This window comes from Panthera leo, chromosome D3 (assembly GCF_018350215.1).
Source record: "Panthera leo isolate Ple1 chromosome D3, P.leo_Ple1_pat1.1, whole genome shotgun sequence".
Taxonomy (NCBI): domain Eukaryota; kingdom Metazoa; phylum Chordata; class Mammalia; order Carnivora; family Felidae; genus Panthera; species Panthera leo.
In genome coordinates, this window is record NC_056690.1 from 73733111 (window position 1) to 74021468 (window position 288358).

Below are 288358 nucleotides of genomic sequence, written 5' to 3' on the forward strand. Positions count from 1 at the left end.
TTTATTATGCGCTGCATTGAAGAATTTTGAATTTTGAGATTAGACTATATTGTTTTATCTTATTCCCCCTTCCCTACCCCAGTCCTGACATTCCAATCACCTTGATATTGGTTGACCTTCTCAGAGCTCCCTGCTGAGCTGATAAATGGTCTTAAATGACTGTAGATCATGTGATTTGCTATTTCTCCACTGTTCACCTAAGGGTACCATTTTCCTTTCCCAGTATAGTCAAACTTTTTCTGTCTTTAGCCCCATTTTGATTCTCTAACCCATCCCAAATATGCCTTAATCTCTCATGCAAATGTACTTACAGTGCATATTAAGGTCCTGATTTCTGAATCAATTAAGGTTCTTTTTTAAGCCAGAGAAATTGAGTCTACTGAGTTCATACCACAATAAGTAAATAAGGAAGACTAATAAGTAGCTCACAAGGGAAACTGTAGAAAGAACAAAGAACTAAGTGTTCAAGTCTAGGGAAAGACAGGAACCAGGCACCTGGAGGAATCACAGTAGAAAGAGCTCAGTGGAACTTCTCTTTAGAGACAGGCCATCACAAGACTCTCTCCAATTATTATTCTTCATTGTGTGCTATACCTTTTTTCAAAATTCAAATAATCTGCAAGAGAAACTTCTTGGATCATGTGCACCCCTGAGGAATGGTGAGGGCAGAGGAATAAAAAGAGGGAAATCCATTGGGAGGACAAATTTCATAATTACAGCCTTTGTTATCATAACTTTGTGATGAACACCCTTGAACTTAATTCCTTGTCTACATATCAGGTATTTCCTTAGGTTGGATTTCTAGAAGTGAATTTATTGGGTCAAGAAGTTGGAAAGAAAAATGAAGGTATGACTTCAAACTCATGTCATTATAACAATTGTCCCCTGAAAGGCTCTACCAATTTACAATCTTCAAAATACACAAAACAATCACCTCACTGTCTTCTATCAACATTAGTTATTTCCCTTTCAAAAATATTTGAAAATTTGTTAGTTTAGAAGTGATATTTCTTTGTTACTTGATTTAGGGCTAGGATATAATAATCCAAAATATAATTTAAGATAATCAAAAATTTCTCCTTCAAACATTTTCAGACTTCTTTTTAATAATATGGGATTTATTTTCACATATTCAGAAAAGTACCTAGATTTCAAAATAAATTATATTATTACATTTAATTAGGTTTGAATGTTAATTAATTTGGAGGGAGATAAAAACCCTTAGCTTTTAGCATATTCAATTGTTTAATAGTCTCTCAAGTGACCGTACATATTTGGAGCTTGTTTTAGAAATCTTGAGGGAAAAGAACTCACGAATGAAATTTTGTCATTGACATTTTGATTCTAAGCCTAGAAAAATTCAAGAATATTATTTAACATCTAAAAGTCAATAAGTTGTGTGTGATTCTTAAATGTGACTGTTTTAGTGTTTATAATGCAATCAACAGTTAACCAAGTTAAAAAAAAAAAAAAAAAGAATGTTCCACAGTGATAGAGTGTAAATTTGAGAAGTCTTGACTGGTTGACAGTGAAACTATGTCAACGTTTAATGAGAAAGAAGGAAAATCATGAGACAACCAAAAAGAAGGCTTTTTAGAGAAGAAATCAGATACAAATGAAAAGTAAATGATCTCAAGTCTCGTGTGCACGGTGATAGTTTGTCAAAACCCAAGATTAGAACTGTAGTTAGAAGTCTCGGAAACATAGTTGGAATGGTGGCACAATCCTTCATCTGAGAGAAAGCCACATGCTCAGAAAACCTGCCTCCCAAGACTGGTTGCATAGCAACCGGTAGGGATGTGGTAGCTGGAAAAGTCTAAGTTGGGAAGGAAGCAGGTCAGTGACAGTGGAGGGTCAAGGGAATTGCACAGCCACAGAGAAGCAGCAGCATTTCTGAGGGCAATAACTCCATAGGAAGACCCCTGGAGGTTTAAAGGGGAACACAGTCACAGATTTGAAATCAAAAGAGACCTAGCTGCTGAAACTTTTATCTCTACATTTCCAGGGAAGTTTTATAGTTTAGATGAAGAACAGGTTATGGGATTATTTGGGTAAAAAGATTCTTATTACTCCTAGAATACAAGTATTTTTGAGATACTATAATAAGGCAACTGAAGACCAGAAAGCCCCAGTGAGGGATTTTGGTTCCAATCTTAAACATTTTATTCCATGTTTTAAAAGCTGCAAGAGAACAAATGATATGAAGGAAGAGAACCATTTGATACTGAAAATAATCCTTTACACACACACACACACACACACACACACACACACACACACACTCTTTCACACACATCCTGATTCACATTTTTGGCAATCTACTCAATAAATAATAGTGTCTGTTTTAGCCCATTCAGGCTGCTATAACAGATGCCACAAACTGGGTAGCTTTATTTTATTTATTTATTTATTTATTTATTTATTTATTTATTTATTTTTGAAGTTTATTGTCAAATTGGTTTCCATACAACACCCAGTGCTCATCCCAAAAGGTGCCCTCCTCAATACCCATCATCCACCCTCCTAGGTAGCTTTATATACAACAGAATTTTCTTAACAGCTCTGGAGGTTGGGAAGTCCAAGATCTAGTTAATTAACACATCCATCACTTCATATATTTATCTTTTGTTTCTTTTTCTTTTCTTTTCTTTTCTTTTCTTTTCTTTTCTTTTCTTTTCTTTCTTGAGAACATTTAAGTTCTATTCTCTTAGCAAATTTCAATGATAGAAAACAGTGCGCCTCTTGAATTTTGTTCCATGTGAAGGTACTACTAATTTAAAAATATATGAAAAAAACCTTAAAAAAGCCAATGAACATAAGATGCCCAAGATCAAGATGCTGGGAGATTTGGCGTCCGGTCAGGGCCACTTCCTGGTTCCTAGATTGCTGTCTTTTCCATTTACCTTCCCATGTAAGGAGAGAGGGAGCTCTCTGGGGCCTCTTTGACAGGAGCATGAACTCTATTCAGCAGGGCTCTGTCCTCGTGACCTAATCACTTCCCAAGGCCTCCCTCACCACATACCATCTTATTGGGGATTAGGTTTCAACATGTGAATTTGGGGGAGACGTAAATATTCAACCTGGAGCAGTTTCCCACTGTACTCAATTGCAGTGGAAGCCATATAAGGAATTAAAAGTAGTCTCTGCCCTCAAGACAGTTGTAACATAATTGGAGGAATAAGGCCCAAATAGGTGGGAAGTTTGAGTAAATGAGAAAAAGGAACAGTGAACAAACATTTATCAAGTGTTTCATGTACTATGTATGTTCTATGTATTTGGTGTCTGCTGTGCTCTATGTATGTTAATAACTTCATATATTTTTTCATTGGTCTTGATAATGATTCTTTAAGTTAATGTTTCTTAACTCTGTTTTGCATCATGGACTCCTTTGAAGATCTGATGACAGATCTGATGACCTCCTATAGAAAAAAATTAAAAAAAAAATTAAAAAAATTATATAACATATTTGCTTGTAATATTCAGGTGATTTTAAGACTTTCTGAATCTCATCCACAGACTTCAAGTAAGAAACTCTGCTATTAGACTTATGGAGTATTTCTCTTCATTTAGTTAAGAATGAAACCTACCCATAAAAGTTTATAGGTTTACTCTAACGTCATACAACAATAATGCATTTGGGGATCAAACATCTCATTCATTTCATATAAGAAAGACCTCCCATTAACCAAACTATAAAAGGAAATATGAAGTACCAAACTTACTTATAAAAATTATATTAAACCTTACAGAAATGTATTAGAAACTTTGCAGAAGGGCTCTAGGAATCTCTAGGATGTTATTGCTGTCTCTGTGACAGATTGCCTCTTTCACTAGAGCTTTCCCTATTAAATATTGATGAAGTATTTATGGAAATTTAATTAAAGGTTTCTTGAGGTCAGTGCCTGAATGTTTTTTTCCATTCTCAAGTAAAAAAAATCATTCCTACTAGCGCAAGCAGATAAATATTTTAATAAATTAAAGAGTTAAAAAAAATAAAGATAAAGGGATAGTTCACGGAACATGAGAAAAGGAAGAATGAAAACACCCGGAACAGGAGAGGTAGCAAGGGACCAAAAGTGCTGCTTTCTCCCTCTCCTTCTTCTTGGGATCCCCACCACTTGTCCCTGCTTCTCTGAGCACATGTGAGACAATGGGCAAACTTAGCTCCTATGTTACTTTGCTCTCACTTCCAGCAATTAGAAATACCTGGCAAAAATCTCCCTAATCTCTTTAATTCCCAACTTTACTCCAATATCCTGGAAGAGATCAGTTTTGGTCAGTTTTTAGCTCTCATGTAATCAGCTATTGTTGGGGGAAAGGCAGGGATCAACTAGTAAATGATGGTAGGCATTCATCTCATGGGTGCCCAGTATGTGGGGAGCATTGACACTGAACGGTGTCAATAAATGGCCACATAACAAACATTTTGGAGTTTGTGGGCCAGATGGTGTCTGTCACAAATACTGGTCAACCCCTAGTGTGGAACCAAAGCAGTCATACTCAACATATAAACAAATGAGAGCATCTGTGTGCCAATAAAACACTATGGACACTGATGTTGAATTTTATATAATTTCATGTATCAAAATATATTATTCTGCTTTTGCCTCTTTTTCCCCAACCATTTCAAAATGTAAAAAAAAAAAATTCTTAGCTTGCAAGATATATGAAAGCAGACTGCAGTCCAGATTTGACCAATGGGTCATAGTGTGTGAACTCTTGGTAGAAGAAGAGCTTACCTTTTCTGAAGGTTTTGGGGACTCTCTTCCATCCAGTAATTTGGAGACTCACTCTTTCTTCAGCTTGGTATGCCCCATCTAGGAATGTGACTTTTAAGGTTGCCATAAAAAGGGGGAAAGGACAATGCAAGGAGCCTACATACTCTTAATTGCCTCGACCACAGGAAACGTCACTTTTTACAACCCATTGGCCAGAACAAGTCACATAATCCTAACCTGATTGCATGGAAAGTTGGGGAATATAGGTCAGTAGATGTGGTCTACGGTTAAGTAGCAACAATCTATGCCACAGTATTAAACCAAATAGTGGCCAGTAGTTTATATTTGTGACTATCAATCGTAAATTAAAAATTTTTATTTCTATTTGTTTATTCTTCATTGTACAGCTGGAGGCACATAACCTCAGGAAACTTTCCCCCAAGTAATATAGACAAAGTATAGTAAATTTAATTAAGGTATAAGAATTCAAGTCATTCTCTTTCTTAAATTATTTGATAGTACTTCTGTGTTTGTATTACTGCTTTATAAAATGGCAAAGTGTATATTTTATGCTGATTGTATCATAGAAACCCCTCATATCTACAGCTAACTAAAATGAATAGAAAATATTTTCCATTCCTCAGGACTAGGTACCACTCAAAATGCCCATCGAAAAATAATGTCCACTTTTGCAATGCCAAAATGCCTACCTTTTCCTATTAGTTTACTTTGACCTCTACCTTTTTCATTAATTAAATACAAATTATTTCATCTGCCTGATAGCTAATCTTCTCCATTAGCTGACCTCATCTCATTTATCATTCTGGTACACAACCTTCGATTCACATGGCTTATCTCTTTACCATTCTTGATTTATTTCTGTATTGTTCTCCTGTGTAAAAACCTGCTTTCTACTATTGTCACTACTTTCTGCCATTCCTTATCTTACATTTCATTCACAACAGCTTTTACATTTCCCTACTTTTTGAAGCCTTATCAGATTACCCTGCCCCCATAGAATCTGTTCCTAATCTTGATTACTTCGCACCACTGAGGATCTGAATCATTCCATTATTCACTTAATAATATAGTGGCATACATTTGTATAGAATATCTTTAAATCTTATTTCCCCATTTAGATTGTAGTTTTTCAAATGACTGGGCTAGTCTGTTTCCTTTTCAACACAAAGTAGATTACATGAAATTCTCTTATTTTTGATATTAATCATTCAGACTGTAAGGGAAAATAGAAAAGACCATAACATATTTTATATTTAACATTTTTCAGAAATAAAAATATTATCAAATGTTATTTACACATATTGCTGAATTTGAGAAGAATTTCTTTTTATGAGTCAGTTACTAAAAAATGCAATCTAGAAGACAGATGGTCAATGCATTATGGGCATGTTCTAAAAGCATTTATAATCATTTAATTTAAAGCTTTCCTCACAAGAATGAGCCCAAGCCTGCACATGCCTCATTTTATGGGGAACACTTTATAGCACTGCACAAATATTAAAGATGTGGCAGCTACGCAGTTTTGAAAGTAAAGAGTTCTGAAAATGACTTGACACTTTTGTCCATGGAATCTTCACCTTCTTCGGAAACAAAGTTGTGATCAAAATTATTCATTTTCATATATAGAAAAGACAAAAGTAACAGTGAGGTGTATTCACAGCTTCTGTAAGAAAAGAAATAGCTTCAAAGGGGAAGTATAGATCTGAGTACAAGGAAGGTGAGTTAGTAGCTAAGCAACGTGCTGCAGGATCAGGGGCTATAAATTGTAATTACAACTTCTTCCGCTGGTAGTGCTTTTCCAGCTGGGAGCTCAAAGTATACCCGGGCTAGCAACGTGGCCTCAAACCGAGCCATTCACCCTCAGTTTAGTCATCTGAGAGATGAAGATGGGGTAATGACGTACTGACAATTATACAGATAGCTTCAACATAGAAGAGAAATGAAAGGAAATTCATTCAGGATGTGAGCAAGCCTGGTGACTCAATATTAAAATGAAAGAAACCAGAAGAAATATAGGAGATACCAAAAAAAATGCCTCTGATTTAAAACAAAAATCTCCCAAATTGCTTCATACTCTCGTTTCAATGACTTCTAACGATGTAATTTTAGAAGCGGTTAGTTTTTAAACATCTTGGTCCAATAGAAAGTGGTCTCAAGTTTCATAAAGTATTATCCAGAGAATTACTTTTGAAGGTTAAATTATTTCAGGTTTACTTGAAATTGAAGACCTGCAAAACATTTTATGCTAGAAAAATAAAAGACTGATTTTAAATATAAAAGTAAATACTTCTCATTGTAACACCTTTGTACTATAGCCAAATAAAAAGTACTAAGTTTAGAACCAATACCAACTATGAAACTAGCTTAAAACCATGGCATTGATTAGCTCCAAGCCTTAGTTTCTGTGCTTCTTTTCTTTTTTTTTTTTTTAATTTTTTTTTAATGTTTATTTATTTTTGAGACAGAGAGAGACAGAGCATGAACGGGGGAGGGTCAGAGAGAGAGGGAGACACAGAATCTGAAACAGGCTCCAGGCTCTGAGCCGTCAGCACAGAGCCCGACGCGGGGCTCGAACTCACGGACCGTGAGATCATGACCTGAGCTGAAGTCGGACGCTTAACCGACTGAGCCACCCAGGCGCCCCTGTGCTTATTTTCTTAATCATAAATTGAGCTGAACATCTTTGCATATATTAATTCCTTTCTAATATTAAATTACTGTAAGGATGGTGGGACTATCTCATTTATTCACTCAATAGTTATATATTAATTTATCGGGATTTTAATATCTGTCAAAATCACCTGCTGGACAGAGAGTGCCTTGGTCCTTTTCGTCACAATAAGAAGGAAATCTCAAACAACAGGAGACAAATAATATTCAAAATGTGTCACCCTCTTCTTATTTAAGAGTAATGGCCAAAGCACATTTGAGTATTATTATATGGCCTGTACCTGAAGGTAGGAAACTTCATGCATTTGGATTATCTTGGGCTCTAGAACTGACATAGATTTCTCATAAATGGTATTCAGAGGAAGACCAAGAATTTTCCCATTTGCCTAAAACTAAATCTCTACAAGTTAAGACTACCTTTACATCAATCCCAGGAGACCCTCTGATCCAGTGTTGTAACATCCCAGGTCTGTGACGTCCACTCAGGTGAAATTCCACTAGATCTATTACTTTATTTGGAGGTAAAGGGACAAGTCTCTCTTAGAGAAATCTGATAGATACATATTTTAAAGAAATACTTCTGTAGGATTCCTAGTCAACAGAAGATCTCGCTGGGGATTTGCATATGATATTCTCTTTCAGTGGAAATATGCAGATAGGTCAAAGCTACCTTACCTTGAATACATTCATTTCTCAAATATTGCCTCGGTGGAGAAGTCTTCCCTAATCATCATTTATAAAATAGCTAACATACCTGCACTATCACTTTTACTTATGCCCTTACTCTGCTTTATTTTTCATAGTGCTTATTATTCTCTCTCTCTCTCTCTCTCTCTCTCTCTCTCTCTCTCTCTCTCTCACACACACACACACACACACGCACACACACATTTGTTAACTTACTTTCTCTCCAGAATAGAAATAAACTTCATGAGAGTAGGGAATTTACTTATTTATTGCCTAGATTAATGTTTGGTAATAGAAGGTTCTTAGCATATGTTCATTAAATAAATGGATGCCTGAATGTGTGGAAGGATGGATGGACAGACAGTATTTAGTAGTCCTCAATGCATGACTAAACCAACATATTCCACAGAAGTTCTTATTCATGGAGAAGAGTGATTAGTAAAATCTCATAGAAGGCAGGGGACCTGATGTTAACGTTGAAAGAGGTAGACAATCAGGAAAAAGAGATAGGAGAATATTAAAAAAAAAAAAAAGAAAATTCTTTGATTATAGATATAAAGTGGGAATGTGTACTTGTGCATGTAATGTGTGAAGACCAGGCAAGTAGCCATCAAGGTTTGTATAAGGGAATAATGTAAATATTGGTTGGGAAGGTAGGTTCAGGCCAGTTGTTAAAAGACCTTTGATGTTCCATTGAGACATTTTGAGTTTTATCCCCTCAATCATGGGGAGGCACTGAAGGATAATGAGCAAAGGGAAACAACAGAAAAAATGGGTAAATTGAGAAGATGAGGTTGAAAATAAATGGAGTAGATTGAAGATATAAGTGACTAAACAGACGAAGAACAGTTGGGAGCTATTTCAGTGACAAATACACAAGTGGAGAGTTTCAGATTTAAGTGGTGAAAAGTGGATTTTTTTTCCAAAAAAAAGAAGATACATACAAGTGATAACATACATGAAAAATCAAGCAATCAATATCATTTCTTTCTAAGCCCCTAGGAGAATGATGGAGCCCATCTTCTTCACTAAGATGCTAAACATATTTTATATATGTTTAAATAACTTAGAGTAGCAAAAGGAATTATAAAAAAATTGACATTGAATAAAACAATTTTTTCTAGTTTATCTCAGTGAGTTTTTTTTCTTTTTTTAATGTTTATTCACTTTTGAGAGACAGAGAGAGACAGAGCGTGAGTGGGGGAGGGGCAGAGAGCGGGAGACACAGAATCCCAAGCAGGCTCCAGGCTCTGAGCTGTCAGCACAAAGCCTGATGTGGGGCTCAAACCCATGAACCGCGAGATCATGACCTAAGCCGAAACTGGAAGCTTAATCGACTGAGCCACCCAGGCTCCCCTCAGTGAGTTTTAAGTATTGTTTATAATAGTCTTTGTATTTTATTCGTTCAAAGTAAAAAACAGAATCAGATGATTATGTTCCCTATAGCTGAAGTCTTGGTACACTCTCACATGATCAGGACAGGTTCTCATATGTCTTGGTTGTGTTTAAAGAATGGCTAGGATAAGACTGTAAAATCTCTTTGGGCTCTGTAAATCTGTGAAACTCTAAACAAAAACATCACCATTTCAAGAGAAAATAAACCGAAGAACAAGAGAAAACCTTGCATTCTTTCATTAAATTCATCTTTAGTCAAATTCCCTTAGTTAATCCAAGAAAATGGGGAAGAGGAAATTTATAAGAAGAAATTTATAAAGAAGGAGTACTTAAGAAAGAGAATGAGTTTATGCTGCTAAACCCAATAACCATTTCCAATTTATCACTGAAGTCACATTGTATTTTTGACTCCTTTTTCGTATTCTATGTGGTGCAGAGTCTGTCTCCCTAGTTGTCAGGACAATGAATATCCATCTGAAAGTACCCTAAGGTATTTTTTTTTTTTTTTTAGTAAATTCCCCCATGCATTCTACATGTACCTATTTGCGGCAGTCAACAGTATTATGGGCAAGTGGCAATGCATTTTGCTTACAACTATTGAAGTGGAATTAAACTTTATGAGGCCAAATGGGACTGATACATTCCCTCCCAGCAAGATCATTGCAATGAAAATACTTTCACTGTGAAATTCTAGTGATAATTAGTGCTCTAATTTTTAGGTGTTATTAGTAAAAAAAAAAGGAATTTCCTAATATTTTAGATTTTTATTGCTTTCAAACATCAGCCCAGTAAGATAAAACATCACAAAACATCTTTGTCACCTGCAGTAGATAGATTCTTAATTAGAATACTGAAAAAATTAACCATAAAAGTTAAAAATGATATATTGTGTTACGCTGAAATAAAAAAAATATTCTTCAAAAGATATCTTTAAAAAGTTGTAAAGCAACCCAGAGAATGAGAGCAGATATTTGCAATATATATTTGCACAATTATAAATAAGAAATAAATAACCCACTAGAAAAATGGATAGATGAATAGACATTTCACAAAAGGGTATTTAGGTAGCAATTAATCTATGAAAATGTGCTCAACTTTATTATTAAAAATTTTTTTAATGTTTTATTTATTTTTGAGACAGAGAGAGACAGAGTGTGAGCAGGGGAGGGGCAGAGAGAGAAAGAGAGAGAGAGACACACACACACACATAGAATCCAAAGCAGGCTCCAGGCTTTGAGCTGTCAGCACAGAGCGCGACGCGGGGCTCGAACTCACAAACCGCGAGATCGTGACCTGAGCTGACATCGGATGCCAAATCGACCGAGCCACCCAGGCACCCCTCAACTTTAATATTTTTGATAAAGTGCAAGTTAACCGATAACTAGATGCTACTAAATAACCACCAGAATGATCAAGTGGTAAAAGATTGATACTACCGCGTATTGACGAGGATGTAAACTGAACTTGCAGAGAGCATAGATGGGAATGGAAATGGATAAAACCACTTTTGAAAACTGCTTGGCAACATCCTCTCAAGAATGGCATATGCAAAAGCCTGTAGCCAGCCATTCTATTTCTGGGTGTACACCTAGCAGAAGTGCGTACGTATGTTCATTCACCAAAAGACATGTCGAAGAATGCTTGGTGCGACACTGTGTTTCTCCTAAACTGAGTCATTACCCAAACATCCATGGTAGGTTGGATGAATACATTCTGGAACGTTACCTGAGTGGACAGTATTGAGAATGAAAAATGTGAAATCATAATGTTGAGCAAAGGAGCCACATACAAAAAATTTACCACGCACGCAATTCCTTTAATATAAAACAAAATAGGTAAAAGTGATACTTGCTGTCAGATGTTAAAATAATGATTACCTTCTGAGGGGAGACATATGTCTTATTTGGAGGGAAACACAAGAAAGCTTCTGAGGTGCAGGGAGCATTCTGTTTCATGATGTGACTGCTATCTCAGCTTGTGGAAATTCATCAAGCTATATATACTTAGGTGTACTTCTCTTTGCACCTGTGTGTGTGTGTGTGTGTGTGTGTGTGTGCATGTGCGTATGCGTGCAAACCACACACTATGTTCAGTAAAATTCTAGAAATACCTTAGACAAGTAGGATGTGACTAACAGATTCCAGTAAAAGTTTCACAAAATAGAGAAATAAAATAAGGCAGATCATTGCCTCTCTCCTCCCCCCTGCCCACCCATGTTATTCTCTCTCCAGAGGTAATGACATGAATGGTTAGGCATCCTTCCATCCCTAACCATGGCACTTACACACATATACACATACAAGTAATAGTTTGAAAATGTAGTGAAATTATATTTTATGTATTGTTCCTTAATCACATCAACTTGCTCTTTAATACTGTTTAGCAGTATATAATGCCACAAGTGAAGTATGACAGTGAGTGAATTTTCCTACCTCTTGTCATTTATATATGGAATCAATCTTTTTAACTTTTGACAATGTGATGGACGAAACCCATTTCACGTAGAATGTCCTGGATTTGTAATGAGGTTGAAAATGTTTGCATTTATCTTATTTGTATATCTCCTTTGGAAATTTGCTGCTCATATGACTTGGCCAATTTTCTATTAGGTGGCTTATTTTTACCTTCTTTAATTTAATATTCTCCATTAATAATCTATGTTAACCTTTATTCTGATATTTACTTTATATTAAGATTTTATACATTTAACAATTTTATGTATCACTTAATGACTTCTAGGTTTAATGTATTGCTTAGCAAAACTCTTTAGATTATAAAAATATCCCATTGTAGTTTTTTTTAATAAGAATTTTAGTTACTCAATCCATTTGAAATTTTTGTGTGTTTGAAATGATGAAAGTATCTGATTCTCCAAATGGATGGTCAACTGTGTCAATACTATTTGTGGAATAGTCTGTCATTTCCCTACTGATTTTAAACTTTACCTTTGTCATGAACTACATTTTCATATATACATTTCTCTGTTTCATGCTTAATTTTTCCACTGTGAAATGTGTAGATTTCTGTACCCATTCTACAATTTTCAAAGTTCCTCTAGTTTTATGGTGTGCTTTGATAGCTAACAGGGCAGAGAAAGCTAATTATTATTTTCCAAATCAGGTTGTTAATTCCCATAAAAATTCTTTTGGTGAAATTCATTAGCATTATATTTATAGATGACTTTAGTGAGACTTCTTCCCTACAATATGAAATTCTTTTAATACAGGTACTTAGGTACTCTCTCTGTCTTGATCAAGTCTTCTTTTATGTTCTTTAGTAAAGATCTATCATTTTCTTCATGTAGTTCTGTAATTTTTGTTCATTTCTAGTTGGGTTTATATGTAGGCATTTTATATGGTATTGTTATTATGAATAATCTTTTTTGTTTTTTTCAAATTATCTCCTTTAATTATCAAATAGTAGTAATACTAGAAAAAACATTTTGTAATTCACAATTTTACCACTTTACCAAAACAAGTATTTTTATTACATTGTATTCCCTTTCAGGGGTTTGTCCATATGGCTGAACATTTTTTTCCAATTTTATTGAGAAATTATTGACATACATCTAACTCTAAGGCATACAGCATGATGGCTTGTTTTACATATATTGTGAAATGATTACCATAATAGGTTCAACTAATATTCATCTTCTTCTAGAGGTACAATAAAAAGAAAAAAGAGAAGCATAAAGGAAAAAGAATCTCTCCCTGTGACAAGAGCTCTTAGCATTTGCTCTCTTAACCACCTTCCTGTGTATCATGCCACAGCATTGGCTACAGTCGTAATGTCATACATCACAGCCCTGGAACTCATTTTACCTTATAACTGGAAGTTTGTACCTTTTGGCCACCTTCCTCCGTTTTTATTTCATTGGTTGTAGAAGGTTTATAGGCTTACTTGTGTAGCTTCTGAATGCACAGAATGCCCACATTCCTCCCTTTGCTGTTCCATGTGACCTTGACTTCAGGGTCTTCTGCACTTACCACTTACCTGGTGGTAGACATTGTTCAAGCCATCTTCCACCTGAGCTCCACTTCTCCCATACAGCCCTCTTACACCAGCCTGCAGTTCTCTTCCACGTCCACCCGAATCCATGTTGCATTTACTTCTGATCCCTTTTGTTTTATACTTAGCCTGATACTAAGTTGCATGGTTTTATGTATGTATGTATGTATGTATGTATGTATGTATTTATTTATTTATTTAATTTTTCTTAATGTTTATTTTTGAGAGAGAGAGAGACAGAGCATGAGTAGGAGAGGTGCATAGAGAGAAGGAGACACAGAACCCAAAGCAGGCTCCAGGCTCTGAGCTCTTGGCACAGAGCCCAATGTGGGGCTCGAACCCAGGAACCGTGAGATCATGACCTGAGCCAAAGCTGGATACCCAAGCAACTGAGTCTCCCAGGCAGCCCTTAAATATATAAATGAGGAGTAAACAGCTGTAATAAATCTTTTGTTATTATTGTTGCAAGACTACTCTAAACTTTTCTTAGAATAACAGTGAACGGGACCTGAAAAAGAGGGGTCTAACTGAGGAACCATACTGCCTCCTGGTGCACTTAGCAGGGATATTGTATCCCTAGGTCACCCCTCTTTAGTAACTCCCTTAGTTTGCTACTTGAAAACCATGTTTTTCAAGGCTGTTTTGGTGTCACCAAACATGTACATGTGCCTCTCAGTGGCCAGAGAAGTGTTGCTGGATGAAAGATGTTTTTTGATAGTGTAGTCCGATTCTTTAGGAGACGTGGCTGAAGATTTGTCAGAGAAGATGCTTCCACTACTTCAGCAATTGTTAAATCACTCTTGGCAGGATCTGTGCTAAGTTAACCTGCAGCTACGATATGATAATTCCAATTCTAACTCTCCCATCAAGTTAGCTGGCATTCAAATTCAAATTTCCACTTTGGAGGAAAAATTTTACGCTATTTTACAAACAGGAAGATAGATGAATCTATATGATAAAACAGGGACGATGCACAATGAAATTGGGTGATAGTCATATAATTTTAAATAGATATGTTTTAATTTTCTTTGACTGTGGAATTTTGAATATCTTGAATTAAATAGATAATTGATCTTATTCTTTCTGTGTGGGGTCTTTTCTGACTTTATTTTAGGGAGTCAGACAGTGATTACCTTATTTGTGTGAGTTATTTGGTCATTTCTACCTAAACCACAATGAAATGAGTAAATTGCCTATCTCCTGGTGGCTTTTTGGGGGGCTGACAAAGTCAATCAAATACTTATCTCAAAAGTAGAGACTCAAATTGCCTATCTCCTGGTGGCTTTTTGGGGGGCTGACAAAGTCAATCAAATACTTATCTCAAAAGTAGAGACTCAGGCTCATGAATTTAAGGCAGGTCCTTCAAAGTAAATGATAGGAATTGGGCAAAGTCTGTGAAATAATTATTTAAGATTGATGGGCACAATCTTGGAAGATCTTGAAAATAATGTTGATAAGGAAACTATTGTTTGATACGCAAGCTCTATGTCCAGATGAGCAAACTACTTTTCTGGATAAATGGGTTTGCAATAATTTTCTAAAGCAAACACTTACTTTTCTTTTCTTTTTTAAAATTGGTTTACATTCTTCTCTCTCTGGGCAAGAATTCCCTGGAAAACACAGTCAAGTTGTGTTGACACAGGTGTCCAGGTTCTCAGTACCAATAGGTTGTTTAGATGCAGATGATGTTAATGCTCATGAATTAGTTTAGTTGGCAATAAGCTGAAAAAATAAGGTAAATTTAGATTATGGAAATCTTGGAGGACAAACAGAAATTTGGCTGTTGTGTGACTATTAAATTTAGTATAAGGATATCAGCTTGTAGTCATGACTTTGCCACTGTGAAGCTATGTGATGATTTTAGACCTACCTTCAGTTTTCTCTTGGGTTTACCTGTCTCCAAAGCACTCAGCCTCTTATTCTGCTTTGACAATTGCAGCAGCAATCAACTCCATTTGGGTTTGTTTCTGCCCCCTGAGGCTTACTGGCACCTCACCCAGAGTCTCTGACTTCTACCGACACTTCAGGCAACATGCAGGCCATGGGATTTGACTTCCCTGAAGATTCCAAAGTGGCCAAGTAGCACAACCTACAAGTGTGGGGGAGTTAACTTCCTTCCCATCAGGTAAACTTGGAAGGGTGATAGAGGAACAAGAAGGGTCTGGCAGGTAAATTCTCTTCTTTCTCTGACAGACTATTTTGAGGCGTGGTACAGATTTCTGGAGCTGTCTTGCTAGACTGGCATCTGCAGAGTAACCAGCTTTGTCTCTTTGACCTTGGGAATCAGCATAACAATACATCCTTGTACATTTGCTTTCCACCCTTCTCTACCTTACTCCCCCTTTCCCTGACTCTTAGCAACCTGGGTTTTCCTCCCAAGAAAGCATTACTATTTAAGTCTTGCTTTGGGCTCTGTTTTCAAGGAAACCCAGGCTAATACAGTGACCTTAAACTATTGTATCTCCAGGGTCTTCGATTTTAATAACTGTAAAAATGAAGGGATTGTGCTAAATTATTTCTATGATCCTTTTTGAAGTTCTGGTATGCCATTATTATTCTAATATAATCACTAATATTTTTGAGCACGGAAGTATGGTGGAAAGCTGACCTTGGTAGCACAGTTGGGATTTTTGGAAGTATAAGGAAAATAAGCTAAAGCAAACTAGAGAGAACAGATATTTGTAAAAAGCGCTGTCCTCGTCTGATACCTGCCAAAGAGAGGATGACTCAATCATGTTCTCATAAACGTTGCTGAAGTTGCACTATTGTAAACACAAATGTAAAAAAAAAAAGATTAAGCAAAAACTCATGCAAAACATATGACTGTTGCTGATGGAATCATTGAAAAAAAGAGAGCTTCATACACCCATCAATTTGTGCCCCTGACCAGGACATTCTCTTTCACTGTGGAAGACCAAAATGCCTAGCCAATTCTAAACAGAGAATGCATATTTTTTATGCAGTGCAAGTTCAGTTTGGGATAAGCAGGGAAATGTCCAGAGAGGTCTTATAGCATAGACACTTCCAGTGGCAGTCACACCACACAATGTGGGCTTTTCCATGGCGGGTCCAGTTTGTCTGTCTGAGGTGCTGCTCTCACTCTCTGTGCATATGACAGAATCCAGATGCTCAGAAGTGGAAAGGGGCTTTGATATCACCTAGTTGAGCTAGGAAAAAGAAGGAAAAAGAAGCCCAGAGAAGTGAAATAATTTTCCCAAGTTTATACAACTTGGAACTGAAGGGACCTAGACACAATTGACTTGCAGGGGCTCCTGGGTGGCTCAGTCGATTGAGCGTCTGACTTTGGCTCAGGTCATGATCTCACGGTTTGTGAGTTCAAGCCCCACATCAGACTCTCCACTGTCAGCACAGAGCCTACTTCAGACCCTCTACCTCTCTCTGTCTACCCTCCACCCCCCAACTTGCACTCTCTCAAAAATGAATAAAACATTTAAAGAACTGACTTGCAGTACAAATCTTTTTTTTCCTCCGTATGTTACAAAAGAATCTAGATAAAGCTAATGTGCAGCAAAAAACGCACAAATGCACTAATACATTGGATAATTTTTTTTTTAACCTCCTGCAATGACAAATGCTTCTTTGTCATCTGATGGACCTACATTCCATGGAAAATATTAATTATGAATAGTATGCTTTTCTTGTCTCTCTCTCATCTGGAATTTTATGAGTAAACAAATCTTTAACAGCAAAGAGAGAAGACAAAACAAAACCCACCACCTAATCTGTGTCTAATGTAATGAACCAGAATAGACGAAGTCCTCACTGCTTCTCTCTCTGGGAAATGTCCTCAAGCTTAAGTACTTCTGGTCCTGTTGCTCATGTTGGTAAGTACCACATCGTGCACCACACAGTCAGTGAAACTGATCAGCAGTAACTGCCCGCGTGAGATCTAGTTAGGAAAAAAAATAGATTCATCCCTGGTTGGCTTGATGTATTAGTACTCTATTGATGCATTATGAGGTGTATGTATTGTGTCTAACAAGTCCTGCTTTTTAGGTGAATAAGTAGAAGTAGCATTGATGTAATAGATTGTGCAATACTCTGAGAAGGCCTGGATCCATAATTCTCTGAATTTTATTCCAGTGCTGGGTGAGTCATACAGTATTGGACTACTTCACGTCTATCCTCTATTAGGTTAGTGATCGGTCCATTCATTCATTCATTCATTCAATGGTAACTTCTCTATCTTGTGGAGGACCCAGTACAATGAGGATTCAAAGAAAAAAGAGACACAAAGCACGCAGCAATTTAGTGCTGCAAAAAACCAATAACTAAAACACTTTCCGAGGTCATTGTGTATAAAGTAAATATTATATGGCAGGTACAGATGAAAACATGGCTACTATGGAGAATTCCTAGGAGGAGCATATATTTTTTGGCTAATAATGAAGCAAAAGCTGTGTAAGAGAAATGACATTAAACCTAGGCTTTGGAGAATGGGTATAATTTGACGGGTTGGGCAGAGGGCATTAAGGTAAATGACAAGCAGACATATATATGTCAAACCAAAGATATATGAGGGTTTAAAAGTCCATGATTGGAGAATTGGGAATTGTTCAATTGTTTTAAAGCTCACAGTTTGATACACAAACTAAGAAAAATTAAGGTCTAAAAGGCAAGTTGGGGCCAATTGGAAGAGTATCAATTATCAACGAAAGGAATTTTAACTTTATTCTTTAAGCAATGTAAATTCATTGCAGATTTTTGAGCAGGAAATTAATGTAATTAAAACTTTAAAAAGGAAACTTAATCTGGCAGGAGTATATATATTTTTAAACATAGAGGAAGTTGTAACTCTAAGGAGTAGACTAGTAGACTAGCAAAGAGACTACTTCAGCATTCCAGCATAGAAGCAAAATATACCAAAATGAAGGTGCTCACTGATGGCAGGATGTTACAGAGCCAGGGTGAGAAAAAGAGGTCGAATGTAAATGCTGAGAGAAAATAGAGCCTAATGAAGGTCAAGGAAGATAGACTGAAAACTAACATTGTGATCAAGAGATCATTAATAGCCATCAAGAGTAAATGATCAAAATTAGGTTGTGAGAATTCATATACAATGGGGATAAATATCGTTTCCAGAAATTTCCTTTGTGAGTGGCAGTGAGGTCTCATGTACAATCCTATGAAAGAAAAGTTGGCCTTATCTTCAAAAGCCTTATATAGGACATACACTTTTATCAATGATTTAATTTCTAGGATGCCTGTAAAGATTTTTAAGTCAAGGTAATCAGTATAGGAAAAAAATTAAAACTAGTCAAAATGTGTACTAATGAGAAATTAGTTAATTTATGATACATCCATAAAATGGAATACTATATGGCCATTAAAAGTGTGTCTTTTACAAAGAGTTGGCACCTTTTCTGCCAAGGGCCAAATAGTTTTATGGTACAGTCTCTGTCACAACTACTCAACTCTGCTGTTGTAGCCACAGACAATATGTAAAGTAATGAACATGACTGTGTTCCAATAAAATTTTATTTATAAAAACAGGTAGCAGGCTGGATTTGGTGTGTAGGTCATAGTTTGTGTACCCTACTATTTGAGTCTTATGTGATTAATTAGAGACAATATGACATTAACAAAGGTAGGAGAAATGACAGGCTTTAAAATTATATCTACATTTCCGGTTTTGTGAAATATAATGTGTTTGTGTATGTGTATGTGCACCAATCTTTATTTTTTTATTTAAAAAAATTTTTTTAAATGTTTATTTATTTTTGAGAGAGAAAGAGAGAGCACGAGCAGGGAAGGGACAGAGAGAGAGGGAGACACAGAATCCCAAGCAGGCTCCAGGCTCTGAGCTGTCAGCACAGAGCCCAACACAGGGCTCAAACTCATGAACTATGAGATCATGACCTGAGCCGAAGTCGGAGGCTTAACAGACTGAGCCACCCACGTGCTCCTGTGCACCAAACTTTAAACAGTGAATAATCTTGGGTCCTGGCATCATAGTGAGTTTTACTATCTACTTAGTGCTTATCTGTTATTTTCACAGTTTCTACAATAATTATATGTTCCTTCTTTTTGTAACTAAGGGAAAATGGTATTTTTAGATGAAATTTTATAGTGAGAGAAGTGAGGTGAAATAAGAAATTGACATGGTCTACCAAATCATGTTTCCAAACTAAAAATGTAACAGGTCTTCATGAGGGATTGGAAACTTCCACTGATTCATAAATTCTGAATTAATTGCGCATAACCTAAAAGGCCTTGTAAATTATGCCTGTTTGGAAATCTGCAGTAATAAAATGACTAATCAGCACTTGCTAAGACAAGGAATGTCAGGATTGAAAAGATAATCTTCTTCTGAGAAGATGTTGGCTGTGATAGGACTGGTACTGGTTCTACATCGATGCCCATGAGCCAATGCTTCTCCCCCGCTACCAAACGCATCATGCTCCAGTGGCTGTCCTGTTTCTCATTTGTTCCGTGTTATTTTTCCAACTTGCTGCCCCGATATCTCTGCACAGGCTGTTTCCTCTATGTGGAGTAGGATTTTTCTCTCTTTTATTTCTCTTTTAAGAAGATATCTATTATTGCTCCACATCACTCATCATCAGGGAAATACAAATCAAAACCACAATGAGGTACAACCACACCTGTCAGAATGGCTAAAATTAACAACTCAGGAAACAACAGATCTTGGCGACGATGCAGAGAAAAGGGAACACTTTTGCACTACTGATGGGAATGCAAACTGGTGCAGCCACTCTGGAAAAGAGTATGGAGATACCTCAAAAAATTAAAAATAGGACTACCCTATGACCCAGCAGTTGCACTACTAGATATTTATCCAAGGGGTACAGAGGCGCTATTTTGAAGGGGCACATGCACCCTAATGTTTATAGCACTGCTGTCAACAATAGCCAAATTATGGAAAGAACCCAAATGTCCACTGACAGATGAATGTATAAAGAAGATGTGGTGTGTATGTATGTATGTATGTATGTGTGTGTGTATATATATCTTCACACACACACACACACACACACACACACACACACACACACACCACAATATACAATGGACTATTACTCAGCAGTCAAAAAGAATGAAATCTTGCCATTTGCAAAACATGGATGGAATGAGAGGTAATTATGCTAAGCGAAATTAATCAGGACAATAAACATACGATTTCACTCATATGTGGAATTTAAGAAATAAAACAGTTGAACAGAGGGGAAGGGAAGGAAAAATAAGATAAAACAGAGAGGGGGGCAAACCATAAGAGACTCTTAAATACAGAGAACAAACTGAGGGTTGCTGAAGGGGAGGTGGGTGAGGGGATGGGCTAAAATGGGTGATGGGCATTAAGGAGGGCACTTGTTGGGATGAGCACATAAGTGATGAATCACTAAATTCTATTCCTGAAATCATTATTACCCTATATGTTAACTAACTTGGGTTTAAATAAAATTTAAAAATTAAAAAAAAGATATCTATTATTTGTTACATACAAAGGATTAAAGAGGATATATGTTAAGGCAAAGAACAGAATAATATAACAAATGCCCATAAACTCAAGAATTAGGTCATTACCAATAGAATGCATGCCATGCTTCACCAGCCTACCTTAGAAATGGTCACTAGCCTTATTATGAATTCCTTGTTACTTAAAATATATAGTTTTATCACATTTGCATATATGAGTAAACAATATAGTTAATTCTGCTATTTTTTATTTGTATAAAAACTTTGTGTATCATGTTTAGTTTTCTGGGATTTACTTTTTTATTATGTTCTAAAATGTGGTGTGTATAAAGATTATACTTTTTTTTCCTGCTGTATTGTATTTGTTGTTTAAATAGAGAACAGCTGGTTTATCTAGTCCCCTTTTCATGACTATTTAAATGTTTCAAGTTTTTATTACTCAAACAGTGCTGCTGTGAGCATTCTTGTGTATGTCTCTTGGGTATCATCCCATGAATAGGACTACATGATTGTAGGGTGCTTGTTTTAATTTCTTTCATAATGCTAGGATTAATCAGATGGTTAGTTTCTTTCGAATCAGTTTCGGTAAATTAAATTTTTCTAGGAATCCGTCTACTTCCAAGTTTCCAAATCAAATCTATTGGTGTAAAGTTGTCCATAGTGTTCTCTTGTTATGTTTCACCTCTGCTTTATCTGCTATTGTATCTTTCTTGCTTTTATAATTTTATTGAGGCATAAGTGTCATATGATTGACTGCACATATTTAAAGTGTCTAATTTGGTGAGAGGGCAGCCATGGCAATGTACTTCTCAGATCTTCCAGGGCTAGGAGAGTAATTGACTAACAGTCCTGACTATTGTGCTCTGAAATCCATCCCTGCATTTTGCCCCCAGGCCACGCTTCCCATGGGCCACTCCTGTCCAATGACCAAATATGGCAGGGACCTAAGAGAAGCTCATCCCTTCGAGATGTAGGACTCTACTCATGGATGCCAGAGGACTGTGTTGGCCTTGCTAAATTTCTTAAAATTACACTTTAGTCCAAGGCCTTCCTGTTTTCCATCTTGATCTCCTTACCCTCATGTCTCCTACACTTGATCAGTCCTGCCCCAGGGTCTGCTGGCTCTCCCAGCCTCCTCTGTCTCCATTTTCCCATTTTGCTCACTGGTTTTCTCCCCAGTAGACCTTCTGCAGTCTGATCCTGTCATGGTATCTGCTTCTTGAGGACTCGGCCTAACAGAGTGATTTGGACCTATGTAAACACCGTGAAACTATCACTGCAGGCAGATTATGAGCGCACATACCCATCAGCCATCATCCCCAAAATTCTCTTCTTGCCCCTTGGTAACCCATCCTGTCTCCTCCCCTGCCTCCACACAGCCACTGATCTGATTTCTGAAATCATAAACTAATGTGCATCCTCCAGTAGTTTATATAAATGAAATCATAATATGTACCCTTTCTTGTCGGCTTTTTACAAGATTCAGCATAATGATTCTGAGATTCATATATGTTGTTGCATGTAACAACAGTAAACTCCTTATTATTACGGAGTAGTATCTTGCTGTACAGATATACCACAATTTATTTCACCATTGATCTCTTGACAGACATTTGAGTTGTTTCTATTTTCCATTGGTACAACTAAAGCTCTATGAAAATTCATATGAGACTTTGTACTGTTGTTATCTTTTTTGGACAAATACCTAGGAGTGAAATGGCTGGATTATATGATAGGTGTATGTTTAACTATTTCAAAAACCAAAACACTGGTTTTTTTACATTGTTTCTTTTCTCTCTCTCTCTCTCTTTTTTTTTTTTTTTTTTTTTTGAGAGAGGGGTGGGGGATAGGGACAGAGCAAGAGAGAGAATCTTAGGCAGGCTCTATGGCCAGCCTGACACAGGGCTTGATCCTAGGACCATGAGATCATGACTTGAGTTGAAATCAAGAGTCTGACGCTTAACCAACTGAGCCACCCAGGTGTCCCATTTTTTTGAGGTGTTTCTCAATGAATTTTGTGCCTTCTCTCTTTTGTCTTTAACCACTCTAGCCAAATATTTATGTTTCATTAACTTTCTGAAAAGTATCCTTTTGACTTTGTTGATTCTTACTGTTTTATATATCTCTCTAGTAGATTTGTTTTCTATTTAATTGATTTATTCTATAGTTTTTATTATCTCTTAATTTTCTGTCTTTTCATTTGCTCATATAAGAACTTGAGACTATAGATTTAAGTATGTTTTCATAGCCTCCCATAGGGAGTATTTTAATGATTATATGTTTCTAATTATTTTTAAATTTCTGCATTCATTTTGTCTTTGGCCAATGAATTATTTAATTCATTGTGTTTATTAATTTTTAGGAGAGAGAGAGAGAGACAGAGTGTGAGGAGGGAAGGAGCAGAGAGAGAGGGAGACACAGAATCCAAAGCAGGCTCCAGGCTCTGAGCTATCAGCATACAGCCTGACGTGGGGCTTGAACTCATGAACTATGAGATCATGACCTGAGCTAAAGTCAGACGCTTAGCCAACTGAGCCACTCAGGCGCCCCTGAAAGTGTCGTTTTATTTGTCAACTGTATAGGAATGATTTATTTATCATTCTGTTACTGACATCAGCAATTGCACTCTGGTCAAAGAACATGGTCTGTGTGATACTGATCGGTTAGAAGTTTTTGCAATTTGCTTTATGACCTAGTGCATGATCAATTTTGATAAATATTCTATATTTGTATAAGAAGAAGGCACATCCCCTGTTTTCCTTTGTATCCACTAGATCAAGATTGTTTTTCGTGTTGTTTGCGTCATGTTGATATATACATATATATATATATATGGTGATGTGTCTCTCAGCAGCCCTAAGCTTCCCCCGTCCACCTGTATTGTGGCGCAGATGACATGTCTGTGTATATCTGAGGCCCGGCCATGGACACGGTGCATCGCTCCCCAGGAGGCTCTCTAACATCCATACAAATCAGTGGCTACAAGGACATCTGTGGTGAAGGGGCACTGCCTCCCCTTTACACCAGCCAGAGTCCCTCCTTTGCTGTGTCTAGTCCATGCAGCTAGCATACTTACCAGCATCTCGAGAGGGTACTCTGTGGTCAGTCAACTTTCTCTTTTTAAAACAGGATCTCCTTTCAGAAAACATGCTGAACTGAGAAGTGGAAAGAAATGAAACATACAAGTGAATCACAGTTTGCGGACTGAACAAAGCAATCCTTCTTTCATTGAGACAAAATTACTCTGGCTTAACTTGACTCTCTGGATCCTTGAATCTTAAAAGGCATCAGTGCCCCTCATTGATGTTCTCAGACTACCTGCATCTATTGGACTCCACTTCTCCTATGAGAAAATCCCACCTTGAATGCTCCATGAGGGCAGTCTTATCTTGATCTTCAATCTTTCTCTCTCTCTCCCTTGATCTTCAATCTTTCTCTCTCTCTCCCCTCGTGGCATCTGAATCCCTGAGCCTCAGCCTTGGCAGCATATCTTCTTACCAGCCATGGTGCCTTTCCCCTGGCTTCCAGAACTCACCAACGTGGTCTAATGACACAGATCACTAAGTACGAGCAGTCCCTTGCTCCTCCAGAAAGCATCTTTAGGTGGATGCTGGACCCTGCTGCCGACTCCCTGCCAATGTGAGGCTTTGATCCCAAGCCTGAGAACCTACCTGCCTGCCTTTCTGTTCTTCACCAGTGTTAGCACCCGTATTTGCTCTGTTAACAAATCTTACTAGAGTTAACTTTCCAGATTCTGGCACATTTTTAACCAATCTGCATAAAACCAACCAAACTATAACTATATACTTGGAGAGGCGGCGGGGAGAAATCTGTTGATTTCTCAGACCCAAACCCCTGGCTCCACACCATACCCATGTCAAAGCACAGACACCCTTAGCAAGTATAGCACATCCAGACTTAATATTGTTCATTCTCTTATGGCAAATAGTGTATGTACACATAATTGTTTGATTATACACGTATATTAATTTCTTTTCTCTACCTTTACGTTGTAAGTTTCTTAAAGGTTAATGTATACTTAACACAGTCCTTAAATAAAATAGCTGCTCAGAGAGATATGCTAGTTGAATTTAATCAGTTAAGAGATTGACTTCTGTATTTGTGTTCTGTAATGTAATTTCTCAGTTTACTGTCTAGTTTATTGTTTCTACAAATATGTGCTGAGTAATCTCCCTGGCTACTTTTTCAAAGTAAATAGAACAGATTCCTTCATAGATGTTATGTTGCAAGGGGAGAGTTAGAGAAAAACTAAATTAAAAAGCATGAATTTGTTGGGGAAAGGTGCCACAAAGAAAAGGGGCAAATGAATAGAGGTGGAGGGTAGTATTTATATGGAATGGCACAGCCACACTTTGCCTCTCAGAGAATAATCTTCTGAAAGCCTTTATTTTTTTTTTAATTTTTGCGTGTATTTTAGTTTAAGTGTTTGAATAGAATATGCTATTGAACATGGAGCTTTCGGGCCTTAGACACTTTTTACAAATGCTAAGAAAATATATCAAACTTTAAAAAGTCCCCTGCTTCTTTATTTTTGTTTCCTTTACATTTTAAATGTGTTCAGAGGACGGGCACATGGGTGGCTCCGTTAGGTGAGCATCCAACTTCAGCTCAGGTGATGATCTCACAGTTCATGAGTTCGAGCCCCACGGCAGGCTCTGTGCTGACAGCTCAGAGCCTGGAGCCTGCTTGGGATTCTGTGTCGTCCTCTTTCTCTGTCCCTCCCCCACTCATGCGCACTTGCTTGCTGTCTCTCTCTCTCTCTCTCTCTCTCTCTCTCTCTCAGAAATAAATAAACATTAAAAAAAATTTTTTTTTTAATGTGCCAGAAGAACAGAATAAAGAGATGTGGCCAATATAGTATACGTGCACATAGGTGTCTTTTAAAAAGCCCTCTCTGGCTTTAAGATTTTCTTTTTTAAAAAAAATTTTTTTTTAACGTTTATTTATTTTTGGGACAGAGAGAGACAGAGCATGAATGGGGAGGGGCAGAGAGAGAGAGGGAGACACAGAATCGGAAGCAGGCTCCAGGCTCTGAGCCATCAGCCCAGAGCCCGACGCGGGGCTCGAACTCGCGGACCGCGAGATCATAACCTGAGCCGAAGTCAGCCGCTTAGCCAACTGAGCCACCCAGGCGCCCCAGGCTTTAAGATTTTCAAGAGCACTGTTTATTTAACAGACAACATGATCTGTAATCCTTTCTGGTTTCAACAGCAGTGTCTGGAAATATTGGCAGACCCCATTTGCTACTAATGACTTTTCCCAAACCCCACCTCCGCTGCCCTGATGCTTAACAAGCTGATGCCCCCGAAAGCCCTTGGTGAGACCCTCTAGCCAAATCGCAGGAAGCAGGGAAGCTCTTCAGGGTTACCTTGTGTGTAATAACCTGGAGCAGGCACTAGGACCGCCCCGACGCCGATCGGCAGCAGCGCTTCACAGCCTGTCAGAGGGACTGAGCCGCCTTCGCTGTTACACAAGAGAGCCGACAGCAGCAGTAGCTCAACATCCTTCCCCCTTCTGGCCCCTTGGAAGGTATTTACTTGCTGTTTATCATTCAGATTTTGTACACCGTCCGTGTGCCGTTAGTGTTCACTTAATCGGATGCTCTGGAAGGCTGTCCAGCACTCACTGGGTTACTATATTATTTTATGTTAATTTCCACAGCTGACGGAAGCAACAGTGCCATAAAGAAATGGGCTAGATATTTCCAGAGGCTGAAATCTGGAGACATTTGAAGGTGTAAGTACATTGGTCACAGATCTCTAACGTGCTGGCTGTGCTAGTTGTATCTCTTGACCTTCTTCTTCTTCACGGAAAGAGCTAATGTAAAATGCCATTTGCATATTTCATTCATGAAGGAAAAGCACCAAGACAGTGACAGAAACCACTAATGATGGCCCTGTAGCTCCAGTTTGGAGTGGCTGTGGTTCCCTCTCCCAGCCTGTGGGTTTGCAAGAGGAGAAGCTGGATTTGCAACAGAGTTTTGATGGGGAAGAGATTTTGCTGGGGGGGGGGGGGGGGGGGAGGCTGCAGACTGCTTGCTGGCTTTCTGCTTTCTGTTTTCAAAGCTCAAAGGTTGTCCTTTCTGATCATTGCCGTGGTGCAGTGTAGGAGTCTTTTCATGCTTTCTTTATTTCTGCATTCCGAATACTCCTCCTAGATGTGGGCTACCAGAAAGCTGTTACACCATTCTGCACCTCTCAGTGCAAAGCCATTGAGGAGAAATTGAGTTTGCTTTCTTTTGACCACACTCCACTCGATACTACAATTAGCGGGTTACATGCAGAAACGTTTAAAAACTTAATCATCTAAAGTTCCCTTTCCTGTTCAGCAATAAATCTGGTTATGTGTGATAAGGGAGTAGTTTGCTACTGGAAAACCCAAATGAAGGTAACCCCACAGAGAAAATTGGACATTCTCTGTAAGTATTACAAATCAACCGCAAATGCTTTCGCTGGGCCTTGATGCCAATTTCATGCATTAAAAGCTCTTTACAGGGGCGCCTGGGTGGCTCAGTCGGTTAAACGCCCGACTTCCGCTCAGGTCACGATCTCGCGGTCCGTGAGTTCGAGCCCCGCGTCAGGCTCTGGGCTGATGGCTCGGAGCCTGGAGCCTGTTTCCGATTCTGTGTCTCCCTCTCTCTCTGCCCCTCCCCCGTTCATGCTCTGTCTCTGTCTCAAAAATAAATAAAACGTTAAAAAAGAAAATTAAAAAAAAAAAAAAAAAGCTCTTTACAAACTTTAAAGCCTTGTCAAATTGTTAGGTTAGATTATTTCCTTAGAAGTCAGATCAGATATAGGTGTCTTATACCAATACGAAATACATAAACGTATTTATAAATGAATACAATGTTGAGTCATATTAATGGTTAATTGATGGGAAATTTTAAGATAAACAATGGCATTAAACTTATTTCAGGAAAGAAAATATTAAACTGAGACTCAAAGCAAGGCATCAACATTGAAAATGTGACTTTAATGTAAAGTATTTTTTAAAGTATTTAAATATACTTTTAATAGTTCAAAAATTATTTTTTTAAAGTACTTATCTTTGATATATTGAAATACCATAAATGAGATTTAGAATTGTTTAGGTATTAAGCTTTTGTAAGTATACCTATATTTCTCCTAAAACTATTCAGTATAAAAAAAGCAGAGGATATGAGGGATGGAGGGATTAAGTCTTATTTTACTGTTCTATACTTTTTTATATTTGAACATTCTGATTGAATGTTTACTATATAAATACTACCTATATTTTTAATGTAACAGAAATTATAAATTGTTGTAATAATTAATATGTAATATCCTTAAATGCCAATGAATATAATCATGTAAAAATAACATGCTAATATTGCTCTATAATATTTCTTTTTTTATTTTTTTATAAATTTTTTTAATGTTTATTTATTTTTGAGAGAGAGAGAATGAGAGGCAGAGGGGGCAGAGAGAGAAGGAGACACAGAATCCGAAGCAGGCTCTAGGCTCTGAGCTGTCAGCACAGAGCCCGACATGGGGCTCGAACTCACAGAGTGCAAGATCATGACCTGAGCCGAAGTCAGAGGCTTAACTGACTGAGCTACCCAGGCGCCCCTGCTCTATAATATTTCTTAAACAGGGAATATCTTTTTTGAAAGCAATGCCTCGCTTATGGAGAAAGTTGGGGAAATAAGAATGGGGGCAGTAATAGATTTCCAAAATTTTGTGAAGCAAAAGAAATGTTTTGCATTTATTTTTAGTTCGTATAACAATATACTACATAACTCCATGAACTTTATGTTAATAAATTTTCTCCCTTTCTCTTTTAAAAAAGTGTTTCTATATTCTCAGTCTGGGAAGATGACTCAATTCTTTCCAATTAAAACAACTTTGAGAATTCTTGCCCAGCATGTGATTTGTAGCCTTAAACTTTAGTTTTATGTCATATTCATCAGACACGCCTTACCATAAATAATCTAATTATATATGGGGTCTAAAGATTGATTGAATTCAATGATGAGAGGGGGGAAAAAAGCCCCGAGAATATAGATCTTATTCAGAATTTGATACTCTTTTCAGAACACGAACTTTGTTGCTGAATTTGAGTCCTGAAATTAAGTGTACCAGCTAGACCTAACTGAGTCTAAGACCTAACCTAACTTGGCACAATGTTCGGCCAAAGTCCAGAATTGCTGGCAAACATGTGGGACTTAAGCCGCAGAATCCAGTGCAAAGCTAAAACTAATTTGTTAAAGTGTGAAAGTAGTGATTATCTGGTGATTTTTATCCCTGAGGATAATCTGTTCAGGCCTTGAAAAGTCTGACTACCCAGGAGATCCAGGTGAATATCAACATTATCTACATTTACTGGATAATGTTAAGGTAGACATTTCTAAAAGATTAATTTTAACATACAAGTTTTTATTTAAAAGAGGTTCAGCAAATAGCAAATCTGGTTACACTGATTTCACCCTCAGTAGTGCTTTTTTTCTCCTAAAGGACATAAAATAATCCAAAATAAGGATTCTCATGTGAATAGGGTACTTAGTAAGACATTTAAGAAAGAGATGAAAAAAAGATAGCTTTTAGATTATTAAACCACCCAGAAGGAGCTAACGTAATGGGAGAAGGGGAGCATCGGCAAAACTTGTGTCATTTCAGTTTACTTTTCTTTTGGTTTTCTGCTTTGAGTAAGAAAAGAAGGTCTCCTAGTAGAAGCCACAGAAAATGCAAAAAATGGTCAACACTGTGGGAAGCACTGAGTGTTTGTTGAAGGGATAAAGAAGCAGCAGAAAGAAATGACAGATAGTCCTTGCTATGCCCTGAAAGGTGATTACAGTGCTAACAGGAATGTTTACAAACCTGTTGGCCACAGTGAATAGGAATTATGTGGAACTTGGGAATTTCCTTGAAATCTAATTATGATCTTTTTCTTACTAAATGAAAGGGCTAAAGTAAATGGAAGGAGAGTATGTTCGAAGCATGCTGTGTCCACATCATATGTGCCTGTATGAACCAGGAGGGACAACACATGTTTCGTTGGAGTTTGGCAAAAGGGAAAAGTTACTATCCATATCGTTTTGGGAATAAGCTTTTCTCAAAAGCAGAGGTTTTGTTTCCAAAACTGGTTTTACTTATAAAGAAATAAGTTTGTAGGTACAGCAGAAAGCTTTTAAATAGATGAGATTCAGCCTTTGGGTGTAAAAGACCAATTGGCAAAATGAAATGTGAGCCATGGATTACTGATAAGCAGTTTTATCCAAAACATTGTTTCAATTATCCCTCCTGGTTCACCCACCTATAGCTGATGTGAACAAAGGACACTCATACTTTCTTGCTTCCTTCCACATGCGTCTTTTATTTAATAGGGAGGAAGTTAAAACCTTCTTCTTAAGGAAACTGTTGATAAATATTAATCATGGGGTGCCTGGGTGGCTCAGTTTGGTTAAGCATCTGACTCTTGGTTTCAGCTCTGGTCACGATCTCAGGGTTCGTGAGTTCAAGCCCTGTGTCAGGCTTTGCGCTGTCAGTGTGGAGCCTGCTTAGGATTCTCCCTCCCCCTCCCCTGCTATCTTTCTCTCTCTCTCTGTGTCAAAATAAATAAACTTAAAAACATATATTAATCATGATTCTACAGAATCATGTTTAAGTTGCAAATGAGCTTTGCCATTCATACTCTGGAATTAATATAAGATTTTATGGAACAGCATTTAATTTCTTTGGATTATCTTTATTTAATAGATATCTGTCAATTCCTCACTGTATGCCAGGTATGAAAGTGAGACCAGTAAATAAGATATGTCCCACCATTCATGGACTTCATCATTTTGTAGAGGGAAGTAGGTAACAAACATTATAAACCAAATACATTTTATTAAAATTCTCTTTAAATTGTTCTAACTTATTACAAATTAAACCAGAATATATCTAATAGGTACTAACTTGAAAATTGGAAGAGAGTAGTGATATGGGATGACTTGGTGGCTTTTTCAGATGTGGTTGTTTAGAAGACTCCCCTAAAAAGTGACAGATCATCAGGGGTCTGAGTGAGAGAGGCAGCCAACTAACGAGCAACAGTGTGCTGTTGCAGAAAGAGTGCAGACTTCATTAGGCAATTTAAATCCATTCTAGGTCATTCTTAAGTCTTTGAATCTTGAGCATTTTATCCCATTGATAAAACTTTACGGAGTTTTGAGAAAAATGAGGTAACATATGTTGAGCGTCCATGACAATATCTGGGACAAATTTAATTTCCATTATGACTTACAAGTGTTGTTGCAACTTTATGAACTCACTTCTTTGAATACATAGTCAAATAAACAAGTCTTAGACCATTTGTCACCCCTGTGTCTCTCCTGAAAGTCTTGTGGTGATTCTGTATCACACAGTTGTGGAAGGAAAGAGAGCTACTCCCATAGGCAGCAGAGAGAGAGAGCATTGTTCCCGAATCCTCTAAAGGCCGAATTTCAATTAGGAGCTTTTATAGGTGCAGTTGTGGTACATTTTTGATCGTCTCCTCAGAAACCACCAACACAGTGGTTGATTAATGGACGTGCTGTTCCTTCCGGGGAATGCTGGAGAGAGAGGACCAGCTCCAGGGAGGTTGACACACAGCCCCTGACAGGACTGTACTTCCTGGCCTTGGCCTTCAAACACAGCTTCTGGAGAAGTTCAGTGAGGTGAACATGGCACTTTACAGTGCACACCACAGGGTGCTTGCTCAAGTTTAAGAAGTGAGCTCATTGATAAAGAAGGTAGTTTAGTAATACTTGGAGTGACTGACTCATGTCTAAACACCTTGGAGCTTTATCATTTCATCAGTGCACAGCTATAAAATATACACTTGCACTCAAACAGCCACATGTATTCCAAATGTGTGTGTGTGTGTGTGTGTGTGTATGTATATATTCCTACACATACATACTGGAACATATATATTTAGTGGAAAATTGTGGTGATTTTTCAGTATTTCCCCTCCATAGATATTGACAATACAACTAGGGGTAGTAGCAAAATTGGTCAACAATATGTTCACCTAGTCCTTTCAAAGGAAAACCTTAATCCTGAGTGTTATCGGCTGGATGTAGCTGAAGCGACTTTATCATCAGACAGAATCCAAAATAGAAAACTAAACTAAACTAAACGCATATGCAAGAGGCTTGGATTGAAAAGAAGGGGAAGAAAGTCCCTGACATGTCAAGATTTGGTTTGGTTACATTCCTGATCTCACAGAAGGAGATAGAATCCTCTGGATTGGCCGCCACAGACAAATCTGCAAACTCAAGACTAAAATCTCTCCTTGTGCAGGACCAGTAAAAAAAGCAAAGGCCGTTTGCTGAGGGTGAAGAAACAAGTTGAGAGGGTCAGGACAGGAGGTAGAATTCAAGTTCATGAGATCTTGCACTGCTAATATTTAAATTTATCTGTAGCTCTGTCATGCTCCAATTGTGTGTCCTCGAAAATACAACTTTAATTGTTTAGGTCTTAGTTTCTTTATTGCAAATCTATTGAATTTTAGTAATAAATCAATACCACTAAATGAGGGAAGAAAGTAATACATAAATATCTAAAACGCAGATACTACATAAATATCTAACAGGCAGATAATTACTAAATTACATTTTAGAGCAGAAAGCATAATTAAAATTTAAAATGGGGTGCCTGGGTGACTCAGTCGGTTAAACATCTGACTCTTGGTTTTGGCTCAGGTCATGATCTCATGGTTCATGGGTTCAAGCCCCGCATTGGGCTCTGTGCTGACAGTATGGAGCCTGCTTGGGATTTTCAATCTCTCTCTGCCCATCCCCTGCTCTCTTTCTCAAAATAAATAAATAAACTTAAACAAACAAAAAATAAAAGGGTTGTTAACTAATGATTAAATGTACAATTCACCAGTAAGGTATATCTATCCTGAACCTATAAGCACCTAATGACAGAACCTAGAATAATATAAACAAAATATATAAAGCTAGGAGGAATTGATGGATCCACAATCATAGTAAGATTGTGACAAAATTCTCTCACATGCTGGGCAAAAGTTAATATGAATAGAAAATATCAGCAATACAATGTATAATTTCAATCTAAGAGACATATATGAAAACTGCAACCAATAAAGTTATTCTTTTTAACATACATAAACATTCTTTTTATGCATAAAAATTTACTATCACAAAATACAAAGCAAGTCTCAACAAATGACAAAGATCAATGTCATACAGTTAATGTCATTTCATCACAATTTAAAAAATGTTTTTGTTTTTGCACCAGAAACTTATACAGTTTAATTTAGCCATATATAATACAACAAATAATATAATTCAGACTTGAAAATGTAGAAAATAATGTCCAGATTTAAAAATAGCTATTAGGGGCGCCTGGGTGGCTCAGTCGGTTAAGCGTCCGACTTCGGCTCAGGTCGTGATCTCACGGTCCGTGAGTTCGAGCCCCACGTTGGGCTCTGTGCTGACAGCTTGGAGCCTGGAGCCTGCTTTGGATTCTGTGTCTTCCTCTCTCTCTGACCCTCCCCCGTTCATGCTCTGTCTCTCTCTGTCTCAAAAATAAATAAACATTAAAAAAATAGCTATTAAATCTCATTTGACCTCATTAAAAAATTTCACTTTTATTCACGCATCTCATTGAGATTATTTCTAATTAGGCACATTTAAAAATTTTTACCTTAGGGTACTGTGTAAGGGTTTAGATAAAATAACCAGATTTCTCTGGGCATCTGGGTGGCTTAAGCAGGTTAATCATCTGACTCTTGATTTCAGCTCAGGTCCTGATCTCATGGTTTGTGAGATCGAGCCCTGCATTGGGCTCTGTGCTTTAGTACAGAGCTCGCATGGGGTTCTTTCTCTGCCAATCTCTCTCTCTCTCTCTCTCTCTCTCTCTCTCACACACACACACACACACACACAAAATAAATAACAAATAAATATTTAAAAAAGACAGATTTCTGAACACTCTTAACATTTTCCTGTTCAACCACATCTGCATGATGACCAAATAAATGATTGGTTTAAAATAAATCCATAATGCTGATTCTAAGGCCAAATTTCTCCTGGGCCTACTCTGATAACTATCATGTCCTATAGGTAAATCCTCATTTTCAAGGTTAGAATTAGCTCATAATTGGACTTTAGATGGTCTATATTGCAATAGCCTGTATTTTTTTAGTAGATAAAATATTCCAACCAAGACCATTAGTGATGAAATCCTAAAATGATTCAGCTGTCCCATGAATATTGCAGGTGTTATATTTTTACCTATGTTGTTTTAATTATTATCATGCCTTTCCCTTCTTTTACAAACAATGTTTTTAAAAGCCTTAAAATATAGCACTTTTTATGACCCTTAGATGACCATTCCGATGCCCTTTTGGAAAAGTTTCAGTTATTCACAATTTTCTACTTGTCTAAATTCAAATTAAATCAAAATTTCACTTGAGATTTATAGCAACTTCACACTCAGTATGAAAAGGGTGTGGAGACTTACTATCTGAACATTGCATATGCTCTCTGAAAAAGAATGACCCTATTTTATGCCTTGACAAGAAAAAACTCTAGGAAAGATATAAATCTTGTGTCATTCTATGTGTATGTCAAAAGTTATCTATCTTAAGAACAAATAGCTCAATTAAAGAGCAATTGCTCCTGGCAAAGGGATCACTTGAATGGTGCTTTTTCATTTTGAATGGATCCCTTTCATTGTTACTGGAATAAAAAGCCTTAGTGTATTCCAGGTCTCTTCGAGTTCTTTTCAGAATGTTAAAATTTCTTTCTCTCAATAATATTCTGTCTCTATTGATGTATGAAAACTGTCAGTTTTAGAATATTTACAATGAAGTTTGGAAGGGACTTTCGAATTCCTTGTTCAGCCACCTCCCTTGTAGAGATGATGATCCTGAAGTTCCCAGTGTTCAGGTCATGTTGTGCCAGAGGTGGAAGGAACATCTTGTCTTATGATTTTCACCCTGGCTTTTTATATCAGCATATAGTTGTTAAAGTGTAATTTCAAAATGCAAAATCATTAACTCCCAGGCAAATATGAAATGAACGTGTGTAAAAAATTTTCTTTAATTCATTAATTAGTGAAAGATATCAGTAAGCAGGAATGAACAGTTTGAAAAGCACTTTAAGAAACTACATATGCATATGTAGGAAATTTTCAAAAGAAGGGTTAGGATATGATTGTGGAATTAATTTTAAAAAGGGTTTATCTTTGGGGTTATCTGTTCTATCAGGCAAAAATTGTTTGCATTTCTGCAGGATGAAAGCCTGCAAGTTAACAAGTAACTTCACTAAATCTGGGACTTTTAATCAATAGTAGACAATGAGATGAACTAAATATCTTCTCTTAGACATCCTTGGATGGTCTTTGTCCCCATGTGTTACTGAAAGTACTTTCTGCCCTGTTTCTGCCTTATTTTTGCAGTCTAGATCAGGGCTTGACCAACTAAGCCTGTGTCTCAAATCCAGCCCATCACCTGTTCTGTAAGTGAAGTCTTACGGGAGCACAGGTTTGACCTGATTGTTTCCACAGGTGCATAAATTAATCAGGTAAACTCTCTGGAGTTTGCAAATCTAGGATCTTACAGTATTGATTAGCTGCTACAACCACAAAATTTACGTCTGTCTGAAATTTTCATAGTCTCGAGTTGAACGTTTAAATTCTTTTAGTACCTCTCCTATCCTAAGTCTGGGAAACCAAGCCCCAAACACCTTCTCCACTAGATTTCACTTGCTTTACCTATGAATTTAGGTGAAATTTTTCCTTCCCTTCTAGAGATTCCTATCGTCATTTTGGAAGTAACCTTTGTACTACCTGAAAGGCAGGGACTTAGGTACTAGACCAATTTCCTAAAAGGGTTTTGTGGGCATCCACTCCATATATGTTCCTTACTGATGAAATGCCGTACTTTATGAAACCAGAATTTTTCTCAGAAATGACGCTCCAAGCATAGACTTGGTTGCAACACAGATTTGTGCAGTTACATCCTGGTAAAAAATGTGGACACTGGTATTGATCCTATGCAAATAACCTATTGCCATGGAAAGTAAAGAGATGCAGTGAAATATTTGCTTTTGAATTCCTAGTGGGTAGGTGAGACTCAGATATCATGACATTAATTTAATAATCTAAGGTTAGGACTAGAGATCGTTTAAGAAGAAAGAGAAAGGGGTTCCTTATACATTTATTAAAAAATAGTTAAAATAATGCCAGCCATATTCCAGACAAATAACAATTAAATATTCCTCATGAACTCATTCCGTCCTGATGATAAATACTTGTTGCCCTGGACATAGGGGCCAGCATTCTGCTTTCATGTAATGTGTCTACCCCTGGACTACAGAGAGTTCAGCAAATCCCTGTCTCATTCCGCTGGTCCAGCCTGAAAGTTGTCCAAGCCTTGTTAGTTTAGAAGCTATCCCCAGGAGTCCGCTCTTTGGAGAGAACTTGGTGTGTCCGTTTGATAAGGCTCTGGGGCTGTACTTTGTTAAAAACACCAATTCTGGCCTACAGTTTACAGCAGAGCTCTCAGGCAGCATCAACAGAGAGCTGTTTGATGATAAAACTGGCTGTGGTTAATTTAGAACAATACCCAACGATGTCACAATTGAGGGGAGTGAAGTTTTCTAATAGGTTCTCATAATGGTTTAACCAATGTTTTCCCTGAGGGTAAGAACATATTATGGAAGGCATTGAAGAATCTCCAGGGCCTTCCCCAAAAGCCTCTAATTTCTGAAATATTTATATTAATTATCTTTTACTATGTAAATTAGCCTAAGGAAGTCTGAGCCTCTCTCCTGATTTTATAATTCTTCCCATGTAGCTCCTACAATAGTATTGAACTAATGAGTAACTATGGAGCCACCAAACCTAATTGTTTCTTGCATCTTTTCTCTCTCTGTCTCTCTTTTTTTTTTAATAAAGTAAAATAGCAAATCTTTGTGATTTCTCAGGCGCTGTCTGAGAAATCTCAAAAATAATTTTATGGGGAGCCTGGGTGGCTCAGTCAGTTAAGGGTCCAGCTTCAGCTTAGGTCATGATCTTAAGGCTCGTGAGTTCAAGCTCCGTATCAGGCTCTGTGCTGACAGCTCAGACCCTGGAGCCTGCTTTGGATTCTGTGTCTCCCTCTCTCTCTGCCCCTCCCCTGCTTGTGCTCTGTCTCTTTGTCTCTCTCTCAAAAATAAACATTAAAATTTTTTTTGAAAAATAATTTTATGAGTTAATTTTGAGGGCTATTGGGGGTCGCCTCCAAAAATGCTAAAGTCTGATTTTCAAATCATGACTCTCTGGTGAATATACAGTGCACATATGTAAACAATTTTCCATAACTTATTAATGAAGAAGGGAACTAGATGTTATGACTGCTACAGAGAAAATATGAGAAATATGTATATATAGGCAATTTAACAAAGATGTGTTTGGATAAGATCACAGATTTTAAAACTTCCTAATATCCAGCAGACCATTAATATTTAGAGATATTTGTCCCACTGGGCAAAATTATTTTTGCATATTTAATGGAAAAATTCTACAAATTAACAAGTAATTTTACTCAAGCTGGGATTTTAATTAATAACAAAAAATGAGGCAGACTAAGTAGTATATTTATCTGGACCTGTGCTGTCTGGTAAGGTAGCCACTACTTATTTAAATGTGGTTATTTAAACTTAAATTAATTAAAATTAAATACAACAAAACTTTAGTCTCTCAGTCACACTGCCCACTTTATACATGCTCAGTGGCTACACTTGCCCAGTGGCTACCATATTGGGCAACGCTTCCATCTTCGCAGAAAATTCTTCTGAACAGCGTTGTACCTACCTACACAATCCTCAGGTGGCCATTGACCCCGTACGATATTAAAGGTGTGTTGCCCACATTTTTGCCTCACTTCCAAGTGGCAGAGAATTATTCTGATAGTTTTAATTGTGATAGAATTTATAACCATCTAAGAGTTAAAATTAGTGAATGCCTACTATTTGAGTAGGCTTTACATGTATCATGATCATGCCCAAATGGAAAACTATATGAGTAAAGCAAATGATGCATGGTATATTTTGGTATTATTATTTTTAAAAAGGCTTTAGAGCAAGTGCAGTTTTTTAAAAGTATAACTACCAAAATATATTATGTATCATGTAGTTTACTCAAGTTGATTCAATCAACTCCCTTAAAAAACCATAGAAGTTGGGATATAGTGAGTGGTTTTGGTCAAACAGTAGGCTCAAAACAGAAAAGATGTGAGTCAGGGCAACCAGGGTATCTAAGGAAATTTCTATAGCTTTTTGCTTCACATAGAATTTCATTGTTCTGAGCTCAATTATGATAAACTGGAATTGAACATATTAATGTAAAAGTAACTTCCATGTTAAACAGAACCTATGTTTTATAATAACACTCAATAGTGCAGTGAGGAAATAGGACATGTATCAAATAGGATGCTATTTAAAAATTACGAGAATTAATTTTATAGTAGAGAACTACTTTATCTAGGATTTCTCATTAACAAAATGAAAGGATTATTTCCCTGGATTTACTTATTGCTTGTAAATTTCACCATTTATTAAACAAATAGCTCTGAGGTGCCTAGAATACAAACAAGTTAGAAGCAGTGTCTGCCCATATGGAGGGTGCAGACTGGAAAGGAAGGCAGAAAATAAACATATAACTAATTCATTACAAATTTTATGAAAAAGTGCTTATGACAGGAATCCTTTCCTAGTCTGTTGGGATCTAAGCTGGGTGTGTTTAGGGCAGGATAGAGTCAAGAATGGCATCTCCAAGAAACTGGCATTTAAATAAGGATCTAGAAGGTATGTAGAGATTTCCTAGGTAAGGGAGGGTCATGGAGGGAGTGGGGTGGGAAACTTCGGAAAGGAAACATCATCCGTCATCCAGGAAGGAGGTCTTGACAAAGGAGGCACCACGAATGTTTGAGGTTTTGACTACATAATGCTTATACTTGAAAGAATTGTGTTTTAATGTTATCATTTCCTTTTTTTTGGCAAAAAGAAAGGGAGCATATTGGCACAGGGTACTTTCTTTTATCAAACAAATTATATAAGTGGACATAATCCTAGTGCCTAAGTTCTCATTCAGAATTGCCAAACACGTTTCTCTCTGTGGAAGAAAGTTGCCCATATAGTTACCCTGACTTTCCACCAAGGTCTGAAATGGAAGAGGTCAGTTTCTAATATAATTTCCTAGTTCACCTTTTAATTTTCTGGTTCACCATTACCTCTCTGGGCTGTTAATGCAAACAAAGTTTCTTTCTTGTAAACAAGAGAAAAGACTTGGATGGGTTGGCTGACTTCAGGCATAGTTGCAGGTACCTAAGTAATCAGAAAGAGAGGGTTACTCTCCTTGGCTGGGAAAATCACCACAGTTTTAATGCCCAAATGACCCAACCTTTATCTATAGTATCAACTGCAGATCTTCTACATTCTGACATTAATGACATTAAATCTGACTGTAAAAATTTAGATTAGCTAATGAATAGAAGGATCAAAATTTTATTTTTGAATGTTATCTGGTACTTTATCTTGGCATCATCTTTCACCCTTTCCACACCTCTCATGATGTATTTATCCTACCATTATAAATTTGTTTTGCTATATTTGACTTTCTTTCTAGAATCTGAACCTATAATAACGTCTTGTCTGCAACACTTAACATAAACTTGGCAAAGGGAAATGTTCCTTATGTGTTCATTGAGAGACTAAGCAAGTGAATACATGAATGATCCTAGATTTATGAATGTATCAAGAGAAAGAAAAGGACCTTAAATTACCTGGCTGAATCTCTTAAATAATTCTTTTTCGTTTTTATATGGGAGTAACTTGATAATATCTAAGTTATTTGGCTAAATAATATTGATGAGGCAAGAAATTTTCAAAGATGAGGACATCAATATTATCAACAATATGTTGAACTTTTATTGAATGTTTCCTCTAAACAAATCAACCATTAAAAAAAGAACAGATATAATTGTTGCCTTCTAGGAATTTGAGATAAATTTAAAAAACAAGAATGTATGCTTAAAAATGCAATGACTAATACAGGAAATGTGTGCTAGGTACCAAATGGGTACAATAAAAAATAACAAATACCAGAATTGGGAAAGTAAACCACAAGGGTATTCTAAAACCCTGGTCATATAATAAACCACAAATGAAGGAAGATTTCCATGTAATGCCAGATCCCTTTCATCGTTATTAGATGACTAAACATTGACTTCTAATTTTGTCCTTCTGTGTATATTTCTCAGATTTTTTTTTTTTTAGCTGACTGCCTTTGAGGACATTACTTATACTTTTCACATAAGAACAACTGGAAAGAAAAGAGTGAAATTAATATTGTTTTCTTTTTCTTTTATTTTGTTTTTAAAATTTTTTAATTTTTTTTAATTTTTTTTAATTTTGTTTTTTATTTTTTAAAATGTACATCCAAATTAGTTAGCATACAGTGCAATACTGATTTCAGGAGTAGATTCCTTAGTGCCCCTTACTCATTTAGCTCATCCCCCTGCTCACAACCCCTCCAGTAACCCTCAGTTTGTTCTCCATATTTATGAGTCTCTTCTGTTTTGTCCCCCTTCCTGTTTTTATATTATTTTTGTTTCCCTTCCCTTATGTTCACCTGTTTTGTCTCTTAAAGTCCTCATATGAGTAAAGTCATATGATTTTTGTCTTTCTCTGACTAATTTCACTTAGCACAATACCCTCCAGTTCCATCCACATAGTGGCAAATGGCAAGATTTCATTCTTTTTGATTGCCGAGGAATACTCCATTGTATATATATATATATATATATACCACATCTTCTTTATTCACTCATCCATTGATGGACATTTGGGCTCTTTCCATACTTTGGCTATTGTTGATAGTGCTGCTGTAAACATTGGGGTGCATGTGCCCCTTCGAAACAGCACACCTGTATCCCCTGGATAATGCCTAGCAGTGCAATTGCTAGGTCGTAGGGTAGTTCTATTTTTAGTTTTTTGAGGAACCTCCATACTGTTTTCCAGAGTGGCTGCACCAGCTTCCATTCCCACCAACAATGCAAGAGATCCTCTTTCTCCGCATCCTCGCCAACATCTGTTGTTGCCTGAGTTGTTAATGTTAGCCATTCTGACAGGGGTAAGGTGGTATCTCATTGTGGTTTTGATTTGTATTTCCCTGATGATGAGTGATGTTGAGCATTTTTTTTCATGTGTCAGCTGGCCATCTGGTTGTCTTCTTTGGAGAAGTGTCTATTCATGTCTTTTGCCTGTTTCTTCACCGGATTATTTGTTTTCTTGGTGTTGAGTTTGGTAAGTTCTTTATAGATTTTTGGATACTAACCCTTTATCTGATATGTCATTTACAAATATCTTCTCCCATTCTGTTGGTTGCCTTTTAGTTTTGCTGATTGTTTCCTTCGCTGTGCAGAAGCTTTTTATTTTGATGAGGTCCCAGTAGTTCATTTTTGCTTTTGTTTCCCTTGCCTCTGGAGACGTGTTGAGTAAGAAGTTGCTGTGGCCAAGATCAAAGAGGTTTTTGCCAGCTTTCTCCTTGAGGATTTTGATGGCTTCCTGTCTTACATTGAGGTCTTTCATCCATTTTGAGTTTATTTTTGTGTATGGTGTAAGAAAGTGGTCCAGGTTCATTCTTCTGCATGTCGCTGTCCAGTTTTCCCAGCACCACTTGCTGAAGAGACGGTCTTTATTCCATTGGATATTCTTTCCTGCTTTGTCAAAGATTAGTTGGCCATACGTTTGTGGGTCCATTTTTGGGTTTGTATTCCATTCCATTGATCTAAGTGTCTGTTCTTGTGCCAGTACCATACTGTCTTGATGATTACAGCTTTGTAGTATAGCTTGAAGTCTGGGATTGTGATACTTCCTGCTTTGGTTTTCTTTTTCAAGATTGCTTTGGCTGTTCGGGGTCTTTTCTGTTTCCATACAAATTTTAGGATTGAAATTAATATTGTTGATCACTTACCATATCCCAGATATTAAAAGCAGATTTTACATAATGTATATATACCTTTTTATTTTTTTTATTTTTTATTGTTTTATTTTAGAGAGAGAGAAAACTGGGGAAAGAGGCAGAGAGAGACAGAGAATCTTAAGGAAGCTCCATGCTCAGTGCAGAGCCTGAAGTGGGACTCGATCCCACGACCCTGGGATTATGACCTGAGCTGAAATCAAGAGTCAGACACTCAACCAACTGAGCCACCCAGGCGCCACATAATGTATATATACCTTAAATACTTTTTTTTTTTAATTTTTTTTGATGTTTATTTATTTTTTAGACAGAGAGAGACAGAGCATGAATGGGGGAGGGGCAGAGAGAGAGGGAGACACAGAATCGGAAGCAGGCTCCAGGCTCTGAGCCATCAGCCCAGAGCCTGACGCGGGGCTCGAACTCACGGACCGTGAGATCATGACCTGAGCTGAAGTCGGACGCTCAACCGACTGAGCCACCCAGCACCCCCCTTAAATACTTTTTAAGAACATGAACATATTCACGAGATTTTTAAAAATTTATATCTGCTGTTAGAGGGACAAATCTTGATCTGAATCAGAATATTTTTTCATTAAACAACCTTGTTGTGCCATACTCTGCACACAACAAACTGTGTACTCCTATATAATCATGGGTACAATCAAGATAGAGAATATTATCACCTCCAAAAAGTCCCTTGATGTCCCTTTGCAATAAACCCTAGCTTTAGGCTGCCTCCAATATGCTGTCACTGTAAATTTATTTGCCTTCTCTGGCATCACATGTAAATGGAATCATACAGTACGTACTATTTTGTGTATGGCTTCTTTCACTCAGTGTAATGTTTCTGATATTCACCCATGACCTTGCATGTATCGGTAGTTCAAGATTTTATTTTAAAAATTTGAGTAGTATTCTATTTTATGGATACACTACAACTTGTTTATCCATTCTCCTACTGATAGGTAGTTTTCCATTTCTTTGGTTACTAAGAATAAAGTTGCTTTGAACCTTGATTTTTCAGGTCTTTGTGTAGAGGTATGTTTTTATTTCTCTTGGTGAATACCTAAGAGTGGAATCGTTGAGCTATGCAAGTGTACATTTAGCTTTGTAAGAAGGTGCCAAATAGTTTTCCAAAGTATTTTCTGCTTAATACTCTCCCCAGAAGAAATACAGGAGAGTTCTAATCTCTCCAGATTCTCACCTGCACCCGATATTGTTAGTGTTTTTAAGTTTGTTTCTTCCAGTGGGTGTGTAGTGGGATCTCATTATGATTTTAATTTTCATTTCTCCCAATAGACTAACGGTTTGAGCATCTTTATGTGGGCTTATTACACATGCGTGTATCTTTTGAGAGGTTCAAATCTTTTGCCCACTTTTGTATTGAGTTACTTCTCATAGAATTGTGAAAGTTCTCTATATATTCTGGATACAAATCCTTGGTAAGATACTTGTATTACAAATATGTTCTCTCATTTGACAACTTGTCTTTTTTCTTAAAGCCTTTATTTTTTTAGAACAGTTTAAAATTGAGAAGAAGGTACAGAGATTTCCCATATAGCCCATGCCCTGACACATGCACAGCCTCCCCCAGGAGTGTCATCCGTCTCCAAATTAGTACATTTGTTACAATTGATGCACCTACACTGACACATCATAATCACCCAAAGTCCCTAATTTACCTTAGGGTTTGCTCTCGGCGTGTACATTCTGTGGGCTTGGACAAATGTATAATGACATGTACCCACCACTATGGTTTCATACACAGTATTTGCCCTAAAATTCTCTGTGCTTTATCTATTCATCCCTCCCTCCTCACTCCAACCCCTGATATTTTTACTTTCTGCATAGTATCATCTTTTCCAGAATGTCATACAGTTGGAATAAAATAGTCTGTAGACTTTTCAGATTGGCTTCTTTCACTGAGTAAAATGCATTTAAGTTTCCTCCATGTCTTTCCATCGCTTGATAGCTCTTTTTTAAAAAAAATATTTTATTTATTTTTGGGAGACCACAAGTGGGGGAGGGGTAGAGAGAGGGAGACAGAGGATCTGAAGCAGGCTCTGCACTGACAGGTTGATGGCAGTGAGCCTGATATGGGGCTTGAACTCACGAACTGTGAGATCATGACCTGAGCTGAAGTTGGATGCTCAACCGAATGAGCCACCCAGGTGCCCCGATAGCTCTTTTTTTTTTTTAAGTGAATAGTGTTGCATTTTCTGGATGTGGCCACAGTTTATTTATCTATTCATCTACTTGAAGGACATCTTGATTGCTTCCAGGTTTTAGCCATTATGAAGAAAGCTCCTATAAACATCCTTGTGCAGTTTTTGTGTGAACATAAAGTTTCAGTTCACAGGCATAAATACCAAGGACTAAGATCGCTCAATTGTATAGAGAATGTGTTTAGTTTCTTTTTCATTTTTATAAGTTACTGAGAGCAATAGGTTTTGCTTTTGATATAGTCCCATTTACCTTTTGTTAGTTTGTAACCTTGAGAGTTCCCAGGTAAAATCTGAAGCCGGCTCCTGCACACAGAGGGCAATGAGACCGCAGGCGGGCCACTCCAGGTTTCTACAAGCGAGGGAATTTATACATGAAGCTTGTCTTAAAACAAGTAGATGTCCGCACCCACCTGCCAGAATACTAGAAGTTTCCATCGAGGTCTTAACTGTGTTCAGTCATGTCTAGAGAGTTTTCAACAACATGTTGCTCTCGCAAGGTGGCCTCCTTGAAATTGGCTTCTAGTGTGAGAATGGCAGATAGAACATACGTTCCCAGGACAGGGGAGGCGGTGAGGAGCCTCCAATTGCCTGGGTTCAGCTCTTGGGTCAACCAGTGGTCACATCCTCTTGATGACCATCTCCAACTTCTCTAACACTTTTTTTTTTTTGTCTTTTATGGTTTCTGCATGGCCTGGTGACAAGTTCATGTGACTGAAGGAAGCATTCATCCCATGGCTCATATTATTAAAGTTCCATTACTTGATTGATTCTACAGAAGGCACTATTACTGAGGATCTTTATAAGAGTGATTTTATCTTATGCTTTTTATTAACTAGTCCCCTGAATAATGAAATGATTCATAGACATTGATGTCTAAATAGAAAGAATTATAGAGCCTCAGGGTTGGGCAGGAAATGATAAGACATTCTTTCCATCCATTGGATAAACATTCTAACAGATCATTTTTCTAACGCACATTTCCAGAACCTATTCTCATTATAGGCAGCAATGTAGCATAACTCATCTGGATGTTAAACAGGAAAGGAAAAAGAAACTTGTTTAATTTTTTATCTATAAGATGCCTGCCTGAATTTTCTCAGCTTAGCAGTCAAACATCTCCGGTCAATGTATTGCTTACTTTTTTTTGTTTGTTCGTTTTTAAAAAATGTTTATTTTGAGAGAGAGAGAGAGAGAGAGAGAGAGAGAGAGAGAAAATGGGTGGTGGCAGAGAGAGAGGGAGACACAGAATCTGAATCAGGGTCCAGGCTCTGATCTGTCAGCACTGAGCCCGACGTGGGGCTCGAACTCATGAACTGCAAGATCATGGCCTGAGCCAAAGTCGGAACCTTAACTGACTGAGCCACCCAGGTGCCCTGAATCACTTACTTTCCATGCCTTGGGAGTGGCTAAAAAGATGCTATGGACAGAGTGAGAGCTTTCTAATCAGGCAGAACTAGGCACATACGCTGATTTAGCAATGTGGGCAAGTCACTTAAATGTCCCTGGCCACATCTTACCTCATCTGTAAAGTGTAAAGGTTAGGACATATACACCAGAACATATGCCTTTCACTAAATGGTAATTTAAAAAAAATGATTAGTGATAGAGATGATGAAATGCAGAGAGAGAAATTTTATTTCTGGTGCAGTTTTATTAATAGAAGAAAGAGAACTGAGAAATTCAGCAAGAAAAAAAGTGATAAGATTAAAACTTGGACTTTATTTTCCATAAATCCTACCTAGGGTTTTGGTCACGATAATTATCTAATTGTGGTCTACTTTCTTAAGAAGCATGTCCTTGGAAGTAATGGATATTGAATAATATCCTTGGCATACAAAACCAAAGAACCAAGTGCTGTTATAATTATTTTCAAAGATAAAACAAATATTAAGGGAGGCTCTATCTCCCTATGGCACCTTGTTTTGAATAAGTAATAAATTTTCATGGTTCAAAACTCAAAAAATAAAGCTACACCAAGAAGACTCACCTACCTTACCCTCCTCACCTGTCAAATTCCCCATACTTCTGCTCCCTAAAGCTAACTGATTCTATTACCTTCTCAGTATTTCTCTGTGCCAATTCAGACAAATATAAATGTAAAGTCTTTTTTCCCTTTTTGTTACACAAAAGTTTATATACTACATGCACTGCTGTCCATCTGGCGCATATATATATATATATATATATATATATATATATATATATATATATATATATATATATATATATATACATACATACACATATATACACATACATACACACACACACACACACACACACACACATATATGGCTGGCATTCTGCATAGCAGCTTAGCATGGAGCCTTATGAATTAGCATATCACCTCTACAGAGTGGCCATGCTAACCTTCTATGCAGAATGCCAGCCTTAGTGAATACGCTGAAGCAAGCCCTTTTGCTAAATTAAAAAGTGACCCACCTCTCAGCCTTGATGGCTTGGTTCTCCTCTTGCCTACAGGCAGAAGGTGGCAGTTGGTAAGGACTCAAGGCCTCTATAAATTTTGAAGACATATTCTAGCGTTTTTAACCACTCATGAAAATCAGCTCCGGGTATTCTGACATTTTTCCTTCTGGCAAAATCAGTCTTGAGGGACTGATTTAAGCCTGAAGGTTTGTGATACAAATAAAGGTATGTTGCAACATCAAAGTTCATGCAGCTTTTCATTGAAGAGTGAATGTTTTCACATGTAAAGCTTAAAAGGACAAAGGGATCTAAAGCAGTCTTATTTTCTGAGTAGGGCAAATGACCCAGGAAGAAACCTTTGTAAGGCAATTGCTTATAAAGGTGACTTAATTGTCACCCTGGAGGAAACTATAAACTTGGAACACTACCTCCCAAGAAAGAACAGGAGAGGCCCTTCTCTGAGTCATAATGGTGGGTGGAGCACAGTGTTGGAGTCTGTCATGAAAGCAGTTTATCTTGTAGCTAAAATTTCTGGATGTAGTTTCATCTTTCTGAGTTTATAAGCATCCCAGCTTGTTTTCTTTAAAACTAAAAGAACATGTATAGAGTTATCTGAATTTATAAGAATGGAAGGCAGGAAGACATTAGGGTCAATCAAATATACAAATATTAAAAAGTATAAAGTCACTTAAATTGTTCATAATTTATTTGCTAAGAATTCACTTGCTATTTCTGCAAAAGAGGCACCTTCATTTCTGTGTTTTGCTACTGCTAATAATCAAGTGTATTTGCATTTTCTGAGTACAAAGCAAGTAATTAGGAGAACAGGTGTCCTGAAGACAGCTGAGTGGTAGGTGGAAGCCAATCTGGCTTGCCCATTTTCTGTGTTTCTAGACTGAGAGAGAGAACACAGCTAGTCCTGGAGTCAAGCCAAAGGAGGAGACTGACGACTTGAATATCAAGGCCAAAGGCTCCAGTTGTATAACATTCTGGTTTCCTCTGCAGATGGTGGCCATATCCCAGGACATCAATGGTAGGTCTCATCTCAAAAATGTGCAAGACCACCCTATAAATTTTGCATCCATGCCAAATCAAATTGTGGGAACAAGATTTCACAGGATGTTCAAACCCTGCACTACTTTTGGAAGCCTGTGAGAACGGGCTATCCTCGAAAGAGCATCTCCCAATATGGGAAGGGATTCTCAGCAATCTAGACAGAAGCAGAGAAACAGAATAATTTTCCTTCCAGGCCCTATATAACATAATTTTAAGTATGCAAAGACATCAAACTTATTTTCGATGCCAGTTATGGCACATCTGACCCTTAGTTCTACATTATTACCACATGGCATATCACTCAAGCATTGTGCTATTTAGCTTTCATATGCTATAGTTTTCAACATTTTATATCCTCTTAACATAACTGAATTGTAAGCTTTTTGGTTTTTTTAGAAGAGGTATCCCATTATTTATTCAGTAGATATTTATTGAGTGCCTACTATGGACCAGATGCTCTATTAGGGACTGGTGATAGAATCCCTGTTATCCTGGAGTTCTGGATAGAACACCAAAAATATACAAATGCATCTATGGTATGTTGAATGGGGATAATTAAGGAAGACCAAGGGCTGAGACAGCCTGGGCTGATTTAGATCGAGTGGTGACAGAAGGAAACTCTGACCACATGGACCTCAGGCAGAGACTTGAGTTCAATGGTTCAATGAGCCACACAGCTAACAAATGCAGAAAAGAGCATATAAAGCAGAAGAATTGTAACTGGTAGATGGTAGGTGCCCTGGCCCTTGCATGGGACTGTGTTTGCCATGTTCAAGAAGAGCAAGGAGGTAACTATAGCTAGAAAAAAGAGAGAGGGGGATAATAGGAGGTGAGATCAGATACACAAGAGAGCCATAGTGGACAGCATGAATAATCTTATGGAACTCTGGTCTTTATGCCCAGGAAGATGGGAAGTCATTAGGGGAGGTGGTGAGGGCAAAGGATTAAGACGAGAAGCAGGGACACCAATTCCAAGGCTGTCAAAATAGTCCAGATAAGAGATTCCAGACAAGAGATTATAGTGGTTAAAATCAGTAGCTGGAGGAGTGACTTCAACCTAATTGATATGGTAAACATCTCTTGAGAGAATTTGTGCCAAGAAGTGTGCCTGAGTCTATGCTTTTAACCATTGTACTGCCTCTCTTAAAACAGTGAATGTGTGTTATGTTAATGAAATAGATTGATTTCATTCAGTTGAAGGGTTTTGAGCCATGGATACATGTACATCTTTTTGCAGCTCATATTGGACCCAGACAGGAAGATCAGTAGATATGGATCTTTAATATTCCTTTTCCTACCTCATTTCAGGGAAAAGTTTTTAGTTATTTTTATTTCAAAATGTGGTAAAGAAATCATCTAAGAGAAGATTTAAAAAACCCACTTTTTCCTTTACGATTTGAGCTCTACTGATAATATTAGAGTCATGAGGCGTAGATCCTAGGTGACTCTGTATCTCATCACCAGCAATCTAGACTTATTACTTATCTCCTTTTACTGGAAGATGTATAGAATGGCAGGGCCCATGTCCTCTGATGAAACATAATACTTCAAAAGGAGTCATTAGAGCCATTCATTCAGTCGGTTTGCAAATATTTATTGAGACACAGCAGTGAGTTGACCACCATGCTGGTGAAGACAGCTACAAAGATGGATACTGCCGTCGGCTTGGTGCCATGGCACATACGCTACCACTGTACAGAAGGATGGTGGTGCACGGTCCACAGGATGCGTATGTGCAGAACGCTACGGGAGCATAGCGAGGGGAGGTATCTCACTGTATGTGGGAAACGCGTGTCAGAAGATGTTGATGTATGAAATGAAGCTATAAGGAGATTGTTAGGTGGATGAGGAAGTCCGTTGACTAATTTTTGTCTTGGAGAAGAGTGAAATTAGTAGGGCCCATTCTAAAAAAAAAATATAGTCCCCAACTAGGGGAAAACTTAAAGAAATATTACACCCTGGTTATTAGGTGGCAAGAATAACGTTTATTTAGGTCCCAAGTATTAAGAATTTTTAAATTTTTTAAAATATTTATTTGTTAGAAAGAGAGAGAGCACAAGTGGGGGAGACGGACAGAGAGAGAGAGAGAGAGAGGGAAACAGGGAGAGAGAATCCTAAGCAGGCTCCACACTCAACACAGAGCCTGACCAGGGCTCAATTTCAGGACCGTGGGATCTTTACCTGAGCTGAAATCAAGAGTCGACACTTAACCAACTGAGCCACCCAGGCGCACCGTATGTAGTTAATACCCTAACATTCTTAGTTTGGGGAGGCATTCTAACTTGCAATGAAGACAGAGGGGACTGGAGAAATCAGACTTGAGTGTAAACTTTTGTTCTCTCACCGACCTGCTAGCCTTGCTTATATTAATTAGCCTTTCTTTTGACATCTGAACAACTGAGAATAACAATACCATCATCACAGGGTTATAGTGAAAGAGAAGTTAGTATATGTAAAACACTTAGCAAAATGGGTAACATATGTTGTTTACTGCATAACAGTTACTATTATACTCAATCCCCAATTTGTTTTTTGTACGTCTCTATGTCCATGATGGTTTTGTTCCAGGTAACTTATTCTCAATGTTATAAAATAAACCAACCCTTATCTAAGAATCCGGGCTTGGAGGACAGGAGGAAAATGGCTTCCTAATAGCAAAGGGAAACAGTACAGAGATTCAGTGTTTACCTAGGAGTAAAATAAAATCAGTTTCTCCTTGAGCTGCCCACTTCTCAGGTCCCCATGGAGATGAGAAATGTGTGTCTGCTTCATATTCCCATGTTACATTCTATCAGACCAGTCGAGACAGAATTTTCATGTTTGGCTATGGTGTTCCCAACCTACTTCCTATTTCATAGCACCCACCTCTCCACAATCACAAATCCTTTAAGCCTCAAGCTACGCCTGAGTTGACTCTATTTTTACTTGTAAGAGGGAGACTGCACCCTGTGGATTTGTTTTTCTAATACCAATGACCAAGGTTTGCTAGCCCAATGTCTCTCGGTCTTCTTATTACCTTATAAACAAATACAAATTAATATAATACAGGTAGTTAATATTCATGACTTCCTCCTTCCAGGTAATATAGTTAAAAGCAGCAAAAAGCTTTTCTAAAAATGTTTATTTATTTATTTGGAGAGAGAGAGAGAGGGGAAGAGGGAGAGAGAGGGGGTGGAGAGAGAATCCTAAGTGCTGAAGGCACAGAGCCCAATGTGGGGCTCGATCCCACAAACTCTAAGATCATGACCTTAGCCAAAATCAGGAGTCAGATGCTTAACCGACTGAGCCACCCAGGTGCTCCCAGCAAAAGACTTTTAATACATAGATTTCAGTTTTAGTCTTAAATATAGAGTAAAAATAAAATAAAATAAAATCCTTATCAAAATGGATAAGACCAATGCCATGTTGCCATGAATGTGAACTATGTATTGAGAATGATAGCTTGTGGTGCTTTATAGATGACCACAATGGATGACGCAGTCTAAAGAATGTAGGAGGATTTTTAAACAAAACTGAATGACAGTTCTTGGTGTTTCAGAGTGTGTGTGTAGTGTGTATGCATATACACCCATGTATGAGTTCATTTAAGTTCTTTTTGCTTCCCACACCCTGCCTACCAAATAATTGTGACATTCCAAAATAATGCATGGATTTCATAGCCAATGCTAGTTATTAGTTGTGAAATTAAAATTTCCAGCTTGACTATTTTATATTCTCTTTATTGAGACTTTGTCAGTGGTTGACCTTATCCTCTTTAAAGTCATAATGTATTACATCCACAAAATCGTCTCTGTTCTCATAAGGATTAACATATTTTCTGTGAGGCTGGCTCTGAGGGTAAGTCTTTTGCGTGCTCTCTGGAAACGTCAGAGGAACCGTGTGGGAATCCAATGGATTCTGGGGAATCTGGATTCTCCCAGAACTTCCTGGCAGTTCTCACGTCTGTGTCTCAACACACGTTGAGATTCACTATGTGGAATGTCACAAGTAGTTTCATGTTAGTAAAATGCAAAAGTTCCGAAATGCATTACCTAATGTAAGCAGATTGAAGGCTCTTGCTAAAATAATGTGGTTCTTTTCAGTGGGAGGGAAAGGGGCTGTAGGTACAGACATTTGGTAAATGATTTGGAACAGATATTTCTAGACTCCAGCATGCCTCTGAATCTTCTGGGAAGATGAGTCAAATTCAGACTCCTGGGCCCTCCTTCCGAATTATCTAATGTCACAGGTCCGGGTTGAGGCACAAATTAGCATCTTTAACAAGCAGTCCAGGTGAATCTGACATTGGTGGGTAGAGATGACATTTTCACAAACAGCAGCTAGACTTCACCAAAGGCAGTCAATTTCAAACAGATCTCATGACTTTCTTCCAGCCTGCGTGCCTTGTCCTAGCTCACAGTCTAAGACTTGCTGGTATGTTCTCAGTCACCAGGGTTTCCTGCTCACAGACCCTAACTTCCTATGACAGGTGCTGACAGCTGCCAATTCCTAATATGAGTCACCCTCCTCCTCCAATCCACTAACAGAGATTGTAAAGGGCTTCTGTAAAGATAGTTCGCTTCCACCTACAAATAATAGCACAAAAAACTGGAAAACATTTTTTTTCATTTTTAAAAAAAAAATTGTTAATAGGTAAAAAGTCACTAAATGGGTGAGATTAGAGAGTCCAAAAAAGCTAAAATTATGAGTGACTTATCTGGATGTGGAGAGAGATGACAGGGAAGGAAGAAAAGAACAAGAGTTTCTAAGTATTTATAGCATTCAACAGCAATGCTACAAACAATAATAGAAGTTTTTTTTTCTGCTAGCTATAACAATGTTAGCTAGTATTTTCTTACCAACTAATACTTATTATTAATTATTCTCTTTGCTTTGGGCTTTAAAAAAAGTCGTTTGGGGCACTTGTATGGCTTAGTCAGTTAAGTGTCCAACTTCAGCTCAGGTCATAATCTCATGGTTTGTGGGTTTGCGCCCCACATCTAGCTCTCCACTGTCAGCACAGAGCCTGCTTTGTTTTCTCTGTCTCTCTCTTTCTCTGCCTCTCCCATACTCTCTCTTTCTCTTAATAAATAAACATTTAAAAGTATAAAAAAAACCTATTCTAAAATACCTACTGACAAGCCTTTTAAAAATACCTATTCTTCAATCCCTAATCAGTGAAGATAAATGACTCATGCTGCATTTATATACAATGGAAGTTCCATTTTTTTTCCTTAGCCCTTCTTTCAAGTATGTCTCTGTCCATTCATACATGTCCAGGGAACTATTTCCTTTAATTTTCTATCAATGAAATTGACGATCCCTTTCAGAATCTTATGATGATTTAACTCTGGAATACTATAAGACAAATATTCTATTTATAATCAGATAGGCGAAGATACTATTACTCAAAGCTTCAGGAAGATTTGTTTCATTTGTTTTAGTAGAGAAGTGAAGGATATTATCACACATTTTGCTTAGATTTTTAATGCTAAAAGTTTTCAAATTGTTTTGAATCATTACATGATTCCAAAAGAAGGATTGGACCTTCTTTTCCTTCCTCCTTTCTTTCAGTCATCACTGATTAAGCACCTATTCACATTCAGGCCATATGGTTAACACCAAAGAAATAAAGATGAATACAGAACTGTCCTTGACAACTCTCCTGGAGGTAATAGTCTGGTTGAAAAGGGAGAGGAAGAACAGAATAAATACTATACAAGACGATACAGACTGTGGAAGAGGTATATACTGAGTAACATGGAGGTATTCATAATTCACAATGTTTCTTTGAGTGCTAGACTCTGTCTAGCTGCTGCTGATAGAGTACAGTCACTGAATTCAAGGAACTTACATTGTACAGAAGGAGCAGGAGGAGGATTAATTTCAGTGACAGAAAATTGCACAGAATATTATGAAAGCAAAGAAGAACCTGGGAGGCAATGCGGACAAGTGCACTTTCCTGGAAGAGCATGTAACATATGTGAGTCTTAGGTGATAGGCAGGAGTTAGCTAAACAAAAGGTAGAGGGCTAAAGGCACAGGTTACAAAGCAAGTTGGAGGGATTTATCATCTCTGGAGAGTTGAGTCCTAGACAGAGGTCAACAGAAGCTGAATGGAGGGAGACACAGGTGCCAGTCCACAGAAGGATCCAAGGCCAGTTGAAGACACAGGACTTTATCCTGTCCTGGGGATACACTGTAAGTTAAGAGGTCAATGGAATGGCCAGGTTTCCGTGTTTATACTCTGGCTGTTTCATGGTGATGCATCTGAGAAAGACAATACTAGAAGCTTCAGGCATTGTAGTAGTACTTTTCACAAGAGATAAGAACCCTTACCTGGGGCTGAGGTGGGAGCCTTGAAGAGAATGGCAGGAGAAATACAGAGGAGATGAGATCAGTAAGACTTAGTGACCAATAGATGTAGGAAGTAGTGATACTAGGAAAATCAAGAATGACGCCCAGAGTTCTAGCTTAGTTAACTGGATCAATGGTTATGACGCTAAATGAGAATTTAGGGGGCAGAAATAGGCATGAAGAGGAAGATGATCAAATTGGTTTTGGACACCTTGATTTTGAGGTGCCTGGATTACTCTTGGAGGAGCCACCACAGGTAATTAGGTATTTGAGAGGGATCTAGGCAGGGAATATAGATTTGGGGCTCACCAGACTCTAAGGGCAGTTGAAAAATGCTGAGTTCAGTTTTGGGCACAATGAATTTAAGGACCCACTGGATTGTGGCAATGTAAGTCTAAAACTTCAGAAGTGAGATTGAGTGAGACACATGTTTTGAAACCAGCAACTTATGTGTGGATTGTATTTCTCTCTGATTACACAAAATATGATTAATGATGTGGTTAAATCTACCCAAGTGCTAAAGGGAAGATGTAAAAGATGAAAGCAAATTAACAAAGCACAGAATAAAGAAGATCCATAAAAACTGAGCATCACATCCATCAGGTTTGTGAGAAGGCAACTGGGGAAGTGGCACAGTAATTAGAGAAAATGCTGAGCTGGGAAAATCATTCCTAAAGTGGACATTTCTCTGGTTGTCACTTTCCTGGGGCTTCCAAGTAAGAGCTCAGACTAGTTGGGGGTTTTTAGTCCTCAGTGGTCCCATATGGCTCACATTCTAAAGCTTAAATTGTGAGGTTAGGATGAGAACATGGTTCTAGTCAAAGAAGTTATTATTGCTTACAACCATTCATTCAACGCCTCATAACTTGCCATTGTATATTTTTCTGTGCTCAATTCATGTGTAAATGGAAGGGGAACCTAGTGAGTGATGGGCCCGCTTCTGACAATTCTTTAAACTTAAACCATGAACCTCTCTTCATTCAGGCTTCATAGCACCTCTGGGCCGTGGCTACCCACTGGAATCATCTGGGGAACTTTAATGACGCCAGATGCGTTGACCCACTCCCTCAGACATGACGATTTAATTGTGGTGGGTGGGACCCAAGGATTCATATATTTTCAAAGTCCCCCAGGTGATTCTAATATGCAGACAACATCGAGAATCACTGCCCTCAAGTAGGGAAACACCTGCTTTGCCAAATCAGAGTAGTGGGGAAGAAACCAAATAAGAGACATCATGGATCTGCGTGTATAATCACATCGTAAGAGGGTGTTGAGGAACGAACTAGCAAAGTCCTAAGAAAGCAGAATTAAATCGTTGTTTGTTTTGTTTATTTGTTGTTTTTAACCTTAAAAGATCCCTGTGCTAGGGTAGGAAATGACTCAGGCATAGAGATCTAGACATTTCCATGCTCCTTCTAGCAGCCAGATGTCTGCGAAAGCCCTCTTGCAGACTGGAACAGAGATGCCTGCTGTACCAGATATTGTACTCAGCTCCACCCACATGGATGGAAAAGCTATGCTAGATGTATATTTATAATCACTTATCTTGTGATTTTTGTACTCTTTTCCTGGTTTTTCCAAGCTATCCACTTGCCTTCCTACTTTGTGTATGTATCTCCAGGCAGCACATTCCAAGACTCATCGTAACCTTGGCTGCTTAATAACTACTTGGCTTTGGGTATTTTAATTCCTCTGGCAACTGTTTCTTCGTCTGTGCCCAAGTTGGTTGTGAAAGTTGAATGAGGTAATACATCTGAAGTGCTTAGCATGGTGCTAGACAGATTGTAAGCTCCTGAAAAACTGGGTAAAGCCACACTGCAGTTATTTGTAATACATTTTATTGTTTATTTATTTATCATAGCCTCCCCTAGGTTTTCCCCTAAACCAAAAAGCATTTCTATAGGCTTTCACAGGTGTCTCCATCCTGCTAAGCACTTTGGCATTTACGTTCTTCAGAGCTAAGGAGAGCCCAGATAAAACAGGCCAAGGGTATGGACTGCAATCCCTCACTGAGCCATAGTTTTATTGTGCAAATGCCTGGTCTGACCCCACCTCCCCAACTTTATTAACATTTCGTTTGAGTCCTGGTAGGGAAAGCCAAGAATAGCAAATGTCCCTAGTCCAACATAGCCATCAGAGTTCCATACACCAGATGAGTCTGTAAAAAAGTAATCTAGATGTCCATGGGTAATGGTTGAAGAGGACACTGAATATTACATGGAAAGCAAATAACAGTGTCACTATAATCTGTTCTTTGTCCAGAGCCCTGCATGAAATAAAAAACAATGAACTCATGGAGACCTCAGTCCATGAATACAGACTTTGCTTTGGTTGGCCATTTCAAGGCGCATTTGGTAGTATTATCTATCTGCGGTTTGTCTCTATAGGAAAGTGAAAACATCTGTCATTGAGTAGTAAGAATGACAACTGAGTAGTGTTAACAATCCACTGAAAAAAGTGTGAGATGATAATTGATCTCTCGGCTAAATAATTCTATTTAACATGACGTCTATTGTACAGGATTCAACAAGAAAGATCAAGAAGTTACGAACCTCTAGTAATATATATATATTATATAATATATGTATATATTATATAATATATGTAATATATATATATATTTAAATAGCAGAAGTATAACATGAAAGCACCATTTTGTATTTTCTTGCAGTCACTGATACTATTTCTGCTTTTTCTTTATGTCTACTGTCTGTTTTTCTGTCAGCTGAAAGTGTTTCCTTTCTATTCCACATTGCACTTGATTAGGTCTCTTACATTATTTTAAGTGACTCTACATCATATGTTCTTTCAGAACACTGAATGCTGGTTCAGTTTTTCCGGACCCTAAAGTGTTGCTTTTTTTTTTTTTTTTTAAGCATGGAAATCAGCCACTCTGTTATTCAGATTTACTTGTTCAGTGTGGCAAGTAAGGAGATGTGGTGGGTCTTCACTCCAGAACTGGTGCTCTGCTCCATTGTGGGCTGAATGTATTTACAAGTCTGGACAAAGGCTAGCTTCAGGCCAAACTGTGATGTAAATTTGTCCAGTTGATCTCAGCACTTTGCTAGATGCTCGCGTTAGCTTGAATGAATGAGTAATGAAGGTGAAAGAGAAATAAATTACTAAGGTCAGTTTGAGAAACTTCATTTTGCTTAAGAGAGGATCAATTTCTTGTCCTCATCACCTTAATTTTCATAAATTTCTTTATTTCTAACTAATGATTCATATTTTGTATAAGTAAAAAATTACTAGGGTAATCCTCATTGAGACAGTTCAGCCCGGTCTACCTACCAGATATGGCCTGCCCATGGTAAGGGTTTCCAATATGGTGGTTTCTGCAGTAGTCGCTAGGGGTCAGGATAGAGCCAAGAATCAGATGGGCAGAGGGCCATTAGTCTCCATGTGGCCAGCTTTTGGGGGAGCCAATACCCAGCAGTCCCAGTTTCAGAGCAGGGACAGGCAAAATCTCAGGACACATCTACAAATATCAACACACAAAGCAAGAACAGAATAGGAAAGCAGGCCAGTCACAAGTATTAAACAGGACATCAGAGTTGGAATAAAACAGAGATCCTGGAAACCCATGGATACCCAAACTAGTGTCAGGGAAGTTCGGAACCAAAATTTGGAGACAAAATTAGAACTTTGTGGGGATAGGAAAGGGGCTATTGCTCTAGCAACATCTGAGTGAGTTCTAACCACTACAACTTGTCTGTTGGTTATTAATTAAAGGCTTATTTCCTTATAACATTGGTGGTTAGTCATACCTTTTGACCATAAGATTTTTCATCTTAATTTGAAATACAGTGATGGATAGTATAATAATAAAAAAGGTAGTATGAAATTCAATCCGCTTTTTCCTGAGAAAGTTGTGAATTATATAATTTTATCAATTCCAGTATCTTTTGTTGTGCATACAAAAAATCCTGATGGGGCACCTGGGTGGCACAGTCAGTTAGGCGTCTGACTCTTGATCTTGGCTCAGGTCATGATCTCCAGGTTGGTGAGGTCAAGCTCCACATGGGACTCTTCACTGATGGTGTGGAGCCTGCTTGGGATTCTGTCTCTCCTCTCTGCCCCTCCCCAAATTATGCTCTCTCTCTCTCTCTCAAAAATAAACATAAAAAATAATTTTAAAAAATCCTTATATATGTCCACTAAAAGCTGAATATGAACAAACTGTGTAAATTGTAGCAGGGACAATGTAACTATTACTGAGGAAGAGTGTTTTGATGGCATAGAGACTGAAAAGGGTTATGTATTTATTTTTCTTTGCAAATATATAAGAACAAGTTAGTTCTAGTTGAAATAATCCTTGTAATAAAAGAAAGTAATAGGTTTTGTGGGTCCTGAAGCTTGTAATTCTGAGGGAGAGCCTCTTTGATTTGATTATAAATTAATTAATGATGAATACAAAATTCAATATGGAAGCAAATAATTATCTGAAAAAAAATCACAAGAAATTACATATTCTTCTAAAATCTGAAAAATACAAGAAACAGAAAACCTGGAAATATTTTTATTAATAAATTGTTTCACATACTTCTAAAATACCTTGTTTTTCTATGAGCTTTTTTTGGGCTTCATGTTCTTTACATGATAAAGATTTGTAAGATCTTTTTTTATGAAAAGAATAGAAATATAATTCATCTGTTTTAGCACAATTGGTCAGAATCTATATGTGTGCACACACTGGCATGTATATACACATGCATTTAACTTATTGATTATTCAGAAAAGGTTTTTTTCAACTTCATACCTTTTTGTTAGTGTGATAGAAATTTATAGAATTGTAGACAAATTTGCAAACCTCTATCAGATTTCTCTTACTTATGAACTAGAGTTTTTAAGATATTTTAGGTTTTCTTGTGCAGTATCTAATCTTAAGTGCTGCTTAAATTGACAATACTCACAGGGCACCTGGGTGGCTCAGTAGGTTAAGTGTCTGACTTCAGCTCAGGTCATGATCTCACGGTCTGTGAGTTCAAGCCTTGCATCAGGCTCTGTGCTGACAGCTCAGAGCCTGGAGTCTGCTTCAGATTCTGTGTTTCCATCTCTCTGCTTCTCCCCTGCTTGCGCTCTGTTTCTCTCTCTCTCTCAAAAATAAATAAAATTAAAAAAAATAGATTGATGATACTCATTTAGCAGTTGTAATGATATACACTGCATTTTATGTTATACTTATTGTAATCCATATTTTGTATGAAATCTAAAAATGAAATTTAAATCTTTTTCCAATATTCATGGATTTATACTTCTTCATTAATTAAACTATCAAACTATGAAGAGGGTTGATTCATTATTTTTCTCTAAAAGGTATTTCCTCTTAATAAATTATTGCTTTTGGCAGATAAGTTTTTTCATTTGACGTTTTGTTACAATCCTCTTCTTGATTGATTTCATCATGATCATTATCACTTTTGTTTAATTTTCAGTTAATTTTTTATCTGAATATTATCTCAGATCTTTAACAAATGCTGTGAAGGAGATAAAAGAAGCTGCTTTTCATGTATATGAAATCAGGACTATGCAAATACTCAGACCATGTAAATTGTGGTTAAAATGGCCAATTTTCAACTCAACATTCCCTTATCATGGGCCCAAAATACTCATGGCCACCTATATATGTCTGATATAAGAGGAAATGTGACAGAGGAAAAGTCATCATGGAAATTGACAGTGTTTTTAACCAATGGCAGCTAAAATATCATATTTTTATATATTTAGCAAAAAAATGATGTTTTGATTACCCCAGGCAAGTAAGGGGGCCTGAAATTTATGCTCCATTGGCTTTGTGGCAAGTCTTCTTTTAGATGACGCTTAATATACACGTATACAGTTTGTCTGTGTATGAAATTATGAAGTATGACCCAATTATTTAATAATCTGGATGACACTAGGTAATACACACAAAAAATCCTAATTTCCAGTTGAGAAAGACATGGTCTTCTAAAATTTTTTTTGCAAGCAATTATATTTGCATTGGTGCTTATAAATATATTGATATAAGAACTAGGGAAGAAACAGTAAGATACTTGAAGAACAATGAAATAAAAGCTATTTATACCTCACATGCATATACACAGAGTGACACAGAATGGGTTTAAAATATCAATAATGTGACTTGCTTTGGAATATTATGAAGAAATACTAGCCAACCATAATTTGATGTCTCTTAACCCCAGATTTGGCATTTTTCTAAAACTTGCCATGCATGCTTACCATATTATACCTAGGAAGGCCCACTCTAATTTGGAATATGAAGCAAAAAGAGTGAATGATTATCCCTTGGGCTCTATCCCTGGAAAATAGCTATACAGATTATACCTTAAACAGAACAGAATCTCAATAAACATTGGCTGATTTTTATTGAATTAATACTTATTTTAGGGACTACTATCTATTTTTAAGTGCAGCCAGTGTGTCATTGTTTAGCAATCTGACTCTTAGACACTCAATTTGCCCAAATCTTGTGTCCATAAACTTGACCCCTATCACTAAACTCTCAAGTTCTGGTCTTACTCTTTTTCCACACTTCTTTTTTTTTTTTTTCATTTTGTTTTTTAATGTTTATTTTTGACAGAGAGAGAGAGACAGAGCACGAGTGGGGGAGGGGCAGAAAGAGAGAGGGAAACACAGAATCTGAAGCAGGCTCCAGGCTCTGAGCTGTCAGCACAGAGCCTGACGTGGGGCTCGAACTCACAGACTGTGAGATCATGACCTGAGCCGAAGTCGGAGGCTCAACCGACAGAGCCACTCAGGCACCCCTCTTTTCCCACACTTCTAACTGAATTGCTTCCAAGTTATGTGAAATCAGTAAAGGTTATTGATATCATCTAAAGCGAAGAATAAAGCATAAAGCACATCTGAACTGAGGAATGATTCTTTTTTATAATATTCAGTACGTTAAAAGCTGTTGGACATTTAAATCAAATTATTGTACCTGCCAGAAAGAAATTTAAATTTTGTGTTAACTCAAATTGTTCCCCAAGTAAATGCAAAAGCTCACTTGTTTGAATGGTTTGATCCAAAACAAAATTTAGTGCATTAAAAGCTCTGGTTATTTTAGTTAATCAAACATGTATGATCCTTTAAAAATATTTTTATACTTTTGATTCATTTCTTTCCCTAATCCATCAAGTTGGTTTTCTTGAATGTTCTCACTCAAGTGTCAGTTTGATTATATACCAAATTCTCTTATTCCCTTCCCTACCCCTCCAAAGAAATAACAATGTCAATTCCTTCAGAAAAGACAGCATGCTTTAGGAAAACCAATACAAATAGAGAATTGCACTTTTCTGTAACTAATCTTGTCATTCCTTTGGAACAGAGAGAAATCCTTCTGTGAAACAAGTTGTGACTCAGTGAGTGTGGAATCTTTCCTTTCTCTGGGGAATGAGAAGGAGTTGGGTTAGAACAAAAGAACCATTTTGCAAGAATAGTTGTTAGGTATCAGATTAGTGGATATCTTATAACCTAAGTTCTTTTCTTGTGTTTTCTAGACAATTCTTTGGCCTCTATTAGGCCACGTATTCTTAAGTCCAATTTCTAGTTGGAAGCATGACAATTAAGATTGTTATCAATTCCCTGGCCTTTGATTCAGAAACTTCCTTCACCGTAATTTATAATTTATATGGATAATTTCTCACGAGTTCCATTCAATTTACCAAATACTTAAGAAGATCATTATGTGTATGGTATTGTGTTAATAACTGTGGATGATATGAAAATAGAACAGATAAATGTTTTACTTTCAAGGAACTGACAACTCAATGAAGGAAATTAAATAAACACCCTAATAAATACAATACAAAATTCAACAAGAGAAATAACTAAAATGTGTTATAAACAAATATTAAGAGTCAAAGAGGGAAAATATATGTCAAGTTTGGGAAGACTCAGGAAAGACTTCATGAATGAAGGATCATCTGAGCTGGGTCTCAAAGGTTGGGAGTTCGGTAGACCAAAGAACCTCTCTTGAGCTTGCAAATGACCAAAAACAAATTAAAAATAAAAATAGAGGAAGACAGTATAGCCAAGGGACCCTGTTGGATTCTAATACTAATTTTTGCTATAAGTTCACTCTATGCCACTCAGGACAAACAAATTATTCTCATTTACCTTGTCCCTAAAACAAAGATATTGGACTGATGATTCTAATGTGCTCTGTAGGGTGCTGAGGTACGGACAAATATCAAAGCAGCAAACAGGAGTTAGTGAGCGGTCACTAATTAGCTTTGTGACACTTCATCTGCTCAGGCCTTGATGCCTCATTTTGAAATGAGTCTGAGGGGGTCAGAAGACTTCAAAATTCTCTGTATAGCTCTGGAAGTGTATAATTTAATACAAAACCAGCACCAGTTTCTATTATCATATTTTGACCAGAGGAAAGTAAACATTCCATCAATGAGTAACACGGATATTGGCACACTGTAGTTGGTCAATAAGTTCTTTATCAGACAAATTACTTATCATTAAGATTCTTCCCTAAGGTTTTATCTTTGGCTTTCATTTGAAACATATTCCTCTGTTTCCTCCTTTTGCTTAACTCTCTGGGTTTATTTGCCTATGTTATTCAAAATCACTACCTCTCTCAGTCTTGGAGAAGTGGCCTTGTGTAGGAGATGACGCTTACAGTTCAACCTTGCCCTAGTTCCTGGTTTTCTCTCAAACATTTGTGATTATTGAATCAGCCTGATTTATTCTTGATAGATCACAGTCGTTGAAGGGTATGCCAAGACCTGCCAATATTCCAAAAGGAGGCATCTCAGTCAGCACCTAGTTTTAGGCTGATTGGAAGCCTGATCCTCCAACAGCAGCTTTTAAAGTCTGCAAATATGTACAGTCCTGTGGGACTATAATGGTAAATTCTGCTGACCCTGCTGAACTGTAAACCACCTGCTTTGGAGATGCCCTCTAGTGACAGATATGTGGAGATTTAACAACATGCCAATGGGTCAACAAAAAAATCAAAGGAGAAATAAAAACACCTTGAGACAAACGAAAATGGAAATACAACATATAAAAATGTATAGGATACAGGAGAAACAGTTCTAATAGGGAAGATGCAGTCCTACACCAAGAAATAAGAAAAATCTCACATAAACGGTTTCACTTTAACCTAAAGGAACTAGAAAAAGAATAACAAATTAAGTTCATATTTAGTAGAAGAAAGGAAAAAAAAGATCAGAATAGAAATAAATGAAATAGAGACTAAATAGACAATAAAAAAGACCAATGAGGGCTGCCCGGGTAGCTCAGTCGTTTAAGCGCCGGACTTCAGCTCAGGTCATGGTCTTGTGGTCTGTGAGTTTGAGCCCCGCATCAGGCTCTGTGCTGACAGCTCAGAGCCTGAGCATGCTCCAGTTCCCTCTCTCTGCCCCTCCCCTGCTCACACTCTGTCTCTCTCACTCTCAAAAATGAATAAATGTTTAAAAAAAAAGACTAATGCAACTAAGGACTAGTTCTTTGTGTGTTTTTGTTTTTGTTTTCCTTTTCAAATTTAAAAAAAAAATTTTTTTTTTAACGTTTATTTATTTTTGAGACAGAGAGAGACAGAGCATGAACGGGGGAGGGTCAGAGAGAGGGAGACACAGAATCCGAAACAGGCTCCAGGCCCCGAGCAGTCAGCACAGAGCCCGACGCGGGGCTCAAACTCACGGACCGCGAGATCGTGACCCGAGCCGAAGTCGGCCGCTCAACCGACTGAGCCACCCAGGCGCCCCTCAAATTTTTATTTAAATTCTAGTTAGCATGCAGTGCAATATTGGTTTTAGGAGTAGAATTCAGTGATTCGTCATTTATATTCAACACCCAGTAAGAGCTTGTTCTTTGAAAAGATGGACAAAATTGACAAATCTTCAGCTAGACTTACCAAGAAATAAAAAGAGGGCTCAAGTAAGTAAAACTGTAGTTAAAAGAGAAGTTACAACTAATATCACAGAAATAGAAAGGATCATAAGAGACTACTATGAACAATTATACACCAATAAATGGGACAACCTAGAAGAAATGGATAAATTCCTAGAAATATACAATCTTCCAGGACTGAATTATAAACAAATAGAAAATCTGATTAGACTGATTGCTAATAAGGATATGAAAACACTAATCAAAAACTTCCCAACAAACAAAAGTCCTGGACCAGATGCTTTCACTGATCAATTCTGCCAATCATTCAAAAGTTACACTTTTTTTTTTTTTTTTAGAAAGACAGTGCAAGTGGTGGAGGGGCAGAGAGAGAGGGAGACACAGAATCTGAAGCAGGCTCCAGGCTCTGAGCTATCAGCATACAGCCTGACACATGGCTCGAACTCACCAACTGTGAGGTTGTGACCTGAGCTGAAGTCGGATGCTTAACCAACTGAGTCACCCAGGTGCCCCAAGAAAGATTACACTTCTAAAGTCATTTCACAAAGCCGGTATTACCCTGATACCAAGCCAGACAAGAACACCACAAAAGAAAATTATAGGCCAATATCCCTGATTAAGATAAATGTAAAAATCCTCATCGATATTTTAGCTAGCTGAATTCGATGATACAGTACAGGGATCATACAATATGATCAAGTGGGATTTATTCCAGAGATAAAAGGATGGTTCAACATTTGCAAATTCATCAACATGATGTAGTATATTAACAAAACAAAGGATGAATTTCATATAATCATCTTTATAGATGTGGGAAAAGGATTTGACAAAATTTAACATCCATTCATGATAAAAACTCTCAACAGAGGGGTATAGAGGGGATGTAACTCAACATAATAAAGGCCAGATATGACAAGCCCACAGCTAACATCACACTCAACATCATACTCATCAAAGCTGAAAGCTCTTCCTTTAAGATCAGGAACACAACCAGAATGACCACTCTTGCCACTTTTATTCAGCAAAGTATTGTAAGTCCTAGTCAGAGGAGTTAGGCAAGAAAAAGAAATAAAAATCATCCAAGTTGGAAAAGAAGAATTAAAACTGTCACTATTTGCAGACATGATTTTATATGGAGAGAAAGCCCCGAAGGTGCTGTGCAAAAATTGTTAGAACTAATAAACAAATTTACTAAGTTGCAGTGTATAAAATCAGTATACAAAATCTATTGTGCTTCTATACACTAACAATGAACTATCAGAAAGAGAAATTAAGAGAACTATCCCATTTAGAGTTGCATAAAGATAATACCTAGGAATAAAATAAACCAAGGAGATGAAAGACCTGTACACTGAAAAGTATAAAGACATTGATGAAAGAAATTGAAGACACAAAAATGGGAAGATATGCCATGGTCATGAATTGGAAGAATTCATAATGTTAAAATGTCCCTCTTACTCAAAGCAATTTACAGATTCGGTGCAATCTCTATAAAAATTCCAGTGGCATTTTCCCCAGAAATAGATCAGATAATTCTAAAACTTGAAGTCACAAAAGACCTCAAATAGCTAAAGCAACCTTGAGAAAGAATAACAAACGTAAAGGCATTATGCTCCCTGATCGCAAACCATATTACAAAGCTAAATAATCAAAACAGTATGGTATTGGCATAAAAACTGATATGTAGATCAATAGGGGTGCCTGTGTGGCTCAGTCGCTTGAGCATTCAACTTCATCTCAGGTCATGATCTCACAGCTCGTGAGTTCAAGCCCCGCGTCAGGCTCTGTGCTGACAGCTTGGAGCCTAGAGCCTGCTTCGGATTCTGTGTCTCCCTCTATCTCTGCCCCTCCCTCGCTCATGCTCTGTCTCTCTCTGTCTCTCAAAAATGAATAAACATTAAAAATTAAAAAAAACCCAGATATATAGATCAATAGAACAGAACAGAGAGCCCTGAAATAAAGCCGTGCATATATGGCCAATTAATTTATGACAAAGTAGGCAAGATTATGCAATGGGGAAAAGGCAGTTTCTTCAATAAATTATGTTGAGAAAACTGGAGAGTCACATGCAAAAGAATGAAACTAGACTATTATTTTACACCATACACAAAAATTAAGTCAGAATGGATTAAAAACTTGAATGTAAAAACTGAGACATAAAAAGTTTAGAGGAAAACATAGAAAATAATTTATTTGACATGATATTGGTGATTAATTTTTGGGTCTGACTCCAAAAGCAAAGACAACAAAAACAAAGATAAACAAGTAGGACTATATCAAACTAAAAAGCTTCTACACAGCAAAGAAAACCATCGATGAAATGAAAAGGCAATGTACTGAACGGGAGAAAATATTTGCAAATCATATATTCAATAAGGGGTTAATATCAAAAATATATAAATAACTCATACAATTCAATAGCAAAAAACAAAAAAAAGGCAGTCTGATTTAAAAATGGGTAGGGGATCTGAATAGATATTTTTCCAGAAAGGACATACAAATGGTCAGTGAGTACATGAAAGGATGTTCAATGTCACTGTCATCAGGGAGTGCAAATGAAAAACCACAATGAAGCATCACCTCATACCCGTTAGAATGGCTATTATCAAAAAGATAACAAGTAATAAGTATTGGCAAGGTTATCAAGAAAAGGAACCCCTGTGTACTCTTGGTGGAAATGTAAATTGGTGTAGCCACTATAGAAAACAATATGGAGGTTTCTCACAAAATTAAAAATAGAACTACCATATAATCCAGAAATTCCACTTCTGGGTATTTATCTGAAGAAAAATGAAAACACGAATTCAAAAATATATATACACCCCTATGTTCATTGCACCATTATTTACAATAGCCAAAATATGGGAATAACTCAAATGCCCATTATATATATTATATAATATATATATATATATATATATATATATATATATATATATATATAAAATGGAATTCTACTCAGCCATAAAAAATAACAAAATCTTGCCATTTGCAACAACATGGATCAACCTTGAGGGTATTATGCTAAGTGAAATAAATTATACAGAGAAGACAAATACCATGATTTCACTTACATGTGGAATCTAAAAAAACAAGATAAATGAACAAACAGAGCAAAACTCACAGATACCAAGAACAGAATGGTGGTTGCAGAGGGGATGTTGTTAGGGGAGCTAGAAAAATGGCTGAATGGGGTCAAGAGGTACAAATTCAAGTTATAAAATTAGTAAGTCATGTGGTTGTAATGTACTGCATGGTGACAACAGTTAATAATATTGTAGTGCATATTTGAAAGTTGCCAAGAGAGTATCTTAAACGTTCTCGTTACAAGGAAAAAAAATGTTATATGTAAGGAAATGGATTGTAACTAGACTTACGGTGATTGCTTCACAACATATGCAAATATTGAATCATTATGTTATACACCTGAAATTAATATATTGTCATAATCAATTATACTTCAATTAAAAGAAAAATACTTATAATAAAGATGTTTCCAATTAGCTACTTGCAAGCTGCTTTCAGACCAGTGGTTTTTTTAAGTGAAAGGAAGTGATATCCATACTGTAATGCCTGTAGTGAAGTATTAAGAGGATGCCATGTTTGGAGGGACATTGAATGTCTTTAACTGGAGCCCCCTGAGTTCTCTTTTGAAAAGAGGACAAAGTCTGAAAGTTAGATAAGAGGTCTTTGAATGCCAATCTTAAAAAATGGAAGAATATTCCTTAGATAATAAATAACAGAGACCATTGTTGAATCAATAGGAAAGGTCCATAGAGAGGCAATTGTTAAATAAGGGACTTGCTTGGTCTTTATTTTGTACTGAATACTGAGAAATTTGCTTGAGGATCTGATACCACAATGGGGATAATTTATAGTATTTCATTTCCTTCATTCTTCCTGCATGTCCTGTCTCCCTGAGGTTATAGCTTGGGAAGTAAATCAAGATTTCAGCTGAAACTGTTACCAAAGCACTTAGAAGTTCATATTGATTCTCATTATTATTTTTCCAACTAAGCCCAACTCCTAAGGCTCTTTTAGTTACAAGCCTGCTTTCTTAGATGGGTGGGATCAGTTTTCTTCCCTAAAGAGAAATATTTCCATGCAAATAGATGCAGTGAATCAGAATATAGAGTTGTTTTGGTTCTAGGGTTTGCATAAGAAATGTAATACATTTATCTATCCCTGCCATGTGACTGTATTTCCTGTCCTTAGAACAATTTAAGGTTAATCTTTGTCAGTTCAAACCCATGTTGTTTGAACTGTGTGCAGTCCACTTGTACATGGATCCTTTTTCAATAAATACAGTACGGTAGATGCATCCTTCCTTATGATCTCTTCCTTATGATTCTTTTAATAATATTTTCTTTCCTCTAGCTTGCTTTATTGTAAGAATACAGTATATAATACATATAACATGGAAAATAGTGTTAGTCAACTGTTTATGTAATCAATAAGGACTTCTGGTCAACAGTAGGCTATTAATAATTTTGGGGGGAGTCAAAAATTATACCTGGATTTTCAACTGGATAGGGATCAGCACCCCAATCCCTGTGTTGCTTAAGAGTCAACTGTGTTTATCTTTAAAATTTTGCTTTATTTGAATTGCAACAAAGTATATTGTCATAAACATACTTAATAAGAAACATGAAATAAGAAACACTGAATACTAAATCTGGAAAACTTCCTCTGCCTACATACAATTGTTTGTAAACCATAATTTGGGTTTATCCACTATTTACAGCAGACTCAAACAAGCAATAACTACTGGGCTGCCACATAACTCTTTCAATCCAAGCATCAATGTTTCTCTTATTTACAAATCAGTGAAGAAGAAAAACCCAGTAAATCATAATTCTATGTGTCAATAAATCCCATTGGCTGTATTAAAAATATATCTTCTTACCACCTCCATTCACCAACTCAAGCCACATGATCCTACAAATGGATTATTGACACCTGAATGGCCTCCCACCTGCTGTTGGTACTTCTTGCTTGCTTCCCACGATAGGTTAAATATTGTCTCCACCAATTTATGTCCACCTAGAACCTCAGAAGGTGACCTTTAAGGTCTTCACAGAATTAATTAAGTTAAGGATTGAGATGAGATTCTACTGGATTAGGGTGAATCCTAAATCCAATCCAAAGGAGAAGACAGAAACGCAGAGAAGGAAATGTGAAGATAAATGTAGACATTGGCACCATGTGTCTACAAGCTAAGGAGTGCCAAGGATTGCCACTGATCACCAGAAGCTAGAAGAGAACCATGGGATGGTGACATCTTGATTTTGGACTTCTGATAAATCTCTGTTGTTTTAAGCCACCCAGTTTGTGATAATTGGTTATGGCTGCCCTGGGAAACTAATATACTCCCTTACAGTCTATCATTATTCCCTTCTACTGTTGCTCACTCTGCTTTAGCCTCATTGGTCTCTTTGCTCATCCTTTAACAACCAAAGGGCAGTTCTGTTTTGAGCCTTTACACTTGCTGTTCTGTTTCTTGGGAATAGTCTTCCCTCAGATATGTGCATGGCTTATCCAGTGATTTCCTTAAATACTTGAGTCAAAGATTACTTTATTGTTGAGGTCTTCCTTGATTGTCTTATTTAAAATTGCTCATTTCCCAAGGATCTACTATGAGACCTAAAACCGTAAAGATCCTAGAAGAGATCACAGGCAATAATTTCTCTAACATCGGCCATAGCAATTTTTTTTAAAGATATGTTTCCTGAGGCAAGGGAAACAAAAGCAAAAATTTTTGAGACTACATCAAAATAAAAAGCTTCTGAACAGCAAAGGAAGCAGTCAACAAAATTAAAAGACAACCTACTGAATGGGGAAAGATATTTGCAAATGACATATCCATCCAATAAAGGATTAGTATCCAAAATATATAAAGAACTTGTACAACTCAGTACCAAAAAAAACCACATAATCCAATTAAAAATGGGCAGAAGATATGAATAGACATTTCTCCAAAGAAAACATACAGATAGCCAACAGACACATGCAAAGATACTTAACATCATTCATCGAAAAGGAAGTATCAGTTGTAACCACAATGAGATATCACTCATACCTGTCAGAATGGCTAAAATAAAAAAAAAACAACAAACAACAAGTGTTGTCAAGCATGTGGAGAAAAAGGAACACTCATGCACTGTTAGTGCAACCACTCTGCAAACTAGTGCAGCCACTCTGGGAAACAGTATGCAGGTTTCTCAAAAAATTAAAAAGAATTACCATATGATCCAGTAATTCCACTACTGGAAAGAATAAGAAAACACTAATTTGAAAAGATATAACCACCCCTATGTTTATTATAGTATTATTTGCAAAATTATGGAAGCAGCCCACATATCCATTGACAGATGAATGGATAAAGAAGAGGTGGCGTGTGTGTGTGTGTGTGTGTGTGTATGTGTGTGTGTGTGTGTAATGGAATATTAACTGTGAAAGGAATGAAATCTTGCCATTTGCAACAACATGGATACAGCTAAAAGTATATTGCTAAATGAAATAAATCAGAAAGACAAGTACCTTATGATTTCACTCATATATGGGATTTAAGAAACAAAGCAAACAAGCAGAGGAAAAAAAAGAGAGACAAACCAAAAAACAGACTCTTACCTTCGAGAACAAATAGATGGTTACCAGAGAGGAGATGGGTGAAATAGGTAAATGGGATTAAGGGTACACTTATGATGAGCACTGAGTAGTGTACAGAATTGTTGAATCACTATATTGTACACCTGAAACTAATATGACTCTTCATGTTAACTGGAATTAAAATTAAAAAAATAAAGACCCAGAGGAGAAAGAAAATCTTAACAAAAATTAAAATTATGCATCTCCCTCTTTCCCCTGTCCACTGCTTATCCTTCCTCCTTCCTTTATTATTCTTCCTAGCACTTATCACTCTTTGGCAAATATTTCACTCCTTTATTTGCATATTTTATGGCTCCTTCTTCTAGTCTGTAGGCGGTGTGGGTGGGGATTTTTACTGTTTCTCTCACACCCATGTCCCCAACACCTATAATAGTGTGTCACAGCATGTCCAGGCGTAGAAGAATAAATGCTTAAACTAAAGGTTATCTTACTTCACATTTATTTTTCTGATTGATTAATTAATTAATTAATCAAATATTTATTAAGTCTCAATGCTCAATGCTTTGATGAATATTATGATCCATCAAACTTGGCCCTTGCCATCATGGAACTTAAAACTTAAAAGGGTAAATAATATATACAAAAAAGAATAAATGAGAGTAAGGGAAAAGCTCTGAAGTGAAAGTACCATGGTTCAAATATTTATCTGCCATTATTTGGGGCATTTAAATTGTTTTCATAATTCATATTTTTATGGATGATGTTTTTTTGAAAAGTCACAGTACAGACCTGTGAGCGTCAGTTTTTTTCTAAACACAAAGAGCTAAAGAGCTCAGAAAGGCAGAGATCACTTTAGGCAAAGGTGTTCAGGGAAGGTGTCCTGGGGAAGGTAGTATTTGAACAAAACTATGAAGGTATGCCTGATTTTGGTTGATGGAGATTATCGTAATGCACTAGAATGCACTCCCAAGAGCATATAATACTGTAATACATGGTGTAATGATACACTGATCATTGTGTGATGGTCACAAATGATCACAAATGTGCAGTGTGTCTGGCTTTTGTGGGAGAGAATGTTGGGAGGCAAGTGATAAGCTGGAATACCCTGCGTATCATAATATTTTTATTTGATTCCTCTAATTGTGTTTGGCAGAGGGAGAAATAGGAATAGGAGGAGTCTGTCATTCGAATATATTTGAAACATTTTATGATTCAGTCTTTTGCCCTTAAATCCCTATGCATCATTTGTTTCTTCTCCCTCGGCCCCATCCGTTTTAAGTACTAAAGCCCCACACTCAATCCAGGACTCCAGGAAGAGTCTGGTCCTAGTAAAAACTGAAAACATGGACGAATAAGAGGTATTAGTTGAGCATGTTTTCCATTCTTGGTTTGCCCAAAGGGAAGAATTATTGAGAAGGGAACATTTTCTGAGTTCTCACTCCCTGGTTGTGGCACTTGTCACCTCTAATTAAACCATCCTCTTTGCCAGTACTGACATCTGAAACATGGTACTTTCTTGTTTGTACCTTCTTCTTTGGTAACTATGCCCTGTCTTTGCATGTAGTAGGTATCATGAAACAGTAGGTAACTTGGTTTCTACTTAATTTGGCTTGTTTATTGGTTCCTCTCACTTCTTCACCTTTCCTAGATGTATATTCTTGAACCTATGCTTGTCATCTTTCCATTCCCTCATTGAGGTCACAGAGCCATGCATATTCAAGGCACCCAGTTAAAGTTTATCCAATAGAACTCAGTTCTCACAGAGTAAATGCTATTTTGCTATTCCGATGCCCATATCTATGTGAGCAAATTTTAAATCTTTATCTCTGTCTGGACAGTTTCTTTCAATTCTATATCCTGAAATGTAATAGTGTAAAAGAACATGGAACATAAAATCAGGAAATAGGGATTAACGTCTTGGCTATACTCCCTGCTGAGAGTATGTTTTTAGAACAAAATCTGATGTTTCTGCTACTCATTTTTCTCACCTGCAAAATAGGGGTGGTAAGAATCATATCCACACCTCACTGGAAAATGAGCTAAGTTGGATGAGTGTGTTGCAAGCAGTTCTGTTCTCCTATGTCACTGTCATAGTGATGGGACATCTCCTGCTGGACTTTTGCCATAATGCCTCAGCACTTAATTCTTCTACAAGGTCTATTCCTCTTTGGAATTTTCCTTTGTCTCTTAATGACACTGTCAATCTCTTAGGTTTAAAGTTGGTTGCTATTTTCTACTGTCTCTGTTCTTTGTTTATTTAGTTGCTCTTCAGGCTTATTGATTCTTCCTTCCAAGTGCATTTCAAATTTGTCCATTCTAGGGTAGAAGTTTGTCCTAAAACTCCTACCTTTGTCCTCTAACCGACATAGACTGTCTGTGGTATCTCACTACCCCCACTTACCCCAAACGTCACCAATCAGATTTATTTTCAAAAGCAGCTGCTTATGTCATCTTACTTGCCAAAGACAGATCCTTCAGTTGTTCTCGGTTGTACTTCTTTCCTTCGTGCACATTCGTCTGTTCTTTTAACGAACCAACATCTTTTAAATGCCTATTTCATGCCCAGGCTATGCTCAAGATGCTAAGCATGAATAAGCAAAGGCATGCAACTGCAGGAAGAGTCTTGAATTCTCATGAGAATAAAGATTTTTCAATTCTGCTGGTATTCTGCCACTCCAGTCTCAATTTCCTTTCTGCTTCAGCACAGTTCCCACCTTCGGCCCACTCCAGGCAACGTAGATGCTTCTTCATGACTAACATTTTACATTCCATTTGAATTTAAGGTATTGCTCATGCTGCTTCCCCGTCCAGAAAGTCCTTCATTTGTTAAGCAAACATGTATTGATCACTTTAGTGGAAAGCACTCTCCTTTCTGTGTATGTGTGTGTGTACATATATACATATGTATATATCAGGGTCTAATTTAAAATGTACTTTGACCCAGTTGTGTTCCAAGTCTAAAATCCTAACACCTTCATCTGTGCTTTATGGAGATACTGGATGCTGAACTATTCACCGCCTTATGATTTTGCTGATTTGTATGTCTGTCGTATGTATATACAATGAGATTATAGACTCAAGAGATCTAGAGTCATTGTTAGCTTCCTATACCTTCTCCCTGCCTCTCCCTTTACCTACTTCTGCCGTATAATGGGCTACCTGCAGGAACATTTGTTGATACTTTCCAATAAAATGAAACGTCGAAAGATGAAATATTACTCTACACCCCATTGCTCACTGTGATAAGGCAACTTACTAATGTTTGTTCTGTGGAAGATTAGTTCTGACAGAAACTGGTGTTAGGTACACACATAGGAAGAGCTTCCATATTCAAATATGTTTGATAAATAATGGGTTAAGTAAAGTTAAACTCATTTATTTACAGCAGGACTTCTCAGATCCTTTAACGTACTAGTAATAGACATTGAGTTCTTCTAGTGGGAACTGTACTCTTTGAAATTAATTTCCGATAAAACTCAAATGTTTTTGTTGTGGCTCATTTTTAGAATTAGTGTTCAACAATCTTACCTCTGGAATTGCCAATTTTAGGCCTCAGTACATCTAAGAATGACCAGAGTTCAGCTCCAGATTTGTAATAGCCGCACGAAGTAACACGTGGCTTTATTCCATTGCACCATTTTATAATCTACATGATGTAATTTCCAGGGAGTATCAAAAGCAGCAAATAATAAAAAGAAATATAAAGCAAAGCAAGCATGGAACATTATAAATGTGGTCATTACTGATGAATAAAAGGGGAGCGATGACTTTATACATTTAGCTTAGAGAGGTTGTTTAATGGGTTGAGTAGAAGCAGATAGGCATATGCAAAGAGCACTAGATTAGGATTTAGGACCCTAGGGTTTCATTCCTGACTTTGCCCTCAACTGCCTTATGATTTCAGTAGGTAATTTAATGTGTTCAGGTCTCATTTCACCCCCATTTATAAAATGAATTGATTCAATTAAATAAGTGCTAAAATACCTCCCAGACCTAAATGTCTATGTTGGTGTAATGCATGCTCTTTATATTTCATTTGTGTCTTACCTGTGCATACAAATCCATGAAATATGCCAAAAGGCATCACAAAGTGCATGAAATACTAGAAATCTATGTAAGATAATGTGCAGGTGACTGGCTTATGTTTCACACCCTCGCTGGTAGTTTGCGTGCTGGTTTCCCAGAGATAAAGTTCTCAGTTTGTTAGTTTTGAAATGTCATTCCAGTTATGCATTCTGAAGTAAAGAAGCAATGACCGCCTAGGGAATTTTCAATGTAAATCACGGAGCTAAATCATCTCTAATGCATCATGATGTGACTTTTCTAATGGCTTCTTCAGAAGGTTGTTAGTAGTTCATTTTTGGCTCTTCCTTTAATTGTGCCAAATGACAAGAAAAGAAGCATTTGGCCACAGCTGACACACGTCCAATTCAGTTAATTTGTGAATGAATACAAAGTTGGATGCTAGACTCAGAGAAAGTGGGAAAACTTTAGCCTATGACAAGTATTTCCCCACTGGAAACCAGAGATTTTTTCTTTTATCCTGTACTTTTAACATATTGCTTAAAGGAAATGAAACACTAAACTACTTTCTTCATTTCCTCTCTGAAATGTTTGCTCTAATACTCCCCAGGCAGGTTTTCACATGGGTAAATAGCCTGGAAGAGTAAATAACTCCACACATAACCAAGGTTTACTCAGTGGCTCACACTGATGTGCAGTACGTAGTATTGATTTTTCAGGAGTTGCCCAGCTGTTCCAACAGCTAAATGGTTAGAATTCATAGTATGGTGCCCTGGAAAGATAACAACCACAAGGACATTTAATTGCAATAGTCATTTAGCTCCTTGTATTTCTGAAAGAATTTCTGAAAGTAGATGGTGACTGACTAATGGTCTTTCTTGAAAACAACATACATCTAAAAATATTTGTATCAAGGAGTCCACAAACACAATTAGGCAATCACTTTGCTTCTATATTTTAGACACTGACCCAGAATACTACAAAGTCCATGAATATTGTTTATCTTCCTGTTTTTGTTTTATTTAATATACATTTATTTCATTTCGTGTAGTGAGTCCTCAAAACAGCTGAAGTCAGACCTTGGTTCTTTTGCAAATGTGTTTCCCACAGATCACCTAAGAGCACACAAAATAACCACAAGTACCACCCTCTGCATGTAGAATGTTGCTATTATTGTATGATTGAACTTTACTTATTGTGTGGACACAGCAAGTTCGGGCTTATCTCCAATAGAGTAATCAGATTATAAGGGAATGTTTTGCTAGAATCATTTCAGATACTGCCTATGTTGAGGGAACTGGTGGGAAGATGAAATGATGATCAGGAATATAATGTTAACTAAGAGATAATCCTTTCTTCTGAGAATCACCAGGCTGATAGAGATGTAAGACAGGTAAATAGTAATCATCATACTATTGAGTAGTAGCCTGCAGAGTGAAGACAAGGAAGGTATAGAGGGAGTGGATGGACATCCTGGAGGAGGTGAAACGAGCTCATATTGTACGATAAGTAGAAATTCAATGGGGAATTAAAGAAGAAATCCTTTTAAAAGAAAATCCAAAGAAAAGATAGGGTTAGAGAATGGAGCATATATGGGAATGGAAAAATGTTCCCTATGGAGAGAGCATGAAGGTGTTTGTGAAAATGTAGAGATATGATGCTGGAATAATAGGCAATGGTGAAATAGTGAAGAGCCTTGAATGGCAAACAATTTTCAAATGTTTTTTAAAAAAATTGCCTTGGGGTGCCTGGGTGACTCAGTCGGTTGAGCGTCCAACTCTTGGTTTCTGCTCAGGTCATGTTCTTGCAGCTTTGTGGTTTCAAGCCCCACCTGGGGCTCTGTGCTGGCAGCACAGAGCCTGCTTGGGTTTCTCTTTGTACCCCTCCCCCACCTGTGCTGTCTCTGTCTCTCTCAAAATAAATAAATAAACTTAAAAAAAAACTGCCTGAACCAATAAAGAGCCATTGAGAACTTTAAATTCTCTTTCCTGCATTCAAAATACACATAATTTTTATCTATGCTGCAAGTGAACACATACAGTCTTTCTGTATTTGATTTTTCCTTTCCTCTTACATTCTCATCACCAAACTGTGCACTTGGGACAATCAGCGTCGACAATCTAATCTAAACTTTTTGGTTTTTCTCATGGTTCATGCAATCATATACAAATTTATAAAAACACGCAGACGTACATAGATGGGGCTGCCACTGTTTTATAAAAATTTGCTCATATTGTATACATTTTTCTGCATCTTGCTTTTCTTAATGCTTCTTTAAAATTCTTTCAAGTAAGTTTACATTTTTATGTCTTCATAAAATGTCAAGGCACCACATTCCCAAGTTATTTAATAGTTTGCCTCTTCATCTATTTGTATGTTTTTCTTTGTTTCTAGGATAGATACTCCCATACATATGCATATATATCCTTACAAACTGGTGTTTCTTTTTCTAGAGTAAAGACCTAGTTTTAATAAACTGCCAGATTACATTCCCCGAAGACTGTAACAACACACATGTCTGCCGGCAGCATATGAGAGTATTTTGCTCCACAACTCTTCCAGCACTGGGCAATAGAGTTCTTTTTTGCTTTGACAATCCATTATGTACCCAGCTGTATCACATTACTACATAAGAGCACTAACTCTTATATTCATCTACCTTTTAGGTTTGCCTTTTTTTTTTTTTAATTTTTTTTTTAACATTTTTATTTATTTTTGAGACAGAGACAGAGCATGAACGGGGGAGGGGCAGAGAGAGAGGGAGACACAGAATCGAAAGCAGGCTCCAGGCTCTGAGCCATCAGCCCAGAGCCCGACGCGGGGCTCGAACTCACGGACTGCGAGATCGTGACCTGAGCCGAAGTCGGACGCCCAACCGACTGAGCCACCCAGGCGCCCCTAGGTTTGCCTTTTTGAAAGTAACTTCTTTCTATTCTCTCTCCTTTTTTTTCTATTAATTTTTGAGAGTTCTTTGTCTCTCCTCTGCAATAATAATATTTATTCAAAATCTATTGTTTGTCTAGTGACTGTTAGTACGTTTTGCCATACAAAGGATTTAACTTTTATGTAGTATCTTTTAATTTATAGTGTTGGATTTCTAGCTGTGGTTAAGAGGGTCTTTGTTTCTCCTATGTTACATATGCACTCACTGGGACATTCTTGGACGATTTTGTGGTTTTATATATTACAGTTAAGTCTTTAATCCATGTGGTATTTATTTTTGTATACAATGTATGTTAGTGGTCAAATTTCATTTCTTTCTAGTTAATCGCCCATTGGGCCAACACTATGTATTAAATAAATTACTGTTTCCTCACTGCCTTGAACTAAAATACCTTTATCATATCCTAAGTTATTCTATATTCTGGGATCTATTTTTGGATTTTCTGTTTCCTTAATCTATTTTTCTATTCCTATACCAATACCACGTGTTTTCATAGTAGCCACATGGTACTTTCTACTATTTGATTTGGTAAGGCTTATCCTTCCCTTGACACTCTTTTCCAAAGTTTTCTTTAGCATTTATTATTCCATATAAATATTGGCATCATTTGATCCAATTCAAATAATCTTATTGGGGTTCTAATGAGAATTGCATTATAATTTATATGTTAATTTTGGGGCAGACAATATAGTTTTCCTCATTTAAGTTCTGTCCCTTTTCTGTTAAATGGAAGGATCTTCAGCAATGGCTGGACATGATCATATGGATATATATTTTTTAATGTTTATTTTTGAGAGAGAGAGAGAGAGAGAGAGAGAGAGAACAAGTGGGGGAGGGGCAGAGAGAGAGGATGAGAGAGAATCCTCTCTCTTGTGCTACCTTGTGCTACCAGCACAGAGCCCAGTGTGGGGCTCAAACTCACAAACTGTGAGATCGTGACCTAAGCCAAAGTCCAAAGTCAGATGCTTAACCGACTGAGCCACCCAGGTGCCCTTCAGATGGATATTTTAAAGGCTTAGTGCAGAATGAAGGACAGTTCAGACTGCAGTTAGACTGGAGAAGGGGACCATTGTGTAGTAGTTGCCACCATCCAGAAAATGCTGAGTCCAGGCTAAGGCAGTGACAGTCTGGTTGGTCAATTGGGTACTGAAAAAAGTTTTCTGCAGGTAAAATTCAACATTATTTTTCAATGGAACTGATTCAGAAATTTAAGGAGACATAGGAGTATTCAATGACTAAGAATCTTGACTGGATTGAGACTAGATTCATGTGTGTACCACTCATAAAGAGAAGTCAGAGTAAGGGAAACATTTCTAACAGTAGAGAGGCGATGAGCTCAATCTTGGACACATTTCATTTTGAAGTGCCTAATAATAGATATGAATTTAGAGCTGAGGTGAGAGATCTGGGTTACAAATAGAAGAGGAGTATGATAGGGGTGAAGCTGATAGTTGAGGAGTGTGTGTGTGTGTGTGCGCGCATGTGTGTGCGTGTGTGTGTGTTTAGGGGTGATATTGCCCAATAAGACCATGCAAAATAAGATAAAAGTTCATTAAAGGAACTCTTCCACTCTCAATTTGAAACATCATATTTGACTTCATGCTTGGCATAGTTACAAAGGATATTTCTTTTTGTACAGGAGCCAGACTGAGGAGAAATCTTCACTCAGTTTTCCCAAAATAGTTAGAAGGAAGCATGAAAACCCAAGCAGTCTTGGACACTGTGATCTGAAGGCTGCTGGCAAGAATAAATATTTGCTTTATTTATGGTGTTGGGGAGGTCTAGTCATGAATTTAGGCAATTAAGAGAAAAATATATCATCTATATTACTTGGTGAAATAAAGGCCCACATTTGCACTTAACACACATGCAAACCCACACCCTGGTTTATTTAAAAGCTCCTCTTTAATTTCTTCATGTTGCTTTTGCTTTTGATAAGCTGCCATGTTTGTTTCTAATGATGAGTTTCTTTAAGGAATGTGTCTCTTCACCTCCAATGATAATATTATCAGTATAGTCACATAGAAGTCCTGGATGGGGACTGCTTTGTTAAATGACATTTGGCAGCTGGCTGATGAGGTTTAGCCAATTGCCATGCCAGATATTTAGTAGCATAATGTATCATGGGTTGGATGCCAATGGTTCTTGGCCTATTTCCTCTCTGTGCTTACGTGCTCTGGACCCAGGGGGTGACTAACAAAGTGGCACGCTTTATTCATCTGTGAATAACAGCATGTGCAAATGAAGCCTGGGAATAAGGGCTCTCCTTCCTCTGCTGGAGAAAAGAGAATGTTTTGGTGTCTCATCCTTAATTCTGCACTGGCCTCTAGGCTTATCCGTATTGATTGCTCCCACATTTCCATGCAGCAATTTGAATCAAAATGTGAGATCTTTCATTTTAAAAGTTGTGTGCCTCCAAATTTCAAATAGACACCCAGTGTGAGAATAAGAGATATTTTGCATTGAACTAATTACACTAAAGGACAGTTAAAATCCTTACTCTACACCCAGTCCCTTTCCTAGTTATTGCAAAGCAATACTTAAGATATATTTTATAATGAATTTGTTGCATATTTAACGAGCAATTCTTCTTACTCATTAACCTATTTAACACACTGTCATTAGAGATATACTATATACGATCACCAGGCTAGATGCTATCCCACTATATGTGCTTTATTACATTTGCTTCTCACTGCTTTCGTTTGTTTGCTCATTTCTTCGTACAACTTTCCCTTTGCTGTCTGGCAGAATAATACTGGTTTTCTTCATAATTTGATTCCATGCTCTTTTCATGCATTTTGTACTTGATTACTTTTTTATGTGCAACTGCAAATCCAATGTATTTTCAGAATTTAAAAAAAAATCTGTGGCCCAATTGTCATGCCTGTATCTCCTTCTTTATCTTCACGAATCCCATTTGGTTCACTTGCCAAAGATCATGTCATATTTTGTCCTGAATTTAATTGGATTGAGTAGACATTGGCTTTGAAACTTCATTCTCTAAACCACAAAAGAAAATGAATGTTTTTATGAGTCAAGCAAGCAGAGGGATCAATACTTCCCTGTCCCGAAGGCCATGATTCAGTGTAGCAATGCCCATCCTCAAATGTTCCTGGGTGGACTTTCTAAATTGAAGCTCAGCTCCCATGGCAGGCTGAGCTAGAGAAGTAGCTAAAGAGGCAGGGGAGGTGGAGACCCAAAGGGGGAGATGACTTGGGCCTGATTTTCCCCAAAGGAAACATACCATGGAGGCTCTGAAGAGGAAAGAGAAGGGGGTATGGCCATGATGGTGAGCCCAGGTTCCATTCCATACAAGTGTGGTCTGTATAATGGCCTCTGTTCTATCACTGTGGCTGTTGTTTATGTATTCCTTTCCATCATGCTGCTCAAGACAAATTAACCTTATCTTCCAAGCACTTAACTCTGCCAGGCTCTAACTTAGGTGAATAAAGAAGAATCAATTAGGAAGATTTTCTTACATAAGAATGCACATTCTAGCAGGGGATACAGACACATGATGCAAGATAGATGCTTCTTCCTAAGGCCAGAAAGTGCCAATTAATTGGACTTCTGAATAGTAGAAAATATATCTTCTATTTTTTCTAACATATCATTGCCTTCCAATGCTAACCAGAAATGTCTTTAAGAAACTGTGTGTGAGTAGCTAAAATATACACATGGTATCTCCACCTATCTGTGCTTTCAACCAAAACTTTACTTTCCCCCCTAAAAAGTGAATGCTACAAGAAAAAACAATCATATATTACAGTTCAGAAATAATTATAACCTCGGAAGGCTGATTTTCATGCTGGGAAAAACTTCACTGACAAGGTTGCCATATTAATAGATAACTTATACTGAACATCTATTTTATGTGACTGGCTCAGAGCTAAGCACTTTGTATGTATTGTCTCATTAACTCTTCCAAGGGTTAACAAGAAGGGACTTCTATTATTCCATTTTACAGACGAGAAAACAGACCTGGAGAGAGAAAGTAAGTGGCAAAGCCTATGTGGATTTTGAGGAATGAAACCAAAATTGAACAAGGAAAGTTGACAGCATTCCAAATGCTAATAGAACTTAATTTCTATAATGGTCTTACCCTGCCCCCCATCGTAACATAAGCTACTGATTATTGGCTACTTGCTATATTCCAGAGTCTTTTGTAACTACATTGCATTTAATTCTTGTTACAGCCTAGAGAGATTGAGACTATTCAGTTCTAATTTACAGCAGAGAAATGCTGTTCAATAATTGCTCACGACTCTAAAATGGCATCTTTTGTTGTCATTCTCTATCTCACTAGCCTGCTTTAATATTTTCTGATCTGACAGTGTTATATTCATTTGTATGTTGTCAGTCTCCCCTCCCTCCATCAGTGGCTCTTTGTGTTTTGTATACTGCATCCCCAGAGCCTAGCGCTGTGCTTAGAGACACTAGGCCCATACCAAATATCTGCCCAGTGGTTGAAGAAGTAAATACAAAAGGCACCTATGTGCCTTTCAGGCTGTGAGTTGTTGCTCTTGCATCCTGGGAGGAACTTGGCCTTTGTCCTTCCCGTTGCTTCTTCCAAAGACCTGACCTTGGAGCAGGTGGTTCAGCTTTTCACCCAGCCTCAACCTGGGAATGTGTCTGTCATTCCCCTTTTATATAGCTCTGGCCTAGAGGAGGCAATGATCACAGTGTCAACAAAAGGCAGCTCTGAAATCATGTAAAGCCCAGAAATGACGTCTGGCAAATTTTCAAACTCCCATTAGCTAAATGATGGAAAATAGCAGCTGCACTTTAGACCTTTTCCTTGAGTCTGGAATTAATGCCAAATTAACAATATTCCATCCATAACTCTTCCAGAGAACAGGCTGAATTTCTTGGCCTAATGTTTGTCATCCTGGCATCACATTGCCAAGGAAAGAGTATCTAGGGATTTATCTCCAACAAGCTGCTGCCCCAGGCAATGATATGGTCCTTCCAGCATCCAGAAACTCTCCCCATCTCTTTCAACTGCCAAGTTTTGTATCCTGGCCTTTGGGATGCCACTAATATATGTCGGCCACATGGAGTCTGACCCCAGAATAACTGTTCTGGTGAATTGAATCTGACACGGTGTCCCCTGAAGTCTAGCCCTCGTCTATTTCTTTATCTTCATCTCCTGCCACCCCCTGATGTAGCTGCTTTGTGTTAGCCATGCTGCCTCCACTCCGCCTTTGATCATGCTGTCTCTTTCCTGAAGGCCCATACTGCCCCCTTCTTTGTGACCCAGCCAGTTCCCAGTGTTCCCAACCTCCTCCCCCACCCTCATATGAACCCCCATATGAGCAGTGTCATCCCGCATCATCACATACTTGGCAGAATGCCAAATACTGAGGAGCATGGTGATATTGTAAGGTAACTGTAGGAAAATGCTATGACCTTCCAGCATTTCCACAGGTGGCTTCTTGTGGAAACAATACTGGAGTTAATATACTGTGATCATAGCGCTTAAGGAAGTTACTCCAAGATTTAGGTGCCCTTTCATCAGAAAATAGGCTGTATGTGGCACAAAGACAGAACAGGTAGTATTTGCAAATCTCTTGGTATAAATCCTGTTTATTTGCAAACTGAAATTACCTGACTGGAGCATTTAAAAAAAAAAAAAAAAGAAAATGGCCCTACAGTGTTTCCAATGAGGAAAGAAAGTTGCTCATAATCTCAGCTTTGAGGAAAGAAGGTTAGGACCCGTCTCCATCTTGGAATGGTTTCCTTCTCAGACAAGCCATTCCTGGCTACAGGCAGAGCCCCTCACCCACTACTCTCCACACACCTTGTATTTCACCCCAAAGAGCAAGTGAACTGGCCATTCTCAGTGGCCTGGAGCATTCGTAAAATCAGATCCCTCCCCTTCAGAGAGCAGGGGCAGCCTGGGTCCTATGTGAGAATTACTGGGCCCTGCAATTTTTAGACAATAGGAGTTGATAAAGCTCAAATGGCTGCTTTCCATCCTTAGTTTCCTGAAACCTCCATCTCCTGTGGTTGAGTGAATCACAGGAAAGACAGCTCAGAAGAGAGGTGTCATTGTTCCTTTTGGGAGATTGTAAGACCAGCAATGAGCAAAACAGATGACTTCCTTACACTCCTGGAGGAAACATTCCAGTGAATGTTGCCATGATGCTCTGTGCAGATTTCTATGTAGACGTCTTCAATATAGGTCTGCAATTGTTGATTTATATGCCTGTCTGGGACTGCGAAAGCTCTGGAGTCTTACTCATTTGTGTCCACAGTGCCTAGAATAACTCCAGCTCCCAATTAGTCACACAAGTCTATTTTTTTTTAAGTTTATTTATTTATTTGGGGAGAGAGAGCACAAGAAGGGGAGAAGCAGAGAGGGAGAGAGGGAGAGAGAGAATTCCATGCAGGATCCAAGCTGTCAGCATAGAGAGAGCTCAATGTGGGGCTTCATCTCACGAATCGTGAGATCATGACCTGAGCTGAAATCGAGTCAGACGCTCAACTGACTGAGCCACCCAGGCGGTCCACATACAAGGCATATTTGATGAATGAATGAAACTAATTACCCTAACATAGATTTACATATACAAATGGGGTATTTAGAAGCATTCTTTATTCAGTTTGGAGGGAGAAATGTTTTGGGGGGTCTTTTTTCATACATTTTGGAAGAAGTGAGAGCATTGCTTCCATTCACAGTATTTTTCATACGGTGAAGGAGTCGTTACAGCAATGAGGAATTTGAGCTTTGGTCCGTAGATGTAAAGGAGTCAAGAATGATAGACGGTGAATCAGGAGAAAGAAGAGAAATGGTGTTCAAAATACTTGCCGACCAGCTGGGGATGGGGCTGGGGGCTGGCAGCGAATGAGGAAGTGTTATAGAAATACATTGCTGTGAAAACTGATTTTTACAAAGTGAGAAATGAGGGCAGTATTTCAGCAACCCAGCATGCCTGCACAGTCTGATTGTGCTTTAGCTACACTTAAAAGTCAGTGGAAAGTCTTCCAATAAAAACTGGAAGGATATAGGAGAAATTTCGTAAGCAGCATGGAGATAGCTTACCTATTGTTTAAGGAATCAGAGAAAAGATATACTGATGTGGTTTGTGTACAAGAAGTATATTATTTGTGTTCTTAGCTCTAGTTCTTTAGGGTGACTACATTCAACATGAAGTATTACCTTTAGTTTGTTTGCTATTTGTCTTAATTTTCCCTTTTGCCTCCTTAAAGATTGATTTAAATTGCAAACTGTATTTCCTTATTTCCTTCATGATATAATAAAAAGAACAAGATTCCTCATAAATGTAATTAAGAATTGACTATTTGGTCTGAATGTACTTCTTTGGCTGTAATAGAGCGATATTTGTTCCCCTTCCTCCCCCGCCCCCTTCTCTATTGCTCCCAGCCTAGCTCTCACTTCTATTATTGAGTCTGGCAAAAATATATAAAATAACAAGACTGTGTCAGACAAGGAAAACTTTTAAAAAGAGTCAGCTTACCACAAAAGTCAGTGTACAGGCGAGGTCCCTCTCCCGCCAGTTTGCTATGGCAATTTACAACTTTTCAGCATCATAAACTTGTGTGTAGTTTTTCTCTCAAAAACTTTCTGATCAATGTTGAAAGGTGTGGCAATTTCCCTCTGGCCAATAAGTCGTATGCTCTGTCTCTAAATACCTCACAAATGCTATCATTGCCATTGCTTTTTTTCTAGGTGTTTCTAGAGTTTGCACGTGGGCATCCTGCCACCACCTAGAACCAAACACCCTGAAAGCCCTATTCATCACCTTTCTCCAGAATGGTTGTTTAGCCTGAACCCCAGCTGCCCCTGCTCAAAATCCTCACTGTTTCCCCATTTCCTGATGCATCAGAATTGAATGCTCATTAGTTTCTCTTATTTTTTAAAAGTCTTTCAACAACTTTCTTCAACATCCTTTTTAGAAAAATTGTAGACATTAAAACATCTTCACTATAATGAACATAGATCTTTCAGCCCTTATACACACTAACTCAAAAAAAAAGAAAGAAAAAATCCATTTGTGCATTGACATTTTTTCTTCACTCATTTACCATACTGGTAGAGCAAATACAAATTTAGTCTAAATGTACAGACTCACAAGCAATGGCGTGTACAGCCTTTCTTCATCCTCCCTGCTAAGAGATATAAGATGCTTTTTGCAACAGCAATTTAGTGTGTTTTAAATGCTCTAAGAAACTTCTCTTCCTACCCTTGCCCTTTCCTTCTTCTCTTATATAAAACAACACTAAGGCATAATGTCATGGCTATTCTGACATATATTTATCATTGATGGTCACATAAATTCCAATTTAATTTTCAAAATTATTATTAAATCTCCAATGATTCTTTAAATTTGATTGTAAAATATAGACTGTTAATACATGCCCTACTTTCTGAATAGTAGTGATGTTGACTCTTACGCAACTTCAGAAAACCATAGAACCAAATCAGTAAATAGCTAGGGAAGCATAATTTTTAAAACTGGAAACATGCCATGCGGTACTTAATGTGGTTCCATTGTTGAGGTAAGTAGAAAGTATCAGAATCCTGTATGAAAACCAGAACTAAATGTGCAGCTGACACAATGATAGGGTCATTGTGGATTTCTTAGGATAACATTGACAAGATTCTTAGGATAACATTTTAAGTTGCTTCTGGGAGCACACCAAACTGATGATTATCATTATCACAATTCCTTCAGAGTTTCAAGAATGTGTTTTATCATCTCCCCTACTGTGATTTTGCAACTCTGATATCCATTTTTAAAAAGTATTTTGAATGGGGTGGCTGAATTAGTAAATATTTTGCTTTCAGCTTTAAAATGTTAATTGTGGAGCTGGTGGAGATATATACACAGATATTTACATATGTATATATGCATATATACACACAGTGATTATTGTACTTTTAGATCTTTAGTTCTTACACCAGGTTCTTAGATTAAAATTTTTTATTACATATGGTTGTAACTGACTCTAGCTCATGGTGAGGGAAAGGTAATGTATTTTGACGATACAAGGGTGTCTAATGGAAATCAAGGAAGCTGGACTACAAAAACCTCCTGGAAGCAAGTATGCCTGCTCTCTCCATCTCTCATTGCCTTGCTTCCCTCTGGACCTGGGTTTTCTTCTTCCTTTTCTCTTGAAACCAAATTTTCCCACTTCAAGTCTCCATGATGGAAAATGGATGCCAAAACACCTTCCAAGCCTACGCCTCTACTCCTCAAGAGAACAGCCAGACTCTGTTTAAACTCTCTGAATTATACATACTCTTGGGGAGAAGCCCATTGGTCCATCTTGATCTTGTGCCTAGCCCTGAACCAGGCTTTTGTGACCAAAGGCAGAGTCACGTTATCTAAATATGCTTACCCATGAAAATATGAGAAAGAAAGAAGGCAGGGGGCCAGTTCCCAGAAACCAGAGTACTGGATCAGTTATCCACAATGGGTATAACCTATGCCAATTGGACTGACATTTTCCAAAAACACATTCTCTTTCTACATTTGTGTGTGTGTGTGGCTCATCTGCCTCTTCCTTCTCTTTTTTTTTTCTCTTCCTTCTCTTCTTCTTCTACTTTCTCTTCTCCCTTTGTATTTCCCACTTATCTTCCTCCACTTTTTCATCATTTTGTCTTCTGCAAAATAGTTCTTCCTTCCTCAGACGACATGATCTTTTCTCTCTACTTTACAAATAAAGACAAAATTTCTTTCTTTGAGTCTTTTCAGAATTACTCCAACCAATTCAAAGTTCTTGCAAAAAAAAATAGTATCAACAACAACATGCCTTTGACAACATTTCCTCCCTCCCCAAACCTGTTCTTACTTGTCTTTCTTTGTATAAATCTCAGCTTAGTAATAACAGAAGTCTACTGAGAGCAGCCAGGACCCAACCTTCATTTCAGCCTGAATCCCTGGTGATGCTCTAACACATCACTTGGTTTTGTATACAAGTCAGCAATATGATATATCTATCTGAAGAATGTCCCAGATGAAACACCATTGAAATACCAGGTTATATTAGGGGTGCCTAGGTGACTCAGTTGGTCGAGCATCCAACTCTTGATTTTAGCTCATGTCGTGATGTCACCGTTCATAGGATTGAGCACCATGTCAAGTTCTGAGGTGAAAATGAGGAGCCAGCTTGGAATGCCTTCTCTCTCTGTCCCATCCCGGCTCACATGTTCTCTCTCAAAATAAATAAATAAAAACAAAAAAAGAAAAAGAAAAAGAAATACTAGCTGATATTAGATAATGTCTTTCAAAACTTGGTTAAAAAAACACCTAGAAACACATATCGCATCTTTAACATATGCCATGAAAGTGTGTGAGAATAGTCTTTAAGTTATTCTACAGACCAATGCCATTTGAAATATTAACGTAATAAAAGTTTGAAAGATTTAAAACTGAATATTTCAATTAATTTTTTTAACATTCTTGAAATATATTTATCTAGAAGCGAAGTACAGAAAAACCTTAGATTGTGAGCCCCTTGTTCTGCAAGCGTTCCACAAGGCAAGCAAGCATTTCTAATAATTTTAACTTGATAAACACACGATGCCTTGCAACACGAGTAGTATGTGATGCCAAATGTCACATGATTACAACTGAGCCAATGGTTCTTGAAATTCGCTTTGATATACAAATGCTTTGGATTACAAGTATGTTTCTGAACGAATTATGCTTGCAAACCAAGGTTTTACTATATTTGAAGTTTGACAACTACAAGTGGAGGAAGTGTGTTCATAAGTAAATTAAATGAAGTTATTAAACTATGCCAAAGTGGTCTTATGATTTATTGCAAGCTGTTTGTATGCTGAATAATAGTATTTAAGCACATCTCTCTGTATGAACACAGATTAGTACAATTCTGTTGTGCTCATATACATTGATTAATTAGAAATTGACTTGTTTATTTACTTTGCTTAATTTATCATATCCATGGCAATTAATATTTTAAGATACAATGAATATGTTCAATAGTGAAGCCCAAGAACTTGGTTCCAAAATTGAAGATGGAGTAGGAGGTATGTAAAATAAATTCTTAATAGAAAAAGAGAAGAAAAGAGGTAAAAGTTCTCTAGTCCTGTGTTAGGACACCCCAGAAAAAAATCTTCCCATTAACTTTACAATCTGAAAGTGAAAACAAGAGTTGCCTTCTTTAGATAACATCAAAATATTGCTTTAATAGTCTTGCATTTCTCACAAAAGCAAGAGTTCTGAAAGATTTGGGAACAGAGTGAGCTGCAAAGAGGATGGATTCACCATCTGAAATTGTCATTAGGGCTTACTCAGTCTCTCTCCATATCTGCTCAGTTCTCCTAGGTTGGCTCTATTGATGAGCAGTTTTCTGGCCTGGGGGGCGGGGAGCAAAGTGGTTGCTAGCTGTTCCAGGTTTATCACTTACTAACACAAAATTATTCTAGAGCTGTCTCTCATTTCCTATAATCCTTTGGCACTGGATCATGTGCCCATTCTTGATTCTGGGTAAGGTTCTCTTTCCACAAGAGGTGTGTGATCTAAGAGTGGGCAAAGGGTGATTCTCCAAATATAACTGCAGGGTTGTTATTTTCAGAAGGGGAGGGAACTCTGAGTAAACAAAAGCAACAGACATTCACCTTACTACCATATGGGTACTTCTAAGTAACTCCTTGGTGAGAAGAAACAGTGAGGATCACATTGCTTCCTGTTCAGAGAAAAAGCATTATCTTTTGCTTAGCAGACAGAAATTTTGACTTGCACACACACACACACACACACACACACACACGTACACACACATACATGCACACAAATGGAGACAGAGGTAGGATAAAAAGAAGGTAAAATCTAAGAAATAGCAGTAGCAGATTAAACTTAACGAGATACAATAAAAGGCAGAAAAGTCTATAAAGATCAGTATAAGATTCCAGAAGAAAATATCAATTGGCTAAAAAATTGCTAACAACTTGTCACTCCCTAATGAGTTGATGAAAATCAGGTTCATAACTAAGTAATGGCTTTACCCCTATATCTACATGCCTGAGTTAAGTCTTCTTAACTTGTGCCATATAACCTATCCATATTGATTCTTTAAAAATCTATTTAATTGGTCTAAAGTTCTAGTTGAAAGATTCCATTCAAGCAATGTTGAACTAAAAAGATATTAATCTAAATGGTCCCCAAATTTCACCCAGAAGTCACTACGCTAGAATTCATAAGAGACCAACTTTGAGTGTCTAGAACCAGCTGTGCACATCTGTATATTTGGTATATCTGTTCCTGGGTTAAGTGGAAGAAATGCAGATTGAGAGAGACTTTTAAACTCTCCAAATAGTTCTCCTTATATGCATCATTGCTGATTCTTCATAGTGTTAAAATGTGGTGGTTGAGCTGATTTTTTAAGAGCATTGAGATTATAACCATGGCCCTTCAGAATCTGATAATTTTACCTCAGGCTATCTTTCTTATCCTTAAAACAAAATTACAAAGGGAAAAACCCCAGAAAACACAACACATTTTTTTCTTCTGGCCTCCTACCCTGACTCTTAGATGTTTCTTACTATTCTGGCAGCTGTCCACAGTCTCTTCTCTTTCCAGCTCTGATCTTTAGCATCCTCACGATTCAAAAAAAAAAAAAAATCCTATCCCAATTAGTTTTTTTTTTCCCCCTCTTGGAATTAACAGCAAATGGAGACTAAATAAAAGGAATAAACTTCACAAGGAAATTCGCATTCAAGAGTTCAGTCACTCAATGGTATCTCCCGATGGTGTCATCTGGAAAGGAGCTATTTTTCAGTAGTGACCTCTGTTTTATCCCCTATGTATCAGGGAATAAAACATAGAGTTGATCAGCTTCTTGCCCCTTTGCTTGAGTTTACATCCCAAAGAACTTAGTAACACAGGAAAGGTCCCTGAAAGAGTGTGTCCTAGTTTTTCAGAGTACCTACAAGAGGTCACTGAAACTGCAAAGTATGAGATCTACAACTTTGGTTTAATTCATGTTTCTAAGTAATTGTGACTTTTTTCCTAACATTTTTTATTTTAGATACTGGCCATGATTATCGTGCCAATAGGGAAATTTTAGTCAGTTGACCAAAAAAAAATGTTGATTTTAATTCCAACTTTGAGGTTAAAGAAATATAGACCATCTGGACTAGAACTATAAGAAAATTTTCAACTCCTATTTGTGGTGATATCTGTAGCATCTTTAAAATAATATTATGGGGGAGGCCTGGGTGGCTTAGTTGGTTAAGCGTCTGACTGTATTTCAGCTCAGGTCATGATCTCATGGTTAGTGAGTTTGAGCCCCATATCCGTGTCTGTGCCAACAGCATGGAGCCTGCTTGGGATTCTCTGTGTCCTTCTAACTTCTCTCTCAAAAATAAATAAACATTTAAAAAATAAATAAAATACTATTATGAACTAGAAGAACACATCAACTTTGAAACATTTTATGTTTATATTCATACCAATTACTTTATTTCATGTTAATGTATCAATATCATTAATTTGGGCATATTTTGGTATGCTTTCAGTGAAACCCATCAATATTTTTCTATATGGAAAAATATAGCACATATACATATTCTATATTGAAAAATATAGCAATTAGTTTTTAAATTATAGGTAAGTAAAATACAGAATGCCATTTAGATATTATTGCCTCAATAATTTATAAATGATGGATATTTGAAAAGTCACAATCATTTCATTGTGCTATGTATAAATATTCATCTGATTATATTATTGCACAGATACAGTTTTCAGATATCCTATCTTGAAACTCTTTTTCTGTTTTCTACCAAGGAATGATGTTTTAGATTTGAACTTAGTAGGATGCTATAGTAAAGTTTTACATTTGAACTTAAAAACAAAACAAAACACTACAAGTGGTTTTTCATATCTTTTGCACGATTTTTAGATCAAATAGTTTCTGTATTGTAATTAACATATCAGAAGGACTGGCCATGTTTAAATTCAAATTACCTTCTGCTTGCTTCCTATTTCATTAGCAGAATTGAAATTAAATACAACGATACAATCTGTTACTAGGATTTTTTCATGTTGACATTCCAATCCCGCCCCAGTCTATTTTACGTTTACTAAGATTTGGTTTTACATTCAAGCAGTGGACCATTTTGATTAAATTTGAGATCTATTGCTGTAAATTGTTCTTCGACTAAATTGTCTAGTTGTTTTAATTGACCCATCAATTCATTAAAAGTGATGGATTTCATAGCTCTTTTTAGACATAGCTTACCACGAGATCAACTTCTTATTGAAGGAAAAGTAATGAAGTAGAGAAATGAACCATTGACATCTGGTCATTTCATGTTTGTCAGGAAAGGAAAGATAGTATTTAAATATATCTTCACTTTGTTAAAGAAATACACACACTATTTGTTGGTATTATAAAGGCTTATCTCCATAAATGAACTACATTAAACTAAGTATGAAGTATGGCTTATTTAAAAGAAAAAATCAAAAGACAGGTATGTATATAAACCAGAGTGAAACTTGGCTATGGTGTTTAAAGGCAGTCTCTAAGAAACATTTGAAACTGTTTTCAAAAAAGATAAGCATATCTGTGACAAATTATTCCTTCCCAATTACTCTGAATGACCTTCATTGGTCACTGCCATTACTATGTCTGCATTTATTTTGGATGTTGACTATATAAAGACTATCAGTGATTTAATCACACAGGATGCTAGAAGACAAACACATTAAGATTGTCTTTCATGTTAACATATAGAGGGGGAAAATGAACAGCTAGATTATCACAGAACCGGGTAATTAGCATATATTCTTACAGGTGTATTTTTCAACAAAGAGAAAAATTCAACTTTTCTTGGAGATGTTTTTGTGTAATGTGCCCGCAGTCTTAAAACACTACCTAGAGATGGCTGTAACATTTATTATTGCATAATAGCTATTTGTAGTATTTTTTAATTATGTTTTAAGGAGGTATATAAAGAAATTCAGAAGATGGCACACTGGAATAGAACAGGTAAAGCAGGTAAAGAACAGTTACAGATTCATCCTATATAATGCATCACAGGAATGTACTCCACCTGAGATTTTGCTCTAATTTTCACAGTGCACCACTACACGTGTTTGTTGCGTTTTTGGCTATTCACTGCGAGACTATAGGCAATTATTTCAAAATGAGGCCCTTGGCTCCTAATGGCAGCATGGCAGTCTGAGACTGTCACCAGCTTCCCAAATTTCCCATTCTTCTATCAGAGGGGAAGTTGAGCTTTAGAGTGATTTTTAATTTTCCACTTCAGGCTAATGTTGCAGAATTTGTGATGCTGGCCATGCTGTCACTTGCTCATTACAGGCCTGAGTCAGTAAAATTGAAGTACAGCTTCAAGATCGCTTGTTCTGAGACTAATGCTTCCAAATCTGGTCCTAAATTCAAAATTGTTAATTAAATTGTTGCTTTATTACTGTTCATATCATCATCATCATCATCATCATCATCATCATCATCATCACCATCCAAATGGCCATACTTCTAAAGGAAAAAATATGGAGATTGATTGATCTATTGATAGGTGAAATGTAGTAAGTTTGAGGTCTAATCTTTTTTTCCAGTTATTTTAAATAATCAGCGATTAGAACTTGGTGAGAATAAGTTATCTTCATATACTCTTTCAGGTTACACCAACAGTTTAGACAAACTGTACTCATGAAGGAAGTCCTTAGTAGATCTGAGTCCTTCCAGTAGATCTGAAATACAGAATAACCGTGTGGTGGTTGTAATAACAGCTGCATCACAAGGAAGTTGGCTCTGAGTAGACACAGAGACAGATAATGTTCTAAAACATTAGAGTTTAAGAGGAAACGTTACAGTCTTTGCTCCATGTCAGAAATAAGGAGGTAGAGTTTTATCTATCCTGTTCATTTCTGATGTGTCTAACATTGAACTCTATTGACATCAAGAAAATACATTCCCAACCCTATCCACGTATGTGCACATGAATTGTGTATACAGAAAGGCAATCACGCATTTGAGTGTGTACGTGTGCAGGCCTTCAAGAATTCATAATGAGTTATAGGGATCCACAGCTTTTCAAAAAATGCAAAAACTTTCACTCATTTCTTCTTTATTCAGAATAGTTGAGTCTAAATTATAGCCTTTCTCATTTATGGTGACAGATTAAATAACAACTCTCTGTCCCTATTTCCCAATGACCTAAGTTTCCAATGATATAATAAGGAGCACATATTAAAATATGCTCGGGTGGCTCTCCACTCTGGCTGCCCAACAGACTCATTAAAAGGAGTGATGTGTGGTTTCTTTATAAACCGAGAACAGTTAACATTTTTTAGGTTTGTAGATTTTTAAAAAATAATTGCCATCTGCATAAGGATATTTCTGAATGTATTTATTTCCTTTCTTTCTCAAATGATACTTTTACCATCATCTTGTCTTGTGATTCTCAATTCTGGCTATGCAAAAGAAGTACCAGGAGTTTTATTATTTTAGTTCTTGTTTAAATATCTAGTCCTAGCCTGAAAGATTCTGATTTAATTGATTGCAATGAGGCTGAGTATTTTGTTCAAAACTCTGTAGGTGGCTCTAATGTGAAAATCACTGGCCTATTCTGTAACCTAATTGACTTATCTTCCCATTTCTCTCTTCTGTCTCTTCTCTTTCCCTTTAATGCTTCATACTGAGAGCTCATTTCTCCTCCCTATTGTTCAGCAATTCATCTCCTGGGAAGCCTGACTACCCACCACAGAGCAGGTGAACCTAGGGACACCTCTCCTCAAAGGCCGAGAGGCGTTGAGAGAAAAACCTAAGAAATCCAGGATTAAAGCATATTCCTGGATCTGCTCGTAGAATCATGGAGGGTTAGGGCTTGAAGGGACCTTAACTATCATGTTGCAGAGCTGTTCATTTTTCCGATAATGAAACAGAAGCATGAAGATGCTGGGATCAAAGAACTAGTGACAGCAGAGCCTAGATGAGAACTGAGGTCATGGGGCACGTAGGCTCACTCTGTCTCCACTCCATCCTGATGCCATCCCTGTTGTAGGAGAATAATGAGTCCCTCCAGATAAGTGTCACGGAAGAAGAAAGTCACGTTCTAAGTCAACCTACACTTGTGAAGTTCCTCTATGTGTTAGGCCTTCAAAGCAAATTGGAAAAAACATGGCCAAGAGTGGCAACATTTCAAAGCACTACTTGCTTTGAAAAGGATAGACCTGGTAAGTTTTGAAACTTCTAAGTGGCTAACCTTCAGTTATATGTTAGATCATATTCTATGATCCAAACTTATTGTCAAAGAGTTACTAGTTGTTTGAATCCTAATTAATATTATTTATGACCATTGTCTTCACTCATGGTATCAGATAGTAATGTAATGTATCTCCAAGTCTTGTAAATTAAAAAAAAAGTTAAATTCACCAAGAGGAGTGGAGATGAAAGCAAAGATCAAATTGTACAGTTTTTCAAAGTTTCATGCCATCACTCCAGGATCACTCACATAGAAAAGATCAAACATAGGCCCTATGTGAGAACCACAGCCTGAGTTTAGGACCTCTAATCTAGACTGTTTAAAACATGTTGAAGATATGGGTTCAGGCAGCAAATGGTCACTTTACTCCATCCCTACTGAAATGATCCCCCCTTTTACTGAGTGTAGAGAATGGCTGCAGAGAATGGAGAGTCAGCTTGAATCTGGGACCTGTGGGCACAAGGAGATGGAAAGTTAGTAGACTATCCTTCAGAATACATATGCCAAGAGCCGTCCATAATTGGGTGTCCTGGCCCCTCTGTCTTCCCAGTAAGACACTGATCGCTGGATTTCCTCAACAGTGAAGCCTCCATTTCTGTCAGCTGCATGACCATAATGAGTAAAGCCAGGGGTCAGTTATTGAAGGTGAAGGTAAGCCAAGCCCTAGCACTGTTCACAGCAGCCTATCATTGCCTTTTCCAGCCATATCATTGGAAGAGTGTGCTTTCCCTTCGGCAATACTTACTGGTAAGTGGTAGGGAAGATATTCCCAGAGAGGTAGAACACTAAGGTTTTACTCCTGGGCTAAGTTTCTTCCTTTGTTTCTCTGCTTTGGCAGACTGAAGTTAGCTGGTGCTATGGGCATTGTCATTGTTCCCTTAGGCTTTCTGCTGGCCTTTACCCAGAGTCTCAGTGCCTGCTCTTGCATCTGGTATGTGGTAATTCAAGACTTGACTTGAAGGAAACCTCTTCATGTATGTTCCAGGTGTGTCCTTTCTTTTCTTGAAACTGGTCAGCGTGGATCAAAGTTTCTCTTGGGCCAAATCCATTATTTTAATATTCTCTTGACATTTTTCAAGTTTCTTATTGAGCTATTTTACCCTTTTCTGTTTATTCTAAGCTGCTATAGGTATTTTGTTACTTTTAAATTCTTTAGTTATTTCAATGGAATATGGGGCAAAAGAAGTTTAAATATATAGGCTCAATTTGCCAGGAGAAATTCCCTGACTGGAATGGGGGACAGTGGGATGCCTCCTCTGAAGATTATAAAATCTGGTTGGACTAGTACGATGCTGCAAAACTTTCATGAAGATCCTAAACCTAGCAAGAGGAATAGTCCAAGGGCTGCACATCATTCAGTGTCATTCCCGTCTAAATTCTATGTTGATTGAGAATTTGCAGATTTGGAAAGGAGTTGTTGGTGGTGAGCAATCATGTGAGAAGTGGTAGCTTTACTAATTCCTCACTGGCTTACATAAACATTTTGATTTAGGGGAGCACTCACTTATTCACTTTTTCATTTATTTATTAAGTTAATATTTATTGAGTGTGTATGTTATGCTTGACACTGTAGCTGAAATACATGGATAAAAAATACAGTGTTCCTTATTTTATGAACTTATATCTACAAGGGGAAAGAAACACAGAGCAAGCAAGAAAATAATTAAGTAACAACTTTACATAGTGATGATGCTTATGATGAAAATAAAGAAAGCAGTAGAGAAGTACAGAAACTGGGGAAGGAGGCTACTTCAGATAAGGCAATTGGAGGTCCTCACAATGGATGGCTTTTGAGCAGAGGTCTAATGATGGGAAGTAGCAAGCTATGCAAAGTTCAGGATGAAGCATATCCAAGGTGGAAGGACCATGGAGCTTGGCCATCAGAGAAAAAACAAAGAGCCAGTATGGATGCAAGAGTGGGATGTAAAAAGTCACACAAGTCCTTGTGAACACTGAAAGGAGTGTGGATTTTATTCCCTTACTGGGATAAGTAGACATTAGAGGTTTTTAAGCAGAGGAACCTGGCTTACATTATTTTGAAAAGACGTCCCTGGTAGCTCTGCGTAGGATGACAAGAATGCAAGCAGTGAGACCAGTTAGGAAATAACGTTAAGTGGTTCAAAGAAGAGGTGATGCATTGGGAGGAGAAGAGAAATAGAAGTGAATGTTGGAATTAGACTGGGAGCTGAGCAAGACAGAAGAATCAAGGGTGTCTCCTGGGTTTTGGAGTTCAACTATGTGGCTGATAGAGCTATTCACTAAGATGGTGATCAGGAAGGTTTGGGATTCATTTAGGGATGGGGGAAATCAGTAGTTCTGAAAGGTTCTGAAAGATTGGGATTTCTGGTGTTGGGATAGATGCGGTGGAGCTTGGTTGGTGAGGATGGGCGGGGAGTGGTTCTGGCAGCCTCACTTAAACCCAAGAGTGCCTTCCTTCAAATCTCAGCTAGTGGATGGTGAAGCCTTACCAAGTGCACAAGGCACTCTGCAGGCCTCTCACACATTTTGTTCTGAGTGATGTCACGGGCGGAGAAGGGGGAGTCTCATCAAGTCTCTGAGAGGTACCAAGACAAAAAGCTCAGGTAAACCTGGAGGTCACCATGGCCTTCAGTCCTGAAAAGGCTGTGAGAAAACATCATAGAAACATTTGTAACTCTAGGTCCTTTTTTCTTCTGGTTCATTTTTTCCATCAATGAGTATGTAATGTTCAAAACTTTATACTTGTCTCCTCCTGTACTTGTAGCAATTTATGTCTTTTTATTTAAAATTTTCAGGGTACTATGTTCGTTCTGTCTCCAAAGCACAAATACAATTGTCACAACCATAAATGGTAATGATTTGCTCCGTTTACATGGAGAATCCATGAGCTGGTTTGTCTTTATCCCGAGGTTGTTGAAGTCTTCCCCTTTTGAAAAAATGGCAATCCAGTAGTGTTGACTTGAGGATCCCAGCATAGGCAATTTGTAACTTTAGAGACAGTGTGTTATCATGCCCTGAAAATGAAGGTCAGACAATTCTTAGAAAATATTAATAGAGTTGAAAGTAATCTCAAACCTAACTCAATAATCACCGAGCAGGTATCCTTAAGTTGTTTGAAACTTAAGCTCCTAAATCAAAGGTCAGGTTTCAAGAGCCTGGATTTCATGTTGAGTAGTAAGTAGTAATGCTTCAGAAAACTGTTTACTTTTTTCTTTACTGGAAAATATAATAAGGTCCCCAGACCTTATATTACTCATAAGTTGGGACAGACCCATTTCCTAGGAAACCACGCGCTCATTTTCCCCAAATTGTTCTGTTATGAACCTCTGATTTCACTGCTTGATTGTGACTCATTGTAATGAAAGTGAATGTTGTATTGATTTCACTTGATTCGCTTCCAGGTTGTGGGGTTTCCTTGAGAAATATGAGACACTTGACTGCTGATTCCTCTTGTTTCTGACGCCTACATTCTGTGCTCTGTGGAGAGTCAGTTTTTGAAATAGGTTGACAGCCGTCACAGATAAGCAAGGTACTTAGCCTTAGGTCAATGACTAGAAACTGTGCTGGTATCTGAATCATCTGCTTAACTCAGAACCCACCTCTTAGGGAGATGATGAAGCTAGGTATAACATGGAGGCTATTGTGTGTTACCCTGTGGGGGGGCTTATAAGACTTTGATTCTCTTTTTATCTCCTTGCTTTGATATTCACTTTGATATCAAGTGTACACAAGTATAAGTATCCAAAGGATAAATGAAAAACACTTCCCAACACTCCTAGATACCATTTCTTTCCCGTGCATATTTCCAAAAGCTTAAATGTTTGCCTAACTTAAAAGCTATTATTATAGGAATTATCACAGTGAAAATTATCATAATAATGTTTCTTTAGTTTAAGCTCTTTCTTTTTTGTTAGGTTTAAATAATTCAGATGTGAAAAAAGCATACTTTCTTTTCATCAGTCACTTGAAATGTTTCTCACTTCCAGTGTGGCCTAAGCATGGAGACAATGTGTTAGAGACAAGGTTGCATTTATCCGCACAGACCTGAGGAAATATAAACACATCTCTGAGACTTCTATCAAAGAGGGGAAAGTTATGAGGGACCAAAGCAGTGGCTGATGGGGTATACTGTTATCACTATCTGACAGTCTCTGCTTATTCAATGTATTTTGAAAAATAGTCAAAGTCGGTTTACCTTAACTGTTTCTAAAACTGCTTACTTAATAAAATAGTATAAAGCACCACTGGTTGTTTCTGTTTCTAGAAAACAATTTTTCTGCTGAAATAAAAGGCATTAAAATATTTAAGAATCTGTGGTTCCTTAATGGTGGCTTAATGATAAGACTGCTGATACTAATGCAAAGTACCTGCAGATTGAAAATTCTTAAAATAAGAAATGTGTGGCTCTCACAAAGCCATGTCAACGTACTTCATTTTGAATACCCTTGGCTCTTAGCCACTATGAAGCAACTGTGAATATCCCTGGAATCTGAGGGAACCATTGACAACTAATACCGATCTGTGACTTTTTCTCAGGTTAGCTAGATCAGGCTCTTGAATCTCATGTGTCTCAAAGGAAATTCCGAGTTCCATTTTGCAGTCATTACCTCAAGAAATGGTATTCATTTAACAACTTTTTTTGCTTTCATCTACTCCTCAGTTAGGAACTTGGCATTCTCCTTCCAGTCGCTAACTCTAGGGAAAACAAGAAGTCGCCAGGATGGCTCTTGCAATCAATGAACCCACGAACAGTGGTGAAACCAATCTCTGTGAGTTCCCTGAGGCCATGCCAATTATACATACTCTCTATTACAACAACAACAAAACCCAAGCATCTTTATTTTGCAGCTCATCAAGGAGTTGGTTGAATATCTCACTCTACCTGCACACCAGTAATCAAGTTTACGAGGGCATACAAGTCCCCTACTCTTCTCCCAGTACCTCTTTGTAGGAATTCCCAAGTTACCTCTGTGAGTATCTATATATAACCCTTCTCATGCTAGGACCTTATCTTGCTTTCAAGGACCTTACAATCTGGAAGGTGAGGAAACACGAATAAACCTGAAACAATTCAGGTATTATATGCCCAATAAATTCAATGAGATCAATCCAACATAAGGTATGTTGTTAGATATATTTTTCAGAGAAAACTATTTGAGAAGGCAGGACTTGATCTGAAGTTATAGGAATATGTGAAGGATTTGAATTAGTCAAACAAAGTGACAGGTTTGGTATTTCAGGAGGGGAAAGCAATTTGAACAAAGGCATTGAAGTGGAAAGGAATTTTCTCTAACAGACTTTGAGGAAATTGATTTGATTGGTATGAAGAACTTACATTCGAAATTACTAAATATGAAATGTTAGATTATGGAAGTGAGGCAGAAATGTATATTTAGTGCTATAGGAATTAATAAACCCAATTTTGAGAAAGGGCAGGACATGTTAGAAAACCCTCACTTACTTCTACATTAAGCTATAACTGAAAGAAACTATACTGGAAAGTTTAGACACTGTATGATTCCATTTATTTGCCATTCTTGAAAAGACAAAACTAGAAAAAATAACCCTAGAAAAACAGAAAACAGATCAGTAGTTTCTGGGAGTTTGGGCTCAGGGCAGGGGAGGGGGGAAGTGGAGGAATTTTTTGAGATGATGGAACTGTTCTCTAATTTACATTTTTAAAAATGTTTATTCATTCTTGAGAGAGCATGAGTGGGGGAGGGGCAGAGAGAGAGGGGGACACAGAATCTGAAGCAGGCTCCAGGTTCTGAGCTGTCAGCACAGAACCCCACACGGGGCTTGAACCCATGAGCCATGAAATCATGACCTGAGCCGAAGTCAGATGCTCAACCGACTGAACCACCCAGGTGCCCCAGGAACTGTTCTCTAATTTGATCATGATACTGATTAATGACTTTATGCATCTACCAAACTTGCAGAATTAGACACTAAAAATGGGAATTTTGCTGTCTCCACATTATTCTCTTAAAATATAGAAAAAATCTTAAGGGCAAAGATGGGTTAAAAATGGGAACGAATGTTGACAAGAACAAATCAAAGGAAGGATTGTTAAAATGTAATGCCTCAGGATATTAATCAAAAACTTTGAAGTTTCAAACTTATCCAAGGAGATAACATATGGAATCACATGTCTGAGGACTATATAAATGTAATTTTATAGCATCTTTCAGAAGTGTAATGGCCTAGTTAGATTAGCGTTCAGGATATTCTGTTAGCTACTGTTAAGCTGGGATGGTTAGTTGGATAGGAAACATGACTCATTAACAGCATGTTTAAACTGTTAACAATCAGCAAAAATAACTTTTGAAAAATTAAAGAATCATATCAGTACCAACGTGCTCAATATCAGAAATATTCTAAATCTCTTAAAAGCAAACATGAGTAGGTTTGAGCCAGTCAGATTGATGAGAAGATACTGAGCCCATTCTGAAATGTTGGACCCTTTTATGGGGTTTGGTTAAGTTAACTGACGTTTAGTTTTAATTTAGCTTTTCTTTTCCTGCTTTGAGATATCACCCATCACGGGCAGTCCCAGTATTTAGAAAAAAAGGCTCTGAATGTTTTTATGGCTACTGAATTTGAGGCTAGGCATTTCCTGAGGGCTAAACTTTTCTTGTAGGAGTTGGCAAGAGGCAGGGCTGTTGGCCAAGTTTTGTAGAAGTCCTCACCTTTTGCCTATGAACATAACCCCCTCAGGAACCTGAAGCTTTATAGGGGTGACCGCAACAACCTGACTTACCCCCTCGAGGCCCTTGACCTTTGACAAGACCAGCTAACTGCTTAACTCAATCAATACACGCATCGTTTGACAGCAGCTACGGAAACAAGCTGTCTCATTGATGGTGAATGTGTGTCAGTAGTGGTATCTTTGCTGGGTTTAAGTACCGCCTGTAATGCTTGTTAGTATGTTTTAATAGTTTTGCTCCTAAACATTCAGTGGGGAACTGACCAAGTGCATGTACACCTGTACTCACAGGTGAGTTCTGAAAATCGGATAGCTCCGTGCTGGCAAAAACCACCCATATCTTACCCAAGGGGAAAGATGTTCAGAAGATAAATGAGACCTTAAAATTTGCTTTATTACTTTCTTATCTCGGGGGTGTATCAACTGTCTCTGAATACACAAATACATGGTACTTGATCTTGGTCTTTGAGATCTTTTTCTTGACCCCAGTCTGTTTGTATCTTTTGCACTAGTTAAGCAGTGCCAAGCAGTGATTAAAAAAAAAAATTAGCCAAAAGTCGGAGGAGTTTCCATTATAATTAAGATAGTATCTTATGATAACGAACAAAATTGGTTACATATTATGCCATTTTATATTTAAATTTAATATTTAAATTACAAAAATTTTGTTCACTGTTTACTACATAAGGTACTGTTCATCTTCTGTACACATTTGGATGAGCTCAGTAACGCTATGGCAACAAGAAATCTTATCTAAGTAGCTTATTTCCTGGTCACCTGTAGTCTAGGTGACCCTGCAGGGCAGCTGTCGTCTGTGTGGGGGCCTAGGGTTCTAGACTCCTAAAGTCTCAGACGTCTCCATTTTGACCCATGGTTCCAAGAGCACTGAGGTGAGCATGTACCAGCTCAGAAATGTTTCACTCTGGAAGTGACACACATCACTTATGTTTATATTTCATTTGCCAAAACCAGTCATCTAACCAAAGCAACTTCAGAGGACGAGAAAGTGCAAACTTTCATTGACACAGAAGTAGAGACCTGGATATTTGGGAACACAGCGGATGCCTGGGTGGCTCTGTCAGCTAAGCATCTGACTCTTGATTTTGGCTCAGGTCATGACCTCATGGTTTGTGAGTTTGAACCCCACATCGGGCTCTGTGCTGACAGTGAGGAGCCTGCTCGGGATTCTCTCTCTCCCTCTCTCTCTGCCCTGCCCCTGCTCTCTTTCTCTCAAAACACAAACAAACAAGCAAACAAAACAAATCTCCACCATTCATCCACAAATAATCCCATATGTCAACCTATTCAAATACAGCCAATATACTAGTAAATTATGTTTTTAAAATATATTAATTCATGATTAATAATACAGGTCTTTACTGCCCAAACTGAATTGAAGATCAAGTGCCCACAGTGTACCCCACATTGAGTGGTTAGATTTGGAGGGGGAGGAGTTAAATAAGACAACAGGTGCATGTCTTTAAAGGATTGATAAATACATCCAGTGTGATTTTTATGTTCCTTTTTTAGATGGCTTTATTGAATTTTAATTGACATACAATAAGCCGCATGTAATTAAAGTGCACAGTATGCTATGTTTTGACATGTGAACATACTGATGAAACCATCCCCGCAGTTAAGACAGTGACCACATCTATCATCTCGAAGGCTTCCTCCTGCCCAGGTATAATCCCTTCCACATACCCTGTTCACTTTTGGTAAAGTGAAGCTTTTAGGTTCCATTGTAAAACCTCAGGTCTCTCACTTAGCAGGCTCCCAATAAATTTGGTTAAACAATACTTAATTCTAGGGAATACTGTGCTTTCTTACATATATATTTACCAGAAATATCTATCAAAGGTTTTTTCATGTATGCAACTCTATAAAGTGGTTGCTGTTATTAGCCTTTAAAAAAAAAATTTTTAATGTTTATTTTTGAGACAGAGGGAGACAGAGCGCGAGTGGGGGGTGGGGCAGAGAGAGAGGGAGACACAGAATCCGAAGCAGGCTCCAGGCTCTGAGCTTTCAACACAGAGCCCGATGTGGGGCTCGAACTCCCAGACAGTGAGATCATGACCTGAGCCAAAGTCAGATGCTTAACTGACTGAGCCACCCAGGCACCCCATAGCCTTTTTATATAAAAGAGGAAATGAGGGATTGGAGAGGTTATGGAATTGGTTCTGAAATTTAAACATAGGACCTCATAAAGTTTGTTAGCGCTCACTCAATACCTCTTCAATGAATGGTTTAAAAATCAGAAAAACCTTGTGAGCCCTTGACGTTAGTTGTTAATCCCTTAAGACCAGGAATCATGGCTTTCCTTAAATTTTGCTGTTAAGTAATCTTTGTATCCCCAGGGTCTAATCCATTGTTTTTATATAGTCAGTGCTCAATAAGTATGAGCTGAAATTAATGCATTTCCTATGAAAAAAAATGAATCATCAGAAGAATCTAAATTGTTTTATTACTTTTCCATGAGCCTTTCTGTGCTTCATTACCCACTGAGTCACTTAGAAATAGTTATTTCCTAAAGTTTGGTGGGAGAGGAGGTACTCTACATGGAGAGTTTATTCAATCCTTATATTTCAGCTTCATAGCCACCCCCTACTCTTTTGTAGTACTTCGTGTCTCCAGAGAATGGGTCACTCTTCTCCGTGTCCCCATGCATGGTCTTTTCTTTTTTATTTTTTTTTTAAGTTTATTTATTTATTTTGAGAGAAAGAGAGAGCATGAGTGCATGCACAAGTGGGGGAAGGGCAGAGAGAGAGGGAGAGAGAGAGAATCCCAGGCAGGCTGTGCACAACTCAGCACAGAACCCAATGAAGGGCTTGAACTCACAATGAGATCGTGACCTGAGCCAAAGTCATAGGCTTAATTAACTCAGGCACCCACCCAGGCACCCCTCCACCCCCCACCCATTTCAGGGTCTTAGTGGGTGTTTCCTCCACCCTGCTAAGGCACATTTCCATCTGTTTGTCAATGTCAGAATAACTGCTGTACCTTGTCTTGCTGTTGTCTTTACGAATTAATGCCATTCTAATTCCTTCATTGCTGTGTTTTGAGTTTTGGGATGAAGAGGAAGTAAACATGTACTCAACAGGACTTTGGGATCTAGGATAACATTTTGATCAATGGTTGGCAAACAGAAACAAATTGAAGATAGGAGTTGTGGAGCTCACTGTTTTGTCATACTCAATTACATTTCCTCATCTACAGAATGAGTGAATTAAACTAGTTGAAAACTTGCAGATGTTCTGGCAATAATACTTCTAGGAGATGTTCAATAGGAGTTTTATGAGTAAAGAAATTTTATTGCCAAATTACTTTGGAAAGGACAGGCTAAATTAGACTGAAGAAGTTGCATTACTACAGAGACTTCAGTATGTTAGCACTCACTTTGTGAACTTTTTTTTTTTTTAAGTAGGCTCCATACCCAACATGGGGCTTAAACTCATGACTCTGAGATCAAGAGTTGCATGGTTCACCAGGTAAACCATCCAGGGGCCTCACTCATTGTGAATTTTAAGAGGTGGTATCAGAAGCAGCATGTCCCAAAGTAGTCTGACCATGGAACCTTTCTTATGCACATATAGTTAATATCTCTAGATGTAGTGTTCCTTGGAAGAGAGTTTGGGAAATTCTGACCTAGATGATTGCTTTTAAAATTTGAGTTTCTGTGATTCTGAATTAAGTGACAAAGACATTTTAGGAATTACTTTTGTTATTAACTTTCTTATTTCTAGTGGTTTAAAAATAAAACGGAGAAGAGTTTAACCTTTGGTATAAGGGAAAGGTGCATATACATCTATACACATATGTATACATATATACATACACACAATAAACTCATATGAAATAATGGCAAATACAACTAAAAATATGACATATTTATTTGCCATCTTCTTGTTGCAAATGATAATTCTAAGTCTCAGCATGGGGAATAGAATGAATAAAGAAGTCTAGGTCCTCTGTCATTCTCTGCAATTATGCCTTTAATTGGCATAATTCGGAGAAGAAACCAGATGTCATGGCATAGGAATATGCTAATACCTCGTTCTCATGTTGCTGTCAGTGGTGGCTCCTTCCTCTAAGCCTCTGTGGCCCTTGTCTGTCTCTGTGATGAGAATGGCCTTGGAAGGCTTTTCTTTACTCCTTTCTATATCCCATCTGCTTGTTATTAAAAGATCTTAGATCCCTACGTGCAAGTTTGGGCAGTGTATTTTCTGATTGTTACAAATCCGGTTTTGCCACTCATGAGTTGAGGCAAGGCTAGGGTGCTCCGCAATAGACAAGGCATTTCTGTGACTTATTTATCTCGTTTAATAGTAGGAGAGAGAGTTGCCAATATGTTTACCTTGAATTGTGACATAAGGTTATAGTAACTACCGTGAGAGAGTCAAAGTTTCTCACTGTAATTTTCGTTGAGAAAAAATGCACACATGTATAGCATTATGCCTCAAGGAGTTTCCTTAATTTGCTACTGGCAATTTTATTGCAAAGCACATTTACTTTGAGAGTCTGGTATATAGTGCTTTGAGTCATTTTCACAAATATTTTTTCCAACTTTTAACATTTCAATTATGAAAAATCGGATTTGCTGAAGTATACAGCACAGAATGGATAAGAGACTCCTATCCGTTTCATTGAAAAGTTCCTTGCTAAGGATGTCAAGGGAGTGAACAGATTCCTTTATTTATTGACACATTCAGCAAACATTCATTCTTTGGACACCTATAGTGATATCAGACGTGTGAAATTTTCATATGCAAAAGAAATTATTTTAAAACGCTGTGTATTCAACATGTAAGATCCAACACACCTCCATTACAAATGTCTTTTGGCAGATCTTGAAGTAAAACCTAAGCCTTTTGATTTAGAATTCTTGCTCATCTTACTCTATCCAGAACATGGGGAAAGCCCCACTTGTATAATTTTATACATAGAGACTTCCAAAATGATCCCTGTGCTCAGAAATGCCAAAGTCTCTAAGAGCACCCTATTCTACTCCAGAAAAATCTTTTACCATATAAATCCACTGGGCAGACAGGACAAGAAGCAGAAGCACTTTGTCTAAAACTGAATCAAATGGGGATCCTTGCAGGCAATTCAGTATGTAAATGACTTAGAGCCACCTGCCAAGTATACTGAGTATATTAGAATCTGTACCCCTTTGATCAGTTGCATTAAGCAAAATGGAGGTCACCATCTGATTAAGTGTATACATGTTCATTGTCATTATTGAAGATCCATTTACCCTCTATATAGGTCAATGTAGAGAATCAGGTGGAAATGCGATACGAATTATCTTCTTTATTTACGTCACTCAAATCCATAACAGCAAATGACACTAATATCTGCAATTTGTTCCAAGAACAACTATCTCTTTGGATATATTCTCTAGGTTTGTGTTGCGCAGTTTCAGCATCAGGAATTCAGAAATTAACCTTTCATCACATTGACCTTTAATCTAGAGGTTAAGGAAAAATTGGCAAAATAAACACAGGACGGATTTGAGATTCCTGTTGAGCCTACTGTGAAGTAGAATGTGATTAAGCCATTAACCTGTACTCTAATCTTTGACATGCACTGACTTTTTGTTTTTCAGTCATTAGTGACACCTCAGAGTCAATGCTCTATTCCAGAAAGGTTCCTATTCCCCAGTGCCAATTATCATGGAAAATAACTACCTGATCCTTTGGGAAAATGTAGGAAAAAAACATTTCTGAACGTATTCGTAATGTTGCAGTGTCCTTCCCAGCGAGCAAGGGTGGTTCTTTGAATTAAGATAGGGCTTACTCTAGGTTTGAATCTCATCAAACTGAGAAAACAATTATAAGCCCTCTCAATCAAATTACTACATTTTATCCTGGGCATTCATATTCATCGATTTATCCTGTTCTAAAATTGTGCTGCTTCTTCTGTGGTGCCATCACCCTTAGAGTCCATTCCTATACATATTCTCAATTTTTTGCTTCTATAAATTAGCAAATTCCCCATTTCTTTTACTTGTAAGATTGCTTTTCTTAGGTTTGATATTTTGTTGCCCACTGTAGGGCAAGCTGGTTTAGGACTAGAGTTACCAGCCTAACCACATTCAGTCATGTGATTAGAATGTTACCATTAGAACCACTCTAGGCTATTGCACATAGACCCTATATCCTGTCATGAGTATCTGACCCCTTTGACTTTTTTGGACTCTCACCAAGACATGCATTGGTTTGAATGCCTTCTATCAAGAAGTTGACTAAATATTTACCACCATTTATAAGTGGAGAAATGCAAGAAAATGAGTTCTTATTAATTTTGTATCTTCATTCTGATTGTGTATTTATTTATTTATTTATTGGTTCCTTTATTTTTTTTTAATGTTTATTTATTTATTTTTGAGAAAGAAAGGGAGAGTAGGTGAGGGACAGAGAGACAAGGAGAGAGAGAATCTCAAGCACGCTCTGCACTGCCAGCACACTGCCGGATGCAGGGCTCGAACCCACAAATCGTGAGATCTGACCTGAGGGGAAATCAAGAGTTGTAGACGCTTAACCGACTGAGCCACCCAGGTGCCGCCTATCGGTTCCTTTAAAACATCTTCTCTCTCAAGACATACCAAATACATGACTGTAAAAATAATTGTGTATAGTTTATTTAAGATAGGCTAAATATTTCTAACAAAGCCTATATTTTATATGACGTATGCACAGAGTTTCTTCCATTCTCTCAATCTGCAGTAGTAATGAAATCCTTAGCTCAAGGGGCGCCTGGGTGGCTCAGTTAGTTAAGCGTCTGACTTCAACTCGGGTCATGATCTCGCGGTCCGTGAGTTCGAGCCCCACGTTGGGCTCTGTGCTGGCAGCTCAGAGCCTGAAGCCTGCTTCGGGTTCTGTGTCTCCCTCTCTTTCTCTCTACTTCTCCTCCACTCATGCCCTGTCTCTCTCTCTGTGTCAAAAATAAATAAACATTAAAAAAATTTTAAAAAGAAATTCGTAGCTCAAAATTCCACAGAACGGGAACAACTTAATGTTTATGGTAGTGATGCATATTTCAGGAGGTATTGTATAGCTGTAGTACTTAGCATTTTCAAGTCATTTTGGAAATAGAACATTTAAATACATATTATGAATATAATAAAAATTTGTTATGGTCTTAGAAACTTTACCATATTGATAAAAATAGATCATGTTTCATTTAATTATAATGTAAGATTATTTCTTAAGATAGTCTTGAAAACATACTTTTGAAAAGTAATCACTTAGCACGGGATTCTTTGCAAAGACCAAATCTTCATTTACTAATTGTTGTTTTTGGGAATTATCTTTTAATATATATGATCAAGCATAAGGGAACATCATTTCCCAAGTTATGCCTTGGAAAACATATGTTTATCTTACATTGGTGTCATTATAGGTCTCTTTTAATGGAACATTTAGGAAAGTACTTTGCTCAAAAAAGCATTTTAGGAGGAAAAACGTATTTGCCTGAAATTACATCAATCAGTGTTAGTCTAGAAGCTTGGGAAAATTACCTGAACATTGGTTAAAAAAATTTAAGAAATAATTAATTGCTCCTGAGTGTATGGGATCACAATTTGAAGTGTTTGCAGGTAAAAAGTAGCAGAAGTTGTGAACAAGAACACTGTTTTTTGGTAACATGTTCTGGGAAAATGAAGAAATAAGCACATCTTTGTTTATACTTACATAGTAGGCACATATAGCATTTTATTTTGTGGCTCATTATAAAGCTAGCATTAAGCAAATATATGTATATACTTTACATGTGCTTGTATAAGACTATACTTACATTTGCACGATTGCACGTGTTGATATATGACTATATTTATGCGCATGGATATGTGTTGTTATATTCTTTCCTATCTGTTTAGTTTTACTAAAATTGATTTATTTGTCCTTAATTTGATAAACGAATTAAACACTTTTGTATTCGTAATTATGTTCATAATTATACTTACAACATTTTTTTGTTGTTTATAAAGGGGTTCAGTACTATTTATATATAGAAACATGGCTTACTCAGCCTACTGTGGCTTCTGTGCAAGTCAGGGCTTGAATAAAGGCTAGATGAAAACATTACACATGAAACCATTTGGTCTTTTCCCATAAAATATTCCTTTAGCATAGAAAGAAAGAATTAGATGGAGTTACAGTAATTTCCACATAAGGTCCCAGTGTATGTTCATTTCACATTCTAAGAAATTGATGCAAAATGAAGTTAGAAGTCAGAGGTTAAGAACACACCATAAAGAGGGGCACCTGGGTGGCTCAGTCAGTTGGGCGTCCGACTTCGGCTCAGGTCATGATCTCACAGCTCGTGGGTTTAAGCCCCACATCGGGCTCTGTGCTGGTGGCTCAGAGCCTGGAGCCTGCCTCTGATTCTGTGTCTCCTTCTCTCTCTGCCCCTCCCCTGCTCACGCTGTCTCTCTGTGTCTCTCAAAAGTAAATAAATGTAAAAAATAAAAATAAAAAAAGAAAACACCATAAAGAGCAGATGCTCTATGTATAATTATGTGAACAAGTCCACTTTGATGCCTAAAATGGGTCTTGACGTGTTACATGTTAGAGTATTTTGTGAGTAGAAAGTCACTTAAGCATATATATTTCTCGAACTTACATGTTTAAAAGTAGTTGGAAAAACTGGCATGACCTGGGTGTCCAGTCTTGTGACTTTTAGTCATGCTGCGGAATTTCCTCAAACTGGGGAGGGGTTGATTTTTATTTGTGATTAGACAGACTTAAACGAACTAAACGTCAGCGGAGGTTGAAGGCAGACCCGTGCATGACCACTTGGCAAAGCCTTCCCTGTCATCCCGGGAGAAGGGTGAGTTAGGAAACCTCTGATCTCATCAGTGTGAGGTTCCAGTTGATAGACAACATGGCAATTTGTAAGAGTGTTTGGAAGGATGGGGAGGCAGTCTGTTGCCCAAAAAGTTAAATCAGTGGTTCGTGTCACCAAGGATAGGAGAGATGAAACCACACATGTTTGGTGTTTACAGCTTTAAAATCATTTTCTCATAGAGCACCTTATCTTTTTCTTTTGTGGTCTCCACTTTATCCCCCCTGCCTGGCACAGTACCAGGCATACCTTATGGAATAAATGTTTGCTGAATGAATAAATGAGTGAGCAGACCTCTCACCTCCATTACCAGGCTGCACCCCAAATTCACTCTCTCCACTACTACTGGGTGATTACGCAAAAATATATACAAACACTTCAATAAATTGTAATGTTTTCTCTATTAAAATATTGTTTCCCTCTCTATATTTTAAGACTACTTTAATACTAATTTTATTTTTATTGAGGTAATACATCTCATAGTTTCTAAAAAGTGGTGTTAAAATCCTTATAAACCAGCACAGATCTCCTCCTAAGTCCTGGTCTCAATTCCCATAGTAAAAATTTGACTCTTATTAATTTTCATTGTACTTATATATTTCTAAATGGTTTGCTTATTCTATTTCTTTCCTTAGCAATTTTGCACATTGTTTATTGACCATTATCATAGTTGAGGATTTAATTGCCTTACACATGTACATAGACCGCCTTTCCTCATCTCCACTCTGTACACATATTTTGGGAGAAAAGACATTATTTACCTGAATTTACATCAATCAATGTTAGTTTGGATGCTTGGAAAATTACCTGATAATTGGTTAAAAGGTAGGCAAAGAAATTCAAGAAAGATTTAACGTTTCTTTTCTAAAGTTTCTATATTTATTTTGAGAGAGAGAGAACAAGTGGGGAAGGGGTGGTGTGGGGGGGGGGGGGGAGGGAATCCCAAGCAGGCTCCACACTCAATGCAGAGCCCAATATGGGGCACAAATGAACCATGAAATCATGACATGAGCTGAAGTCAGATGTTTAACCAACTGAGCCACCCAGGCACCCCAAAATTTAATTGTTAATTATTATTCACATCGTGGTTCATGGTTACTCTCTTGTCACTGTTCCCATGATTCTGATCATATCTACGTTGGAACAAAGTGGTATATTATCATTATGTATCTTTCCTCTCAGAGCCGTTTCTCCCCCTGGAGTTAGTTATATTCTTTTTCCAATCTGTTTTGTAAACTTTGCATCTATTTTAAGTTATTCACAAATGATCTTTCAAATAGTAACAGTCAGAATAGTCTAACTGCTGTTGCAAATAAATCCAAAAATCTCAGTGGCTTTATATGGTGTAAGTGTATTTCTCGTCCCTGTCACGTCCAATGTGTGTGGTAGCTGGCTGGGGCTTCTGTGCCATCATGGATGGCACAGTATGGAATATTCAGAGCCATACTTTCCTTTCATCTCAGGGCTCTGTCTTCTAAGGCTGCAGAGTTCTTTACTGAGCGTTGTGTCTGGATACTAATAAGGAAAAAGGGAAAGCATGGAGGGTCTCATAGGCCAATCCTGGGAATGGCCTAGAAGTAGCATACATCACGGCTGCCCGCATACCGTTGGCTAGAACTCAATTACATGCCTCTCTACCTGAAAAGGGCTAGGAAGTGAAATCTAGTTGGGTGCTCAGCAAAAAGAGGACAAGGAATCAGATGAGCACTTCCAGTCTCCACTGCACACACATTTATCAACAATGTTTCAAATACTCTTTCTGGGTACAAAGAACTCCTCTTTTCTGGAACTCTCTGGGATTCCCATTAGTCAGAAAAATTTCCCCTTTCTCCAATTGTTCTATTTCCCTAGGCTTTTTGTTCTGTTTTCCTGAAGATTTTTCAACATAATCTTATAACCTGTCTGTCAAATTCAAAAACTTTTTGAGTGTATTTTCAATTTTGAGAGTTTTTTCCTGTCTTGCATGTAAATTTCTTTTTAATTCATCTTCTATAGGAGCAGAGTGAAAATTCGTGTTCATCTGATAAGCCACAAATTACTCTAGTTTACTTTCTCCAGAAAACAAACTTCTCATCTCCTGGAGGCTGGGTTGAACAGATGGAGGAACTTATGGTTGGTTGATTGCACCGCAGTGGGGAAGGAAGCTTTGGGTCCAAGCATTCGGTATACAGACGTCTAAGCAAACCCCTGTGTTCACCCTACCACCTGGCCTCCTTCTATGGTGGTATTTCTGCCTCTTAGGCCTGAGTCACCCAGGCTAACGCACAGAAAATTGTCTTGTTTCTTATCCATAATCTCTCCTCCAGGCAAGCAGTGTGTAAACTCTTCTCCTCTAACAAGTCGGTTACGAGTCTGCATCTGATTTAGGTTCTTTCAACCATCTACTGCAGTTTATTTTGTCTTTTGAGGTCTTCTCTCCCTTGTATTTGTCTTTATGACTCCATAACATTTAAAAATCCATTTATTCTCATGTTAGAGGAGTTTGGGGAAGACAGGATGAAACACATGTGATCAATTTGCCATTAAAAAATTTTTATTTTTTATTTTTTAGAGAACAGGAGAGAGAGCACGAGCGGTAGAGGGAGTGAGATAATCCCAAGCAGGCTCCACAATGTGGAGCTCAATGTGGGGCTCGATCTTACAACTGTAGATCAGGACCTGGATGGAAATCAAGAGTCAGACCCTTAACTGACTAAGCCATCCAGATGCCCTCTGTTTGTAATTTAAAAAAAAAAAATTTTTAGTTTATTTATTTATTTTGAGAGACAGACTGCATGCGAGCAAGCAGGGGGAGGGGCAGAGAGAGAGGGGATCCCAAGCGGGCTCTGCCCTGTCAGCACAGAGCCCGATGCAGGGCTTGAATTCATGAACTGTGACATCATGACCTGAATGGAAATCCAGAGTTGGATGCTTAACCGAATGAGCAACCCAGGCGCCCCTGCCGTTTCTAACTAGAAATGTACATGTACATTATGTATCTGTTTGCCTTGGGGCTGTATTTATTGATTGATAAACCTATTGACAATTTATGTCTATTTAATTTGTGGTACATAAACTTAAGGTACAGGAAGGCAATTATTTTTAAAAATGTTTATTTATTTTTGAGACAGAGGGAGAGATGAAGGGGCAGAGAGAGAGGGAGACCCAGAATCTGAAGCAGGCTCCAGGCTCTGAGCTGACAGCACAGAGCCGGATATGGGGCTCGAGTTCATTAACTGCAAGATCATGACCTGAGCTGAAGTGAGATGCTTAACCGACTGAGCCACCCACCCACCCCGGCAGTTATGTTTGATTATGACACATAATGCTGTCACTTTGTTTTCACTGGTTTTGCACGGTCTTTTATCCTGCTCTACCTCTAGTCAAAGTGGCCTTCATGAGATGGCCCGGAATCATTTCTTTTGTTTTCCCACCACCGTCTCCTCCTTGGAACCTGTCTTCCCACAGGGAAGGAAAAGTTCCACCACTCTCAAGTGGCTGAGTAGAATCACTATGTAACACTAATGCCTCTGAGCCTCAGAGCCCAAAGACAGGACTTACGCGGCAAGCTACTCCAGGAGGGCTGTCCCTGCAAAAGTGGACCCATCAGGCAGCTGGCACACTTATCTGGGGAAGGGTGACAAGAAAAGCAGATGATAAATGTCTATCAGACTTTCTCACAGCAGGAACTTTTTCTAGAAATACTAGGGAGGCAGCACTGTGTGGTGACCACCGTGAACCCTGCCTTTGGGATCAGCAAACCTGAGTTCTTTTTTCTTCTTATTTTTTTTAATGTTTATTTATTTTTTGAGAGCGGGGGAGGTACAGAGAGAGAGGAGGACAGAGGATCCGAAGGAGGCTCTATGCTGTCCGCAGACAGCCTGATGTGGGGCTTGAACTCACGAACCGGGAGATCATGACCTGAACCAAAGTTGGACACTTATCCGACTGAGCCACCCAGGCGCCCCAGCAAACCTGAGTTCTACCTTTATGGATCTTGATGATTCTGGGCACATTGTTGGGACTTTCTCAGCCCTCATTTTCTTCCTTTTTAACATGGGAAAAATAAAAATAATACCTGTTGTGTTGTGAAAGCAATGTTGTGAAAGCAACAAAGCAGTGTTGTGCAAGTCAAATGAGATAATCTCTGGGCAAGAGTTTTATAAACTCCATATGGGAAATAATAACTATTAGGATTAATGTAAGTGAATACATAAACTGGGTGAAGAATTCATATTTTTCACTGATTAGTACAGAGAATTATTTATTTATTTAGAATCACTTTAAATTAATATGCTGCATACAATGGAATAAATTCAGAGTGAAGTTCTTTCTTTTATCTCTCTCCAGGCCCAGGGACACATACTTGTTATATACTCAGATATTGCTGATGGATGGAGAAAGATTTACCATAAATATTCCCAGCATACATAATTTTGAAAATGTACAACCCAAACCTCCTATACTTCCTCCTAGTAGATCAGAATAATTTTTATTAATCAGGCCTTTGGGAGAATGGAGTAAATGAGTGCTACAAAATAGCACGTATGGACAACATGTATATAAAATTTATCTTGCCGGACACTATTGTATGAGCTTTGCTGATATGATCTCATTTACTGACAATAACACTAGTCAGGCATTTTATTATCTCCATTTTCAGGAAAAGAACATTGAGGCACAGGAAATAGGACTTCCACGTTTTCCTAATAGAATAGATAGAATCTTGTGCGACCCTCTAATTTCTCCCATTGTCCTCTCTCTTTTTTTTTTCAGTTTATTTATTTTGAGAGTGAGACAGAGACCATATACACATGTGTGCACAGGAAGGGAAAAGAGAGGATCCCAAGCAGCCTCTGAGCTATCAGTGAGCTCAATATGGGGGCTCAATCTTACCAACCAAACTGTGAGGCCATGACCTGAGCCCAGATCAAGAGTCTGACTCTGGGGCGCCTGGGTGGCTCAGTCGGTTAAGTGTCTGACTCTTGATTTCGGCTCAGGTTCTCTGAGTTCGTGCCCTGCATCGGGTTCCGGGCTGACAGTGTGGAGCCTGCTTGGGATTCTCTCTCTCTCCTCCTCTCTCCCTCTCTCTGTCCCTCCCCTGCTTGTGCTCTCTCAAAATAAATAAATATTAAAAAAATAAAAAGAGTCTGGACTTGCATTTTGTTTTGGTTTGGGCTCTTCCTTCACCTCTACCCACAGTACTTCTCAGCAAGATGCTCCCAGCTGGTAATGGCTGTGCCTCCCACACCGTCCCTTAAAGCACCCTGCCAGAACTGGGTCAAACAATTAAAATTTAAATAGCATCTCATTGTTTACGAACAATGGTTCGGAACTTTGAAATTTTCTTCACAGAGGACTAATTGAGGTGCTATTATATGTATACAACCTTGGTTTCTTCACAGAGGATTAACTGAGCTGCTATGATATGTATACAACCTTGGTTTCTCCCTCTTACCGCCAGTGGGTTACCTAGGGATGTCAGAGTCTGTCTCAAATGTGACCTCAGGAGAGCCAGCCGGGAACTTTGTTGTGGACAGAAGGAGCTGGAAGTCTCTAGAGCAGGGTCTGCCACAGAGTAGGTACTTAACCCATATTGGTTCAGTGAATGGGTATGCTCTTGATTTCCTTTGACCTCATAGACATGACCTCTATAATTTACTACCCTCCTGATCTCTGAAGTGACGTTAGGAGGGTGGTGCGCACTGATTAATGCCTTCACACGAACGGGTTCTAGCTTTTAAAACACTGATTTCATTAAGTCCCCTTTTATTTCCCGGGGCCCTTCTCTGTTCTCCACCCGCAATTCCGTGCTCTCCCCGCAGCTCATGAGACTTCCCCCGGGAGGAGAAAATGCGATGCGTTGGAAGCAGTTCTCACAGTGCCCTGGGCGCTTTGAATGAGAGATATCAGAGAAAACACGGGAACGCAGAGGAATAAAAATGAGCTCGCTGCGAGGGCCTCCAGCCTGGCAGTGTGGGGAACGTATCCAGAAGCCCAGAGCCTTTGAGTCACCGGCGAGATCTGCCCTAGGTGAGCTCCCGGCACATCCGCGTTAGGACCGGGAGACACGCCTTCTTCTCGCCCAGACCTTGCAGATCCCCGCGGCTCGGCCGACCCAGGGGTGGTGCTACCAGTCCTGCCACCGGCAGTCCCGACGGGCAGGGGCCGGGGACCCATCCCGAGCCACAGGCTGGAAAGCGGGGAGCCGTCCCCATGAGTGGCGCCCGGTAGAGCGGATCCCGAGCGGCCGCTGGCGTGGACAAGCCCCGGGGCTCACGGGCTTGGGGAAGGGAAAGGAGATTTCTGAAACCCGACACCCGGCCCTCTTCGCGAGGAAACTTCGCCGGCTGGTGAGTTGGGCGAGCCGGGCTGTTCTTGCAGGAATGCGATCCCACCCAGTCCGGGTGTTCTCGGCGGCGGCGGGCCGGGGAAAAGGAAGTGAGACGTGGACGGGAGGCGGCAGGCCCCGAGAGGGGCGAGCCGAGCCTGCAGGGTATGCGCCCTGCGCGCGCCGGGGCCGGGCGCCAGCGCGCGGGTCTGCAGCCGCCGCGGGGACCCGGGGTCTCGGGGACACTCGAGGGGGCTGACCCTGGCTGTTCCCGTATCCGACAGCTGGCTAGGAGTGAACAAACAGCACCCCCTCCCCAAAAAACCCCGGGCACAGCAATGCCATTTTCTTTCCATTTGTAGCTCGAAACCAGCCAGCATAATCATAATCGTAATCGTAATCATAACCATAATATGCTTAGAGTTTCATTGAAGGGGAAGTCATTTAGTGAGGCAAGCCAGGTAAGTGATAGGACATTTCCTTGCACTTCCTCAGGTGTAGGTGGCCGCAGAGACATCAAAAGCAATTTCTGTCTTCCAGGTTTTGGCTCACTTATTTCCAAATCTGATCCAAGCGTGGCAGCTACTAGGGCGTGTGTGCTTGTTCAAGTGGTCACAGGACCTTGACTTCCAAGAGTTTCCCACCCAACACAACATTATTTGATCATTCGAAAGCTGTTGAAGCAGGTGACTAGCGAAAGCTGGAGGCTGCATTCCTAGAGAAAAGCTGTGTTTGGTTAAAGTCACCACACCTGGAACATGTTTACTGGCTTTTTATTTCAAGAGCTAAAATTAAGAGTATAAGGTTCCAGGTGATTTAAATGATACATTATTAAATTAAGCCCAAATTAATAAATGTCCTTCCAAGGTCATTAGCAACAAAATTATTATCTAAGGTAACAGTAGCTATGAATTTTTATTTAGTTCTATTTTGTTAAATGTGTGCCGTTCTTAGTATTTAGTTACAGTCGTGCATATTCAGTGATATAAATAAATAGATATATGCATGGTTGTATAGTGCTGAATTTGAGAAGTTAACAGAAAAGATGGACTTCAGCATTATAGCCTGGTGAATTCTCAAGTTATTATAAAGTCTACATTGTAGTATGAAGTGAGAGTCATGCTTGGCTTGTGCCGTTCCGCCTAAATAGTTATTTTTCATAGTTTCTCAGCACGATCCTCTACCTGGATGGGATCAGCCCTTCTTTACGGCAAAAGGAGATTCTTACGGATGACCAAAAAAGAGTGATCTTGACAGGTAGTTTAATATTAATAAGACTTTTCTGCTTAAGAACTGACTATGGCCTGCCATAAAATGTTACCATCAGTACTTTCGAAAGGAAGACAAAACATTTCAGATGAAACTGGATGAGCCTGTTCTGATGGTTGCCAAGAAGGGATAAAGGGAATCTGTCAAATGTAAGCAAATGACAACTCGCACAGACCATTTCTGGAATAGGCATATTTGACCTGATAGGGAAGGTAACCCTTGTAAATTGGTCTCAGCTCCTTGGCGCACGGGCTTTATTCTAACATGATCTACTCGTTTCTGAATTGCTTTTCATTTATTTAACTTTTTTTTTTTTTCTGGAAAAGTGGAATTTATGCCAAACTCCAGGTGGTTTAGAACAGAAATCTGCTCTTTTCCCACCCTCCTGACTCTGGGAAGTTTCATGTTAGGTTTTTGGTCTTTCAAATTAGTAGTACAGCATGAAACGTACCAACTTTTCACATAAAGCTCAGCTCACAATCAATCCAGTTTCTTGAGTTGATTCATCAGGGTCGGTTAACCAATTATGCAGCTGTTAAGCAAGTAATTGTAATATCGAGATGAAGGAAAACAATTACAGTAGACAGGACAAACCAGGTGTTTCCCATGAAGAGAATGTCACTTTGTAGAGTTCGTGGCTAAAGGAGAATGCTTTAAAAAAAAAAAAAAAAATTAATGTTTATTTATTTTTGAGAGAGAGAGACAGAACGCGAGCAGGGGAGGGGCAGAGGGAGAGGGAGACACAGAATCTAAAGCAGGCTCCAGGCTCTGAACTGTGGGCACAGAGCCGGATGAGGGGCTCAAACCCAAAAACCATGAGATCATGACCTGAGCTGATGTCCGATGCTTACCTGACTGAGCCACTCAGGCGCCCCTAAAGGAGAATGATTTTTTACTCATTATTAGGTGTAGCTAGAGATGAAGTTCATTATATGGTATTAGGAAGTAGCAACATTACTAAGCATAATAAAAGCCTATTGTAAAACTCATAAATGGAGTTGAGAGTATTACTTAATTTGTTTCACACAATCATTATTCATGTTCTCCAAATATTAACCTTCTCTCATAGAAGGAAGGAAACTTGTCTAGGTTACCAATAATGAGATTAAAGCTCTGTTTAACACATAATCAAGCAAATCTTTAATTAGTTGTCTTTTCTAACTAAAAAAAACTGCTCAGTGTTTTAAGAAAAGGGATGGAAGTTTCTTATTCATTTATTCAACAGATATTTCTTGATGTCTAACACTAGTCTGAGCTCTGTGTGGATGGGGTTGGACAAAGCAGACAAAAGCATCTTTGGCCCCACAGAGCTTGCCTTTCACTGGGCAAATAGAGAGTAAACACGATACACACCTGTAATATAAGATATAGTATATTATATCGAATACTATGTTGACTCTATTAGAGATAAGTGCTATTAGAGGTAGTGCTAGGAGATAATCTATTAGAGATAAGTGCTAGGAGAAAATACATAAAGCAGAGGAGGCATGCAGAAAGTGTCAGTGGCATGGCCCAGTGAGTGTCGAAACTTTAGATCAGATGCCCAGGGACAGCCTTCCTGAGAAGATGATCTTTGAATATTGGCCTGAAGGCAGTCAGCAGGTGAGCCATGTGGTTGTGAGCAGGAAGAGTTTTCCAGACAGAAAGGATAACTAGCAGGGGTTTGTGTGGCATCTTCCAGGAACCAAAGAAGCCTGCACACCTGGAGGAGGGGGAGGGGGTAGCAAGAGATAGGGGAGCGGCGATCACGGGGCCAGGTCACAGAGGGCTTTGAGAGTCCTAAGAGACATGTTGGGTTTTGATTTGTATTCTGGATGAGGTGAGAAGACACCATGATTTAGACATCGTCTATTGAAAATTCATTCAACAGATACTTAGCATACTCTGAGCCTTAGTATTCTTCTAAGTCAGTGGATAATAGAGGTTAATATCATGGAAATTACATTCTTGCTTAGAGAGACAGACAGGTAAGTCAACATACAAATTATCAATTATACAACTTTCAGTACTGTTTAAAAAAATTTAGTATCAAATAATGAGAATGACCTGGAGGGGTGGGAGAATGCTGTACGATTCAAAGGAAGCACCTCACAGGAGGCCATCTTTCTAAAAGATCGCCCTGGCCTCCTTGAAGAGAAGACACTGTAGGGCCAGCAGAGGAGAAGAGAGACTAGCCAGGAGGCTATTCCAGCAGATGACAGTGGCATAGATAAGAGTTGGAACAGTGGTCCCGGAGAGAAATAGATTCAGGAACTGTTTGAACGCAGAGCTAACAGGCCTTGCTGACAAATTGGATAAGGGATGGGATGAAGAAAAGGAAGAACCAAAATGATCACCAGGCACTGGAGAGATGGTGAGGCTGTTTCCTAAGGTGGATAACACTAAGTGAAATAACAAAACCCGAAGGGAAATGCAGAATTCCTTTTTAGCCTTTTGAGGTATGTTTGAGGTACCCATGTGGCAATGTCAGATTGGGCTTTTGGACATAGAATTTGGAGCACTTGGAGGAAGTCACAGCTGAACATAGACATTTGGCAACAAAGAATCTTTGGATGCTGGTTAGAGCCCTGGTCTTGAGCATATCACCTAAGGGCTGTGCTCTGGCTCATTCTCACACTGAGGGATCTTGAAGGAGCCAGTAAAAAACTCCCTCCTCCCCCAGAAAAGAGTATCATCATGGAACCCAAACCAGGAAGTGTTTCCAACAAAAGGGAATGGTCACTTGTGTCAGATGTTGCTAAAATGCAGAGTGCGATGAGGAGCAGGGAGTGATAATTGCCTGTGGCAATTTGGAATCACTGGTAACTTTGACAAAAGACAGAGTTCTTAAAAATAAGACATTCGTATAAACTAACTTTAACAAATGCTGGAAAGAGCATTTCACTTAATCCCTAAAGAGAGACCACTGGGGAAACTTATGAGTCTCTAGCCAAATCAATTTTGAAAACTGGCTCATAGAACAGATGAACAAAGGAACATATAATTAGAAATGCTCACAAAGGTGTTGCATGAGCTGTAAACATAGTAAGAAGAAGAAAAACAGAGTGGGCTGAAGCCTGGGAAAATGCTGAGGAGAGCCGAAGATTCTAGCGTAATTTAGAGCAAAGCAGTGAATAAGGAAGTTAGTGGATGTGAGTGAAAGTAGAATTACTCAGTTTCTATTGTGCTTCCCTCTTCTTTCTACATAAAAGAAAATAGTGTTCCAAAATGGGAAGGAATTGACAACACCGAAAGAGAGTTAAAGTCAAAGGGTGTCGAGAAGGTATTGTGATCACAAGTAACTTCTTTAAATGGGAAAGAATAATGCTGGGATTGGTCAAGAAAACTTGTTTGAAGAAATTGTGTTTCAGTTGAAACTGAAGGATGTCTGGGTGACAGTCAGATGGACAGTTAAGAGAGAACAATCCAGATAGAGCAAAAGCACCTGCTGAGTTCTTGACCTGGGTAAGAGTTTGGTGCATTCAGTAAGCTGATAGAGGGTTTAAGTGGAAGGCAGGGGGTGGAGAGGGGCACAAGGTGAGGCTGGAGAGACCACTTGGGAAGTCATTGCAGAGACTGGATAAAACCAAAGAAGACCAGAGAACGTGCCACTTTAAGAATTATTTGTTGCAGAGGTGGCCTATACTGGGAAGTTGAGCCAAATGACATTTATTACCCCTTGTATCTTATCCTTTATTTAATCCCTTTTTTTAGTTTATTTATTATTTTGAGAGAGAGGGAGCCCTACGCAGTGCTCAAACCCATGAACCGTGATATCATGACCTGAGATGAAGCTAAGAGTCGGACGCTTAACCAACTGAACCACCCAGGCGCCCCATATCTAATACCTTTTTCTGGGGGATGAGAGCATCCCTAGATAAAAGTGAGGGTGAGATGAAAAATGGAGGATAAGGACCTGTGTGTTGTCCTCTGATGGGGAAAACTATACCGACCCCTGGACTTGGTCTCCTCTCAAGACTTGGAGAGGGCCTGGTGTGCATCTGTTTCCTGTGCAAACTGGGAGGAATTCTTTGAATTCTGTGTTGTGTTTTTTTCCTGTAAAACAACTATATGATAATAACTGAGTTGGTGCAAAGATGAATTTCCTTGAATCATAATGTTCTCCTTTCTAATTCGCAGCAGTGTTTCTAACCAAGTGTGGTCTTCATGGTTCTGACTCCTTATGGTTTTTCACTCTTTCAAAGTACACTTTGACATTTAAAATAAACGCATGCATGAGGCCCAGGAAACCAGAAGCTAGTTTCCTATCAGTTCTTGGAAAGTGTTGAATTAGGATGATTTTAGTGACTAAAACCTTGAAGTCTGCTGTAATCAGTCTAAAGTTGTATCAACATTTAAGAATGTTGATTCTTAAAATCAGTATAGTAAATATCCACACACAAGGGTAGTCTTGGCAGCTTAAGGATGGAGAACTAATACAAAAGAGAAAAGAAACAATTTGAATTCATAAATGTTGACTATATCCTTAAAGCAAGAAGCCATGTTTGCATCATAATATTTTATAACCAGCAGAAGCATTTTTTATCTGTCTTATTTTTCAGGAACTATGTTTTTTAAAAGTGTAGAAATTGGAATAGAAGGATTAAAGAAATAGTTGAGAACTCCTTTCTAGTTAGTCTTTTTTATTTTTTATTTTATTTTATTATTACTATTATTATTTTAGAGTAAACGTGTTATTGTGCATGATAACTTGATCCAGAAGATGGAAATGAGAACACGAAGACTTATTGACGTTCTGCACCTGGATAGCATAAACTTTGGAGAAAATGCCATTAGTTAAGTCAAAGTTGACAGTGGTATTTGTTTCAATAAAAGATCTCACCATGTTAAAACTGATAATAACAATTTAATCTCTGGCATAATTTTTATATATCTGAATTTTTTTTATTGAAAGAAGTCACAAAGTAGCTATTATGTGTCAGCAGCATATTTGGTATTTTGGTTGTAAAAGATGAATAAGATCATTCCTATTCTTGAAGGACTTAGAATCTGGTATGTTAGAGAGATTCATGAACGGCAAGTTTAATGTAGCCAGGTAAGGTTTAAGCTAGTGGTTTCAATGCAATATTGTGATAATAAATAGGAAGGTAAATTTAAGAGGGTTAAAACTGTAGAGAGATCAGTTAGAAGTGGGAAATAAAGAAAGACTGAAGTTAGCTCAGTAATTGTAAGGTTGGAGAAGAGACGTCAGGTTAGAGAAGTAATTAACAAGAGTAGCACTGACCAGACATTGAGAGAGAAGAGAAATTTTTATAAAGTCTCAGTTGCTGGTTTTGAGGTAAGAGATGAATGAATAGTGGTCCCCCAAACTGAAATTAAGTATAAAAAAGATGAAGCAGGTTGGGGGAGAAAGACATACTACGCTTGGGGTAGCTGTGGTCGTTCAGTTTGATATGTTCAAGGAAATGGCTTCCAGAATCTGAACCTCCTGGGAGAGGTCAGGCTGCTGACAGCGGCTGGAAAATGTTGCTCATCCACAGGACCAGGTGCCATCCCTCGGAGAGAAGTAGTAGCTATAACATAGGACTCATGATTTTCTTCTGTTTCCATCAGCACTCATCAGCTTTGACTAATAAAGGTATGTGTGTTCTGAAAAGACTTAAGGGAAATGTAAGATTACATCTAATTATATATATTTATCATCATTTTAATCATTGTTAAACCGGAAGAATATATTAAATTTGCCTTTAGCTATTAGTTTATGAAGATGGCATCATTATCCCTTTTTGTCAGGCAATCGTTTCAAGTAACACTTCCTTTTTCTGTAATTCCGTTCTGTATCCTCTCCCGGCCCCACCTTGTGAAAAATGACTCCTATCTCGTTAGGAATGTGTTCTAGTAGAGAGAATGGAAGACTTAACAGATCTCTAAAGGGATTGAGTCTATTGATTTTGGCTCATTAATATCATGCTGTAATAACTGATAGCCAGCCAATAGCAATTTTAAAACAAATTATTTCCCATTTCTTCATTTTTTAAGGTAGCTTTCTTTTAGCTCGGCTGTGACTGAACTTATGACACATTTAATCTCAAGATCTACCTACCAAAACATAAAATACATCCTGATGTTCTAAAGGAATAATTCTCTAGTTATGATTACTCTTGCAGTTTGCAACAGTATGCAAAATATTGTCAAAGGTAAATATATGGCAAATGATTGACCAAGTTTTAGGGAGAGTTATTCTTTCTCTCCTACCTCCCCTTTCCCATCCATCTCCAACCCCATGATAATAGGGTTTCCAGTTCACTGTTTGAAAAAGTCTGGGAATATTTTTATTACATTTAAAAACATTCTTTGTACTACCGTATGACTGCCTCTCTCCATTTCAAGTATTTCTGAGTATTAAGTAATCAGTATGACAGCATTCTTCATGCTCACTTGTCCAGTTGAGGTGTTATCTCCATACCTTCTGGATTTCAGGTATGTAAAGCGTTCTTTGTTACGGATAAATCATTTCCAACACCAAGTTCTGGAAAAATGTGTTTTCGTAAAAGCTGTAACTCACAATGGACCTTTGCAGATCACTATCAATTATGACTCTGATACCGTCGTCGAGGGTGAAAATTTGCGTTGATAATGAGTCCTTGATTAAAGACTGACAACAACCACCATCATTTTCAGTTTGAAATATTACCACCTAAGGAATGCCTTCATTGAATGCACCAGTTTTCAAATCTGGGTCACTGTGTAAGAATATCAAAAGCTTGATCATTTTCATTTTAATGGGCACAGTTTTGCAAATTCTACTTTTTCCTTACTACTGCTTTCTGTTTGGGATAATTGTTTTACATATGTCGTGTGAAGATTTCAGGCATTTAGACAGTATAGATGCCAAGATATGAAAAAGACAAAAGAAGATTAAAGTAAACAAACATGTCTCCCATCCTAGCCATAATCTTTATGAGTCTGGTTCCTTTTAACACAATTGCCAAAATTAGCCCAAGGAATGAATGATTTAGAGACAAAATTGAACTCGATGTGGGTGACAGTGAGTTCTCCAAACCACAGGGTGCCATGGAAAAGGGTATTATAAAGGCAGAAGTGAAATTTTTTATCTATTAAGGGTTTTTTCTCCTGGCCTGATGTACTCTCTCGTGCTCCCAGATGCTAAGAACATATATCAAATCCAGCACTCATGAAGAAAAGTCTACAGAGTAGACTGGCTCTTGAATAATACCTTTTTTCAATTTTAATTTTATTTTTATTCAAATATATTTAATATACAGTGTTCTGTTAGTTTCAGGTGTATCATATAATGACCCCACAGTTCTATACATTACTCAGAGCTCATCAAGGTAAGTATACTCTTTATCCCCTTTATCTATTTCACCCATTCCCCCCCAACCGCCTCCCCTCCGGCAACTGTCAGTTTAGTCGGTCTCTGTATTTAAGAATCTGTTTTCTTTGTCTCTTCTTTTTCTTTGTTCATTAGGTTTTTTTTTTTTTCTTAAATTCCACATCTGAGTGAAATTATATGGTATTTGTCTTTCTCTGACTGACTTCTTTCTTTTACTTAGTATTGTACCCTCCAGGCCCATCCATGTTGTCTCAAATGGCAAGATTTCATCCTTTTTAATGACTGGTTAATATTTTGTTATATATACACAGTTCATCTTCTTTAGCCATTCATCTATGATGAACATGGGGTTGCTTCCATATCTTTTTTTTTTTTTTAAGCGGCAAATATCACTTTATTCCTGTTACTTTAAAATTACCGTTTAACTGGATCTGAAATGAATTGGGGCTAGAATTAAAAAGAAGAGTAAATATTTTTATCATAATCATTCCAGTGTTGAGTTGCCAGAAGTACATTTACACTATAGCAAGGTGTCTCAGGTAAATCCATAACATTCTTAAGAATAGTTGCTTTTGTCCTGAAGCTTTATTAAGAAAGAAATGAGGGGCGCCTGGGTGGCTCAGTTGGTTGAGCGGCCGACTTCAGCTCAGGTCATGATCTTGCGGTCTGTGAGTTCGAGCCCCACTTTGGGCTCTGTGCTGACAGCTCAGAGCCTGGAGCCTGTTTCAGATTCTGTGTCTCCCTCTCTCTGACCCTCCCCTGTTCATGCTCTGTCTCTCCCTGTCTCAAAAATAAATAAAAACGTTAAAAAAAAATTAAAAAAAAATTAAAAAAAAAAAGAAAGAAATGAAAGATTCTTTTTTGCAGACATTTTAGAGAAATGATATATTCTCAGCTTCTCCTATATAATTGGAAATAAGGAAGCTTTTTATAAAGCCACGTTTTCCCTATGGCCCCTAAACTCCTATCTGGACAAAAAATTTTATTACATAGTCTATTTTGTCAGAGAGGTAAAAATGTCTGCTTGAGTCTTTTTTTCTTTGACACTCATTGAAAGTGGAGCAAAGAACTTTCTTTTTAGTACAAGTCAAGGGAAAATTATTCCTTGTCAGAACTTTATCTCAGAGTCCATTTTTCTCTGTTTTGATAGTTTGTTGCTTCCAAGATGGGAAATTAATGGCTTGTTGACCAGTCTTTCTGATGAATGAATTTTTGTTAATGTAGGTATGACTGAAAACAGCTAATGAATTACCCTGCCCAGTGAGCATATTTACTTTATGTAGCAAAAATCCAAAGGCAAACCTAATGTTAGAAGTTGCAGGCTTAAGAATAGTATTGTAGGGGAATGATTTGGGGCAAAAAAAACTTTATAAATAAAAACTAATGTAGCCCAAGTGGATGGTGATGCTATGGCCTAGAAATCCTGGAGCAGCTACCATTTTTTTAAATGTTTATTTATTTTTAAGAGAGAGGCAGAGAGAGAGGGAGACACAGAATCTAAAGCAGCCTCCAGGCTCCGAGCTGTCAGCACAGAGCCTGATGTGGGGCTCGAACTCACGAACCGTAAGATCATGACCTGAGCTGAAGTTGGACACTTAACCAACTGAGCCACCCAAGTGCCCCTAAAATCTTCCATTATTAAGGGCAGACCCTGGGTTAGATAAGTGTTCAGATAGGCAGTTCTGAAAATATAGTCAACGTCCTTTTGTAGAAATGGTCATTGGTGTCCTTCTACAGAGTCTCCTAAGTCAATCCTCAGGAAGGGAACTCTTTTAATAGAGTTTGAGGCCTGCTCACCATTGCTGTCCATAACACTTGAGTGTGTAGTCTTTAAAAATTTGTTTGTTTGTTTATTTATTTTTGAGAGAAAGAGAGAGCACAAGTGGGGGAGGACAGAGAGAAGGAGAGACAGAATCCCAATCAGGCTCTGCACCATCATCGCAGAGCCTGATGCAGGGCTTGAACTCACTAACTGTGAGATCACGATCTGAGCTGAGAATATGACCTGAGCCAAGATGCTTAGGAGTCGGATGCTGAACTCACTGCACACTCCGATTATGTATTCTTGACAGTAAGTTCTTGGTTTCCTGTCTCATGGGTAAACATTACAAATATATGTAAGGAGACTCAGGTGGTAAGCTGGCAGACAGTGTGGTTAGTCTGCAGACTAAAGTAATTGTAATTGATTAACCAGCCTAAGCATTTTTCCATCAGGAATGATAGCATTTTTATGAGCCAAACTTAGCCAGCTGCTAGTGTAAGAGATAGGCTTGTGAATGGCTGTACAATCTCTAAACAGGTCCAGGCCCACAACTGCAAACTAAATGGCCAACGTTTTAGGTACGTAATACCAAAGATCTCTCGGTTGATTGCATCTTGGTAATTTTAGAGTGACCGTTAAAACCATTATTGCCCTCTGAGTTGTTATCCACAGAACTAGATGCCAGTATACTATTCAGTCCAATTTCTAACCTGTCAGTCTAGAAAAACAGACTTATTACATAAAATAAAATGGTTCAGAATTGAAGATTTAAACAATTCACAGGAACCACAAAGATAACAGTTTGACTTTCCTTAGAGATAAAACTACACCTATTGATTATAGGAAGCAAAGCAGCATCCCTTATTTGCCACATTAACACATTTGGAAGTGTGGTCAAGCAACAAGATAGGTCAGATGCCTGGTAGCAAAAGGCAGCTATATAAGAAATAGCCCTAAAGTAAACTATAATTAGTTCATCGTGGGAAAATTTGGACTTGGTGTTCTATCCGTACTTGGCTTATCTCCAAATAATAATTTCAAGTCAGTGAAATTTAGAAAACTGACACGGAAGTTGTTGACCCACTTGTCGTAGAAAGGATTATGCCGGCAGTCTTCCATTTATTCTGCCATAAGAAAAACCTAGGTCAGATAACTACAGGAATTTAGAAGGATTTTATGGGATTTTTTTTTTTTTTTTTTGGCAGAACTACTAGAACACTTAATCAAGTGCACTGAATTCGTTTCCAGTCTCTTCTTAATGACATGAGTTTTTGAACTATTTTTCAGAAAAATAGGTCTATAAAACTTTATGTTTGAATGGAAATTTAGATAGCTACTTTCAACTAATTTTTAGGTATAATGTGATTTATGAGGACAGTCCAAATCCATCTAAGTTTAGATGATAATACCAATAAAGACAAAGAAAATAACCATTGGGAGCATAGAAATAGGATAGGTAGAAATTCTTTTTCCTATGGTATGGGTCCAAGCCGAAATCCAACCACTGATCACAATATAGTTTAAGATATTTATCGCTGTTAGGTTTTATCTTTTGCTTTTAAGAGAAAAATGCCTATTTAAAATATATTCTTAGTCTGGGGGTTTGCTGCAACAATTTTACCTTCGATTTGCTAGTTTCAGGCAAAAATATTTGTTGTTAATATCTTCGATTCATGCTTTTGTATTATATTTTAATGAACAGACACTGTAAACCTCTATAAAGTCGATCACTGCCCCTCAGATTTACTTACACCATTTGTCCCTGGGGATTATGTCAGCAAGTAGCTTAATCTGCCCGGAATTTGTGCTACAGGTTTTTCTGATGATTGAGGTTCAGAAAGGCACTAAAATAAATTAGCACCATGTACAGTGTTTAAATATTTTATATTTTAATATTCCTAGTTAGTATTTAATATATTTATTTAATATATTTAAATATTTTGTATTTCATATTTATTAAAGCTTTGTGGTAATAGTATACCTATAATTTCAGTTTTTTAAGGAAATTTGTTTTAGTAGTGCTAAATTACCTTAATTAAATTTTTTTTTAAGTTTACTTATTTATTTTTGAGACACGGAGAGAGTGAGCAGAGGAGAGGAAGAGAGAAAGGGAAAGAGAGAGAATATCAAGACACGGGACTTGAACTCAAGGAACCATGAGATCATGACCTGAGTCAAATATTAAAAGTAGGACGCTTAACTGACTGAGCCACCCACATGCCTCTAAGCTACCTTATATTAAAAATGTGCTTCTGATAAGAGAACTTGCACGTGAAGTAGTTTTAAAAATAGCATCAGGGATGTACTCATACTCACTCTCTTGTGTCCTCTCCTGGTTCCCCAGGGACTAGGTATAATGCTGAACACATTGAACAGCTAGCATGACACCTGCTGACCAGGAAGAATAATAGGAACACTGAAGCCACAGTGGTGTGCCTGCTGCATATCAGCAGAGCCAGGGGACCAATGTTAAACTACCTTGCAAAAAAGCAGAAAAAAATGGCTTATTTGGAAATCAGACGCATCCTAAGCTTCAGCTCAGTGTACTTGATTCCAACATGTTAAAATACCGTACGGTAACGACATGTCTATTATTTCCATTTCTATTATTTCTGTTCTTCTGAAATGTAAATGTTGTAAATGATGAAGTCTTCCTTGAAATGTTTCTTCAAAGTCTATAAACATTGACCAAACTGGAGCTATCCACGTTTCTTCCTTTTCAGATAATCAAGATTAAAATAGTTTTTAAAACTGTGACTATTAGAGCAACCATCCCTCATATGCTGGAATCTGTATGTAAATTGCCCATCCAAATAGGTTTAGGGCCACAGTCCAAATGAAGGACAGGAAGTGCAAGTCCCACAGAACTAGAAGGAAAGCTGGGCGATGGCTGCAGTGTCATAATAATCAGGGTTGGGTCTGAAATAACAAGGGTGTGACTGCAAGAACCAAGCCAAGTTCATGAAGAAAACCCAGGTACAAATATAGGTTTAATATATATCAATATTTTGCACAAGAAATAACCTTACAGAAAAAGACACTGACTTAGTCATAAACCATGACAGATGGCTGCAGTTGAAATATCTACAGGGCTGGCTGGTGCGAATATTCCCAGTAATTTTTTCAATGAATGAAAGATCCAAGAGGGTTTATTACTGTTGGTGATAAGCCAAGTAGAGATGGAAAACCAGACTGAATTTTCACTTCGTGAGCTAATTAGTTTTAATTTAGAGATACTTCTAACATAGTTGATCCCTGGAGGACCTACTGTGTGCAGCATCCTCATTGGACAGACTGATATGCTTTATTGCTAGTCCTACAAAATTCACAAGGAACTTTCCCAACCTGCCTTTCTACCAGTTTTTACCTAGTGTGTGTGTATGTGTGTGTGTGTCTTTATACTGGTGTCATTGGGGAAGATGGGAGTGGCTGTTCTAATATCAACTAGAAAGTGGAGTCTCCCCCTGAGAACCAGGTATTCCAACTTTAACTAACAATTTGGCCCAAATCAGCACATTATGTATTAGGCCTCTTTTCCCTCAGACATATTCGCATTACAATACTTGGTCATATGGCCTGACACATTTTTCTAAGTTTGGGGTAGGAATATATTGGGGAAGAAAAGAAGTCCCCATGACTTCCCCTAGTTAAGCAATTATGGGTATAATAAAAGGGTCACTGCGATAGGAAAAAAGTACAGTTGTGAAATAGGTTAATGCTATGTTCATTTCAGGCTCACCATGCTTCTCCTATCCTTGTCTCAGGGACCTGAGTCCCTCGTGGGGCTCCCTGGCTGCTCCCCTGGGATCTGCTCCTCCTGCCTTTGCTCTAACCTTTCTCTCATTCCCACAAGATAATCAAAGTGTACCTGTCCCTGGTCCCCATTCTCTCAGGCCCCTCCTTTCTACTCCATAATCTGATATTCTAATGGTGTCTAATGCGCTAATTGGCCAAAATATAATAGTGTTAATTTGGGGAAGTCATATAACCAATCCTCACAATTTGCCAGTTGTCTATTTGTGCATTTTCCCGCTGGCTGAAATTTATTTTTAACTCCAAGACGTCAATACTCCCGGTGTTTTTTGTAGTCGTTCACAAGCATGCATAGACATGGGGAAAATTTTGAGTCTCCTGATGTGCTTGTTCCCAGCTGAGGTCAAACGAGTGGACACTCTACTTTCTTGTTTCAGTTTCCTACCTTTCAGTTTCTCATACTGTAAACAAGTGTCCTTTTCACAGTTTATTTAGTGCCATATTTTCCCCATTTTTGTGCTTTTAGGTAGTAGTTTTTCTGTTTACAATGTGCCCCGAGCATATTACTGAAGTGATTAGTGCTCTTAAGTGCAGGGAGGCTGTAATGTGCCTTATGAAGAAAATATATGCATCAGATAAGCTTCACCCAGGCATGAGTTATAGTGCTATTGGTCCTGAGTTCAATGTTTATGAATCAACAGTAATATTAAGTAAGGTGTCCTTAACAGAAATACACATAAAATGAGGTTTAAATTGATCAGGTGATGAAATATTGGGACCAGAGGCTCACAGGAAGTTTATCCTGTGTTTCCCCTGGGAAAAATGGCTCAGTGTTCACTAAATCAGTATTTACGGTGACTTTATAGAATAAAACTACCATGAAGTACGAGAATCAGCTGGGTTTACTTCCTCCCACAGAAGGAGTGCAATAGTTTAGTGCACTAAATGAACAGTTTAGTGCAGTAAAGTTTAGTGCAGTAGCTAAAGGAATAGAAAAGACAAGAACAGAGTTCTGTAGTTGACAAGTAGAGAGAGGTAAGGTAGTTTAAGCAGGGCACCTTTGATCATTTAAACATTAAGGAAAAAAAACTGAATTCTGATCTTCGAGGTAACAGAAACAAACGCAAACAATGAGTACCATAGCTTTTCTTATTGGATTAAAGAAAGTGTATCAGTTTATTGGGAGAGACACGTGTCTTTTTCTATCATTGTTCTAATAGTAACTTTACTGCACAAAGCCCATTATGGATAATGTTTTTAATTGTAGTTTTGTAAATAATGTAGAAATAGATTTTATATGATTGCTTTTATATTGGCAATAAGAAAGTCTGAGACACTAATCCTATCTCGTTCTCTGAAGGATTTCCCTGGGGATCTAAAGTTCTGTGTGTTACTGGGATGTGGTACTATCACACATGTTTTGCTGACATTTACATTTTTTAAGAAGTTCAGATAAAATTCTTGTAATGGCAGAATTACCCGGTTTCCTAGTAAATTGGAGGAAGAGGTATGTTTGAGCAGGATGTTGTTTTTGTGCTTCTAAAATCACTGTAGAAAGAGAACAATATGTATTTATTTACCTGTGGATTAGAGAGTCAACTTGGAAATGTTGAAGGCTATGGCCTCCAACCCATCCTAGACTACTCCAGCTAAGAACACGATGTTAATTAGAAATATCACGTTGATTACGAGGTTAGATATACCTGAAACTGGCCTTGTAAGCCTGTCTTTTTTAAATATCGGTGCTCACTTTTACTTACTAATTCATCTTACCACTGGTGCTAAGACTTTTCTGATAAAATTTGGAGAGAGTTATAAGGTATAGGCTCAAATAGTGAGTAAAGAAATGTTAAAATAAAACTTATTTATAAATAAACATACATGTATTTCCCCAGACTCTAGGTAAGGACACATTTAGGTAAGAATAGGCTGTTGACTTACAGGGGGGAGAAACAAGAGGTTTGGAAAACTGAAGGAAAACATTTTTTTAACCATCATAGTTTATAAATGATGTAAACAATTCAATTTCCCTATTTTTAAAATGAAGAAGAGTAAACAAAAAAAACCCATTTATTCAATTACATATAACAAATATAATCAAATGGAGAAACAATTTGATTTATTGGAAATAACACGAGTTTTATGCGGGTTAAGTACTGGCAGTCCCTTACCAGAATGTAATGCATTCTGGAAAAGATGTACTGAATCAAATATGTATAAATGTAAAAAATAAATAAATTTCATGGTATGGTATGTGGTGGTAAGGGTTGAGGAGGTGGAAAGCTGTCTGTTTCCAGGGAACTGAAAGTAATATGAAATCTTCAATTACTCATAGCTATTTAGATAAAATCGTTGATGGTGTAGATCTAGCATTTTATACACATTCTTTCATTTTGTTCTTTCAAAGAAAGTGCTCCCATTTATGGGGAATAAAGAGGAAAATAGAATATTAGATGATGGCACAAATACTGCTCTACCGAGATGGCAACCAACATTGACAAATGGAGCTATTGCCTGGCCAACAACATCTCTGGATACGGCTTTGAATGATCATTCCTGAGTTGATTTTTTCTGAATTAAGAATCATAATACTGGGTGCTCAGAAGAGTTGATGTAATATGGAAAGTGCAAAGTTTGAACATGGGGAAGTCAAGTGTTGCCTTAACCTCAGGGCGATGCTCTGGTTGCTCTTGGGCTGGAGGGGACAGTTACCTGCCTTACACCACGCCCATCCCAACCTCTGACAGAAATCCTGGCAAGTCTGTGGCTCTCATCTTAAGAAGGATAGCTTTTGGTCAACTGTTTATAAAATTACTAATTTTAAAGACTCTTGAAGTATTAATTTGCCTTTGATCATCAATTCTAACAGATAAACCCTTTTCTCCCCCACTTCCTACACATTGCCATCTAAACAAGGCAGATCATGGGAACGTGTAAGATGTGTTCAGAATAGATTTGGGGGAAATTTCGTAAAAAACAATTCACAATAGAAAACTAGTCCTCTAGCATATTCCTGTCTCTGATAAGCTATGATAAAAGTACGAGTTTGATAAGTTAAGTGGCGTTCTGCTTCTCCATAATAAATATTTGCTCATGCTTTTTTAAAAAAAATTTTAATGTTTTTATTTATTTTTGAGAAAGAGATAGAGTACAAGTGGGGGAGGGGCAGAGAGAGAGAGAGAGACACAGAATCCGAATCAGGCTCCAGGCTCTGAGCCGTCAGCACAGAGCCTGATGCAGGGCTTGACCTCGTGAACCGTGAGGTCGTGGCCTGAGCTGAAGTCGGACGCTCAACCAACTGAGCCACCCAGGCGCCCCATACTCATGCTTTCTGAGCACTAAATTAGCTAACGGTAGCCTCAAGTTAGAAATTTAATTTAACTGACTAAATCCTTTGTAATTTAGCGAAGTAGCCTCTCCACACGTAAACTGTCAGTCATGTTTTATATTAATACCCCAACTCTGAAGGACGATTAGCAAACTCTTAGGCTATCCGATTTTGTGCCCTGCCCCAAAGCAACGGAATTGAGTTCAGTCATATTTCACACACTTTGTTTAAAAAGCAGACTTCCAGTTGTACTCTAAATATGATTGCATTTGCATAAATCTCATTTATAAACGACTGCCAGGACCACAAGCATTGCCTGAAGTGAGGTGTAACCGTATATTTACTTAAAAAAGGAAATAGTTCCCAGGGTGTTGTGTTTCATAGCTTGGTGCCTCACGCTGATATATGAAGTGTGCATTCATTGCCCTTCCTTTTTGCATTGATTTTCATGTCCAACTGCAAATTTCCTGACTTTGGGAATCAACATGCTGGAAGACAGTACAGTAATTGTCTTGTGTTTAAAAGCAACAAGCTGTGGATTCTGACCGACCTGGATTCAAACCCCAGGGCTGCCAATCATTTGTTGTGTGATTTGGGCAAATTAATTAACCTTTCTGAGTTTCAGCCTTTTCCTTTGCAAAACCCCCGAGGGTTATTCTGAGGATTAAATTAGCTAAAGTATGTAAAGTGCTTAGCGTAACAGCAACTCAACAGGAGGCTGCTAATATTAATTCCAATTATAATCTGGCAACTCAACAAGTGATTGTTACTATGAATTCTATTTATGCCTACACTGAAAAACCAGAGTCGAATAGAATAAAGTGTTTTGACAGATTCCTATCACTTTTGTTTTCTAAGTGTATCATATGTATTGGTTATGTCTCCCTATATTGATTCTTTGCTCCCCTTAGAAATTATTTTTAATTTTTATAATTCTATTTGTTTTAAAAATATGTAACACTTTCATATGGTTCAGAATTTAAAAGGCACAAAAAGTGTACAGTGAAAAGTATCCTTCCCTTCCTTGCCTCCTATCTAGTTCCCCCTCCCAGAAGCAAAACTTCAAAATCCATTTTATACATGTCTAATTAAACACTTGGATACATATTTTCTTCTTTCTCCTTTTTTTTTTGCACCAAATTTATCATACTGTTCAGTTGCCGGATGAGACACATGACATCCAGTTAAATGTACAGTATTTGTGATGCACTTACACTACTAAAACATTATTTTTTAATTCCAAATTCCAATTTAACTGAGTGTCCTGAATAGTATTTGCTAACTCTGGCACACTCTTTACTCATCATGCTGTTTAGCAGCTTATTTGTCTTTTTATTTTTTATTTTGTCTCACATTAGAACCCTCTGAGATGGTTTTAGAAGTCTCTGCCTCCAAATCACACACTCCAGAATAGTTCATCAACATCATTCAGGATTGTACTCAGGCAACAGCACCTTTTTTCCCCCCAGTGATTGTCTTCGACTGAGGGATAATTTACCCCACAGTGAAAAATGCACCCATTTCAAGTATACAGTTCAATGAGTTTTGATAAATACATACTACATACACGTGTCTTTACCTGGTATATTTTGGTGATCATTCACAAAGCAGTTCTTAAATGGTAAACTCTTTAGAACATTACATTTTATGCTGTATTTTCACTTTTTCATAGGGCCCAAGGCATTCCAGAGTCCTTTACCGCAGTCACAAAATGAGAAATATTATTAATGTTTGCAATTGCCACAGTAATTACAAAGAAATGCAAAGATTCCAAAGAAATTGTTGCTGATAGTGCTTTATACCGAGATCATTTTCACCTACTCAGTGTCTCCCCATTGGCTAACCAGGTGCTTTACACATACTGTATGACCCCATTTCCACAGGAGGGATGTGAGAGCCAGGTTAAATAATTATTCAAACTACACAGCTGGTAATTAGAGGAAAGGAATTTGAGCCATGTCTGACCCCAAAGTCTTGTTAGGGTCACATCTCAATCTGACCTAACTTTGAGATTCCACTTTTCTTAACACTATTCAGAAATGCCAATCTTTAATTTGGAAAACAATTCAGAACAGCTGTTTCTGTTTCTCAGTGGACAACTATCTCCGCTAAAATGCCTTCTAGAGAGAACCAGCTGAGAGAAACTGAACAGGTAAAATTCCTTGGGGTTCAAGTTTCTTTCATCACTATAAATCCTTTACAAGGTAGTTCTGGATTTTGTGCTTGTTGGTTCATCTGCCTTGAGTCACCTGAGCATGAAGGGCTTATGAAAAAGACTTGAACAGACATAATTATGTGACTTAGGGGGAAAGGAAGCAGTGTTTCTTGCTAAGAAATCTTATTCTGCTTGAAGTGTGTGTATATCATACCCATGTCTTCATGTGTAAATGAAAGGACTGAATTGAAACGAGGGGTGGATGTCTACTCCCGCATATCCCAAATACTTTCTTTCTCCCCCTTTGTAGATGTGTTTTATGGAATGCATGATGTAGAGACAGACCACAAAACCATTCTAGTTACTGTCACAGAGGACACAATGTGAGTATCTGTTTCAAGATCTTTTCGTGATAATGATATCTTTTGAGGGACAGATCCAGGGAGGAGAGATGAAACCAAATTCTGTTCCCAGCTTAGCTACTCGTGTGTGTCTCTGTGTTTACAGCACTTAGAAAAGTCTCTTGCATATAGTTGACGTTCAGCAAATGTTTGCTGCGCTGTCCTGACATTCTCTTTTAAAACTGAACATGGGGGCACCTGGGTGGCACGGTCGGTTAAGTGTCAGACTCTTGATTTCAGTTCAGGTCATGATCTGACAGTTTGTGAGTTTGAGCCCCGCATCCAGCTCTGTGCTGATGGAGGCTGCTTGGGATTCTGTCTCTCCTTCTCACTGCCCCTCCCCTGCTTGTGTGCTCTCTCTCTCTCAACAAATAAACTTAAAAAATTTAAACCTGAGTGTATGCTGGTGTGCCTGAGTGGCTCTGTCCTTTAAGTGTCAGACACTTGTTGATTTCTGCTCATGATCCCAGGGTTGTGGAATCGAGCCCCACATCAGGCTCCATGCTGAGCATGCATCCTGCTTGGGATTCTCTTTCTCTCTCTTCCCCTCTCCTCCACTAGCACTCTCTGTCTCTCAAAATAAATAAACAAACATCAAAAAAACAAAACAAAACACCTGAGCATATACTGTGTTCTGGGTAGTTGGGCAGTGCAGGGAAATCAGTGCAGCTGGACCCAAGCACAATTATCATGGACTCCAAGACTACAGAGCTGCACTGAGGTATTAAGTTCTCTGAATTTTGATCATTTCAACTCATCCAGAAGCATCTTTAGAAGACCGATCAGCCTTGAAATCTTGACATTTAACAAAAAGTAGATGAGAGAGAATTCCTTAAGGTTCAGTGAAGTTCAGAGGGCACTTGCTGCCTGACAGTCTGGGGCAAGTGCGGATGCTTAAAAAAACAGAAGAGAAAGAAGGAGGAGGAGGAGGAGGAGGAGGAGGAGGAGGAGGAGATGGAGGAGAGGAACAAGAAGAAGAAGAGGAAGAGGAGGAGGAGGAGGAAAAAGGTGAAGGAGAAGAAGGAGAAGAAGGAGAAGGAGGAGGAGGAGGAGGAGGAGGGGGAGAAGAAGAAGAAGAAGAAGAAGAAGAAGAAGAAGAAGAAGAAGAACAAGAACAAGAACAAGAACAAGAGGAAGAAATCCATGAAACCATAATTTGAGTGATTCCAGTAGTTTGGAATTGGGTTTTGGCCCAGCATCCAAAGAATAATGCTGTGATAGCAACAAAGAAATTATAAGTAAAGTTTTCTACAAAGACTATAAAAGAAGGGAAGAAAATCGAAACCAAGTCAACTTTTTAATGTCTTATTAATTCTCTTAGTATTTTGGTAACTTTATGAATTGATCTGAAATATCTTGATTTTGTCTTTTTTAGAAGCATAATGATCATGTGTTCTTTGCTACATAGTGGGTTCCCTTCCTGTGCATTACTGGTAATGCGCCTGCTCTAGGTGGACAGACTAGCCTTTACTTACTTGTTTTTAAAAAAAAATTTTTTTTAATGTTTATTTTTTTTGAGAGAGACAGAGACAGAATGCGAGTGGGTTGGGGAAGAGAGAGGAAGACACAGAATCCCAAGCAGGCTCCAGGCTCTGAGCTGTCAGCACAGAGCCTGATGTGGGGCTTGAACTCACGAGCTGTGAAATCATGACCTGAGCCAAAGTCGGACGCTCAACCGACTGAGCCACACAGGTGCTCCTACTTACTTGTTTTTTTTTTTAAGTTTATTTATTTATTTTGAGGGAGACAGAGACAGCATGAGTGGGGCGAGGGGTAGAGAGAGGGAGAGAGAGAGAATCCCAAGCAGGCTCCACGCCGTCAGCACAGACCCTAATGCAGGGCTCAAACTCACTGACCATGAGAATGTGAGCTGAGCCGAAACCAAGAGTCTGATGCTTAACTGACCGAGCCACTCAGGTGCCCCTGAAGGACTAGCTTTATAACCTCAGAATGACATACAACTCTTGTTGGAGTTTCTACAATTCCCCTTTGTCCAGCCCAGGTCTTTTATTATCTCATTCTAATGTTTTCACCTCCCTTTATCTTTCTTCAGACCACTCATTTGAATTTTTTGGTAGCCTTTTGCCTGTTGCTTCTTTTACATCTAGAATCTAGTAATACAAGTGTGTCATTATAAATTCTGGCTGAATAATTTGGAATTTCCCCTTACTCCTCACCATTTTATTGCATCTTGTTTCAATACGTAGCTTCAGACTTAATGTATTAGCAAAAGTACAGATTATCATTGATTCAATTAAATGCCACTGGTAAAGGGCAGAGTGGTTTTCTTAAGTTAATTATTTATAATAGCTTTTAGAATCCGAAGAGCTCAACCGTTACAATACAGATATTTAGAATGGTTTGGCATGTTTAGGGCCAGATGGAAATAAAATTCTGAGCAGAGAGAGGAGCATGGCTTTATACCCCAGCCCTGCCCACTTGCCATCAGCCCATTGACCTTATTTTGCTAAATTTCTTCTCTGTTTTCCCATTCAGGAATTTCATTAATACAAATATGCCTTATTCTGCCTTTACCTCCTTTTCATTAGTCATTCAACACAATATGCTCTGTCTCTTTTTACCAGGTCCTCTACTAATCAAAACTTGCCTTTGCAGGGGGCGGGGAGAATCATGCCTTGGAAGACTTAGTTTAGGTGACTGTGGGAGGTAGTGAGTTTAGTGAGTCGACCTAATGAATACTAATGAGTGAACTAGTTAATATATTACCTCCTTGGTGATTTCTTGCTCTAATACAGTTGTTAACATCCTTCCACTAGATCCTCTGGAGTATCTGTTTCCTAAGGATTTCATGAGGGCTGGATTTCATGGCTGGGCAGATGTGGGGTTCGGGAAGGCCTTTCAGTACACCTCAAAAACACTGTCTACAGATGCTACTGTTACAGAACAACTGTCACAAAATATATATGGGAAAACATAAGAGGTTTTCTGGAAGTTTGCCTTTGTACCACAGAAGCGAAGGTTAACCATAACCTTTAAAAAAACATGTAGAGGCAGAAAAATAAAGCCGGTGAATTGAGTAAAAGACTTTGTAATCCTCCTTAAAAATCTTTATAATATAGGTTCTGAGAATTCAACACAGCTGAAATTTGTTCACAGGCGGACCTGCCTCCAGATTCCAGTTTCTTACTGAGCAATTAGTTTATATCCTCTAAGAATCAAGTCCACGGTAAAAACAGTAGCAAACGGTTACTCAGTAGCAAACTTCCTCCTTCAGGTGACATGTAGTGTAAGGTATTTGCGTTCTATAGTGATGTTTTCTTCAGGCTTCTTGAAATAGTAGCCATTTTTTTACATTTAAAATATGATTTTTTTCTCTTGAAGTACAGATTTTTTATTGTGTATCATGAACGTGTGAGATCTTAAATAATGTGTTGCATCATTAAGAACTTTACAGATCAGGGGCCCCTGAGTGGTGGCTCAGTGGCTTAACCCCTGACTTTTGATTTGAGCTCAGGTAATGATCTCATGGTCTGTAGGATTGAGCCCTGTGAGTCTGGCTCAGTGCTGGGTGTGGGGCCTGCTTAAGATTTTCTCTCTTCTTCTGCCCCTCTCCCTGTGTGCATGATCTCTTTTTCGCTCTCTCTCTGTCTCTCTCTCAAAACAAGCAAACAAAAAATCTTTACATATGAGATTGTAGAAATGAGGATCTGAGCCCAAATTTTCTTGCATGAGATTCTGTGATATTGTGATTTGTAAGAAATATATATATCTGATCATTCAGATGACCAAAATATATTTCTCAGATATATTTGGGCTTCCTCTGCAGTTCCTGGCTCACAGCTCCCAAACCCCTTGGACTTTCCTGAGGGATAAGAACAATGGAGCATCTTTTGGCATAATATTTGGTCTCTACTTCTCAGTTCCTGTCCTAGTTTCAGAGCCATCAAGGTGACATGGGGGTCTTGGTATTCATAACAAACTCCCTTCCATTACAACTGGGTATATGTTAATGAAGTGACTTTTGGAAAGTGTCAAGGGATGAGGGTTTATTGCCAGGGGATCAAACCATGGATAGAAGGTTGGAACTTTCAGTCTCACCTACTGATTTCAGGGTAGGGGAGAAGAGCTGGAGGCTGAATCAATCACCACTGGCCAATGAGTTAATATGCCTAAGTAATGAGGCCTTCATAAAAACCCAAAAAGGAGAGGGTTCAGAGGGTTTCCAGGTTGGGGAGCCAGAACATTTCCACATGCCACCATGTCAGGCCCCAACTCCATGAGGACAGAAGCTTCTTTGCTTGCTGCCATGCCCTATGTATCTCTCTTCATCCTACTATTGATGTGTAACCTTCAATAATCTTTGTAATAAATCAGTAATCTAGTGAGTAAACAAGTTTCCCGAGTTGTTTGAGCAAATTAATAAAACTTAAGGAAGGCATTGTGGGTTATAGCCACTTGGCTGGAACTACAGGTAACAATGAGAGCTTGCAATTGGCATCTGTACTGGGGAGGGGTGGTCATTGGAACCTCCAGTTTGTAGCTGGGCAGTTAGAAGCACAGGTAACCTTGGCTTTCAGTTGGTGTCGGAAGTAGAGGACTATCTAGTGGGGCTGAGCTCTTTACCTGTGGAATCTAGGTATAATGTCAGAATCGAGTTGAATTCTCAGATACCCTACTGGTGTCAGAGAATTGCTTGTCGGTATGGGGAAACCTACACACACACACACACACACACACACACACACACACGTTGGGCTTGGTCCAGGATCCCAAAAAACGTTCCCTCTTCAGTAATCTTACCCTAAAGCACTTAAATAAAGCCCTTTCTATCATCTCTTCAAAATCTTATGTATTTTAACTGGACATTGTCTGAAACCAAGGAAGCAGAGGTAGGTATTAAGGCCTTTGGTATCTTAAAAACCACTATTAGTAGAGTTGGAAACTATATACTCACCCACAGGGTTCTTTAATTTTATAGCTTTGTACTTATGAGTTTTAGATTTGTTTCTTCTTTGATTCAACATGTAAGGTAACTGATGGTAAAGACCCTGTTTCTTATACAGAGTGTTCAGGGTTTTTATTGCACAACCCAAAGTTCTCCAAGACCAGCTGTCTTTATTACAGAACCACACAAATTAGCTCTAACAGGGCATTTATTCGTGTCTCCAGCATACATTTGTTGAACACCTATTTTTAGCCAGGCTCCGAAGTGAACAAAGCATGCACAGATTCTCCCCACGCAGAGCTTGCAATCTAGATGGGAAAGTGAGTGATAATAAACAAGAAGACAGATACCAGCTGGGAAGAAGGGCTAGAAAAAAAAATTAAAATAGAGTGATGCCACAGAAAGTGAATGGGAGCCTGCTTTAGTTTTGGGGGCCCTACAAGATCCCTCTGAAGAGGCAGCATTTAAACTGAGAACCGAATGATAGTAAGAAATCGGTTTGTGAGACAGGGGTGGGGAAGGGTATAGGCAGAGGAAACAGCCAGTGCAAAGACCCTAAGACAGGATGAAATGTGGCTCCTTGAAAGAAGAGAGAATAGAGAACAGTCATCCAGGTCATACAGCATTGTAAGGCAGGAAAAAGAACTCTGGGTTTTATTTTCAGTTTGATGAATACCATTGGAAAATGTGAAGCAGGAAAATGATGTTGTCTGACTATAATTTGAGGGAAAATTTGCTTGTTATATGGAGAAGGATGGGGGAGAGGCAAAGCTGGAGGCGTGAAGACAATTTAGGAGACTCTTATTAGCTGTAGTGACCATGCAGTTGGTTCAAATGGAGACCTTTTCAAGAGTGAAGGGGGCCACTGTTAACAGAATAGGAGTGGCAACTGGGCCTATGGTGAGAACAAGGGGTGGCTTGATCCGTTATAGTTGTCTTGGTAACATAGCGGAGACTTTATGCCGTTTCATTTAATTTCTGCAATAAACTCTGTGTGCCCAGCACATGATAGGTGCCCAATAAATGTTTGTTGGGCGAGTGAATGCATGAACCTGGGGGAGATGAGTATCCTTGCTTTATAAATGGAGCTGTGCTTCAAATATATGGTGAAGCCAATTTTTTACTATAAAACCCATATTCTTTTCTCAAATTTTCACCTCATGCCTCAGTGTTGCTTTTTAAGTGTATCTAAATCATCTCATATATATTTCCATTTTCTTCCTTTATTTCCTTCTTTCTTCTGGGTTTAGTGTTCTACATACAGAGGTTCTGTAAATGTGTTTGCTGTCCCAGTTTTTATCAAAGGCAGGAATCAGAGAGGCCATTGACATGTCAGGTCCCCAGGCAATTTTTTGATCTTTTCTTTGAAGCTTTGAAGCGCCCTGGGTCACATTTAATGCCTGGGCTCTTGAAGCCCTCACCTGGGGAATCTGTCAGGGTTGATTTAACAAGACTGATGACAGACTGTGCCTTAATATTCCACTGGCTCCTTGTGCAAAGATCTCCCTCCTCTGTCCTCTTCTGTCCTTCCAGGAAATCAGTACCACCTTACTTCCAGGTGAGAAGACCTAGGAATCCTTTCCAAAGTATTCAGCATGCTCTTTACAGACAGAGGAGATTTTCATGTTGGATAAATTGCACCAAACTCTCAACAAAAAAGATGACTTCACTCTCCTGCTTTGAATTATGGGTATTGAAAAATGCAAATATGTGATTTTATGTAATCTGTATTGTAAATTGTACATATTTCTGGCTTACTCCATAAACATTCAAAGCAGACGTATCTTCTGACGAGATCAGGTTAAATGTAAGACTGACTTTTAGGGAGTGGTATGCACAGCCCTCATGATCTTTTCACGCTTGATGAGCTTGTGTGCCTCTGTGTGTGTGTGCGCGTGCGTGTGTGCACAAGCGTGTGCATGTGTGCATGCATACATTTGTGCTCATTATGACCCTGCTGATCCTTTATAATTAATAACGGATGCAACCCAGTCAATGTTGTTATGCTGGAGAAAAATGTTCCAGCCCGCATTCTTATACTCATTCCTCGTATTTTATCCTACTCATTTGTTTTGCTTAAGACAATGTAAACCTATCTGCTATGAGATATAGTATATTTTTGCTAATCTTTGTGATTCTTCAATAAGTAAACCTTACCTATAGTTGGATTTATGAAACTAGTTTCTGTTTTAGACCCTAGGAAAAGTCTACTCTTTCACATGATGTTGAAGGATTTTAAGGTGAATAATATTATAGTCCCACCCTTGGCTTAATTAGGGGAAAGACAATGGACTTAATGCTAGTCTGTGTTTGTCATTGTGTAAATACAAGTGAGAAGATTAGCTGCTGAGTCACATTATCAGAGAAGAGCAGAGCCAGCTTTATGCTGAAATATAAACCCCCTAATAGTCATATATAGTGGTATATTCACCTTAATGAAGTCAACAGAAATATAGAGATAGAACAAATCTGAAACTTCTCTATTTTGTTATTAAGTGTAACTGGAAGCTTTCTGAAATTTAATATGCAAAGCACTTAGCTTTCATAATTTTTCCTCTTATTGTAATAATAATAATACCTACCCATATAGGCTCAGAGTTCAGCAGGAAAACTTTCACTTTAGCCGTAATAATATAGCTGGCTAAAAGAAACCCTTTGCTTCTTACTGGAACCTCAGGAAACAAGACAGTAAAGAAAGATATTTGGATTTTCCTTTTTAAAATTTGGTAGAAATGTTAGAGGAAGAGCATTCTTTGATGTTATGGAAGTAGATTGATTTCCCCAAATTTCTTTGAGACACACACAGACCTTCCATAAACTGGAAAGTGTCAGATATAGCAAATGTATTCTTGGTGACAGATAGCTCACTGTGATTATCTTTCCCACTAAAATGTTAACATTTTCCTTTCCGTATTTTGACTTAATGTAGTGAATTATGATATTTGTCCTTTCGTTAAAAAATACCAGAAAGTAAAATGTCAATCTGTAATGGAAAACGTGATCATGTTTTTCCTTGGGCGGGGGCGGGTGGGGGGGGGGGCACCCAGGGTGGTGATTTTGCAGAGATCACATAACCCAATCTGTGTTCCTGCAGCTTGCTGCATGGTTTCCTCTCATCTTAGAACAAATCTGGGAAACTTAGACAAAGCTAATTTCATAAGAACTGTCTTGTAACAATTCTTAGTTTATAAAAAAAAACTCCAACTCATGGCATTTCTTTGCTGAGGTCATGATTCTTTCTCAGTGAGAACAGTCACTATGGATATGAAGAGGCAAGAGAGGATATTCCCACATGAAAGTCCCTTTCTCGGTTAAAAAAAAATGGGCAAACGCAGAATGCAGAATTCTGAGTAGCAATCTTTTTATAAGTATAATTTTGGTAAACCACTCACACTGTTGAATATTTCATGACTTTTTTCAGCCCCAAATTGTTATTATCCAAAAAATGTTCACCAGTCCTAAAGTTAAAGAGGATTATCGAATGGAGAACTACTCTGTCCTGCTGGGCTCTGAACAAGGCACTAAGTTGCCTGTTACTCTGCTCTGATGAGGCCTGAATATTCACCTAAATAGCAGGGACGGGGGGGGGGGGGGGGGGGGGGGGGGGGGGGCATAGCTGTAAACATCTTTGTGCTAATGATGACTTTTCTTTTCTCACTGGGAGCAGCTGGGGGTGAAAGTTGTCAAAGACAAAATTATAAATGTTTTATATCGGAAAATGCTAGGTGGGTTTAAAACAGTGGTCAATTGATTAGGCTACTGCCAAGAAGTAAACAATAGGCTTATTAAAGCCGTAATTAGTCATTGTTGACATATTGTATTTTTAATCAGAGCTCCAGCAGGGGATAAAGTAGCTGAAATAATCTCGTGCTTTGTCAAGTAGAAGTAAAACCAGCTCTTTAAAATGTAGCTGTGCCTTTTTCCTGAAATTTCTACACCACCTTTGTTCTGAGAAATTGGGGGACTTCATTTTAAGTTACAAAGTAACCTACATGAATTGATGAATTACACTGTGGTCGTGTTATACTGTGTCATTGGTCAGAGTGCTTTTTTTCTTTTTGTAGTTCTCTAGTTCTTGGCAAGAGTAGAAGGGGAATTTGTGATGACTGACTGCGTTAAGCCAGGTATTTTTACATACTTAACCAACTGCAGGTACAGACCCTAACAATCCAGGGTTAAGTAATTTGCGCACGGCCACATGGTGGCTAAATGGCTGAAACTGAACTTCTAAACACAGGGCTGTGGACTCCAACAGCTGTGTCCTACATCCCATCACGGTCAACACTTGATCTGCAGATCCAACTTGATCAGCCAAGGCCCACAGAATGCTTCTTCTGCTTCCACCTAAGGCACGTTTGCTGTATCCAGTGGCATGGGGTATACCTGCTGCCTCCAGGACGTGAGCACCCTGCTCATCCCAGTCTTTGTCTCTTCCCTTCCCACATCAGAGTCCAGCCCACATCTCCTCTCCTCCACGAAGCCCTCCTGGTTATTTCTGTCCCTACTCCTGCATCTCTTTATGAATTTTTCTTTTTTTTCCTGCAAATTTTTATTTAAATTCCAGTCAGTTAACATAGAGTATAATATTAGCTTTGGGTGTGGAATTTAGTGGTGCATCACTTACAGCACCCAGTGCTCATCACAACAAATGCCCTCCTTAATCTCCATCACTTATTTCACCCATCCCCCCACCTACCTCCCCTCTAGTAACCCTCATTTGTTCTCTGTACTTAAGAGTCTGTTTCTTGATTTGCCGCTTTTTCACCCCCTCTGTTTATTTGCTTTGTTTCTTAAATTCCAGATATGAGTGAAATCGTATGGTATTTGTCTTTCTCTGACTTATTTTGCTTAGCATAATACTCTCGAGCTCCATCCGTGTCTTTGCAAATGGTTAAGATTTCATTCTTTCTGATGGCACACACACACACACACACACCACATCTTCTTTATCCATTCTTTAGTCGATGGACATTTGGGCTCTTTCCATAACTGGGCTATCAGAGATAGTGCTGCTATAGAAATTGAGGTGCATGTATCCCTTCGAATTGGTATGTTTGTATCCACTGGGTAAATACCTAGTTATGCAATTTCTGGGTCATAGGGTGGTTCTATTTTTAACTTTTTGAGGAAACTGCATACTCTTTTCCAGAATGGCTGCACCAGTTTTCATTCCCAACAACAGTGTAAGAGGGTTCCTCTTTCTCTGTATCCTTGCCAATACCTGTTGTTTCCTGTGTTAATTTTAGCCATTCTGACAGGTGTCAGGTGACATCTCATTGTAGTTTTCAGTTGCATTTCCCTGATGATGAGTGATGATGAGCATCTTTTCATGTGTCTGCTGGACATCTGTATGTCTTTGGAAAAATGTCTATTCATGCCTTCGCCCATTTTTAACTGGATTATTTATTTCTGGGGCTATCTGAGCTTTTCACTCTCCCCTGAATACCTTTTAAATTTAGAGCCATAGATTTTCTGTTGTAGAGCTCATTTCAAATAACTTACCAGATATAAAGACTTAACAGTTATTTGTTTTCTTTCCAACCACATAAGGGTTAAGAACCACATGTAATAGCATTCTGTATTTTCTACTTTATACACATTGAAGCTTTATACACATGGAAGTTTTATACACATTGCAGAAATAAAATTCTAATCTAGAAATTTCAATTAACATAACCAGGTACGTAATACAGAAAGAATGTTTGACATAAATAAGCACTTTCTTTGGACTAATTCCATTCTTTGTAGATATAATCTGTTTCAGCATTTATTAAGCTCATAAAATGCTTCCTGTTAAATATAATTTAAAACAACAACCAGCCAACATTCTTTTCCTAAAGAAGCCTTGGATTTTTTAATCTTTTTTTTTACTTTTGGAACTACATGGTTCTGAGTTACCTAGCATTAGGTTTAAGTGAGAAAATTGTGTTAATATGAAACTCATTCTTTTTTTATAGATATGTGAGCCCATAGATGCTATCTAACTTGGCTTCCTCACATTTCAGAGATGCAGAATTTGTGGGCAGATATTTTGATTAGTATGCCCTTTCTCAGATAATGAAGCAAAGGAGTACAAGTTTGGCAAGACTTCATCAAATCAGCAGCCAGCTGGAAAATGATCACAATTTTGCAAGATTATTAGGCCAGTGTCTGAAAACTTAGGAAAACATCTTATTAAATGCTCATCTCTTTAGCTTAAACCCATATCTTTTTTCCATGTGGAGACATTAAGAGTTGAAGCTTCAATTTACATATATACACTCAACGTTTTCCATATGTCACATAACTTTACAAAGGAAAAAGATAGATTGACTGCTGTCATAGAGGATGGTGTGCCCTTTTTGTAATAAGGGAAAGCAACTGTCCCTTGGCTGCAGCTGGTGGGTCCACTGAGGCAGGCACCTATGGTGGGAAAGGAACCATCTTCCCAACCAGCCACTGTCTCAGGAGATGATATGTCTTCATGAATGGGGTCCACTCTGCTCTCCTGTTTGCTATAGTGTGAAACTAGGGGTTACACGCGCTGTTCAAATTAGGAATCATTCACTGGCAGTGAGGAGTCTCAGTGCTAACAGATGGTGTGGTGGTTCTCAAACTTGACTGTACATTGGAATCATCTGGAGAGCATTAAAAAAATACTAATGCTTTTGTCTCACCATCAGAAGTCAGATTTATGTGAAATAGGGTGTGGTCATCATGGAGTTTTAAAGGCAGCCAAGTTTGAGAACCATTAAGTTGGGAAAACCCATTTTTGGGTCTCACTGAATGGCTTCAGGGAAGATGTCAACCTCTGTTTGTACACTTCCTAATGTGCTGTATTGCCTCAAAGGTTTTTCTCAGTCCTGGAAGAGATATAGGTCAAAGATTCTTTCCATGAAATGTCTTTGCTGAATTTCAAGAAATTTACATTTTTTCCCCCTAGTTAAAGTCCTGGGTGAAAGGATCCACAAAAGCATTGTTTTTTAAAGTAGGACTCTCTAATAAAAAGTAAGCCCTATGGCTCCCTTATGAAGACAAACATAAAACCTTTTCAGGTCAAATACTAAATCTTCCAAAACATTTGTAAAGCTTAAGTTACTTAATTCAAACATTTATGCATTGTCTTCAGTGCATGTAGTATATGTGTTTTGAGTGAGTAAATAATGTTTTGAGGACTACTCCTAATTGTCAGGGAAGCAGTCTATACAGTATGTGAGGGAACAAAATGATATGTAGCTAGAAAAGTATGGTGAGGGCATGTAATGGTGTGTATCAGCAGAAGAAGGAATCCGCTAGCTATGTGCCAAGCTTTACAGATGGCAATCAATAAGAGGAAATTGCTCTCAACTGTAACAAGATCAAATTAGATAAACGGACTCTTTTCTTGACCAATGGGTTTTTCTACTCTAGACTGAGTTGCTGAAGGAGGTTAAGAGTCTCAGACTTCTGGAATAGTTTCCTGTAGGTGTACCTCAAGGTGAAAAAAGAGGGAGAAAAACAGTTTCCAAATCTGACTGCTCTTCTGTCATACCGAAATGGATTATGTAAATTCTGAGTTCTAGGACCTGCCTACAGAGATTCTGATTGAGCCTTTCTGGAAAGTCCTTAAGAGTTTGTACTTGTAAACACCCCAGGGAATATTGATGCTCAGCCAGCATTGGGACCCACTGGGTTTTCTGCACACCCAACTTGTGTTGCGGTGCTGTTTCACAGGCTCCTGACAACCAGTCTGCCCTGCTGTGTCCCAGGGATTCTCGATTACTCATTCCTGATTTGTGAGCACATTTGCTCAGTAGATTGGCTAGCAGGACCCTGTCAAATAAGGAAGATTTTTATAAATAAGAAATTAATGTAAATGTGGGAATTAGGCTCATAGAGTGCATATCAGGCCCTTTCCATTCAGAAGGGTGTTATTATCCAAATACACATGATTCTTACTAGTAAGTGACTTTATTGTAAACAAGGATTAAGTAACACCCAGCTAGTGGAGCTCGGCTAAAAAAATTATTTTAAAAATAAATTAAAGAAGTTTTATGTAAATAAATAGATTTTAAAATTAATTAAATTAATCTTTTTAAATTTTTTTTTTTTAGAGAGAGAGCACGCAAGTAGGGTATAGGGGCAGAGGGGGAGAGAGAGAGAGAGAGAGAGAGAGAGAGAGAGAGAGCAGGCTCCACGCTCAGTGCAGAGCCCAGTGCAGGGCTTGATCCCAAGATCCTGGGATCACGACTTGAGCCAAAATCAAGAGTCAGATGCTCAACCAATAGAACCACCCAGGCGCCCCAATTTAAAATAAGATTTGTAAATTAAAATATGACATTCTTACTTCGTTGGGCTTTCAAAACAACTCCACTGAGTATAATTCATATACCATAAAATCTACCCTTTTAACATATACAATTCAGTGGTTTCTAGCACATTCACAGATATGCTACCACTATTATCTAAATCCAGAACATTTTCATTATCCCTTTCCCATCAGCAGTCACTCTCCATCCTTCCTCTCTATCCCCTGGCAAACACTAACTGAAATTCTGTCTCCATGAGTTTGCCTATTCTGGACATTACATATGTATTGAATTGCGGATTATGTGACCTTTTACATCTGGCTTCTTCTATCTAGCATATTGTCAAGGTTCATCCATGTCATAGCATGTGTTCATACTTCATCCTTTCTGTGACTGAGTGATATTCCACTGTGTGGCCATGCCACATTTTGTTTATGCAGTCACCCATTAATGGACATTTGGGTTGTTTCCAGTTCGGGACTATTATGAGCATTTGTGTACAAGTTTTTGTGTGGATATCTGCTTGCATTTCTTTTGGGTATAGACCTAAGAATATTGGTAATTTATAAGCTGGCTGATCAATAAATGGGGGTATACTACTATTCCCTCAAATTGTATATATGTTTGAAATTTCTTGTAATAAGAAGTAAAGAAAATAAAAGAAAAAAAAAACCCACACAGTTTCAAACGTTCCCACAAAATGAAGCTAACAGGCAAAAAATGTGACTTTTGAGAAAAAAAAAACCATTTAGACAAATAAAATATTCATTGCCTCAGAAGTGGGTTTAATATATGAGAATAATAAAGAATGTGAGAATAATATATCAATAGAGACAAATCAAGTTAAAGCTGACTTATGTTAGAATTTTTATCCCTTATTTTCAGGGTAAGTAAGCTGAACTTCAGAGTTCAATAGCTTCTTGGTTTATCTCTATTTCACTGAATCCCTTAATCATAAAAATGGATACTTTTATCTTTTAAAATAGATGCGATTGCTCCAAAAAACACATTGTCAGCTTAAGTAAAGGCAGTTTGATCAAGTTGATATTGATTTATATTTATAATTGGGTTTGAATTTTCCATATAGGCTCACATCCATTAATTATAAATAGTCATTAAGAAGAATCAAAATGAAAATTAAAACCTTCCTAAAAGAACAAAATGCTAAAGAATACACTAAAGAAAACTTTCTGTTTGTTTGTTTGTTTTAAATTACCCCTACCTTTCTTTCCTCCAGAAAATGTGTTCTGTTTTACTGATGCACAGATGCTATACATAGGTCCTTGAGTAGCGTCTATAATTTAACCTGTAGGACAAGAGTGTGGTTATGGAAAGCAGAATTTCAAGGTCAGTCAATGAGAACCACCCATGGGCTATCACTCACACAATGAAATTTTTGCTATGAGAATTCCAGATCTCAAGATGTTCCTTCTGGAGCCCAATATAAGCCAGTCAAATAAAGATGAATGAGGAAATATTAAACATCTGTCCATTTTATGTTTGACAGCATTATTTTATTTAAAGCACCTACAAAGTGATATCACTGATACTTTGTCTACTATTTTAAGCTTTCCAAAGTGTCTTTAGACTATTAAGTTGGTTTTCATTAGTAAGTTCAAATCACAGGGTCATAGGTTGTCATGGCATTTTTAAGATTGTTACATGGAGAAGTACAGAGAACAGTACCCATGCAGAGAACATTAAAGTTTGCATGGGTAAGTCTGTCTGTGTGATAGTCATCCATACATCTCTGTAGCATTTGGTAAACTCCCCTCTAGAGAAAAGAGAGTATATCCTCAGGGCCACATAGACTATCATGCAAAATAAGAGGTGCCAATGGGAGTGTGTCAGATGGGTGAATGGATGCATTCACAGAGAAGCCTAGTTCTGAGCTGTGACGTCTTCAACTGACAAGTTTAGACGTTCTCTGCCAATACAAATCTCACTTCCAAAAATTACAGTCCCTGTGTATTTTCTGTTTTCCTGGGTTCTTTGAAACTGCTTCTTTGAAGATACAAATATTCTATTTTGATAAAGTTTTTATATTCTTGTGCAAGTTAAAATAGAAAAATGAGCTCAGGAAGTGAGCCCCGGAAGGTACCATAGTTATTATTTAATCTAAATATTCACCTCACAGTTGAGGAAGCAGGGAGAATATGTCCTGAACTTGGAGGGACACCACGTCCACCAACTGCTCAAAGATTAATTACATTAATTATGGCATTTTCATGGCTCTGATACTCAACACATATGTATTGAGCTCCTAATACATGCCGACCATGGTACTGGACCCTGTGGCTCCAGCACTGGACAAAGAATATTAAGTTCCTGAGCAAATGGAATTTATGTTGAACAAGAATGATGCATATTGGGGGATGAAGGGGAAGAAAGAGAGAAAGAAACTAGGGGCAGCCTCATTTGAGATAGTCTAACTCTGAAAATCATGTTCCTGTCAACAAGCAGAGAAAATTCCCTTCCCCCATAGGATGAAAATATTTCTACTTTCTACCTATATAACTCACTTTTCATTTCAAATTATAACAAAAACAGTCTTGGGTTTCCTTTTTAGAAACTGTCATCCCACAAATCATCTAACTTCTGTGCATGTGACTTCTCATCTGTAAACTGAGGACTAGACCACAGGATTACTTAGGTAGGTTTCCCTCTTCCTTTGAGACTCTTCATTAAGCAGAGCCTCACAAATGTTTTGAATTCTTTTTTCTACTCTTTCCAGCCCCTTACCATCCCACGAAGGGCTCTGAGGATGATGCCTCAGTTCCTATATCTGAAAAGACCTCCTGGTTCTTGTGGTATAGCTTGGGATGCAGTGATAATGGTAGAGAGTCCACATGTTTCCTGAAGCACAGCAATCTTCTGGCTTTTTCTTTCCTTTTAGATCCATAGAACCAAAAACTGACAAGACCATCAATCATTGTGCAGGAATAAATACTGCTAAACTTGTCAGCTTTTTGATCCTTCCCAGATCATTTTTTTTTTAGCTCAGTTCTTGGAAAAGGAAACCTTGCCAAGACTTTAATTTTTCTTTGTGGTGTCATATTTGCCATGCCAAGGATAGAATATTGAGGTCATATGATTTTAAGACTCAGAAAATCACATGGTAATAAAAGAGGAACCAAACTATATATGAGTAGTGATATAAAAATGAGAAATAAAATTCATTTTCAAAAGAACCTTAAGAGGCAAACTATCTCATGCCGAGTTTACTTTGTCAGTTTCTTTAACTGGTCTGCTGGAGACACTAAATAAAGGTTTTCCGTAGTGCCAAGCTTTGCACTCATTTTGGGTGGAATTTTTGTTAAATGCCACAAAATATGCACAACCCTTCACTTATAGAAAACAGCCAGTGTAGGCCACAGTGAAATTGATCCATGGTTAGCCAGTTCACTCTGGACTAGAACCTGGCTGAGAGGCAACTCCAGTATTGCCCCAAGTGAGTTTATGTACCAACAGCAGAGACAAATTGACTGCATATCAGGAATATGTGGTAGGTCATGTAGCTGGCTACTGATGATAGCCCCATTCTACAGGTGGAAAGGCATCTCCCATGCAGTGCTCCTGTATCTTCTTCCTTATATCTAGGTCCTCCCGTTGTTATAAGATTAAATACAAGTTCATCTTCCTCTACAAAATCTTTGCAGACCACTGCAATCCATGAAGATTACCATGTTGTGTGAACTAAAAGCACAACTATTTGACTCATTTATCAATTAAGCATGTTCCCCATCTTGTAAAATTATGTTGTAGTTTCTTGCTTCTTTAAGTTTTTTTTTACATTTTTTTTTTAATGTTTATTTATTTTTGAGACAGAGAGAGACAGAGCATGAACGGGGGAGGGTCAGAGAGAGGGGGAGACACAGAATCCGAAGCAGGCTCCAGGCTCTGAGCTGTCAGCACAGAGCCCGACGCGGGGCTTGAACTCACGAACTATGAGATCATGACCTGAGCTGAAGTCGGACACTTAACCGACTGAGCCACCCAGGTGCCCCTCTTGCTTCTTTAAGTTTAAGTATACACGTGCCTTATCAGAAACTAGATGATAAATTACATTGAAGAAGTTTTCATCTTTGGGCCTGATACTGTGTATTGAATATATTTAGATAGATTTGCTCAAGACGAAGCTTGTCCTAACAGTGTCACAGAAAATATTACACAAAAACATAGCTAACTTTAAGCAAAATTTTAAAGTATGCTGCTAAATCTTCTTGACTCTATTATTTTCATTTCTCCAGGAGCTGCAGTATCCCCCAACTTTATCTTGCATTTAGGCAGCCAGTAGCTTTAACTTGTTCCCCCTGATCAAGACTTGTGCTCAGGGAAGAATTTAACATTGGTCACTTATATCTCAGTTAGAATAAATTTAACCTTTCCCAAGAGAATTAACCGTTTCACCCAGTAATACTGGTGAAATGATAGACTTTTTCATCCTTCAGAGGAGTTTCACATGAGCAAGTTTGGGAGAGAAAGAGAGAAGAAGGCAAAGAGATGGTGGCGTTGATATTCCCAAATAGGGGGAAATTATACTACTCTGGCAGCAATCTCCTCTAGCAACCCATTTGGCTCAGACTAGGAACAGCAACATCTTCAACTGTAAGTCCTGGTAAGATATTCAGGACCATCAAAACTCAGAATTAACCCCTGCTTTATAGACCGTCACTGAGAACATTTTCCCATGAATTTCATGTCAATACTTCAGATACCCGTATCCTTTTATTAAGGAAGGCTGGCTGTTGATGGAAGCTAAGCATTTCTTCCAGAGCCATGATTATACTTTGTATAGATACTAAACAAAAGCAACAACAAAAAAGAGAGAACATTTACCATCAGCCAACATTCACCGTGAGAGTCCTATTCAGTGAAGAAAGCATATTATAGAGGAGGAGAGCTTTAGCATAGAAGTAGGTACTGGCAGCTCTCAAAACACTTTAACTCAAAAACAATTTGTTAATTAAAGAAACATCCATCAATAATAAATTTAGCAGGATTTTGCAGCAGTAAGGTTCAAATTTTAGAAAATTCTAATGTAAAAAATGTGCCGATCTTCCAAATGATGTAATGATACTGATTTGCTAAGTACCTAATTATCATCTTTATCATTATTTATCCAAAGACATGAAACCTTTTAGTTTTGATGACTAACTAAAGTGACACCATCAAAAAATAAAGTTTTGTTTGAATTGATGAACATGTGCACTATTTTCTTACAGGTAGGAAATGATTAGAATTATCTAGCAATTTTCAGATATGTCTATGGGGTAACCTGTTGTTGGAAGTTAATTTTAATCACCCCATAACTGAAGAGTATGATGTTTTCTGGATCTGTAAAGGTGGGAAAATATTCTTCTGTCTCATATAATAGGAGAGATACTTTTCTAGGAATATCTTTATAGGCCTTCCTTTACATGGGCTATAATAAACCCCTTTCTGCAACTCATGAATCAGAGTTTTACCAAATGCCAAATCGTTTTGCTGACCTCAGGAGTGGAAAAGTCAGTAAGTATGTGGTAGGTGGTAGTGTAATTCAAAGGTATTACCAGCACGGGTGTTCTTGGCATTTACTCATGGCATCACCCATAGCCATTGTAACAGAAGAAATTAAGACTGAGGCAAAGGAGGTTAGGGCAATAGAAAAAAATGGCAAATGACATTCCTTCAGGTAGGTGAGATACTAGCAGAATTACCACAGCTATTCTTCTTCCTAGATTTTCTCCTTTTTCAAAGTCTGGAAAACATTCAGCAGATTTGCCAAATACAACAGATTTGCCATTGGAGAACAGAGGCTTTGGTATTTCAAAACAGAAGATTGTTAGATGCTGCTTTTGAAATGATTTCAAATCAATGTTTTTAAAGGTTGTCATCTCAGTTGTTAAATTTTTTAAATTAAAAAGGAATATTTTGCATGCACATAATAGAAAGCTCATTATGCATGATTAGATGCAAAATGTTCCCCTAGGCTTTTCTCTTCCACTACCCATATATAATTTCAATCTCTTCCTAGCCTACCTGCATCATTTTGGGCAGGCTTTTCTGTTTCCTGTGACCTTCTTCTCTTCCTAGCACCATACTCCTGGTCCCAAAGGGCACTGGCTTTAAAACAAGGGCTGTGGCTCTTTAAGTTGTACTATCACTGGGGCAGTGGCTACTGTGGGTGTCATATAATCATATAGCCTTTTGTTCCATATTAGCTGACATGACGTAAAAAGCTTTGCACTGAGTGAGATAGTAGTAGGTGTGCTTTTCCTCCTGAAGCTGCTCTGTGCAAGCTCATTCAGAATTGGCAGAATGGAAGTAATCAACTATTTTAAGCTTGCAATGTAAATTTATGTTGTGTTTTGAAGGAAGGCAAAGGGGAACGAATTTTTCCCGTAACCTACTGTTTTTCCTCTTCTATGCAGGCCTGCCGAGTCCATCACTATGACCGATGGGGACTATGACTATCTGATCAAACTCCTGGCCCTTGGAGATTCGGGGGTGGGGAAGACGACATTTCTTTATCGATACACAGACAATAAATTCAATCCCAAGTTTATCACCACTGTAGGGATAGACTTCCGGGAAAAACGTGTGGTGAGTCTTGACCCATACTCTTATGTTAACCTTGTTGTTGATCCTTCTCAGATTAAATAGAATTAAGGAGCTATGGTTACTGCATTGCAAGGAGTCTGTCTTTTTTTGCAGGAAATTCATAACCTGTCACTTTAATTCAATTTAGAATATTTTTAATTTTGTCAACCATAAATCACATTTTTGCTAAGAAAAATGTTGAGTGACACTATCACTTGTCTCCAAAAGTATATAGGACAAATAAATATTTTATGGGTCTATATGAATTCTATGAATTCTCTAGGAATCTTTCAAAACCCGAACTATCCAGGTTGCCAAAGCATTCACTCTTGATCTGAGTTAAGTTTCTCAATAAGAACCAGTGGTGTTCATTTATCCACTCTTAAGAGAGAAGTTAATAAAAGGATGATTGGCAAATAGCTGGAATATGAGCTTTGTAAGTTCTTGCTGCATTTGTATTTATGTGTAGACTCAGCTATCAATCACTAGCTTATTATGAACAGAATGTGAGACCAGTCCATGCTATTTTACAAGATAAGGGAGTTTAAGTGAGAATTACAACTGCTTTCTGCTCCTATGCTAGACACTAATGACAGGAATAAAGATATTGTGACATGTGAGACATGTAGCATAGACACATAAGCTTAGCCAGATTTACTGCCACCCAAGGTATTTGTGATTGCCAACATGGCTGCGGCTTCCAATTGATGTCACAAGTCTACTCTTTTCTTTGAGATCTGGGGTGGGGGGTAGGAAATAGTGGTTGAGAAGTTAAATTCATGGTTCCTTATAAATCTTGTGCCTGATCTGAAAGTCAATACATTTTAGTGTAGTCTTGGCTTCTAACCTTGCTTCTAACCCCTCCCTTCCTGTGGCTTCCCTGCTCCCAAATGCCTCCACTGATCTAGATAGAAGTCCTTACAAAGTTTTCCCTTTAAACATTTTTACTAACACATACTTAGGAGAGCTGATTAGGTGTTGAAGTTGTTATGATTTGCTGAAATAAGAAGTCAAAAGGCCATAATTTTGAAAATTTAAACATTAATAAAAAGGGCCTTTGGAAAAATGGCTACTAAAGGAAGACTTGAAATATCTTGTGTAAACGTACTAAGAAATTCTGTGCCTATTTTGTGGGTAGGTCATTTTGAAAGGCCACATCACAGTAAAAGATATTCAGGTATTTGTACAGCATTTCACTGTTTTAGAAGTGCATTCACATCTGCTATTTCGGTTTGCAGGAACTCTGTAAAGTAGGAAGAGATTGTGGGTCTCAATTTGCTGTAAGACAATAAGATTCAAAGAAGTGAAATGAAGAGTTGATGCTTGAACCTAGAACTTGGGTCCTCAATCTAATGTTTGCTGCCTCCATGAGGAAGTGACAGAAGGTGTCTAATTTAAGTTTGCAGTATGCCTAAATTGTGTTGAAAATCATACTTGTACTTGACATTTAAAAGTGAGAGTCTATGTGATACTTCTGGAAAAAAACAGAGCAAATATTTATTCTGCACTCTGAACTTTGATTATAGTAATTGAGAAAAAACATACTGCGTGAACCCAGAGAATTTGAATGTTGACAAAATCCAAAGTAATATCAACTGATGAAAATTGTATCTTTTAGGTTTATAATGCACAGGGACCCAATGGATCATCAGGGAAAGCATTTAAGGTGCATCTTCAGCTGTGGGACACTGCAGGACAAGAACGGTAATAGTAAATTACTTTGTTTCTAGCTACAAACAGCTTAGAAAACTTACTTTAAAGTGAATGCCATATGTGATCTTGAAAGTCAGATGATCTACAACTCTTCTCCTGGTTTCAAATTAGACATTTATATCACGAAATGAGAATAAATTGTTTATAGTTAATTGGCCATAGGTAGCATTGTGTATTTGGTATGATTTCAAAAATCAGATCTTCAAAAATCTCTGAAGATCCTTGTGTTGTCTTTGTACTTTCTAATAGGAAAAAAAAATCTTCTTTAGCATTTAATTAAATTAAGGTGGGCAACTGACATTATTATAAGTGCAACCTAAAGAGGGAATTAAGGAAAGGGGGGTAAGACCTTTCTCATTTCTTTCCATTCTTCTGCACAGCTCCTCTGTCCTGTACCACTTGACTGGCTTAGTTTTCTAAAGTTTGGGTCACACCATTGCTCTCTAGCTAGAATATTTTCCTCCCTTCCCACCTTCCCTGATCCCCTCTTTTCACCAGGCCTGTCTCATGTACCACCTCCTTTGTGGGAGCCTTTCTAAACACTCACTTGAAACAAATCCCCTCTTGTTATGAACTCCTATGACACTGATCCTTTTGTCCATTAAGTTAATTAATTATACACCACCTTGTAGTAAGGTAAATCTTTTATTGATTCACCTGTGGCCTTCTTACCCCAACAAAATTGTCCGCATTACTGGGGCAGAGACCATGCTTGGTTTTCTAGCATCTTCTCTGGTACAATGTCCAAGACAAGAGAAGCTCAGTAGACAGGAGTGTTGTTTAGTTAGAGCTGGAGGTACTGTTCCGTTATTTGATGAAAATATCTTTCTTTGGGACCCAAGGTTTCCACGTGGTAAAGACCACAAGCTAATGAAGCTTTTCAATATCAGATTAAATAAAAAATGGCTGTGGATTGTCAGAGAAGATATTTAGAAGGCACATACCTCCAAATCCGGCATCACATGTCTTAGAATGTTTATGCTTGTAAACACTTTCGTGTTTGAAATGCGTCCAAAGTGTTCTCGCTTTCCGTGGGTGTAAACGCCGGGAGAGGTGCTGGGCCCTCTCTGTTAGCTCTTTTGACTGTGAATTCCATTTACACACATTCTTCAACACTGCTAGTTCTTCTGAAGTCATTCCTCACAAGAATCTCTGTTCATATGTCAGTTTTGTTGTCACAAAGATGTATGTTTTATAGACCAATTTAATTCACTTTTGAAGAAGTAATATGAGAAAATGTGGTTCCCATATGTCCTCACACATGATATGTCAGCCTAGCATGATGGTAGGCTTCTCTCCTCTGCCCCCTTAAGACAGCTGCTCTATGAGGGAAGGGAGGAATACCAGGGATAGTCTTAGTAGCACTGGGGTTTTTCATCCCTTGAATGTTGCATTCTGTATATATATAAGGTGTAGCTACACAACAAGATAAACAGTGTCTCACACCTCAACCCTGTGCCTAAAAACATCTGGCAGTATAATACGTATAAGATAATGCTTATTGATAAAAGTGGTATCCTGGGCACAAGGGAAAATATCATACCCCTTATGTAAACCTCAAGGATACAGGACACAGCCTTAGTTCCCAGTGAGGGAGAGAGTAATAATGTGACTCTGGGATCGGTTTCTTTTGTTTGTTTTTTTATGTGGGTCTAGCTTTCCCCACCCTACTGACTCACTGGACAAAATGAGATTGGTGAGTAAAACTGGAAGTCAATTACCTTTCCCCTGGAGTAACCCTGGGAAGAATGGGTGGGGGGGGGGATAACAAGGGTGCTGGGCAGAATGGTCCAGGATATGAGCCTGTGGCAGAATAACAGTGTCCTGTCCATGTTGCTGTGGATGCAGAAATGTTTGTCCCAATTAAATCTGTACAGCAAACATGTTTTAAAATTAACTTTGTCATGTGCTATGGGCAATTAAAAGGGGATATGGCACAGTCTTGTCCTTAAATGAGACACACATACACAACTCTTTCTCTCTCTCTTTCTCTCTCTCAAAGAGAACAGAAAGCAGTTGTCTTAGCCACACTATTGTGGCTGAGTAGGAGACAATTTTATGAATACAGCTAGTCACCAAAGAGAAAGAAAACTTTTATAAAAGCTCTATAATCTCTGAGCTTCCAGCAACTGGTAGGAGCAATTCCACAAGAAAAAAAATTGAGTGAAATTTTTGGTATTTCAGAGTTATCATGATTAATGCCTTACTAAAGAAATCAAATTTGGGAATAAAGTCATTAAAATACCTATTCTCCTTGCTTTGGTATTAAAAGGAGTGTTGTCTATTGAAGTCATTGAAATCATTAATAATTTTATATCCTTTACTAGTCTCTTTACTTATTTACTTTTCTCTTAATTTGACAAACAAACATTTCATGAGCAAATACTATGTTCAAGACCGTGAAAATGTAATGGATAACAAGTTAGAAATACAACTTCTTTCCTGTTGGCGCTTACAAGTCTAGGGTAGCATTTGAATAGATAAGGAACAATTGCAATATAGCCTTAGGGCAGTGTCAGGAAAACAAAGGGTGATAAGCAGGTGCACGAGGAGAAACCCATTAGCCAGATGTGGGTGTTAGGAAGGCTGCTTGGAAAAGGGATACGTCTTCTGATATATAGATATAGATATAGATATAGATATAGATATAGATATAGATATAGATTAGATATATAGATATATAGATATACAGATATAGATATATAGATATATATACATACACACATATACATATACATACACACACACACACACACATACACACACTCATACATAATGTATGAGTGAGGGAGTCTTAATAGGTTAAAGAGGCGGGAGATCGAGGAAGCATTAAGGCAAGGTTACCCACAGGAAGAACAACGTGTGTGGGAGCCCAGGGGGGAGAGTGAACTTTCTAAGGACTAAAAGAAGATTGGTATGCCTGTGGGTAGTCAGGAGATGAAGCAGGGTAGATGAGCGAGGATCAGTTCATGCAGAGCCTGACAGCTTATGAAAGAGTTCAGTCATTATCTTAAGAGCATTGCATCATTGTTTAGATGTTTTCAGCAGAGGATTTATATAACCAGGGGGAAGGAATCAGTGAAGGGGAGGGTCCCAAACAAAACTGGAGGCAGGAAGCCTGTTAAGAAGGCTGTTGAAGTTATTCACGGGAAAGATAATAGGTTCAAAACTAGGGCAGTTGGACAGAAATGAGAAGGTCGGGAGATGCTTAGTGATTGTATACAGTGGGTGAAGGAGAAAGAACAGCTGTGGCATCACCGAGGATCATGATGCATTGACAGAAGAAGAAATCAGGAGGAGGGGCCAGTTTGGGTTTAGACATGGGAAGTTAGATTTGCCTCAGTTTCCTCCAACTGGAAACATACAACAGGTAATTGAGCATGCAGCATGAAGGGCAGGACAAACCTAGACCTATTCATTTAGGGTCCAACACAGGTGGTAACTGAGCCAGGGAAATGGATGAGATTACTCAGTGAGTGTATGTAGAGCGGGAAGGGGTTGAGAGTGGAACTCCAGGGAAACCAAAGAATCTACAAATAGGCTAACATAGGAGTACAAAAATTAGGAGGACATTTAGGATAGGAAGTGGTATTCTGTATTTCAAAGTTATGTGCCCTTCTAAAACCCTATTTCCAAATTCAATTCTGTATCAATATAGCCCAAACTTTCTCTGCTCCGTCTGTGTGGTCTCTGGTTTTGCCCATTTTCAACATTGAAGCGTATCTCAGCACACCTTCAATTTCACTGAAGGCTTTGGGGTAGAGGAGGTAGGAGCCGAGGAAAAAAGTCTTCATACTGTACGTGACAGAGTATATTCTTCAAAATCCTCTACTAGAGATGAGCGTTCTTGCTTTCTGTCTCCACCTACTATGTCCCTCTGACCTTGCCTTTCTTCCCCTAATCATCTTTCTCTTTCTCCTTTCTTCAGTGGTTTTTCCCTCTTCTTCCTGAGACATGGATGTGAGACTCAAAATCAACTCTACCCCCAGAATGCTTCTAAAAGAGTTTTCTCACCAACATTGTTTTTTTCCCTGCAAAAGAACCCCATCTCCGGCTGCTAACAAGTTGTGGTTTTCTGCATGTAATCATGGGCATTCATTTTTAGGTTACCGAGTGCCAAACTTTCTTCTAGGCGCAGACAAGGGAGATTGAAAAGTTTAAGTTAAAGTCCCCATTTGAGAGTGGCTTCTATTTTACCTGTGGACCATAAGATATCCATGAGCCAACAAGGGGCCCAACAAGTCCAAGGGGCTGTGTAAGTCAGTGTGTGATTGAATGTTACAAACTCAGTGTATATAAGTGTTCTAGACCATAAAGCCAGGATGTGGTCCTAAAAAAATGTCTACAACCAGATGTCTTCCCCTGACCCTTTAGCATTCTTTCTACGCACTTTCTCCTTCTGTAGGAGAATCCATAAGGGATGCCATGGAGATTTCACATTTCAAAGGAAAATAGTGTTGTGTGTATTGTCATCGCAATATGTTTGTGGGCTAACTTCCAGAACTATCCACTGTGTTTTCTTGGCAGATTCCGGAGCCTCACAACTGCATTTTTCAGAGATGCCATGGGTTTCTTATTAATGTTTGACCTCACCAGTCAACAGAGCTTCTTGAATGTCAGAAACTGGATGAGTAAGTGGGATCAACTAGCTTGCATTGGCCACTTTGGGCCCCAGCTTCTTTGCTTCACGACACGAAACCAGATTGGGTTCCACAGATTAACTTTGAGAATTCATGAGTTTAGCATTTCCTGTCTCACCTTCAAAGTGATGGCCTTAATGTGGCTCACCTAAGGTGACTTGGAATTGTATCTTAGAAGAAGCATATGTAGCTCTATCACCACCTATATTCAAGGTCATTATAATTACAATTGAAAGGCTATTAATTCCACTTATCCAATGAGTCTTAAAAGACTTCTTACAACTATGTAAGCTACCACATCTAATCTGGAAAGGAGACAGGGAAAAGCAGCCGTGTTTTCTGAGAGGGTTCACTGACACCTAAAAATGTGTGCCCTTGTGCATGGGTTAACTAATGGATTAATTAACCAATGGATGAATTTGGTGAGAAACTGCTCCAGAGCAGACCAGCCATGTGAAGATAAGATACAGTGTGTCAATCATCTCACATGGGAATTTTACATTTGTGGAAAAAATGTTCAAATGTAAGGAAGCTTTGAATAGAAAAATAGAAAGTTAGGTATAACATTACGTTAAAAGTAGCCTAATCAGTTATTAAAGACAGATTGATATTTGTCAGCCCAGGAAAATAGCATTTGATTTCCTTTTTTAAAAATTGATATAGCACTAAAGAGAATATTTCATTTGCATTTTTATTACAAACATGAATTTTGATCCTAATGTATATATAATATATATAATATATATTATATATATATATATAAGTTGTCCTATGGGACTACTGATAGTCTTATCATTTCTAGATTTGTCGGGGCCGTCTATGGCCAGAGTGATATTTTTTAAAAAATTGGATCATGTTATTTCCCTGCTCAAAGTTTTTCTGGGACCTCCCAAATCACTTAGAATAAAATCCAAACTCCTTCACTCACCTGCAAGGCCATGGATATCAGGCCTTGGATTCCTGTGTAATTTACTTTCATTCTCCCCCAGCTCATTGGCCTCCAGCCAAAAGTCTCTCTTGCTGACAGGGACAAAAGGCACATTCCTACCTGTAGCTTTTGAACTTTCTGATTTTTTTTCTGCCTTGATTTCTCATCTCCTGTTTATGGAGTGTGCTAGCTCTCTCATCACCTTCAAGGTTTTGTTCAAACCTAATTTATCTCTTGGAGGAAGCCTTCCCTGACGACCGTCTACACTAGTACTCCTCCTTACGTTGTATCTCCCCAATGTACATTTTATTTTCTTTTGTCACTTCCACCACCTGACATTATATTATATATTTCTTTACTTGTCATTTTGACTCTCTTCCACTAGAATGGGAGCTCTATAAAAGTGCTTCGTCTGCTCTGTTCCATTGCAGTAGTCCAAAACCTGGAATAGTGTTTGGCACAGAATAGATGCTCGAAAAATATCTATTTATTCTTATTATATATGATTTATAATTAATATATGTAACTGCTTTAAATGCAAATTCAATAATGCACTTGCTACCATGGGGGAAAATACCAACAAATTCTGACTTCGTTAATTGCTTTTCCAGTTGAGTGTTTATCTTAGAATCTGTCTCTGTTTCTGTTTATTATTGTATTTCTTTATCCAAATTTTGGTGGTATTATTAGATTCTGAGGAGATAAACAATAAGATTATTAGATTTTTTTCAGAGAATGACTTATTCATCCCTTTTCAAGGCAGATAAAATTCTTCCTTATTTAAAAAAAAATTCCTGAAGGATACTGTTGGGATTTAAGATAATTAATTGGCATGTCTCATAACACTTTAATTTTTAACACCCAAATAATTAGTGTTACAGGGTAAGCCTTCTCTTCTTCCTTGGAAAAGTTTCATACAGCATCTCTTGAGATAGAAATTAAAGTAATCCCTGTAATTTTAAAAACATAGGTTGATAGATTTCTTATTTCCTTCCTTCTTTCTTCCTTGTTCCCTCCCTTCCTCCCCCAACCCTCCAGTCCATCCTTTTTTCCTTCCCTCCTTCTCTCTTCTCTCTTTTGAACAGTGTACCCTAGAGAAAAGAGAAAAACCTGTCTTAAAATTATTTCTCCATGAACTTGAACTTGTGGTGGTTCAGAAACATTCTATTCTTACAGATCATCACCTTGGACTTCAGGAGATAGAAATGTAGCAGTCTCTTAAAGGAAAGAGTAAACTTACACATTTAAAAATCCTATTTACCTGAGTGGTTCAGTCAACTGAGTGTCCAACTCTTCATCTGGGCTCAGGCCATAATCTCACTGTTTGTGAGCTCGAGCCCCATGTCAGGTTCTGCACTGTCAGCATGGAGCCTGCTTGGGATTATCTCTCTCCCTCTCTTTCTGTCCCTCCCCACCACCCCCCTCAAAATAAATAAATAAACTTTAAAAAATCCTGTTCTGTTATCTCTACTTTTATTTGAGGAACAAATAATATGAAGTGGTACGTCCATTTCCCCAGATGTAGAAGAGCACTGATACGTGATCATATAGTTGCTTCATATGAATTATTATTAACGATCACAATCTGTGATTTGTGAGACGTTATCTTCATTCATTTTACCAACGAGGAAGCTGCAGTTGAGAAGCGTTGAGTAACTTGGCTAATATAACCAGTAGGCAGCCAAGCTGGAGGTGAACAATTAGTTTAGGAATTTGAAGTATGAAAAAAAAAAGGAATTTGAAGTATGAGCAGTCATTAGACATCACTTGTTTATAACTAACGTGCTGGGTCCATCTGCTTTCTTCCTAAGGCCAACTGCAAGCAAATGCTTATTGTGAAAATCCAGATATAGTATTAATTGGCAACAAGGCGGACCTGCCAGACCAGAGGGAAGTCAATGAAAGGCAAGCCCGGGACCTGGCTGACAAATACGGGTGAGTCATTTACGTGGAGATGTCATCTAATCTTGCACACTGCTGCTTAGTAATGGGGCAGGGATATGAGGCTGATACTAGGAGGACGCCCCTTGAATCAATACTGGCACATGAATGAAAAAGATCTTTCAGGGGAATGTATGGGATCTTTCAAACCAATTACTTAATAGTAATAGCAGCTAACATTTGCTGGGTAATTATTATGTGCTAACAACTGTCCCTAGACTTTAACTCATTTAACCCTTCATAACCATATGTAGGAGATCTGGAGTCATCCCATTTTAGATACCAAGAATTGAGGCATGGAAAGATTAAGTGACCAATGGACGGTCCTGTAGCTGCTAAGTAGCAGAGTTTGAATTCAACTCAGGCAGTCTGAGATCAGAGCTCATGATCTTCAACACTATATTCTACTGCCTTTCAACTAATAGTTGTAAAACTCTAAGAAATAATACCTAGCATGGACATAATGTAATCCTCATCGAAGCTGAGCTTAAATGGCAGATTACAAAAATGTTAAATACCCCCCTGTGATTATGAATTGAGTTCCACCACAGACTTCAAATTTAAAACAGTTTCATCTTATCTGCCAATTTTTTACTGAAGAATTAATTCTCCTTGAGGGCTTTGAAAATATGTCTTCTTGAAACTTTTGATTCCGAATAAATATAGACTTATTTATTTACATGTATATCCTATTCAGTGCCTGCTTAATTTCTAAGTCCTATTTCCAGATAATTGATTAAAAGGGAAATGATATTTTAATGGCAATATTTACCACTAGTTTAGGTATTTCTACCCTCTTAATTTTTTTTGAAACAGTGGTAATGCATTAGCTTCAAATTCCTGAGTACCTCCTGTATCCATTTCCTTGTCCATAAAATTGGTGATACCCATAGGAAAAAGCAGCCCACCAGCTTTTACTCACTGAGGAAAAACAAGGATGCTTTCCAACTCAGCCGGCAAAATCTTGATTATTTCACAGTCTCTCAGCCAGCCATGCTTTTGCATGTGTGACTCATTTGTACATCTTGTTATGTCTTTTCTGATTTCTTCCTCTCAAAAATATTTGTCATCTCTTCCATTCAAGCATACCGTATTTTGAAACAAGTGCAGCAACTGGCCAGAATGTGGAGAAAGCCGTGGAAACCCTTCTGGACTTAATAATGAAGCGAATGGAACAGTGTGTAGAGAAGACACAAGTCCCTGACACCGTCAACGGTGGAAACTCGGGAAAGCTAGATGGGGAGAAACCAGCAGAGAAGAAATGTGGCTGCTAGTCCCTGCATAGGAACTGATCATCAAAAACCCCACCCAAATATTACTTCCCAAAACAGCGGCAAACCACAAAATTGTTGTTGAGTAGACCATGCATACTGGCATATCTTGCTTTTCTGCCTGAAAAATCTATTTTAAGATATGAGAATAGTCAACAGTGTTCAAAGGATTGACCAGTTGTCTCTGAGGCCCCTCCAGACAAGATCAGAGATTTCCTAATGTGGTCTCACTACGATGGATGCTCAATTTGTGTGTGTGTGTGTGTGTTTATAAAGAAGATGAGTAGATAAGAAAGTATTCAAGATGATTATCTGTGAGTTTTAAATCACAACAAAAATTACCATGTCACATGGGGGAAAGGGATAGGCCAGTAAAGGGAAAATATAGAAAGACAATTTTTTTTCTTAAAGATTGGATTTACTTCTCATATAGAATTTGATTTGTCCTTTCAGTTTTGCATTGGGGGGACATATTTAGCTAAAAATGCGTACCCAATAAAGAAATCTAAATCGATCGTTAAGAATGACATGGCTATGTACACCCAATAAGCTGTCCTAGGATGGCTTAATTGCTGATAAGTTTATGAGAGTGTGAAAGTCAGACTTCTGCTAAAATATGGGAGATTGTATATTAATGTCCTTTTTATATTCTTAATAAATGGCAAATAGACAAGAACAGGACTGTGAACGACAAAGTACAAAAGAAATGCCCTGGAAGAAAAATGAACGTATGATAACATGGCATTTGGACAAATGAAATTGAATGTGTCTGTCACAGATGTCTGGAAGAGTCATTTAGCCAAATTTCACCCAAGCCAATTAGAAGTTGACATTATCACTTGGGATTAAGAGAATCTCCAGAGGTTTCCCTTTCAAACAAAATTTTGGAAATCAGTTCATTGTTCAGTCTCACGTTTCATTTTTCTTAGCAAATGGTCATGAGGAGAAATTAAAGGTTGCCAAATTTCTTTATTTCTTTAGAAATGCAGTCAAGAAAAACTATTTAGCCTTACTTGTTTTTTTTTAGATAAAATATGTCAGCAATATGAAAACAAAAAGTGACTAATAGTTGTGCGTTTCTTTTTAATTTACAAAAACAACGGAAACTTGGAATCACTGTTCTACCCTCCACACCCACCCCTGGCTTTGAATCAATTGTAAAAATACAGGTGTATCACTTGGTAGAGCAACAACGTCAGAATGGTGGCTGGTTTTATGCTCGCTCTGAATTTTCATGTCATTCATCACATAAAAATTGATGATACCTCATGCCATAAAACAATATATTTAACATTTGTTTTCATTTCACCTCAGGCAAAATACCCACCTTTGAGGTATATTTGGGGGTAGGGAAAGAGTGGAGCTATATCTTATCTCTAAAAAGTTGGTTAATCATTTTATTTTTTCACATAAAACTGCCTTTTTTAAAAAAAAAATCATCACAAACATATTTTCCATTGTCCTATTCTTAGTATTGTGTCTAAACTGGTATTACATTGTTTTTTTTTATCTTTATGGTAAGCCTAAGGATTAATTAATCATATAAATCATTAATTAATCATATTAAATAAACGATTATTTAAATACTTGTCAGTTTTACCTATAACAAAGGCATCACGCTTCAAGTTTTCTCTTTTTATCATGAGTATATAATTTTGATAGGATGGTTCCTCTTCCTATAAAATTTGCTAATTAAATTTCATTTTGCCATACTCTGTATATTTTTGAATTACAAACATTAGGAACCCTAAATCCAAGTCCCCCATTCTCCCTTTGAGCCTCTCTCTAAGGTCTACATCTGGTGTTGACTCAGTTTTAGGAACACAGATCCAAAGGATTGTCTAAGATGTTCTTGCAAAATTCTCAGTGTTAATTGCTCAGTTCCTCTGACTTCTGCAGCATAAGGCCAGCTTCTAAGATCCATCATGCTTGGGTGTTCCTTCCAATGGTGTTTTTCTCTACGATGCTCTTCGTGACCTCAGTGCCTGAGCCATGGGGATAGGAAGCTATTAGCCAAGCTCAAAGATGTTTTAACTGAGAGTAAAGTGAGAAGAAGCAATATAATCGTTGCTGTGGCAAAATTTGGCAAACTTCCTATGGTCATTTTATCAAGTCTTCTTTGGATTCGAATTGTGATGTCCCCTGCATCTCCGTAATAGGGAATGTTTAGCCTTTATAAACTCCTAAAGGTATTCTATTTTGGATTTGGTTTTTTGTTTTTGTTTTTGTTTGCTGTTTGTTTTTGGTTTCTATTCTTTTTCCAGTTGTATGATTGACTTATTTTTGCCAAGATTCTGTCATTGTCAGTTATTTCACAAGAATTTCTTCGGAGTCTATTTTAAGATCATTATTTGATAGATGTAGCATGAAGCAGAGGGCGATGATGCCCATAATTATAGAACTATGCCTATAAAAATAACAATTATTGGGTAGCATTCTCAAGAGGCAGGAAATCTAAAGAAGACAAGGGAACTAAAATAGCATCCTACTTATAAATAAGTACTTGATCTAAAAAAATATTTTCTCTGACAAGTTTGACATCTGATCCCAAATTCTATGTCACCATTACTGGAAATTCCTTCACTTAATTATTTCAGAATTAATAATTATGCATAATCCGTTTTATAATTTCAAATTGGTTTGAAATTGCTTGTTAGTATACAGACTGCTTTAAAGAATTGCATACCTCCTTTAACCCAAAACAGCATGTATTTTTAGCCCAGATGTATCCTGTTATTGTTATCTCCCAAATGCTTTGGTAAACCCCCATACTGTATTTTGGGGAAATATTTAAAATGTAGATGAAACTTCTTTCTGATATAGAAATCACTTCTGGAGTGCTTACACTAGTTTGATGTTTACATTGCTCTAACACAGTGCCTCGAATACCTCTGTGACCAAATTTGTCTCCAACCACATAGCTCACATTTCCTATGATGTCATAAAAGAAGAGGGCCTCACAGAGACACTAATACAGTGAAAGATATCCTGGTATCTTCAGCAAAGCGTACAGGATGTTACTGGAATCTGGAGATGATTACCACCATCTCTTTCTCCTAAGCTTCTCACGGAAAGGGCATTGCTTGAGATTCAACTGTGAGTAGGTACAAGGTTACCTTCTAATACACAAAAAGAAAAATCCTTTGAAAACCGTGTCAAAAAATAGCTGAGAAAACATGTCGTCTTGGTATGACGGGTGTCACAAGTCATAAATTGGCAGAGAAAGTGCAAAACGCTAGGAATTGAGCTTGTGGGTCTCTATGTAAGTTTTAGAATTCTTGAAACCGCTCTAGTGATTTGCTATCATTTCCATATTATCAGCTATACACTGCAAAAAAATTCAAAACCAGCATTTTCTAAAGCAAAGTAAACATTTCATCTGTTGTTCTTAACCAGATGGGCCAGTCCAGTCCATGTATCAGCGGATGTCTTTGTTATGCTTCTAGCATAAATTATTCTCTGCCAACCTGCACACATAAAATAAAATGAACTGGGTAAGAGTTTTAATCATATCTTTCTTGTCTCCACTGTAAGAGGGAGAAGGTTGACCATAGGGAATTACATGACTACATTAAGAATAATTTAATAACAGCCAAAATATCCTATAAAGTGTTAATTGAATCCAGTGGAAATCAATAAGTTTGATGAAGCTCATCTACATACTCATCAGCCAGAAAGAGAAGCAATATGTGTAATAGTGAATAGCTAGGTATAGTAGGAACCTGGAACCTATGTCCATGACACAAAATTATTCACTGCTCTGTATCTCTGTTCACTTTTAAAAAGGTTACATATGCTGTCTTCAGTGTCTATTATACTAAAACACTGAAGGAAAATTCTCATCCATGAAGAATTTTGGGGTTATCATCTCAAACTCAAACTGTAAAGAGATAATATTGAAATTTCTGGTTTCCTAAGAGAATGAACTCTTTAAAAGAGACATCTGAGAGCTGGTGTTAGCCAAAGGGATGGAAAAGTTGTCTTTCACCCTGTACCACCAAGCTTTAAAACATTAAAGAAGGCTGGTGCCTGTGAATATTTTAGGGAAAGCTTTATTATCTTTAAAGATGCCAAGATGCTTGAGAAAGTGGTCAGAGAATTCACCAAACAGTATATTTTCTCCTTGATCCTCGACCAATATGATATAAACTTGTTTCCGGGGAGAGCGCTGAGCTCTTAGACATGGAAAGCAGAAATAGAGTATTATCTGAGATGAATGTTGTCTCAATGCTTTATAAACCCATGGCGATATTTGCCTTAAAGTAGAACTGGTAAAATCATTGTTAGAAATCTAAGGAATTTTATAAATTTGTTGCCTTAGAACTCTTAGGTTGAGACCCAAACGTGATGACATTGTTGGGGAAAAGCTGTAAAGGGAGGTTAGAGTTAAATGTTGTCTGAATAGTGTTCTTAAATATTGCAGAACACACAGAAGGCCATACTTTGAGCTTGATTTTTAGGTAGAAAACAAACGGAGAATTAGTAACAGGTAGAGTTTTTGTAACTAGATCTATGGCAAATATTTAACCATCATTTTTATCTACCAAGTAGTTTATGCCTTTAGAACTAAGCTAATAAAAACATTCAAACGCCAAATGTTTCATTAGTGGCATCAAAATGTGGGAACTTTGAAACATTTTGTTTGCTCTATCCGAACTTAATTTTCTCATAAGTTGCATTTTGATTAATTTTTCAAGGAATAGAATCAAAAAGATGCTTCTCTGCAGATCTCCTTTTACCAACAGTGTATGGTTGAGATGTTTTCTAGCTTCATATATAGATAGAACAAAAAACAAGCAAAAAACATTAGTAACAAAATAGTGGGGTTATTTAAAAGGGTGTCAGCTTTTGAAGAAAAAAACTTACAAAGAAATCATCTTTGAGTCGATCAAACTTGTTTAATGGCTCCTTTTCTTTCCAACAGGTCACGGAAATCATGGCTAATATCCCTCAACTAACTTAGTCTTTAAGAATCATTAGCAAATTTTGTAGAAGTGGGCATGTCTGTCCTTAACCTAATGGATCCCTTATTTAACCAAAGGCTCTTGTCCTTATATCTGTTGGAACATCAAAATAGTGTCTGTCCCTAGTAAACGTATTCTTATAATTTTCTGTTCTCCAGGTTATTTTTTTAAATCCTCTTTGAGAGGAAACCTAGTAGTGTAGAAAGGAGACTCGTCAGAAAGAACAATTTGGGGCTCATGAGTGTGCCATTAAATATCTTAGTGGCTTCTCCTCATATGGAACTTATAAACCCTGTGTCCCTCATAGAGTTCATGTCAGTATCAAAGGAAACTACATCTAAGAAATTGGTTTGTAAATTATGTTCCCTTTCGTAAACAGGCACTATTTTCATAAGCTAAGAGTAATAAAAATTACAGTAATAATTTAAACCACTTGTGAGAAGAAGTGTCATAGCAGGGACAAAACACCAATTTTAGAAGTGGATATTGGAAGGCATAAAATGTTAGCAACTTGAAGTCATTGTATTTGATTGGAAATGTTTAATATATCTCAAGTTCTTGAAAAAACTATGAGCTCTATTTCATTTTGTATGTCATCTTGTATTTCTTTCAAGGAGTCCAATTACATTCTAGATAGTATATTACAACTTGGTCAGATCCTCCTTGTACAAATAGGGCTTTTGTGTCCATAGCCTTGCAAAAGGTACTGACTGCATCTGAAATTATCTAAGAGAAATAAGTTATCCTGCTTAATGTATTAAAAATAGATAATGTTCAACATAACACTGAAGTGCTTCACTGTATTCCGACAGTCTACCTTTAAGTGATATTATTCTCATTGTTAGGCTAAGCACTTTTGATTGTTTTGTCTGTCATCTACACAGATCACTGTTTTGTCTAGTGCTATGAATGTAAATGAAAACCTTAAACACGGTGTTTTTATTTTATGCACCCCTGAGTAGACTGTGGTGCCTGACAAACACTGTTAGATCATAATTTTGTTGTATCAAAGTTCTAGTGGCTTCAGAAATCATAGCATCCAATGATTTTGTGGTGTCTGGGTTTGAATACTATGGTGGAGAATTGTATTCAGTGATTGTTTCTGCACATTTTTTCAAATAAAAATGCATTTTTATCAGTAATCTTGTGTACTCAAAGCAAACTTATTTCTGTGTTGCAGCTGAATGTGTGGTGCATGAAGAACATTAAATCAGTATCAACATGGAACTTGTATCATATTTGAAATGGTATCCATTAGGAACTAGGAAAAAATAAATGATTTGGATTTAGCCAAGTGATTTTTATCCATCTCTCTAAACTTTTTCATTTACGATTTGTTTAAAGACTGGGCTTTGCAAGGGAAATTTTCTAATAATTTTGAATTATACATGTGTGAAATTAGCAGTTAACGTGTTGAAGTATTCCAGGGTACGTAAGCACCTCAACGTATTACCTTTTTCTTCCCCATAATAAAATGCTGAGGCAGGAGGTAGTAACTTCCTTAGTCCCAGACTGGTGAAAGGACCAATTCAAGACCACAACCAAAGAGCTTCCTTTTAAATGTTCATTTGCAAAGGCTGCCTTGTTCCCAGAGTTGCTCTCATTCCATATGTTACTTAGTCAGTCTTTGCCAAGATAATGATGAGTTTTTAATTTAGAGATAAACAACTCTCCCACTGCAAGCAAAATAAATCCTTGGCACTGTTCTTTCAACTTTACTCCCTGGTAGCAGTAATGCTGTTTCACATAGGCAGAATCTTTCGCCCCTGGGTTCATCTTAAATAATTCATGACAAGTCATTAGGAACTTGCTTTCCCTAAGGCTTTATAGGATTTTTAAATAGTTATAGCATGCTCCGTATTGGGGGTGGGGTCGGGGAAGACCATCTTGACCTTCAATGTCTTTAATGCGGAAAGGGAAAATCTTTTAGAACCTGTATGTAAGGTGTTTGGATTATTCAGTGCTCTTTATACCAAGAACAATTACAATTTGACGAAAGCTATATCATAGGGGCACCTGGGTGGCTCAGTTGGTTAGATGTCTGACTCTGGGTTTTCTTTCAGGTCACCATCTCACGGTTCGCGAGTTTGAGCCCCGTGCTGGACTCTTCACTGACAGCGTGGAGCCTGCTTGGGCTTTCTCTTTCTCTCCCTCAAAATAAATAAATAAATTTAAAAAATTAAAAAAGCAGCAGCAAGGTTAATAGCCAACAACTTCAATCTGCTTGATTCTCCAGAGAAATTTGTATCGTGACTCATTCACTGATGAAAAATAATGAAACAGATGATTTGGAGTCATGCTAGTTAGCATATTGGATTGTGAACACGCATCATCTGGCTTCATGGACACTCTTCTCCTCCCCTGACTTCCAAAAGCAGTTCCTCATGAGTTCCTCCAGGCAGAGTGTAAAGTCAGAATAAGACCACTCAACTGAACCTCTCAAGAGCAATTTTCCCTTCACTGCGCCTTCCAGAAAACATGGGTTTTCTCAGCATGTTAGGAAAACACAGACAACCAAGAATTAAGATACAGATTCCTAAAAACTGTTAGTTTACCACTGCTCAGAATTCAAAGAACTAGAAGGATAATTTACTTTTCAAATAAAAGGAATGATTTATACAAAGGAAACATGAAAGACTATATTGCATGGAAAATGATTGAGACATGTTAGGACTCACTCTTGACCTGCCAGTCCAGCTGCACTGATGTCCCAGCTATTCTGGGACACACCTGGTCTGCCTGTCCTTTGGAGCTAGTGCACCTGGCTTGCCCCTTCCCGGACGCTTCTTCCACCAAATAATACCTTTTTCGGGTCACTTTCCTAGCCTTCTTCCTATCTTTGCTTACTTAAATGTTATCTTTAAAGAGGGAGGCCTTATTTAAAATTACTATCCTATTTAAATTACCGATCCATGGTTACTACATTTATTTATTTTATTTTTAATTTTTTAAAATGTTTATTTTTGAGACAGAGACAGAATGCGAGTGGGTTGGGGCAGAGAGAGAGGGAGACACAGAATCCGAAGCAGGCTCCAGGCTCCGAGTGGTCAACACAGAGCCCCATGTGGGGCTTGAACTCACAAGCTGTAAGATCATGACCTGAGCCAAACTTGGATACCCAACCGACTGAGCCACCCAGGCGCCCCCATGGTTACTACATTTAAATTATCACCCAGTTTAAAAGTGTAACCACAGCCTTTCACCCCTAGTAATTCCTGATCCCTGTGTTTGGCTTTATTTTTATTCACAGTCCATGGGACATCTCTGACTTTATTATCTGTGGTTTTTTTTTGTTTTTTTTTTTTGTCACTAGAATATATTTACATTAAGGTACAGATTTTTTCCTTTTTCTTTCTTCTCTGACACATTCACACCCTCCTCTTTCCCCGCTGCCATAGCCCTGGCATCTAGAACAGTGCCTGGCAAATAGAAGGCATCAATATATATTTGTTGAAAGAAGAAATGAACGACTCCTACACGAGATCCTGATTGAGTAGGTATAGAATAATGTAGCATTAACTTAAATTTTTTATTACTTTATTGAAATTAATATTTAAATTGTACAATATATTGGTTCTGGGCATGGAAGATACCCATGAAAACATAACCATTATCTACACACTGGACATTTCTACTACCCCCATATATTTCTCTGTATTGCTATTCGCACTTTCCCTCTACTCGCTTCCCCAGGCAAATACTGATTTGCTCTCTTTCACTATGGGATCACATAGTATGTCCTCTTTTTTTCCTCTAGATTCTTTCACTAAGTATAATGATTTGAAGTTTATCCACTGTTGTATATATTTATGCTTTGTTTCTTTTTATTGTCAAGTTCTCTTCCAAAGTATGGATGTACTATGTTTTGTATCACCTGTTAATGGACATTTGTGTTTAGTTCTTGGCTATCACAACCAAAGGTGCCATGAAAATTCAGATACACATTTCTTGTGGACAGAAGCTGTTGTTTCTCTTGGGTAAAACAAAAACAAAAAACAAAGAATGGAACAGCTAGGTCATATGGCAGGTGTATATTTGACTCTTAAAGAAACAGCCTGGTTTCCAAAGTGCTGGTCCCATTTTTGCATTCTCGCCTTTAGCACATGATTTTGTTTCTCCACATGCTCAATAAGGCCGGTGTTTGTATTTTAGCTGTTTTAGTGGGGGTTTGGTATTTATTTCTTAGTGGTTTTCATTGGCATTCCCCTGATAGGCAACAGATGAGGCATCTTTTCATACGTGTATTTGTAATTTGTCTATCTTGTTTTAAGAAGTGACTCTCTGAACATTTTTGTCCATATGTTTATTAGTTTGCCTTCTCATTGTTTTAAAAGTTCTTTATATATTCTGAATACAAATCCTATACATGTGAATATTTTCACCCATTCTGTAGGTTGCTTTTTAAAATTTGTTTAGTGGTGTATTTCAAAGAGCACAATATTTGAATTTTAATATTCAATCATCAATTTTTTTCCTTTTATGGTTTGTGTTCTTTGTGTACTAAACACAAAGGTTGTAAAGTGTTGCAAAGAGACTGTTTTCTGCTAGAAATTTTAGTTTAGTTTTACATTTAGGTATAGTGTCCATTTCATGTTAATTATACACTGTGAGAGATAAGAATTGATGCTAATTTTTTTTCACATATAAAACTTGCAGTAGGGGTGCCTGGGTGGCTCAATTAAGAGTCTGACTTTGGCTCAGGTCATGATCTCGCAGTTTGTGGGTTCGAGCCCCATGTAGGGCTCTGCGCTGATGGCTCAGAGCCTGGAGTCTGCTTCGGATTCTGTGTCTTCTCCTGTCTCTGCCCCTGTCACACTCTTTCTCTCTCTCAAAAATAAACAACAGCAACAAAAAAACCCACAACAACTTGCAGTATTTTCAATGCCGTTTAGAAGACTTTCCTGTCTCCTTTCTATAGCCTTGACAGCTTTGTCAAAAATCAATCACATAAAAAAAAATCACATAGATGGGTCTATTTATGGATATTCCTTTCCATCCATTTAGATATTTGTGTATGTTTTCACCAATAGCAAATATTAATATGTTTAATTTCAATTTCACTAATTTCAGCTTTGTAATCTGTGAACTTGTTAACTTTATTTACTAGTTCTAGTAGCTGTTTGGTAGATTCATTAAAGTTTTCTACATTAACAATTGTATGAACAATGGACATTTTACTTTTCCTTTCCAATTTGTATGCCTTTTCTTCCTTTTTCTTTTTCTTGACATATTCCAATGGCTAGGACTTAGAGTACAATGTTTAAGAAAAGTGGTGAGGGCAAGCATCTCAGTATTAGTCTTTCATCATTAGTTATATGAACTGAAGGCTTTTTTGTAAATGCTGTTTATCAGAAGGATAAAATTTCTTATTCCCAGTTTGCTGAGTTTTTATCATGAATGAGTGTTAAATTTTGTCAGATACTTTTCTTCACCTATTAAAATAATTATATAATTTTTCTTCTTTATTATGTGTATATGGTTACTTACATTGATTTTTTTTTAAATATTTTGGGAGAGAGAGACAGAATGAGCAGGGGGAGGGGCAGAGAGCAAGGGGGGCAGAGGATCCGAAGCTGGCTCTGTGCTGACAGCAGTGTGTTCAATGTGGAGCTTGAACTCACAAACTAAGAGATCATGACCTGAGCCAAAATCAGGAGCTCAACCAACTGAGCCACCCAGGTGTCACTCATTGACTTATTTTCAAATGATAAATCAACCTTGCATGCCTAGAATAAATACCAATTTTCTGTAATTCTACTTCAATTTTTAAACACTTATAAGTATATATTTTAATAATAACACAACAATTAAATATGATTATCTAAATCTCTACTGAATCTTAAGATTTCCCACCCCCCAAAAAAATGGAAGGAAGCAAAAAAGGAGGAAGGGAGGAATTAAAATGATTATGACATTAGTTGAAGGAATTTTCAGTTCTTGATGGAATGGGTCCTTACATCAATATTGATGAGGATTCTATGATTACCTCAGGCTCAGAGGAGAGGTAAAGAAAGTAAAGAAATATGAAAGAATTTGAAAAGTGTGTTCTTAATTTTATAATGCTACTATTTTTTCATATTCAGAACAAAATATTAATAGATTACTTTTTCCCATTAATTTGGATCCAAGAAAAAATTAGCAGAAAAATTCAGGGAGTCATCTAAATACCTGTTCACTAGCAAAACCAATCCATTATGGATTTTATTGTCATGAACAATCAAATAAAAATGGCTTAATTTACTTATGCATAATTATCTTATTTTATTTATTTTTTTAAAATGTTTATTTTTGAGAGACAAAGAGGCAGAGCACAAGCAGGAGAGGGGCAGAGAGGGAGGGAGACACAGAATCCAAAGCAGGCTCCAGGCTCTGAGCTGTCAGCACAGAGCTGGATGCGGGGCTCAGACTCAAGAACCATGGGATCATGACCTGAGCTGAAGTCAACACTTAATCACCTGAACCACCCAGGCACCCCTACTTATACATCATAATTTTAATGTAAAAAGAAATAAAAACAAAAAATAAACAAAATATGGTAACAATTTCTTTATTGTAAACAATTATTCAAAAGATAGATGTATTACACCAATTATTTAAGCGTTTCTCTTTGTTGTTGCTTGAACATTTCCTAATGGTAATTCGTAATGATATATGTAATCAAAGTGAAACTGTTTCTTTTCATTTCTACCTTCATATATTCACTTCAAGGTCCACTTCAGGCCTTCTTATCTAATGTATTAATTAGTATAATTATAAGCACAATTATTTAGGCTACAACTGAACTGGTATTTCTTTTCCTGTATTTCTCATGTGATACTACTTTCAGATTAATACTTTTTATTCTCCATTGTAATTGTTTGTTTTATGGCTCAGAAATATTTATTCCAAAAATATTCCAAATGATAAAAGCTGAGACAGTAAAGATATAGGAAAAATCTATATATGACAAGTAAATGATACTGCTGATGCTATTAAAAAGATATTTTTGTATTTGAAGAGTCCAGATCTTTTTACGCTGCTGAAACTGCTTGATCTTAGTCTCAGGAAATCCAAAGAACATTCCAAGGTGAACATGGAGGGCACATGAGCACCTCCTATCCGTATCACGTCCAGTGGTACTTTCCGTGTTCAAAGATGTTATGCTAAGTGAAATAAGTCCTCCAGAGAAAGGCAGATACCATATGTTTTCACTCTTATGTGGATCATGAGAAACTTAACAGAAGACCATGGGGGAGGGGAAGGGAAAAAAAAAGGTTTGAGAGGGAGGGAGCCAAAACATAAGAGACTCTTAAAACTGAGAACAAACTGAGGGTTGATGGGGGGTGGGAGGGAGGGGGGGGAGGGGGGGTGATGGGTATTGAGGAGGGCACCTGTTGGGATGAGCACTGGGTGTTGTATGGAAACCAATTTGACAATAAATTTTATATTAAAAAAAATAAAAAACAAAATAAAAATGAGCAGAGTGAGACCTACATTAAATCCAGCAGTGTCTTCCTATTTTTGTCTTTAGAATACATTATTCTAATGGGAATCATTCTGGTTGTTAGGTCTGTTCAATGGATCCATTCCAAAATCTCGCATTTATTAACATCCAGCTTGGTGATTGAGGTGTAAGAGGAACCTAAGTGATCACCAGGTGAAAAGTGAATTCACACACTACACTGCAAATGCTTGAAGCAGAATTCATGATCCCAATCTCCCACAAATGTGCCTGAAAATACACTGCCAAAAAGTCTTCCATGTGGTATAAGGTCATGATAATAAATGTAAAATTAGAAGATTTTTAGCAAGTTGTTCTGAACTACGTTCTTACGAGGGTAGTCCAAGTAGGTGAAAGGCCAACTTATTTCAGGAAAATATTTACTTTATGAGTAAAGGTTCTTTCTGTCACTCACAGGATGGTGCAGATAGCCAACAAGGAAGCTGTTTCATTAAAGTAGCAAAAAGAAAAAGCATTTCTGTAGTGTGGGAGTATCTCAGACCATCAAGAGAGCAGGTAGAAGGAATACTGACAGCCAAATCAAGAGGTCCAAATCCTCGCTCCATTGTAGCAGCAGGGAAAATTACCGGACCTCACAGCATCCACCCCTGTGAGATGGTAATAATAGTATGACTTGCTTTTGAGGTCTTTGGGTAGATTAAAGCAATTAATACAGGTAAAGTACTTAGAATTGTTCCTGGCATCGGAGCCGTGTCATAAATGCTATTAAATAACTACATCTGAAAAACCAGCAAGCAATAAAAACATGATTCACGAAATGCACACATATAGTTACGCAACATTTCAAGGATTACAGTACGTCAATGAATTTATAAATGCGTCACTTAATCTCATTTGAATGTATTTTTATATATTTCATAGATAATACTGATATTTCACATTCCACATTGAAAGGCTTGAAGCAGCTTTCCTGAGAAAATGTTTACAGTCGTACTCCAGAGAGGATAATCAAAAGGCTTACAAGTAATTCACCCTTCAGCAGGGCTAAGTCTGCCCATTATTCATTTAGTTCAAGTGCCTTCTATCCTGTTAGCCCGTTTGCACTTCTACAAATTAGAGTCTGGTTTTCCTCATAGCAAGCACAAACTCACCTGTGATGAATGCCGGTATCAAAATGCAAGCACACTTTCACCAAGGCACTGGACATACGATGGATGGAGAATCTTCCCAGCTATAGACAGTAGCCATTGCTCCTCTTAACCCACAATACACGTATTTTTGTGAAGGTGTGAGTTGACGGCATTGTGTTCCTATTCTTTCCCCCAAATATTTTCTTAGCTAATACAATGAATCTTATAAAGAAAATTAGGCACCAGGTCAGAGTCACAAACTGCATTTCTTCATGCTTACTTGTGGGTGATCTCTCGCAACCAATTCTCAATCCCAGCTGAAGAACAATGGCTTCCAGAGGTGCGGTAAGATGCCGTGATTCTTAGCAATGGAGGGCTGCGTGGATTGGGGAATTAGCTAAAAAGAACCTACTTCTCCTGCCCATAATGCCATAGAGAATAACTCTCCTACTAACGATAGGTCAGGAGATGAATTTATAAATTCATGTTAGGATATTTCTTGTTATTCAAAGTTAACTTTAAAATAGATCATTTATTCACACACATGCACATACACTCTTCCATTTATATACATAAAAACCACTATCAGAAGGTTATAGTTGACAACCTTAAACCACTCCCTTCAGCAAAAATCTGCAAAAAATATTCAGATTCTTTTTGAAGTTTAAAGCAAAATTCATCTTCCATCAAATGCCCCAGGTCTCTTCACCCATTCAGTAAGTTTTGAAGGAAGAGTTCCTTGCCTTGAATATACATTTGTTTGATTTTCTGGAGTGTCCTCTTCCTGCAGAGCCGTTGTATAATAAATCCCATTGAATACTGCCAGTGAGCCATTTTAACTTGCACATTTAGTCTGTGTTTCAAGGAATAAATAAGACCCACATAGTGATCTTGCTTATTGAGATCTTCAGCTAGTCAGCTCATTTCTGGAGCCTGATCAACATCAGATAGGGCGTCGTGCCTTCAGTCTTCAATTCACTGTAGAAAAGATCAAATAATTATTGATAGAGAGCACATTAAACTTTAGCGATATAATTGGTGTATCACCACCATTTCCATCTCCACCACCGCTATACGACCAAGTCTGAACTAATTGCTTTAATCTAAGAGATCTGGTGGTTAATTGGTTGACTGACTAATTCCCCATGAGACATGATAGAATCACACTGTGGAAGCATCTAACTTATGTAAATTCAGCTAGTTGTAGAGGGACAAGAGTGAGGAAGAGTGAGGGGAAGTGAGAGAATTAGAGACTATATCTGCCATTCCATGCAGTGAAGGCATGCATTGGAGTGACCTGGAGACAGGAAACACGAATCAACCCTCCTGCCAGGATGTTTGAGTCCTGTGGGCTTCTCAAGTCTGAACTTCTCCCCTCACTGTGTGATTCCAGTATTTACAATATATATGTATGTATATATGTGTGTATACACACACACACACACACACACACACACGTTTGTATGTGCATTTTGTTGTTGCTGTTTTTGTCTAAGAAGATGATCCTGAATCTCCAGCAAACACCCTTTCTGGTGTTCAAGAAACATCTATATGTTTTAATGCTCAAAGACACCACCTTGCTTTTTAATATTTACTGAGAGATACAGAATTATATTTTGTGGGTAATTAAAGAGATTTGCCTGGATTAATTTTTAAATGCATATGATTTTCCCCCTGAACAGCTACTTTTCTACTCCAATCTCTCCCTTGAGTTATAATTCCACTGTATATGGGTGAACCCAGAATTACCACATCATACTACCACTTACGTCCTCAAAGCAGCCAATTGGCCATATTTCATTTTGCAAACATGAGACCTACCAAGTCATAGAAAGAAAAGAAATCTTTAAAACTAAAATATGTTTAACAGTGAATTTACTACAACTAAAGAATTGGCCATAGAAGTCATTCTTTCCAGCACATTCCCTCTGTACGGGCTAGAGTCTCTGCATTCAATACTGGAGTAGTTACAATAAAGAGACAAGCAGTTGACCTCTCCTTCACTCCACTCTGTCTGCGTTCCCTACAGGGTCAAAACAGCTGATGCCTCACCACCCCAAGGGGACTGGTATCTGGTAAAGGAACAAAAAAATCAATTGTCTTCCTTTTCCTTGGAAAGTCATGCTTGCTCTTCTGTTCTGGACTCTTCATTTCTTCCCCCACTGAAGTGACTACTTCTCTCACTGCTTCTGAAATGTGGGTATTTCACTTCCTCCTGTAATATTTCTGGGGCTTAATTTCTTTTCTTTATTGGAAGTTTCAGGGCTACTGGCCAAAAAGTGGATAACTTCGCATCAGGGGGACTGACAATTTTAGAAGAATCTATTCAGAATGGCTTCATCTCATCTCTCATTACATATATCATTAGCAAAGGGAAGCAAGGCTGCAGGGAGTTCTGCCAAGGGAGATGGACCCACCTGAATTCTTGGACTGATATTCATCACAGCGGGCCTGATTTTCTACCTCAGGCACTGAACAGAAGAGAGTTTCAGAAAACAGGCTTCTGCCCTAGAGGGATTAGACTGGGAAATTCAAAAGCTGCTAGAACAGGAAGTTTTTAATCACTTTTTAAATGATTCATGTAATTACAGACTATGTTTTCTTTTAAGTGATAATTTCATAGAGTATTATGGAAATAAGATTTGAGCCCAGAAGTCTTTTTTTTTTCTTTTTTTTACAACTTGTCACTTCAGATTCTGTCACCATTAGAAAGTGACTTTGATGGTTTCAACTATCGTTTTGATTGCTGTGGGTCATTATCATTGCTTGATTCAGTCATTATTAGGTAGTTATTGAAGACTCTTGCCCTTAGCAATGCAGGAAATAAAGTGAAATACAAGGAACCATTCCTGCCTTCTTGACATTTACAATCTACCTGGTTTGAGATACAGTCATGGACATTTAAATAAATACAATTTATAATTAAAGTGTTCATCAATGCTACAGAAAACAGGAGTAACAGAAAACAAGGACAATAGGGAAGATGATGTGTACTGCTTGTAGAAAGAGTTGAAGCAGATACCTGGCTTGTTTTATGGCACAAAGCAAGAAAAGATATCTAAATTTATTCATTCATTTATTCAGTAAGTATTTATATGTTAGGCTTTGAGGATTCAATGCTGAACAAATAACACAGGTCCAGTTCTCAAGAACTGGGAAACAGACAATAAACAAGTGATTACATAAGTGTTAATAGATTGGAATATTTCTCAAGTGGGATAGATGCCAACATTCATGAATGAATGTTCAACAAAGCTGTGACGGCAGATGGCAGTGGGGGAAGAAAAAACTTACCTTGTAGAGACACCCTTGGATGCTGTTGTTCTAGGAGTTTCAGACCAAAGTGCCACCTTTGTTTTTAGTTCTTTATTCTAAGGTGAAAAAAAAAATGATTACATAGGTAGCACATTGATTAGCCACATGCTTAATACTTCTGATCAACCCACCACCTACATCACTCCTTGGCAGTAAGCTTGTTGTTTCAGTCACTCTATTAAAACACAGAATGTAGCCGGTTGAGAGTCACTATTATCTCTGAAATTACAAAAACATCTTGAAGAGTACATACTTTTCCAAGGGATTAAAATAGAGTATTCTACATTAGCCTCTGAAATTCAACAGCTGAACTATGTTTGATTTTACAGTTTCTTTTATGTAGAAAGAGTTGCAAAGAACTTCACAAAATAACTTTATTAAAGAACCTTGTTAAAGACACCCACAATATTTATTACATGTTTGTCTTTCTTGTGCAATTTCTTGATTATAAACTCCATGAAAATAAGCACCATCTGTTCTTTACCATATAGTTCATGGCATTTTTAGCCTCAATTTTCTCACTGAAGCCTCCGTTTCTTGATCTCTATACTAGTGGTAAATAATACATGTCTTGCCTACCATGTTGAAGTTGTTGGAAGAAAAATCTCATATGATCATAATATTTTAAATCTGGAAACGCTCTTATAATTCTGGGAGATAATGCAATGGCTGATAATAAGGAAGGCAACAGTTTAATTTCTCAGGTACAAATCCTAGCACAGCCACTTGATAGCTTTGTGACCTCACTTAGTTTGCCTAACCTCTCTGAGCCCAATGTCCTCATCTGTAAAGTGGAATCATCGTTTTTTTCTTCGCAGGTTCTGAAATGAGATATTCAATATGTACTGTGCCCAGTGTCTGGCACAGATTCTTAAGACTTAAGATTTTCTAGTCCAAGTACCATTTTTATAACTAAAAACTGAGGTCCAAAGAGCTTAAGTGCCCAACGTCTTGTTCCTGGCAGAACCAGGGTTCAAAGTCATGTCCTTCTGCTGCAGTGCCGCTGTCTCCTCTACAGCATAGTCACACCAAGCACATTCATTCAACAGATCTGGAAAATGAGACTTAAAACAGCAAAGCATCATGCTCACGGTTGTCAGTTGGCTGCACTGGCAAGCCAGAGGTGTTTAAAGGATACACCAGTATAGTAGGGTCTGGGACTGAAGGGTGGCTCAGTGGGAGGTTGACAGGGGGTGCTATAGCTTTAAAAGAACAGTAATACACCAGCTCCAATACCTATTGGGAAACTAAGGAGTTAAAGTGTCATATTGAAGTTTAAAAGGTATTTCCTAAAAGTCCACCAGACGGCTTGGAGCAAGCCAACACGAAAATGCATGTTTTGGGGAAACATGTTAGAATTTTCATGGAAGCAAGAGGTTTAATAGTTATGCATGCCTAGCAAATGTCAAGATTTTTTCCAGGTGCTTTCCATATATCTATTCTTTGATAACTTTTATTCTTATGCATATTAAAGAAATAAGGCTGGCAAAACTCAAATTGTTTAGGTAACTTGTTTCTGATAACCCACACATTGTATATGCAGGACTCTGTTCAAATGTGCAAGCTTTATGCAATCCTGTGTGACTCCAAATCCTATGCTCTTTTCCCTGAAAGGTGTTCTTTTTCTGTAACCAGAAGAATTAGCTCAGCCTCCTTATATTACAAATAAGTAAATGGTGAGCCCCAGGAGACACAGAGATTCAATGATTTCTGAAGGGATTTCAGGTCTGATAAACATGAAACAGAAGAAAGGAAACCGTCAGGAAATTAATCAATAATTAATCTGCATCCATCCACCTATCCATCCATCTATCCAATTAGTTTCTGCCATGTCTATGGCACCAACCCATGGGCAGAGGGAATGTGAAGACGCACAAGAAAGTATGGATCTTCCTTTCCAGTACACAGCATACACAGCATGGTGGAAGTGATAAAACAAACATGTAAACATTAAAAAATAAAAAATAAAAAGTTCAGGAGATTCCCGAGGCAGTAGGTAATTAATCACTATGTAAAAGGTATAACAGAAATCAGTGAGCAGAATAATTTATGGTATTTTCATACACAAGGAGATTTCAGCTGGACCTTGAAGACAAAATGAAATGGCCTAGGTGGAAAAGAAGGGAGAAAAAGGTTCTTAAAGTGTGATCTTGGGATCTCAGCAATATCAGCGTCACCTGAGAACTTACTAGAACTACCTACCCTCAATCTCCAATAAGACCTACAGAGAAACCCAGGGTAGCCAAGGAATGTGTTTTAAGAAGCTCACTTCTTAAAGTTTTAAGTGTTTATGTGTTTTAAGATGACTCTGCCGTCTGTTCAAGTTTGAGAACCACTGGACTAAAGTGCTGGTTTTCAGTGTTGGTTGTATATTGCAATTATCTGGAGAGATTTAAAAACTAATGAATCTAGAGTCTCATCCCAGAGATTCTGTTTAACTTTGTTGCAGTCTGGGTTCAAGACTTTTCAAGACTCCATAGGTAATTCTCATGTGCTGCTAAGATGAAGAAACTAAGATAAAAACATGGAGGCAAACCATAAGAAACTCTTACACACAGAACAAACGGAGGGTTGCTGGAGGAGTGGTGGGTGGGGGGATGGGTTAGATGGGGGATGGGCATTAAGGAGGGCGCTTGTTGGGATGAGCACTGGGTGTTATATGTAAGTGATGAATCACTAAATTCTACTCCTGAAATCATTATTACGCTACATGTTAACTAACTTGGATTTCTTTTTTTTTTTTTTTAACGTTTATTTTTATTTTTGAGACAGAGAGAGACAGAGCATGAACGGGGGAAGGGCAGAGAGAGAGGGAGACACAGAATCGGAAGCAGGCTCCAGGCTCTGAGCCATCAGCCCAGAGCCCGACGCGGGGCTCGAACTCACGGACCGCGAGATCATGACCTGAGCTGAAGTCAGACGCTTAACCGACTGAGCCACCCAGGCGCCCCAACTAACTTGGATTTCAATAAAATTTAAAATAATTTTTAAAAAAGATGAAGAACCATTGAAGGAAAGCTGAGACAAGATGTGGATTTTGCCCCTTCATATCCCTCAGCATCTGTACTGCGTAATAACTAAAAAATGGAACAAAAGTCTTCACACACATTGATCATTCACTGTGACGTTTCAAGAGTCAAGCACTTAACTAAAGTCTCATGTAGGAAATGTACTTCAGATTTAATAAACTGATAATAAAGATGTTCCTTGTATAATGGAGGTAAAGCTAATATACACTCCAAACAAGTGTAGGCACATATCATTGACCAAGTATGTTGCTGAGAAAAACTCCTCTCTATACAATACTCTGCAAGTTAGGAAGCAATTCAAATCACATCATGATGACAACAAATACTAAAATAATCCAGGCTGGACAATTATGTAGAGGCTACTGGGATTTTGTCCAAAACGAATTCCTAGTTTCTCAAGTTGCTGAGTACCAAACAGCACAAAAGCATAGGAGTTATCATATTAGACTGTCTTTATTTTCATTTATCTCAACTTCCATGCTGATTTATTTCATTGGCTAGATTTAGATACTTATTTTTGATTCATGGGCTTTCATAGTTTTTCCTTTAATTAGAACAGCCATATCCACGAATTTTATTACATCGTTACTTTACAAAACTACAAATCAATGACCAGAATATGTCTGCTTTTTTATGACTCTATCCAAGGATAGTTTGACATGATTTTACAAGAAAGCCTAATTTTTTGCATACTTTCTACCAACACATTCTTGTTAAATTAAATGTTAGGGATGATGATGGTTATATAAAATAAGATAATCTTCAATGAAGATTATACCATTAGAAAATGGTATAATTTCTGAAGACACATTTCCCTATCAGCAGGTCATTAGTGAGGAAGCTAAAAATGCATGAAATGTGAGAGGAATGTCAGAGCTGAAGATTAAGATGATAAAGATATCATACAAAAGTAGAAAGAAAAATAATTTTGGTAGAGTTAAGCAGAAATTCTCCAGTGATATTAAAAAAAATTTTTAAACCTTAAAGCTTTTTAATATTTATTTATTTATTTTGAGAGAGAGACAGAGAGAGAGAGAGAGAGAGCGCAAGCAGAAAGGAGCAGAGAGAGAGAGAGAGGGAGAGAGAGAATCCCATGCAGGCTCTGTCCTTTAAGCACAGAGCCCAACGAGGGGGCACAATCCCATGAACCATGAGATCATGACCTGAGCCAAAATCAAGAGTCTGATGCTTAACTTACTGAGCCACTCAGACACCCCAAAGATTGTTTTTTTAAAGAATAGAGTTATATGAGTGTATATATCTCCCTTGCAGAGAGGGGGGAAAAATACCCTGCTAGAACAGAAAGAATGTCATAGAAAAAAGTATTTGTTACCAAAAAAAGTATTTGTTACCATGACTCAAAAAACTGGAAAATGGAAATCATTTTAATATAGGAAATGTGACCATGACTAAAATAAATGTAAAAGGTCTGGCAAATTTAATGACTTCATTTCTAAACACATAATGTATGTACACACATATATTTCACACATTAATATAAGCACATGCACATACACACCCCCTGAGCACACACTTAATTTAATCACTCAGATAAACAGATTTTGTGGTGGTGATGGGGGGAGGGGAGCAGGTGCTTCCAAGGCAAGAAGACTCCAATGCAGCCAAGTGACGTTGAACGAGTTTCTTAACTTCTCTGAATCTCAGTTTAACCAGTTATGAAATGTAGTAATAACTTTCTCCCAGAGTAGTTTTGAGGATTAAATAAAATGAAGCATGTAAGCATGCCTAAAAAGAGATGAATGCTTTTGGTATGGATGAGAAAACTATGCTGTCTGTGTGGTTTAGACTGGTGATGTGCTTACACAGGTTGTTCAAGCTCAGGTGACCACTTTTTATAAATGGAATCAATTCATCCTGTTACATAATGGATTCTAAAATAGGCAGCGGTCTTAAATTTGCAGTGAAAGCCAGCCTACCCCTGCGTATATCATCCCAGTTAAGAACTTCATAATAATCACTGACTAGGACCAGACCAGAAATAGGCTAACCATGGCTCAAGCACTCACTAAATTCAAGTACGTGGTCAAATATCACAGGTCCAGAGATGCTTTTCCTGATTCCCATCACTCTCTAACATATTGTCATATTCTACACTTTTCAGAACACTTATTCTCCCCAATTGTTTATTTACTTGTTTATGTGTTATTATCTGTATTTTCAAATAAAGTATAAGCTAGATGAGGTCAGGGACAGTCTGTTCTGTGCATTACCCATATACTCAACATTTGAAACATTTCCTGGTACATCATAAAGACACATAACTATTTGATGGATAAATTAAATTCATGTGGTTTGGACTTTATAAAGCTGAAGTGGTTACTGTAAAATTCCTTGCTGTGAAGGAAAAGATTTATCTACAGAAGATAATAAATTTTGAGAATATATAAAGGCATTCATCCAATAGTGCCATAGTTTGAAGTCTTTTTGTAAAAGAAAACATTAATATATAGTGGCTTGAATCAAGCTATCTACAGAGAATCTGAGACAGTATTGAGAGGTGCTTTCACATCACTGCAAAGAGTCTGTGGCCAACCAAGAAGTTTCCACGAGGGGAACAAATCTGTTGCTTTCTCATATCATGCCAAGTGGCTAATCAGCAATTATTTGCTGAACTTTTGAGAAAATAGAAACATAGTACACTGGAAACAAATACATTGTTCTGGTAGTACCATTGATACCTTGATCCTGTGATGACAGCTGGCACTTCATTACGTCTGACCCAGAATCCAGAACCACAATGCAGTGAAAGCCCAGAGACAGGTAATCTCTCCAATTAAAATGTATTACCAAAGTGCAGTGAGTAAAGCAAGAGGGCACTGGAGCCAAAACAGGCAGATACACCATTGGAACAGATTTCCAACATGAAAGTTCAGTTTAGGATAAAAGGCATTTCAAATGCATGAAAAAAGCCCAGACTTCTCAGTAAAGTGAGACAACTAAAAAGTTAGATCCCTACCTCACACCAAACTTCATGAATTACATGTAAACTTGGATTTAAATGAGATTCCCAATCCAAAATGGGAATCTGAGAACATGTGTTTATCATCTCCCCCTTCTTATATTTTATTAAAATAATAACAAATGATTTCTATGTATTAAAATCTCTTAGTAATAGAGAGGGGGGAAAAAGACTATCAGCAGATTGGAAATATGAGGACTGAAGGACTGTTGACTGCCAGAGCAGAGGCAGCTGCAGATGGGCCTGTGGCCACTGAGGGAGATGACTGATCCTGCAGAAACCTAGAAGTCAGAGAACACATTATCAAAAACCTTAAAAATGGATATACTCTGAGTTACCAATTCCACTTCTAAAAATGTATCTTAAGGAAGGAAGTAAATATATAAATGATTAGTGATCTTTGTATAAAGATGTTGAATTCAGTGTTGTTCACAGAAGCAATACTGAGGGGTGCCTGGGTGGCTCCGTTGGTTAAGCGTCCGACTTCTGCTCAGGTCATGATTTCGCAGTTCATGAGTTCAAGCCCCACATCGGGCTCTGTGCTGACAGTTTGGAACCTGGAGACTGCTTCAGATTCTGTGTCTCCCTCTCTCTCTGCCCCTCCCTGCTCATGCTCTGTCTCTCTCTCTCTCTCAAAAATAAATAAACATTAAAAAAATTCAAAACAAAACAAAACAAAACAACAACAACAAAAACCCCACAAATGTAATACTGAAAAACAATCTAAGGTCCAACAATAAGGAGTGAGTTAATTAAATTATTGTAGATCAATATAGTGGCCATTTAAAGATAATACAAATGAAATCTGTTTGGTAAGCATAGACTTCTTGATATATTGTTATATAGAGAAAAAGACTCCTTGGCATGGTCTCTTCCTACTTTTCCAATGTCATTCCATGCTATTACATACTACTCTCAGATTAGAAGCAATCACAATAGCTCCCTGTCCTTCTGCCTGACCTGCCCTACCACCCAGTTTTCCACTAAGCTCAGATTAAAACTCATTTTCTTAGAGAGCTTGCTCCCACCCACCAATCTAAATCTTCTATCCAGGTGTTCTCTCTCAGAATACCTTGTTCTTTTCTGGCAGAATGCTTCCAAAATATTGCAAGTTACGTGTTCATTTATGTGTCTGTCTCCCTCTCTAGGCAGTAAAGTCCAGAGTGCAGGGCTCACTTATGTCTATTTTATTCACTATTGTTTTCCCTACCTTAGCATCTACATCATAGTAGCCACTCAATAGGTACTTATAGAATTAACTACAAGATTGATGATGTGAGCAAATGAGTGAAATGAATAAAAGCTTAAAAATACAATGAAATAGGGGCTCCTGGGTGGCTCAGTTGGTTACGTGTACGACTTCAGCTCGGATCATGATCTCACAGTTCATGAGTTGGAGCCCTGCATCAGGCTCTCTGCTGTCGGCACAGAGCCTGCTTCGGATCCTCTGTCCCCGTCTCTCCCCACCCCTCCCTGTCTACCTCTCTGTCTCGAAAATAAATAAACATTTAAAATAAATTAAATAAATTAAATAAATAAAAATACAGTGATATAGACATTATGCCATAAATAGTCTATATGTTTAATACCTATGCACACATATGTACCAGCTACATGAGTCCCATAGAAAAACAGATATACACAACTGTGCTGACTCATGGGTGGCAGGTTTGCATAATTTTCTTATTATATTTGGTTATCCATATTTCTTAATTTATATAGAAACGAATGACTATATATTAGTTACATACAAATCATAAAAGAAAAAATATTCCCTCAAGTAACATTTGCCAAAATGTTTGCCAAAAGTACACAAAGCTGTGAGGAAATACCCTTAGATACCTTTCTTGGGAGGAAGAGGCTCAAAGGGATATGAATCCCATCATCTGAGGCCCCTTGAAACTGACCAGCCGTTACTGGGCACCGGAGAGGAAACCAGTTTTGAGCCAATTATTCCAGAAAAAACGTCGCATTTTTCAACTGCACAGAGATGCAAGTATTTTTATCAACCAGTCACATGTAACCTAAAGAAGGTGAAAATCTAAGAAAAGCCCGAGGCTTCGAGGCCCCAACCTCCAGGACAGAGAGAACAGTGGTCCTCTGGGAAGGTCGACATGGCAAAACACGGCAATGGTTACAAAAGTTAAGACGTAAACGTATTTACGGCTCTTCACGTTATTGTGATTTGTTTGGGGAAAGCAGAAAGAACGCGACGGTGCGAGAAACGGTGTGGCAGTGTGGTGGGAGTATGGTGGTGCGGCTCTTCTCTGGGCTACCCTGTGGGGGGAGAAAAGCCCCCAGAGAGGAGAAGAAATCTAGTGGAAGTCAGAGCATCTCTGTATTCCTCGGGACAGGAGTGCATGGCAGGAAGTCGAAACACAGAAGAATGAAGTAGAAAAGCTGACCCGTCCAGGCGGCGAATGATGAGTCTCTGACAGAGAAGGAAGCGGTGGCTCTGAGCACCAGCGAGAGCCCAGGTGGACGCAGCTGTGGCATCTTGGGCACTCCAGCCACCCCTGTGTGGGCTTTGCTGCACTTGCTGGGAGGTGGGGCACGGCCGAGCCTGGGTCTGTAGCCAAAAGTCTATAAAGGGCCTCCCTAGTGAAGCGTAGATGAGCGGGCGGGAAGAAAAGCGTGTTTCTGATGGTAAATTATGAAGCGTTATGCTAGGCTTCAGGTTTCAAAACACTGAAAAATAAGAAAATTACAACAGGCTTCTTGAAGTGGGTGAGCCCTGATGCAAAGGGCGGAAGCCGCGATCGATGTGAAAGATAAATGAGGAGGAAAGAGAGGAGCACCTGGGTGGCTCAGTCGGTTAAGCGTCCGACGTTGGCTCAGGTCAAGATCTTGTGGTTTGTGAGTTCAAGCCCCACCTCAGGCTCTGCGCTGACAGCCTGGAGCCCGCTTTGGATTCTGCGTCTCCCTCTCTCTGCCCATTGCCTGCTCACACTCTGTTTCTCTCTCTCAAAAGTAAGTAAACATTAAAAAAAATTTAAAAAAGAGGAGAAAAAAGGACATCTCAGGGCAGGAAAGAGACAAAGATATAAGACAGCAAAGCCAGCTACCTGGCTGGGTCTGAATTCACACAAGGTGGTCTTGACCAGGCTTCAAATTCACGTCCACCTGTTATTTTGTATCTCCCCAATATAGCAAGCATTCTGGAATATTTGGGTGAGCTTTCCACAGTTATTTAATAGTATTTAATGTTATAAAATAATGTTTAATACTTTAATGTTATTAAGAGTACCTCTCCCACAAATCTATAATTTCTTATGCACAGAAGACACACATCTACCCACACTCACAAAAAGACGCTCATATATACACACAGACACAAGTACACTCACACAGAGATACTCAGGCACAATGACACACACACCCGTGCACACACAGACTCACTGTGTCACAGTGGCACACGAGCACACACGACACATCCACACACAGGCTCATGGAGACACCGAGAACCCACACACACACTCACCCGCAATCAATCATACTGAAATATACATCACATTCCCTCCTTACCTGGGCTTCAAGTATGTTAACTTTTTCTTTCAGATTTTCAATCCTTTTATCTTGTTCTTTCAAATTAGTTTTTAATCCTTCCATCTAAGAATTAGGAAACACAATTGGAAGAATCTCGTCAGACAACAGGGAAGTTACTTAAGTCAGAAATTGCACAGGTTTTTAGGGTCAACTGGCGCCCATCAAGTTAAAAAATTAAATCCCAAAGCACTAGCGGGCTCAGCAGGTTGCAGGAAATAGCAGGGCACATTGGCACCTGGGGAGGAGAGCACGTGGCAGTCCTATTAAACACTGTCATCTTTGGAAAACCTGTTTAAACCGAATCCAGCGGGCACTCATCCTGTGGGAAGCAGCTTTGGCCATCACTGTCTCCACAGCATAACGTTTTCCTACTGAGGGTACAGAGGTGGGTGGCCGTCACGCAAGGCCACCGCCTGGCACGGGGAAGCTCCCCGAGGCAGAGATCTGGTCAGCCTGCGGCATCACGAGCTGAGCCTGCTTTGCTTGGGAAGAAAAGCATCTGCCAAGAAACAATGCGGAACTGGGGAGGTGGGGTATGAAGACCAGAACAGAGCGGGAAGAGAAGAAACCCAGGGGTTCTAAGGCCGATTCCGCCACTGTCATTTCTGTCACTGAACTACTCTGAGCCTCAGTTTTCTCATCTGGAAAATGAGAATCTGGGATACCCTCTAAGTCCCTCCGGGCTCTCAAGTGCCATGACTCAATTCTCTGCGCTTTTGGTGAGGTCCTAGCCAAATGTTTTATTTGTGTCGGGGTGGTATGAGAGGTATTTGGAAGGATTCCTTTTGGAAATATTAGGTAGTAAAAAATGATGGAAGGTCTAATTTTAAGTCTAAAGCAGAGCCCTCAAACCAGATCAATAGATATCTTGAAATAAACTGGATGCGTACACAATCCACCGTCCATCTGGCTGCTACCGCAATTACCTCTTCTCTTTCACCTGCCAGGACGTTTCCAGAGAAGAATGGCCAGGCTACACCCCTGTCCCCACACACCTACTAAGTAAATTTGCTGTTTATGAGGTTATAAAAACACATCATCGTGTCCTCAGAAAGGGCTGAATCTTCTAACCTCCAAAATCGTCTAAAAAAACAGTGTACATTCTCCGGCTCAGAACCCCTTTTACAAAATCATGGAAACAACTAAAGAGCAGTTAAACACAATTTCCCAAATATCTTCATTGAGAACACTACAGGTGTTGACATAGAGACAAAAGAAGGCATTGAACACAGGGTCATGCTGCCTGGGAATAAAAAGGAAATGTCAGCGGGGAGAAGAATCTCACTGCTTGTAAGGTCCAGACAAGCTGCCTGTATTCGGTCTTCGCACTGTAAACATCCCGTCTACCAGAGAAACACACTTGATTAATCTGACCTCCTGGATGACGCTGCGCAGGTTCTGATGTTGGGAATGAATCACAAACTGCAGATGAGAGGTCTGCTCCTGGAGAAGGGCAATCTCCATTTGAAGATCGTGGCAACTGGAAACGCAAAAGGAAAAAGAGATTTGCTGAAGCATGGAGCAGCTCATTTTTACAGCTAAGCTGCCAGGCTGTCCTCACACACGACCTTGTTACTGGGCATCACGTGGGAAAGACGCTGGGGGCCCCATATGCCACACAAGACACTGAAGATAAACAGCCACAAAGTGGTCTCTGATGAGCTCAGACACGAACTTGAATGAGAATATCCATTCATGTCAACTCCCTCCTGGCCATCTGTGACTTCCCTCCCTCCAGAAGGTAGTTGAGTCAACCTGTATTGAACCAGATGAAGCACTCACATATCTAACCTGTCGTGCCTATGAGCACCCACAGATCTAGAACTCAGTGGGATGCACAGATAATTATGTAAGGATAGCAGGGCTAGAATATGGGGGGCCAGGAATGCAGACTTTATATACAATGAGAAACCAATTTCTAATGATACACAGTTGGTGTGTGTTGTGGATTGACTGTGTTTGTCTTTTATTATTATCATTATCATTATTACTATTATTATTTCGGCTTCCTACTTTGGGTATTCTACCACCTATAAATAGAGCATAAAAAAAGGAAATTAAATTCCAGCTAATATTTTGAGTCCACATCAACCATTGTGAAAAAAAGATGGATGATGTTTGAATTTAGATTATTCATACTTTTCCAAAACTCCATTTAGGTAACTGGAACTGATTATACAGCTTTTGACTTGCCAATATTTTCTTCTTGCCAATATTATTTTAGTTTTGAGGCAGCATGCATTGTGGCCAGGTCACCAAGCTTGGAAGCACTGTGACAGTCCATAGCAGATGGAATAATCCCTACTTTCATTACTTTACAGGAATATACTTAAAGAGGTAAGTGAATATGCTTGGGAAAATAAGCTTTTACACAGTAATATATTAATTTTTGTAGCTATTAAGGTTTTATAGTTAGTAGCCACCACCAATGAGATTGCAATTCTGATTTTTATAGCCTCTACAAACATTGCAAAGGTCATGGACATTCATGTGACACTACAGAACATATTCTCATTTGAAAAAAAAAGAGAGTTTCATTTTGTTTCACATCATGTACTAAAATATTGCTTCTCAAACTTAATATGCATTGGAGGATCTTGTTAAATCATGAGGGAATCTTGTTAAAATGCACATCTGATCCAGCAGGCTGGGGTCGGGCTTGGGATTCTGCTTTTTCAATAGGCTCCAGGTTGTTGCCAAGGAGTCTGCCTGCCCATGAACCACTGAGGTTGGCTCGATATCTCCTACTGTATAATGTACTCTCTCAAAGCCAAGTAACTTGCAGGCAACTTGTAATATTTAAGACAGTCTTTTCATTGTTCCCCTGTTTTGGTTTTGCATGAGAGAGCTTTAAAAATAGTTTGTTTCACTGTAGAAAAAATTAATTTCTATAAAACTACAGAAGTTCTTGCGTAAGTACCAATATTATATAATGTTAGCCGTTACTCTGTACTTATCCTATGGAATTAAATAATATATGCTATAAAAATACCATGCAATTACACAAAATATATGTAAAATGTAGTTCATTATTGTTCACAGCATAAAAATTGGAACGCTAAATGTTCATCAACAGAAGACTAATAAAACAAATTATGCTAGATCCATGCCATTTTTATTTTACATATACATATATGTTACAGAGATAGGCCAATAGACTTGACTTATATCAAAGATGATTCTGCAGAATTTTATAAAAAGGATGGTCTTTTCAACAAACGAAGAGACAACTTCAGTTGTTCTGAGACAACTCTACATTCATATTAAAAAAAAAAAAAGAAAATTAATCCCGACCTCACCTCATAAGAAAAAGAAATTCCATGTAGATTGTAAATAAGCTGGAGACCCCAAAGACCTTTAGAATATAATATAGAAGAACACCTTCATGAATCTGCAATAGGCAAAGGTTTTTTAAAATAGCATTCAAGACAGTATTAGCCACAAAGTTAATTTTGACTAGACGAAAATGAAAATCTTCTAGTCATCAAATGAGAGGGTAGAGGATAGCCTCAGAATATTGAACTGAAATGACTAATAAAGGCATGTACTCGGGATCTATAAGGACCACATCTACCCATAAACAAGACGGATACCCCAGTAGAAAAATTAGAAAGGGACTTGAAGAGGCACTGCCCAAAAAAGAGGAGTTTAGGACATATGGGGCAGAGAAGGCAGACAAAGGTCTGCCCAACAGCTGGTGCTAAGACTCAAAACTGCTCCGGTGAAGAGGGAAAACAGAGAGAAGAAGAAGGAAGGAGGAGTCACTCAGGACGTCCTGGGAAATAGCGAGAAAGAACTCAGGATTCCTTACAGAGGCAGGCTGGCTTTGAATATTTATAAACTGTTCACAAACCCATAAGAAAATTAAAAAATAAAATATAAACTTGTAAAAATGTTGAAGACCAGTATTCAAAATGGTCTCATTGTGTCCTTCGATGACCCAAAACTCAGACCAAAGGGGAAAAAACGATGGTTTTAGAAGATGGGGCGGGGTGGACCTTGCGCTCCTCAAAATATGAAGCTCAGGAAATTTCTCCACCTATTCCACGACGGTGTTACCATAGAAGTCACTGTAGATAAATAAAAACCTGAAAGAGGTCTCAAGTGGAAGAAAATATTTCTAGCAGCATTCTTGAAAACACAGGGCTTTCATTTCAGGCTTATCTGTATTAATACATAGAACAGGGACTAATATAAATCGGAGAAATTCTCTCTTAGGATTGTCCAAATATGTCCAAATATGAAACCTAGTCACCCACTTAAGGTCTTTAAGTGCGGGAATATACTGAAATCAGCTGCCATTTGAGCTCCCTTTAATCTCCGCTCTTTATCTTTCAGTGAAAGCACTCAACCTTAATAAAGAGGTACTAACGCAAAACAGCAGGAAGAAAACATTACAAAGGCCAGGCCTAGAAAAGGATACCAAGCCCTAACAAATATCTGATTCACGCTCTGCCTCCCAGTGTCTCAATACAAATATAAAGTAAACGCTGAAATTAAAATACCTTTGAAAAACTTACACTGGGAAGATGCAGGTGTATTTTTCCCTACTCTTCCCACTGAGTACAACCAAAAACACAAGACGACTCTGGAAGGTGGAGAAGAAGGCAGATCAGCTCAAGACCTGAGAATCCAAGGAACAACACAATGTTGAGTTCTTTGGGTTTTCTTTTTGCCTCATATATCCCAGACTCAGAGCTGAAAAAATCTGCAGCCTGGAAATGCCAATGGGAGCAGACAAAAAAATGCCCCATCAACAAGAGAGGAAAAGCTTGGCCCTATCCTTTTGAGGAGGGGAATTGGGAATCCTCTCTGCATTCAGAGCACCAATCCTATCTTTAACTTGCAGAAATGTAAAAACGAATGGCTTAGCCTTTAGTAATATGGGACCATTATAGCATAAGTACTTGGCGAGAAGCGAACCCTCAATCGCTTTGATGACCAATGTCTGCCAATCACTTGGCCAAAGGAAATTTAATTAATGGAGAATTGTCTCCAGTGTGTCCATTCATCAGGATACTTTAAAACCTATCTTAGGGTTAACTTACACCATCAGAGGGCAACATTATTCAACTGCATTGCCCTCTACTCCAAACTTACAATGGCTTTGACTGAATTGTTTTCTGACATCATGTTATTCTTTTGTAGAGGATTTTTCTGAGGTACAGCTCCTGTGTTTCTCAAAAGGATAACTCTAAAATGGACCTTTGTTATATCACAAGGCAGAGGGACAGGTTGGAAAACTGCCTTCTGCTCATAGACACACAGGGGAATTAGGAAACCAGTTCGAGGGAAAGTCTCCAGAGGTCTCCAGAAATGAAAGAAGGTCAAATATCCTCTATAGCAAAATGAGAACAGACTGCTCTAAGAATTCTAGAACCCAAGCTCCCTAGAGGCTGTGTAATGGCTTCAGTTAGAAACTCTGCTCTCTCCCTAAAAAGCTAAGAATGGATTAAATTAAATAAGGTACCTGGGGTTATTCTATCTGTCAACAGCAAAACACCATACATGCGGTGGTTTATTAGTGATGGTAGTAGAAATATGGACTCAACCTTGTTTTTAATGAGATGCTTCTGCCAAATCTCTTAACTCTCATTAAAAGTAACTGTAAGGGTTAGCATAAGGTATTATAATTATATGTTCATATCCATATACAAAAAAACTGTCACTTTCTCCTGAATTATAAATACCTAAAAGTCATCTTCTTTAGAGATGCTTTTAAAAAATTTTTTTATTAAAAAAAGTTTTTTAACATTTATTCATTTTAGAGAGAGAGAGAGCGAGCATAAGTGGGAGAGGGGCAGAGAGAGAGAGGGAGACACAGAATCTGAAGAAGGCTCCAGGTTCTGAGCTGTCAGCACATAGCTTGACGCGGGGCTCGAACCCACAAACTGCAAGATCACAACCCGAGCCGAATTGGGACGCTTAACAGACTAAGCTACCCAGGCACCCTGAGATGCTTTTTAATATTAAAAATACCAAGTTAGAACATAATGAATCTTTTCATCAAAATGGCAGAAAGTCATGGCACCCGTCAAACCCATCCTGCCTAAGGAAAATTTAATCACCCATACCCCCCTGCTCAGAGGAGCTACCACAGGCTATTTTTGGGGTAAGGGAAGACCACCCGTAGGCCTGGGAGTTGGTGCCTGCCAAAAGGCCATTGGTTAGGGGCACCTGGGTGGCTCAGTCGGTTGAGCGTCCGACTTCCGCTCAGGTCATGATCTCACAGTTTGTGGGTTCAAGCCCTGCATCGGGCTCTGCGCTGACCGCTTGCTCAGAGCCTGGAGCCTGCTTCGGATTCTGTGTCTCCTCTCTCTGCCCCTCCCCCACTCACGCTTTGTCTCACTCTTTCTCAAAAATAAATAAATGTAAAAAAAAATTTTTAAAAAAGCCATTGGTTAGATGACAACACAGGGGATGGTTAACATGAGCGATCTGCCCAACAGGAAGTAGTATTAGGCCAGCAGACTCTTTCCTCTGCAATGTGAGAGGAAACTACAGAGAATATAAGCCAGCTGGAGAAAACCACTGAGAAAAGTTAATAAATCATACAGGAAAAACAAAGAGCGAGGAAGAATGAAACTGTAGAACACCCATGACTGAATAGGAGCAACAAAATAATCTGGTTTTTAAAAACACAGTTGGTGCTGATGTGTGGTCCTCCTGTCTTCCCAAGAGATGCATCTTCTTTATGGCCGTATCTGTCCAATCTTCACCTGACAGAAATCCTCTTATTTGTGGTAGCTTAACCAAGTCTCTATTGCTTTAACCAAAAGCATCTGACACCTACTGATTTCACTTTCTTGTCATTTAGCATAGTGAATACCTCTACACACAGACAAGTAATAAGGAAGATAAATATTTGTGATGCCTACACTCTATGAAAATTGCATGAGCTTGGATGTTCAAACACCTCTCTAGAAACACAAAACATCCGTTTCCCTCAAGATATTTCTAAAACCTCCCTAAGAGCTTTCTGAGAATTCCTTATAACACCTGCTCATATATAATAGAACAGAAAGAATAGCTCAGTTTGGTTTTCAAAATGGCTACACTTTGGGCTCAAAGGCTGACAAAAACCCTATTGTCAATAAAAATCATCTTTAAAGAAAAAATATCAAACTCAGGTTGTCTGAACTCTTAATAGAAAGCACACAGTACCAGCCAGCAGTCCTGCTACACGGAAAAACTCTCGCAGAAAAAAAAAAAAAAAAAAGATACTCCACAGATTTACTTAGAATTATGAGTATATGTAATTCTGAAGACCTATGGATGTCTTCCACAGTATTTCCTTCATTCTCTACGAGATGCACAGTGCTGTACTTCACTCTCTTAGAAAGTCCCCTGCTGGGGCTCTATGCCTGTACACAAAGAATATGTGTAAATTAATATTAGCGGTATTCCAGTATGTTCTGAATACGTATGTGCAATTGCCAGGGTCAGCCCAGATCTGGACTTCGGCATATGTGGTCCAATACATGGATATGAGCCAGACAGAGGCAGAAGTTTATGAAAGATGAGAAGAGAAAGACAGTTAATTGGAAAGGAAAGAGAAAGAGAAAAAAAAAAAAAAACAACAAACCAAAGACTGAGAGAAAGAGAGAGATCTTTGAGTATATATTATTTTTTTTTAAATTTTTTTAATGTTTATTTATTTTTGAGACAGAGAGAGACACAGCATGAGCAGGGAAGGGGCAGAGAGAGAGAGGGAGACACAGAATGTGAAGCAGGCTCCAGGCTCTGAGCTGTCAGCACAGAGCCCGACGCGGGGCTCGAACTCACGAGCTGTGAGATCATGACCTGAGCCGAAGTCGGACGCTTAACCGACTGAGCCACCCAGGCGCCCCTTGAGTATATATTATTGAATAAATGAGAATAAAACTTTGTACATTCTGAGGTTCATAAAAATGCCTGCTATCCTAAGAAGCAACAGGTCCAGATGGGTGAAATAAGACCTTGAAATAGACTTGACTTTGAACATTATATTAGAACATATAACGACAGTGGCAGGTTTAGAATTAGAAGGGAAGGGAGGGGAGGGGAGGGGAGGGAAGGGAGGGGAGGGGAGGGAAGGGAAGGGAAGGGAAGGGAAGGGAAGGGAAGGGAAGGGAAGGGAAAAAGTGTGAGGAAATTTTATAGGTAATCAGTTATCACATACATGATGTTCCAGAGGATTTTTTTAACAGCAGTGAAATAATGCAGCAGCTGGGTGATATCCATGCTCCACGTCACCCCTATACTAAGGGCTGTACCCTGTAACAGCTTGTGAATTATGAGTATTTGTAAGTCAGTCCAAAGAACTGAGAATACCTTCAGAGTAGTTCCTTCATTCTCTACAAAGCTGGGGAGCACCACAAAAGAGTCTTACAATTCCACTTGTAGGCTAGCCTGCTTGATGCTGGCTATAGCAGAGACCCACTGACAAAATCAGAAGCATCAGGGGGAATGAAAGCCTCAACAGCAGCCTCTTTAACACCCAGGGTAAACAGGGAGGGAACAGGCTCTTTCATTCTTCAGAAGGATTAACCCTGCACCAGTCTCCCTGGACCTCCAGGGAACCCTGCTGCTGATTCCCCAGGGTGGGGGGGCACGTGGCTGTTAATATTAAGCAATCTCCCTTCATCCTGCGCTTTCAGTCTTCCTGTCTCCTTAGAAGGTGGGAGCCTTCTGTACACTGGCCAGTGGACCAGCAGAGGGGAAAGGGATCAGGAACTGCTTTAATAGGAGGCAGATTTGCAAACCTTTTAGCATATGTAGCGTTGGATTGGAGTTGTAGCAGCTTGTTTTCCAAAGACAGTTTTTTTTCTAGCAGTGTTCTCTTTTCCTACGAGAAAATAAGATACAATTTTATTTCTCTGTGTGTGTGTATGTGTGTGTGTGTGTGTGTGTGTGTGTGTGTGTGTGTGTGTTTGCTAAGTCATTCTTGCAAACTGTTCACAAAAGATGCTTCTTATACTATTAGAAATATGTTTTGAGCTACAGAGTCAATTTCAGCTGTTACAACCCACCCCAGGGAGACCTGGCCAGACATTTTCCTGTGTGGTTTCCAAGTAGCTCGGTGACAGGTCAAGACAGGTTGTCTTTACTCTCCTCACTTGCCTGGAGACTTTTTGCTCCTCTTCCAGTCCATAACCGAAGTGTACCCAGCTCAAACTCCTGCCCCCCTCCAGCCCATCCCGAGTGCAAACTGCCAGCTCGTCTCTCTCTTGGCATTGGCTCTCCCTCTGTTCCACCTGCTTCTCCTACGTGAGACTGAGTGGTTGGTATCCAAGGACACTACTGACCTTATCTTCATAGCCCTACCTGCTCACAGGGCATCTGTCAGAAGGTAGAAAAGTAGCAAATGAATTTTTAGTGAAGGATCAAGGCCACAAGTGATAAAGTCACTTTCTAGTTAGAATATAAGAGAAATGTTGACATTGAGAAAGAAAAATGTAAAGAAATACCTTAATGCTACTATTAAACCAAACTCTTTCCACTCAAAAGGAATATAACAAGTCCATGAGAAATCAAACTGGGACGGTTGTGTTCTTTTTTATATTGAACGGTAAGAGATTGGTTGACACTTTACAAGGCTGTTTAAAACCATTCTGGCTGCAATATTTACACGGGTAAAATACAAGGCAATGTTGTAGAGCAAAAATGCAAGTATCTTGTTGGACACAGACTGACCTAGTTACACTGTGACTATGTAATTTTTGCCAAGGCTTTAACCTTTCTGGGCCTGATCTCTGTTAGGAAAAATTAGCCAAAACTTGGAAATCAAAACAATATATGATTTTAATGTCACATTGGGTCATTGTTTAATAACCTGACCCAATTCTCATGGAGAATTTCCCTGCGTTTATGACTTCATCATTTATGATTCGATTAGAGCCCCGACTCTGTGAAGTTGCACGTTCATTTGTAGATTTCTGCCTGGTAGAAAAGAGAAGCCCACAGGTTATGGTTTAATTGCCTCAAAGCATATTAACCAGCCTTGTGTCTAACCTAGTCATTGATTCTATATTCCTTTTTTCAAAATGCCTTTTAATAGCCAGTTTCTCAAAATCTTTTAAACCAGCTTTACCATTTTATTGGTTCCTTATTAATGAATAAGTTGAGCAAAACATCTGACATATATTCATTTTATATTTGTTTGAGTCATGTTTCTTTTTTTTTCAGTCATGACTCTTTGAACTTCCCTGAAATTGGGATAATACTACCTATATTGAAATGTTGAGATAATTGGAGATATTATATGTGAAAGGTCCACATGCTTCTCGGACATATATTATGACCTCAGTTTATAATCTGAAGGTGCCAAACACTTAATATCTTATGTGCTATTATTTTTAAAATTTGCATTAACTTTTTTGGATTTTTCCTGTAGCATTCCTGCCACATATGGAAATTTCCCTTGTGTCACCTAGTTGTGTTCAAATTATTTTTGAGGGATCACAAATATGCCTCATAATCTTATTGGGATACTTGGATCATTAAAGAAACACATCACTGATAATATATTTTGATTTTGTAGGGAGGAAAATGGTGTTTAACAAACATCCTAAAGGACTTAACTCTCAATGGATCTTCATAACCAGAGTTCAAGCAGACAAGACAACTGGACAACTAAATGTTCTGCAGTGGCCAATGCTGCAGCATGTAGTTTGGGCTCTTAATGCTTCCTCTCTAACAACACAGAAAATCATACCGCACTGGTTAGCACTTTTTCTCAGAGTGTCCTCTGGAAAAGGAAAGGAGTTCACAGCGCCACCCAGTGGACAATCCACTCTTCTCAAAAAAACGGTACCTCTTGGGAGCTCAAGAGTTCCCTCGTCCTATTGATCAAAGTGGAGTAGACACCAATTTAAATAATTGCCATATGTTAACATCTAAATGATTTAGGAACCGCGTATATCATTTTTATCTGACGCCAGAGAAGACGGGGGCATAATGGAAAGCATTTTGAACTGGTAACTGGAGGACAGTGGAAATCGTTCCTTGCTCCCACTGTCCTCGTTTATAAAATGGTGATGAGGAACTAGGTGGTCTCAAAAGCACCTTTGAGCTCTAAAATTCTAATAGAGCTAAATCAATGACACTGGAAAACAAATATGATGCAACAGAATTGCACTGCTAGCAAAAGGAACATATGCCATATTAAAATGTTCTTATTGGGCGTTTTTGCTGGCTTATCACTATGTTTATGGAATTCATTCTCACTGCATTCCTGATTAAAGTGGGGCAGATGGTGAAGGTTTTAAGTAATGTGTTCATTACCAGCCCTCATACCACTAATGGCTACTTACTGGAGCAGTGGCTTGTTCAAGTGAGTAGAAAATGAATCCTTCTCCAGGGGCCACCCACTACCAGGGCAATATTTTATCAACCTTTGTTGGGGGTGTTCACTTTTAATTTTCATTTCCTTTTTCTTTTCGAACTCATGTCTTTTCCCTATTAACACAAAAGTCTAGAGTTCCGTCTCCTCTCATTCTGATACCATCCCCCCCTCCCCCCGAGGAACCCTTCATCATAGTCTGTTTTCTCAGTAACCTTAAATCAAGAAGATGGTGCCAAGCTTTGTTTCTTATAGTTTTATTTATTCACTTGTTTGTTTTACAAATATAACACACCTTGAAACTAAAAATATTTTTTAAAAACTCCTGCACATTGCCCTTCTGCTCCATCCCCAACTATCTCTATCTCTCTGAGATTCCAATAGGCTCCACTCTAGGAAATCACTGAACTAGAATATTCTAGAAGGCTACTGCATGACCATGAACCATGGGCATCCTGTCCACTTACTCTGTCACAGAGCACCTAGAGACAGACCACCATTATGGTTCGATATCAAGATAAATGCTAGACTATCACTTCTCAAAAATGCCTGCCAGTATCTAAGCTAATCAACTTTATTCTGGAGTACATTCCCCTACCTTCAATAGGGGTTTCTGCCTCCCTGGGGACCCCTAGGAGAATGAATGAAGAGAGATGTGGGAAGTTCCTTGAGTCCCACACAACACAGATGTACTACACTGCAATCTCTACAAAGAGACTATGTCTGGTTCATTCACAAATAGATATCCAGCCTCAAGCTCTGACTGTTACATGTTAAGTCTTCATATGTTTGCTGAATAAACAGTCAAGTGAATATAACCCAGAATTCTGAGATGAACTCACATCCAGTACAGATTTCACGGGGTTTTCTGGAATTATATTCTGCTGTTCTTTTGTTAATTTTCTGAGACTGACAGCTGGCCACTACACCTGACCCAGTGTTACTGGGTATGAGGTGATCACAAGTCCAAATTTAAATGAAAGCTGGTTAATCAGCTCTGTTTGCATTCCAGAATTGTCTTCCTTTCCTAAGTGCAAACATTCTTTGTGATTAGTTTGCTGAACTATTTATTACAGGATAAATATTCTAACGCTACAAAGTATTCATCCAAATGTTAGTTTGTTCAAAATATCATAACTATAAACTGTCACACTGCCTGCAAACCAGCTGCTTGAGGACATTCTAGCCCAATGTATCTGGCTACGGTAAAACATTCTGTAACCCACCCCACAACACAGATGAGCTACGTATTAGTATTACCAGATTCAGTTAAATTTGGATTTATTCAATTTTTTGTGATTGCCTCACAGGAACTCACAAGTTCAACCAAACTCAGTGTTATAAATTAAATTCTTGGGAAATACGTAGAAAAATTAATCAAATTTCCTTTGGCCAGACACCTGAATATTGAAATGTGATTCTTTTGAAGTGACATTTCAAAAGTGACATCAACTCAAGCAGACATAAAACAGAACAAGGCTGAGAAGAGAAGAGGCAAACCAGGGAATCATTATAATAAATATAAAACTTTATTGGGCAATATTTACCAGAAGTCAAAGTCTATATTCTTTTTTTTTTTTTTTTGAGATTTTATTTTTAAGTAATCTCTACACCCAGTGTGGGGCTCGAACTTACAACCTCAAGATCAAGAGTTGCACGCCCTACCAACTGAGCCATCCAGGCGCCCCCAAAACCTATATTCTTATCTACCCCAAATTCAGTTTCAGGAAGCACAATTTTCTATTGGTTTGTTTTGCTACTAAAAACCCAGTATTCCTTGGTTTGTATTCTAAATTCTAAGGAATGCATACTTAAGTTTATGTGCTCACCTTTTGTATATATTTAGAGTGCCAGCTACTCACAGGCATACTGCATAAAATTTTTAATAATTTTTGTTCTGTCACTACTCTTCCCTAAGTTGTCTCTTACGGAAGTTCCAATTTCTACACAATGTCTTTTCTTTTCTTTTCTTTTCTTTTCTTTTCTTTTCTTTTCTTTTCTTTTCTTTTCTCTTGAGAGAGAGGGAGCATGGGAGAGAGACAGCAGAGAGGGAGACAGAGGATCTGAAGTGGGCTCTGCCTTAACAGCAGAGAGCCAGATGTGGAGCTAGAACTCACGAACCGAACCCGCGAGATCACAACCTCAGTGGAAGTCAGATGCTTAACCGGCTGAGCCAGTCAGGAGCCCCAGAATGTCTTTTCTTAATGTGAATTCTATCTGTCCTAATACAGCCACAGAATTTTACAATCCTAAAGTGAACTCAGATGGCCAAAAAATGGATACTTCACTGAGTCTAATACATAGAATTAGCCTATAGCGATCCTCTGTATTATTACTAGGAATAGGCAGACTTTGCGGTCATTTCCATTGCTTCCATTCCCAGCCTCGCCTGCTTCCCCTGTCTAAGCCATACATACACTCAAGAGAGAAAGTAACAGTGATATGGGCAGTATCTGTAGAGGTCAATCCGTGACAGTACAGATCATAGTAAGTGTGTAAGGGGAAAAACCAACATTATTGGGTACTTTCTAAAGTCTCAGTAGTGGCAAAGCGTACTTTCACCTAATGTCTTACTTATTTTAGTGTTATTTTCTTACATTCTCTCCCCAGCCCTGTCAGGAAGAATCCCTTTAATTCTCCATGGGCTTACCTTTTCCATCCTCTGTACAAGGTTCTCCAACTCTGTGATTTGATTATGTTTTTCTTCAAGCTTTTCAGCAACTTGATTCAGATTTTCAACATGTTGTTTCAGTTGTTGTTCCTTTTCAAGTTTGTTAACCTTTGGTCAGAAAAACAACTGTCAAATGATTGTTTTTATTAAATTTATACAGATATTATCTCCCTGTATAATTTTGAGTAGCCCCCAAAATTTAATAATGCACACGTGATTCAAATTAGTGTTTTGAATTTAGTGTTTTCCTTCCAAATAAACCTGATGGGCTACAACAACACTAAACCAATGTAGACTTAATAATATACTAGAATGTTTACATTTGTTACCATAAAGCATGCTACCAGAACTGGTATAAGAAAGAGAGATACTAATGTAAGAAAAGTGAAATTTTTGACTTTTCCTCAATGAAACTTATCTACAACAAAAATAAATCTTACAGGGGCATCTGGGTGGCTCAGTCAGTTGAGCGTCCGACTCTTGGTTTTTTGGCTCAGGTCATGATCTCATAGTTCGTGGATTCGAGCCCTGTGTCGGGCTCTGTGTCGGGCAATGCAGAGCCTGCTTGGAATTCTGTCTCTCTCCCCCCTCTCTGCCTGTCTCCTGCTCATGCTCTCTCTCAAAATAAATAAGTAAACTTAAAAAAATCATGTATGTTCAAGTAAAAAATGTTTTATTTTTAATCAGAAAGTGCCATAAAAGCAGAACAGTGATTCCCCACTGTGTTGGGGGTTATTCCCCAGGCTGACAGCAGGGGTTATGTTAGAGATCATAGATGTGAAGGCTTCATCTGGCTCACTTGCCAGTGTCTCAGCTGACTCCTACAGACATGCGCGCGCGCACACACACACACACACACACACACACACACACACAGAGTCACTGTTTGTTCCTTTTCCAGTCCTAGAATACATTCTTCAGATAAAGGTTCATTGGTCCTAGAATATATACTTCAGATTTAAAAACAAACAAATATAAAAGTATGCATGTGTGTGTGTGGGGGGGGGGTCTATGATATACATACACACATATATACACATATACATATGTATGCTTTTAAAATATTTTAATTTATATAAGCTCTATATTAAAATATGAAATATGTAGGGGTGCCTGGGTGGCTCAGTTGGTTAAGTGTCCAACTTCAGTTGAGGTCATGATCTCATGTTTTGTTAGTTCAAGCCCCACATCGGGATCTATGCTGACAGTGTGGAACCTGCTTGAGATCCTCTCTCTGTCCCTCCCCACTCACATGTGCTCTCTCTCTCTGTCAAAATAAACATTAAAATTCTTAAAAAAAATAAAATACAAAATATGTATTTTAAAATATAAACGTACACATACATACATTTTTTGTTTGTTTTTTTAATTTGAAGAATGTATTCTAGGGTCAAAACCATTTTGAAACCATTGATCTAGCCCAACTCGTTCATTGTGGAGACAAGGAAACCCAACTGCAGAGAGGGAGAATGACTCTTTCTAGGTCATCTAGTTAGTCAAAAGCAGAACCACGAGAGGAGTCACTGGCCAGTGTCACCTGGCACAGCCCTGATTTCCAGGCAGGGTGTGTTCCAGAAGGCTCTGGGCAAGGGTGGCAACATAACAGCTCAACAAATGCAGGTACCAGGCTAAGCAGGGGTGCAGGGAGACCAGCACAGAAGATGGGCATCCTGCCCAAGGCTTGCCAAAGTCACGAGGCCATTGCTTACTTCATGTCTAACCCCCCAAAAAGAGAGGCATGAACCCCCCCCCCCACACACACACACACACACACTGGGGTGTTAATTCTCCAGTGAACCAGCTGCTAACTCAGTACCTTGAGGAAGTGTTTATCATCCTCGTGTTTCTTTCTAACTTCTTCCGACTGTGTTTGGTAGATTTCAAATAACCTCTGTGCCACGTTTCTCAGAGCCGCCGCTCCTGCTTCTCTGGAAGCTTCCAGCTAGGGAAAGAGGTCACTGTGTTATGTTTTGACATTTACAATAAAAAGGGTTAAAGGCAGAACAGTTTGGCAGGCAATTAAAAGCAGAAAGGCTGGGGGCGCCTGGGTGACTCAGTCGGTTAAGCATCCGACTTTTGGTTTCGGTTCAGGTCATGATCTTGGAGTCATGAGATGGAGCCCTGAGTTGGGCTCCACACTGAGCATGAAGCCTGCTTGGATTCTCTCTCTCCTCTCTCTCTGCCCCTCCCATGCTCACACATGCTCTCTCTCTCTCTAAATAAATAAATAAATAAACTTTTAAAAAAAGGTTGTAACTGTACCATTTGCACCCTCCTAGACAATGGATAGGAGTAAAGACACTATTATCTGGTAAGAGGAAAATGTAAAATGAGAAGCAGCCTATTTAGGGAAACTGTCATGCAGAAGGATTTGCACTGGCCAGGCCAAAGCAAAGCTCCACAGCCCATGTCCAGCATTTAGAGACTGCACCCTTCCAAGAGTTCCACGGTGCCTTATCAGCTTATACACTTATTTACAGGCGTTTTATCATCGATGCCCACAACAGTACTAAAATATGCATTTTCCTAAAATAGCGGTGGGACAAGAAGGAAGTATGAAGGGCAATAAAGCTGAAGTGTCATGCATCTCTCAAGGATTTAACTTAAAGAAATAAACAGGGATGGCCACAAAGATTTACCGTCATTGCAAGGACTGCATACATAATAAACCAAAACAAACAAACAAGCAAATAAATAAATAAATAAAGCATTCAACAATGGATTAATCAAGTAAAATAGAGAGACCTTTGACTCTGAGTGCTCTAATTAATATTTATTAAACATGAAAGCCTTTAAAAATTTATTTAGTACGAACACTTCACATGAGACCTATTTGAGGGTAACGACACCATATTAACTACAAGTACAGTATTGTACAGCAGGTCTCTAGAACGGACTCATCTTGCACGGCTGGAATTTATACCCGTTGGATTTTTGTGAGATCTGATTTTCAATAGTAAAAACAGTCTCCAAAATAAACCCGTGGGATTTATGAAATGGAAAAGTGTTTCTCTACATTAGCTGAGCATACTTCTGGGTCTACGGATACATAAGGATGTCTGTCCGCTCTCACACATCCATGAAACCTACTGTCTCAAAGGCCTAACACTACAAAAATTTAGAAATTTCTCCCAGCAACCATACCTTGATTTTCAAGACTTCATTCTCTTTGTTCATTTCTAAGAGCTTCAGGTCTTTTCCTTTCATCCTTTCCACGAGCAGATGCAAACTGCAATACGAGGGATCCATTTCAGAACCAGAGCCGCTGTGAATGTTTGGGCAGTGCTGAAATGAATAAACATGAAAATCAGAAACCTTACTATTTCTTTCCTCTACAAACTTTGACAGCAACAATTGTCGCTCACTATTCCATACGCCAAAAAAAGATCCAGGTTGGCACAAAATAAATCCTTTGACTTTCGAATACCAATGAAGAATTCTAATTGAAGTGGCTGGCCTCTATATTTGCTCAAATTTGATTAGATTCTTAGATTAAAAGGAGGTAGATGTACATCTTTTGTACCTTTTATATTTCCTACAGTTTTAAATTCTTTTTTGAAAGTTTATTTATTTATTTTGAGAGAGACGGACAGACAGACAGATAGAGGCAAGGAGGGGCAGAATCCCAAGCCTGCACTGTCAGTGCAGAGCCCGATGCGGGGCTTGAACTCACAAATCGTGAGATCAAGAGCCAGACAACTGACTGAGCCACCCAGGCACCCCATTCCTACTGTTTTAAATATACCATTAAGTCATTTTTTAAGAGCTAAATGGTATCTACAAGGCCAGTTGTCTTTTTTTTCTTTTTTAATCTAAGTCGTAGACATAAATGCATTTTGCTTATATTGTATTACAAACTAACACAATCAGACTTAAGAGTTACAATACATAATATTCAATGTTCAATGATGCCTACTGCAATCACCACATAGTACATTTCCAGAGATGTCGGGACTGAATGTTACTGCCTGTGTGACTCCAAGTAAACTCTAGCCTACTGAAAATACACTTAGAACATAAAATAAATCTCATCTGGAATCAAGACATGTGGAACTGGAAAGGGAATATGAAACCATCTAACTCAATTACATCAATGTTGCAGATATGAAAAATGAGGTACTGAGCCCAAGTTTACATAGTAAGTAAGTGGGAGAGCCCATGATACAGCTTCTTGCGTATCTATCCTATGCTTTCTGCTCTTCCAAATTATTTCAAGATGCACCAAGGAATTATACAATTCTCCATAGCCTACAATTATATAATTAAAAAATAATAACTTCTATTTTTAGTAAGCATCTATCATGTGCCAGGTAATCTTTTAGATGTTTTGTAAATACCCCTTTGTCTGAATGCTTAAAACGCTAGAAGGCACTACGTCCACTATGTCCAGATGAGAGTTTCACTAAGAAGTCCAAGGTTATACCTAAAATAAATACCAGAACCAGAATGAGAATCCAAGCTTGTTTAACAAAGCCAATATTCTTTCCAATACAAAATATGGGCTACATTAACAGAAATAAAAAAACAAAAAAGAAGGGGGGGGGTACCTGGGTGGCTCAGTCGGTTGAGTGACTCAGTCGGGTGACTCTTGGGTTCTGATCCCATGGGTCAGACTCATGGGTCATGATCCCATGGTTTCATGAGTTCAAGCCCCACGTCAGGCTCTCTGCTGACAGTGAGGAGCCTGCTTGGGATTCTCAGTCTCCCTCTCTTTCTGTTCCCCCGACCCCACCACTCATGCTATCTCTGTCTCTCTCTAAATAAATAAATCAACAACAACAAAAAGAATATAGTGTTTTAAAACACGCAAAGATACAAAACAGAAATATGGTCACCATAATTCTGTCATGGTTTTTTTTTCTATTCCAGACCCTACTCTATACTCTTACTCTCTCTATATAGAGTAGGAGTTATTTTGGTTTTTACTTTGTTAAAGAATACTTGCTGGGAAGACTCTAGTAGAAGGTAGATTGTGGGCAGCAGTAGATACCGACAAAGGTCATGGATCAGTGCATCTCAAACTTTAATGTGCATATGAATCACCTGGTGAGAGATCTGGTTAAAATGCAGATTCGAATTCAAGAGATCTGGGGTGGAGCTCCAGATGCTGCCTTTCTAAGGAGCTCACCAGGGGCACCTGAGTGGTTCAATCCCTTAAGGTTCCAAGCTCAGGTCATGATCTCATGGTTCGTGAGTTCGAGCCCATGTCAGGCTCTGTGCTGATAGCTCAGAGTCTGGAGCCTGCTTCAGATTCTGTGTCTCCCTCTCTTTCTGCCTCTTCCCCCCCTTTTTCTCTCTCTCAAAACTAAATAAACATTTAAAAAAATTTCTAAGGAGCTTCCTGATACTGCTGCTGCTGCTGGGACTACAGCCCTCACCTTAAGAGCAACACAGCCCTAGATCATTATGGCTAGATTCCTACAGGGACACTGTTCAGATATTGCAAAGGGCAGGGGGTGGGGGGGCGGCGGGGCAGCAGCTACTTAGATGCTGGTACTTGTCTGCTGACCATCTGAGATTTGAGATGACCAGGGCAGACACATTGGCAACACAATTCATGTCCATTCCTAAGAAACTACTCCTATCAAGGTCACCAACAACCTCCCGATTGTTATATCCAATGGTCAAGGTTCAGGCCTACATTTACTTAGCTCATAGGCACCATTTGACATAGTGGCCCCTCCCCACTTTCTGAAACCTTTTTTTCACTTGTCTTCAGTGCCTCCACCCTTTCCTGTTTTTTCTTCTAATTCATTAGCTTCTTTTCCCAGCCTGATGTGATGCTTCTCCTTCTTCTCCTTCTTGAGTGTTGGGTATCTTGGAACTCAGTGGTCAAATTTTCTGTTATTCCTATCTACACTCACATACTTGGTGATCTCCTCCAACGTCAGAACTTTAAATGCCATCCTTATTCCCAAAGTCTCTGCCCTATGGCCTAGACCTTCTAGCCCAGACCTCTACCTTGAAACCCAGAATCAGATACTCAGCACCCAATAGAAACCTCCACTTAGAGGTCTAATAAACAACTCAATATAACCAAAATGGGATTTTTTATCTGTCCCATCATTCACAAACATTAACCTTTTTTTCCAGCTCTGAGCACTTACTTTAAGAAAACATTTGGGGCTGGTTGTGTTAGTTTGGGAGGTGGAGAATGATGAAGGGAACTATGTTTATGCCTCATATCCTATGTTCTGCTTTCTCTGTGGCCATACTACATAGTGAGCAACATTGACATTGACAAGGTGCACTTGGCTCAGATGAGCTCTAACCTGGCATAATCCAAACAAGGCTAAGTATAGATTGCTTAATGTTAGGCATATAAAGCCAGCCACAAGAGAGAGGGTGCATTTAAGCTTACCAATTGTCTAATCACTCGACCAAATGGCCTAATAGCTTCAACTCTGTGTCCACTGGTGTGACTGAGGTGAACCTAAAAGCTTGTACCTCTATCAGTTTTTTTTGGAAATGTTGCTGCCATATATCCTGACTGGGCTGACATCTCCTCATATACTTTAGACAAGTAAGCCCCATTTAGAATATTCAAGAAAGGTCCAATCATTGCAATCTGAGGCTACTAATAACATCTGTGGTTAAATATTTCATACAAATGCCTATTAACATCTTCAGATACCGACAAAATATTTAACGCTCAACATTCAAAGCTTCAAAGAATAATTTAATAATTATCTTAAAAAGTTATTTAAATTAAGTTTATACTGTTTTATGTTTATTTACTGAAGGAATAAAGTGGTACATGTGAGTAAATTCATTACCTTTGTTTCTAGTTTGTGATTTGTACTGTTATGTCCTACTTCGTCTTTAAAAATTTGATTTCGGATCTTTTCCAAAGTAGTTCGGATCTAGGAGAAAAAAAAATATTCTATTTTTTTTTTCAAAGGCATTTAATGCCAAACACTTTTTTCCTTATACCAGCTACAGTATACCTGATTTATCTAGAAAGTAAGACAAAAATAACTACCGCCAACCTGACTTGCATTTAGGCTAATATTGTTTAGATTGCAGAAAATGAGCATTTGGTCTTTGTAATTCTTTCTCAGTCAAACCTAAAATATAGCCTAATTGAATATTATACTATAAAATAATTACTATATAGTAATTAGTATTTAATACTATTTAGTTCTGTTTTTCCTATGTAGTAATTTAGTACTAATTTACTGTTTAGTAATTACTATAAAACAATTACTATTTAGTAATCACTACAAAATAATTACAGCTTAGTAATTATTTTGTAGTAATTACTAGCTAGTAATTACTGGAGAATAATTACTATTTAGTAATTACTACAGAATAATTACTAAGAGAAGATCATACAAATTTATGCATGAAATATAAGTTCCATGTCTTATTGACCTATGGAATTGCAAGACACTCAAAGATGAATTAATTGATCTGAATAAGTTACAAACTATTTCCAAATTTTTCCATCTGTTCTAAGAAACAGTTCATAAAAAATATATAGTTTTGTCAGTCATTATCATTGGATTCTCATAAGATTTCACATTTTTAATGAAGTAACATGCCAACATGTAGTCATTGGGGACAACAACCCTGAGCTGTGAAAAGGAACCAGGTCAGGAGAGACAGAGGCTCAGCAAGACACATAAACATCTACTTGGGAACATAGTATCAGCACTCATGAAACATCTGAGAAATGATATAAAACAGTAGGAAGTGCAGAGGTGAATAGTGTGGGGCAAATTAAGTGCTGACAGGTATTCTGAACCCTTTTGGCCCATTATTCAATTTTACTCCACATGTGGGAGCAGAGGTTCATATCCTCAAGAGAAGTTTACCAAACGTGTTGAAATTTCAACTATCAAGATTGTCCTTTGCCAAATGTGTCCTCACCTGTTCTATGGAGGGAGAAACAAAGCCCACCAATCCAAATTAGGTTTCATTTAAAAAAATCATATGCTGATATGATTTCCAGCACCTGCATACCTTTTTCACATATTCAGTCTCTTCAATAATCTGAGCTGATGTGGACTCATAGAAGGCAGAATTATCTTCTATTTTACCCCTTGGGGGGACCTCTGTGGTTACGGTTACTGTTGTCATTGTGAATTCTGGCTCTAGGAAAACATAAATCAGTTAGACAAAACTAACTTCTTTGGTGATATGATATAATACGGTTCATAAACTAAAAGAAGTTCTATATTAGCACTGTCATGAAATATAGTACAAAATATTATAAATTATTGATATCTGTATATATCCATAAATCTAGGAATTAATATAAAAAAATACCAGCTGAAGCATTCACTGATTAGAAGTGTAAAAATCAAATTATCTGAGAAGGAAAAATGTAAAGTGTTTTTTTTTTTTTTAATTCTACATCATATTGGACTGTACGACCTCATGAGTAGGGACCACAACTTATTCATCTTTATATTCTAGCACATTGTTAAGTGCTTAATAAATTACTGTAGAACTAAAATCATATATTATAACAAAATCATATGTATATATCACATATATAAGTGATATGTACCTGTATAAATATATGTAAGTGATATTTACATATATACACATATATCTATATTAATGATATATACATCTATATACACATATGTATATAAGTGATATATGTGTATATACCTACATACATATGTCACTTAGATACAAATATATTTATGTATATATCACTTATATACAATATACATTATACTTTATTTATCTCTCAATAGCTATAAAGGTCATCTATGGGAGAACTATTTATAACAGAAAATTATTGGGAAAAGCCCAAATACCCACGACAAGAGGACCAGTTGAATAAACTAGCTACTGCAATGGAGTCTTCCCCAGGATGCATTATTCAATAAAAAAGCATGGTTCAGAAAAGGAAATATAAAGGATACATAGCATCATAATTTCTAAAAGAAGGGAGAGGTGGATAGAAAGGGAAAACCTGTGATTTAAGTTTTGACATTGAACAATGTAATTATTCTACCTAATTATAAAATAAAACTAAATTAAAAAGAAGATGAAATCTTTCAAGATAAGAAATAAAACAAATGAATATATCCGTATATCAGGTTGGTGACATATCCACATGAATTATTTGAAGTGACTTTAAAACAAACCCAGGGACTATTTATCCCAGGTGAGCTATGCCCTAAGAATAGAAAGAATTGCAAAACAATTGGGGTGCCTGGGTGGCTCAGTCAGTTAAGCATCTGACTCTTGGTTTCAGCTCAGGTCATGATCTCATGGTTCATGAGTTCAAGCCCTGCATTGGGCTCTGTTCTGGCAGTGTGGAGCCTGCTTGGGATTCTCTCTCTCTCTCTCTCTCTCTCTCTGCCCCTCCCCTGCTTTCTCAATCTCAAAAAAAAGAAAATTGCAAAACAATCTTAAACTACACTCACTAATAATATTGTTAGTGGAAATATTGGAGTTGCAATTTTGAAACAAGTATATGCACATAGATGCATAATGTAGAATAAAGCCACAAAGTCATTGTCTTAACATCATTAGGAACTAAGATTTTGAGCATAAGAGAAAAAAACCCTACAATTATAACAAAAAATGTTCTGTAAAAACCTTATAATCCAAACTGAAATTATGTGTATAAAATAATGATTTATCTTCCTTTAAAAATGTATATTCCAGGTTTGGACACTCCAAAATTTAGAAATACAAGCAATTAATACTCCCAGTGCCCAGACTGTGTTCCCAGTACCATTTTCTACAAAAAGAAACCACAGCCTCTTGAACGATTAAACTTTGGACAAGAAACGTACAAAGTGATTTCGAGATGTCTTGCTATACCAGAAGGCAGAAAGTGATCAAATACTACTCACATAAGACACAAAAATCAAGCTGACAGAGGAATGAATAAAACAAAGATTGAAACATATAAAAAATTTTGAAGGGCCCCTGTGTGGCTCAGTCAGTTAAGCGTCTGACTCTTGGTTTTGGCTCAGGTCATGATCTCACGGTTCATGGGTTCGAGCCCTGTGTTGGGCTCTGAGCTACTGGTGTGGGGCCTGCTTGGGATTCTCTCTCTCTCCCTCTCTCTCAAAATAAATAAATAAAAACTTAAAAAAAAAGAATTTCTACTAATAAATCCAAATGGACTGATGGAATTAGAAGACTACATTTTGCAATCTCTTAGGAGGTAATGGATCTAAACAATAAATATCAACCAGTCCTAAAATCATTAGGTGAGAGGTTGATGAAGAATGCATTAACCTGGGGTACCACACTAATCAATCTTTTTTTTTTTTTTTTTTTTTTTTTTATTTTTAAAAAAAAATTTTTTTTTAACGTTTTTATTTATTTTTGAGACAGAGAGAGACAGAGCATGAAGGGGGGAGGGGCAGAGAGAGAAGGAGACACAGAATCGGAAGCAGGCTCCAGGCTCTGAGCCATCAGCCCAGAGCCTGACGCGGGGCTCGAACTCACGGACCACGAGATCTGTGAGATCGTGACCTGAGCTGAAGTCGGACGCTTAACCGACTGCGCCACCCAGGCGCCCCTAATCAATCTTAACATAAGTAGAAAGAGACAACCAGGTACTTTGTCCTCTAGATGTGGTACAATCATAAGTAGAAAGCATCACCCACAAAGTATGCTTAAAAAAAAAAAGTGAACTTGAATCTGATCAAGCCTCTATATCTAAGGACAGTGAGTATCTGAATAAGAGGGAAATGTTCAATGACTCTACAAAGGTGAAGGTTGCGATCGGCCAAATCCCAATTATGTGAAATTTTACAGGAAAATAACTAGTTCCTTCCACAAATTAATTATATAAAGGAAGATGGGGGAGAAGAGAAGGAAAATTGCCATAAATTAAGGCTCTTAAGAAACGTGTGACCAAATGCAATATCTGGATCTTCTTTGGCTCTTGATTCAAATAAACCAGTTACATAAAGTCATTTTTGAGACGACTGGGGGGATTTTAACACTGACTGGATAATAGATGATGTTAAAGAATCACTAGTTTTTCTAGGTATGATATTAGAATTATGATAGGTCTTTTGAAAGATCTTTTCTGTTAGTCATAGAGACTGAAATATTTGCAGGTAAAATAATATTACATTTGCAATTGCTGTAAAATGCTCTAGTAGAGAAAAAAATCTGGTGGGGTAAAGATGAAAGAAGTTTGGCAAAATGCAGGGAGTTGTTGAAGCAGGCAAGGGCACACTCCTCTGTCTATTTCTGTTTGAAATTTTCATAATAAATAGTAAAGAACAAAAAATAAAATAAAATAAGTAAAACGAAATGCCCTGTGAGGTAGGATTATCATATCACCTTGCTGATAAGAAAGCCAAGACTCCCGTAGGTGGTAACTTACCCAAGGTCACAGTAAAACTAACAGAGCTGTAACTCAAGCCTTTGTCTTCTGGACACCAAGTTCAAGGGTGTTTCCATCACATTAAGCCTGGCTTCCCTAGTGAGAAAAAAAAAAAAACACCAAAAATATTGAAAATTTATCAATGACCTGTGCTGTTAAAGCACACAAAGAATTTTCATATTTTTTGCTAGCATCATTTTAAAACCAGATAGCTTCTGGGATAACTCAAAGTCCTGTGTTTATCCTTTAATCTTCAATGAAATTGACAGAGTATGCCAAGAATTTTCCATTTTATCATAAATCCTCTTAGCCACAATGGCTTCTATTTGTTTTGCCTGAAGTTGATTTGGCAGCTGCAATTCAGCAAGTCTTGTTTGCAGTCTGTGAGTGGAGGTGCCTCTGGTACTTAGTCCTCTGACATCTCTTCTGGGATGAAGTTCTTGGTCCCCAAACAGCATTTAAATGAAACTTGAAATAAAAGCAACATCTACAGAGACAATAAATAGTGTGTCTATAAACTAGAAAGGCACGGTCAGCAAACCATGTGAGCCCAGTCTGGCTTCCCACCTACTTGCAAAGCCTAGGAACTAACAATGGTTCTTATAGCTTTTAATGGTCCAACACACACACACACACACACACACACACACACACACACCAAAAATCAAAACAAGAACAACATTTTGTGACGCATGAAAACTATATCAAGTGCGGATTTCGTGTCCACAATGAAGGTTTACGATAAACACAGCCATTCATTTATATAGTGTCTGTGCTTTTGCTTTCACAGTGGAGTCGAGTGGTTCTGACAGGGAAAATATGTGGCAAGCAACGTCTCAAATATTTACGATCTGGTCCTTTACAGCAAAAGTTTGCTGCCCCCTGGGTTAGAGTGTAGCACAACCTGTGGGAAAATATAGGCAAGCAGAATAATCAGTTGGGCCTGAGTTCTGTTTTGTTCTCCAGTTCAGTCCCCCTTGATCTATGGTCCCAGTTGATTGATTTGCATTCTTTTTTTCTTTTTAGTGCATTACACACTGTGTACATTAACAAATGATAAGGGGCATTTCAGAACAGGAATTAACCACTCTTCAGAAAGGGTTCTGATGGATTCTCACAGTCTTTCATAATTTGAAAATCACATTGGGCCTCATGTTATATATCCTAAATACACTCTCTTTCATGCCTTTTTTTTTTTTTTTTTTAAATTTTTTTTAACATTTTATTTATTTTTGAGACAGAGAGAGACAGAGCATGAACGGGGGAGGGGCAGAGAGAGAGGGAGACACAGAATCGGAAGCAGGCTCCAGGCTCTGAGCCATCAGCCCAGAGCCCAACGCGGGGCTCGAACTCACGGATCGCGAGATCGTGACCTGAGCTGAAGTCGGATGCTCAACCGACTGAGCCACCCAGGCGCCCCTCATGCCTTTTATTCTTAATATCAAGGAATTATGCTCCTTAATCATTGATATTTCTCAAATTATCGTATCTCCTCCACTCACTGGTTGGGCTATCTTAAACAAGTTACATAAAATTTTAGCCTCGACTTACCTGTATCTAGAGGTAAAACACCTACCTTTGTAATTTTTTAAAAGTTTATTTATTTATTTTGAGAGAGTGAGAGCACGAGTGGAGTAGGGGCAGAAAGAGAGGGAGAGAGAATTCCAAGCAGCACAGAGCCTGACACGGGGCTCGAACTCACAAACTATGAGATCATCACCTGAGCAGAGATCAAGAGTCAGTTGCTTAACCAAATGAGCCACCCAGGCACCCCTCTGAGCATTTTTTTAAAATGTTTTATTTATTTTTGACAGAGAGAGAGAGAGAGACAGAGTGTGAGCAGGGGAGGGGCAGAGAGAGAGGGAGCCACAGAACCTGAAGCAGGCTCCAGGCTCTGAGCTGTCAGTACAGAGCCTGACGCGGGTCTGGAACTCCTGAACTGCAAGATCATGACCTGAAGTCGGTGCCTTAATGACTGAGCCATCCAGGTGTCCCTGAGGGTTTTTTTTTTTTTTTCAGTTTGTTGGTTGCACAAGGCACTAATGGACAGTAATGGTTAATATGGTCACTCCTATTATTTTATATTATTAATAACCACAGAAGACGTGCAGCCTATAACAGAGGGGCAGTTCATGCTTATCTGGTTGCAAAGTTTATATCCAACTCTATTCAAATGTTCTCTCTTTGATTCAGGAAATTTTTGCGCCCTTGATTTGTATAAAGAAGTCCAAGGGGAGCTTAATCCAGCAAAGTCCAAATTGCCATATGGCATTACCATCCTGGGGAAAATCCATCTTAGCATTTGATTTCTGCCAGGAGTAGATTAGGCAGATAAAATTTTCAAAACAAAACACAATCAGTTAATTAAAGCGAGAAAAGAATTTTGTTTTATGCTAGAGTGATTGAAGAGAGCTTCCAATTGGCATCGTGCCAAAAGGTGTTAGTTTCTAGATCAGGGCTTTTTGAGCAGGGCTCCCAGGAGGAAGGAGTGGTGCTAAGTAGACAGGGCTTTGCCACCTCCACGTGAACCAAAGCAGTTCTGCTTTGTTCTGTCACACACTGAATTGTTCTACGAGGCTTTCTGTGAAGAAAGAACATTCTACAACTCGGCACTCAGCAGCTGTGTGACCTTGGGCAAGTTTCTTAACTTCTTTGTGCCTCGGGTTCCTTAGCAGTAAAATTCAGATAAAATTAATAATGAATAATGATAGAAATAATAGACAATATGAGGTTGTTTGTGAATTAACATTTTCCAAGCACTTAAAACAGCACCTAGCACATAATAAATGATTTGTATGTGTTTGTCCAATGAGTAAATAAAATATGTATCCATTATCCACAATGACTGCTGGTAAGCAATCTGAGTAGTAGAGAAGAAGAACCAGGTAATATTTCAAACAGTCTGCAGACTGAGCGGGCTATAAAGGAAAATCTGCTTCTGGGATTTTAAGACTGGCAAATCCACGGTATTGGTTCTTTCTCAATAACACATCAATAATTCATCACCTGATTAAGCTAACATATAATGAGTAGTTTACAGTGTATAAAGCAATTCATAAGCGTTAATTGTAATCTGTGTGATCAACCAACACATCCATGGGCGCCCAGGATAATGTAACTAAACCTACTTCTCTATTTAATGACATAAGAATGGCTTATCCATTATACAATAAACACATCAAAGGCCCTGTTGTGGAGCTGAATTTTGCTCCCTCCCCATTCCTATGTTGAAGTCTTGACCCCCAGTATCTGAGAATGTAACCTTATTAGGAAATAAGATTATTACCGATGTAATTAGTTAAACGAAGTCACACTGGAGTAGGCTGGGCCCTTCATCCATCATGACTGGTGTTTTTATAAAAATTTGGACACAGAGGTACACAGGAGAATGCCACATAAAGTTGAAGACAGAGAACAAGGTGATGCTTCTACCTGCCAAAGAATACCTTAAAATTGCAAGCAAACCACCAGAAGCTGGAGGAAAAACATGGAACAGACTCTTCCTCACAGCCTCGGAAGACCCCACCCCGACCAACACCTTGGCCTTGGACTTCCAGCTTCCACAACAGTGAGACAAGAAATTACTACATTTAAGCCACTTAGCTTGTGGTACTCTGTCAGAGCAGTCCCAGGAAATGAATACGGGAACTGTTTATACTCTAGAGATGCTAACAAAGGTAACCTTTGATCGATTCATTCATATATTGAATATTCATTAGAATACAGCTGTGTCGGGTGCTGTGGCCACAGAAGTGCACCAGACACCCTGCCTTCTCGGGACTTTCAGTACGGAGAGGAGACAGACATTGAACAAACCAGCGAATACACAGGGAATGTAGCGAGAGGTGGGTGACAAGAGTGATGGAGAAAAGTCGCAAAGGGTAACAAAATAAAAGGAGGTGCTGTTTTGGGTCAGTGGTGAGGGAAGGCCCATCTGAAGAGGCGGCGTTCAAGCAAAAGACTTGACTAAAAAGACTGAATTTGTGTGGCCACCTGGGAGAAGAGGATGCCAGGCAAAGCGGGGAGCAAGAGAAAGGCTGGAAGTTGCTTGGAATAATGTTCTTGGAACAACAAGGTATGCAATGTAGCCTGCCACTTCTTTTTCTTTTCTTTCAATGTAGCAGGGATTTTTTTTTTTTTTTTAAGACTGAAACTTGTTAAGACTTCCAGTTGACTAGAGGAGGTGTCTCCTTAGCTACTTCAAACAGGGCTACTCCTGGCTGGTATGGCTCTCTCAAGGTTGAAGGAAAGGCAGGGTGTAGCAAAGTGCGGGAGAAAGTGTGCCACAAGGCATATGCAACTGACTCCAGGTCCGTGCACAGAAGGGACAGTAAAGTTCAGCTGACTGCACAGCGGTATTCTCAACTCACTTCTATGGGCGTTACCTGAAAGGCACCATCGTGGATACGTGCGTGTTTTGACTGTCCAGCACTTGAATCTCCTCCCCAGATTATGTGGAATCACACCTGTATGAGTCTTTGCAGGAAAGGTCCCTTACTTGTTCTTCCTCACTCCCTGGGGCTGGAGAAAGTGAGCCACTTGAGTGCTCCCATCTGGAAACAGCACTCAGGGATTGGCCCTTGGCACGTTGAAGCTGGAGGCAGTGAAAGCCCCATAATTCTCCTGGGAAGGGAAGGAGCCTGGCATAGAGCGGGGCTTTGTGTCCAGATGGCAGCAACACCAGTGGTGGTATCTAGGGACCAGTGGCGATGCCAGGACTCTATCTTACTCTCGTGACAGACTGATCTTTGATCAAGTACCAGCACACTGGATTCTTCCATTTCCAAACCAGTAAGCTCCTTTTCAACTTAAGTTGTCTAGAATCAATTCGCTTAACTGACTGGTTTGCAACCAGGAGCCCCGACTGGTTTTAGCACAGTTTCTGAGTTGTCAGTTTCTCGGTTCTGAGCTAACAATATTGAATATTGTTTCATCATTCTTGGTCACTATTGTTTGGAGCTTAGATATTAGAAACTGAAAAGGTAAGTTGCAATAAAAGTGAACAAGGGTAATTAGGTTATGTGAGGGAAAAAAGCTAACATATCTCCAAGCCCTTGGCGAGACTGACCGTGTGCTGAATATTAAACAGCACACCTGTTCTGCAACTACATTACACAGCACAATGGTGACATCCAGTGTCAGCTGGCTAAATCTCAGGTGACTGTGCAGTTTACCTGAACATAACAAAGACTATTTCAAAAGCCATGCATGTTAACACTGAGCTCAAGTAATAATAACATTGTTTTCAGGTAATAATCTAAGATTTTTTAAGCAGAATTAATTTTACTCATTTGTGACACTCATATGTATACAAACATGTATCTACATCATGACCTATGCTATAGAAAGGTCTTAGATATGAAATAAAAGCTATTTCATTTTTTAAAAAGATCGAAACATTGGCACAAATACAATATACAAATAAGTGCAATTGACAAACACTGTGCCATTTACTAAAAATCATTTTCCCTATATTGTCAAAATTGATCACTACAATATACTGTGCTATATCTATTATCTGTATATCTGTGGCTATATTTAAATCCACCCATACACATAGGTATAATGCAACCAAGTCACAGAAAAGTGATATAAGTTTTTCAGGGTCATAAACTGACCTCTCCACTTGAGCCCAGGTGAAGTGACCTTAAATCCAGGTATCTCTGTAATGAAATAATCTATCTTCATAGTTCATTGGCATAATTTGAAATTTTGAAAACAGCTGAAGATTTCACCTAGTGCCCAGTATAGCAGCTAAACTACAAAAGGTACAAATCACATGAATCCATTCCAACTTGGGGAAGACTAGGGAAAAGAGACCAGAGCCTGCTGAGTGCCTACTATATTCAAGCTAGAGTTTGCTGCCTTTAATAATCCTCATAAACACCCTGAGAGGTTGGTGTCATTATTCCCATTTTACAGATGAGGAAATGAGGCTGAACAAGATTAAGCAAAGACAGCTAGTGAATGATGGTCGTGGATCGCAAGCCATAAGTCTGCTGGCTCTTTCTAACTTACTACCTTGCTTTCTGCTGAATTCTGAATGGGTTTCTAAGTCTAATTTCTTAGGCCCAAGTTAGTATAGTAGTCAGGTCACTAAGTAACAGTCAATTTACTCCTGCTGTGAGCTCCCCAGTGTGTCCTTTTGAAACATGAGCAGATGTTTCTGTCTCAGTAGATTTATTCCACAAACCGAAGCAGTATGGCTTCATGGTGTAAAAAACGGTGGGTTCAGACCGCAGCTTATTGAGGACATTTGATTACAGGACATCACTTGGAAGTGTCAATGTCTAAGCTCAGCTGTCCCCTCACTATCCACTCTCCACCACCCACCCCCAATCAGTCAACTATTCTTTCTGCTCTGACCTCAGTTAACAACTCAGAAGCCACTTACGACTTATCAGTGAAGAGAAAATGAAAAGCAGCACACATTAATGATCTATATCTGAGTCATGGGTAAATTTACAAGGAAGGTGCCCTTTCGGAAAATTTCTGTTGTGGCTTTATAAAATATTTGAAGAGTGGAGGGCTCAGGAATCTACTGCATGTCTTTAGCTTCTGAAACTCATCTTGGAATAGTTTCGCTTCAACATAATTTCCTTCATTGAAAAAATTATCTGCTGAGGGGGCAAGACAGAAAATACCAGGTTTGAATGAGGATGTAGAACAGCTGGAACTCCTGTCTGTTGCTGACAGGTATGCAAAAGGGGCAGCCATGTTGGAGAGCCCTTAGGCTGTTTCTTATAAAGCTATGCACACACTGTACAACCCAGCAATCCCACTTCTAGGTATCAACCCAAGTTAAATGAAGTTCTATGTTCCATAAAGCACAAATGTTTCTATTTGCCAAACACTGGGAAAAATTCAAATATTCATCCACAGGTTGAATCTCAGTCATCAATAGGGAAGAATGAACTACTAGGGCAACTGGGTGGCTCAGTTGGTTAAGCGTCCAACTCTTGATTTTGGCTCAGGTCATGATCTCACAGTTCGTAGTATCGAGCCCCACGTCAGGCTCTGCGCTGACAGTGTGGAGCCTGCTTGGGATTCTCTCTCTGCCCCTCCCCTGCTTGATTGCTCTCTCTTTCTCTCTCAAAAAAATAAATAAACATTAAAAAGAAAGAATGCGTGCATGTCCCCACCAATTTCAGAGCATATAAAAGTGGGAAGGGCGATGACAGGTTCTTGTAAATGGTATATGACTCTTAGATGACATTTGGAATGACACTGTCAGTGGAAGTCTAGAAAAATGCACTTCTTCTAGAAGTTTTTGAACCTTACCAAGTTAAAAAAAAAAAGGCATTACCAGTGGAGACTGATTAATTCATCCAATCACAGATCATCAAAACCACAGTGTTCTCACCCAAGGGATTTCAGTAAGTTGTTCCAGTATTTCAAGCAGAAAGAAGAAGAAGAAAAAAAAACGAGTTCTATTCAGCACATTCAGCTTTGGAAAACTACATTATTTAATCTAAACTATCTTGCTTTCAAATTTTAGAATTTTAAAAATAAAATCCTTTGCATTCCAAGTCGTCAATAAAATCAACCTTTAAATTATATTAATGCTCTTTTTTCCCCAATAGGAAAGTGTAATGTCAGCAGTAACTTCCACGCATGAAGAGATATATTGTCTTCTCTTGAGTTTCACAGAATCTGCCAACTTTGAATAGAAGGGTTTCTACTCAACCGGAGAAATCCTTCTAAGAGGATCTTTAAGCATAAATTGTCAAGTGTAACCTAAGAATGCATTTGCTGTAGTAGTCCGCACAAAGCAGGGTGAGTGGGGGTTCTGACTGAGCGGCTGTTCAAGGTTCCTGATTCCTAAGAGAGGGAAACCAAAGGTCAATGCTTTTGCAGTGCTAAAAATTTCTGATATGCTTTACGTTAAGTGTGCCATTAAAATATGTTATTAGGAAGCACTCATATTTTTGAGAGTACTTCAGTTATCACTGTTAAGTAAAACAATCATCAAAATTCGCCCACTCTAAATGCATCATTTGTGAAGAGCAGGTAGCAAAGGAGATGTAGTCTCTTCGCAAATATTAATGTCAAGAGTGAAACATCTTCCTGCGCCTGCGTGGCTCAAGTTGGTTAAATGTCCGACTTTGCCTCAGGTCATAATCTCACGGTTCATGGGCTGACAGCTTACAGCCTGGAGCTGCTTTGGATTCTGTGTCTCCCTCTCTCTCTACCCCTCCCCTGCTCACCCTCTGTCTTTCTCTCTAAAAAAATAAATAAACATTAAAAAATTAAAAAAAAAAAGAGTGAAACATCTTCCGAGTCCAACCTAGAATACCAAATGACTCATGCTTTGTGTTCCTTGCACAGGGTTGACTATTTACTCTTTTTGTGGGAGCGTCATAGAAAGATCACAGTTATGGCAAACACAGAAACTATTGGTGTATTCCATACCATGAATACATTTTTCATAAGTATAAATAAGAGGCTGGATCCTACAATTATTTCACATTATGCTACCATGGAAGCTGGGCCACAGTATCTGTCTTACCACTTAAAGGTAAATGCAGAAATATCTACCCGCTGGTGAACAAAATGTGGGCTAGCTATACCACGGAATGAGTATTAGTTAGCAATAAAAAGGAACCAACTACTGATACATGCTACACCTCATGTATGAACCTCAAAAACACTGTTCTACGTGAAGGAAACTAGATGCTAAAGACTATATATATTTTGTCATCCCATTTGTGTGAAATGTCCAGAAAGTCAAATCAAAAGAGAGAGAAAATAGATCAGTGGTTGTCTGGGAATGGGGTTGAGGACAGTCATAACAAATAGGCAGGTGGAGTCTTTCAGGGATAATGAGAATGTTCTAAAATTGGATGGCAGTGATGGATTGGCCTCTGGTCACAATTCCATAAATTTACTAAAAATCATTGGATTACACACTTGGATATATTTTACGGTATGTAAAGTATGGCTCCAATAAGCTGTTTTTAAAAAAAAAAACAGCAACAACAACAACAAGCGAAAATACCTTGGGTAAAATAAGTCTTTTCCTCTGGGGTAAAATATAATTGCAGTCATATTTTTCTAATTTATAGGACAAAATAATCTGATAAGATAGAAGCTTCTCAATTTGAAGTTTCTCATTCATTGATTTATATGCTAAATTACTGGCATCCACAGTGAAAGTTTGGTTTTTATTTAACTGGCATGAAATTGATAGTTAGCTATTTCAGGCTTAATATCTCAATTTTTCTTAATATTAAACCCAGAACACGTGATTTCCAAGTTCTTCCCCAACCTAAGCAAAAGAGAAAAACACTGACCTGAATAAAATATAAGTTCCTTTACACTTTTGAGAGTTGACTATTGAAATCCGTACAGAGTGTGTGATTTGAAGATGATCTAGTTTCAGTTACTGTCAAAATTGATGGATGATCATTGATACGGTTCTTATCTATGAGCTTCAGGTATCCTGGAGGACTCCAGCATTGTGTAAATTCCACGAGGACAGGAATGTGACTTATTTCTTACTTACACAAAGCTGTATCCACCGCCCCCTCCTGACTTGAACTCCGAACACGGTGGCCTACTCAACAGGTGCTCAAGAAATGCGTGAGTGGGCCCACATATGCACCAATTACTGTCTAACACTGAATGTGCTCACACTCTTGCTTTTGTTTTCTACAAACCCATGTAGATGACTGTTTTCACGCTTCTTAAAATGCAAATTCACTTGAACATGTTATTAAATTGATAATAACATTCTGCCATTATGAACTTTTCTATTGATAAATGGCCTATAATTTTTCTGTAAATATCCCAGTTCAAAAGATTTGAAACCACTCCTTTAAAATACTTTTAGATTCCCTTCAAAACCTTCCGCCCCTTCCTTTTTCAGTCATTATTCCAAACAAATAAATATACACCTAATTTTTCAGCGTCAGTCAGGATTTGGATGGCAACTCAAGCCCGCTGTCCAGCACACTGTAAATCAATCGGCTAACAAATAACATGACTGTTATTATTAATTCACCAAATCATAAAGGTGAATGATATAACTGAAATAGTGTCGGTATTTACTTCAAAAGTCTCTTTTTAGTTAGTGCAAGTTTATCTACCAAATTTACTTAGCAAATCACAAAGACAGGAACCTTATGAAATTTGCCAGAGTCTCAGGACGTGTAAGCTGTTTTCATTCTTTCTCTAAGTAGCTGAGCAGCCACCAGGGTATTCCCTGCCTTAGGCACAAATTCCTCTGTGTCAGGGACCTTCACTCTCAAACTCTCAGTGTTGGGGAGGGGTGGGGCTGTGAGAGAGGGAGAGGGAGACAGGCCAGTAAAGGAAACAACAGCACCAATTGTGTCTGCCAGGGTACCTGAGACTCTGGCTCAGATCATATTTCTGAAAAACCAGGCTTCTGCAGAACTGAAGATTTAATAGCATTAGGCAAAATCAAAAGGACAGATTATCTTTTCCCTATTGCAAATGCAGAAGAATTCCCTTTGATGCTTCATTTGGTCTATGGATACCAAGAAAGTAAAGAGAGTTTTGATTCCTAAAATAACAACGATAGTATAAGGGTAATCAGACACAGCCCAGTCACGTTTGGGGCTAAACGCTTCTTCTGACCTTACATATGTCTATCCCCCCCCCCCCCGCCCGCCTTCTGAAGAAGGCTGAAAAGCTTACAGCCATGTCCTCACCCAATCCAAAAACTACTTTTGCACTACGCTGCGCTATTCTTCAGTAAGATAATACTGCTCCTTTGCACAACTACCCAGCGCTCTGTAACTTCCAGCTCCACCATCCCACGATGGTAGCAAACTGTCAATCAGTGGGCAGTTCTCTTTTTGCTACACCGGCGGCTACAGAAGCCAGCACGAATGAACGAAGGGTAAGACAACCACCTTTATTCATTCATCTGTGCTCTTAAACGTTGTGGGCCCAGGTGACCTGTCAAAGCAACCATGCGGGCGTTCCAAGGCGACAGCAAGTCTTCCGGTCCTCCCAGTCGTGGAGACCTCCTGGCAAAGGAGGTCTAACCTAAAACACTGACCTAAATAAATAACCAGGTGTGCACCGGGCTAAGGAGGGTTGTTCTTTCTCCCGGGGGGGGGGGGGGGGGGTGGAGGTGGGGGAAGGCAACTCTTTCTCTTCCAGAGCAGAAACTTCTCAGCCAAGGAATCAGAACCCAGGACACAGAGAGGTTTACAGAAAGGAATATCCTCCTCACCAAGACCGGTGTGTGCCCGGGGTGCACTGAGCTGCTCCGAGGGCCCCGGGCGCCCACTCACCTGGGCGGGGGTGGCGGGGAGTGGCCTGGCGCGCGCCACAGGGGCTGAGATCGCCGACCGCCGGGGCTCGCCACCCAGGGAGCGCGCTGAGCCAGTGCGGGGTCCCGGCGCTGCTCTCCCGCCTCTGGCCTGGGTCGGCTCCGTGGGGCGCCGGTGGCTCCTCGGCGTCTAGATTGGGCTCCGCCCCGCAGGGCGCGTCCGGGGCAGAGTTCGCCGCCGGGGAGACTCCGGGGAGGAGCCTGGGCTCCCGCCGCGCCCCGGGGCACCGGCCCTGCTCTGCGCACCCGGGTGTGCGCTCCCCGCACCCCCCACCCCCCGCCGCCCCAGGTCCCGAACCCTGCACGCCTCTCCGTAGAGTGATGTGAAGGGGGTATCGCTACTGCTTTTGAGGAAGGTTCTGTTTGCACTCTCAGTTCGCAAACTTTTGTCTTCGTGGTTTATCATAAAACTTTTGATTGTAGAGTAATTTTAGATTTAAGAAAAAGTTGCAGAGCTAGGACAGACTTCCCTAAACCCCTCAGCCCGTGCCCCCTTGATAGTCACACCCCACGTGTGTGTATGTTACACGGGTGCAGGGTACATTTGTCAAAACTATGAAATTAACATTGGCCTGTTGCTATGAACTGAACTCCGTCTTACACAGATTTTGCAAGTTTTCCTGTCTGTTTCAGGATCCCCCAACCAGGATTGCACCCCGCATTTAGCGTCTTGTCTTGGTGTGTTAACAGTTTCTGCGTCTTGTTTTTCTTGACGGTTTTAAAGGATTCTGCTAAGCTATATTGTGGATAGCTCTCATTTCGTTTTGTGTGATGTTTTCCTCATGATTAAAGTGTGGTTATGGGCAAGTGCCTTTCTCATCACCGCCTTCTGTCGGGATACACCATAGCAAGGTGAGTTAACATTTATCACTTGGTTAAAGTAGTGTCTGAGAGCTCTCTCCACTGCACAGTTACTGTTTTTCTTTTTCCATACTCTTTTCTTTGGATGGGAGTCACTAAGTTCAGCCCATATCAAGAGAAGAGGGTGGGGAAATCAAACTCCACCTAGAGGGTGGGAAAGCGTATCTACATATATTACTGGAATTATTCAGTAAGGAGGATTTATTCCACCTGTCCCATTTATTAATCTAGTCAATCATATATTTATATCAGCATGGACTCATGTATGTTCACTTTATACTTTGTGCTATAATGAAATACTATATTATTTATTATGTTGATCAAAGTGTTCCTGCTTTGAATACTGGGAACTCTTTGAGGCTGGCTCCTGTGTCCCTTTGAAAGTTCATAAACATTTAGGGCTGGGGATAAAAACCTCACTAGTTATTGGCTCCACCCCTCTCACATTTAACAAATGTAGAAAACTGAAGCCCCAATCCCCTAATATCGAAGGGCTTTTCTGAATCTTCCTGGGAATCCTATGATTACTGGTTTCCAGCCTGGTAAAAGAAAGGCAAAAGAAATGCTTCTTGGTTTGTTTGTTTGTTTGTTTGTTTTCCTAACAGGTGAACTTGTGGATTGGGATCCATCCGGAGAAGTTAAAGTTGAGGTTTCTTTAGGTAAATTTTGGTTAACTAATCCTTGTGTTTCTATTAAATAGATATATGTATATTCACAGACAAACCATGTTCCAAAATTAGCCATGGGTATTTATAACTGTTTTAAACATTGAAGAAATCCAGCTGCCAAAGATCCTTTGTTACATTGCTTTAGATTGCTCATGTTTGCATTTGCAAGCTGGTCCTGTAAACATGACATTTCCTCTTTCTGAGCTGGAATCTCCTTCAGCATTTGATGCTGGCCTGCCTTCTGTGACCCTCACCTCTCTTTCCGCCTTTAACCTTTCTTGGAGAGAGGAATCTACCCCATTAGTCCTGGGTTTGCCAGGGAAGCACAGGATGGATTGACCAGTGAGTAATCCAGCTCCACTGAGGAAAGAGATTTTCTACTTTTTAAGCATTTTTGACAAAGTTACTAAAAAGAATATACTTAGGTATTTGTCCATTTTGGAAAACTAAAGCTTTTCCATATTGTATATAAGTCCTAGCATAGCCCAGAGAAATTGACAAGATTGGTGGTGAAGGTGAGATATCTGTGCACTTTCCTGGAGGGAGAGGATTTTAACTGAAAGTAGTAATTTTAAAAACATTTTTTTTCAATGTTTATTTATTTTTGAGAGACAGAGACAGAGCGTGAGCAGGGGAGGGGCAGAGAGAGAGGTGGAGACAGAATGGGAAGCAGGCTCCAGGCTCTGAGCTGTCAGCACAGAGCCTGACGCAGGGCTGGGACTCTTGAACTGCGGGATCGTGACTTGAGCAGAATCGGAAGTCGGACACTTAACCGACTGAGCCACCCAGCCGTCCCTGAAAGTAATAATTCTAATCGGTATCGAGTACTGACTGCATTTCATTGTTCTGCAAATGTACTATTACCTAAATAATTTTAATAACTCTGTGGGGAGGAGAGCGGGGAACCACTCAGGATTAACGAGAACGTGGAACTATAAAATATTAGTAAACTACATAGTGCTGCTCAAGAGAATCCATAAACCGCCCTTAAATTTAAAACTCTAGTGGTATGTCTTACAGGATGGAAATTGAGGGAAGGGGGCTCAATGTTTATGGATTTCTCTTATAGCTATAGCATTTGATTGCTATTTTGATGACAGAATATACATAAATCATTTTAAGTAACCAAATTTTCTGAGTCTGCTTTTCTTCACATGTTACCTACCCTTATCCACATTTAAAAAAACAAAAGTATTGGTATTTTAGTATTATATGTTTTTTGGAAAGGCTTGGATTGGTTTGGCTGGGTAGGGACTAAAGCACCTCAAACCACCCTCACTGAATAAATATTAGGACCCTGTGTAGGGCGTTCACCAAAATGGAAGGATTTGGGAGGAGAAAGAAAGTACCAGATGCCGTCTTGCCTCCCAGAGCACACGACACATTGTTGTCTGGGTTAAAAGAGGGTCTGACTGTAAATCAAGAACCCACATTCAGAGCCTGTGCCTTGTGGCGTTCAGACTGGGGCTCATATTTGGAACCACTGTTGTTTGTTTCTGTTGGGGGTTATTTGCTAAAAGGAAATTTTATATATATTTTATTTTTTTATTAAAAAAATTTTTTTAACGTTTTTTATTTATTTTTGAGACAGGGAGAGACAGAGCATGAACAGGGGAGGGTCAGAGAGAGAAGACACAGAGAGGGAGACACAGAATCTGAAACAGGCTCCAGGCTCTGAGCTGTCAGCACAGAGCCCGATGCGGGGCTTGAACTCACGGACCGTGAGATGATGACCTGAGCCGAAGTTGGCCGCCAAACCGACTGAGCCACCCAGGTGCCCCTATATAATATATTTTAAAATGCAAGCCCTACCATGTCATTTCTGTCCCCTCCACCCCCCACCCCCCCCCAAACACACACATTACACACACACACCACCACCATTCATTAGAAAACTTTGCTGTCCCCTCGTGACCTCGGGCTTAGAGCCTAACCCTCCCCAGGGCAGAGAAGTCCTCACCTCCATCTTTCCTGCTCCCTCTCTTGCCACATTGCCGCACTGCTTGCCAGCGAGGTGCGATGGCTTATGGTGTTCCAAACCCACTCTTGTATCTCACTTTATTCCTTTTTGCTCTAGTTCCCCCCACATACACACACACCCTCACCCCACAGACTAGAATGCCCTTTCCCCTCCTCTTTGCCTGGAAATTCCTGCTCACTTTATTCCTTATGTATAGGGAAACCTTCCCTTGAGATCCCCCACCGACTTTGAGCACCCCTGTAGATCTTCCCACAAAATGCTCCCTATGTTGCATGTTATTGTATTCGTTTCCCATGGCTGTAACAAATGACCACAATCTTGGTTGTGGGCACCTGGGTGCTTCAGTCGGTTAAGAGTCCGACTTCAACCCAGGTCATGGTCTCCTGGTTCATGAGTTCAAGCCCCGCGTCGGGCTCTGCGCTGACAGCTGGGAGCCTGGAACCTGCTTCCAATTCTGTGTCTCCCTCTCTCTCTCTGCCCTTCCCCTGCTTGCGCTCTGTCTCTGTCTTTCTCAAAAATAAAAGTAAACACTAAAAAAAAAATTTAAATGCGCATTTATTATCCAACAGTCTGTGGGTCAGAAGTCTGACCTGGTGCTCACTGAGCTAAAATCAATACATCGGCAGGCTGCGCTCCTTTCGGAGGCTTTAGGGGATGATCTGTTCTCTTGCGTCTTCCATCCTTTCTAGAGGCTGCCTGCATGTTTTGGTTTCTGGCCCCTTTCTCCAATTTCAAAACCAGCAACACTTCTCTCTCTGACTCTCCCTCTTTCACTTGCAAAAACCCTTGTGATTTCATTGCATTCAGCTGGATAATCCAGGATAATCTCTCCCATTTTAAGATCTTCATGGTAATCATAGCTGCAAAGTCCGTTGTGCTATGGGAGATTACATATGCAGGGATGCGCAGGTCCCAGAGGTCAGGACACGGACTTCTCTGAGGGGCCATCATTCTGCCCGCCACACTGTACTGCTAAATCACTTTTATATTTCAAGTTTTGTTATTAAATATTTTATCTTGTATGGCACAAAATCAAAATGCTGGGCAAAATTATGAAGGAGTCATGCTCCCATTCCTTTTTAGTGATGCCCTGCTTGCCTTTCTCCTCCTTTCTCTCCCCTTCCCATGGCACCCCCACAATGCCACCCTAAGGGGCGAGTACCTGATGGTGGGCGATTTTCCAAATGTTTTTCTCTCCCCCATACCTATAGCCTTCTTGAGCTTTCTGGGACTTGCTGAGTGGAGAAGAGAATGTAAATGTAGAAATTAAGGCATTTGGTCCTGACAGAATTGAACTCTGTAGGCCACTGGGAGTCTCGCAGACTGAATTCTGACCCAGGGAAAATGCACTGTACCTAAATGTGTCTCACCAGCTTGGGACAGCAATCCATCTACTCTATGCAAGCTGCTGTCCTAAGTGCTGGGGTCAATTTTTATCATTTTAAAAGTTTTTTTTTTAATGTTTATTTATTTTTGAGGGGGGTGGGGCAGAGAGAGAGGGGAGCAGAGGATATGAAGGCGGCTCTGTGCTGACAGCAGAGAGCCTGACATGGGGCTCGAACTCAAGAATTGTGAGATCATGACCTGAGCCGAAGTCTGATGCTTAACCAACTGAGCCACCCAGGCCCCCCAACTTTTATAATTTTAAATTTCATTGAATTTGTACTTTAAATGGGTAAGTCACATATGCACATGGAAAATAACTACACATACAATTACATAGAAAATTAAAATATTTCCAAACAACAAACTATCACTGACCAGTAGGAGACCTAACCAGTACTAAAAGACTGAGAGAGAGAGAGAGAGTGTACTGACTTCAGTCAGTGCCCTAGGGAAATCCTCAATAGGAGTAGGATTGGAACTGGGTTGTAAGTATAAATACCATGTTATATGAGAGAGCATGGGAGCCTTTTGAGCTCAGACACAAGCAGCAGCACAAAGAGAGTACATGTTCAGGCAGATTTGTGAGCTACTAAGCAGACCAGTCCAGCTGGACCACAAGAGACTAATAGGAGACATAACAGAGAGGTGGGAGCAAATCATGTGTAAAACACAAAAGGTTCAGGTAATATATTTTTCTCGTCCATCTCTTCTAAGAAAAGAAGGAAAAAATCACTGTAGGAAATGAAGCTCCGGGTATTGTTATGAGTTCATAAGTAAAACCCTTCACAAATGTTTATGAACAATAAATCAGCATCTGCTTGTATATACAAGTCTGTCTAAACAGGTGAATCTTTTTCTAAGACTCCTTGCTCATAATGGACACAGAAACCATAACATAACCAAGGGTAATGTTCAAAATATGTGCCGATTGAGGAGTGGCACCAGCCAATCAGAAAAGCCTCCAGCCAAAATGAACTGGTAATGGATGAGGCAATGGGGTTCAGCCGAAGGATATCATTATTTACAATTATTACCGCTGTCTCAGCGTAACTAGATGTTCTTTCATTTTCTTTTAAAAATTCTCTTTCAAAGCACACAGTTGGGTATGTTTCTTTGGACTTAATAAATTCTGATTGTTACATCTTTTTTTTTTCTGTGATGAGCTTGGTTCTCTCTGCCTCAGCAGTAGCTGGAGTAAGAAGTGTCATTTCCTGTCATAGACTCTGGGCCTGGAGTTCTCTCTTGTCCAGCAAGAGAGTGGACACAGGATTGAAATGCTAGAGAGGCTAATGTCCGGGAGGAGACAAGAGACCCAAGTAAGGGTCCTTGCTGTGTTTTTATTAGGATCGGAAGACTTACAAAGGTGATGGACATGCACAAAGAAACAATGAAACCGTGAACATGAACTCATGGGCGTGAGGGAAAGGGGGTTTTGAAGATATGTGGTTTTAGGGGTTTGGGTTAATACAAAACAAAATTCTGGTGCTGGGCAGAAGGTTGTTTACAGCAAACATGAGGCACCACCTCTGTTTACTTGAACTGGTCTAGGAGACAAGAAAGACAGACATGTACCTCAGGGTCAACAAGGCACCTTTCTTTTGCTAATTAGCTCCACTCTGGGCAACTTCGGTCTATAGCCCTGTTTACCTGTTTACTTATTCTGTTCCTTCCTGTGAAAGCTATTGTACTAAGTTAGGGGGCGTTTCCGCCCTGAATACCTAATCTTGTTTACCTCATTTTGGATGTTTCTGTCCTGAGATTTCCTATTCCTATACCTTTGTCCTATACTGAGGGCCTTTGCCCTGTTTACCTAATCTGTTTTACCTAATCTTGTATGTGTTCATCCTGTGGCTTTCTAATTCCTCATGCCTTGTTAAACCATCCAAGCTCAGGGAATTCCTAAGCTGATTCCCCACAATTTCCTTCTGTTTTGTAAGGATGAGAAAACCACCCAGGTTTCTAGGAAAGACAAGCCAAACTTTGGGACATATTTTTAAATCCTGGGATGATCTAGGTCCCTGTTTTAGAGTCTAATACAAGAACAGATGGCCAGACGTTTCTGATAATCACCCGGGTTGTGGTTGGTGGATGTACCTTTTCCATATTCTTAAATGCTCCCTCAAAGGTTTGAATAGCTGGCCTTGGACCAAAAAGAGCAGGAAATACTAACCTTTCTCCAGCTATAGGCAACATATTCTGGACAGCCTCCTGATCAGCAAAACCATGGCTAAGTTAAAAAAGCTGCATATCCAAGATGAATGCCCTGTGGTCTCACATTGTTTATCCTTGGCCAAAATGGAGGGACTACAAAGAGAAAAGCAGGCCCTGTCAATAAAATGTAGCATGGTCCGATAGCTGGCTATCTCAGCGTAACTAGATGTTATGCCGGCTACTGCCAGGAGATGAGCTGGCACTCAGGCAGGGAAAATGTAACAAGACTACCACAAGCGAGGAGAGTGACCAGTCAGGGCCTTTCATGATCAGGTATGTAAATCTCTCAAACAAATACATCAAATTGAATCCAGCAAAGCACAAAAAGCATCCCAACCAAGTTGGGCTTCATTCCAGAATTTCAAGATTGGTTGAACTGTTAAAAATTATTCAACATAGGGACACCTGGGTGGCTCAGTCGGTTAAGCGTCTGACTCTTGATTTCAGCTCAGGTCAGGATCTTGTGGCCCGTGAGTTCAAGCCCCACATCGGACTCTTGTGCTATGTCAGCGCGGAGCCTGCTTGGAAGTCTCCCTCTCTCTCTGCCCCTACCCCAAATGCTCTCGCTTGCTCTCAAAATAAATAAATAAACAATTAAAAAATTTTCAACATAAGTCTCAATGTTAAGGAACCAAAGAAGAAAAATAACTGATAATTTTAAAAACAGAGAAAAATAACTTGTTAAAATTCAACACCTGTTCACAATTTTAAAAACAAAACTCTTAGCAACTAAGAAGAAACCCTTCCTTAATTCAATGGAAGAATATCCACAGAATTTTATAGAAAACATCACACTTAAGGTGGAAAATTGCAAGCTACTTATGTGAGATCAGATGTGAGATAAGGGCACGTCCATCCCAGTTTTTGTACAATATCATACTGGGGATTCCATCCAGGGAAATAAGGCAAGAAAGGGAAATAAAATATATAAAGATGAAAAAGGAAAAATTACGTCCTTACTTATAGGTAACATGTCTGTATATATAGAATGTCCATAAGAACTCTTAGAATTAAGAAGTGAATTCATTGTTTTGCTGTACTTATGTGGTCAATACATGAAAAAAATCAATCAGTTCTATTTCAACAGAGGAGCAAATGATAGAAGCTAACCTTTTAGAACGATATCATTTACAATAGCACCAATGAACACAAAACACTAGGGATAAATCAAACAAACAAAAAAATGCAAGTCCTCTGCACAGCAAACGGAAAACACAGACTGAGCCCAACTAAAGCAGGTTTGTAGTATGGGCTATACGATGTGGACTGTGCTATGTTCATATACTCCAGGAAGCCTTATTTGCAAAGCTGAGGGTGTATCATAAAGATGTCATTGTCCTCATGGTGATCTCTCTAGATTTCATGAAATCACAACCAAAATCATATTTTAAAATTTAAGTTGACAGGTTACTTATAAAATTTATATGGAAATGTAGAAGTCCAAAAATAGTCAAGGCAAACATGAACAAAAATGAACTATTTTGGAGGACCTGCAAACCAAATATCAATACTTAGTAAAAATCTAATAATAATTACCTTGTCAGTGTCCCAAAGATAGACAATAACATAAACTGAATAGAAGTCCAGAGATGTATGACATACATCCAGTCACATAATTTAGGAAGTGAAAAAAAATTAAAAAACAGGTTCTTTTCTTTTCTTTTCTTTTTCAATATATGAAGTTTATTGTCAACTTGGTTTCCATGCAACACCCAGTGCTCATCCCAAAAGGTGCCCTCCTTAATACCCATCACCCTCCCTCCCCTCCCTCCCACCCCCCATCAACCCTCAGTTTGTTCTCAGTTTTTAACAGTCTCTTATGCTTTGGCTCTCTCCCACTCTAACCTCCTTTTTTTTTTTTCCTTCCCCTCCCCCATGGGTTTCTGTTAAGTTTCTCAGGATCCACCTAAGAGTGAAACCATATGGTATCTGTCTTTCTCTGTATGGCTTATTTCACTTAGCATAACACCCTCCAGTTCCATCCATGTTGCTACAAAGGGCCATATTTCATTCTTTCTCATTGCCACGTAGTACTCCATTGTGTATATAAACCACAGTTTTTTAATCCATTCATCAGTTGATGGACATTTAGGCTCTTTCCATAATTTGGCAATTGTTGAGAGTGCTGCTATAAACATTGGGGTACAAGTGCCCCTATGCATCAGTACTCCTGTATCCCTTGGGTAAATTCCTAGCAGTGCTACTGCTGGGTCATAGGGTAGGTCTATTTTTAATTTTTTTGAGGAACCTCCACACTGTTTTCCAGAGTGGCTGCACCAATTTGCATTCCCACCAACAGTGCAAGAGGGTTCCCGAAAAACAGGTTCTTTTCAATAACAGTGCCAATAATAAATCTTGTACCCTAATCACATCATATACATAAAATCAGTTCCTGTGAATTATAGATCTAAATTTAAAAGACAAAGTAACAAAGCTTCTAGAAGTTACCATAAGAGAGTACCTTTATAACTTTGGCATAGGCAAACTTTCTTAAACAGGACACCCAATCACACACTGTAAAGAATAAGATTAATAGATGTCACTACTTTAAAGTTAACAAAGTCTTTTCATCAAATTATATCATTAAGAGAATGAAAAGCAAGTCATAGACTGGTATACTGTATGGTGTAAATGCTGTGCAGAAAGGAGAATAAATGAATGAATGAGAATAAATTCCTCCTGTATACAGTAGTCTGGATAAATCTTACAAGCCTTATTTAGAGAAAGAAGTCAATCACAAAAGTGTCCATACCAAATGATTCATTTACATAAAGTTCAAAAACTGGAAAATGACTTGATGTAATCTGAAGTCAACACAGGGCTACCTGGGTTGAATGTCTGACTCTTGATTTCAGCTCAGGTCATGATCCCTGGGTCTTGGGATTGAGCCCTGCATTGATTCTCTTGCTCTCTGCCCCTCTCCCCTGCTCACGCACTCTCTGTCTCTAAAATAATAATAATAACAATAGGAATAGGAATAATAATAAAAGAAGCCAACACAGCAATTACTCTTGGGTGCATTGTGCGGGGCTGGGGCACAAGGGCATCTCTTGTGATTTGAATGGTGTTTTCTGTTTTCTATTTTCTGATTTGAATGGTGTTCACCTTGTGAAAACAGTTCACAGTCTACACTTAGAATATTTGTGCATTCATATGTTTGTTGTACTTCAAATAACACCCATAATAAAAATAAAACAAAAAAAACCCTCTTGATTCCACTTCCTTTGCCAATTATATTCCATTCCTTTGTACCAACATATAGCAAAACTCCTAAAAAGAGTTATTATCTCCAGTTTCTCTTCTCACTCTCTCTTAAACAGGTTCTCAATGCTGAACTTCCTCATCAACTTTTAGTCTTGGTTGGAACACCACCTTCTCAGTGATATCTCCCTGGCTACCTCATGGAATGATGCAAGACTCTTTCCCATGCGCCCTGATCTAATTTCCTTTTTTTATTTTTACAAAGCACTTATTACCCTCTAACACACTGGTGATTTCTTTAGGTATTTTGTTTGCTGCTTATTTTTTTCATCTCTCTCGTGTTCACAGATGAATCTGAGGCAATATCTGGCATATAAGACGTACTCAATAATATTTGTTGAGTAAACTGATTTGTGAAATTGGGATAATGGAAGAAAGAGCAAATTTTTGAGGGAAAAATTGAGTGATTTTTTTTTCAAAATTTTATGACTAAAATGTCTGTTAGATACCCCATGGAGGGAGATGACAATTAGGTAGTTGAAAATATGAGTCTAGAATTCAAAACTGGTTATAAATATAGAAAAATAAATATATATGAATTATTAAAGGCACAGGAAAAATATAGAACTGGCTGAAGTATCAAGGGAGTGAGTCCAGAGAAGAAATACTGAGATGACAGAAACAGGAGGAGATTGTAGCAAAGACTGAGGGAAAAAAACAAAAAACAAAAAAACGGCCCAGCTGGGAGAAAAACTGGATTTACATAGCTGTGAAGTGTCAGCTTTCTTTGTAAATTTCATGATGCCATGAAAATGGAAGGGATTCAATCAAAAGTCAACTTCACCTAAGAATCACTATGACTGGTACAGAACCCTTCAAAGCTTATGTACGTATGTTTCCATGATGTGGAACCGTGAAATAAAAAATTAAAATTAAAATAAGATATTCAGGACAGTTCCAACATGGGAATCAGGATAAATTCCGGAAAAAAAATCTAATACGTGTCTTTTTCCTAAAAACAGTGACCAAAGGTCGCAGCTTATCTTTACTGGCAAAGAAATATTCCCTCTGTGTGCACACGATTTGTATGTATGGTATCAGGTGGTCACAGATGCCTGGGGAGTGGCATTTCAGCCGGCCTCAGTGACTGAAGCAGACAGGCATCCAGGCCTCAGGTGTCCCCGGCTGACAATGAAATTCACCCTCCAGTACCTCATCTCCTCCTGTCCTGCATCACTGATTCTCCCTGGGCTTGTAGGCCCATTGGCACGCCCACTCTTGGCTCCTAAGGAGACCCTGCTCCCCTAAGACTTTAAAGAGACTCTCAAGGAGTGATGTTTATTTAAAAACCTAGCTTAAGCAAACAACTCTTAAATTACTTTGGCAAGAGATTTTTCTGCAAGCTAAAGTAAAATATAGTTCTCACAGATGTGAAGTTCCAGTGTCATGGGTTTTAGGTGTAGCCGGTTGCTCCGTCAGTCCTGGGATCTGTTTCCTAATCATTGTTTCCCATGGTCCTCTCTGGCCATTTCGGAGCAGAGTCAGGGCCTTTCTGCTTGCTTCACTCTGTCCTCCTAGGGTCCCTCAGGCTGGCTCCAGCGCTTCGTGTGGAAGAAGGAGAAAGAAGATACTGCTGAGTGTTCCCTGGGCTTCTGGCCTTGTGGTAAGTTCTTGCCTCCTTTCCCGGAATGTCCTAGAACGCCTTTCTCATGGGGCCCACCTCCCATCCTGTCTCATCTCTCTGTGTGTCTCTGGGCAATACAGCTGGTCAATGCCACATACACCACTGTCCTCCTCAGGGAAGCAAGGCTCGTCTTTTGTTGTTCTGAGCCCAGTCTTTTGATGGTCTGTAAGACCGCCAAGTAGCTCAGTCTTCATCTTGAGCTTCTTGATGGACACATCTCTCTCTCTGAGCCAGAGGCAGAATCCAAGCCCTTCCAGTTTCCAACCTCTGGGCTCTCTTCAGACCCTCCTAGGAAATTATTTTTCCAGGCCGAAAGAAATTCCTTTTTCTTGGTTTCTTTGAAGAATGGAGATTACTGCTAAGTCATTTGACAAAGGAATGAACTCCTTTCTATGGAGTCCCTAAGACTCTAATATGTAAGGAAATGTTTCTTCAGGCTTTGACAATGGCAAAATGACTTAAATGTGCATTGAACATGACATTCAGATATTTCCCACTAAAAGCAAAGCAGGAGGAAAGATACTTTTCCACAGTTTTATATTCAGCTTTGTCTTCAACAATGTAGCTTAACATCCTGATGAGTACAATAGTAGAAATATGCTTTTGACATTGAAACAAGAAGAAAAGAATGTATGTATTGATACCTCACATTCTTCCAAAAATAGCTTCAGGTAGAATATCATAAATATTCCCAACTACCTAAACAGTTGGGAGCATATAATATTAACCAGGAACTGAGAATTTAAAGTGAGCTAAATATCTGAGTGAAATTAACTCAGAGAAGGAACTCCAAATATTCAAATATTGATTTTCATTGCAAAGAAATACTGTTTCTTGCCTTACAAAATTAATTAAGCTCTGTGTTAATTAATCACTACGCCTCTATAATGAGAGGCTGCCAATCACCCTGTCAGATTGTTTACAGCTGAAATCTTAGCCGAAAATTCATCTAGTTAATGATTGAAGTTAAATTTAACCCGTGTCTCAGGACCTCAAACATAATTCCACATCACAGCAGTGATCATGATTTTAGAATCCCCTATGTGCCTCTTTGTTTCTCTATTAATGCAGGCAAGTTTCGGTTCCCACAGAGCCTCAGGCCTACAGTGGAGACTTATTTGGACCTCCTTGGCTATGAAAATAGAAATAATATATAGACAATCTGTACATATTTCTGTCTCACAAAATAAAATGTTTGACAAATTCTTTTTTTGACTTTTAAATGTAAAATTAATAAACTCTTTGACACCTTGATAGCTAAAAGAGTTTCAAATATGAGATAAATATGCCACCAACCCATGAAAAAATATAAATGATGGCTTCAATTATACCCTGTTTATTTTTTACCCAAGAACTTAAGATGTTTGGTCTATTACTTTTTGGTGATTTTTCTTCTATTTTAATTGAGTTATTTATCTGAAGCCAATTTCCTTGCAAATGAGAGCTATATGATTCAAGCTGTACTAGAAAAATGCTAGTCTCTCTGGCACTTATGATTTTAAAACTAGATTAAACAAGGCCTCAACAGGGCTTCTTGGACTCAGACTTTGGTTAAGCCACCTGTGTGATGGAAAAACCTGTCCAAAGCCAAGGTTCAACGAACTCAGGCAACATTTCAAGCCCTTAACATTACGTTGGATGAGCAACAGGGTCCCTTTAAGCCTAGCTAGTTATTTTTGGCATTGAGATTTCCATTCATGTGGCTCCCCTTGAGCAAGGGCTCAGGAATAAGGAGGGGAAGGGCAAGGCTAGGAATTCAGGAAAAGGCGAAATCACAGGGTGCAACTGGCCTGAGGACTAGCCCAAGCCTGTGGTTAGAGAATAGTGAGGTGTTTGAACCAGGTGATCAGTCTAAAGTTGGGCCGTGTCCTCAAGTTCAGGGTCAGACAAGAACTCTGAGCAGTACTCTTCAACGGGGCAGCCACTAGCCACATGTGCCTACCGAGCATTTGGGATGTGGCCAGCCTGAACTGAAATGTGATACAAGCATAAAGTATACACCAGATTTCAAAGACTTAGTGTGAAAAAAATCATGTAAATGGTCTCACTGATAATTGTTTGTAATGGTTACAGATTAAAATGAGATTTTTGGATATATTGAGTTAAATATGTTACTAAAATGAACTCATCTCTTTCTTTAAGTATTTTTACAGAACTCCTAACATTTTAAAACTAATGTCATTGTGTTTCTGTGAGACAGGTTTGGTTTAGAGCCTTATTCTTAGACAGAGATAAGCCAAGCTTCCAACTATCCCTGGAGGAAGGGTTACACATAAGGGCCCTGAAGTACCTGAAGCTCATTATGTCCAGTGAGGAACTTATTTTCTTACCCATGCACTTGGCCTGCATATAATCCCCACCTCCATTATAAGGGTTTTTTTTTTTTTTTCATGTTCACTATTGCTGATGAAGATAACCATGGTCTCTACTCAGAGATTTTCTTCCAGTCACTGATCTGTACACATTTAAGACACACATTCAGACAAGTCTAATGCTAGACCAACGGTTCTCAAATGTGGGTCCCAGAGCAACAGTTTCACCCAGAAAACTTATCAGAAATACAAATTCTGGTGCCTCATCCTAGGTCCGCTAACTCAGGAATTTTGAGCATTGGGGCCTAGGACTTCGTGTTGATGAATCCCTTCAAGTGACTCTAATGTTTGAAAACACTCACTGCTCTGGACTAACATTCAAGAGGGGCTTCCAGATAAAATCAAGGATGCTCAGTGAAATTAGAATTTCAGACCAGCAAAGAACTTTTTCACACTTTCAACACACTCATGAAAAAATTCTTTGCTGTTGGTCTGAAATTCTAATTTCATGGGGTGTTCTGCATTTCTGTTTGCTACATCTGGCAATTCTACATCAGAATAGTGGGTCTCAACCCAGACTGTAGATCAATTTGATTCATCTGGTGTGGTACCCAAGCACTGGGGATATATATTTTTAAAGTCCCCAAATTATATTAATGTGACGCTGCATAATACTGCATTAAAGTAATGCTTTTCAAACTTCTTTTTTATGTTTATTTTTGAGAGAGAGAGAGAGAGAGAGAGAGAGAGAAACAGAGTGTAAGCAGGAGAAGGGCAGAGAGAGAGGGGGACCACAGAATCTAAAGCAGGCTCCAGGCTGTGAGCTGTCAGCACAGAGCCCGAGGCAGGGCTTGAATTCACGAACCATGAGATCATGGCCTGAGCTAAAGGCAGAAGCTTAACTCACTGAGTCACCCAGGTGCCCCTGCTTTTCAAACTTCCATATGCATTCAAATCCTCTGGAAGTGTTGGTGAAATGAAGATTCTGATTCAGTACTTTGGGGGTGGGGCCGGAGGTTTGGCATTTTTAACAAATTCCCAGGTGATGTCACTGCTTCTGGCCTGGGGACCACATTTTGGGGAATAAAGCATAGAGATCGCAGAGATGAGTGCTCTAACGTCTGCCAAAATAGGCTACCCACAAGACAATGGAAAGGCAGAGAAGAAGATATTGCAAATCTTAAGTACCATGAGACAGGTTCAAAGTACTGTGAGAACCTCCAAAAAAGGAGAAACTATCTCCGATACATGAGGAAGTGTTCATGAAGGAGGGGGCATTTAGGGTCATTCTTTTCAATAGTTGTATTCCATTAAAAAATACGTGAGGGGCACCTGGATGGCTCAGTCAGTTAAGCATCCGACTTTAGCTCAGGTCATGATCTCACGGTTCGTGAGTTCGAGCCCCACTTCGGGCTCTGTGCTGACAGCTGGGAGCCTGGAGCCTGCTTCAGATTCTGTGTCTCCCTCTCTCTCTCTGCCCCTCCCCCACTCACACTGTCTCTCTCTCTCCCTCTCAAAAATAAATACACACTAACAAAAACTAAAAAACATATGACTGTGATATTTTGCAAGAGACAGAGATTGGTTACACAGGTGTTGCCATAACAAAAAATGAAAACATGTGGCATTGACTTTATGCCCAGACAGCAGGCAGGGGCTAGCAGAGTGGCAAGGTGGCTGTCGGTGGGTTCTGGAAGAACAGTGGGGTAACAGCTGTCGGAAGCTGGCAGGATGCTGCCCAGACCCATGTTTTGTGGCAGTTAAACAGGTGGGCCAACCAGTGCCTGGAAGATAGCTTGGAAGATAAAACATGTGCCTAATGAACTTAGGGCTCTGATGAAGGCGAGGGGAACGATTTCTGTCTCTGTTGTCTAACAAAGTATCCTAACATTTAGTAGGTTAAAATAACAGTGGCTGGTTCTCATGATTTGATTCTTTGGGTTGCTCATTAGGCTACAGCTGGAGGCTTGCTGAGGCCTGGGAAAGCTGGCCCCTCTCGTGGTCAGCTTTCACCCTCAAAAAGTCTCGACCAGATTTCGTCACATGGTGGCAGCAATGTTCTAAGAGGGCAGGCCCCAGTGTACAAGCAGTTACTCAAGCTTCTGCTTCTGTCATATGTACTAATGTCCCCTTCACCAAAGGAAGTCACAAGATCGAGCCCAGATGCAAGGCGGGAGGGACTCCACAGAGGCATGGAGAGCAGGAGGCATGATTCACTGTCAGCCTTTACTATAATGATTTACCCCAGATGATAATTTATTGACAAGAGAGCAGGATGTAAGTAGGGAAACAGTAGGAATTAAAACTGGGGAAGTAGATTGCTGTTATACTTTGGGAGGCCTGAAACTCCATGGTGAGGAAGGTACACTTAATTCGCCAGATCGTAGGTGGCCATTGAATGTTCTGACAGTAAGTCCCCATTGTCTTGAGCCAGGATAGTTCCTTAAGCTGGAGAATCAGTCGGTGCTCTCAGCTGGCACGCAACAGAACTGTGCCCCAAACAGAGCTAATTAATGAGCTGGAAAGAGATCACAGAATCAAAGGAAAAGCTAAACAAGCAGGTCTCAGGAAGAAGAGAAACCCAGAGAGCTCTACTAGGGAACAAGGACAAAGACCCAGTAGAAGTCCTTCCAAGGCGCTGACGTTAGTGAGTCATCTACAGATGTTTTGGTTCTCTCCACTCAAGGTTCAAAGTTCCAAGAGGGAGTTTACTCTACATGATCTTTATGTATTAGTGGCCAGTGTTGAGAAGAGCATCTTGGTCAGCAGTCCAATCAAGAATGGGGGGACAGACAGCCCAGTGATAGGCAAAAGCCTCAAGAAGGTGTCTCAGCTTTGAGACTCAACCCCAATCCCAAGTCACACACCAGCTAGCTCAGAGAAAGCCAACCCTCACACTCCTTTTTGCCATTCAGGGCCTTGTTGTTACTGAGACTATATTCAAACACTCTTCTAATCCTATTTCCCTTTATGATTTTTCCCTTCAATCTCACCCTTTGGTATTCACACATAGCACAATTTTCCTAGCTCCCCCTTGACAACAGTATTGTTGTCAAAAACACCCAGAATTTCTTGTTGTTGTTGTTGTTGTCGTTAACTTAGCTGATTTACTCTACATGATTCATTCAACTTGGCTCTGGAACCCCTCTGTGATCCTATTCCCATCACCCTCCCCCTTGCTCACCACCCCACTTTATTAAACCAACTCCTGCCAAGGCCCCACAGATCTTTAAAGTAGGAATTGAACAACCTGAACAGGACTGTACTTTAGGAAGATTAATCTGGCATCAATGTATATTGCAGACTGGAGGCAGTGGGCTACATGGGGGGCTTCTGCAAAATGGAGGGGCCTGAACTTGGACTAGACACAAAATGGGGAGGAAGTAGGAGGGGTGAAGAGAAGACACGCCATACAAGAGCGCCACTTGCTGTGGAGATTAGGTTGTCAGGGGAATGATTAGAGAACACTGAAGTCTTGATTCAAGGAGTTAAGGAGTAAGAAGGGTAAAGAAATGGAAGCAGAAAATGTATGACTACTCTTTAAAGAATTTTTTTGGTGAACAAAGTTGTAGTGGAGTCCGACAGGTTTGTTAAAGTGGTATCATCATAAAAAAGGACAGGTAGATTCTTGAAACATTTTACTTTAACTTAAAACGTGAAGTGTATATTTTTTCACCATTATTTTGAGGCAAGGCTCAAGTCTTTGGTAAGTGGCTGACCTCTGATGAATCATTTGGGGCACCTTGATTCTAAATAAACACACTCAAATGTATAAGTCTAAAATGTGCAAGTTCGGATCTTTTAAAGAAAAGCAAGGACTTAGGGGTGCCTGGGCAGCTCATTCGGTTCAGCACCCAACTCTTGATCTCAGCTCAGGTCTTGATCTCAGGGTTGTGAGTTCAGGCCCTGCACTGGGCTCTGTGCTGGGTGTGGAGCCTACTTACGAAAAAAAAAAAAAAAAAGAAGAAAAAGAAAAAAAGAGAGAGTTAAGAAAACAAGGACTCAAAAACACTTGTGAAACAATCTCAGTGGAGGCTTTTCCTATTGCTGCTAATCCATTAGCTTTCTTACCTATGACTTTTTTGAGAGCAAAAGTTATCTTACCTACACCTTTTTTTTTTTTTATTTAGCAACTCACCTGCGTCTTTTCAAAGCATTCAGCTTATTTTTCATAAAAACAACTACTCATCTGTTTTGCACTACATCAGTGTATAAAAGTATTTAAATAAAACCAACATGTAGAATAGAACTAGCATAAATGAGTTTGGAAAAAATGTATAATTAATATTTAATAAGCATGCAAGTCACTGGCAGAAGAAGTGTCTGGAGGTTCTAGACAGTTCCCTCACCAGCTGCCAGTATCCAGAGGTGCTGAGCATTACTCATAGTTTGCCAATAGAATGGACGCTAGAGGTTTAATTCCATGAGTCGGTCAGGTGGGGATCAGATCAATAGTCTTTTGTGGATTCCGTGCTAACTTGAAGGATACCAACAAATTGGTAGTGCAACAGATTTAATGATTATTTAAAAGGTCGTTAATCAGTAATTAAACAATGTGTGTTTTGTGGGGTTTTTGTTGGTTGGTTGGTTGGCTGGTTGGTTTTTATTTTGCTATCCAAGTCCTTCATTTAGTAGACTTAAATTCCAGTGTGTACTCTGGGAAAACTTTCTCCTTTTATTTCAGATTTACTAGCCTGCTTTCCCATCAATGCTACATGTATTAATTACACTTGTGTAGTCATTGTCTGTCTTCCTATTTGACTCTACGAGCAATTATGAGGGCAGATATGTCTATTTGGATCACCACTGAATTCCTAGAGCCTGTATAAGGAAGTCAATACTTATTTCCTGATGTCCTGATATTTCATTATTCATTAAACAATGATATGCTGTGTTCTTGCTAAGGCTAAATTTCCAGCTCTCAGCAATTACAACTTTAAAGAATTCTAAACCATTCATGCATTGTCAGTGTATTCTTTGCCAGGCAAACTGGTAAAACCCTACTCTGCAACACTTGAAAATACTAATATATTACCACAAATGCCTTTTAGTATAATTGGAGGCTTATGCTGGGTGACTTTTCCTCAATAATATGTATTGTAATCAATATACCTCCTTTTCCACCATGGGCCACGGCACCATCACTAACAACAGCAAAAGTAATTTTAAAGGGTTGCTTAAAAATATGAGTTTGAGAATGCTAATTTGATAATAGACCAGAAGTTAATTTCCTTGAGGCTATAGTCAGATAATTAATGACTATTTCAATTAAAAAGAGAAGACTTAGCATAGGTATGGATCAAGAGTATATGACCATTTTATCCAGGCAGTAGGATTTCAGAAGCAATGCCCACAGGCAGCCCTTGCTCAGGAAAGCCATTTGTTAATATCAACTATTTTGCATCCATAAAATGCTTTACAGTAAACATAAGTAAGCAATCCAATGTGTTATGTTACTCTCAAACGATTCTCAGTAATGTATTCAAATATGTATTATACGAAGTAATATAACATTCCATCAGTGCAAATATTTCCTGCATTGTCTCCTTATCATGGTTTGGTTGTATAATTTTGTTTCACATATAAACCTAAGTCCTTCTTCAGGATGGAGTTCTTTAGTGCTAATTCTCATCACTGGGAATGTTTTCTCCCTCATTCACAAACTCTCGTTTTTGTTCACCCCTCCCTCTCTCATTGATAGCTGCTTCCAAAGCCTCATTTAGGTCAGATTCACCAACTTCTTCCTCCCTCCTTCCTTTCCTGTGCCTCCCCAGCTAAACCCACTATAAAGAAATAGAAGAAGAAAGTAAAGTTGGAGCTCATTTTAGAGAGATTACTTTGATATTTGTGGACAATGCCAGCCGGTTTTATCACCCAGTCAATCCCATGTGGTATTCCTGACTTTTTGTGCCTGCATCAGTACTTTGATCTAAGAACATAAAATCCACGAGAAGAACAACTTTTTCCCTTTGTCTCCCTGAGTTTTTAATGTCATGGCAGATAAACAGAAGGGCATGCAAATGAAATTTTTTGAATCATGGAGACATCCAAATTTGTCATTCTTTGTCAGGCAACCAACAAGTTAGAACGCTTAAAAATCAAATAAATAAGCGCCTAAGAATAGGAAATGGGAAAATCCTAGAGTGTAAGAGTTAACATTGTATTGCTCTTATGATACAAGGATAACCAATTCAAACATGAATTAAAAATAGGTTCTTTTTAAAACAAGAAGCCACTGATGGAGCGTTTTTCCTTCAAATAATGACTGTAGCCAGGCCATTTTGGTTTGTGGCAACATAATTCTTAATTATATAAGGTGAATATAATGGTCTCGCAGGATTTCTGTTAGAAATTTATGCAGTGAGGACAGTAAATATGACAACATGTTGCCACCTAGTGGACATTTCATAAAATTTCTAGACATCCAGCTCCCTGATGTAGCATATGTACTTTGGATCAAAGAATGTAGGATTTGTGGGGACCTTCCACCCTGTCCTATAAGCCCTCTTGTCTTTGACTTTGACTCTAGATTCATCAGAATTTGAATTGTAAAGTCAAGAATCAAAGTCTTTGACTTTGACTCTAGATTCATCAGAATTTGAATTGTAAAGTCAAGAATCAAAGTCAGAAGATAGAAGTGTGTAACGTTTACTGAGCACCTACTTTGTGCAAAGCTTTACCTGATTATCTCTTATAATTCTCACAACAACCCTATGACAATTATAAACCCCTTTGTATATATTAAGAAATCAGCGCATAAAATGAGTGACTCACCCAGGGCACTTGGTCTCAAGCTGTGGAGTTGAGGTTTGAAGGCAGAACCCAGTTCTTCCTATGAACAGAGGGAACTCTAAGTTTATCATATGCAAATGATCCGGACTGGATCTAAGTTTGTAAAGCATAACATGGGGTGGGGGGAGGGGGTGATTTCAAGCTCTTTATTGAATTTATATGATACTTGATGTAGCTTGGCTTTCAAAAAAGAAAGCAAAAGGACCCTAAGCCATGTGTCCCTTGTGCTGGAGCCACACCAGAGTGGGATCTGAGAAGCCCCGTCCCTCCCCACTCCCGCCCGATAAAACATTGCCCACTGCCAGAATTCAAAATGGAGTGAATTCAAATTCACTTTTTAAGGGTTAAAATACTGTTATCTGGAAGGATAACCCAGAAGCTATGCATATTTGATCTAATTAATCCATTTCTGCCCATTGTTTCTGACCCCAACCAGCACCTCTTGCTGAGTTAGAAGTAAGGAAGTGTTGAATCTAAGAACTAGTAAATCAAGGAATTGTCCGAAACACTGGAGATGGAATCTGCATGGGGAAAAAGGAGAGATAATACTTCCCTCCAGCGCTCCCCAAACAACTTGTTCAGACTAATATTTATAGCATTTGGTTATATTATATTGAATATTACAGTCTATTCGGTAACCCCTTAACTGCCTCCATCACCCCCACCTCTGCCCCATCTGTCTGAGACTCCTAAATGCAAGAAATGGCATTTAAAAAAATCTCTGGACCCTCTGGTACTTTGCACATTGCCAGTCTCACAGTATTTACTCAATAAATGTTTGTTGGATAGAGGATATAAATTTCAGTATATCTAAAATTAAGACCCTAAATGTCCAATTTGACAGTGAGCCGTTTTCTTCAACTCTGTTGTTGGTTTGCAGTTGGAATGATATAGGGGATGCTTTGCAAGATTTTGTGGTACTGGTTGGTCATTTGTGTCACCAAAAAAAATTCATAATTTGGAAATAAATAACAAAATCCATCGTGATGAGGAACAATTACACCATATACGCAGAAGTCTGGGTCAATAAAATGGAGATGTAATTTCAAAGGCAAACAAAAGCAAATAGATGTTGATAATCACCATCCTTCTAGAACATCAGAAATCTATGGGTTTCCATGTTCGCTTAAGTAATTTGAGAGGAGAATCTAGTTTTTCCGCCGAATCCAGAAAGTCAGATCCTAGTTTTACTTGGTACAGGACATCTCTACTTGAATGGCTAGCAGACAGCTCAGCCCAACATTCCAAAATGGAACTAACTCCTTGTCTTTGCTTTAAATAAACCCTGTTCCTCTCACGGTCTTCCCACCTCAAGGAAAGGAAACCCCGCCCTTGTAGTTTCTCAGGCCTAAAGCCTTGCTGTCATCCTGACTCCTCCTCCTCTAATGCACTACATCCCATCCACCAACAAATCCTTTGGGCCCTACCTTTAATCCACTCCCTTCTTCCCACGCTGTCTGGAGGCACTGTGCCAGGCCGTCACCGGGATTCCTGCGATAGGCTCCTAACTGGTCTCCAGCGCTCCCCATGGCATCTGGCCTCACCCGGCTGACAGCTGAGAAGATTATGAACATCTTCCTGCTCGCGACCCTCCAAGGGCTGCCATTTGCTCCCAAGGACCCAGCCAAGTTCTCCTAATGGCCTTCGCAGCTTTAATAGTGTGGCCTCCTACTACCTCTCTGACCTCTTCTTAAGGTTCCCCAACGTCCAGCTTGTTCTTCAGCCACACTGGCCTCTTGCTTCTCTTTATGCAAGAGGCAAGAGCCCAGGTCAGGCCTTTGCTGTAGCAGCTGACTCTGCTCGGACTCTCTTCCTTAGCTCTCCTCCCACCTCATCTGTCTCTCACCCTTAAGTCTCACCTTATACTGTAACTGCCCCCCAACCCTCCCTGTGGCACTTCCAACGCCCCTTACCTTACTCTGTTTTTCTCTCTTTTTCCAATGGCACGTATCCCAGTATCCCCTTTCAGCATATCCTGTAAGTCACTTATTATGTCTGTTGATTATTGCACCTTCCGCTCCACGAGAACAGAAGCTCAACAAGTACAGGGAGTTTTTATGTTTTGTCCACTGATGTAGTTCCAATATGCGAAATAGTGTCTGACATAAAGTGGTTGCTGAGTAAATATTTGTTGTGTAAGTGATTGGATCAGTCCATCTTTTCAAGATATTTTAGTAGATACCAATGTCACCATATCTCAGATAGGAATTACAGTACATTTAGGTGATTTGTTTTTATTTCCCCCAAGTTTCCTGAAAGCATAGTATAACTTGTACAGTCTACTTACAAATATACTCATATCTCTTTTAGTTTTTGTTTTTGTTTTTGTTTTTTCTAATTGATGATTTGAGCCCTTAAAAAGACCTTGCTTTTGAGCAGGAAGTACAGTATCTCTACCTTTGTCCCTCTCAACTTGCCCCCAAAGCTCTCTTATTTTTTAAAAAAATTTTTAATGTTTATTTATTTTTGAGAGAGAGAGAGAGAGAGAGTTATCAGGGAAGGGGCAGAGAGAGGGAGACACAGAATCGGAAGCAGGCTCCAGGCTCTGAGCTGACAGCTCAGAACCCACGAACCGTGAGATCATGACCTGAGCCGAAATCAGACGCTTAACCGACTGAGCCACCCAGGCGCCCCAAAACCCCTCTCATTTTATCAGTCTAAAAGAGGCCAGTTCTGCTTCTCAGTAACAGCAAGGACCCACAAGTCTGAGGAATGGAAGCCGGACAGCCCCAGTTCTGGTGTGTCAAGGGAACTACAAAGAACTACAGCCGAACACTAGTCCCTTGGTTGTAGTGAAGTCCTCTGTATTTGTTACCTATCACCACCGTAATGCTGCATAACACACAGCCTCAAACCTTAGTGGCATAAAACAATGAGCATCTGGGGGCTCACATGTTTGTAGGGTTCGGTTGACATGGGCTAGACTCAGCTGATCTTGGCTGAGTTTACAACACACAGTTGGAGTTGTGGGTTTAGTTTGGCTTTGGCTGGGCCGATGGGACAGCTCAGCCCTGTTCCCATATCTCAGAGTTCAGCAAGCTCACCCAGGCATGTTCTCATGGCCACAGCAGAGGAACAAGAGCAGAGCAAGTGGAAATATGCCAGGTCTCCTGAGGCCTAGACTGGGAACTGGCGCACCGTTACCTCTGCTGTGTTTAATTGGCCAAAGCAAGTCACAATGTCAGCCCAATCTTAAGGGAGGGGAGATAGAGCTCACCTCTTTACTAAAACTGCAGAACGGCTGGGCAAAGGGCACAAGTTCAAAAAGGGATGGAATGTATTTGGGGCCATGAAGACCATCTACCACACCCTTCCTAGCCCATACTCTGCACAGGACCTAATTGTATGCCATACTCAAGCTCCAAGGTCAATTCCCTGAGCCATCATGTCCCAAATCTCTATACTATTCAGGGAGGTCTAGATTCAATGGTACCTTCAGCCTTAGTCAATTGCTGCATCAGAATCAACTGTGCTCTGAAATTTGATACTACACTAATTTAATAAGGCAACTAACATTTTGATTATGTAAGGAAAATCAAATTTAAAGGATAAGTAGATGAAGAAACAGAAGTTTATAAAGCATCACTCCATGCCCAGATCCATAATGGAGGCTGAGGGAGAGATGCAGACACAGTAACCACTAGACTGTAATTCTCTAATGATCTCAGCATAGGATACACAAATTATGAAGAGGGGAGGAAGGATTTTAAAAGACAGCAAGCAAACAGGGCAGAAGGTGGTAGAGATAAACACAATTAAGATAAAACAAAACAACCAAAAAACCTGGGGTTCATATTTTTCGGCCCATGGCCCCAAAAGTGTGGTATATCTATGCCATAAGAGCATCTACCATTGCTGTCCTCTCCTCCCATTTTCCCTGGGTTTCTCTTCGATAATTTCCTTTCCTCGGAAACCTGCCTTTGTCACGTACTTTAGGTTGAATTCAATTCTATGAAAAGAGTTTAGAAAGGACTGACTTTGTAAAAGAGTAAATGTAAAGAGTATGATTTGCTTTGGTGTTGAACCATAGAATCACTGAGTCTAGACACAGAAATGTAGAGTAGAGGCGCCTGGATAACTCAGTTACACATCTGACTCTTGATTTTGGCTTAGGTCATGATCTCATGGTTGTGGTATGGAGCCCCTCAGCCCCTCATTGGGCTGTGTGCTGAGTGTGGAGCCTGCTTGGGATTCTCTCTCTCTCTCTCTCTCTCTGCTCCATCCCCACAGTCTTTAAATAAATAAATATTAAAAAAAGAAATGTAGAGGCCAAGCTCTCAAAGAACTTACAACATAGTTGGACTAGCATGCATGAGTCCACAGTAAACAGGACAAGATAGACTGGATTTGGAGCTAAATCCAATGGTGTAGACAAGGAGCTCTAGGGAGAAAAAGCACTATTAAGAAGACACAGTTCCTGCCCTGAAAATTAGCCACTTCCCCAATGGATTTTGGAATTAAAATGCTAATAAGTCATGTCTGAGACCCAGATGAAACCACCACTTCTTCAGGAAGCCTTGACTGGTTTCTCCAACCTCAGAAATTACTGCACATCAAATTCTAAGAACACTCAGAATCTGTACCACGTAATTGAACACTTAATTGTATTTTTTTTTTTTGAGTAATGCTTGCTGTTTTTTCAGGATGGTTAGTCTTCCCCTCCTCCCAGATTGCAAATCCGCTAAGGTCTGGGAACATATGTGTCTGCATAGAATTGAATGAGACCTTCGAGATCATTCTGTATAATCTTTTCATCTCTACAGCTGGGAAAATCAAGGACTGACAAGTTGTGACTTGTCCAAACTTATTCAACCAATAGTGTTTAGGAGACGCCTTAAAATTCTATGTTTTTATCTCCCCTTGATTGGTAAGGAAAAGATATTGGGTGGAATATTCCAGGAAATTTGTCGTACAGTGTATTATTTTGTTTAGGATTTTCTCACCTTGAGAGCTAGGAGTAGTAAAAGGCATAACCCTATACTTTGGGTGTACAAGTAATTCTTGAAATCAGGTGGTGTTAGTTCTCCAAATTTGCTCTTCCTTTTCAAAATTGTTTTAAGTATTCTAGACCCTTTGCATTTCCATTTTTCAAAATTGACTTGCCCGTTCCTCCTAAAAAACGTTGTTGGGATTTTGGTTGGCATTGCACTGAATCTTTGGATGAAGTTAGGGTGAGTTGCAATCTTAACATTGTTGCATCCCCCAACCAATGAACATGATATATTTCTCCATTTTTTTTAGGTCTTCTTAAATTGCTCATAAAAAGATATGGTAATGCTATTTTAATTTCAATTTTTGCTTTTTCATTACTAGCATATCAAAATAGAATTAACTCTTATATTGGTTTTGTGCCCTGCCTTCTTACAGAACCTACTTACTAGTTTTAGTGTCTTTTGTTTCATAAATTCTGTAGAATTTTCTACATAGATGCACATGTTATTCTGCATATAAGGTTGTCTTTCAAATCTGGATACTTTTTGTTTTTCTTGTTGTATTGTGCTGGCTAGAACCTTTAAAACAATGTTGAAGTAGTGAAAGTGGACATCCTTGTGTTTTACTTGAAAGAAGGTTCTAGTCTTTCATCTCTAAACACAATGTTACCTATAGTGCTGCTATAGATGTGCTTCATCAGTGTGAGGAAGATTATCACTTTGAGCAAGCAAGCTCTTATCCAATGCTCTGTGAATCATAAGATTTCTTTTCTGTCTGGTTGATGGAAACAGGTCCTATTCCTGACCTTGAGTGGGTTCTCAGCACTGTCCTATTAAACTTGTATAGCCTAGGGGGCATGTGAGTGGCTCAGTTGGTGCGGCATGCGACTCTCGATATAGGGGTTGTGAGTTCAAGACCCACATTGGGTGTAGAGATTACCTAAACAACAACAACAACAACAACAACAACAACAACAACAATGGGGGGCCTGGGTGACTCAGTCGGTTAAGCATCCAACTTCGGCTCAGGTCATGATCTCGCAGTTTGTGAGTTCGAGCCCTGCGTCAGGCTCTGTGCTGACAGCTCAGAGCCTGAAGCCTGCATCGGATTCTGTGTCTCCCTCCTTCTCTGCCCCTCCCCTGCTTGCTTTCTGCTTGTTCCCTCTCTCTCTCTCTCTCTCTCTCTCTCTCTCTCAAAATAAACATTAAAAAACAAACAAAAACACGTGTAGCCCAATATCAAGTTGAGGAAACACCATTCTATCTCTAGATTGCAGAGTTCTTGTGAGTAAATTTTGTCTAATGCTTTTTTGTAGTCTCTTGTTGTGATCATGTGGTTTTTCTTGTTTGGTGTGATAATGGGATAGATTACATTGATTAATTTTTGATGTATTCTTCTTATGAAAAGAAAGTGGCACGATTGTTAGGAAAAGATCCTGAAACCTTTTTCAGGCTCAGAAGGCAACAAGGGGACAACTGATGAATGAACGTGAACTGGGTACAGGAAATGGACTGGCTGTTCATGTGCCATGAAGTTGCCATTTTGTCCTTCAGTGGTGACGTATTCACTAAGTGGGGATGCTTTCACCAGCTTCCTTGCAGTCAACTTTGCTGGTCCCTTTTCCTTATGAAATTCTTACAAATGATGACCTGAGAGTAGCTTCTGAGCCCCCAGTGCTGTGCAAATTGAATTTCATTACATTTTAAGTTATTAAAAATAATTTACTTTCTGGTCTGTAAAAAAAAAGAAAAAAAAAAAAAAAAAAGAATCTGATAGACAAACACCAGGCCGCTAAATATATTGAAGACCAGAGCTCCCATTTCTTCCGGATACATTTATCCTTTTTTTTTTTTTTTCTCAGTTTGGACCCCATGGAGTATGATTGATCTGGAGAAATGTGTTTTCTTTTGAAACTGTAGAGTGTTAACAAGATATTGGCATAGGGATCATTCCTGCCTATATCACCCATTCATTTCTAATCCCACATGCCATTCCTTATGTCCCTTGCAGAGAAACCCATGAATGTGGAGAGATGTGTTCTTGGTATCTGTAATGGAATTCGGAATGAATTTCTTATTATCATTGGTGACTAGGTGTCATTAAACTATTGCTTCGAGTGCTTTGTACTGTTGTATTACAGTTTACATTATTTTAAACTTTTCTTGGCATCTCCCTTTTAATGCTACCATTATTTCACTGGGGAGACGTGTGACATACTTCAAGCGATTAATAAAAGGATTTTTAGAATTTAACCCATTTGGAAGTTGGATACAGTCTGAATATGGTCCTAATAATTTATACTAAGACTAATCTATATATGCCCCATGTGCATTGAACAATAAGTGTGAAAGCATTTGAGAAGGCAATGAAAAAAGAAACTTAGTTTTCTTGTGCAACAAAACAAAAATTGTAGGGGAAAAAAATCTGACTGCTACTGAACTCTTTGAGACAGCTCAAGTTGAAACTGATTCTGGCAAGGCCATTATGGGGGTAATCGTCCAAGAGAATGTTTTCTTACACAGGAAATTAGAGACAGGGAAAACATTATTAAAAGTAAAAATTTGTAGATTTTTGAGTCTGCCAAAATGTGTAACAGCTATTGTATCCCCTTATGGGATTAACAACTAAATTGAATGTTACGTAGACTCAGCGTTTGAGCTGAGTTCCAAGTTGAAGAACCTTTGAGAAGGAGGGAAAAAAAGGCAGAGAGATTCAAGATGTTTTTTGATACAGTGAAACCCACCCCCACCCCCAATCACATGTTTTACAAAGTTACAAAAAAAGGTAAAATGAGGGGTTTTATTGCTTATATTAAATGAAAGATCAAAATGTTTTGATTGATGCCTTAGAAAAAAATCTGGTCATGATTCTGCACCAAAATTCACCATATGTACATGATTCTACAAGTTAGATATGACAAGATATGAAAAATATCTGTCACTAGATCTTATGATTAAACTGTATAGCAAAATGGAAAATTGATTGACTGATCCGGGAATTGGATGTGTGTTTATGAGCACGTGTATGTGTTTGTTGTGTGTGTTTGTTGTGTATGTGCTGTGTGAGTGTGCGCATTTTGAAGGGGAAGGCAGTGGTAACATGAAAAATGTTATTTAAAAAAAAGTTCTTGAATATCTGAATTACAGTAATTATCCATATTAATTATATAAATTGATATAAAAAGTAATCGGTTTACTTTTTTGGCTGACATACCTGCAGTCCTTTGGATTTTCATTTACAAACGCAGCTTTATTGATACCATAGCTTCTACCTCTCGGCAACAATTTAAAGGAATAGTGATTACATTCTGTCATGTAGATAGACGTTTTTGGACTAGACATGATGTGCATTCATTAACAGCTCATTTATTTACCATTATAAGTTTTTGCATAAGTGAATTTTCCAGAAAACCAAAATTAAACCCACAAAGTTTTAATTTTAACCATTTTAATGGAAAGGTCTCAACTTTCCTCATCCCTTAAATGATGAAGATTCTGAGTGAGTGCCAGATAATTGTGAGAAAGGAATTCTGTTACTTGGTGAGCGTGAATTAGAATATAATGTGCAATTTAAGTGATACTTTTGCGTGACATTTCATGGTATGGAAAATGCTCCCTCTATAATGTTGAATGGCAAAAGAAAGATGTAAAGTCATACGCTGTATTATCCCAATAATGATCTACAGTTAGAGTGTATATAGAGAAAAGCATATCTTTTGATCCACTTTTTAAATATGATTTACATGCAGAGTAGTCACAGGAAAATATGAAATACCTCAAATTGGCAGCACAGTTCTCTTTGAATGGAGAATTAAAGAAGATTAAAAATTTTTTTCTTCTTTTCCTTTTTTCAGATTTTCTAGAACGAATATTTTTTATAATCAGGTTTTTTTTAAAGGTTGTTGACAATTTTTTAATTGTATTATAGATATCCTATTTATTTCCCATTTAACAGTGATTATTACATATTAATAATGAATACATATTTTTATATAATAGGTGCTCAGAGAACATTAAAATTTTCATTCATTTTGGCATAAAAATATTCCTTCAAAAGTTCAGAGGGCATTTTCATACACAGGCTGCTCTTGAACTATTTAACTCAAGAGAAAGCTTTTTTGTGGTTTTCTTGGATGGACTAAAAATTTTGGTAAATATGTATTCATTTATCACAGAGGCTAAGGGGTTCACTAGAAGGTGGAAGATGGGTAATTGATCTTTCAGCTACATTCTATGAAGCAAAGTGAGGACATATGCTATTCACAGATTTCAGTCAGAGTAAACCCTTGAGGATGTGCTGCTCCAGCCCCAAATTTCTGCCCAAAGCTAGAAGTTGCCCGATTTGCTGCTGAAGTTAATCACGAGAATAGAAAATTCAGCAATTATTTCAGTGCACCATATAATATATATGTTCTCTACTAACAGTTAAATCTCCGCTTCAATTCTCTGTAGATAATCAAAAGGTAGCAAGAAAGCAAAGGAAGTTGCCTTGGCTAATGCTGGATAGTGGTTTCTGAAGTAGTTATGCTTAACCTTGACTATCATAGAAGAATGGGTGATTAACAATGGCACTGTTGTTATTTTTTTGGTTATAGCTAGGTGAAACATATTTGAATGGCCATTTTGACTGTGGTGCCATTCACACCTGGAATCATACGTCCTAGTGTATGGGAGGCAACACAGAGCCGTGGTTATAGGAGTGGGGTTGGAGGTAGAGCACTTGGGTTCCTTTTAATGGGAGATCTTGAGCAAGATTCTTAACCTCTCTGTTCCTCAGTTTCCTCATCTATAAAATTCAACTAGTATTAGGATCAATCTCCTAGAGCCATAGAGCAAATTAAATGAGATAATTCATATACTATGCTTAACACAGTGCCTAAGACATATTAAGTGTTCAAGAAATGTCTTCATCACCATCATCATCATCATCGTGAGCTTTTACTTATAGCTAAAAATTAACATAACTGGGGCACCTGGGTGGCTCAGTTGGTTAAGTGTGTTACTCTCGATTTCGGCTCAAGTCATGATTTCACCGTAATGGGATCGGGGCTGTGAGCATGGAGCTTGCTTAGCATTCTTTCTCTCCCCCCCCTCTCTCTCTGCTCCTCACTTGCTCATGTTCTCTCTCTCTCGCTCTCCTTCTCTCTCTCTCAAAATAAACATTTAAAAATTTTTTTAAAAAATAATTAATGTAACCATGCATGTAAATGCTTATAAAATTTTAATGTACCAAAAGTGTTAGGGGATAACAGCGAGATGATACCCTAGAATGGGGTGTGGTAAACTGTGACCACCCCCCAGACTAAATCTGACCTGCTGCCTCCTTTCATAAATAAAACTTTATTGGACCATACCTACACTCATTTGCTTAAATATTGTCCATGGTGCTTTTGTACCACAGTGGGCAAATTGAGTATTTACTACAGAGACCGCATAGCCAGAAAAGCCTGAAATATACACGATCTGGTCCCATACTGAAGAAGTTTGCCATCCTCTCATCCAGACCATAAAGAGAAGACTGGAGAATTGAGGAAGAATATGTAGGAGCTATCGGACGTGCAATACTTCCTGCTACAGGAAGAGACTGTCTCAGAACTACCCGGATTCACTGGTAGCAAGCAAAATAGTAGTAGTAACTGCTGTAGAAGCAAGTGATCACCTAAAGAGAACAACATCAAAGAATGAACTGTAGTTGGCTTATTTGTGGCCAAGAGGAAAGATCCCACTGAAAGGAAAGGGAAAGGGAAGAGCAAATAAACATAAAATTTCGTATTATCAACGAAGGTAAGCAAGTAATGCCATTTTCATGCTTTACAGGTCTGTATTTCAAGGCAATAACAAAATACAGAAATTAATCAGGAGAGTTGCATACTATTATTAAAAAATGTACATGTGTGCACACATCAAAGATGTTGACACTAACTGTAAGACAACTCAGGCAGAGAAAATCGAGCCTAAAGAAGCCAGCAAAATCTAGTCCTCTGATTAGCTGAAAGTAGGTCAGCCTCTTGGGAATTATATGCAGATACACAATAACACCCAGCCTACCCGGAGATAAACATTGGAAAATGTTCTGCCCTGGGTGGCAAAGCCTTTGGGAAGATGAAGGCCACAGCACCTTCCCAAAACAAAAAGTCCTAGGAAACATCAGGGCAGAACTATTTTCATGAGGAAGAAATTCCTGACTCTGTGGGATAAAGTTGCCAAAGCTACAAAATCTCCTATCATTTCCTCTGCATAGGCTTGGCCACCCATGTACGGAGGCACCAAATGCTAACCTCGGAACAAGCATGCATAATTTGTTGGAGTCTATAATGCGTAAGTCTGTAAACCACATCGGTTATAATTAACATAAAATCTCCTCCATTCTCAAATTTAGAGTAACTTCTCTCATGCCTCAACTGGAGACGACAGAATAAGAATCAGGCTATTGAGTGACTGTCAGAACTCAGTGTCTGAGTTTTCCGGACTCCACATTCACACAGCCACACAGCCACACAGCACAAACTTAACGTGGGAGCAAAGCACACAGTACACATTCACATGCAAAGGCTGCTCCTGCAGAACCTGAACTTCCCACAGGATGATCGACACTGCCCTTCATTTGGATGACACGGACTGTTCTCTCATCAATCTCTGGTAAAAGACTAAGTAGTGCAGAGAGGAACTTACACTTTCAATGAAGCTAATGGAATCCAAACAGACATATTAGCGGCTACTATCTCCAGGGAAGAAAATTCTTACCCATGTATTATGTGCTAATTTTGGAACCAATGGATACCCACTGAGACATTCAGTTCATCAGATTTATTCTGCACTGACACTCTGAATTGTGCAATTTCTTCATTGATGCTGCTTTCATGGTTCCGTCATCATTACAATGCACTTGGGAGAGAGACTAGGGAAACGGGATGGAAGCTCTGCTCCAACGCACATATGGTTGGATACATCAAAAGCAGGGAGGGATGCAAGGTTGAAATTAACTCAGTTCAGACTAAAAACATCATTTCTATTGGAACCGAAGCAAGATGCATGAGCTACAGTTCCTGAAGCATTTTGTTGCTTCTTTCAATCTGGGAGAAAATAATAATGATATTCCAAATATTTACGGAACTCTGGATAGTGTAACAGTTTGCAAAAATGTTGGTTTAAACCCATAGGTAGGTATGGGGAGAAAAAAAGACTGGAAGGAAGGGAATTCACTAAAATGGTAAGATTTGCTTACTTCGCGTGATGAAAATATTGACTTTTCTCCTCTATTTTTCTTTATTCAAAGTTTTTTCTAATATGTTTAGGTATTCTTATGTTGTGAAGAAAATATATAATAAATTACATTATATTACATTCACTTATCTAATTTCTTTTGGCATATTTGGGGAAAAAAGAAAGAAAGAGAGCAAATTAGCTTATTTCTTGATGTGAGAGATGGATGTCTGGGAACTAGGTTTTTTTAAATGGTTTTAATAAATAAGAGTAGGCAAAATAATAACATTTTTCTGGCATTTAAGTTTAATATAAATGAGTAAAAAAGGCACAGTCTTATCTTGATGAAATACATCTGCCAAAAATCATTCATTTTTATTTTTCATATGGATAAATAATGTTATTCTCCCAACTCCCTCCATTAATTCTACTTCTATTTCCTTCCTGCCATTTTACCTCCTATTTTTCTGTCTCCCTATCTCTCCCTTTATTTATTATCAAATCAAACAACAAGTGCAATTGTTCAAATACATAAAATAAAGGCATTTGTCTTTTGAGTTAAGAGACCTACCATTTTGTACTTTTATTTTCCATCGTGCTTCCTACTCAGAAATTACATATGTGTGAATTGTTCTATATTGGTCATTAAGATGAGGTAGATATTGTTCTAATTTAAGAAATAGGTAATAACTAGGACATATTTGCAATTAATGAGAATTTTTTTGAAATGTCTATATTACAACTCAACATTTAAAAACACATTTCTCAGCACGTATACGCTAAAATGTGTATTTTAGGCTGTGATAAGTACTATAAGTACAAAAATTGCTTGTGCCTAAAACAATTTGTACTTTTGCATTTGCAATCTTCTTGGCCTATTATAAACAAACGCACATTGTGTAGAGCACATTTAAATGCATTATTTCCGTGCTTAAAAATGTACTCTTTAAAAAAGAGCATTAAAAGAAATGTTAATGTCGCCATTTTACTAATTTCACACAGGCGAAGGGTGAACCAGTTGAAGGTCGGGAATTCAAATAAAACATCCTGTGTTGACAAGATATGTGATCCCGTGTTTTCAGTACAGCAGTGAATCAATTAGGCTCTGCCTGATACTCCATAAGACAAGTACTATGAGACCAAGAAGACATTCTACTATAGATAGCATTGTACGCTTCCAAGTCTGAGAAATCTGTGTGCAAGTTCTACCATTTATTTCTATGGTCTTGGGGATGTTTTCATTTACTCTGAGACTTAGTTTCCTCATCAGTTAAGTGGGTATCCCCCCAAAATACTACTGATCTCATAGGGCTTTTGTAAAAGAAACAATTCACATGAAACATTTCACATAATGACTCTTCTATGCAAGGGCTCAACCAAGGGCATCTGGCCATGGTGTTGACTTTGGCTCAGCCCCACTCATTTATCGAACAAAGCAGAGCCCGGCTGTTTCCAGTCCAGAACCTGTTTAGTGGCTTATCCACAATACCAGTTTCCTTGATTTTCTGAGATGTTTCCAGTCCAGCAGCATGCATCAATATAGCTCTCACTGTATGCACAGTGTCATGACAGGCAGAGCCCCTGAAGGAAAGAAATGGACTGGGGTGAAAAATCAATATAGCAAAGCCTTTAAAATTAAGAATGTTGGGGCACCTGGGTGGCTCGGTTGATTAAGCGTCCAACTTCGGCTCAGCTCATGAACTCCTGGTCTGTGAGTTTGAGCCCTGCATTGAGCTCTGTGCTAACAGCTCAGAGCCTGAAGCCTGCTTTAGATTTTGTGTCTCCCTCTCTCTCTGCCCCTCCCCAGCTTGCACTCTGTTTCTCTCTCTCTCTTTCAAAATATAAATAAACTTAAAAAAAAATTTAAACTAATAATCTTAATGCTAAAATTCTTCCAGTACACACTGGGCTTCTAATTCTTACCCCTCTATTTCTTACCTTGTCTGCAAATTCCCAATTTGGCCTTTTCCATGGGAAATATTTAATCAGCTTACATGAAAGTTCAATTCAAAAAAAAAAAAAAAAACAAAAAAACAAAAAAACAACACACACAATCTGCCAGACATTGAAAATTAGTAAAATACTATTTAGAATGTTCAATTTTAACTCCCTAAAAATAGCACAACTTGACCACCTTATTATTACCTGGATTTGCCCTTAGCCCAACTGGTCTCTTCCTCTCCTGCAGAGGTAGCACCCTAGAGGTATGAAACCAATCCTATATTTAGTAAGGTGTATTTAGTAGGGTGAAGAAAGAGCCAAACCCCAAGACACACGGAGGGGGCTGCCAGCAGACCCTTCTGCATAGCCGTGGGGCTGCTGTGCTCTCTGAGAACCATCTCTGGTGGGAGACGTTTTCGTGAGCCTGGGTGCATGCTTCAGGACCCTGCCCAGTACCCATCCCAAGGCGAGGATCGTGGCTTATTCCTACCAGTGACCCAGGGATGGAGGCCCGTGTTAAGTCCCTTCTGGGGTTACTTTCAAAACTCCCTTACCTTGACACAGAGACTACCCTTCTGGATGTCTCTGTGGCACCTCTTCTCCAATTTCTGGGATGCTGGTACCCACTAGTTGACTTTCCTCGGCTGTCACCCACTTCTTGCCATTCTACCTTGTGCACACCAAACTGCCCCAAGCATCACCTGAATCTGCGGGTCACCTCAATCACCATATCCCCACCCCCAACAGTGTGTCCCTTCCCTGTGTCTCAGAACTCCTTGGCCTCTTCCCGGTGCCTACTGGCTTCTGGCTCCTTCCCTGACACAGAGGATCCAGGAACGCACTCGCAGTTACGGTTTTTGAGTCTGGAAGTGTCGCGGTTGGGAAACAGGTAGAAGTCTGATGGCTTTCGTTGTAATGCCTTCAAATTATATGGATTTTTTTCCCCTCCATTAATTTAGTTCTGAATCCGTAAATGCCATCTGGGATTCTTTAAAAGTTTTCTCAATCAGTGTTTGTTGTTTGAAAAATACTTCGACTTGCCTTATTGCTGGCTGTTGAGAGAATTGATGCCCTGCTCTTTGTTCCACTGTGCACCACCTCAGAAGCACTTCTCTGCGTATTAATGCACTGAGAGCGGCATTTTTAACAGATGAGAGGATTGGGAAAGTAGCCCCGAAACAGACCCAAATCAAACAGAAAAAGGATAATATTAAGGCTGCTAGAGATGGAGGTCCTGAGAAATGTTCGTATTCCTTCAATATGAATTATATTTGTATATATGACCAGGAAATATATATGTACATATATCTGCCAGGAATTGTAAGCCAGCCGCCTCTACCTTCCCATAAGAAAGGGAGCTGGAGCCTCAGCAGGGGTAAATGAGCTTCCTGCAGGTTTAAGAAGCTGTTTCCTGATCCACACCGGGGTGCTTGAACAGTTCCGATAATGAAATGAAATGAATTTTCGACTGCTGTAGAAACGCTGTTCAACCAACCCAGGCAAGCATCGCCACTCGTGCTGACACACAAAAAAACGCATTTATCACAGATGCTCCATCTCTTAAAAGTGTTCTTCCGTTTTATTTTAAGCAACTCACTCTCCGACTGGGTCCTTTGCAAAGTTATCCATCAGAACACCAGAAAGAGCGCCTTACCTGCCCGGAACATTTCCTCAAAGTGATCGCAACAAATGCATTTTAAAGCTGGCCACCAGGCTCCGGTCCTTAGAGGACGCAGGAGCCCGGCTGAGCCAGCCCCAGCGAGCTGCCACCTGTATACACAAACATAGGCACTCCCAGGTCCAAACTATTTTAGGAATGTCCCGATTAGAAAGATTTATTTACTTATGCACTCACATTTGTGGTTCTTTCCAAGTCCCTGAGATTTGAACACATTAAAGGTCTGCCACTAAAAATGACCATAAGAAAGCCAAACATCAAACTGAGAAAAATATTTGCAATAAGTGACAGACAAAGGTTTGTTATTTTTTTTTACAGAATTAGACCCCACCAACCCAGTAAGAAGCAAATAAAACCTTCCATTCTCCTCCCCACAGAACTACAGAAAGGACAGGACCAGTTAGTTTGTGAAAGAAAATATATAATTGGCCAATCAGCACATGAAAAAAACTTTAAATCTCCAGTAATCCGAGAAATGTTTTCTAAAAATTAAAGAGGCATCAACTTTTATTTTTTCAATGAAATTAAATGGAATATTTAGTCTTGTAGATTTAAGAATAGTAAATCTTCTTTAACACTGCACATGGAAGTATGAATTTTGTTTTCTTGGTTTAGAAGTCAGTTTATTTAGACTATATGTTGATTGATCCAACTGGTGAAGAACGGTAAATAATATGATAAAATGTTCACTTTATTATGTTCATTGTTCCAGGCTCTTAAAAACATGTAACATATTTGCTCCTAAAATATACAGTGTTAATAAATTTATAAGAGAAAGACTAAAAAAAATAATAGATCAAAACACTGGTCATGTAAAAATTGTAGACTTTTGGGTCTCTTCATTTTCCCTTTTTGCTTTCCTATATTTCTAAACCTTCTAAAATGATAATTATTTTTAATATTTCCGAGAAAAAAATTATAAAACATGGCATACATGTGTTTAGAAATATACTTACCTACCAGAGTTTTCTTGCTAAGAAGTTGAATGTCTAGTTCTTTGGACAGTTTACAACCCTTGTGTATTTAAACAGTGCATAGGCAAGAAAGATTTCTGGCAACAGAAAGTTACATCTATGTGTATAAGTTATGGAGAATGAGAGCCACATGTGGCCTATCAGCCTCATTACTCTGTAATTATATGTAACGTTGTAAATCCTAGCTTTCAGTTTTCCCCTGGTTTGTGTTTTGTTTAAAAAAGAAATCACTAGCACATCTCAATATACAAGACACTGTCGGTCTACCTTTTTAGAAAATAAACTGAATTTCGAAACGTGGCTTTTGTTTTAATTTTGTGGCCCTGGTTGAACTTCCCTGCAGGGCCCAAGTGTAGAATTCCAAGCGGGGGCTTTGCTTGTCCTCGAATTATACAGAAAGCTTCGATCTACAGTGCCCTGTGTAACTCCAGGATTGAGGAGTGCAGCTGGCCCAGGGGAGAGGTCCCAGCATGATGCATCCTAACGAATGCAGAAAACTGTGCGTATGAGGGTGGACTTAGGGAGGGCCTGCAGTATTTCCAGAAGTTCCGATTTGACCTTCATTTAACCAAACCTTATTACCTACACACGTGACCACTGCGGCAGCTCTGAGGACCCGCAAACAGTACACTGTCGATCTTGGAGAAAGTAATTTTTGCCATGCATCTTGACTGCAATGAAATTCTGTATCACTTTGCAACTAAGATAAAATAACCATAGTGCTCACCCAAGAGACTACCTAACCTAGTTTTGGTATCAATGCAAATCTTTGATTTTCATTATGTTAATATGGTGGCCATTCAGTTTTGTGTACATTTCATGTGTGTGTGTGTGTGTGTGTGTGTGTACGTGCATGCGTGCACACGCATATGTATGTGGTTGAATATTTTATGACATTATTTTTGTTAATTCTTTGAGCAGTCTCTGAGTTGATAACTATCCCATTACATTAAAAGAGGAAACTGAGTCTTAAAAGGGGTCAAATAATTGTACACTACCACAAAGCTAGTAGGGATTAAGTGTACAAGCCTCAGAGACCTACAAAATCCTAATCCCAAATCCACCATTGACTAGCCATCTGACATTAAGAACACCTAATCTCTCTCTTTCCCTTCATGACCTTTTCTCCAAAAAGCTACCTGAACTCTCTATACGGTAAGGGCTTACAAGAGACAAAGATGAACACTGTAGGACCTTTTAGATTCTCAGTCCAGAACTAGAGAATTGTCACTTCTGCTACATTCTATTAGTCAAAGCAAGTTACAAGACCAACCCAGGTTTAAGGAGAATGAAAACAGTCTAGCTCGATTGGAGAAGTACATGGACATAGAGGAATGCGAAGGATCAGTGATGGTCATCTTCACCAACAATCCATTATACCTCTTGCTAATTGTCCCTAGATTACTGTAAGGATAAACATCTCTGTGAGCCCTCCTGTTGGGCATAGACTATGAGAAGGATAGATGAGTACTCTTCAGGCTCCTTCCACGATAGATCTGTACAAGATCTAATAGTGGTTGTGACTCTTTTCTTAATTCTTAAATGTTTATAAAAATGTAATCTCTGCTACTACTTTTGAGGGGGATGAGGCCCACACGTGGGGTGAGGTGAAATAGAGAAGCCAGCCTTCAAATCCATTGAGCTGACAAGCTGGCTCATGAGCAGGGGTTCAGTGTAAGATTAGAGATGGGGCCAGAAACCAGCGAGTAGCCAAGATTGTAAGATTGTGGAGAAAAATGGATTAATGGACATGGAGGAAGGGTTTTCAGTATTCCCTGGGAGCTTCCAGAAATACTGAGTAAAAGACTAGCTCTCGAGCTATCAAATAGGGTAAGGGTTTATTGTGATTCAGATTCTAGAAGAACATTTACTCTTACTGGTTATGGAATTCTGGGAAAAACATGCCACAGATGTAAAAGTTCCTGACATAGTGTCTGGCTCAAATTAAGTACTCAAAAAATGGTAAAAGCCAAAAGTGGGTGTGGGAGTTACAGGGTTGAACGGAAACATGGATCCATTAAAGTCCATACTGTTAGCCTTTGTGATATTGAGTGGTTATGATTACAATAACTTTGGGTGGCTTTGAAGTATTCATGAGTATGAATTCACCATTTTAGTTATTTGAGGTTCACACACTTTACTCATGAAATGACTCATTTGCAGGGATGCCCACAAGAATGAAAAAGAGGTATAAGAAAAAAGTTACAAAGCCAACTTCCCATTTGCTCCCAGGTGGACAATAAAATTAAGAGGAACACAGAGAAATATTCACACAGTGGGAAGCTGTGTGGCTTGGAACAGCCATGGGTAATTTGTGAGAAGGCCCAGGCCCCAAACTATCTCTCATAATCTTTCTGCAAATTAGATTTAATACTTAGTGACCAGCAATCTTTGAACATGTAAGTAACCCCAAGCAGTTTCATTTGTACCTTAATGTAAATCAATTTAGCCTAACTGCTTGTTTATGGATTAAGAATTTTCAGTTAAAGAGAAATTGTAAAAGATAGGATCCAGACCTGGATGTGAGGGGACTTTGACCAGCCTGAGGCTGTGGAAGCCAAGCAGGAGATAGTTGAGGGATTCAGACCCAAGAGGGTGCCATAAAGACCACGTCTAAGACAACACGTCTAGCCCATATATTAAGTGGATTTCCCAAGTTTATTAGTTTCATAGAAAATTACTGGATAACAGGTCTATCTTTTCCCAGACTCCTCAGAAGTTTCCTACCTTCACTCCTAGGGTCTTTCCTTGCACTCTTGGAAATACAAATCAAGTTCATTCATCACTGAACTGATATATATATATATATATATATATATATATATATATATATATATATATAATGGGTGTTCTTAACTGGATGTCAGTTATATTTCAATAAAAATAAGGGGGCACCTTGGTGGCCCAGTCGGTTGATCTCAGGGTCACGAGTTCAAGCCCTGTATTGGGCTCTGTGCTGGGTACTTAAAAAAATAATAACAACTTAAGGAAAAGTCAGCTTTTGACATTCAAAGTGTGGTTTTTCTGAGTCTCCATTAAAAAATAGTTTTGAGGGTGAAATAGGTGATAGGGATTAAGAGTACACTTTTCATGATGAGCACTGAGTAATGTATAGAATTGTTGAATCGCTATATTGTATTATTTTGTATGCCTGGAACTAATATAACATTGTATGTTAATTTTACTTAACTTAAATTATTTTTAAAAAGAAAATAGTCTTGAAATGTAGTCTTGGCTTAAGTAGATGATTGTTTTTGTATTCCCCGAGCTCCGAAGGAGGCCTGTTGACCTAAAGAGTGAAGTTCTACTGTAAGGCAGAGGTGGGAGTGATGTGGTGGGTGTGATCAAATGACTTAGGGTACTGGACAAGGGAAAATAATAGGTAGGCTGACTGGAATCCTGAAAGCAGGGATCTTTGGAAGAGATCTTCAAATTAGGTTTGAAGGATTTCACATAGTGGCCAAAGAAAGTAGTTTGATAGATAAGTCTGAGGAATGTTCTTGGCCCCTAGTGAACTAAGAATTAAACCTGCTTGAGAGAGGCCCAGAAAGTTCCCTGTGCCTGTTATCAAGACTTACAAGGACTTATAAAGATAGTAGGCCAACATGAGTCTGGGTCAGGACAAGAAGCTTTTGTGTGCAAGGATCTGGCAATTGGGAGAAAAGGCAGAAATCAGAAGCTAGAACAATGGGTGCCATCATGATGCTTCAAGAGACCAGATGAAAGTAGGGTACCCAAATAGAAACCAGTCCAAGGTGCAGACCAGATGGTCACCTATATAGATCTGTGAACATCTACAGACACTACATGACTATGGAAAGGGTGTAGAAATCTAATGACCAAGCATTTACTCAAGAGGCCAAACTATCTAATAATGATGTTCTGATCCTAAAGATGCCAAGACACAGTTAATTGCAGATATAAAGTTAAATTTTTTCTCTTGATAGACATGGAGGGATTTAAGAAAATTATTAAATAGGTTACATAAACCAAAGACTATATCACGTTTGAATTGCAATGAATATAAATTTTTAAACAGCTTTATGGGTCATTTAGATTTTTCACCCTTTCTATAGCTGCACAGTGTACCCTCTGCACAGAGGCCAGATTTCTGGTCGTTTTCAGAGTCACCAGGCAGCAGCTGGGCAGCCCTCATAAATGTTGCAGTTGTAGCAACCCTCAGAAACTCACTTTACTCCCTCTGACTCTAGAACCCTAGGAAGTTTGGGGCAGTTAACCAGTTCTACATCACCTAGTGGTAGTTCAAGATATAGACTCCCATATGGCTCCCACGCGGCTTCTAAGCTTCCAATTCTGTGGACATGAGTGAGTCACATAGAAGCGGTGTTGTAGGCACTATAGATGGCTCACTCATTCTTCTTTCTCAATCTCTGTCATATCTTCCTGTGCTCTGGCGATTAGCAACCTAAAAATTTGCTCTCCGCCTTTCTTGCAGTTAGACATAGCCTTCTAACATGGTTCTGGACCAGAAAATGGCTTGCGAGCATGCTTAAAGAAAGAGAAACTGAGAAAAATAAAAGACAAAGCCTCCATCAAAGAGAAAAAGTCCTTTGTAGTTCCGTCTTTCCCCCTCATTCCATTGTCCTATCCCCCTTTTCCCTACCCAAACCACAGATGTGATATTTATACCTGCGAGGTCATCCTGTGACCATGAGATGACATTAGTGACAAAGATTACATACTCAGGATGGCAAACAGAAACGTGGAATGACCTGGGTCCTTGCTGGCACTGGACAGCCCTGGACTTTGTGAAACAACAAAAAAATCCCTGTAGGTTTTCTTTGCTGTTAAGTTTTCCGTTGTGATAGCCCAGCCTGTTCCAGCTAATGAAAAAGGAAGTCCTTGTCATCTGAACACAGACACCAATTCATTTTGCTCTACTCATACCATTCCCTTTTACTTTTATTCATTAATCCATTTGTTCAACAAATATTTACTTATTATCTGTTACATGGCAGGAACTCTTCCGGATACTTGGGTGACAGTGATGAACCAGACAAAGTCTCTGAACTCCTGAGGATAATATTCCGCCTCCTGGAAACTCAGGCTTTGAGTAGACTCTTCCAGCTGAGTCTGCAGTTTATTTAAGATGCACGTCTTTGCGAACTCCACTGATTCACAACACATAGGAGAACTTAAGTAGGGGGTCCATTTGGAGTGATTGTCTTATTTCATCAACTAAATTGTAAGCTTCTTCAGGTAAAAGGCTATAATTTGTGCTTCTTTTATGCCTCAGGATTTTGCACTTGATAGTTTTATAATAAAGCCCTTGGATTGTCTAATTTATTGGCCAAAAGGGAGAAATTGTAAATTTTGCCAAAAAAGTACCTTTCCAGCAGACTCTACCTCACTTTCATCCACCATGTGTCCTTCAACACAGTTCAGAAGACAGGATGAGGTCACTTTCATTCGTAGTCACTCTCTGCTGCCCCTCTGGTTTATATATCCTATACGGGTTACGTTTGTTTATGTTGTTCTTGGTTGAAATTTAGTTCATACCACCTTTCATTTTGGTAGAGTCCTGTAAATTTTCTCATGCTTAATGCCATTCCTTTAAGCTATATGTCAGCACAGAGCTTTCTTTGTTCACAAAAATTTCAATAGTGTCTCAACACAAGCAAACACAACTTATGCAGGAAAGTCCATCACTTTTCAGGGAGGTACATGCATGGTTTCCAAAGCACTGTGGCACAATGTAAATGTAGAGAAAAGTTTGTATTAAGAGGATTTTAGTTTCCTAATGCCAAGACAGCTGTAAGCCTGAGTCAGAAAACAAAAAAATATCAAGAGGAATGTGTTTGCTTCGAGCAGGCAAAGTATACTGTTCAACATTGATTGGCTATTAACATGTTATCGCTCAACCTCATATTGCAAAGATCCTTCATGTAAATGGTTTGGAAAAATACGTAGGCAATTATTGTTAATATCAAGTAATTTACTGCATGCAGGGATCTCAAAGCCTGTTACAGAGTAGTAAACAGCTTCCTTCCAAGTTCACCATCACGAATGAGAAGCACAGAGAGGCACAGCCCATCATAGGCATAGTGAGGTTTCCAGAGGCTAGGAGTCAATGGAACCCAAATGGGAAGCACCATGTTCCCCTAAATCCCTTCCATCACAGCAATCCCATCAAATCTGATACTCTCTACTCTCTTTCATTCCACATCACCCATTCATCAGATTCTTCTCTGCAATCCATTAACCTTCCAAGAGTTGAGCAAACATAGTCAAGGCATCACAATGGATACATGGATATGATGGGATTTGAACACCTGCATGAGGATAAGGGGCAAAAGAAGGTTGGCAGAAACCAATTTTTCCTCGAGTAACAGACTATTTTAATCAGTTTATAGACATCAGGTGACTAGATGTTGTTGACTTGGGCTCAAATGATTCTTCATATTCTCTCTTACTCTCCTTGTCAGTAGATTCCTTCTGGAATTAGTCCCAAGTTGCAGAAACAAACATAGTGAATGTAAAAATTAAAAAAATAATTTTAAATCTACAGAAACAAAGGAAAGAGGTTCCTGTTACCAGTCAGAGAAAATGAAAAACATCCATCAAGACAGGTACATCTGTGGTGAATGTGTGAGGGCTGTAGGCCCTACACTATGGGACGCAGAGTACCTTTTAAGGTTGACATGACCGACAATTCCGGAAATGGATTTGTGCATACTATTTATTTGAGGAAGAGGGGAAAAAGAGCCATGTGTGAGTTTTTCTACCAGTATTCACAAAGGGGAATTATTTACTGGGCACTACCTCCTGTTGCCATTGGGAATTATTTCCATATAACAGGAGGTAAGGCACCCTTCATAAGAGTGTCCCAAGTCTTCTGCAGGATAAGCTTGTCTGTTGAATGCTGTGGCCTCACAAGGCTGAGCTTGGAGATCCTCTCATATGATTTCTTCTGACTTTTTTACTTGCCTTTGTGTCAATTCCTTTGCCATGAGGCCACTTGTATAACCTAAATAAAGGAAAGACTTTTGAGCCCACATAGCTAGCAGATGAGACTACTGTCCATCCTCCCAGTGCTTCATAATGCGTTGACTACTCAGGCCAACCAATATAATCCAATGCAGCTCAACAGAACTCTGTGGTAGGTTCTGAGGGTGAGCAAAGGAATGAGACATAAAATGTCTTACCTCCAGGAGCATGCAAACTCCTTCTGCTCTAAATATTCACTGTCCAACATATCTGTACTGTGCATGTGGCATTAAATATATATGGCCTGAGACTGATATAACACTGTATATCAATTACACTTCACTTAAAAAAAAACAAAAACAAAAACAAAACAAAATACATATGTATGGTTTTCATTTTTATTTAACTTTTCAAAGGAGGCTCGTCTTGCCTCTTCAATTATGTTGCCCATTCTCAAAGACTGGAAAATTTGCCCTTTATGATTTCCAAAGCACCTGGTATAATTCAAGGCATATAGTAATTGCTACTCTATAGACATTTTTTCAAGCAGCCCATAAAAGTGTATCTATTGCATCTTTATAGGAAGGATTGTATTCGGCTCCTGACTCTTCACTCTAAAACTTCACCTTAGGGGTTCCTATCTAAAGAAGCAAATGTGATATCCACAAGAGATCAGTTTTGTAACCATATACCAGACATTGGAAATTACCACTGTATTATAAATTTGGCATTAATTTGGAATTGCATAGAATTTTCTAATAGCCTTTCCATTTTACTGAAATTGTCTGCAATCTTTATACAATTAATGTAACATGGCCAGAGTCAAACAAAACAGAAGTCATAGGTATTTTATAACACAAAAATCACCACTGATATATAAAAGGTTATCCGGATCTCCTTTTTCAAAAGAAGTATCATGTTGTATAGGATGTTAATAATTTACCAGGGTAAGAAATAAGGTTAAATAGGAGTCCTTACATCATGAGATGTCTCAGAGCCTTTACTTGATTAGAGTGCATTGTGAATCCTTGTGACAAGCATACTTTCTGTTAACATTTCCCAAATACAAAGAAAAATGGGACTCGTGTTCTCAAAATACATGTAGGACTGGGGTTCCAACAAAACAGAAATCGGCTCATCTATGAGGTTTATAAGAGATTGGATCCATCCTTCAAAGAATGTGCAGAACGCGACTCAAGTTCTTTGTCAATGTGAACATCTTTAAAACGTATGTGTAAGTAGAAATTTGCAATAACTTTCAGTTCCACATTGACTAAAAAGTCTTTATTCTTGGGGCGCTTGGGTGGGTCAGTCTGTTAAGTGCTCGACTTCACTCACATCATGATCTCACGGTTCGTGGGTTCGGCCCCATGTGGGGCTCTGTGTTGACGGCTTGGAGCCTGGAGCCTGCTTCGGATTCTGTGTCTCCTTCTCTCTGTCCGTCACCCGCTCACTCTCTCTCTCTCTCTCTCTCTCTCTCAGAAGTAAATAAATATTAAAAAGAATTTTTTAAATCCTTAATCTTATTACAAATTGGTACATGACTTTGCTTTTCTCTAAACACACTCAAACCATCACTCTGATCTGACTTTATATAGCAGAGTATGAACAGCACATTTTCTTACCATCTGGGTTTCCAGAGTATTTAGCTATAGTAGCCTGTATCTACCATTCTTGTGATAACGATCAAAGATTAGTTACATTAATACTCCTGATATGAAAAGAACACATTTAGGCACTAAGGTCTAGGCCTTACATATCACACTCAAACACAGAGTGTTTCAGAATAAGTGTTAACAGCAAACAGAAAAACCTGGTGGCGTCCCTAGGGAGAGTTCTTTGTTTTCATGTTTTGTGTTGCTTTTGTTTCCACCTTGATCTTCATCTGCGTAAGTCCCTACTTTTTGTTGAAGAAGTAACATCAAAGCAAAATATCTGGCAGGATTCTTGCTTTTAACAAATTTCTTAATGAAACTCAAAAGTCCCTTTTCTTTCTCAAGTTGAAGATTTATGTGCTCACCCGAAGGTACCAGATGCCCCTGAGTGTTAGGATTCTCAACACCACATGCTCTGATCCTTATTATTTTAAAAACTGAATACACCCCCACCTGAAATAACTACAAAGACTCACTCCCCATCGTGGTCACCAATCAGACCACACCGGGTCCAACCCACCACTCGTTGATCACACCCTGTGTACACAGGGGAAGGCACACACTGCTGCAGAGTTCTCTAATGACTTCCAGAACTTGACTCTTCACAACATCATGAATCAAGGCGAGCATGTGCTTAGGTTGTAATTGGGAAGTTGTGTCTCTTAATCTTTATTTCTTTTTAATAAGGACTCTGCAGAAAGAAATATATCCAGAGATTTTTGCCACTCAAAGCATGGCCCTCAGACCAGCAGCATCAGCATGTTGTGTGATCTTGTTAGAAATTAAAACCTTAGACTCTGGCCAAACCAACTGAGCTGGAAGCTCCATTTCAACAAGACCCTCAGACGACTTCTGTGCACAGTAAAGTTTGAGAAGCACTGAAATCTGGTCAGATTTCCCTCTCTAGGCTTGAAACCCACTCATTGTACAACTAATGATGTTTTCCTCTCTTACAGAAATCAAACCTAATCAACAAACTGTAGTATTGTAGAAAGTGACACTAAAAAAATTCGACAGTTTTCCCAAAGACAAATATTGGATGTTGTAACAAACAAAGTGCGTGATGATTGCAAAGGTCCTTTAGAAGTATTTCTTATCCAACATTATGCTCATTTACTTTGGGTTGTAGAAGGGCCTGTTGACCTTATGTTATATAATGTAATGGGTTTCTGGCTTTCACAAAAGTCAATCATTTCTGCTTTAGGGAGGTAATAAAAAGGGTCAGAAAAACACCTTTATCTAAAGAAGCTTGCTTTGGGGGTGCCTGGGTGGCCCAGTCGGTTAAGTGTCCAACTTTGGCTCAGGTCACTGTCTCATGGTTCGTGAGTTCGAGCCCCATATCAGGCTCTATGTGGACAGCTCAGAGCCTGGAGCCTGCTTTGGATTATGTGTCTCCCTCTTTCTCTGCCCTCTCTCACTCACACACACACATACACACACACACACACTCTCTCTCTCTCAAAAATAAATAAACATTAAAAAAAAAATTTAAAGCAGTTTGCTTTATGTCCTACCTCCCCATTCCCATCAAATTGCTTGGATTTTGGGGAAAAGATTATTTTAAGCCAGAGACTTGAACGAGTTTGGATAGTACCTAAGTGGTGTTTAGCCCTCTAGAGATAGACACTTACAGCAGAGTAGGAAAGCTCTCTGATCTCCATCTCCTGGTGTGACATTTTTGCTTTGCTAATTATTTTCAAAAATCCCCAAATTAGGCTTAGCTCAGAGAAGAGAGTCATCCACTGATTTGAAAAAGCGAAGGGTTAAAGAAAATGAAACACAGCTTTAAAAAAGCTTTCAATTTTTTAACAAACTTCAGATTTTGTATATTCAGTTTTGTTTGACCCCTTTCAAATTAGGCACTTTAGTAAATTAGACACACGTTTATTCCTGTGGTGTTGTCATTGCCAGAAACATATTTTTCTAACTTATCTTTGAAAACTGCCCTCAAAGAAATCTTTTGAGCATCACAGGAAAATGGCATGGTTTTGTTCTCATTGGTTATTTTTAATTTTAAATATTGCTACCCAGCCTGATTTCCCATCTTATTTCCCAAAGTTAACCTCCAGTGGTCTCAAATCATTCTTCTAAAATTGAGAAACCAACTCTAAAATGCATCTTGCCCCATTTGATTTTTAAAACTTTGTGCCTGGCCACACGGAATTTCAAAGCAGTTTGGGCCCACAGCAAAATGAGGACATCAGCAACTGCCTTGGTTTCTCTCTGTGAAGATAGAAAATACTCAGAGGAAGATGCGATACTCAAGTGTCTGTAGGAATTCTGGTAGGTTTTTGCAAATTCAGGCTACAGGCATGCCTCATCATGTACTGTCGCCAACAAATTTTGTATAGGTGACTTATGCGGCTGGTAAGCTCTCTTAAGATTTCTCCGTCCCTCAGAAACCCTCCGTCCCCACTCCTCTGCCCTAGCTCCCTACAGAGTCAGCCAGGAATGGAGGCCATGAAATGTCACAGAGGGAGGAGCCCACTATGTGAATAAGTGTGTGTGTGTGTGTGTGTGTGTGTGTGTGTGTAGAGTCAAGGCCAGGGCAGCAATGGTGATGTGCAGCAATGCAGGGCACCATGTACTAGTTCCATTGTGTGGTGGAAAGTATAGCCCTGCTCTGGGGATGCCCAGCACCACCTCCCAGTTCCCCAAAGGCGAAAAGCTGGGTGAAGATCAAGTGGGAGATCCCAGTGTTTGGAGTCTGTCAGAGGTTAGAATCATTCCTGAGATCTCATAGACGACTTGTCCATTCCAAGCATCAGCAGAGACGAAACTCTTGAGAGTCCTTGGAGTTATCTGTGTACACTTTTCAGGTGTCTGCATGGTCTGGAGGAGAGAGAAGGGACTACCTCCAGGAAGCCTGGAGTCAGACGACCTGGATTCAGATTCTAGCCCTGCCGTTTTCAAACCACATGATCTTATAATTACCACTCGTTCTACACAAGGAATGCTGAATATTGTTACTAACCACTTCTCCAACGAATATTTAAGTCTCAGAGGACATAGCAATGAAGAAAATTCCTATCTTTGATAATTTTACTAAAGTGATGACAGTATGCATTCACTAGGATCTTATCTATACCTGGATCTATTAACATACTACGCATACATCACACATCTTAATTAATTCTCATAAGAGTTCTATGAAACAGGTATTCATTTTATTTACTTTACTTTTGAGAAAATTGGAGTTTAAAAGGTTAAACTACTAAAGTTTACAACACTAGCAAGTATCAGAGGTGGAGTTTCAACCAGATTGTTTTTGTTCGCAAAGCCTGAATCCTACTAAAGCACTGACACCATTCAATAGGTAATAGGGAAAAGCAAGGTTCAAGTAACTACTGAGCAAGATAAAATCTTGAAAGGCTGTTAAAGCTACAAATACGTCCTAAAAGGGTCAGAAATCACCCAAGTGCCTGAGAAGGAAGAAGTGCATCCATATTTAACTGAAGAAGTTATCCTGAAGTTATCCTGAAGAATGAGATGGCAGGGATGGATTGGAAGAGCTTTCTAGATTAAATATATATATATATATATATATATATATATATATATATATATATAATGATGATCTTCCCTGCAGGAATTTATAGGAAATTGCTTATACTTTTCTCCACAGAGCTCAAATAATTTCCCTAGCTTTATTCTAATTAGCTTTCTCCCTTGTGAGGAAAGGAATAGGGTACTAATTTTGGTCTCTCATTTGCAAAAAAGGAAAATGACAGTTTAAATAAATTTTCTAGATCCTATAGAACACCAATAAAACAAAACAACAACCACAGGTTTGGATCTGGGACTCCATTTTAGTCCAACTGTCTGTGAACATAATCAGCCTCTTATTTAAGCACAGGACTAAGTGTGGCCTGTGTTGTGCCCTTTGCAAATACATTGCAAAGTCATGCACATCTTTCCTGTTCCTTTTTAGAAATGTAAAGCTTTCTCAGGAGGACTGTGGGGTCATGTTCAATTTTTGAAAATGAGGTGGAAAATTCACTGTTCCACAGTTGCCTCAGTAAAATGAGGATCACAGTATATGGTTGCAAAAGCTTATTTGGGGTTATTGCATTGGTTCATCTCATCTAGAACCTTACTGCAAGTGACTGATGTCTACAAGTATGCAGGGAAGTGACCACACGGTAAGGTTAACTTAGCTTCACTGAGCCATTTGGCCACTCAGCCAAGACAAAAAAAAGGTTGTAACAGGAGTGTGAAAATGACCATAGTTTTCATCCATTTTCTTACCACCCAGGATGTGGGCCGGTCTGTCAAAAAAAAAAAAATGCATGGGCTGGTGCCCATAAATGATTATTTATGAAGTTATATGGCAGTCACGGCCAATTGTCTTCTCCACCTTCTTCAGTACAGAAATACTTTATCTGATCATATAGCCACCCGGGGGGAACAAAGAAAGATAAAGACTTGGGGCACCTGGGTGGCTCAGTCCGTTAAGTATACGACTCTTGGCTTTTGCTCAGGTTATGATCTCACAGTTTGTAAGTTTGAGCCCCCCCTCAGGCTCTGTGCTGGCACTGTGGAGCCTACTTGGGATTCTCTCTCTCTCTTTCTCTCTCTCTCTCTCAAAAATAAATAAACATTAAAAAAATTGTTTAAAAAATACAAAGACTCTATTTCCCAGCCTCTCTTGCAATCAGTTGAGTCAGGCAGCTAAGTTCTGGCCAATATGATAGAGGCAGAAACTGAATGTTCACCTTCCAGGGAGCATCCTTAAAGGTAGGAAGCAGATCCCCTTCTCTCCTTGCCTCTCTTTGCCTTCCTAATGGCTGGAATGTGAGCATCATAGCCAGAGCTCCAGCAGCCACTTTAAGCCATAAGAATCACTGCAGTATAAAAGCCACAGATAGAACAAGATAGAAGGTAACTTGATACTATGTCCTGCCCTACCAGCCCTGGACCTCATGACTTCTTTCAGGCATATTACTTCTTCTACTACTCATGGCTGAACATTGCAGAAGCCTTCAAAGGCAGAAGCTGGAACAATGTCTTGGGCACTACAGTGTCCTTCTCAAGCAGGCAGAATAAAATGTCTTTCTCCTGGTTTCTCTAAAGAGTTGCTACTGTAGTCATTATTAGCTAGACCGCTTAATTGGCAATTAATCAAGAACTATCTTTTGACATTTTCTGTTGTTGTCATTGTTTTAAACTCATATTTAAAGCAACGATTACAATTCAACTTGTGTACTCCACGTATTAAACCTGTTTTTTCTTCTCAACTAAATTGAAAGCTGCCTCATTGCTGAGTTTCACTCATGAATTCCAGATATTCAAGTCTCAGTGATAACTTGGGGATACATTTACCATCTGTGTTAAAATTTGAAACACACTTTTTGTTTTCAGAGATGGTCTGTATACAGAGTGTTACTGCAAAGCAAGGTAGCATGGGGTTTAAGAAATTGTTTTAAATCCCAGAAATATTAGTAGGTGAGTAACTTAGCCTCACTGTGCCTCAGTTTACTTGTCTAGAAGATGAAAATAATAGCTGACAATAACATAGATAAAAAATAATCATATAAAATACGATCTGAGGAAGTGGGTGCTACAGTTAGTCTCGTTTACAGGAAAGAAACTAAGATTCAGAGAAAGCAAACTGCTTAAGGTCACAGAAGTAAGCCAGGAGTGGCAGCAAGAGTCCCATCCTGGCATCCTGTTCTTTTCAACAAGTACTGCTTCCATGAAGACGCTGCAATAGCAACACTGATGTTTCTGCCCCAAACCAACTCTTCTGGAATTTTCCGTTCATGCCTATTACTTCTATTATTCATTTTTCACTGCCTTGCAATTTCATTCTGGGGGAAGAATTCCATATAAGATACCTTTGTCACCCAAGCCCCTTTCAAACAGTCAAGCGACAGTTTTGTTATTGATGATGTCCTTGTGTTGGAGAGCATTGCAAACTATGGATAACAAAAGGAGGCGTCAATTGTAGTGTTATTTTCTACCACAGTCCAGGCCTTCTTATAAAAACAAGAATATGACACAAGTAACACATTGACCAATGTAATTTGTCATGGACATTCTAAATATTAAAACAGTTAGTCACATAATCATTAAGACATTGATATTTTATTCATTATCTCTTCTCCAGTTTTAACAAGTAGAGGTTCATTTTATATGTTAAATGAATTATGTTTCCCTTGTCTAGATTGGAAGGAAATTTTTTTAAGGGAATGATCAAGAAATAAATTCCCAATCTGAGCCACAGAAGATTTATCTAAAAATTACCTTGGGACTCCTTACATATCCTATTTTAGTGATCTCAAGGAGTAATATGTAACTATTTATTAATCACTATTTAAATGGCAAGAGTATAGTCTCAGCCTCTAGCAAAATCAGTTTGAGTAGAAAGAAATTCAATATTTAATAATATGATTGTTAGGATCTATCAGTGACTACTAAAAGTGTGTACAATTTTGGAAGCAAAATAGTCAATGTGAAAAATTTAAATTAGAGAAAAATGAATTAGTAACAGGTAATTTATATTTATAAAACAGCCTTCACTATTCAAAGGCCTATCATAGATTCACTCTATAAAAATATGCACTTTAAGGGCCTATTTACAGATGCAAACTTTCTACAAGATGGAAATTGCATTCAGGTTATTTCCTTTTTTAACCAGAGACCAGAATAGAATAATCACAACAGGGTCTTGCAGTTACATAGCATTTTATAGTTTATAAATGACTTTGGCCTCTATTATTTTATTTAATTCTCAAATGAATTCCAAAGTAGTAGTATTATTATCCACCCCCATTTTACAAAATAAAAAAAACCAAGGATCAGAGAAGTAAAGTCTCCTTTCCAAGCTTCCATAAACAGTGAGTGGCTGGCGTGTTTATTCTGGGTCCAAATCTAATGGTCTCCCTAATAAAATATGCTTCATAATCCTAGCATAGATCAACTTTCAAGTCCAACATCTGATTTTCCTTTCCAGGAAAGGTCAAGTGAGGAATACCATAATTGGTACATTGTACGAATATTTTAAGATACAAACCATTTGTCTCCAGTCTACCAATAAATAAATAAATAAATAAATAAATAAATAAATAAAAGAATGCACATCCACCAACTCTACTCTGGAGGCATGTATATTCCTTATGGGTAGGCACAAGTCTACCTTTACCTCAGGAGGGACAAGGAGAAATAATCTGAGTTTATCTGGAAAATACAGAGTCAAGGACCTTGATATTTTGCACCAATCAAAAGAACAATCCAGAATGGGCAAGTTCTCCCTTCCGCAGACACTGGGGTGCACATTCCCTTTCATCAACACTCCCACTAGTCTCTTCTCTAAAATTAAATCCTGAGTGTGCAGCCTGTGGACATCCAGTGACTGGGCAGGCACATGGGGAGCTGTCCCAGATGATCTGGGCCCAGGTGCAGAATAAACTAATGCTTTTCCTAATGTGTTCTCCTTTTTAATAATAATAAAAAGTTACAATTACTTTTTGAATAATTTTTTCCCCATTTGGATAAGTGCAGTTCATGAACGTGGCTCTCCTTAGTCCAAAGCACACCATTCACGCCTGTTAATGACCGACCCCCATAGTTTAGTAATCACAAAGTAATCTCACCTTGGTGGATGAATATTGACAATCATCTCACTTATAAAGACTGTTTACTATCAGTTTTTCAAATTAGCAGTTGATTGGCATTAAGCATAACTTCTTTTAAGGGGCAGTGTCTTTGTATACAACTAATTAAACTAGGGAACTCATCTGTTCAAAAATTGCAAGAATTAGAATTGTGAAAAAATAACACTTTTTGCCTCAAAATTGCTATACTCATATGAACAAAGTTTCTATATAATGTGATGAAATAATTATTGTAATTAGCATCTTAATTTGAATTTAGATGCAATTTGGTTTTTTTTTCTTTTTAGAAATCTAAATTAATTCCCTGGGAAACTGATGAGAATTTTTCAAAGTAGAAATAAATGCCTATAATAAATCAAGAGATAAGGGAACAGGCAGAGATTATTCTGCAATTAAAGTTTACTAAATTAATTCCACTTAAACTCCTTGGAGTTTAATGTGAAAGAACTCGGAAGGATGTATCTTCTAGGATTAAAAATTCACAGACTGAAAATTTAAAGGCAAAGAAGGGAAAAGAACCACATAATCAATATTTCCCTAAACACTAATCAGAAAATAAATGTTAATATTCCTCTCACAGTTTGATATTAAAAATATAAATAAAAGACACCAAACTTGAGTAAATTAAATGGAAACATGGACAGGTGATTGGAAGTTGAATGTGAATATTTGTTTTACCCAAATGAATGTAAATTTCATTAGTTGATAATTAAAAGGAAATTATACAGACATTACAATTACTGGCAATGGCATAAATTATGAAGCTGTATGGCAAAACAATTTAGGAACCCACATTGCTGTTACTATTGTCAAACTGGTTACCAGAGAAACCTAGAATAAATAATATATTCTGTGACTATGGAAATGAGGCCTTGATGTGTTGCTAGGCTGTTAAAGCTAATGTCATTGTATAAAACAATAATGTTAAACATTATTAGTTTTTTAATTATGTCAGTTAATTAGAATTGTTCCTGTTAATTGCCTATGATTCATCTCCAGATGAAAAATGTTCAGGTAAGAGCTTTGGCTTTTTCTCTCCTAACACACCATCTAAAACATGGCCTGAGTTTCGTACGCTGGGTTTTACAAATACCATTAGCCTGGGCAACAACAGTAATTATGGTCAAAGTCACCTCTGATAAAGGTACTTTAATAAAAATATATTATTAAGGCAGGTACTCAACAATAAAGAGCCATCATTTTATTGCTATGGACAAATGTTGGTTTTATGTCTAAGATTTTCACCAGCAAATTAAAAGCAAATGTAATAAGGATAAATTAAAGACTTTCTGACATTTGTCTAGCCTACAAATACCAAAATGTTGAACTTTTATGAATCCTCAACTTCTTCCCTTATTTTTCATGACTTCAGGAAATATTTATATTTTCCTAATTTTACTCATCCAATATTCATTGAGCACTGTAGTATATGATAAAGACCACAATCGGATATCCAACTGTGAAAATGTTCTGAGCCTGCCCTTGTGGAGCTTAGAGTTTAAGGCCACAAAGGCATCAGTATACCCTTTACAATTGTAGACACCATCAAAACTTTTCAGTCATATCATAGAGTCATGACCAGAATATCAACAAACTAACTCTGACCTCCTCAGATTTCCTCTTATGGAATAAGAACAGGAAACTTCTTCATGAAGTTTCATCCATTACTGCATTCTTAGTGCCTAAACAATGGTTCATGATAGATAGGTGTTCACTTAATATTTGTTGAATGGGTGAATTATCCATTGCTGAACATGAAAGCAATATAAAATAAGCATCTCAAGACAGATTTTGTTCCCTGATTTTAAATGTTCTCAGATTTAAAATTTTCTCAGTATTACACTAAGAGAATTTGTTAGTGTTCTCAATATCACACTTTTGGAGAGTTTACACCAAAAAAAAACCCATTTAAAAATAGGTTAATTAATTTTTCAGTGACCATAGTTTAGAATTAGGTGCAAGAAAACGTTACAGAATTTGTGTTTGTGTTTTGATGAGAAGTCCATGCTTTTAAAACATCTAAAGTTTTTAGTGTGAGAAGAGATTTCAGAAGGCAATTTTCCACACTGCAATGACATGGCATCCGTGATATGATTGCTCCCTCTTCCTGCAATATGTAGTAGCAAGGGAGACTCATTTCATCAATGAGCAGAATAATCAGGACAGGCCTTTCTACTCCACCAGCCACCTGCAAGGTACGCCCATCAAGGAGCTTCCAAAAGTGTTCACCACGCATCTGTGGGGTAGCTTGATTTATGGAAGACCCTGGTTCACCAATCCTCGCCTAGTTTTGAACAAAGCTAGTGTCCCAGCTGTTACATTTCTATTGGGCTTTAATGAGAAGAAGAATCTTCTGTTCCTAATCCACTTACTTGAATTGGTTACAGTGATTTCAATTCAGTGGCAGGAGGGTCTGACTAGGACAATGAAAAGATGCTGTAACACCTGCAAGTTTCTGGAAACCTTCACATGTCATGTGCTTTATCTGGAATCTGAACTGATGGGTAGGGATGGATTCTTGCGGAAACCCACTAATCCTGCATCACAAAGGAAGCATTAAGACGGTTTGTTTAAGGATAAAGAAAGGACTAGACAATATTAACACACAGAATACTGGACCTATACACATTTGTACCTTTCTAGACAACTTTCCAGTTTGTTTCACATGCTATTCTGTAGTCAGGCTGCCAAACAGACTTTCTGTCCCTCCAAAGATGGCCTCGTTCCTTAAAGTTTCAGTTTTCGTAATTTGGCTGATTGGAGAACTTGGCTGAGCAAAGCATCATCAGAGATGATTTCTCTTGTTCTAAATTCAAAAGGCTGTAGCGCACTGCACAAATGATCCATTAGCGTCCATTGTCTAGAGTTCAGGAAAATACCTTCTGCAGCATTGTGCACTAATGTGTGTGGCTTTTTTCTTTCTCTTTCTTCTCCTTTGATGGGAAAGCACGCTGCCCGACATATACAATGGCCAGCTTTTCAACACGTGAACACTTTATTATGATTAACTAAAGTTGTGGGAGAACTGTCATACTTCAAAAATGCTCAGAGAATTCTGGCAAGGGCAAGAACAAGCTCCAAAAAGACTGGAAAAAACTGCAGTGTTTCTAAGTTTATTGGGATAACATAAATCAGATAAAATCACAAGAGAAAAGAGAACCAACTAAGAATTTGGTGTGCATGGTAACTTATTTCCAGGTAGGTGAGATAGAATAAAACATTGCCAACTCTGTAAGCTTACAGTTCTGTTGTAAAAACAAAAACTTAAAACAATACATTAAAAGAGATAATAGAGATAAATAGAGATATAGAGATAAATAGATTGATGGAACAGAATACTGAGCCCACAAGTAGGCTAATAGTTATATGATATGTGGACAATTGTTTTTCCACAAAGATGTAAAAGCAGTCGGTGGAGAAAGAATAGTCATTGCAACAAATGGTAAAAAAAAAAAAAAAAGGATTTCCAAGATGCAAACAAAACAAAAAAAAAAAACCCAAAACCCTTCATTTCAATCTTTACCTAGTACCAATATAAAAATTAATTCAAAATGCATGATAAAACCTAAATGTAAGACCTGATTGGGGGGCACCTGGGTAGCTCAGTAGGTTAAGCGTCCGACTTCAGCTCAGGTCATGATCCCACAGTTTGTGGGTTTGAGCCCCATATCAGGCTTTGTGCTGACAGCTTGGAGCCGGGAGCCTGCTTTGGATTCTGTGTCTCCCTCTCTCTCTGTCCCTCCCCTGCTCGCACTCTGTCTCTTTCAAAAAGAATAAACATTTAAAAAATAAATAAAAGAAAACATAGGAAGAAATCTTTGTGACCTTGGGTTAGGCAAAGATATAATAGATTTGACACCTAAAGCATGGATCATAAAAGAACAAATTGATAAGTCAGACTGTCAAAATTGAAGATTTCTGCTTTTCATTAAGCAAATGAAAAGACAAATCACAGAGTAGGAGAAAATATTTGCAAATCATATATTTGCTAAAAGACTCATATCTAGAATATATAAAGAATTCTCAAAATTGAATAATAAGAAAACAACCTATTTTTTAATTAAAAAAATTTTTTTAGAGACAGAGAGAGTGTAAGTGGGGGAAAGGGGCAGAGGCAGAGAGAGAGAGAGAGAGAGAGAGAGAAAATCCCAAGCATGCTGTGCATGGAGCCTGCAGCTTTGTGAAAGAAGGAAGACAAAAAAGAGAATGTACTTATGATTCCATTTATATAAAGTTTTAGTGAATATAAACTGATATGTAGTGACAAAAAAAAAGCTGTAGTTGTTTGGGGAAGGGGATACAAAGAGAGCAAAGGGACACAAAGAAACTTTTGGAAGTTATGGATGATATACTCATTATGTTGATTGTGGTAATGGTTTCCAGGGTATACAAATATGTCAAAACTTACCAAATGGTACACTTTCAATATGTACAGCCTGCAGAATAATATGTCTGTCATAATATGTATGTCAGTTATATTTTATTAAAGCAGTTAAAACAAAACAACAACAACAAAAAAAAACAATGTATGATGAACTTGGAAGATGATGATCTGGGGACTCTGCATTGTAGGA

The 288358-nt window shown here is 38.5% G+C and overlaps 2 protein-coding genes and 1 long non-coding RNA gene across 5 annotated transcripts; 2 read left to right on the forward strand and 1 right to left on the reverse strand.

The window, feature by feature from the left end:
• The first annotated feature begins 116145 nt into the window (after window positions 1-116145).
• Window positions 116146-168239, forward strand: RAB27B (RAB27B, member RAS oncogene family). 2 transcript variants are annotated; one of them, XM_042910979.1, is made up of 6 exons: window positions 116146-116530; window positions 156060-156231; window positions 157847-157932; window positions 162469-162572; window positions 165321-165444; window positions 166535-168239. In XM_042910979.1, exons 2-6 carry the CDS (start codon window positions 156079-156081, stop codon window positions 166722-166724), a joined length of 657 nt encoding a protein of 218 aa, XP_042766913.1. In that variant the 5' UTR covers window positions 116146-116530; window positions 156060-156078; the 3' UTR covers window positions 166725-168239. The 2 variants fall into 2 exon arrangements, with proteins under 2 accessions (XP_042766913.1, XP_042766914.1); XM_042910980.1 differs by lacking the exon at window positions 116146-116530 and adding an exon at window positions 154937-154991.
• Window positions 168240-168333: 94 nt separating this feature from the next.
• Window positions 168334-173788, forward strand: LOC122203835. Of its 2 annotated transcripts, XR_006195359.1 has the most exons (4): window positions 168334-169817; window positions 170118-170215; window positions 172866-172932; window positions 173749-173788. It is a non-coding gene; the product is annotated as an uncharacterized LOC122203835 (long non-coding RNA). The 2 variants fall into 2 exon arrangements; XR_006195360.1 differs by lacking the exon at window positions 170118-170215.
• Window positions 173789-179959: 6171 nt separating this feature from the next.
• Window positions 179960-218530, reverse strand: CCDC68 (coiled-coil domain containing 68). Its single transcript, XM_042910404.1, has 11 exons — window positions 218441-218530; window positions 215086-215216; window positions 213897-213983; window positions 210265-210405; window positions 208937-209062; window positions 207100-207228; window positions 201871-201953; window positions 194501-194606; window positions 193106-193189; window positions 183551-183627; window positions 179960-181234 (listed from the first exon to the last, which is right to left on the reverse strand). The coding sequence occupies exons 2-11, from the start codon at window positions 215200-215202 to the stop codon at window positions 181177-181179; spliced, it is 1008 nt and encodes a 335-aa protein (XP_042766338.1). The 5' UTR covers window positions 215203-215216; window positions 218441-218530; the 3' UTR covers window positions 179960-181176.
• Window positions 218531-288358: the final 69828 nt, after the last annotated feature.

What these genes read in the sequence shown, in the direction of transcription:
- RAB27B (XM_042910979.1), top strand. Translation starts at nt 156,079, where the DNA reads ATGACCGATGGGGACTATGACTATCTGATCAAACTCCTGGCCCTTGGA. An exon ending in ACTTCCGGGAAAAACGTGTG is followed by an intron (nt 156,232 to 157,846) that starts GTGAGTCTTGAC and finishes TGTATCTTTTAG; the next exon opens with GTTTATAATGCACAGGGACC. An exon ending in GACACTGCAGGACAAGAACG is followed by an intron (nt 157,933 to 162,468) that starts GTAATAGTAAAT and finishes TTTTCTTGGCAG; the next exon opens with ATTCCGGAGCCTCACAACTG.
- CCDC68 (XM_042910404.1), bottom strand. Translation starts at nt 215,202, where the DNA reads ATGACAACAGTAACCGTAACCACAGAGGTCCCCCCAAGGGGTAAAATA. An exon ending in ATCACAAACTAGAAACAAAG is followed by an intron (nt 210,406 to 213,896) that starts GTAATGAATTTA and finishes TATTCATTTCAG; the next exon opens with CACTGCCCAAACATTCACAG. An exon ending in AACGCTACATATGCTAAAAG is followed by an intron (nt 194,607 to 201,870) that starts GTTTGCAAATCT and finishes TTGCGTTTCCAG; the next exon opens with TTGCCACGATCTTCAAATGG.